Here is a 281892-nt window from a genome sequence, read left to right as displayed (position 1 = left end):
ACACTGAATCTTCGTCCTCTGTCAATGATCACAGCCTGCGTTTTGTCACGTCTACCGACTGTTTCATTCCCGCGGGCACTGAGCATATTCTGACGCTGACTTCCGACACTATTATTAATGGTGATGTGTTCCTTGCACCGAGTGGTTACTGCATTTCTGGTGGGCTTAGCCTTACTCCTAGCCTAGTACGGTTTCAGGACGGTAGAGCCTCAGTCGCTGTTCATAACCCTACTTCTTCGCCAGTTGTGCTCTCCCAGGGCTCTACTGTGACATGCTTTACTGACACCGAACCTCTTTCGCTGGTACCGCTTCACACCGAATCACCACCTTTGTCTACCACAACTGATTATCACACTGCTGCCGCTGCTTTAACGGCCGCTATAAATCCCGATTTGACCACTGCGCAGAAAGAAGACCTTCTGGCACTCCTGCACAAACACAGAGCCTTATTTGACGTCCACTCCAAGCTTCTGGGGCGCACTTCCGTCGCAGTACATCGCATCGAAACCGAAGGCAGTTCGGTTGTACGCCGCCGCCCGTATCGCGTGTCTTCCGCAGAACGGAAAATCATTGCGGATAACGTTGATGACATGCTCAAAAGAGACATCATTCGGCCTTCCTCCAGTTCTTGGTCGTCTCCTGTCGTGCTGGTTCGCAAGAAAGACGGCTCCGTACGATTCTGCGTCGATTATCGAGCCCTTAATAAGATCACGCGCAAAGACGTATATCCGATGCCAAGAATTGACGATGCCATTGACTCCCTCCAGGGTGCAGAATATTTCTCTAGTCTAGACCTCCGATCCGGATACTGGCAAATCCCCATGCACGAAGCGGACAAGGACAAGACAGCCTTTGCAACGCCAGACGGACTTTACGAGTTCAACGTCATGCCGTTCGGTTTATGTAATGCCCCTGCAACATTTGAACGCATGATCGACACAGTTTTACGTGGCCTTAAGTGGAAGACCTGTCTGTGCTATTTAGATGACATCGTTATTTTTTCTACAACTTTTAGTCAGCACCTTGAGCGCTTGGACGAAGTTTTCACTTGCATTTCCAACGCTGGACTCCAACTCAACACAAAGAAATGCCATTTTGCCAGAAAGAACATCAAAGTATTGGGCCATCTTATCAGCAAAGATGGCATTCGACCAGATCCTGAAAAGGTTGCTGCCGTGCATCGCTTCCCTCGCCCTGAAAATCAAAAGCAATTAAGAAGTTTCTTAGGACTGGCATCCTACTTCCGCCGCTTCATCAGTCATTTTGCAGCCATGGCGTCGCCGCTACACAAGTTGCTCACGTCGGGCTCTGCTTTCCCTTGGACAGATGAATGCGAACTTTCTTTCCAAGCCCTCAAGCAGGCATTAACCAGCGACCCTGTCCTCTGTCACTTCGATGACAACGCACCGACTTGCTTGCATACCGACGCTAGTGGCCATGGGATCGGTGCTGTACTTTTACAGCGTGATACCACCTCACGAGAGAGAGTTGTTGCCTATGCCAGTCGCGCACTAACACCTGCCGAAACGAATTACTCGATCACAGAACAGGAATGTCTCGCAGTAGTTTGGGCGATCCAAAAATTTCGACCATATCTTTACGGACGCCATTTCACGGTCATGACCGACCACCACGCCTTATGCTGGTTGTCGTCAATCAAAAATTTGTCCGGACGACTTGGTCGCTGGGTAGTACGCTTACAAGAGTACGACTTTGACGTTGTCTACAAGTCTGGGAAAAAGCATCAAGATGCCGACGCTCTCTCTCGCTGCCCGCTGCCATTATTAGCTTCGAGTACACCTCTCCATTGCTCGCCACTTGATCATGAGACTAAGTCGTCACTCCCGTTATTACCGTTATTACCTCTCACGGTCACTGACGTGTTATCTTCCAATCGCCTCACTCACCTCGCCTCGTGTCAACGTTCTGACCCCTACTGCGACAGCATCATCCAACGCCTGTGCGGAACTACATCTGCACCAAATGCCAGATTACGTCGACAACTGCGACTATTTAAGCTTGACAACGATGTGCTGTACCGCTACATATACAACTCCGACGGACATAGCTGGGTACCTATTCTTCCACGCTCGATGCGCACACAAGTCCTCGAAGCCTTGCACGACGACCCATCTGCTGGCCATTTGGGATTCCACAAAACATACCACCGCGTTAGGAGCCGTTTCTTTTGGCCAGGCATGTCTACCTTTGTGGCCAAGTACGTCGCTTCTTGCGTTCAGTGTCAACGGCGGAAACGACCGACTTCGCCTCCTGCTGGGCTTTTACAGCCCATCCCATGTCCCGAGACACCGTTTGCCATCGTTGGGATAGACCTAGTCGGCCCTCTGCCCATAACGCCAGCGGGTCATCGATGGGTCGTGACAGCTGTTGACCAGCTCACACGTTACGCAGAGACCGCTCCTCTACGCTCTAGTTCAGCCTCCGACGTCGCCACCTTCTTTCTAGATGCCATTGTACTGCGCCATGGTGCCCCTCGTGTACTGTTAAGCGACCGCGGCAAGACTTTCATGTCAACAATGCTCGCAGAAGTACTCGGAGCTTGTGGCACAGTTCATAAGACGACATCCGCATATCACCCACAAACAAATGGCTTAACCGAGCGATTTCATCGCACACTAATAGATATGATATCGATGTATATCGGGCCAAACCACGACAATTGGGACAAACTTTTACCTTTCGTGACTTTTGCTCACAACACCGCTATCCAACGAACTACGGGATACTCACCTTTCTACCTAGTTTTCGGCCGTTCACCGACATTCACCATCGACGCCGCTTTCTTCAATGTTCCAACTAACACCTCAGACAGTACGCCCGAACAGTTCGTTTCGAGACTCGAGGAATGCCGTCAACGTGCTCGTTTCAACACAGAAGTCAGTCAGCTAGATCGCAAGCAACGTTACGACATCTCTCGTCGCGACGTCTCCTTTCGTCCCGGAGAGGAAGTGCTTCTTTGGACACCCATTCGTACACCCGGTTTGTGCGAGAAGTTTGAATCCCGCTTTCTTGGACCCTACATTATTAACGAACAAACATCCCCCGTGAACTATCGCGTTACTCCCGTAGACGTTTCTTCCGACCATCGTTGTCGTGGTTCGGAGATCGTTCACGTTTCGCGCCTAAAACGCTTCGTTCGGCGTTCCCCTCCTGGCTAAGTCGCGGCCTGGCTGGCCGCTTGCGCGCGCGGGGAAATTAGTGTGAGCATTATTCATACGCTTCATATTCTCACCTGTACATACTCATCATCACCGTTTTGGGGCCTGGTGGTGGGGCTCTGTCTCGGGAGAATAAAGAAGAGACTGGCTGCCTAAACCTCGTCTCACAATATATATATATATATATATATATATATATATATATATATATATATATATATATATTGCGGGCTTCTCCTCCGTGCTCTTGGGACAGAGGAACGACAACACAGTGTGCAAACAATCACCAGGGCATTTATTGCACATTTCATAGATCAATGCCTGCTAGCCGAGTTGCTATCCACAAAACATGCCGATGGGCGCGCTACAAATATAGAAGTCCGACTCACCGCGACCGGATAGCGAGCGAATATGTTCGCCGCATGCTGGTTCCCAACTTCTGGTCATTCGCGTGTACGGTCACGCGAACGGAGGCGCGTTCGAAGGCAGGCCACGCGAGACGGTGTCGCAGAAGCATGGATCGGCGCACGCGCGCCACGGCACGTCCGTACTGCTTGCTGTCCCGACCCAAACAGAAAAAGCGCCTTGTCTTCCGGCGCCCAAGTAGCCCGCCTGTCGGCGGCGTTAGCAGCGCAACACTCGCGCCATCTCTCGTACTGCGCCTCAACCACTCCGACCGCCGCGGGCGCCAGGCCACGCCGCGAAGCCGGATTACAGGAGACGCGCTATGCGGGAAAAACATCAGGGGACGCGCGAGAGTCGCGCATCCCCACAATATATATATTCCTCTCTAGAGTTAGTCATATTAGTTCTATGTTTTTCCCGCAATACGGCGTGTCTCATAATCAGATGGTAGTTTTGGCATTTGAAACTCCAGAAATTATTTAAAATAATTGTCACATCATCGTACGTCCAGATGTGGTCCGATCCCGAAAATACCGCAGTAAAAAAAATTGAAGTCCGACGCTCCTTCTACGCCCCCTCACGCGAATGGTGACGTGGTATAGTGTCGTGCGCAGTGACTCGCCTCACACTCACCCCCAACTTCAACTGTAGGTTGAATCGCCTTGAATCGAACTTTTCTCTGACGGCCGAAGTTCGTCGCCAATGTTCACTGCATGTAATCCCAGGCGCAAAGAGAAGCGCGCGTCACCACTTCCGCGTCTGCCACTATACAACTCGTATTCGAGTACTGCCCACATTTTCACTAGAGTGAAGCAGTCCTCTGTCTGATATAGCCCCGGAAATCCACCGGCCACCTCAGTGGGTACTCCCAATTTAATATGACAGCATACCTGTCATATTAAACCAACTAAAGCTGGCTTTAGTTGGTTTAGTTGGTCTAAAAAGGGTATTTTCTCCAATGAACGCAGTGCCATATGGAATGGTGTTCAAATAGGCATGCCTATTTAAACACCATTCCAAATGACAGTATGTGCATTGAAGGAAATAAGTAGAATTCTTATTGTTCTGCCACATTTCCTGTTTGTGTATTTCTCAACTTCCCGAATCAATAAGTATACATTAAATGAAGCCCACATTTTTTCGAATATTCAAATTCCATTTCCAAACTTCACTGTTCAAACAAGCCTACTAAAAATAAAAGATTAAGAAATTCCAAAAAGTGGGGATAGCCTGTGAATGTATTATTGTTGAGAATTTATAAATCACGAATGCGCCATACCACGAGAGCAGGAAAATCTCGTGATGACGTATACATACCGTTCAGAGTTTTCGGTTTTCGTTTTTCGAAAATGCTGCGCACTTTCTTGGGTTTTTAACGCGATTAGCCTTCTTATGATACTTATGCGCACTTTGCCCTGCCTGCGTCTCTGACCGTTATCCGCGCGCGACGGCTGCGCGTTTCGGCCGGTAGGAACCCGCTCCCCAGCTCCGGTGTAACGTGATCCGCCGCCTGCGCGGTCAGTGCGGTCCTGCTCTCGCGGGACGCGCTCGCACCGGCGGGGCCGCCCTGATTTACATCGACAGTTTGATGGAGTCGCGGAAACCGGGTTGCGGAAGCGGGGCCGTTTGCTTATTTCTAAACTCACCAGTTTATTTAACTGGGCATACGTATATCAGCATATGCATGACGTGAATGCCATGACATGAATGACGTGTCATATCGTGATACGCATGCGTGGCATGAATTTGGAGTGCAGTTTGACGTGCAGCACATGCATCTCAATTTGACATGCACGCGGTAACAATCGTGTTGGAATGCAATTTGACACGCAGCACAAAACACGTAGGAGGGGCTTCTCTGAAGCAAAGGGACTTCTTGGGCATGTTGGTGCTTAGATTTCCTAGGTATACTTTGCGGTGCAAAATACATTTCTTGAAAAGGGACAGAAGAAAGGAAGACCGTGAAGCGTCAAACTACCAACTGTTTAATGACAGCCTGAAAAAACGTACTGAAGAAAAGACAACTTCCGCTCATGCGCAGGGATCCAAGGTGTGACAGAACAATATGGTCATGATAACATACTTTGGATAAAGCACATTTCTGCGGAATATAATAGACAGATGTCCCCCTGACACAATCAGACCCTTTCTTTTTACTTTCACTTTAATTTCGCTTCACTGTCTTCCTTTCTTGTCCTTCCATTCAAGAAATGTATTTTGCGCCACAAAGTATACCTAGGAAATTCTCTGAAGCAATTTGGCGTTCCACGTGACGGCGCTCGGCCGATGGCAGCGGAGCGGCGCGTGGAGTGTCGCTACATTGCTTCCTGCTAATCGTACTCTGACACCGACAGTCATCGTGAGATGTGTTCTGCCGCGATTTCTTTCGACTTTAAAAAAAGTTTTTTTCGGCGATTATATTTTTTTCCATATGAACTTTCACTGCCTTTATTGCGTGCATTATTCATCGCGCCTAGCTCACTGTTTCTCTCTATTAGAGCCCAGCTCTTAGGAGCCCGTTCCTGTAATGAGAGTCGGCGCGCCTCGTCGGCGTAACCGACCGAACGCGCAGCGCAACGGGGAATGAAAGAAGGAGATAGCGAAGAAAGCGCAAGAAGGAAAGCGGAGGAGGAGGCTGCAGTGAAAACATGAGGCGGAAAGTGGAGGAGAGTATGGCGAAAGGATGAGGAGAAAGGCAGAGTAGTGGGATAGCGAAGAGAGCGCGAGGAGGAAAGCGGAGGAGGAGGCTGCAGTGAAAACATGAGGCGGAAAGTGGAGGAGAGTATGGCGAAAGGATGAGGAGAAAGGCAGAGTAGTGGGATAGCGAAGAGAGCGCGAGGAGGAAAGCGGAGGAGGAGGCTGCAGTGAAAACATGAGGCGGAAAGTGGAGGAGAGTATGGCGAAAGGATGAGGAGAAAGGCAGAGTAGTGGGATAGCGAAGAGAGCGCGAGGAGGAAAGCGGAGGAGGAGGCTGCAGTGAAAACATGAGGCGGAAAGTGGAGGAGAGTATGGCGAAAGGATGAGGAGAAAGGCAGAGTAGTGGGATAGCGAAGAGAGCGCGAGGAGGAAAGCGGAGAAAGCCACCTTGAAGCACCACCAGATGTCCACGCATCCGGCGATCGGTAGATTGGTGGAAGTAAGGAAACGACAGAAAACGGAGACGTACAAAAGCAAAGTTCGCCATAGGTGGTCAGAAAATTTCGTTGTGAGAGTTCATATTGTTTTTTTTCTTTATTCCTTTTTTAATTAGGCAGTATAATAGCAAGAGCTTGGTGGCGCAACCCACCACCCCGTTCCAAAGGGGACGCTCATAACATCAAATAAAATCTTTATTTTCCACCATGTACATTACAGATGGAGGATAACGGGAAAAAAGCTGCCAGTAAGCGGCTTGGCGAGTCCGCAGTCCCACGTAATGAGCGGCTTTTGGGCATCAGCAATGAAAAACAGTCAAACAAATGTAAACATTTGATCAGTGCAGAACAAAAGTAAAACACAATGATTCGAAAAAAAATGAAATAAATAAATGCCAGGATAAGTAAATCAGTTTTCTTCTCCTGCAAACATAGATCTAAGTTTAGCAGTGGAACAAATAAATAAGTCACAATTAGTAGATTGATAATAGTTTAACAGTGATGGCAAATAATAACATAGGCGTTCCATGCCACAGGTTAAGCGGGGTGCAACAACGTTCCAATATTCTCCATGTCCGGTGGCATAACAGTGCTCATTTTTTTCTAATTGTGCCAGTTTACCTAGGTTATGTATGTTATGTCTTACTTCATATTTAAATCTAATACTAAAGCGATAGTGGTTTAATTTATGAGCCGTGACAATATGTGCTCTATAGAAAAAGCCTGCAGTTGCATTAAAATCAGCATTGTACACATGGCGTAGGTATCGTTTCTACATAACGTAAATTTTTTGTAGGTTCGAGAATGTAGTTGTACCCCAGACAAGTTGGCAGTAGTTCACATGTGAATAGAAAAGAATTATAAATAAATATTTTAAGTTTTGCAGAAAGAATGCATCTGAGGTGACCAATTATTCCAGTTATTCAAGCAAGATTTGTTGCTAGTAAGTTCACATGGGATTCCCAAGACATGTGTGCAGTAAATGTCACACCGAGGCATTTAAAATGGTCAACAATATCTACAGGATGAGAGTTGAAAATAATATCGGCATGAGGAAGGACTGGCTTATTTTTGGCCCGAAAGATAACTGTTTTTCTTTTATTTTCGTTAATCTTCATAGAGTTATATGAGCACCAGTGTTGTAGCTTAACTATAGAATCATTACAATTAGAGATAAGGTGAGCGATGTTACCACCAGAAAAAAATATGGTAGTGTCATCTGCATCTATAATAAATTTCGCATTCTGATTAGTATTAACAATGTCATTTATATATAGGTTAAATAGCAAGGGTCCGAATATGCTTCCTTGTGGGACAACACAATGCAGTGGAAAAACTTGTGATCGTGAGTTATGGATTTGGACAACTTGTCGCCGATGGGATAAATATGACCGCCATAAGTGTAATCCACACCCACGTATACCATAAATATACAACTTATCCAGCAAAACTTCATGATTCACCAAGTCAAAAGCCTTGGAGAAGTCGACAAATAAGCCAATCACTATTTTCTTCCTTTCAAATTGTGTTGAAATATATTCCTTTTGGTGAAGCAAGGCTAATTCTGTTGACATGTTCTTCCGGAACCCAAATCGGTGTGGTGTTAATACACGAGAGCTTTCAACGAAGTTCAAGACCCTACAGTGAATTATTTTCTCGAGAGCCTTTGAAAAAATTGACAAGGTAGATATCGGTCGGTAATTACCCAAGTCATTTCGATTCCCCTTTTTAAAGAGCACTACTACTTTGGCAATTTGCATTTTTGTTGGAAATTTTGATGTAGTCAGACAGATATTAAATACATTCGCAAGAACTGGGGCAATTACATTTAGGACATATTTCACAGGTTTTATTTGAATTTCGTCGATATCTGTACTGCTGCTGTTGTTTAAATTTGTGATTATTGAAATCACTTCGTGTATACTGTGATTGGCTGCAGAAAAAGATTTCTCATTCCTCATGTTCACATATTAACATGCATCTGGGGAACTACTCAATGTACTCACGTTTGCAAAGAAAGCATGGAAAGCATCAGCCAGACCCGCCCCATGCAAATCTTTCCCCTAATGGTAAGTTTGGATATGCAGCTACGACCACTACCGCGACGTAGTGGTGTATTTAATTTGTCCAAAAGTAGTTCGCTCGGGACATTCTTGTCATCCATGAAAGAGGAGAAGTAAAGCCGCGGCCACGTCTGTGTAGAGCGCGCGAGCAGAAGGCCTCGCTCTGCGGGGCGACACCGGGCGGCAGTTACGGGATTTGACGCACTGTGCCCAGGACATGGCCCAGGAGCATGCGCGGCCACATGCAGGTCGGCGCACGCTGCTTTAAACCAGAAATTAGGTTGGTAAGCGCACGTGTTTTGCCGGTTGTGTGCATTACCCGAGGGCGCCATCTTACTACGCGCGATGACAAGGGAATTGCGCACATGGGTGATAGCGTGTGCGATTCTGACAGGGCACTTGATATGAAATACTATGTCTTCACCGATCCCAGATAATGTTATCGACCGATGAAATGACAACATCGCATGCGTGCTGCCTATATTAGACATAGAAGTCAAACCTTTTCACAGAATTTATTCGCAATGGCTCCCTGACTCACAGCGGATGAGCGACGCGCAATTGCTATTATGGGGCGCACAATGACGCCGTTGTTGGCGTTATCATTTTTTCGTATCACCCCGTAATCGGAACGGCCAGAAAGCACGCCTAGTTTGTAGTGAGAGTCGGGTGCGTGTTATCAGCTGAAACGCGTAATCTTTTGGCATGGAGATACCGAGAGCACCCTGAGGAAGCGCACATATTCGCTTAAGGCCGATCCACACGACGGACCAAGTCCGCGGGCCGCTCGGTCACGTGATGCGACGTCACGGCCCGCCGCGGTTCGGTCCGGCGCAAAGCACATCCACACGGCGCACCGCCACAGCAGACGACAGAGCAGACCAACCAGCTACACTCTCGGCCAGAGTGTTATCATTGTTATCATTCCGGCTCGAGTCCCACAAAGCCGGGAACTGCTCAACGAGGTGTACAAAATGAAAGAACCTCCTCGTCACTCCAAGAGGACACGGTGTTTAATAAATATATATGCTGCAGGCACATGTAGGCGGAACGGCGAACATCAAATGACTGGCTTGACTGGCTTTTGCTGAGCCGAAAACTAGATTGGATTTGGCTGAAGACACTCTGTTGCCGGACAACATTCGTTGGCTAAGCCAAAATCGCTGCGGTTTGCATGCGGTCCGCCGCCAAAACGGAAGCGGGAAAAGCCTCGGCGATTTGTTGGACCGCGAGGTCCGCGGTCTTGCGCGGGCCGACGGCTGTACGCACGAACTGGTGACGTCCTATCACGTGATGCGCGGACCGCGGTCCAAAAGAGCAATTTGGTCCGTCGTGTGGATCGGCCTTTAAACAACGGCCCTTTTCAACGTTGCCACTCGTGCAATGCAGGTCTGCATGTATATTAGGCCGCGCATGCTCCTGGGCACAGTGCGTCAGATCCCGCAACTACCGCACGGAGTCGCCCCGCAGAGCAAGGCCATCTGCTCACGCGCTCTACACAGACGTAGCCCCGGCTGTACTCTTTACGTGCAATGCGCAGTTTCTTGGTTAGCTTGTTCCGATATTGTTTGAAAGTGGTCAAGTCGTCAGGATTGCGAGCGCTGAGAAATTGCTTGTAAAGCCTATCTTCTGTTCTCATTTGTTGATAGAGGTCGCGTGTTACTCATGGTTTCCGAATTTTTCTATTTCTTTGGCGTCTTTTAACAGGAAAGTGAACTTGGTAAAAACCTTTAAAGATATCTAAAAATGCATTGTAGGCCTTGTCAGCATCGCCTGAATTGTGTACCCTGCACCAGTATACTTGAAGCAGCTCATTTCTAAACGCGTTAAGAGATGTGTCCGTTATTGGCTGGTGAAAGCTTTCAGCAGGCGAATGTTTAGGAATGCCGGCATCATTTAAGCAAAAGAAAAACAGGAAGATGGTCACTAATAGAGCATGATAAGGCACCAGCTTTTATCTCTAGCAACGAAAAATTTGTTATAAATATAGCCAATACTGACTGGCATTCATTTGTTATTCTTGTTGGTTCATTAATAACATTATCAAACCCATTTGACAGTAGAATATATTTAAAATTTGTACTAACAGGAGTACTGATTACCGTATCAATGTTGTAATCGCCTGCGGCAACCAACATGCACCTGCTCTCTACAACAAACGAAAAAAATGTTTCATTAATTCACGAAATGTTCGGATATGCGCACTCGGTGGTCGATAACAGACAGAATATAATAAAATACACAACGATAACACTTAGTAATCGGGCGTCACAATACTGAAAGCATCTACTAGTTCGCAGTTCATTTGTTCTAAAGTTAGAAGTGCAACACCACCTCCACGACCGCAAGGTCGATTGAGATAATGTGTATTATAACCTTCCGTTCTGAAGACGTCACTCTCGTTTTTGCTCCTTGTTTCACGGAGCATGATAACTGAGAAATATAAAGAAAATTGGCTAAAGAATTCTTCTAGAAGAAATGCTTTATTCCGAACGGATCTGGCGTTTAGAAGCACACATTTCAGTGCATGAGATCTAGTTTTAGATACTATGCTGTTCAAGCCATCTGGGGAGTAGAAATTGTGGTCATTCATCCCTGCATTTAGTTGGTCGAGAATAGCACTGGCAGGGCATATCATCTGGGCTGAAGGCGGTCAAGGTCCTCGCGGCATCTAACGTGAATTGCGTTGGCCCCGTCAGACATTCGCAATAGAACCTTTCCATGCACATACCAAACATATTTAAACCCAGCTTCTTTGACCCAGTTTTTTGTTGCTTGTAGCATGTCTGTTGTGACGGGTCAAGCTTTCCTGAATGAAGATGCGCGGATGGCAATCTTTTCGTTTGCTCTTCTTGTTCAACCACGATTCCCTGATCGCCTGCCTTGTGAAGCGTACGATTATTCCAGGTATTTTATCTTTCTGTGCAGGCAGCCGGTGTACTGAGGCAATGTCATGCTCAACCAAACGACGCGTTTCCAGCTGGTCTGCAACTTCATTTATCACTTTGTGCAAGTTTTCGCCTTGCATGAAAGGCACCCCATGAATTTCCAAATTCAGCTGCCTATTTCGAAATTTCAGCTCGTTCACTTCTCGCCGAAGTTGTTGTTGTTGTTGTTGTCCTTAGTGGCCGTGGCAAAGCTGAGCCTGAACTGATAGGCCCCTATCTTCCTTTTTCTCTAGTTCCTGCACTTGCTTTCCAAGTACTTTAATTTAATTTCTCTGCCCACGGATTGTATTTCTTCAACGTTCCGTTGCCCTATCTACTGTAAGACCCAGAACAAATTATGGTAAACAAACAACCGATTATCAAATTATAACATTGTGTAATGCCTACCAGTCTCTTACTCAGATTGCTTTAGAAAGTTATAGTATGTCTGTATTTAAGAAAAAACTGACGATTCTTTTCCCCCCCGGTTAAATTTCAGCTAATTCTGTATACTTGTTTTGTTCTGTATAATTCTGTATAATGCTTTGTTTATTGTTAACTGATATTTATTATTGTCTATCATTAACTATTTTTCTATTGTGATCATGTTTGCTCATTTGTTTTTTTTGTTTTTTTTTTTCTCTTGTCCATTCGGCCCCCGTTTCCGTGTTGTGTGATCGGGGTGTAGGCCTTGTCAGGAGGTATGCTTGGTCTACCTCCTTTAGCCTCACCTCGAGGGCATATTGTATATAATATGGCCAAATAAACATACTACTACTACTACTACTAGTTCTTCAAAAATAACAGACATGTGCGTGACAGACTCTTCCATAGCTTCCACTCGGGCTATGAGGGGAAGTAGGCTTTCTAGCCTTAGATTAATAGATTCAAGGATAGCTTTTATTTCCATGTCTGTCTTGTTTTCACCAGCGCAGCTAACACTCGGTACCGAGCTCCGCTAATTTTGGCATCGCCATGTTTTCTTTGCAGCTTCGGACTTCCTGTTGTACGACTTCACTGCTATTCCCGCACACTTACTAAAATGGTATTCGTGCGCGCACTCGGAACAAGTTACATGCCCTTCATTTTCTTGAAATGCCTCATCACAAGTGAAGCAGACATCACACATTCTTTTCACCACAGCAGAAAAACAACCACAAACTCAGCACTACGGTAAGATACACACACAAGTCTTTGGCAGCGACAGCAGCGCAAGCACCCTTACATTACAGAAAAGGGGAACAAACTAACCTGCACAATTGTAACAGCAAGGTAAGCGATGCTCGCTGGATGCTGCCGCCGCTGCCGAAAGACCACTGCTCCAGGTGCTCGTGATTTATAGGCAGTCGACTCCCTAGTCAGGTGCGCAGACGCAGTTGGTGCTAGGTGATTCCGTGCGCAGCTGATTGCGTACGTAGCTAGGCACCAGGTCGACACAGCCCTCGGAAGTGCTGTGCAGCACGATGGCTCTAGAAGTAGGAAAAGCCAGCAACCCGCAACGTCCGATGGCTCCTTCCCCGGGCAGCGTTTCACGATCCGGGATAGAGTGCAAGTCGCTGTATCTGCACAATTGTGATCGCAAGGTAGGCGAGGATGCTGCCGCCGCTGCCATCCATCCGTCCATCCATCCATCCGTCCGAAAACCACTGAGCAGATACTAATGGAATGCAAAGGGTTTCACCCAGCGAGCCCAGTACGCAACGTACACCTTCCAGAAGCGCTTGTATTTAAATTGGACGGAAGCATCAACCAGTCAGCAGTCGAGATAAGCAAGAGACGTTTAGATATTGGTTTTAAAAAAAGCAGGGAAGAGATTGATACCACCAAATCACGTGCCGGCATCGATAGCGGTACAAGGTAAAGAGAAAAGCTTTGCGGAAAAAAAATAGATTCAGGAGATGCATACAAAAATGCTAAGATGAAAATCGTGCCTTGCCCTATGGGGTTTTACGTGCGAAAACAAATTTGTGACTATGAGGCATACCGTAGTGGGGGACTCCAGAAATTTGCGCTACCTGGGTTTCTTTAACGTGTACCTAAATCTAAGTACATGGTTGTTTTCGTATTTCACCCCTATTCACATGCGGCCGCCGTGAAAATCATGTATAACATACCTGACTAAATCAAGCAAGCTAGGTGACCATTTGTCCCCGCCCTGTTTAAAGGGAATGCCAAAATAATGAAGATCATCATCACCATCATGCCACGGCAGCGGCCGCCGTCCGGCGGAAAGAAAAAAAAAAGAACCAGAAAAATCGCTTTCGCGCACAGCGTTCGCCGCAAGCGCTTACCGGTAAAGATTACGGTTGCATAAGCTGCAGTTGCCGGTGTTATGATTGGGGGTTCAATCCCATCACTCGTGATCCGTTGTCAAGAATGCATTCCGGCATGAATTAGAAGGTAGCTGGCCCATGCCGTCGTCCAACTTATCCACGCTGAGGACGTTGATGAAGGGAAGTGCTGCTTCTCTTCGAGAACGAGGAATATGGGTTTGTTTACACTATTTACATGCAGTTCATCAGTCTAGCATGACTGCGAGAGAAAGTACGTCAGTCTAACACGACTGCTTGAGAGAGTGTTTCAGTCCAACATGACTGCTTAAAAAAGCGTGTCGAGCATCCGCACAACAGCGGTTTATAAGCACTCGGCCCCCCCTTGAATCCAAGCGGACGGAAAACGTTCGTCCAGTCATCGTAAACACACCGCCTCTCCGCGGGACGGTTTACACACACACACGCACACACCGGAGCCGACGTCAGAGGGGCTTCGTAGAACTCGGAGCCGACCCGGGTAGCGCGCCCGGGTAGCACATTGTCTTGCGTCTTGGTCGGCGCGTGGGAAGGAGCCTACAACGACGTTCCCGCGGCAACTCCACCACCCGTAGCAGATCAGGTCCGTTGGGGGGTTTGGTAACAATAGTTTGCCCACCGAACTCATTCAGTCACAACGGCGACGAGGCTAGAGCGCAACGGTGGCGGTTTCGGCACAAAGCCTGCTTCGTCAAACGCATCCTAGCTGAAGCGACGGAGAGTGGAGGACGCGCGTATTGTTCCCGACACAAAGTCGACTTAAAGGGCCGTTTATAGTCCGACGTAACGCGCTCGCGCACGCTACGTTACGCACTGCAGCGCCGACGTAAAGGCCCGTTTATAGTCCAACGTTATCGGCGCGCGGGCGAGCGTCGTTCGCGGTCAGTCACGCTACGTCGGTTGCGCTGCGCCAGCCGAGATGCCATCCCCTCTATACTTCAACGCGCGCGCCGTAGGCTGCTATCTTCGGAGCATGCACAGAAGGTTCGCGAAGTCGCGCGCCGTCCGCAAAAGCCGTCTGCGGAGTTGTGTTGGCGCCTTTTTCTTCGCGCGCAATGCAGTGTGGTGCCAGAGTTCCGCCGACTTCGACGCGCGAATGGCTCAGGAGCCATATCGGCGCCTGGCCCGTCGGGGCGCGTTGGAAGCCGCCGGTTACGTTGGCTGCGCCGGTGCGCCCGACTATAAGGCCCGTTTATAGTCCGACGTTATCGGCGCGCGGGCGAGCGTCGTTCGCGGTCAGTCACGCTACGTCGGTTGCGCTGTGCCAGCCGAGATGCCATCCCCTCTATACTTCAACGCGCGCGCCGTAGGCTGCTATCTTCGGAGCATGCGCAGAAGGTTCGCCAAGTCGCGCGCCGTCCGCAAAAGCCGTCTGCGGAGTTGTGTTGGCGCCTTTTTCTTCGCGCGCAATGCATTGTGGTGCCAGAGTTCCGCCGACTTCGACGCGCGAATGGCTCAGGAGCCATATCGGCGCCGGGCCCGTCGGGGCGCGTCGGAAGCCGCCGGTTACGTTGGCTGCGCCGGTGCGCCCGACTATAGAGGGGTCGTTTGCGCCGACGTGACGTAGCGTGCGCGCCTACGTTACGTCGGACTATAAACGGCCCTTTAGAGGGGTCATTTTCGCCGACGCGACGTAGCGTGCGCGCGCAGACGTTACGTCGGACTATAAACGGCCCTTTAATTTAGGTTCGTTGCAGCCGCTGAAAACACGGTGTCTTTCTTGTGTGTTGTTCTAAACTTGTGCTGCGTCCGTAGCGTCTACTAGGGATATATTTTCACTTCGCTTGGCTGTTAGGATTCGTTGCTGCCGCTGAAAACGTGCTATCTTCCTCGTGTGTTAAGCTGTGCTTGTGCTGCGCCCGTAGCGTCTACCATGGATACATTGTCACTTCTCTTGACTATTAGGATCCGTTGCTGCCGCTGAAAACATGCTGTCTTCCTTGTGTGTTGTGCTGCGCTTGTGCTGCGTCCGTAGCGTCTACCGCGAATACATTTTCTTTTCGCTTGGCTGTTAGGGTTCGTTGCTGCAAATCAAAACGTGGTATCTTCCGTGTGTGTTGTGCTGCGCCCGTAGCGTCTACCGTGGATATATTTTCACTTCACTTGGCTGTTAGGATTCGTTGCTGCCGCTGAAAACGTGGTATCCTCCTTGTGTGTTGTGCTGCGCTTGTGCTGCGTCCGTAGCGTCTACCGTGGATGTATTTCCACTTCGCTTGGCTGTTAGGGTTCGTTGTTGCCGCTGAAAACGTGGTATTTTCCTCGTGTGTTAAGCTGCGCTTGTGCTGCGCCCGTAGCGTCTACCATGGATATATTTCCACTTCGCTTGACTGTTAGGGTTCGTTGTTGCAGGTGAAAACGTGCTGTCTTCCTTGTGTGTTGTGCTGCGCTTGTGCTGCGTCCGTAGAGTCTACCGCGAATACATTTTCACTTCGCTTGGCTGTTAGGGTTCGTTGCTGCCTCTCAAAACGTGGTATCTTCCGTGTGTGTTGTGCTGCGCCCGCCGCGTCTACCGTGGATATATTTCACTTCACTTGGCTGTTAGGATTCGTTGCTGCCGCTGAAAATGTGGTATCTTCCTTGTGTGGTAAGCTGCACTTGTGCTGCGTCCGTAGCGTCTACCGTGGATGTATTTCCACTTCGCTTCACTAGCTGTTAGGGTTCGTTGTTTCCGGTGAAAACGTGCCGTCTTCCTTGTGTGTTGTGCTGCGCTTGTGCTGCGTCCGCAGGTATGTTAACGAATGGGTTGATTATTCCGATAGTTAAGAATATCATTGTTCAAAAATAACTCAGCGAACGTCGCCCACTTTCAATCAAGTAGCGCACGAAGCGTTAATGCTGCAAACAGCCTGTCCAGCTTTCATAATAGACTGTCCCAGCCCCACTCAGGCACCCTCCGAGCAAGTGTGAATTGTTTTTTGCGGAACACAATTGAGACTGAATTGCTTGCAAAGATTTAAAAAAATGGTCATGAAACTAGGCGGTATCATGCATTCAACGCATAAGTCGCAACGCACCGCGCTCGAGCAGGAGCGAGCCGGCCGGTGCGGCGTGACGTAGCCTACGTCATCTCACGTGACGCACAGGCATGAAAACCTATCTAGGAGGTGTTGGGCGTAACCGAGCGAACGAGCACAGCGAAAGTTGAAAACGAACGCGGAGCGCAGCGGGGGGTGAAAGACGCGAAGATGAAAGCGGACAGGAGGGTACAGCGGAATTATGAAGCGGAAAGCGGATCAGGGTACGGCGAAAGCGTGAGAAGCACAGCCGCCTGAATCGGCGCGCGCGGTGGGGTTGCTACGGGTTACGCGCACCTGCGACCCCTCGACTCTCTTGCTATGGCTGCGTGCGAGACGATTCGCGCCACCTTTAAAATATCGCTTTATAAGAAACTGCGAGTTGTGCTGAACAAAAGGCCACACAAAAGCACTGATGGCCCCTGTCGCTATTTTTTTTCTTCTTTGCGTTCCAGTCTCTGTCGGGATGATGCTGCCCGGAAAGAGTGCACTCGTGAACCAAAGTCTGCGGAAAAATTACTTACGCGCGCTCAAGCATCGTGCCAATTGAAAGCATACAAGCGAGAAAAGGCATTCGGGCTCTATCTGCTAGAAGGAACACCACCTGACTGATGAGGCAACGCAGATTTTTTTTTTTTTCGAAAATCCGCAGCACGCAAACTTTGGTAGCCAGGAAAAACAGTGGAGACAGGCGTCCGCTTCAGGCGCTGTGCCTTGGCGGATTAAGAATTGTAGTTGGTCCTCAAGAAGTGTAATGAGCAGACGACGCTACTGGCAGATCTGTCATTGGGAAATAAATATTTCCTGGATATGGCTTTAAGCCATGTTTGCCGGAGAGTTTCATCCACTGGAAACTCGAGAAAGCTTAGACCAAGCATTTTCTTGGTGCCCCACTTGCAGCTCGGCACGCAGCAGTACGGCATGTTTCTGTAAAATACCGTAAATTGCAAGCGTAATCGCAGGCCAGATTATAAAAACAAATATCACTTGGCTCAAGTCAATGTGCTATAACAACGTAAAATGCACATGAAAACATATATACTCGCCGCACAGGGCCTTCAGCAGCAACACTTCCAAGGAACAGAGTAGTTCGAGGCTTATAGGAGAGGAGGAGGAGGAAAGAGAAAAGAAGGCAGGGAGGTTAACCAGAATAACGTCCGGTTGGCTACCCTACACCGGGGGAATGGGAAAGGGGAAAGCAAAGATCACAGGGAGAGAGAGGAGGGAAGGAAAGAAGGAAATTGCGGCAAGTTCGCTGACGCGTGTGGTTTTACAGAAATTGCCATAATAGTCACAGGTGGTCGCACAAACCCGTCGTCCTTAAGAAACACAAAAGTGCCTTCACCGCTTTATGGGCCGACGGGCGATGGGGGCGGTGTTCCAGCAGCACCTGCACAGAAAGCGGCCGATTGTCCAGTTTTTGGAAAGCTTTGGCAAGTTCTAGTCTCTCTAGGGCATATCTTGGACAGTGGCACAGCAGGTGGTCGATGTTTTCTTCGGTGCCACAGACCTCACATGCTGCACTGTCCGTCACTCCAATTAATGTAGAGTATGCCTTTGTGAAGGCCACTCCTAACCAAAGGCGACACAGAAGCGTAGCTTCACGTCGAGGAAGTCCAGGTGGAGGTCGGAGCTGCAGGGAGGGAGGCTTATAGGAGAAGTTGCTACAGAACCACTGATGCATCGCTGGAACTTCACAATGTAAACGTGATGCCCTTGCAAGCACCCCAACAATTAATTTGGCCGGTACATCAGGCCGGAGAAAATGTACTGCAAAATCATTATTACCACGGCGATGTCTATAATGAAGACTTCTGTGGACATAACGCTCGACCAGATAATGTAGCCATGCAGTGACCACGATGATGAAATACGTTTCTTTTGGAAGGGAAAAGCGAGCGCATAGAAATAAAGAAAAGGAAAGTGACAAGCGTGATGAGGGAAAGCACTTAGGCACAGCGGCAACTCACTCGCCAGAATACCATCTCCCAAGGCATATGCAACGCGCCACACAAGTTCGCGTAAACACCCTGTCTATATGTCTTAGCTGCATCACGATCGTATTATGCTACAGAGAACAATCCTTACTGTGTAAAGCCAACTTAAAAATGTATAAGCACGTACCTTGATTCCTGCGCACTTTCCTGTAGCTGTCAATACACTTCTGAGCAATGATTTGACATTGTGCACCAATGCCAAATGTGCATCATGTGCCCATCTCCAAGCATATCTACGGCAGCGACGCCGTCAGCAGGACGGACGGACGGACGGACGGACGGATGGATTGCATCACTAAGCTCTTGCTATTGTTGCTATTGTACTGCCAAATGTCCTACCTAGGTTAAAAAAGGAAAAAAAAGAAACAGAAACCACAATGAATTCTCATAACCAAATTTTCTGACCCCCTATTGTGAACTTTGTTTTTGTACGTCTCCGTTTTTTGTCGTTTCCCTACTTTTCTTCCACCAATCTTCCAATCGCCCCTTACTAATATCTATTGAGGACATGTTTACTTTCCCCCTGCTCTCGATGAAACCAAGGGCATCAAGGAGGCCAGTGGTGCCTAAATGGACCGCTGGGCAGATATCTTCACATTCTAATAAACATGCTCCATCGTTTCCCTAGCTTTACCGCAGTAAGCACATGGTTCTTCTTATATCTCGCTTTATAGGTGCGTGTCCTAATGCATCCTGATCTCGCTTCGAAAAGCAATGAGCTTCCCTTTGAGTTATCATAAATTGTTTATTTCCTGATTTCGTTTTTTCCCACTTTAGTTACTCATGGCAGGTTTCTTTTCCATTGTCGCCATTCATGAGATTATTTCAGCCTGTCTGAGTTTCCGCTTGACATTCTCTGTTGCCGCGTTGCTCACCCTAAAGGCCGCATACTTGCTGGTAAGCTTCCTAGTTCTTTTCCTCCACTGCAAATCAGTTTTTTCTGTACAGATACCTCTACACTCTCCCAGCCCATTTACTTTCTTCCATATTCCTCAGTCGTTCTTCATAGTCAATTTTACTGCGAGCTTCCCTCACTTCAAAACTTGTTCAGCACATATCACCCTGCACAGCCTCATTTGTAGTCTTCACGTGAGCGCCCAATGTGAGGCGTCCCTCTGACCTTTGGTTGCCATCGAGTCCTGATTGTACCCCTAATTTAAAGCAAACAACCGCATTTCCAAAAGTAAGTCCTGGAACCATTATACCTTTCCACATACCCCGAGGCACCTCGTACCTATCGTATCCCCATAGCGCTCTGTGCTTTATTATGGCTGCCATTTCTCTTCCCCTTTACTGTTATGTTTCCCTGTGTTTCCATATACCTATCGCCTTCGTTTATCCATATACCAAGGTATTTATATTCTTCTAACCGAGGTATTTCCTGACTCTTCATTGCCACTGCCTGTTCACTGTCTTCATTGAATACCATAACACGTGATTTTCTAACACTAAATTTCCAACGTTGCAAATCACTTTGCATGTTATCTAGCAACACAATGTCGTCCGCATAAAATAAACCTGGAAGCTGCTGCTCGTATACTATTGTACCCGCCTGTGTGTTTGAGAGATTAAACCCGATATTACTTCCTTCTAGCGCCCTCTCCATCCTCACCATGTACATCATAAACAGCAGTGGCGATAAAGGCTTATAACCTGCCTCAGTTCCCTCAGCACCCCTGCCTCAGTTCCTTGTGGATATCAACTTTCCCCTCATCCCTTCCCATTCAACGCAAACGGTATTTTCTAGGTAAATCTTTCTCAAAAGCTGTAGACAATCGTCACCTAAACCTTCCCCTTCCAGAATATTCCACAAAATGTTGTGGTCCACGTTGTCATACGCTCCTGTAATGTCTAAAAATTCCACATATCTGCTTTCTACTTAACAGTCTGCTTTCTACTCTTGATATTTCAATGCACTGAGTAAGAACAAATAAGTTATCATCCAAACGCCTACCTATTCTGAAGCCATTATGAAGTTCTCCGAAAATGCCATTATTTTCTGCCCATGATGCAGCTTTAATTTGTTTGACTGCGTTGCTAACCTGTATATTACCGATCCAATGGTCAACGGTCTATACGAGTGAATTCTTTCTTCCCCCCTTACCTTTATAAAGTAAATTCATTTTACCGTGTCACCAACTGTCTGGTATTCTTCTATCTTCTAAGTTTTTTCCACTGCTTTCACCAGAGCTTCCTTACTTTTTGGTCCTAGTTCATTAATAATCAGCCTAACGGGAACCTGGTCTCTCCCTGCGGCTGTGCGCTTAGGAATTTTCTCTTCGGATTTCTTCCAGTTGAAATTTTTCAGCACCAGCTCCTTTTTTCATCTTGTTCTCTTTCATCCTTTTTTTTTCTTCAAATACAACCTCATCATTGCGTTGGAGAGATTCGGATGTTATTTTTCGGATGTAATATAATGCCGTGTCCCCTTCCAGTTTGTTTCCATCTTCGTTTAGGAAATGTTGTTGTATTGTTGTGGACTTCCTGCCTAATAATTTTATGTGGTTCCAAAATATTCTAGGTGCGGCCTTCTTTTTCTGACATATTTCTGACAACCAACGTTCACTTTCACCTTTTATCTTTGCTTGCACCAGTACTTGAACCATAGACTTTTTCTCCTGGTATATTTCCCATTTACTGGCCACTTCATCCTGCGGCAATTGCGTCTTTTTTGCCTACCTGTGTTCTCGGGATGTTTTCTGTCGTTCGGCGATCGCTTCTCATATCTCCCTGTTCCACCAGCTTTTCGGTTTCTTTTTTTTTTTCTTTTTCAACGAAAATGTTGTTTCTCTTTCCGTATTTCTGTCGTTATTACACTTAGAAGCTCAATATATTCCCACTCTTCACTTGGCCAATTGCAAAGTTCTTCCTCGACTCTTGCGACTATATTTGTTAATTGTTCAGCGTTCAAATTTGGACTGGCCATTTTGCTCTCCTTGCTCTCTTTCCCAACTACATATCCCATTTTCAAAATGATGCGTTTATATCACTCCCTTCCTCGTCAATGACCATTTCTCTCAACTTATGAATTCCTTCTGTCATCAGACAATCAATGATCGATTGCCGGTTTCCTACTTCCCCCGTCATCTGCCCTTCACACTTATGTTGAATTCCAATGGCGGAGTCGGAGCAAGCTTTTCTGCTCGTTTCGGAGCAAGTGTGTTCTAATGACAGAGTGAGGGCGGGAGTAAGGTGTTCCAATGAGAGAGTCAGAGGGGATTCAGAGCGGGAGTCACTCCGTGGAGCAGAAAAAGATGCTCCGCCAAAATCTGCGGAGTGGACCGGAACTCTGCGTGACGTATTTCCTTTACCACGCTTGTCTGCTGGGAGGCGCCACCGGTCACGACTCGCGAGGAAGCAAAAGCTGCTGCACGCTTGGCGAGATATCCATTCCGCACTTTTAAAAAGGTGAACGGCGCTGAAGAGACAAGTGACCGGTGCGGCGGTGCTGGGAGCAAACAGCGGAAGGAAATGACAACACGCAAGGCATCCTGGGTAACTCGGACATAGAAGTTCCGCATGCGGCGCAGGTTGTGTTCCACTCGTGGATTTCGAGGCGTTGCTCTACGCCAGAGTCGAGTGCTCGCTCGCGGAGTCCGTCGGCTGCTCCGACTCCGCCATTGGAATTCAACATTAGGCCCTGTATTCACGATAACCAGGTTACATTATGCAAAAAAGAAGTGAGGCGTGCAGACAGGACACAAAAGTAGAGAAGTGGACAACACGAACGCCGACTATCAACTGAAGGGAGCACTGAGGCGAAAAAAGAAAGAAGACACAAAACTCATCTGCGCATGCTGAGGAATGGTAACACCACGTGTCAGTCGGGTACACGTGCCGGTCTACGTGAGAGATAACTGTTAAGGCACTTAACCTCTTCCTTATGTAAAGTAATCGAAGGCTGACTCACGCACGCTTTTCCACCATTATAGATATGCCATGCCTCTACCATAAGACGCGTATCTTCATTCTTATGTCTGTACAATATCACGCATTCATCTAACTCTGGGTGCAGTTACTATCTCGGCAATGTAGCGGAAGATTAGAGTCAGCCTTCTTGAGTCAGTCACTTGAGCCAGCGGGTGATGCAAAACTCAACCACATAAACACAGAGCCAATTACTATATTCTGCTTAGCTGCTGGTGTAAATTTTCGACAGCCGCGTAATCGTTTTCACAATTACGCCGCTGCCGAAAATTTGCACCAGCAGCGAAGCAGAATACAGTAGGTTACTGCTATTTTAGCTCTATGTATGTCTGGTTGAGCTCTACGCCACCAGGCGGCTGCACCGCTCCTGCCACTCACGTTTACGCCCCCGCCCATCCGGCAATCGGCCCAAAGCGGATTGCCGGATGCCGACTTGCCGGAATAGCGGACACGCTAAATGTCTCTACTAATTGTGGTAGTAATCATCTGGTGTAAAGTGACGGCCGCAAACGCGCAAATCCTGGTGCCAATCGGATTGAGACAGTCCGATGAGCTGCAGCCACTCCACTCGACTGCTGCCTTGCAGAGGGACGCGATGTCGCAGCTTGAAATATTGCCAGTCGCTACGTTTGCGGCCCACAGAGTAGCAAGGCCGAGCCATGGTGCTTGCGAAAATAAAGATCGAGATCAACACAGGCAGACGACACTCGCTTTGTGCCGGAAGTGCTTAAGTGTAATGAGAAATTGTCCTTGTGGATTCTCTTTCTGTTATTTTCTTTTTATAAAAACAAATAAGTAATATTCCAACTATTACGAGCAGCATTTGTACACGATAAAGTTGGGAAAATTATCGATGACGCGAACTGGGCAGCCAATCAGATAGCTCGCCCTATATTAGCGTCATTAGGGCAATTTACGTCAGATGGTTAGGGGCGGCCGAAAATTCAGCCGAGCGGTGTGCTGCGATGTACCTTTTTAAAACCTCATAATAAATTACACGCGTTACGCGGTGCACTTTTATGCGTCAATTAATGATCACAAGGACCTACTATAACTTCTCAGTATGCTTGTACAAAATCGTCAAAATCGTTTCAGGGTCCCTTGAAGAGAAAGATGGCCTCCTATATCATGGCATCTGCTGAATGCCTCGTAGTTCTCTAATCGTCGTGATGCCACCACGCACGAGCCCGAAAATGAAAAAAATACGGATGTCGAAAGACTTGTGTACAATTATGCGTGTCATCACGGGGGAAAGACAGCCATGTATGATTTCATCTTTTCGCGAAAGAAGCAGACGACGCGCATCGGAGAGCGACTTGGGTAAGAAACTTCGCATGGGGAAAGGTGACGACTGATGCTAGACAGGCTTGTTCGAAACATTTAACTCGGGGCTTCTTTCTTCCCGGCCAGTAGAGCATTACTTTCAAAATCTTGTTGGCGTTTCAAATCGCGGAGTGTGCTTTGTTTATGCAGGCGCTTTAGTAATTATAATGCTGTACGTATAAGCTTCATTTGGTTTTTGTTCATTTATAGCTTTCTGTCCCAGCATTATTGTTACTAATGCTTTAAGCAGCAGCAATATTCTCGCTAATGTACTTTTGTCTGCAGGTACAGCAGCAGGAATGATAACTGCCTCAGAAGGTCTTAATTTGATCATTACACATGTCATGCAGCGGGACGATCGACATATCGTTTTCATAGCATGCTTTAGTTTAGCGGTGCAAGCAGCAGATGCTGTTTTCTCATTCAACGCTTTGAGTTCTAGTTTATTTGCTCGCAAGACATTTAGAAGCAAGAGCAAACGGCGCTCGTTCGAGCTTTGGTGCGTTCGACTTGCGCACAGCGCCGCTAGTTTGTTTTCCGACACCGTGCACACAACTAAATTCCATTGCAACTGGTTCAGTTCGTTTCGAACTCATGCATTTACAATAATACAGGTGACTTTGCTCAAAGAAACCTTTCGCTAAATTTTGGAATGCTTTTGGAAGAAATTCAACTTGGTCCGACTGGTTGTTATTCACTTCTTTCGTTTCACTATAGGTTTGAGAATTTCTACGGCCGGCGGGTGTCTGCTGCGTTCGCAAGCCCGAGCCCTACCTCCAACACTGCGTACTGCAAGCATGAACAAGCACCAGTCATCGGACGCAGACCACCTTATCACAAGCATCAGCTAATCATAAAAAGAAAGGTGCGGCCCCGACTCACAAACCGAACTCTCACTGGTTTTTATCTCAAGACACACTGACCAGGTAACGTTACAGTTTTTAGCCTCGGTGCAGAAAATCCGCATTTAGCTTCTGAAAGTAAGACAGACGTTACTGTCTATATATTGTGAGATGCTATACATGTGATATATTACAACACGAGTCGCAGTGCGGAGTTGCCTATGAAATGCGGAACTGCCTATTAAAACAGCAGCGCCGCTAACAAGTGCTTGCACCTTTAGGAGGCCCGCTACTCACAAACACTTCCCTTTTTTAAACCCCCGGCTTGCCTGAAAGGCTTTTTGTTTCCAGAAAAAAACAAAAGATCGGATGCGGCTCGCTGGGCAGGCCGGACGTTGACACGTACAGCGCAACGATTTCTGCGGTTTCGTCGCTGAAATCCTTGAGACCGATCAAAATAAGTTAATCGGCAACATGCACGGACACTTTCGGCTGCGACGAAACGCCTCGATTCGACGTCACGAACGAGAAACGCGTGAGCGCAACACCAAGCGAAATAGCCGCCGTCAACCGGGATGTAGTAGCCATCTTTGTTTATTTGGATGGTGTTGCCAGCACAAGTAACGGATTCTGGAGTTGCCAATTGTAGAAGAATAATTTACTAATATAGTTCTCTTTAATTAAGAATTTGTTAATAATTACTAATACTAATAATTACTTAAAAATACTTAAATTTTAATTATTAATCTTAATCAAATAAGATAATTACTAATAATATTAATAATTACTAATTTACTAATTTGTTCTCTTTAATGTCCCTTTAAAGGGCCGCTCACCAGGTGTGGCCATTTTTAGCTTACAAGCGTTGTGCAAACTGTGCTCTCTAACGATCATAGCTGCAAAGTATGACACCGCTACGCGCCGAAAAAAGAGCTGACATTTCAAACCAAACGCCGTGCGCCATTCTCCTCGCGGGTGCCGGTGCTCCCAACCGGAGGGTCAACGTCAGTCGCACAAGTGCACGACGTAAATGGCAGTTCTGTGACGTCACTCACAGTGACATGTGACTTCGAGAATTATTCAAGGCAACATCAGTTATCTGTTTGATCTGTTTCTGCAATGAACAAATGAAATATTAGTGAAATAATAAAGCATACGAACCTAATCTATGCGTGTATTTTTTTCTACTTCGTGCCGGGAGCAAGGGAGGTGTACACTTTCGTATTGTCTGCTTGTGCCGACGTCGAGCAGTCGCACGCGCAGAGAACAAAACTCATTTTCTACCATGTTCTAGCGCGCTATCATGCCCTTTCATCCGCTCACTTATACCACAGTGTTCATGTGGTATTGGCTGCTAGTGAGGGGCATCGTCTCTGGGGACGGTGCCAGCGATACAGCTATAGTACGTACAACAACCCGTTGTATCGCGGTAAGGATCCATGAGCCGGACCAGCCTCTGCAAACCTGTGCGCACTGAGGGATCCATTTCGCAGAAGCAGCCACACAACAACGCAGGTGTTCCCGTGCACAGCTCGCAAGTTCGTGTAGAGGGCGAAACGAAACAAACGCAACAGCTCTCGGGCTCGCGCGGGATACCGTCACCGGAAGTTCGCCGCGCAACAAAAATGCGAGAAAAAATAAGAAGGCGGGGGGCCATGACGTGCACCTGACGCGATCCTTCTGCTTCGGTATCAGAGAACGTACGGAACGAATTTTTCTTGCGGAGGCTAGATGGGGCAAGTGGAGAGAGTGTGATGTTGGCAGCGAAGCTCGCCTCCCTGATTTCATACGTTCGCGACATTTCAAATATTTGTATCTCTGCTAATGAACCAACTTGAAAAATTCGTGCAGTAGAAGACTCCCTAGAGGGCACGTAACAACTTTCAGCGTATAGCCAAAATATGCTATGTGGTCAGGTAAGGGGGCCTTTAAATGACGATGCCTTGCCGCCCAACAAGCTTCTAAATTGCTAGATATATTACAGACAATGATCAAAACAAGAACAAGCTAAAAGCATAAGGCAACGTTTCGACAAGTGAACTTGTCTTTTTCAAGGCGGCATATGATTTCCTCGGCACAGTATAAATAAGTGTCTAATAACAACACACCTACCCAGTCACTATCTAAATTCTGAAATCACTACCTGTCAAACATCCTCACCACCCTCCCATCTTTTGCTCATGACACGCCCCACTTCCTTCGAATTATCGACGGCATTAAAGGGAAGCTGAAACACTTTTCGAAAAAAATGAGTTCTCTGCGGCATTCTACAGTTTTGAGTCCCCTGAACACGAATATCTCGTTCAAAAAGGGCGGAAACAAGCGCAAGCGGCTGTTTTTTCATGAAAACGCGCACCAGCGCGTCAGGGTATCGCGCCAACGCCGCTGTTGCCCGTGATTGGTCGGAGCCGCTGTGACGTCAGTGGCGGCAGTCGCCGGTCGGCGCCGCCGTTTGAGAGCGTAGCACGCTGTTCTGTTCTGGCTGCATAGCTGAGTTGTAAGCATTATGGAACGTTCTCGCTGTCTCGGACAGCTTGTATTTTCGCCGTACATGTTCGAACCGACAGCCGATACGGAAAACGATGGCGGCAACGGCGGCAACGGCGGCAACGACGATGTTGAGTGTGCCAAAAGCGAGAGCGATGTGTACACCTTCTCGCGCGCTGGAAATCTTAGCTGTTACGTATGCTTTTTTTTTTTCATGTAGCTGCACGTTCCAATGACGGGAGAAAAAATACGCTAAAGTGTCACTGGGAACTTGCTGCTGGAAGAATGCCGAAGCACTAACTTCTCATTAGATTGTAAACCCGGGTACAATTTCGCGATGTCAAGCACCTTGCCGCTGCTTGTCTGAAGTCCCGTGGTTTTCTGAGCGTTGATACACGATCGCGAACATAAGTGCCGCGTTTCAAAGCGCGCACATGCAGTGCTGCGAGGTACAGTCATGGAAGTTGCTTATCATACACATCCAGATCGAGATGGTCAGGGGGATTATATGTGCAATATTCAGAATATGGTTCGACGACTTTGCGATTGTGGCTCGATCAAGAATCGGTATGCGCGCTCCATGCTAGTGTTGATATAAAGATATTAGGCAGTTTTAGCACCGCCGTATGGTAAACATGATAACTGCAACCGTACGTCGAATGTCACTAGGCAAGCCTATACTCCAATTTATACCTCAGGTGCAACGCTGTGGAAGCTACGCACGAAGTCCGGTTACCAAAATTTATTACTGCGCGCGTTTCCGTCTATGGTTCGCAGCGTGCCAGCGGCATTTGCTCGCGCGAGCATGCACGTGAAGCTGCCGCGACGGGCTGCAATTAAAGAATGCCGAAAAGAAAATTGATTTAAAAGAACGTGTTAGCAGCCGTATAAGTACACGGATTGTTTCTATGGGTAAATTCTTTTTTTTTCATTCAGAACTGAGCTTATATATGAAAAGTTTTCTAAAAAATCGGATCAAGAAACACCGAACTTTTTCTAAGTGCGAACGCAGCCACTGCAAGAAGTATCTCAAGCCTCCACAGCGTTGCAGCTGATGTATGAAACGGAGTATAGCAACGCTAGCAACAACGCGTTTCCGCATTTGTCGTAAGGCTATCCGGCTATCGCGGAAATGGTCCGAGCACAGCACAGTTGATTTCGTCGGCACGAACTTATCTCTCCTCACCGCACTGCGCTGCAAGCTTCCTGTCCTTCGGGAACTTGTGAAACACCACATCGTCTCGCCCGCGTGTGTTCGCGCAGCCGATTGCTGCACAGAACGAGGGCATGTTGGGCGCCCTTGGCTGTAGGCACTCACGCAGCACAGAAGGAAAGAACAGTTTACGAAAATCGCAAAACAAACGTGAGCGGCGGCGGCGACAAATCTCTCGTAGCGTCGTTCAGTAAAGCGCAGGACGGAAAGAGGCATGCCAGCACGCCGGTCCGGCAGCTCGGTCCCCGCCAGTGACGTCACTCTCGCCGGTTCTCTCCTCTGGTAACTTCCTCACCCGGCGCTCCGGGAAGCGATGGGGGCGTGTCCGCGGGGGTGATTTAGAAAGCGATTTCCGCCCCTTATATTAACAAAACGAAGAAAAAAATTTCGGAACCGTAAATTATTAGGTCTGTTCTTCCCAATCCCAGCAATTCATGGAAATTGAAAACCGCTTCAGCTTCCCTTTAACGCCAACCGAATCCTTTCCGACCGCGCTATTCTAGTCGCTTTAGATGTTTCTGCCCTTTACACTAACATACCCATGAGTGAAGGAATTGAAGCCGTATCGAAATCCCTCGAACTCAATCTCCAATCGCACGCTCCTGAAGTTTACCTGTCACTCCTTAGGTTAGTTTTCACGCTCAACTATTTCGAATTCTATTCTATTCACTACCTGCAAACTTTCGGCACTAGCATAGGAACACCATTCGCTACCATGTATGCCAATATTTTCATGGGACAGCTTGAAGCAAACCTGATAAAATCATGCCCTTTAAAACCCCACACCTGTCTACGTTACATAGACGACATATTTGTAATATGGGGACACGGCACAAGCTTAACCGACTTAATTAGCCATTTCAACTGCTTTCAACCGAGTATTAAGAGGAAGCTTTAGCTCGGGTGCTCCTATCTAAATACATGTAAAAGGAGAATTCATTTTTCTAGGCAACCACTGCACCAAATTTGACGGGGTTTGCTGCATTTAAAAGAAAAACTTAAAATCTAGTGACTGTTGGTTTCCAATTTTCGATTTAGGTCGTCAATTTTTTATAAAAATTTGGCAAAAATCGCAAATTTTCAGAAAAGAAACTATCAAGTTTACAACTCCGTAACTCAGCAAGAAAAAATGATATCGCAATTCTGTGAATTGTACCTGATAGCACATCTAAAGCGGACAAAATTGATATGTTACACATGAACCTCGAAAAATGGGGAAATGTGTAATTACAACTTTTGCAGAACCCTCGTGAACAACGTAACAAATTCACGTAAGATGTAAACAGACATAATAAATTTGTCCGCTTTGAATGGTCTAATGGATGCCGTTTACAGAATCGCGATATCTGTTCTTGATGCAGAGCTATTAGTTTGTAAACTTCGTGCTTCTATTTTTTTCAAACGTCTGAATTTTTGAAAATACTTTTAACAAAATTCAAGCCCTAAATGAATATTCCACTTCCAACAGTCACTAGAATTTAACTTTTTCTCTCAAATGCAACAAATTTCATTAAAATCGGTCCAGGGGTTATCTCAGAAAAACGTTTTTGCGTTTTTACATGTATTTGAATAGGCCGCGTCGGAGTTGGGCCCGAGCTAAAGCTTCCTCTTAAGCTTACTGTGCTCATCACTCTCCGGGCCTAGTCAAATCAACTTCCTCGGCACCACTGTTTACATAGAAAACGGAAAACTGAGAACGACACTTTACCGGAAGCCTACGGATAGCAAGCAATATTTAGACTACAACAGTCATCACCCGCGACACTTAAAGCAAGTAATTTTTGTCAGATAAGCGAAACGAATAAGAAGAACCTGCAGCGACTGGCCGCTCGAGGCACTTTGCCTGCATTCGCGGGCTTCTTTCACGCTCGGAGAAGCACTTTTATGTAGCACGTATTAAGCAAGAGAAAGCTGTATCGGGAGTTTTTCATGCCGCTCTACAATTTTATCATTGACACTATTCATATAATTATAATATTTGAGAAGCTGATTAATTAAGACTAATTATCTAATTGCGCGGAATGAAAAAAAATAATTTGAGTATCTCCAAGCGACGGCAAACAACAGTACCTTAATTCTGTCCAGCTACGTGGCATTCGCATGTTTTTAAACTCTGGCTAAAGTTAGCTGCAGGGGACACCCTGTATGTCCTGTCGCTCTGTCTATGTCTCCCTCTCGATTTTTCCCCCTTTTCCAGTTTGCTGGCATTCTCCTAGAATAAGCATGTACCAATTAGCCCAACAAGCCACTCTCATGAACTCATCTACCTATATATACTGTGCCGAGGAAAGCACATGTCGCGTTCACAAAGACAAATCCACTTGTCGAAACATTGGCTACTGCTTTTGTCTTGTTCTCGTTTTGCTCATCGCCTTTAATTTCCATCTTCCGCCTTCCCCGTGTTTTGCCTAGATATATAACACAGATTTATGGTACAAGGTTACCGCAAACAAAACTTCATATAACGTGACCGACCACGAGGGCAGGGGGGACTTGTCCAAATAAAGTAATATAATTTGCCACTCCTTAACATTCACCATGTGTGATCGATAATGAGATCTGTGAATTTTATAAATAACTGCTACAGCCGCATTTTCAGCCTTTCTTTTTTGTACTGGTAATCCGCAATATATATATATATATATATATATATATATATATATATATATATATATATATATATATATATATATATATATATATATATTGTTGGTTCTACTCCGATCCACATGATAAATGCTATATATATATATATATATATATATATATATATATATATATATATATATTAAAAATTAAATTATGGGGTTTTACGTGCCAAAACCACTTTCTGATTATGAGGAACGCCGTAGTAGAGGACTCCGGAAATTTCGACCACCTGGGGATATTTAACGTGCACCTAAATCTAAGCACACGGGTGTTTTCGCATTTCGCCTCCATCGAAATGCGGTCGCCATGGCCGGGTTTCGATCCCGCGACCTCGTGCTCAGCAGCCTAACACCATAGCCACTGAGCATATATATATATATATATATATATATATATATATATACATATATATATATATATATATATATATATATATATATATATATATATATATATATATATATATATATATATATATATATATATATATATATATATATATATGTGTGTGTGTGTGTGTGTGTGTGTGTGTGTGTGTGTGTGTGTGTGTGCTGTTACGAACTTCCAACCGGTGCCACCAGTGTTACGAACTTGCACCGCTGCACCACGATTACGACTTTGTGGTCCCGTAGCGCTCGTCACCCGTTTCGTGACAGAGCGTTGGTAGCGAAGACTCCGAGCCTGGCGTCGATGAGAATAACAAAAGGGACTTTATACATTATATACAGGTTATCATACAGGACATGAACGGGTCGGCACTGGGGCCGAGTGCTCACAACAAACGCGACTGTTCTCGCACGACGACGTCCGGCGAAAACGCGTGACACATCTCACCCCAGTCGGGAGCGACACTCTCTCCCGGTGGGTCGGCGGTCCTGTTTTTCAGGCGGCGTGTCGCTGCTTTTATAATCCCCGAGGAACCATTGTCACTCAAACGGCCCAATACAAAGTCAGCACACGACGGTCGTCCGAGGGGTCCAACCAGCGACCGCGCTGGCCACCCGGTTCAAAGTTCGCGCGCGCGGTGACCTCCAGGCAAGGGAGGTGCGGCGCCGGGCTGTCTGGCACACGCCGACACGTCCAAACATGCGGCTCGCCGAGGCTTCTCCCGCAGCCCCCGCACGACGGCTCAGCATCTTGACTTGTGAAGGGAGAATTAGGGCGCTCGCAGGATAGATTCCGCATCTTGCAGATTCGGAATCCGGGCTTGTGGTAATGGCACAACAGTGCGTGTGTGCGTGCGTGCGTGCGTGCGTGTGTGTGTGTGTGTGTGTGTGTGTGTGTGTGTGTGTGTGTATGTGTGTGTGTGTGTGTGTGTGTGTGTGTGTGTGTGTGTGTGTGTGTGTGTGTGTGTGTGTGTGTGTGTGTGTGTCAGATGGTTTGCCACGTGCCAGTTGACATTTCAGTTGACGCTCTGTTCTGTTGACTTTGACAGGGTCTTTGGCAACGTCCCACATCAACGGTTCTTTCTGAAACTTGCTTACTTAGACCTTTCTTTCATTTCAGATTGAATTCGTTTGTGTATGCTAAAAATCGTTCCTCTGCTAGAAGGTCAGTTCTTTCGTAAGCATGGTCCAGGAGCCAGTTATTTTCCTAATTTGCATTAAACATCTACGCTCTAATATCACTTCTAACGTCTGCTCGCAGGCGATTGTGTGGTTTATCATCCGATCTCTAACAATGATGCCTCGCGATCACAGGAGGGTCTATATACAAGATCCTCGCCTGTCGTAACGAATGCTAATGCCACTGAACACTAATAAAACATTGCTTGTTTCCTTTACTCGCGGAAAGCATTTCCTACCACGGAAGCGACATCTGCAACGCCGAAATATCTTCTGTCTACCCATGCAAGCACCTTGGCGTCACGCTTTCAAGTAAATTTTGTTGGTCCTCTGGTGTAACAAATGTTACTAACGAAGCTAATCACACCCTTGATTACTTTCGACGATACTTGCGCTTTGCTCACTCCTCTGTAAAATCACTAGCCTATACAGGAAAAAGACAGAGAATGCGGGAGATGGAAATTCAAGACGATGAGCAAAACGTGAACAAGGTGAATGCCTATACCGTGTGTCCCAGCTAACGTTTGCCAAGCTGGTCAATGAAACTAAAAGAAACATATATATAACACATGTTGCAAGTCACAATTATAAAACCTGCAGTGTTCAGACGTCAGACTTGTCGACCGTACACCGTATATTTTATGATTGTATCTTTCACCATGTTCTTTAATATCCCTTTTTTTTCATTGAACAGCAGGCTAACGTTAGATGAGACACACGGTATATAGCATCTTCTCTTACAGTGCAATGTGCGTTTCAGTGTTTTTCTTGTGAATTTTACTTAATATTACCAGCCTTGCTATGCTCAAAGTCAATTGTACTTTTTGTATATATGCCTATTGGTAAATTGCGCTTGTTTCTCTGTACCTATCAATTGTAAGAAGGGGGTGGGGGGCAGGGGCATAACTTTGAATTATACTCTGTGCACGTCGTCAAATTTCTGTGCATATACGACAGTTGATGGATCTGGAACTAGCCTGTGGCTGAGGATCAGGTGAAAATATATGCACTGTGTATTTAAACTTTGCATAAATTCATTATTCAAATACCGCGTCAATTTGCGCGAATGTGTTAATCAAGAAAAAGTATTGGTCCTGTCTAAGTTAGAATACTCATGCTCTGTTTGGGACACACACCATTCTAACACAACACACTTGAAGCAATTCAGAACTATGCAGGTCGATATACTTAGATTATTCCCGTATCACAACAGCGTAACCAAACTTATATCGCAAGTATAATTATTACCAACCTAGACATAAGTCATCTTATATTTAGGTTGTGCTATTGCCACAAATTCTACCATTTCTCTTTTAGGTTGCCTTGCTAATTTTTCAAGCTCACAGTTTGTCCTGCCGCATAAACCATGCGCCAATTAGTCTTCCCTCCGCTTGCACCAGACTGCCGCTTCTTGCACTCATCTTTTCTGTAGACTGTGCGATACTGGAATGATTTTCCCCAAGACGCTGAGCTCTACTCCGATCCACAGGGTATCAACGCTGCTATCGAATCTAGCAACTTCCGTCTACAAATCTGGTAACAAGTCCGACCTCTCTCACTACAGGCCAATTTCAAGAGGGTCGCCACTACTTTTGCGGTACCAAGGACAATGGTGGCGACTCAAAGATGCTTGTGCGACGAATGAAGTTATTTCAATGCTGATTATAGCTATCTAATTTTCATTTGGCATCTATAGACCATAAACCATAACATCACTTATATGTGCGTGATTGATTCAGACATCTATGTATCTATTGTAAGATACGTACTATGTTAGTATCTAGTCACATTTCGACAAGTGCACACATGTACGTACATCTGAACTACGTAGCGTAGGCACTCTATTGAAGTTACAGCGTACGTGCCATGCAGCGAGTGACGTTGGTGTTCACAAAAAGCCCGATGCTCGCTGGAGGTGCTAGGGTTTGAGGAAGAACAGTAAGGAAAAAAATGTTTGCGTTGAATACCTGCGCATAAAAAGCGCGGGAAAGAATGGGTCAATATTTATATAATATGATGAGGCGTGTATCGAAGTAATCATGTGAAACTGGTGTTGGTGTCGCTTTGTCAGTATAAACGTTAATGCTACACATAATTTCTTTTCAACATCTCAAAACAGTTATGAACCGCATTGAATGTACGCTTCACATGGTGACACGTATCACGTAGCTACCTTAATTAAAAAAAGAAAGCTTTTAGCCTAATTTTAGTTAAACGACTTAATTTCGAATGTTGAAACAATTGAAATAGTCGCCACTGTGAAATCATTCTGAAACCACTCGAATATCTCATCTTTACGTTTTAGAATTTCAGATCAGTTAATTCAGCGTTCGTGATGGCATCGCGGGCAGTAAGCGATACAACAGTCTACGAACGAATGAAGTGGATTCCAGCAAACTCACAAACCCGTTAGCCATCTATCTGAGTAACACTGATTCTTACCAACTAACTCTTTACTTCTGAATGATTTGGCTTGGCTCTCAAATTATCAATATTAAATTGCGCGCCCAGAAAGCACGTGATCTTGCTTCGATCACCGGCCACAGATGGCGCCAGAGTGCAGATTATTGTATTCAATGAAAACAGTGAACAGACAGTGGAGATACAGGGCCAAGAAATACCTCGGGTAACAGAATATAAATACCTTGGTATATGGATAAACGAAGGCAACGGATATATGGAAACACAGGAAAAAACCATAACAGTCAAGGGGAAGAGAAATGCAGCCATAATGAAGCACAGAGCGCTATGGGGATACAATAGGTACGAGGTCCTCCGAGGTATGTGGAAAGGGGTAATGGTTCCAGGACTTACTTTTGCAAATGCGGTTGTTTGCTTTAAATCAGGGGTACAATCAGGACTCGACGGGAACCAAAGGTCAGTGGGTCGCCTCGCATTGGGCGCTCACGGGAAGACTACAAATGAAGCTGTGCAAGGGGATATGGGCTGGACTAGTTTTGAAGTGAGGGAAGCTCGCAGTAAAATTGAGTATGAAGAACGGCTGAGGAATATGGAGGAAAGTAAATGGGCTGGGAGAGTGTTCAGGTATCTGTACAGGCAAAACATTGATTCACAGTGGAGGAAAAGAACTAGGAAGCTTACCAGCAAGCATGCGGCCTGTGGGGTGGGCAACACAGCAACAAAGAAGGTCAAGCGGAAAGTCAGAGAGGCTGAATTAATCTCATGGGTGGCGGCAATGGAAAAGAAACCTGCCATGAGTAACTACTTAAGGGGAAAAAACGAAATTAGGAAAGAAACCATTTATGATAACTCAAAGGGAAGCTCATTACTTTTCGAAGCGAGATCGGGATGCCTTAGAACACGCACGTATAAAGCGAGATATAAGAAGGAAGAAGAAGCATGTGCTTGCTGCGGTAAAGCTAGGGAAACGACGGAGCATATTTTATTGGAATGTGAAGACATCTATCCAGCGGTCGATTTAGGCACCACTGGCCTCCTTGAAGCCCTTGGGTTCAGCGGGAGCAGTGGTAAAGCAAACAGGTCCGCAATAGACATCAGTAAGAGGCGATTGGATGATTGGTGGAAGAAAAGTAGGGAAACGACAAAGGACGGAGACGTACAAAAGCACAGTTCGCAATAGGGTATCAGAAAATTTGGACGTGGTAGTTCATAGTGTGTTTTTTTTTTTCTCATGGGTTAACCTAGGTAGGATATTAGGCAGCATAGTAGCAAGAGCTTGGTGGCGCAAGCCACCGCCCCGTTCCAAAGGGGACGCTCATAACATACATCCATCCATCCATCCATGGCATTAGAAGAGCGCAGTTAGGGTGTCTAGATAGGGGAGGTGTGATGACCGCGGCGCCCTTCCCATAGAGAGGGGTGATCCCCTTGCGCGTGACTGCCGCTAGGGCAATACAGAGCGCTGCGGCCCGGGGCGCCGTGTGCATTTCCGCGGAGACTGCGCAGAGAAGGCAGCGAGTCCGGCTAGACAGCGCCTGGGCGCCGGATGTTCACGGTGTGTTTTGCTGCAGATTGGTGCGTGTGCTGCTTATTTATAACTGCTGTGGGCTGACGAAGATGCCTTCAACTTCAAAGAAAAAAAACTCAGAGGTGGTGCTTCGTGCCAGGGTGCGATTCCGGTTATAAATCTTGTTCGGAAAAACTGTCCCTTTTCCGTGCGCCGACTTGCCAAGAACTGTTTTTGATGTGGGCGCATGCCATTCCAAGGGTCGACAAACCGCTACGTGTTTCAATACATTCCACAAAGGCCCTCCTGAAGTACTTAACCAAAAAGGTCGGCTTCAGATACCTGATGACGTCGCACCTGAGCCAAGACTGCCTTGAGCGCTCGTTTGGGATAGTACGGCAGGCAAGTGGTGCAAATGATCACCCCACCCCGGCTCAGTTCATCCTTATCATCAGGTACTTGTATATCTTTGGCTGTAAAAATAATTTTGCTGAACAGCTTCCTGTAATTTCAACATTTGCAGGTGCTTGAGCTTTTACAGTCTTGCAAAGAGCCCTATAGAGGTGGAAGCGTGTCGCCAGGACTTCTGGACTCCCTTCTTTCTGCGGAAGAGGCACTCCTGGAAAATCAGAAACAAGATGATGTATTACTCATGGAGGCTGTTGAAGTGGCCGTGGACCATGTGGACTATGTTGAAAAACGAAGCGATGCTCGCTTGGTATACTACATTGCAGGCTACGTGGCCAGGAAGCGTGTGCTCTCAACTAGCTGTGCAGCATGCAGGGATGCCTGCCTTGTGCCGAGGGACTGTGTCCCAAAAGAACTCCCAGCTGATGCCTCCAAAGAGTGGGACTTGGGTGGGCTTCTCTACCCGTCGGAGTCATTGTATCGTCTGATTCAAGCTCTTGAAAGCAGGCTAACACATGAATTTAGCAGAACGCGTCTGCATTCTAAAGCTGCCTTCAGCATACTCAAGAAAGCGAGTACAAATGTGCCACAAATTGGTTGTGTGGAGCATTGCCTGGCACTTACAGAATCGGTGGTCGGGTTTTTCTGCCTTACCAGAATCCACTTTCATTTGAAGAGCCTCAACCAGGAAATGGATGAGAAAAAAGGCAAAAGAACGAAGCCTTGCCTGATGTGAAACAAGCAGCAGAATTGGAAGTACATTCTGCTGCAATAAAGTTTGCTCGTCCAGAAACATGTTGCTTTTGTTTATCTGGTTTTTGAATTGCAGTGAGAATGAAATGACTCCAGGACGTTGCACTACAAGGTATGTCATGGTTTAATGCTGATTTGGCCGGTGTAAACGAACTTAAACGCTTTCGTACATAATAACGCCCACAACTAAAAAAAAAAAAACGGGTGGCGAAAATGAACATTCCTGGGGATCCTAGCAGTTATCGCGTTGACCTCGGAGAAGAAAGAATACGATTGCATATAAATCGTGCAAACAGCATTCTACGATAGATAAGGTCCCCGCTGATTTAGTGGCTTTAATATGGAATTTCTAAAATGCGTGCTCGCTTTCTGCCAGCAGAAAACTCGGTTGTGTTACCCCGTATTCGAAAACCGCATGATAACCGTAGCGCAATACCGTCTTTGCGATGTCTAAGGGACTGCAGTATTAGCTAAAATTTCTAAAACTCAGTCAAATGCGTTTCCACTACAGCATTCCCTCTAAACACGCAGCGGACGGCCGCGCGTGCTGACGGCGCCCCTGACAACAGCGCCGCCCCGCGGCATTCACGCGAACGGGGGTCAGGTTTTCCTGGCCGGTCATCACACCTCCCCTATCTAGACACCATAGCGCAGTGTCGCCGTAGGTTTGCGTTCTACGTAAAAAAATGTTGCTTTGCCAAATCGCGAACTCAAACTGCTTGACATTCACAACTAGAACCCACTGATTTCATTTCTGCGTTTGTATGTTCACCGCTGAGTTTATGGTGCGCTCTGACTTCCGTACTGCTATACTTAATATTGCCTCATGGTCGTTCACAATCACCGTTGAAAACACGACGTAAGGCGGCTTTTCTGTAAGTATGTTAATGTTGTCGCAGCGTTAAACGTTAAATTTTAAATGATGTTATAGGGTTACAATTCGAGCGAGTTGGACTTGAGCGCGTACAACGTATTCGACAGGAAGAGGTTTAAAAGTAGTAAAGGCCGCCCTCGTGGCTTCACAAAAGGGTCCATTTCATACCTTATTGAGACATCAGCGCCAAGCACATTGCTCGTTGTCGTCTGACCTTGTATTGCAAATACTGTAGTGAATGCTCCGAAAGAATGAGGATGGGCTTCTCTTTTAGGAGTTATGTGATTTCAGCGACGTTTGCACCTTTGAACTCGGTTTGCCACCGTTCGTATGCCTCCAAACATGTGTCGCATTTCATGGTCATATACATTTTCTTTCAGATCTTAACTATCAACAATGGCATCAACAAAGCTGCCTGAGCAGAAGGTGATTCTCTGTGGAGAGTACGGCGTTGGGAAAAGTTCACTGTTTCGTAGGTTCACTACTAACACTTTTGTGGCTAGCAACGATCGAAGCTCGACGCTTGGTCTAGACCATTTTGACAAAGTCTATAAGGTTGCAGGACGGGACCTCAAGGTAAGCTTCAAGTTCGTGCATTGTTTGCGAGCCTCACCTGTTTTCCTGTTATTGGACAGACATACTAGTGCTTCATGCAATGCAGTTTCTCTGTCCGCCGAGTGAGACTGCACTGTGGAGCGCATAGCAAACTGACATTTTATTTGCACATCTGTGCGCGTGTTCCAGTAATGATCACATTCCTAAGTGACACAGTAAAGCCAGATGCATGGGAAAGAGTAGACGCAGGTGTCTGATTAGATGCTGGTGTCTGATTTGTGCCACTACTTGTGGCGACATTTTAATTTCTAATGTGCCTTGTTTCCAAACGTTTGATGGCACAGCAAGTTCTTGAATTCGTCAAATAAATAAAGTCAAGGGCAACTTGTTATTAATGTTGCTGCCCATAACAAAGGTGTCAACTATTAGTAGAACTGGTTGGCAATATTTTGCAATGAAGTGCTAGAATTTTGACAGCATTTGATAAATATTGCAGTACATTGTTAGTACTCGGAGTACTGCATGCTCGTGAAATGTGTTGAATTCACTGACAAGAGTAGGAATGCCATCACTGCACATTCCTTATACATACCGTTATGAACTATACTTTCTGATTTGTGAATGACTGTAGCTGCAGCTCTGGGACACAGGGGGCATGGAGCGTGTGGCATCCGTCACGTCCAGCTACTACAAGTTTGCCGAGGCAGCCGTGTTGGTGTTTAGCCTGGACAATCCCGACTCTTTCAACATCTTGTCACAGCATCTGCTAGACATCGTAAGCTATGCTGAGAATGCAAAGATATTTCTCTGTGGAAACAAAGTCGACTTAGCAGGCCGCATTTATGTCTCGGAAGCAGATATAGAAGCCTTCTGTGAGCAGTGCCACAACCTCATCAGTGGGGTTTACCGCACATCATGTAAAACTGGTCAAGGCATCGAGGAGATGTTCACAGACATTGCGCGGCAGCTGGTTATGTCTTGCAGAGTGAAAGATTTGGATGATGTGGCCAAAGACTCTTTCAAGGTCACCCAGCCAGAAGAAGCACAGGAATCATGTAGTTGCTAGGCGTGAAGGATCAGCACAATGAAGGTAAAAAAATGTGAAATGGGAGCTGTGGCTTGAGAGTAAATTGAAGTCCACCAACCCTATCTGCTTTCTGCTGCATAGGACAATTACCAATGTTCAAGTTTTCTTGTTTAACTTAATGAAAATGGTGCATTTTTTCATGCCTGTTAGTGATCATGGCTGTTTTTGTGTAGCTCACAAATGTGCTATTTGCTGTGAACTGTAGGAGCATTTGTTTTTACACAAGGCACTTTTTGGCCCTTGCACAAGCCATATTTTAGCATGCTCGAATCACTTTCATCATACTGTGAATTGTGACCATTGCTCTTTTGACAAGCTATTCAATGCTGGTACATTTTCGTGTGAGCTGTCTTGTTTGGTCATGCACGGCTGTCAAAGGCCATTTGTGTCATTGTGGGTCAGTTTGCCAGTTCTTTTTCTGCAACTTTACAAACTTTTAAGCTTGCAGAAATAGATTGTACATTTATTTAATAGAGTTGTATAGTTACCAAGGTTGTGCAAACACTTTCAAAGCGTATTGCTAGTTTACAGAGCAGCCTAATAGGACTTAACACGCATCTCGACTATGTGGCATGTTGCACAGCCACTTGGCTCAAAGTTTGTTTGGAACCATTTCATTCTGGCTTTTTGCCAGATCAATTAGTAGTGCAAGAAAGCTTGTAGTGAAAATGTTGTTCAGCCATCTGCTGATTGTGCGCATGTTTTTTGTGCACTGAGGTAGAGGGAACAAAGTGCCAAACATTGTGTATGTGGACATTGTAGAGAAGCTGATGTTTTTTGATGTGTCTAGAGCTTTTTTTTTTTCATTTTCAGTGAAATGCTGTACTAATTGACAAAATGTTACAAAACCAATCGTCGTATGCCTTTATTACAGTTGCGCTATGTACATATCATGCAATTTCGTATCAGACATTCAGCAGATGTGCATCTTGCAAAACAGGGAGCCTTCGTGGCACCAAGCACTGTACATCTTATTGTTGGGTATCATTTTCAGGTTTTGCTAATAAAGTGCTTATAACAGTAAAGTCGCTGTGTGTTTGTCTATTGATGCACAAATTACATTTCAAGCAGTTTAGCAATATTTTTGAAGAACCTAAATTTTTCAGATTTCAGTAATTTGGGCACATTAGCTCGCAGTAAGCAAGCCCAGACCTCAAAAAGCACCTTTAAATGCCTACTCCAGGTGACGAGAACATTTTTGTATAGGCAGCTACAGTAGAAAATGCAAGTTACTATGCATAATAAATATTGCGACACAAGCATGTTGACAAGACAAATTAATTTTCTGCAATTGACGTAGCCGCAGTAAAGGCAGGGGTTGTATGTGATACGTCTTTTGTAGACTTAAGTTCCCATGTAACACAAGAACATGAAATGCAAATACATAAGACTGTATCCAGTGCAGCAAATTAAGAAGTTGGAACCAGAGCTATACAAATATTGGAATGTTAGACACCAGGGGGAGACTTCCTGTACTGATCAGCAAAGTCCTTTATCTTTCGCCAGAGTTCTTGTGGCTCATCAACACGGGGCACCTGCAATGACGGCGACAAAGTTAGCATATGCTATCCACACGCGCACACACAAAAAAATCCAGCCTGGGATCCGCACACGAGGCATTGTTGACCCTACTCTCTGCATACGGCCGTGTCTTGCGCCCACAGACAACCTAACCCCCGTATTCATAAATGCATCTTGACTTGAAGGCCACGCTTTACTTCATTTAAATTATGCCTGTTGTGAACGCACCGGAGCAAACGTAATGAGCGTCTTGGGCACGCTCACACCCAGCGTCGTTTATATCAAGTCAAGCATGGGCTTTAAGTTAAGATGCATTCATGAATACGGGCGTAAGTACTGTCCATGTTTGCAAACTAGCCACTTCGGTCGGACATCGCGCGATAGGTAACTTAGAACGTACTGATACCACTAAACTATACTATAACAAATACAAAATATTAACAGCATCAAAACTTCACACTTACAAATTATTCCTCGAAATTTCACGGCAATTCTGGGAAGACAAATGTTCCTTCCAAAGTAAATACCATGGCAGAACGACAAATTATAACCTCAGAAAAACTCTGATAGGAAAACCCCGTTGCAGAACGAAATACGGAGATCAAAAACTAGCAGTTCAACTTCCTAACCTTCTAAATGACTACCCCTTGGTATTGGACCTGCTAAATTCTGGAATATCAAAGCAAAGCTTTAAGAAAACGGTAAAAGAATTGTTACTATCCGAAGACTAATACAAAAGTTGAACTACAGGTATAGAAAATTTTGTTCATGTTTTTTGTTGTTGTTTTTAGAAAACTGTGTAAACTTTAACCTTTCAGCTACAGGTGTGGAAAATTTCGTACATACTTTTTTTTTGTCGTTGTTGTGCTTCAATTGATTAGAAAACTGTATAAACTTTAACCTTTTTTTTTTCCTTTCTTCTTACGCGAATTGTGTACTCAAGTGTTGAAAATGTGTACTACTTTAATTTCATGTGTGACCTCCTGAAAGCCTGCCACTGCCATGTTGCTGCCAATGTACGGGTGGCACGGCCTAGTCAGGCAGATGTTGTGCCTTTAGCCGTGTCCCCTAAGACAATCTGTTCATTGTCTTAAATAAATCAATAAAGAAAGAAAGAATCTTCACTAATGAAGAGGTTGATTGTGAACAAAAGGATCTCGTAAAGCTCACGTGACAATAAAAGGTTTCGTAAATGTGCACTCTACATACAATAATGAAAACACCAACCTTGAATAATTGAAGCTAGCACGTTTATTACCATAAGGGCCCAGCTGTATTTCGTGGCCAACTACAGATGCACAGTTGAAGTTATTGTAGCCACTTTATTGAACAGTCAATCTAACTTTCTCGGGCAACTGGCCATATAGCATACTGGAGAAAGCAGGCAGGCGCACATGCATAATCGTAGTGCCGCATGCAGCACTGCCCCTCCATGGCCCTTCTGTGTTTGTACGAACCTGATAGTTCTGTGCTACATATACGCCCGCGTAGACTCCAGCGCCGAAAGAAATCTGCAAGCATACCAATAGGATCAGAAGGCTGCAGTCACAGGTGTTGTTCGCACAGTAAGGCGCATTTGTCGATCGCTTGGCAAACACACATCTAAAGGCATGACATATGTATTAGTAAAAGTTTGTAATAGGTCGTGTTTCAATCACCGCTGACGAGATCAAAATTACACCGTAAAGTAGCGCCCCCCCCTCACCCTATACAAACAGAGGGAAACATAACTAAAGCTACAAGTTGTACGATAACTTTTTAAAATAAATTAATAACAGAATCCGGCATATTTCTTTAACAACGTACAAAATAAGTGTCATATATCGGTGAATTGATTTCAAGGTCGTAAAGCTACGCCGCGCAGTGTGCATGTGCACGCTGCACCAAGACATTTGAGTGCGCGTGCAACGCCACGCACGCGCTGATACTCACAATAAATTTCAACATGTCCGCAGCTGCGCTGTGTCCGTTCCTGCTGTAGGATAGTGCTGCGCTCGCCGTTGAGTGATAAGCCACAGCAGGCTGTTACACGCAGAAAAGGCCCTGAGACCAAGCACGCTTTCTTGCAACTAAACAAATCGCCCAGGGCGACAGGTTTCAGCCTTTGATTGTGCTAACAGTACGCGCGCAGTATGGTATTCGGCATTGCACAACGGCCGCCCGCAATTATTGGGTGAGTATAATATGCTTCTGTTCCTGTACTGATAAAACTAGACGTAGGACACAGTCATGAACTAATACGATGGACAGGATTAGAATACGACAATACGTGGGAAATTCGTTATCTGATGAACCGCACAGCCGCAGAGCATTGCGGGCATTTTATTCCGGTTCCTGCAAGAGTATATAGCACTGGTATTTTGCGTAGAAATCTCCCCGAGGATAACCGAGTACCGACGTATGTCGAATCCATTGCCTGCTGGAAGGTTATGGGCGAGTAAGTACGTAACTTTTTGTCCTCTGGTGTGCAGCAGTCCGATTGACAACTAAAGATGAATCCATGCGAAGCGCGGATGAATAACCGTCATTCTTGGCAATCTTTGTGTTTCAGGCCTATTGACCGCCAACAGAGAGTGTATCAAATGAAAGCCAGCATAAACCAAAGGCTCATAGAAAGCGGAGAGCGAGACCGGTGAGTTTTACTGCGCCGTAGGTGCGCTACAGACATGCACACACAATGCGTCTGTGTGTGCATGTGCTGTTAGAGTATCCGCACGGTGTTGTCATTCGTCGCCTTTTGTGTGTGTGTGTGTCTGTGTGCATGTGTGTCTTATTACTGTCGGCCATATCAACACAAAGTTGCAAGCAAATTTACCGAAAAATTGTGTTACCTGAACGCAGCATTTCTAGAAACTGGCACAATGGTTGTTTTCTGTGTTATTGGTGCCGTTTAAGGTTGTAGCAGGTACTAGAGTCCTGGTTGAAACCGATAAAAACCCAAGAATGACACGCATAATAGTCTCGTCAGATTCTGTATTAACAGAGTGTACGTGCAGTCTTCATCGGGTATTAGGTTAGCCAGTGGTAACTCGTGGACGAATATTTAAAAAAGTGTATCTGCGCTTTTTTGCATTCACAACTATATCTTGCGGAAAGGTAGTTGAAGTTGTTTCCTTTTTTTTAATCTTCATTGAATAGGTGATATTAAACTTCAATTATTTCCATTTTGTAAATGCGCCAGTTGCTACGTTTTTGTGGCACATACTTTTTTAACCGTGCTTAACTCGATGGTTGCGCAGTGCTTGTTCCCACATCGTTAAGCACATCCATTTAGGCGCGTTACCAGAGTATTATGTTGGGCGAGTTAGTGCACAGTTAATCCGACGTACTACAGCACAGTGTATAAAACCCGTGGTATAAAGGAGACAGAAAGAACGCCACTTTCTCGCGCTTTTTTCCCCCCTCGAGTTTTGTACTTTGCGCCTTAGCACCTTCACAAGTCCATATGTAGTAGTAAAAAAAAAAAAGTGCTTGCTACAACTGTTGCTATTTATCCACTGATAAAAAGTTAAAAAGGCCATCACATGTTAGCCAATGGTTGTTGCATAAATAAAAGGGTTAGCTTTCTTATGTATATAGTCACTGAAAAACGGTATTTATTATTTTGCAGTGAGTGAAAAAGAGAAAAAATTGCTAAACTCTGCGTATTTTGCTGTATCACTGAAGGAAGCAAAAAAAAAAAACATTTGTATGTACCATTTCTTGTCCTAACATGCCGATATTTTTCTACCTATGAATGAAACTTGAAATTGAGGACTGGAGTCCAGGCATGCCAGTGCAAAATTTCCAGTGTATTTGCCAATTTCAATTCGTATGTCAGAATCGCGAATAAGTTCACTTTTTTTTTCAGAGTTTCCCTGCACACGACATTAGGTAGATGAGTCAAAGCTTGTTGATGTTACGGGGCTTGCCCGGTTTTGGAATGAGGGCAACTTTGGCTTCCTTCCATTCTTTGGGAAGGACGCCGTCCTCTGTTCAGACCGCGTTGTTAAAGAATTTGGTCAAGCTCCTTAGCGTGTCATAACTTAGATTGCAAATCTTTGTGTTCGTGACCTAATCTGCCCCTGGAGCAGTGTTTTTCCTGAACGAATGTACCGCTGCATAAGCCTCCTCAAAGGTTATGGGGGTGTCCAGTTCTGGTTGATTCTGACCTTTGTAAACGGGTTTGGTGGATTGCCCAGTCGGAACAGTTCCTGCGTGTAGTCGGTCATGTCAGCTGTGAAAAGGTTGTGCAGGTCTGGCTCTCAAACCACATGTTGCCCTTCAACATGTTCAGTTTCCGAACCCACATGTCGGTGCAGGACATTTTTCTACTACTTAAGTACGAGGTCCTGCACCCCAACAGAGAGTCTGATAATAAATTTTTATTGGCATTGGATATCAAAAAGGCCTTCAACACACCATGCTTTCCCACCATGCTATTTTGGAGGGACTGGAAGTGGTAAACTGCGGAGCACAAATTTATAACTACGTGTGCTCATTCCTCAGTGACTGCACGGTCACAATCGGATTGGGCTCCACGAGGTCCGACACCTTCAGCTGTCCCAACAGAGGCCCTCCTTGGGGAGCTATGCTCTCTCCACTGCTGTTTAATATGGGGATGAGAAAGCTAGCCCTGGAGCTGGATAAACACTTGAATCTTGGCTGTGCAGTATATACTGATGACATCACGCTCTGGGCTCACCAGGAGTCCTATGGGGACAAGCAAGAAACTCCTCAAAAGGCTATAGATGTAGTCATGGAATGGTGCGAGGGTGGCGGACATGGCATGCGCACCCGAGAAATTGGAACTCATTCAGGTGTGTGAAATACGCAAAAAAGGGATTAAAAAAATACACAAAAGAGGACTGGGTGCCAGTCACTCCAACTCTCGAAGGGGTGCCAATTTGAGAAGTGGGGACACTCGGAATATTAAGGATGTGGATACAGTAGAACGCTGGAACATGCCACACCCTTCAAAAACTAAAGGGGATAACGGGAAAAGTGGCCAGAATGATACAGAGAGTGGCAAGAAGCAGAGACCTCCTAACTGAGGGAGAGACCATCAGCCTGGTCCACGCATTCGTAGTTAGCCACGGCTGTGCTTTTACGCTTTTCCATATCGGCTTTGACAAACCAACAGATAATACAGGTAAACACAATAATCGGAAACGCCTTCAAAGCCGCCCTTGGTCTTCCCGAATGCGCTAGCATAGAACGATTCGAGGGAGTAGGTCTGCACAATAGGCTTGGCGAGTATGCAGTCGCAACGTTATATGCTCAGAAAGAATGACTTTGTTCAACTTGCGGCAGAGAAGTATTGGCGAGGCTAGGCTTTACCCTGAGACCCCAGTATTGCGGAGAGGAAGCGGCACAGATAGACTGCAACGTTCGATCATGCATTGCAGTGGCCCCAATTCCCCAAAACAGGCATTCCAAGTACCACTCCGGACGACACAGAGCATGGGCATATTACACGGAGTGTATTACACTGATGCTAGTCAAACCAGCTCCGACACCTTCACCGTAGTCTCTGTGTGTCAGAACAACATAACAGCTTTCAAAACCGCCTTGTCATGCGTGGCAGAGGCTGCAGCCATTGCCTTGGCCATTCAGGACGCCGAGTGCCAAACCAATTCGCCTGTCGTATTATCCGACTTGTAAGTGGCTTGCCGCCTGTTTCTAAATGGGATGGCAGCCCACTCAATAATCAAAATTTTAGGCAATCAACTAGACTGGCACCACACTATCATAGGGTGTCTGGCACATGAGGGACTGGCAGGAAACGCGAGGGCAGACCATAGTGCTCGAGGATTAAACATCCGAGCAATGGCATGGCCCAGCGATGACCTTCCACCGAATTTTTGGGACATTCTCTTACAGCAAAGGGAGGAGCAGAGGACGTTTTGGACATCCTTACTTGAATCTAAACAACCAGCAGGAGAGGGGCTGGCGTTGTATTCACATGAATACATATCCCTACTTGCACCACCTATACAGAATACACCCCATAAGGTTCACTTACGAGTGCCTGTGGTGCATAGACACACTCGCACTAAAACACATCATACAGTTCCCCAAGAGGCCTTTGCACATAGACAGTCCCATAATGCACAAACATCCACTAACGAGAAATAGGCAGTAGGAGGCATGGTTTGTGGGCAAGGGCCGGGAGAGCCAATTGCATCTTCTGGACCAAGCCCAGCAAGCCGCTTATGCCAGTGGGGCCCTGGGATAAGGGCCCCAACCATCATGCCTTATTTATTTTCATTAAGTTTTGACTTGCTCACTCGCTTTCTTCAGTGAGCCTGCAGTCCATATACTTTTGCTTACGGGTGTACATTCTTTCCTTGTACTATAGTCTCTTAAGTACCCTTTTGGTTTTGAACAGTATTCCAAGGATATATACATTGCATATTCTGGATGTCTTCTGCTCCATCAGTCAGTTTTTCTCCTACAGTGTGGTTGCCACAGATGCAAGACAATCTATGGAAAAAGCAAGAGTTTATATATTTTTTCTAAGCTTAATTGGTCTTTTTCCCTTTGTTTTCCTGTCTATAAACCAATCTTTATAGCTCAATTCCCGACTGTTGTCTTGGGCCTGAGTCCTTAGCCTGTTAACACAATCATTGCTGTTGACTACCTCTCAGTTTGTATAAACCTGGCTTTGAACAATCTGAATAATATCAACTTGGTTTGTATGAACAATTTGCTCTCTTCCACCTGTTTTGTACACTGCGTTCATTGGCTGACATCTGTCGTGAGGTGTTGGAGAGAGAACTGCTCTGACCTTCACTTTAATTCTTGCATTGTTACTGTGGCAACAAGAACAGAAAAGTCCATCTGCGTGGAGGCATGCTATTTGCAGAGAAGTGGAAAGTTAAAAGCGGTAGAGAGCAAAGCATGTCTTGTGCCCATGGTGTTTTTCTTTGCTTGCCGTCACCCTGGCCTGCCGCCGGCTGTTTCGGTGAGCACTGCCCAATGACCGAAACGAATTTTGGAGCATTGCATCGACATGTGATGCTAATAAAGAATATTAGAAAATTTTCCTTATCGCCAAAAGCGGGCTTCAAGCGATTCTTTCTGAGCTTTAGGCAGTACTCCTGAAAGTAGCTTCTCTTTTGTTGTTGCGGTTCCTTTTTTTGCACAAAAATCTGATGTAAAAAGTGTGCAGATATTGGATGTGTATATTTAGGTCACTATGTTTGAAGCTAACCTGCTATGATTTCTGCATTGTAAGTAAAAGTTAATTGCCAAACAAGACGAGGTCTAACAAACTGCAGCAGGTGACAAAGGCTACAATGGCACAGCCCTGTAAACCCTTTCGCTGTTTAGAAACATATGCGCTGGAAGACTTCCGGTTTTGCTCACTGACAGTAGCCCGCCAACTATAGCGTGGAAGAAAGGCATTGGCGGCAATATCGAGTAGCAGGAGTGCATTAAAATCTCGGCCCGCAAATTTTCAACACTTTTCCTCTGTACGTACCGACAGTTTTGCAAGTCAAGGTTGCCATAAGTTGTACAAAAATTTTATGTATTATTCTTGTGGTGTAATGCCATGTCTTTTACCTAAAAACTTAAAAAAATGTGCTTTGTGTTCCGGTGCAGTAAAATGGTAAGGCCCATGACAGGAAGTTTCTTGGGGCCTTGCTCTCGCTGCTGTTATCGCGCAAGTGAAACTGTCTATTGCTATGTCTATTGATGTAAGAAAAGCCAAATAATGCAAAAGCATTCTTTGAATCTTGTACAGACTTGCGTTTGAGAGATCTCATTTGAACATCCGTGTTCTTCTTCCTAGGTTAAAGGAGTTGCTGAGGACGAGACTAATAGAATGCGGTTGGAAGGACCAGTTGAAAGCATACTGCAAAGGTTAGTGATGCTTTTGTAAGCTGTAAGTGTGTGTTTGGTAAGAACTACGGAGCATACATACTGTATATATTTTTTTGTACACAGTGGCTAAGTCATGTAAGGGAGACTAAGTCATGCTAGATTGGCAACTACATTTTTTGAGAGTAGCAAATAGGTGGCCCCTTGGTACACCATAGAATGCCGTAGCCATAAGAGTGAAAGATGGATCATGATTCCGCCTTTGAATACCTGAAGCAGTCTTGTGTTACATTGAAGAGTTTGACACCCTGTGATGGCTTGTTAATTCTTGATCATTAAAAAAGCATCATGCATCATTTAAAACAAGGGTTGTAGGCTTTCATTGCACAAAAAAATTATTGGCTCGACATCCCGGCCCCGCGCAAGTGGATGTCCAGCGACCCTGTTGAAAACCACTACTACGGCTGCTGAAGGGGGTATGCAATGCTTCAGCGTAATGGGAGTAATGGTAATTTTGACAGCATGCCGCCGTGGTCGTATTGCTGTTCCTTTTTCCCTTTGCCGCTCCTCAGGAGTCCTAATTATGCGTTAACTACCCATAGTGGTAATGCAACAACGATGAAATCAGTTGCTAGGCTGGTTCTTTTAAATACGAAAAGCTAGCGACTTCACTCCCAACATTGCAAGCTTCTGTCGCCGCGACAGCTTGCGCAACAGCAATCTTCACTGGGAAACAGATGGAGGGTGTGCTACTTGCTTCGTATTATCAGGAGCGCCTTTTCAATTATGTGGTTTGGATGCTTGTTATTTATTGAAATGAATGCTGTTCTGCATGTTATATGCATGATTCCAAAGAATGTATGCACTTTTTACTTTACTTTGCTTAATGCTTAAAGCCTGCTTCACCTCCGCCGTGGGTCGGCCCGGTATTGCACTATCTCTGGGATCAGCCCACATTTTTGGCCACGGATGCAGACATGAAAAGTGCCTACCAACGAGAGGCTAGCAGGTTCGCGGTGAAAGAGCAGGACCCAAAACAGACTAAGTACTAAAAAGGCTGTCTTGTCACACGACATCATTGGCGGTGCACTTTCAGCGTGAAATTCAATGCAACTCGACCTGTTTAGCTAATGGCTTTCCAGAAGTATTATCTACCTGGTTGGTATTTTTGCCTTTAGTGTCCGTCCGCAAATTGTAGCTTAAATGGATGAACCCTTTCCCTACTGAGGACAAGCCAGGCTCGTTGAGATTTGTACTGTCCTTACAGAGAGGAATGAGCTTGGCCCATCCAAACTCAAACCTGCTAAAATACAAGTTTGACTTCATTGCGTGCTAGTTGGTTTGGCCTCGCTGCATGCATACATATTTTCGGTCTTGCAGGACAGGTTACATGACAGCAGCACATTTTTGTACTTGGACCCAGCATTTCAAAATGGAGTCATCGTCTTGTAGAGACACAGATTGACGAGAACTCCCGACCTTGCAAAAAAGATGCAAATCCTCGGCTTGTTGCTTGCAACTCCCAAGTACATTCTGCCAACTGCTTAAAAAAAAGTAAAAGAAAGAAAAAAGAAACAGAATAAAGAGGTGCTTTGTGTTGCTCAAAACGATTCTCAGGTGATCAAAAGAGAAGCTCTCGAAAGAAAACCAGGACCGGATGTGAAGACTGTGGCTTGGCACTGTACAACACAGAGGCCAGCATTTATAACTGTCAAAGCTGTTATATGGGCGTTCACTTAAGTGATAGTATTGCTCTATTTTAATGCATGGAACACTCCTTCTAACCTTGGAATTTCAATTTAAAGCTCTGCAGTGAAGTGGTTAAGCAAACTTTATTAATTTTTAAAAGCTTTTTTATGAATAAAGATTTTCAGAAGTGAATTTCTTTGCGTATATGTCTGTCTGAGTGAATAAAAAAAGACATTTTTTGCATTTGTGTGCTCAGTAGCGTAAGGGTTAACACAAAATCCATTTTTTTCATCCATTTGTTTGAGGATTGTGCACTGTAGGAAATGTAGAGGCATTAAGTAGCTGTTTGATTGCTGTATTTTAGGGCCCATATTGCAACAGCGGTATTGCAGCGTGCGCAACTCCAAAAAAGCCATCTGTTGTTGAGATGGTCATTGACAGGAATTCGTTTCACTCGCGACTTTGAAACGGGCGCACACAGCAGTGCTCGCGTTATTCTTGACGCTGTTGTGATGCAGAGCAGCTCACTGCAATGACTTGTGAAGGGATCCAATTCTTTGTTGTGCACTGACAGATGAGCTTTGAGAGGCAACACAATAAGAGGCATGCGCAGGTAGTGAACCGTTGATGTAAAGATACCAAGTGAAGTGGAAAACATCACGTCGGCAAGTACTTTTGGCACCGTGAGTTTCGGAAAGGCGAATTTTTTTTTTTTTTTTTACAGATAACCTAAGTAGTTTTTCTAACATGACATTGTTTTTGCCTCCTGCAGTGCTTTCTTGCAATATGGACAGTAAAGCCAGTTAAGTTAGTGAATGGGCAGTGATGGCTACTTGAGTACGTAGTGTCTGCCATGCTGAAGAAAGCATCGTCACATCTCTGTTTCCGTTAAAATGGGTCACCTGGAATACCTTGCAGCTCGGTAATTAAGATACTGGTTGATGATCAGCCATGCAGGTTGTGTAAGCCTGGCTGCAAGGCAGAACTGGCTATCCACCTCAATCATTGTAAATATCCATTAGAATATATTTTTAACACCAAAAACAAAGGATGCTGGCCAACTGTGAATCCAGTATGTTCATGCCAGTGATTTTGGAGTGACATTGTGCAAAAAACATTCCTGGACATCCTTCCATTACAGAAATCATCAGAGAAAAGGGCGTAGAAAACGTGTCTGTCGATGACCTTATTGCAGCAGTCACCCCTAGAGGAAGAGGTGAGTGTAAAGTAGTTTGAATCGAAGTAGTTCTTTTTAAGGCAAAAATAGAGCAGTTTGCGGCATTGGCTTCATTGTAAGACATTTTCTTCCAATGGCAACTCTGTGTTTGTGTAATCTTGATGTCATCATTCATTGTGCCATGTTCTTTCGTGTTTCAATAATGAACGAAGTGAGACCCTCTTTAGTCTACTTCTCCAGTGTAGACAGTAAGTGCATCACTGAAATGCATAATAGTCATGAGCAAGAAAGAGTTCTCTTATGTTGTCCTTGAGAGCTTATATTTTTGCCAGCAGCACCAGGCAATGTTGGAGGAGAAACGACCTCCAGTATTGCCATGGCTAGGTATATTATTATACACACGTGTACAAGTACCAGAGGAAGTGTGTGGTATCACACCCACCAAATAGCTTAGCATCACACGTGCTGTGGTGGCCCAGTGGCTACTACGGTGGGGCACTGCTGAGCTTGACGTCGCGGCTGCAGTAGCCAAATTTTGATGGGGGTGAAATGCAATAATGCTCGTGTACATAGGTGCACGTTAAAAACACCGGGTGGTCAAGATTACTCTAGGAACCCCCTCTATGACATGCCTCATAATCGTATTGTGGTTTTGGCATGTAAAACAACAGAATTAAATTTTAAGCTTTGCATCGCAGGTGTGGGTTTAGTTCTCTCACCTGTGGCCACTTGTCTTTTCATCCACTTTTATTTCCCTTATGCTTGTAATTTCTACATTTGAATGAAAAAGAATTTCCTCTATGCATTCCATAGCTTCATTGTCTGTGGTTAAATACCTACTAAGAAAACAATTGAGCTTCTCTGTTCCTGTTATTCTTGATTATTAAGGCCTTGTTTTTACCTCCTTTATGGTGTGCAATCGTGCATGTCAAGGCAATCCATCAGAATTACTAATGTCCTTAGAAACATGTTGCATGCAATTGATTAGTACTTGTAAAATGTGCTAGAGAAGACTGATCCTATTTAGGCATCTGGGTGTTAAGGTATGGAGCCTACATTTTTTATCTGTCCTGCAGCTGTATCTTTTGTTTTGCAAGTTCATTTATAATGGGTGGCATCTGAAGGGCTATTGACGTGTTGCCTACAGGCAACATACCAGAAAAGTTTCTTGTGGAGTTTCGTATTGAGAACGAAGTTTCTGGCTAAAGACGTTTGGCATGTGATTTGCCTTTCTTTTGAAAGCACTGTCACACACGTGATGTAAAGCAACTGAAATGTGTTCCTGCGATTCACGTAAGATGAGAGCTGCCTGTACAAATTCGAAATGAGGCCTTAGGTGGCTTGGGGTGAAGCCCCCATCCAGTTACCTAAGCCTGGGGTCCTCCCCCCCCCCCCCCATCTATTGCTGAACGACATTACACCAAATATTTTTTTGTTAATTATGCTTATTCTTGAAGTGTTTTGCACATTTGGATAGCAAACATTTTTTTTCTTGGTATTCGTATGTCTTGTGTGCATGAATTTTGCATTTCATTATCACGACTAAAACGCTGTGCTGAGTGACTGTTCTTGCCCTCACAGCTTTGAGATGACTTAGCCTAAGTGTATGCAGTCTTTTTGACACATTCCTGGAAAGCATGATTGGCACTATAAATCTGAAAACTTGTTATTGCAGCTACTGTGCCAGACATCATCAAACGTGAACTTCTTCACCAGATCAAGAATTTCCTAATGGATCAAGGAGGTAGTTGACTCCATGGCTCAAGACCGCCCACGTAAAAATGCGCTTGATTGCGCAACTTGTGGCTTAGGACAAGCCACGTCGGAATGCGCTTGATTGCGCTTCATGCGCAGCTTTTATCACAAGACTAATGGAGAACATTATTCGTTGACGCATGCGTGATGCTGTATGATAAACTTACGTTTATGTGAAGATTGAGTGCTGTTTATTATGTTAAGTGTTTTATATGAACAAGAATAAAATTCATAAAAAATTTATTCTGCCCAGACAGTGGGCAACACTGGTAAAAAGGGGTGTATATATATTCTCAAAATGTCAAATACTGTACAGCAAGTAGTAAGCTTTCCTGTGTGCCTTAATTCCCAGAAATACACATGGCATGCAGTTGCAGTGCTGTACAGACTGTTTCTTGCATCGGACATATAAGGACAGCAGTATCTGCTATCAGGGTTCTCCAGACTGCCATACCACCACTTTTCCATCACTTCCACCTGTTGCAATAAGGCTTCCATCGTCGGAAACATGGATGCAAGTCACAGGTCCTGTAAACAGACGTAGATGAAATACAGCAAGACATAACTTAGTGACACTCCTCCTTTGTATTGGGCATTTCAACCATTAAATAAGTTGCACTTGTATAATTATATATTCGAGCTGAAATACACCTACATTCTGATACAGCTGTACGTATGATCCTTTGCTATCCATCAGTAGCCAACTTTGAAAGTGGGACTTCAAGAAAGCAATGCCCTACGGCTAAACAAATATTTCAGCAATCCTGTTCAGAATTTACTATACCATCTCTAAAAGGCTGTCGGAACTGCTATGTAGGAGTGTTCATGAACCACGGTAAGTACATATTAGCAAAGTGCTCATGCAAGAGTCGGAGTGAAAGCTACAGGGTTTGAAACTCTTCGAGAAACTTTTTGCAAATTGACCATGCTATAGAAGAGAATCGGTCCGTTTGTATCAAAGCATCGTAGGACAAACCACAGCCACAGAATGAGTAGACAAGAGCTTAAAAAAGTTTTCAGATATGAAAAATAGTTTGTATTAAGCGAAAATTAATTTGGATCAACAAGTTTATCCAAGAAGCACTTCCCTACATACAAGCTGAATTTAAAAAAATGAGCTGGCTATTCCCAAAAATTATAGCTGTTACGCAGGAAAGCACCCATGGCCACTACATTCAATACCAGCATTTCAATGAGTGCAGTCAGGCCTGCATAAATACTGACTACACACATTTCTGAATTGAGATGGCAGCCTAACTACCGGAATCCTACCTCCATGCTTTTGTGGCTGTCTCTGAAGTGTCTGAGGGCTTAAAAAAAATTCACAAACGCATAGCACACATTGCTGTCTATACTGATTTAAAAGACGAGCCTCGCCCTCTATCCAAGCTTTTATCGTTTTACAATGTCTCGGAAACTTTGCTACACACTGTGCAGTTTATTAAGATACCAAAGCAGGGGAATATTAAAAGGCCCCTCAACACTTGTTGAACATTTCTAAAAAATTTAATGCCAATAACTCAATTCATACAAGTTGCTTTCAAATTTAAGCTGGCATTGGTGTGTAACACATCGACATACTCTTCATCTCTCTGCGTACTCATCATCTTTGCAAAGGCATGGGAATGTTGAAGTCTGGTGAAGACTTTTAAAGCAATAGCTACTTTGGATGGTTGGATGATCTTGCACAATAAATGGTGGCATATACCCAGTGACCCAAGTTATCCTCTAGCTTGGGCCACTGGATGTGCGCCCAGACAGACTACTACAGCACTGCATATGTGATATTGGTACGTGCCCATTCTTGGCCAATGCCCCAGAATAAATGTGACAAGGTTGGGGATATGCAGCAATTTATACAAATCTATTGTAGACTCAATAATCTATAGTTTCTGCCACAATTCTTTTTTGTTGATGCTGAAGTGAAAACTGTAAGAACAAAACTTTCAGCAGAAGTAGCAGAAGCAAAATCATTGTTCAACTCGCCTCAGCTGTTCTATGTTGGTCAAGTCGTACAAAACTACCCTTGCCTCTACAGGGTGTCTACCAACCGGGAAAACCGGGAAAACCGGGAATTCTCAGGGATTTTGAGTAGTCTGGAAAAACTCAGGGAAAACTCAGGGAATTTGTGCTTCTATCAGGGAAAATTAGCTGTAATTTTTTTAGAGGGTCAAAAGTCGCGGTAATGCTGGCTCAAGAAACAGACAGGACTCGTAACGAATCGTCGTTGGCCGGAGGAGTTGCCAGTGTACAGTCAACGACCGACTTTCCGGATTCCCGAGAACTCGGACGGCTTCGCGGCACCACCACGTACCCCAAAAAGTCAATGTATCATAACGTCTGAAATTTCAGACGCAAGAACTCTTCGTCGTCCGATTTTCTAAACGTTTTGCGTGATCGCAGGTCCGAGACGCCATTAATGAAAACCACCACCGCTGCTGTTTTGATTATCTCGCCGCCTCGAACCGGTGCTCTCGCACGCAGATCCGCTGGCAGCCGTAGCCACCACTGCGGCAACGCTAGGCCTAGCTGCTTCGACGTTCGCTGTTAAGCTTCGTGTCGTTCGGTGCCGTGTTTCTTCATTTCTCCGCTGACAGCAATACTTTTGTCTTCGAAGCTCGGAAAGCACGGCGCATTGCATAATGCTCTTTCCCGAAAGTCTGCTTTGCCTCAATACAGTCGTGTAACGCGGTGAAGCGTAACAAGCGTAGGAAGGGGCAATTGTCGCGGGACACTATGTATTCCTTAATTTTACACGTGTGCACCCGCCCTCACCTGTCACAGTAGGAGCACCGATATGCCTAATAAGTGCACTGACAGGCATTCAGAGCTTTTTCAGACGTACAGGTGTCGATTTTAGCCCTTAAGGGCAGTAAAAGACATGAATTTATTTTTTCGGACTGCCTGATTTTTCGGAAGTTTTCGCGGCCCCTAGGGGGTCCGAAAAATTGGACGTTGACTGTAAATTGACCAAGAGTATTCTTCAAATGGTCCGTGGGGCGAACGCGCGGCGAAAGGAGGACGAGAACAGAAAGGATCGACACACTGAGGAATGAACGGGGAATTAAGTATGCGACCGCTTCTTTGTAGGAGCCTGCGCTCAAAAAACAAATTGTTGGCTGATGCTGAGATGCAGGTGTCCCTCATCCAAACCAACATAAACTCTTTATAGCAGTGAAACACAACACTGAGGCGTTTTGCGCGAGCGGAGAGTATGTCAGGAAAGTTGCATGACACTGAGTATGCTATCAGTTGATAGAAATAGCTCATATTCGAAAATATTTGCTTCTGTATGCATCTCCTTTCTATTTGTACTAGAGAATGTACAACGCGATTTGAAAATTTTTCCGAATACATTTTATTTGCTGTGCATTTTAATAACCCCTCCCTTATATTCTTTTTTTTTTTGAATAACATAAACACTACTCTTTAGTATTCAAATTGGATTAGGTCGGTTTTCTTTAAAATTTGTTTCATATGCTTACTAGAGAGTGACAGCATAGGGCGATATGGTTTCAGCGCGACTTGGCATAAAACATAGTTCTGCATCACTCAGGGAATTTTGCAAAAGCACTCAGGGAAAACCTGGAAAACTCAGGGAATTTGGAAATGTCAACTTGGTAGACACCCTGCTCTACTTCAAACATTTTGGCTTGCACTCAAATTTTTGGAAAAATCTACACAGCATTAAGATGAATTGTGCTGCAATGAATGGGTAGTGGTATCACTAATACATATTGTAAGCACTGCACACTTGCACAGGACCTTTGGTACTAAATGTGTAACAGATCTAATGAACACAGTTCCCAGAACTAACATCTTTGATGACTCATACGCAAAAGAAGCCTCACCAGAATGTGCTGACACAGTTGCCGCAAGCTTTGCACTTAGCAGGTCCCAGACAAGGATGCTTCCTGAATCACAGCCAGTAAACACGGTGGCACCATCCCAGGACAGGCATCTTGCAATGATCCATTATATGTCGGCAGAAAAATGCATAAGTGGTCAATCTACGAATTGAGGTTAGATCTAAAGTTTGTAATGGTTTCAGAAGCGTAATAGTATTTGGATGTACCATACACAGTTGTGGCTGCTCTGGTTATTGTACCTTTTAGACATTTGAACAGGGCTGGTATTTTGTAATGTTCCATTTCATTTTCCGTTCTTCTTTCTCATGTGCTGCACTGAGTGGCTGATCTTGGCAGTGACAGCAGTGTGCATGTTGCCAGTCATGTTAGTGCCAATGACACAGGGAAAAATGAATGGAAAACAAAATGGAACGCTAAAAAAATACAACCTCAGACTTCAAACTGGCTGCACACACAACATGTCAGGCTCAGCGGAACGTCTATACGGTGTCTCGAACTTATGAAAGTTGATGTGTAGACATGACCAGTGCACATATGTGCACTGTTTGCTTTCCACTGCTGCTGCATGACTGTAGCAGCAGGGATATTACCTTTTCCACTCCTTTGGCAAATGCACTGCAGTACCTTCCTCACTAAGTAACCTTATTTACATCAGCATTACAAATAACTGCAGTGTGCTTTAGAGGCAAAATTTTAACGCCATTCTATGGCTAAATTTGAATCCTGCAGAGAACGTTCAGATGAGAGTGGACAGAAACCAAAGCTCCATCACAATGAACACAGCATACTGTTGCAGGTTTCACAGAAGTCTCTATAGACCTTTTTCAAGGCAATCTTGTGGGCGCTGTCATGTTTCATCACATGGTGACGTGTCCGCTGCTTGTCTCAGCTGCCTCTGTTGCCTCTATGTTTACAATGGATGTGCATGACGTCCCGGTGCGGCTTGGCAAACCTCTGTTTTGGAAGATATTGTAGACGGGGACTGGGTGTATGACACAAAGCTTTGGTCACGGCTTCAGAAGACATGCAAGCGCTTTTGGAGCTCATGATGCCTTGCCCAAATGGCGTGAGCAGCATATACAGTGGTGGAACAACTGCGCCGAGATGGCCCTCTGTGCCATCCTGCACCAAATCGGCACTTTAGCGGAAAATCGCGCCCAGACTGCGCCAGAGCATGTACAAGAGTGAAACTGTGATACTTCGCAGCTAGCAAAACTGAAATCAAAGTGAACAGCATGCTATCATCATGGAAGGAAGCAGAGGCTCGTCCGTGGAGTTTGTCACTATATACAGTAGTGAGAAACTCTATATGGGCCTGGCGGAGTCCAGTTTGTCAGTCGCGCATTTTTCTCAGTCCGATGTACAATGTAGTGCTGCTGTACCATCTTGCTGGCACTTTATTTCGGTGTTCATTGACCCTGCCCGTGTGGTACCACGGAGTTTGCCGAAGGAGGATGTTGCATCTTAGGATTAAAGGTAGGCTTTTTAGATGTTTATGGGTGATAGCGAGGCTTTGCAAAAGAGTCACTGCAATCAGAATCACACGTGGTGCATAGTTAAGAATGGTATTAGCGAATGAGGTCGAATGTGGTACACCGCGAGAGATGGCACTTCCTTGGGTGCCGCCATATTTGTTGACGCAAAGCTTTGCGTCGAGCTTGGGCTGCTGCGCTATTTCAGTGAAATAGCATCGCTGACACAAACGCAAAACCCCATTTGTGTCTGGCACATGCGCAGTGGCGCTGACACTTTTTTTTTTTTTGCAGCCCCTATTCGAAAACTGCCTAATGTGCATGACATGAGTATATTGCAGGATGTCGTGTTCAGTGCAGGCGCACGTGCTCGATTGGTCTTGCGGTGAGCCTTGCTTGCAAGCTGTGACTATTGCACTGTGTTGCATCCTGGGTTGATAAACATGTGTTTGTTTACAATTTGTCTGTGGTGCCTTCTTTGCACCGTATCGACTAACCTGGCCATAGCGCCCTTCGCGTCATGGTGGGGAGGAGCATCGCGTCCTTTCCTGACGGTGCTTGCAGGGTAAGCTTCGCGCAAACCCGTCTCCGCAACAGATTGACTATATCAGTTAACATTTGCATGGTATCTGGTAAACACATGTGCGTTTGACCATGCGCCAAAAGTGCTTGCTGCTGGGCCAAATCAGTTTTTTGCCTGCGCCAGGACCAGCGCCGAAAGGTGAAATGGCTGTTCCACCACTGCATATATGGTGCTTCTACTAAAAGCAGGGTGTAGAAATGTATTCCAAGCTGTCCAAACTCTCTGCTTATTAATTAAATAAGGATGAGAGTGTTGCTTTTCACTGTTTACTTGATTAACACTTTGAGGCAGCGGCTTGTCACATTTCTAACTCGGTAACGTTCCTCGGTGTGTTAACTATCTGGTTGTTTCTTTTCCGCCTAATTGCTCGCGGGTGCGCTCAGTTGCAGCAGAATTGTTCTAGCCATTCAGCAGACTTGGAAAGTGGATGTTCCGTCCTTTGTAGCCGCTTATAGCAAAGATGTATCATCACCAGTCACTTACGTACCCTTTGAACCATTGCGAAACATTCAGCATGAACATTCATGCATTGTCAGTGCAGTCGCTGTCAACCATGCGCACTGATTCGAGTGGCGCTCATTCACTTATTATGTTGGCAATAGAGTGGGCGTAAGTTTGCATAAGCGGTTGGGGTCGGTGTGTATAAACAATGTGCAAGAAACTTACTATGCCAGGAAGTGGTGCTACTCTCTTTGTCACTGTGTAACGACTGGTACTCGCTCTTGCCAATGTTCTGGGGTTGAACTCCTTTCTTTGGAGATTAGAGACACAATGCCGACGAATGAGTGAATTTTTTACCCTCGACGAAAGCCGTGCACCACGAAGGGCCGGCAATACAGGCAGTCCTTATGTAGAAGCGGTCTGTCAACTTGGCCACACAGATTAATTTCATTCCTTCATATGCCAGTCACTATTTTAGCAGCCAACTACGGCACACATCTTCCTTCTACGATTCCACATTTTGCAGCAGGAATGAAGCACAGTGCATTAGTGATCACCTGGTTGCATTCCCGACAGCTGATCGACCAGTAGCAGGGCAGAAGTGGTAACGGTTTCGTATTAACTCTTTCCGTACCACAGCCATTGGACATCATTAGCCAGTTAATGATAGTTTCAAACGCCGCTTTCGACACCTTGTGCGCCGCTCCAGACACACTGCGCTATCATACGTGAAGGAGTAGAACTATATTTTTGTTCGCTTTTCCCCCCAGGCAGTGATTTTTGAACACTCTTCGAAGTTTTCGCTATCGCCAAAGTAGAAAGCAAAAATGGCCGTCTCCGGGAGCGGTGCACACGCTTCGAGAGATCGCAGATCTCGCGATTCCGCTGCGTGTACGGCTGATTTTGTCGATAGATAGAGCAGCAGAGAGCAGCAGCAGCCTTTTTGTCGGACTTTGAGACCGATGGCAATGCAAGCCAGCCAGGAACATTGGCAGTCGCAGCTTGGAACGCCAAACTGTAGTGCTTGCACTTAAATTTGTGGAGTGGAATACCTGTTCAATGAAAAATAATTTTTCGGAAACAGTACCTATCAAACCTCTATACATTTTGCATATCTCATAATTTTGTTACATATTTGAGTAGATACAAGCGTGTGTTTACAAACTTTGTTCAATTTTATCCCACAATCTAGATTTTTGCAATTTATATATTTTTTATGATATACATCTCGTTAATAAAACTTTTATGCGTGAAAAATGCATTCATTCTGCTTTTTGTTTATGTATTACACAAAATATTGAGTGCAATAGCTCCTTCAGAAAAAGAAATCTGGCATAACCTACAAAAAAAAAAAAACACCTATTTTCCCCATGGTATGAAAAGAATTAATGCGCTCTCACTGAGGCAACTTGCGGTGCGCCGCCAAAAGCACCATCTCATTCCTCTGGAGCCAATTGCTCAGTGAAAACGGTCTATATGATCACCGTCACATGAATACAAAATACTCTCGCGATTCCCATAATGTTCTGATCTCTATCTCCAAGAGATGAAGACAAGAGGAGCACTGAAGCTACTGCAGTGTTACAATAGTCATCAGTACTGCATTTTGTGTCAGGTCACCGACGTGGCCTACAAGATTGTCCCGGTCGACCCAATAGCACCACCTACATTCCCAGAGACTGATACAGTCGAACAAATTATTGGATATAGCTATGTAAACCTAAAATGTTTCTCCAGGATATCGGCATGTAACAGATACATGCTTATAACAAAAGGCAAATGTATAATGAATGCATTTTCGTTGGGTGCCACTTCATTATAACGAGGTGTTTCACGTAACCTGAACCAAAGCTTACAAAAAATGTGGCACATCTTTAGATGATTAGACCATCGGCATATTGTTTGTAGTCATCCTTAGTTCATTTTTCTTTCTTTGTGAGTACCTTTAGTTACCTAATTAAATAAGTTCAAGAATGCAAATTTTTAAATAATTTGTTTTGGGGTATCAGTGTGATTGTAAAAGTTGTAGGCATGATTAAAAACGCCCAATCAACTTGTTTTTATAACATCTTTTACGCGGATCTTTTTTCCAGGCTCTGCAGAAAGCCTGCAAAATAAAGAAAATGCTATCACTGTGTGCTTGCCTGTCAGGTATGCAGCACCCTTTAATGCATTTCCAAGGAACAAAGCCTGCACACTTGTCGTAAATCAGGCAGACGAGTGTGTTTTGATTCTCTATCGGCACCGGTATATTGCTTATCATTTTGGACCATGCTGACCCATGACTGCCTAGACGCTGGGGCCTATGGCTTATTTTTGAAATGAAAGGCGCGGCCTTCATTCTTTGGAAACATGATCGAGGGTTCTGCGAGCCAGACATGCACGCTCGCAGTGGCGTCTTTTTCACAGGCCTGCTTCAGAGCTTGAAAAAAAGGAAGAACCACATAAAAGATGATGGAAACAACTTCACTGGGTTATTGAGCACGCTCTCAAACATTTACAATCACCCTTATGCCCCAAAATTAATACTAAAAATTTGCATAATTGAACTAACCTAGTCATCTAACTAATCACACTTCAAAAAATACTCCGAGTAATTTAGGACAACCACGAACAATATGCTGGTGGTAATAATAGCCCAATATATACTACGTTTTTTTTTTCTTGAAAGCTTGGTTCAAGTTATGTAAGCCACTCCACATATTCCAGCTCCTGCCACTACTCTCTCTACATCCCTGTGTCAGTGTTTCTTCCCGGGTGTAGTGCTGCAAAACTGAAGACGGCTAAAGCATTTGGTCAGCCAATACTGACAAAAATGATGTGAAGATTCTTCCATGCAATCTTGGCTACTATTATGCCTGTGGCATCATTCATATTGTAAATAGTTGGAAACACATGTTCTCACACATCACAAATGCCATGTGCTTACCTCATTGGCCAACCAACATCTTTGCTGAAGAGAACTGTACCCGTCTGGACGTCTAAAACTTTCAGGATTTTATCTTCACTGCATGATGCTACCCGGTAACCATCTGGAAAAAAAAAGAAAACAAAAGCATGATTTCTTTTGCACTATTACCACTTTAAAAAATTGTGAAAAAGCATGCTTAATGTTTGTTAAGAGCACCACTGTGTGCAGTGCATCAATGTTGTCTGACTACACTGTAATAAAGTTTCTGTTGGTACTTGCCTGGACTGAAAGACACAGCTGAAACAGAACCTTTGTGAACTGGAAAAGGAAAAAAACAATAATAATAAAGTGCCTTAAATATCTGATCAAAATGTTTTGAAACATGTCATTCTGTAATATCACAGAAGCACAACAAAATCAATTACTGCTCTTAATTGTGGATGCATAAGCAAATATTGATGCAAACGTCTGTGCATGCTGTCACAAGTGCCTTAAGTCAGTAGCAGGTCAACAATGCATTGGGAAATAACCCTCAAAGGGAACATAAATTCCATAGGTGGGCGAATATAAGCTTTCTCGAATATAAATAGCAAGTATTGAATCAACTATCAAGTAGTCTAATGCAAACAGATATATTTACAGCAGGAACATTTATTTCGGTATAATTAGGTACCACGCCTGTAACTAGTGCAAAAAAGGCAGCTATCTACCAGGGAAAAAGGATCAGCTTTATACACAAGTTAAACAATTGTCATTAAAAAACTATGAATAATCTATCAAAATACATAAAGCATGGTTGAAAACAAGCTTTCCAAGAATAAATGGCTGCTGTATGACTAGCTTTCCAAAACTGTTCCAAAACCGTTCCAAACTGTTTCCGATGGTCGCTGAAAGAAAGATCAGAAGTTTCATAAAAAGAAAAAAAAAATAAGCTGCAGAAGGACTTGTGTGCTGTAAACAAATTAAACAGGCCCTTTGCAAGGAAAACATCACTGGTTGTAGCGTAAAAGATGAAACTGCTGCATGACTAGGCTTCCAAAAACACTAAATGGCAGACAACAAGCAATAAATTGGGTAGCCTGTATCAGGACAAGGTTGCAGTAGGGTACAAGTAATATCTTGTGCATGCTGTTGAGGGTGTATGGGCACCAGGGTACAGAAATGATGTAACCAAATACACAAGCAACATTTATTCACGCATTACAAACCTTACATGACCTGCGCTATGACCTAGCGCAGGTCATATGGTGTAATCTTGTAATTTGTATACTTTGTAAGCCTTGTAATTCCGATTACCATAGGTTTGAGCTTGATACCTATTATGTCTGAGCTAGCTCTCTCAAACGTAACCACTGCTGCTTGGATCGACAAATATGCTGCTGAGCTATGCTTCTCTAAACGCCGAGTGAGAAGGTAAATTTGGCTTTGATTACATCATGTGTGGTGAAGCAACGGAACCATCTGTGAATACAACATATGCATGATTGAGTAATGGCTTTTTTTCTCAACACAATGATACCAAAGTAAGGCTTGTAGTATAACATGTTTTTGCTACATGTGGTTTTAGCAAGTGACTCCTTATGCCGACCGAACTGAAAGACATCTGCTGTAAAAAAAAGTATGGTTGTTGTGTTGGCTTGCACTGCAAATATGAAAAAAAAAAAAAAATGTTGCATGACCCATTTTGTATCTGCACTACTTCAAAAAACTTTTGTTGTTGCGAAATATTTGGTTAGTTCTGAGCATTCAAAAATACCGAATAGTTCCTTTTCAAATACGAATAGTTCATGTGTAATATACGATCTATATTCCAAACTTCGTATATTCACCCACGTCTATAAATACATGTCCCAGCGAATTCCGTATTAACCTCTTAAGTGTTCTATTATTTTGACCAAAAGTGACCTGATTTTGCTTTTTTGAATGGCTTATTTTCAAACTTCATTCCATCAAGAGCCGTTCAACAGCTTTTTCAACCAATTTGCCTTCATGTTTTATGCATGAAAATGCTGAACTACTGTTGGGTTAAGTCAATGCCGTCTTCGCTTTCCAAATCATCACTTTCGGTAGAATAAGCAATGAGAAGACTATAATCATCATCATCATCATCATCATCATCATCATCATCACCATCCTCTTCTCTCGAAGAACAAAACCCTAGTGCATTGCTTTCACTCTCACTTACACTGTCCGAGTCCAGCAGCGGCTTTTGCCCGTGCGACTCATGTGTGAGCTGTCAGAGGCAGACGCTATTGTTCTTGCGCCAAAAGGTGGAAGAAGCACGCGATTCTAAAATTGTGGTCTTTAAGCACTGAAAAAGTGTTGCCATCTGTGTAGTAGAAAACAAAGACCACAATAAATGCGCCCCACCAGTGCTGACGATATTGACATGTGGACTTGTTTATCTTTTTCGGGTGAGCACTATCATCGTCTAACAAATGCTATCGCTCAGCACGGGACACACCGGCATGTATCGAAAGTTTCTGGAATATTATCGATGGTTCTATCCGCTGCCGGTTGTCACCGAAAATTGTATAATCTGATGGCATGTATGCACGACGCGAATGGTGTAGAACTTTCTGGAGGACATGCGGGCACCAGTGATTTCTTTGGAACATTCGATGGCTCGTGTACAAAAGCTGTTGCGCTTGATCAGCAGATCAGATTTTCGCCGATCGCCGACTGTGTTTGCCGCTGTCATTATTCTTTGAATGTAGCCTGTTTTTGAGGGCACAGGTTCGCCCAATAAAACCCTAGTTTCGTCATTCACAGTTTGGCTGTTTTCTTCACCGTCACTACCACGTGACATCTGGTGGAAGTGCTTTACGTTCATGTATCGAACGCCCCCGCAAAGCCACAATCCAAGCCCGAAACCAGAAGACAACACTAACGTCGCCCAAGACCAGCGAACTAGCCGCAGACTGTAAGGACTGGCCCCGGAGCACAGACTTCTGCCTGATACGACCAGGAAGACCGTGGCTAGCTCAACAACCACAATGGCAGCCCCAGCGTCCCCCATCGTGCTTCAACAACCCACGGAGCTCCCTACCTTCCGTGGAGCTCGTCGGAGAATCCGGAAATCTAGCTCGAAACCTTCGAAAGGATCTCAACATTCAACAACAGGCCTTTGAGGATAAGCTATGCCATGAGTACTTCTCCTTGGAAGATGCCACGAGGACTTGGGTCAAGAACCGTGAGTCCACCCTTACAACGTGGGACCTGTTCCGCAGTAACTTCTTGAGAACCTTGATGAGCATTGTCCGAAAAGGAAGGGTCGAAGTTCTGCTGGAAACTCGAGGGCAACTGACCAATGAGACCATCGCCATCTTCACAGAAGAGATGACCCGTCTTTTTTGGCATGCTGACCCGGAAATATCTGAGGAGAAAAAGTCCGCTTCTTGATGCGAGGTGTAAAGCAAGAAGTTTTCTCCGGACCGATCCACAGCCCACCAAACCGTAACTGAGTTCTTGACAGAGGCAACAATGATTGAGAAAATGTTGGAAATGCGCACTAGGCTATATAACCGCCAAATGCTCACACCATAGTGTGCAACCCAGGCACTGGGCTCCGATGACCTCCAAGAGACCATCGACAGTCACTGGGCATTTCCGCAGTGCAGCCTGAATCGCCGCTTCCCATGCCGGAAGCGATGACCTACGCCGCTGTTGCCTGTCATCAAAGTCCCCCTCTGTGCTCGCACCGGGATACTGTAACGGCGCAATTCTGTCGTCACCGCCGCCGCCGCCAGCACGCCCACACATTGCCAAGCACAGCTACGAGAGGAAGATGGGCATCTGGCGAGCCACCGACCGCCACCTGCTCTGCTATCATTGCGGAGAAGTCAGCCGTATGTACCGCCGATGCTAATACTGCGACTCGGTGGCGGTGGTGGTGGAAAACTTTTAATGGACATATATACAAGAGAGAGTTGGGGAAGGCCTTAAGGGCCAACTCCTAAACAAAGTCTGGGACGGGTCCCTAGTCTCGGACGCCTGTGGCTTCCGCAGTGGCCTGGGTCTTAGCCACGAGAGCTTTTTGGCTCTCTATGGTAGAGCAGCCGAGCAGGGCAGCCTCCCAGCGACTTGGGACTGCAAGTGTCCACTGTAAATGCGCCGTGTCCACAGCTTGGGGAGCGCCCATGTGACATCGCCGACTAGCTCGCCGCCACTCTGTGGAGTCCTCGATGACCGTCCCATTCGCCCTCACCAGGCTGCTACCTTTTGCCGCAACGCTGAGCATACATTGGCCCAGCCCGAGGCCGGTCTGCGAGCCCATATCTGGAAAACTAAAGTGCGCTCGACCACTACGCCAGAGCCCTTACCGAGTTTCGATGCGAGAATGTGAAGCTATTAGGCAACAAGTTGAAGAAATGCTGCGCTACGCCATCATCCGGCCGTCGAAAAGCCCGTGGGCATCTTCTGTAGTGTTGGTGAAGAAAAAGGACGGAACCCTATGTTGCGTCAATTATTGTCGAGTGAACAAGATCATGAAGAAGCACGTACACCCCCTTCCACGAATAGATGACGCATTGTATCGGCTCTGCAATGCTAAATACTTCTCGTCGATGGACCTCAAGTCTGGCTACTGGCAAATAGAAGCCGACGAGAGAGATCGCGGAAAGACTGCCTTCATCACGCCAGACAGCCTCTGCGAGTTCAAGGTTACGCCATTTGGACTATGCTCGGCGCCTGCAACGTTCCAGCGCGTGATGGACACGGTGTTAACAGGATTGAAGTGGTAGACCTGTTCTTGTTTACTTGGATGACATCGTCGTCTTTGCTGGAAATTTAGACGACCACCTTAGGTGGCTTGCGATGGTACTAGAGGCCATCAAGTCATCAGGGCTCACTCTGAAGCCGGAAAAGTGCCGCTTCGCTTACGATGAGCTTCTGCTCCTTGGCCACGTCATCAGCAAATCTGGAGTCTGCCCCGACCTGCAGAATACAGCTGCCATCGCAAAGTTCCCGCAGCCCATCGACAAGAAGGCAGTGCGTAGATTCCTTGGCATGTGTACCTACTACAAGGCACTTTGTCAAAAACTTTTCATGCATCGCTGAGCCGCTGACACATTTAACTAAGTGCGATGTTGAGTTCAAGTGGGAAACGCCGCATTCCGATACATTTCAGGAACTCAAACGATGCATGCAGTCACCACCGGTACTTGCGCACTTTGACGAGGAAGCCGTTACCGAAATCCACACTGATGCCAGTAGCCTAGGCCTCGGTGCCGTCCTAGTCCAGAGGAAAGACGGACTTGAATGGGTGGTATCTTATGCTAGCCAGTCACTTTCAAAAGCGGAAGGCAATTATTCTATGACTGAAAAGGAATGCCTCGCCATCATTTGGGCTACAGTAAAATTCCGCCCTTACCTATATGGCAGACCGTACAAAGTGGTCAGCGACCATCATGCATTGTGTTGGCTAGCTAACTTAAAGGACCCTTCAGGACGGCTGGCACGGTGGAGCCTCAGACTGCAAGATGACATCACTGTAACCTACAAGACCGGACGAAAACACTTTGATGCCGATTGCCTATCACGCGCCTCCATTGACCCACCACTGCAACATGACGAAGATGACGACGCCTTCTTTAAGATAATAAGCGCAGAACACTTCGCTGAACAGCAGTGAGCAGGCCCAGAGCTAAAAAGCTTCGTCGAGTATTTGGAAGGGAACACCGACCAACGTCCCTAGGGCATTTAAGCGAGAATTGTCTTTGTTCTCGCTTCAAAACAACCTACTTGTAAAGAAGAACTTCTCGCCAGTCCATGCCAACTAATGGCGATCCGACTGCCGGACATCTCGGATTCTCCCGGACGCTATCAAGGATACAGGAAAGATATTACTGGCCACGCCTGACCACCGACGTCGCCCGTTACGTCAAGACATGCTGAGACTGTCAGCGATGCAAGACACCACCGACAAGGCCAGCAGGATTACTACAGCCAATCAAACCTCCTTGCCAACCATTTCAGCAGATCAGGATGGATTTGTTGGGACCAGTTCTGACTTCAACATACGAAAATAAGTGGATCATCATGGCGACGGACTATCTCACCCGCTTTGCTGAAACTAAAGCTCTACCGAAAGGAAGCACAGCCGAAGTGGCGATATTTTTCGTCGAGAACATCCTGCTGCAACATGGTGCCCCAGGATTCCCCATCCCGACAGAGGAACGGCCTTCACAGCGGAGCTCACCCAAGCCATTCTGCAATACAGTCAGACAAGCCACAGGAGGACAACTGCCTACCACCCGCAGACGAATGGTCTTACGACGAATGGAGTAGCTGAATAAGACCCTCACCGATAAGCTAGCAATGTACGTCGACGTCGAACACAAGACCTGGGATAGCGTCCTACTGTATGTAACGTTCGCTTACAACACGGCGGTGCAAGAAACAACACAGATCACGCTGTTCAAGCTGGTTTACGGCAGTAACCCGATAACGAATCTCAAAGCCATACTGCCGCAAGTCTCCAATGAAGAGAATCTTGACGTCGCCACCTATCTCCACTGCGCCAAAGAAGCCCGACAGCTTGCCCACCTGCGGACCAAGACCCAGCAGAGGACCGGCAGCCGACACTACAACCTTCGATGACGCTACGTCGAGTACCAGCCCGGCGACCGTGTTTGGGTTTGGACCCCAATACCCTGACGAGGACTTAGCGAGAAGTTTTTACGCCGCTATTTCGGACACTAGAAGAACATCTGACGCATTAGCGCACTCGACTATGAGGTCGTACCAGACGGCATTTCGCTATCACAGCGGCGCCGCTCACAACCTGAAATTTATTTATTTATTTAAAATACCTTACAGGCCCATTTAAGGGCATTTAAGGGCAAATAGTCCATATTGTGCGACTTAAGCCACTCTACCAGTGCTAATGAACTTTGGGACTTTGCGTAGCTGACCTTTGCACTTTCTTTTTTTTGGACTGTGTTACTTTGGACTTTGCTTCTTTGATATGTGTCCTTTTGTGTTTCACTCTCCTGTTATGTTTGTAGCATCAAGACGATGCTGTTTGAGAGGGGGGCATTGACACATGGACGTGTTTATCTTTTTCGGGTGAGCACTTTTCACCATCTGACCAATGTTATCACTCAGCGCGGGACGCGCTTGCATGTATCGGAAGTTTTTAGAATGTTATCGATGGTTCTATACATCGTCTGTTGTCACCAAAGATTGTGTAATCTAATTACATGTATGCGCAACGCAAATGGTGTATAACTTTCTGGAGGACACGCGGGCACCAGTAATTTCTCTAAAACATTCAATGGCTCGTGTATAAAAGCTGACGCGCTTGATCGACAGATCAGATTTTCATTGATCGCCCACTCTATTCGCCGCTGTCATTATTCTTTGAGTGCAGCCTGTTTTTGAGGGCACTAGTTTCGTCATTCACAGTTTGGCTGCTTTCTTCACCACCACCACCACGTAACAATATGGCTGCCATCCATGTTTAGAATACGAAGAGAGAATAAATGTGGCCTTTGAGGCACTGAAAATGTGCTGTATCTATCTAGTAAAACAAGAAAGAGCAAAATAACTGAATTTCAAATACTGGCAGTGTACCCGTCTATGCAGTAGAAAAGAAAAAACTAAGTGGGCATGCCGAGTTCTTCCAAATCACTTTAAAAACGGGATTATTGTTGTTGACAAGCTGAGCTCATCCAAAGCAAAATTAACCAGGATCGTGTTGAGATGAGGTTATCCAAAACACCCTAAGGAGTTAAGTACTGCCTCTTTACCTTGATCAAGTAGTGCTGGGGCATGAACATGACTATGGGAGAGGAGAGTATTGGTTAGTGAGGTACAAGCACCTCTTGCATCCAGAGACGTATTAGCTTGAGCTTGTCTGGTGCATCTTCTTGGCTGTGGTCAGTGTGCACTTTGCTGTCCATGCTTTCATGGGGATGGTAAGGAGGTTCTTTGGACATGAGGTCAACACAATACCTTTTGTAATCCCTTTTAAAAATCTTCCATATTACTTTATGACTTTTGTGCTGTTATTGTATTCATGCCTGCCGATCTCGGCTGCTTGTGTGTGACGAGTTGAACTACGATGTTCATTGCTGTTGAACTATTTGAAGTGCTTCATTTTCGTGCCTATGCAGCCCGCAAAGGAACTACCTTTTTTAAGGCATGGGAGACGAGGTGCAGGACACTTCCGTGCAAGAAACCTCTCCTGCATTCTTGACTTGTCACTAGGTGTATAGTACATAGGAGAATCAGTAGTCTGTGCCAAAGGGGAAGACTGGAAATGAGCGAAGTTCGGTTTTTGCCTGCCTGAGATAAAGTAGACTTTGATACAGAATGTGAGCACTGACCGGCTTCAATTTTGCAGCTGCAATGCATGTACTATAGTAACTAAAACAAGTACAATTTAGTATTTTCTTGGCAAATGTCGAACAAATTCTGACATCTGCCACTTCTATGAATTTTAGCCAGCGAAAGTTGTTACTGCGTCTCAAATCCCCTGCTCTTAATACTTAGAGGCAGTGGTCAATGAAACAACCAGTATGACTGTGCAGCACAAGTGATAACAAACAGCAGCTCTGACAAGGAATGCAGTAGCTGTCTAACAGAGAACATCTCTACTTCCAGAGAAATGGAAGAAATGCAGGTGTAACAAGCACGAATGACTGACTCTCAAACTGTCCAGTGCACGTAGAGCCCTGCAGCTTCCAGAGGCTGATGCAACCCTCCACGGTGCCTGAGACCAAGTTCTCCCCTTCAGCATCCAGTGAAACACAGGCCACACCCGACTCATGTTCCAATTCCATGAGCAGGCTGAAACCACTCTTGTCCCCATGAGCCTTTAGCTTCCAGATCTGAAGGGAAAGTAAAAAATGCCACCGCCATGGCACAACCAGTTCTAAAATCAGACCTGCCAACCTTAATATATGAATAATGCTGCCGTCAAACTCAAAAAGTACTAATAGTTAGTGAAAAATAATTTTTTTCTATTATTCGAGATAGTGACTGTTTATTACAAAATTCACAGAGTTTGTTCTGTAGGGATACTGCGAACAAGCACTCTTTTCGATAGCCACAGAAAGAATTATCTATACCGCTCACAAATGGAAATGTTCACGTTTTCTATAAAATATTTGCATAACAGCAGCCGAAATTTCATTCGCCATTATACATTAGTTCTATGAGAGTGCTGCCGCTGCTGTGGGTGGGCCTGAATAATCAAGTGCGTCCAAAAAATCAGGCTCTGAAAAATTCTTGGCAGACTGTATTTATATTCTTTTGAAATCAGTTCAGCTTTAAACCTCTCAAGAATTAAAAATAGAAAAATCCTTGGTGTCACTACAGCAATATTAAACAAGCTCTCAAAATTGGGCATTTTACGATAAAGTTGTAAAAGTTGGTGGGTATGTAATATGTACCTAGCCCATTATTAAGTAGAACATGGCAGACAATGCACTTTTCATGAAACACAGATGCAAGAAAACACATACACAGGACTAGGGATGAACTTCCTAATTACTGTTCATTGCAACAGACCAGCCACTTATATGAACTTGTGCTGTGCCACCTATGTGCGTTTTATTTTATCTATTTTATTTGCACAAATAGGCTTTTTTAAAAGAAAACCCTACCAGGTTTGTGCATTGCAATGATCATGTGGTGAAAATTGTGTCTGTAAAGTATTGCCCCAACATGTGCCATGAAAACAACTAAATATTCACACAAAAGCTAGCACAATCTTATTCTCAAAGGTGCCACTTGCCCTGCAAGCAAGATGTCATTTGCATGGTTCTTGCGTGTCACATACATGGTGCCAGTAGCGCACAAATAGGCAGCGTGAACAATTCTGAAACACTGACTGCATGGAACCACCTCTGGAAATGCACCACGCAGCAAAAGAAGGGAAAAAACAAAGAAAAGAAAAAGAAATGAAGGTGAGGGATGTATTGAAAGGGGAGACAGCCTTGGTCCTTGGCTCCAATATGGCTGAAGGCAGGAGAGGAATACTGCTTGGGGGGTGCTGGTTGGGGCAACGGGAGAGGGCTTCTGCTGCAGGGAAAGTAGCGCTTTACAAGCTTATATTTCGGCGGCTACTACTAAACTTTTTTTAAGTATTCTTGTAGCAGAATGCCACCTGGACAATGCTCTGCAACTTCTAGTGTATAACCAAAACTTCCGATTGGGGGTCTATTAGGGGCCCTTTAACAACTGCAGTATATGAATGGGTCAATGAATGAAATAAACTTCCCAGTGACTGCCTAGTACCATAACCAGGGACAGCTGTTTGTTTCTTCCATGACATGTTAATTTTGAGCATAAGCAGCAGCAAACTGGCCCAAACTACTATTTTGCTTTGTAAGCCAAATTGGCGATTTCTGTGACAAAAACACGGCAGCTACTGGTCATTGATAGTATCAAAGATAAAGGGCCTATTCACACAAGGGAATAATCCACTTCCCGACTGCACGGGGGAGCACACCACGTGATTAGGACATCAGACCTTTGTCAGGCAGTGTGGCCCTATCATGATCCCCACTAAGGCATGAGACTGTCCTAAATCCACAAATGGTCGTTACGGCCAGGAAGGGATGAGCTCTCGGCCTTTGCAGGTGCATCTACTCGGCAGTGACGCTGCTGGCGGGGAATGGAGAGGAGTTTCACCGGAAACAATGTCATGGATAGTACAGTCGACTCCTATTAATTCGATCTTGATCGGACCGACGCAACTAGTCGAATTATCCGGCGGGTTGAATTAAACAAAAGGCAGAAAGAGTGCCGAAACACGACGTTCATTCACGTGGCAGTATTTGCTTTTAAAGTTAGCTTCGCCGCATACCTTGCAGTGAAGCATACCTAGCAAGAAACGGTGCCACTGTAAAAGGACATAACACATGTACAATTTACACAGTACGTGCACCAAGACGTCTAAGTTTACTGGCAGGCCTTCAAAGCCTTAGACCCCAGCTCTTTTGTTGGCTTGAAACATACCCTCTACTTTTTTTTTTTTTTTTCATTTTACCATCTCCCTTTTTGCTAGCTTTCTGAAAACACTGATGGTTTTTCACCGCTTCTTGGTGCACAGCACATGCATGCACATATAATTTAGGAACACATACTAGGCCCCGTTACCGGTCTCATATACAAGAGGATGTAAAACTGCGCGAGTTGGTATTGATTCATGGCAAATAAGCAACAGTGCACTGAAAACGATGACAAAGGAAGACAGACACAACACAAGCGCATTTAGTTTGTTTTTGGACCACGGAAATCGTTGATAGCTGAGCAGCACGCTAGTTTTGATTTTTGTTAATTTTTTTTAGTATTACCTGATCTAACCATGAATGCTTGTGATGTATTGTTCACTGCCTTGCAGGGGCGTGTGCAGTTCAAATGTAAAACAGCGCTTGTGTTGTGTCCACATCTTCCTTCATTTCGTTTTCAGTGCACTTTTGCTTATTTACCATGATATACCAGACAAGCATGGCCAACAAAACGAGAGCTCAAACCGCCACAGCAACGTCAGAAACAGCTCTGAATGGCTGCCAGTATGCTTATCAGGTGTCTAGGTGCCATTGCTGTGACCAGAGATGGCGTGTGCATGCCTATATAATTAAGAAGCACATACTACGCCCAGTGACAGAGCCCCTTTCTATTATTGGTGTGCTCACCAGTCAAGCTTATTTGGACCAGTCACCGTTATTTGGATCTCAAGATTGGCAAAGGCCAATCTTGAGATCCAAATAACGGAAGTTTGGGCCCATAGAAATGTGGACGTGAGCTGGGATATTTGGTCAGAATCGAATTTAACAAAAAATAAAATTAACCGGAGTCAAATTAACAGAAGTCTACTTACTATATTTCCCTGATCCTGGGGAGAAATCTCGTGCATAAATAGCCCTTTCATGAGACACCATGGGAATAGTCTCACTGCTACTATGAAGCACCATGAATAGAGATTACTATGACTTTTTCTAATTTTTGCAACGTCTGCACAACATGCAGCATGTCAAGTTAAACTTTACATTTAATACAAGACAAAAATCATGCAGATCTCGAGCACTGTAGGAAATCTGCAAGTGAAGCTCTGATGAGCCAACAAAACAAAATGGTGCATCACAAAAAAAATGCACAGTGGATTTTGGTCGTGAACATCCCATAACAGTCATCAGCCATAGTGGCGTACCTTGCAGAGCAAAGGTAAGTTTTATTCAGGGGCCATATTCTTGAGTGATTTCAGTGATAGTACTATCACCTTGGCAAAATTTCGTGTGATTCAGTACTGGATGTCTTGAAGTAGATGGCGGATAGCGTTTCTGCCACTGTGTGGAGATAGCGAGCTTCACACAGTGCCAGAAATGCTGTAAGCCATATACGTTGACATGTCCAGTGCAGAGTCATGTGAAAGTATGTTTGCTGCAATAATAATAATAATAATATCTGGGGTTTTACGTGCCAAAACCACTTTCTGATTATGAGGCACGCTGTAGTGGAGGACTCCGGAAATTTTGACCACCTGGGGTTCTTTAACGTGCGCCTAAATCTAAGCACACGGGCGTTTTCGCATTTCGCCCCCATCGAAATGCGGCCGCCGTGGCCGGGTTTGCTGCAATAACCACTATGTCATTGCACTGATGGTGTTTCTATGTTGTTTCTACCTAAAAGACTTGGTTTATATTTGGAAAGATTGGATGCGCTTTGTAGACGATCACAAGGAAGAAGATGGAACAGGCGCAATTACGAGACAGAGAAGATGAGACAGGCGCAAGTTTTGCGCCTGCCTCGTCTTCTTCCTTGTGATCGTCTACAAAGTGCATTGCGCCTGTCCCGTCTTCTTCCTTGTGATTGTCTACAAAGCGCATCCAATCTTTCCAAATACAATGAACCAACTTGCCCAACAACGCATTCTGCTAAACTTGGTTTATAGTTGATTTGTTACATCATATTAGCATTTATGTGCATTTGTTTTCACAATTTTGTTCTTAGTATGTACTTTTTTTTAAGCTTTGCATTTTTTGACAGAATAGTGATTACAGTGAACACACTGCCTTGATCCTTTAAGCACTTGTTCTCATGCACGGCATGTATCAGACAAAGCTATTGATAGCCTGATGTCTCATTCTTTTCAATGCCATTTGTTGGTTCCTGCCTTTTCTAATTCAGTAATTTGTCTTGATTTGTGAAGTGATGGTTTATCAGTGGTCAGACTTTTTTGGTTTATCATTCTTTATTGTCCATGGTGTTTTGATATGTGCTTTCTTCCCTCTGTTTGGCATTTCTAAAAATAAAGTTCGATGGTGTGCTATTCCTTGCCATTAGTGTTACTTGTTTATATGTCTTTGTTCATTTCCTTGTTGTAATGAATCAACTAGTCCAAAACAGTCTTAGTTCCAAATATGTATGCTGATAAATATGCTGCAAGGAGGCACCAAGATAAAAACAGCAAATATGTGTATCTGTCAGCGGTACAGCACTAGTCGGTAGCACTCACCTTTGCTGTGGAGTCCCAGGATGCAGTGGCCAGCACTCCATTTCTCCACGATAGGTCAGACACTGTGAGTAAAATGAGAAGAAAGTGTCATTGCAGCAGTTACCAGTTCAAACAGCACATAGCAAAAATCTTATAAGCTTGTTTTCTGGTGCCTCATGAATCTGGCAGATGAGACAATGCACAAATCTAGCTATTTAAAATGGCATACATAGTCACTAGGTACTGTCTGCTACTACCCTCTTAAACCTAGACATGCAGGAGGCATTCAATAAGAAAATGGCCCAGACAACCAGCTACTATTCCCACATTTTCCCACCCACAGACGATATCCAATGGCACAGTGTGTCATTTCTATGTGACCATAGTAGCATACAATGAAAACATGCACTGTAATTACGCAGTAGTGACACCTGGCCACAGTCGGTCATTTGTGTTGAGCAGAGACAGCAAACATAGAAGTGCTTTAAGCATGAATATGATCCAATAATAAGAGAAACAAATGGAAGATAAACTAAACATTACTTAACGAAGTTATTCTGAACTTGCAACATGCAATCAAGTGACATTGTAGAGATTCACAGTGTGACTATCTTTCATGGTTACCAACATGCTGTGAGAAAGCTAACAAAGCATGCATGTAAAATTGTGAATGCAGGATAACACTACACTTAATGCCTTGTGGAGTGGTAGGCAAACAAGCCCATGCAGTAACTAGTATAGTTAGTGTCCGCAGTGTATGATGGTAATCTCAGTAATAGCGAATTCGACAAATCGCACCAGTACGCACTGGGGCGCCCCAATGCGCCCTTTTATCCAATCATGCTCGTGCCAGGGTGCCCCAGTGCACATTGGTGTGATTTGCCGAATTCGCTATAAAATAAATGTTTGGGCAAGCTGCCTGCGATGATCAATTGTCTTGGCATTGTACACAGAGCTATACAAGCTGTGTGTAAGGTTTTTCTTGTGTCTGTTTTGCTGCCTAGCTTAAATGATGACAGTGTCAACAAAGCAACCATGGCCATCTAAGCTTCTTCTCGTTTGAAAAACATTAAAAACACAGACTCTTTGTGGCAGAGCAATGACAAGGTCATGCATTCAGTGGTTATTTTTGTGCAATAATGGGCACTTGTACCAAGAACAGTCACACAGCAGTCAGATGGGCACAGTAATAACACCTCAACTCGCATGTTTATAAATTCAGCAACCATGGCAAAATATGTATTTGCAGTATAATGACATATGGCTCAGTGTTGCGAGTTAATGCTGTAGCAAATAAATTTCAGTACCCCTTCAACTTCATTACAGGGAAGTTTAATCGTATTTGTCATATCTTGATGGAAATATAAACAAGTTACAAAGAGCTCCACCAGGAAAGCAAACTTGCCTGCATCTTCGTGAGCCATAGTTGATTCAGTGACCCGGCCATATTCCATGTTGTAAACATACCTGTAAACAAAACATGGCTTGTCTTGTGGAGCTAAAGCTATCACAGGAAGTGAGAGGCTTCGGTTAATGAAGTGTGATTAATAAAAGAGCATGTTAGTTTACCATTACGTGAAAACAAATACCCAAGAAAGCGAAGGGAGCAACAGCCACAAAGCTTGATACATAGACCACTGCATGCAAAAAGTAGGAGCACATTCAGAACCCATTTCTCAAGCTTTCTGGCACTTCCACCTTATTATACACATGAGCACATTTTCTCTCAATGACTAAAACGTCTAAATCGCATACTATTCTCATTGGCTTCAATGACTTGGTTTTATTGGAACGCAAAAAATGATCATTTAACATTCATATTCATTAAAGCCTAGCTGACAGACTTTATCAGAAAACAATTTGTACTAAGCAAGAAATACTTCAAAGTGCTCTTGATTATATAAAATTTGACTTTCTATATTTTAATGTTGAGACTCTAGGGTGACTAACTATGAGTTGCTTGAAAGCTCATGTTCTACAACACTGAATTAATCTGCTTAGTTGGTGCATAATGCTGTCATGAACATTTGAGCAAGAGACTATCACTGACATCCAGCACAGTTTGAGTTTTGCTTAAGACCATCTGCTCTTTCCGTTAACTTGCTACAATCCCCCATCACTTTTCTCATTTGCAGTTTTCGCGTTTCAGTCCTTGAACTGTGAGACACTAGTCTAATATTTTTGTCTATATACTATTATGTATTTATGTACTATTGTTCTTAAATAAATAGGTTTTTACATATGGCTACTGACCAAATTCTTAAGACCAAGCAGGGCCTCTGGCAGTAGCAAAAATGAGAAAATCTTATGATTGATAAGATCATTGTACTACCTGGTCATGGAGAAGAATACCACTGTGCCAATACTATATATGGCCTCCCTTACTGGGCAATGTGGCAGAGCTTAGCAAGGTGATGGGCAGAGAGCAGCAGGCATTGCTCTACACTGACACAATATTACAGGACCCTAAGTTGAAAATTACCTTGCAACAACAAAGGTCCATATCTTTTTTTCTGTTGAAAATTTACTTATGGGGTTCAATGCCCTGAGCTGCACAGTGGGCTATGAGAGATGTTGTAGTCTAAGGAGCCAGATTATATTTTGACCACTTGGGTCGGGATAATGTAAAACTATTTCAGTCTATCTTTATTCCAAATCCAGTATTAGCCTTCCGTGATAGGTCAAAATGGCTTGGGAACTGCCCACACGGGCCGGGCCCGAGCTATTTTGACCTCTCATAGAGAACGGCGGATTTGTAATAAAAACAGATTGGAATAGTTTCACAGTATCCTGGCCTTGGTGCTGTTTAATGCACACCCAAAGCATGTCTTTGCATTCTGCCTCTATCCTAATGTGGATGCTGCAGCCAGAAATCAAGCTTGTGACCTGGTGTGTGGCAGAAATTACTTTCTCTCTCTTCTCTCTCTTTTGTGCTCTTTGCTAGCAATCTATGATGGAAATATGATGTGAGAACTTAGGATTGTTTTTTCTACTTGGTGTTAAATGCTCACTCAGTCTGCATAGCACACAGCAACCCCCCCCCCCCCCTTTTTTTCTCCAGACACAAATCCTACTGCTACAGGGCTCACTAATATCGCTACAAATGATGAACTCTGCCATGAGTTATTTTTTCAGAAGCAGCAGCAGAGACTCTACTGCAAGAGTCTGTAGTTCTTAAGAAGCATGCACACTTCTTCATTGGAAGTTGGCTGATGATGAAACTCCATGCTAAACAGCAATATACTATAAATATTGCAAATGACAGTGTAAACTTTTAAAACAGTGTCACATACAACTGGCCAAAGAGCTTTATAAAACTCAGAACTATGTAAGTGTAGTCAGATACAACATACTTTGGGTCAGGTGCAAGAGATGCAAGAGAAAAATGAGCTTAACTTCTTCAGTCAGGCCCATACATGACACCACAATGTCTGATCATTGCTGCCAGTGCTACATGTATTACATGTCACTTTAATGTTATCAGGGTGTCAAAACCGAAAAAAATGCAAGTTTGGTTCAGGTTCGAGTTCAACATGCTCCGATTTTTTTCTGGTTCAGTTCCAGCTTGAAGAAATAAAAATGTATTATGGTTCGCAACCCGATTTGCAACAGTGAACCGCTTCAGCGCAATCCATTTTATCCTGCCTCATGGCAACATGCAAAATAGTACTATCGACTTGTCTGCATGGCGCATGCTCGCGTTTCATCAGGAGGCAGAAAGTTACAAATTAATTACGCAGATACAGGGAAATATTAATGTACATATTAAAGACAGATGTAATTAGTGAGAATCCCTGTGTCAACGTAAGGCCTGCATAGCTTCTACACTCGTTACTTTAACAGCAGTAGAGTCAGTTAATCCTCGTTTTGCTTCTGGCTATTACTACAGGACTGGTGGTGAGCGAAATGTGGCATGTGATGTCGAAGACAGCGGGAATTCACAGTGTATTACATAAATTGCAACCTCAGACTTCTAGTCTGTAGTGTAGCTAAGGAAGAAGCCAGCATTTGACATTTCACTCAGTTTTCTGCTTTCCTAGAAGCAGGTGAGGACATTGATGCTTCTGAACAATGAACAAGGACGATCTGTGTTGAACTCGTGGAGTAAGACATTTAGGAGGTGAAACTCCCGTCAGCGCAAGCGAGCGCGGGCGACCAGATAAGGTCACAATTGTTGTATGCGCCGACAGGGCCGTATACAGTGGCGGCGCCATGCGGCGCGTCGTAGAAGCCGCAGTGAAAAAAAGAAAAAAATGCAGCGCCCGGGCAGGCAGCTCCGGCGCGCTCTCAACGGCGGTAATTTTTTTTCAGGCTGCCAGCACGATAACGGCTCCGCGGGCTTGTGACCTTTTCTGGTCGCCGCAAACAGCTGGGTTTCCACTCCTAAATGTCTCTTGCTCCGTGGTTGAACCATATCTTTCTTGGGTATCTGCATGTGCTCGTAGCCTTGCACTGGCTAAGGGTAGACAACAAAGTCAAAAGCACACACATTGTGCCCCATGAATAATTCCCACAACTTGAAAAGCATTGTACTCTGCTTGGCTGAGCACCAAATGTGCTTTGAACCATGGCATGTAGCAAAAGCAAATTTCACGTGCCGTTCACAGTTGCGGTTACTGCTCACTGACGAGGTAACGGCATTCATTAGCGATCACGGTGTTATGGTTTCAACAAGCCATGCAGCTGAACTCCTTGATATCCCTCCTCGAGGACATCGTCCTTTCCGCTCTTTGTGCTTATCTTGTTTATCTATTTTTAGTAACAAGTTGACTTAACGGCGGAATTGAGAGCATCACCCAAAATGTTGATTCCGTGGATCCCCTGAAACAACTTTTAGGCCGTGGAACACGACTGGCATGGCCGACTTCAGGATTACCATCTACTGACGTCTCTGCTGATGTGGCCACAATTACCAGCACATAGCCCATCGTCTATCCCCACTCTCGCACACAACGCAACCCGTGAGTCGTAATTCACCAGTAGGGTGCGCCGATTGAAGGAATAGTTATTCGAACAACCATGCAAACTATTGAGCACCTGGTTGTTGCCTTATATGCTTCAACCCTCTCGTGCCGAACCAGTAACCATTACTTTTTTTCATGTTCAGGTTTGGTTTGGGTTTGAGTTCAGTCCCGCCCAAAATTGCGTTTCGGGCACTGTTTCCGGTTCGGGTTCTGTTCAATACCCTGGATGTTATTACATTGCACCTACTATATGGCACCATGGAGCTGTGTTTCTCTTGTTTTTCATTGATAATGTAAGGACTAGTACTTCTCTTGCACAGCTTAAAGTCAAGTTGGTACAGCAGTAACACAGAAAAAATAACACAATTCAGATAGATTGGAGAGAGTAGCCGCTTCACTGCTTGAGAAAGGCAAAGCTAATATACACAGAATTGTAGCACAAAACATGCGACATATTTAATAGACATTCACTTCTTTCAGAAAAACAGAGCTTGAGACATAATGTTCAGCAGACACTACTACAAAAGTGACAATTCACAAATACTCCTTTTTCATTTTTGACCAAACAATAACGTGCACACTGAAGTAGGGGCAGTATTAACAGCATAATATCAAGCACTACTATTGCTGTCTTTCAGTTTGTAGTAGGCAAACATAGAAAAAGAAGACTACATCAATCCAACAAATGGATGAATATCTTTCAATGGCCTAAAAAAATTAACTTCCTGTTCTGTTTGATGTTTATTTACTTTAATCATATACACACACTGCACTGAATCAACAAGACATTCTAGTTAAAAAGAAGGTTACTTACACATAATTATCCCACGATGCCACAACAACTGTTTTGTCATTGATTACGATGCACGAAGAGAGTGCCTGTAAGACATGAACAACAAGGCACTGGTTCCCAATATACAAATTATGCACTAACCTTGGAACACTCTAAATTATGCATTTTAACATTTAAGTACTTTAAGTGCACTTTGTACCTGCCACAGTAGCTTGGTGGCTATGGCGTTATGATGCTGAGTGCAAGATTGTGGGTTTAGATCCCGACCATGGCGGCTGTATTTCGATGGGGGAGGAATGCAGAAACGCACGAGTACCGTACCCATGTTCAAGAAGCCCAAGTGATCAAAATTAATTTGGAATCCCCCACTATGGTGTGCCTCCTAATTAGATAGTGGTTTTGGCACAAAAAACACCAGAATTTAATTAATTTAATGCACTTTTTAAGACTAATTGAATGCAATATATTCTGCTGTGTTCAATAAGACTTTGCCTGTCCATGCAAATGCTACATGTTTGCAACATTGCACTTTACGCAAGAAAAAAATATTCTTCATGTTAAAGGGCTACAAAGAACTGCAGTGAACCTCTGAAAAACCACTTCATTGTAAAAAAATAAATGGACAATATTATTGCAATTTTGTGAGGAAACATGACTCTACCGGCAGCGGGCCGGCAATGAAAAGTGTTTATATTGCCAAAAGATGCAGGTATGTGTTTTGTATGCCCTTTGACTTGCACTCTCAGACACATCCACATTTGCAACTAAATGGCACCATGTACAACTACATTGGCAGTTTCCTTACAAAGTTGGTTGATTAAAAAGAGAATTTCAGCCACTGATTACTCAATTTTCAATTTGTTGAGGTATGATGATGATGATTGGAATTTATTGGTACAAGGGCCAGGAGTGGCCAAAGAGTGCTAAGGCTATGATAAAGACTGCCATTGATAAATGAATAATGATCATCACAGCAAGAATGAAAGACGGCTGTATAGAGGCCTAAAAAATATTTGTTGGAAAGTGCGTAAATATATTCTTAATAAAGCTAGACAATGATACATGACATATGCTATGGAGAACTGACTATGAAAGAGTAATGTACAAAAATATGTTACTACAGGTGGCACTACTGCCTCACCACGGCCCTTAAAATGAAGGGCCCGAAGGCATGTGCTATAGAGGTCACTGCTATTGCAGCATCAGCCTCTTGTCAGAGGATGTGCCACGAATATCATGGGCTTATAACGCGAAATAAATCGACATCTTGTAAAAAATTTTAAACTGATTCATGATCAAAAATTGGTTCTGCTCCAAGAAACATTACCAGATCAAGGGAAATGTGGCATCGGTACGCTAGAGGGAAATGCTTTTTTTCGTTCAGCTTCTTTTTCCCAACACTCCACCAAGACGTGTAGGACAGTCAGTTTCTCACCACACTTAGTACAGAGGTGAGGTTCACTACCAGTCAGTAGGTAAGAATGAGTACTGTATGCATGTCCTATTCTCAGTCGACAGGACATGACATCAGTTTGTCGTGCTTTTGTTACCGAAGGCCAATTTCGTATGTGCTGCCTAATTAAAGGAAGTTTACTAGAGGTTGCCTGGCTGCCCAAATGTTGTTAAAAAGTGTGAGCAATGTAATTTGTGTGCCCATGTGAATGTTCTTGATTATGTCATATATGATCCCATCTGATCCCGATGCAGAACTTTTGCAGGCGTTCAATGCTGCTCTAAGCTCAGCAATGTTGAATGGACGGTTATCCAATCATTTCCTATGCATTTGCGGTCCAGTCTCTTGCATTCTTCTATTTATTTGTGTGTAAGGAATGTCTGTGTACAGTGTACAGAGCTAGATAGTACTGAAGATGTTTTCGAAGAGCATCTGCCTGGTCTTCCAACCTGTTTGCTTGATTATTTATCAAGGGCAGCGGATGCAGTTCCTGTCCCTTTAGCCTTCTGAGCACATTCCACACTTTAGTTTCCTGGGTATATGAATTTATTCCCGAAAGAAACTTCTCCCAGCTTGCTCTCCTAGCCTATTGTCGCGTGCGCCTACCCTGCAACCTAGACTGTTTAAACAGGACAAAATTTTCTGCAGTTGGGTATCGGCACAGAATGCTCCAGGCTTTGTTTTGCTTTTTTCCAAGCTTGTCTGCAGTCACTGTTCCACCAGGGAACTAGTCTTCCACGTGAACAACCTTTTGTTTGAGGGATTAACTTTTCTGCTGCGTCAATGATAAAAGCGGCAAAATATGATACAGCATGCTCTACACTGAAATTACTAATAAAATCTCGTTATATGTATGTGGATTCCTTAAACATTTCGAATTAGCTTCGGCTAGTTTCCAGTGAGGGACATGCGGAGGGAAGTCATGTTGGGTTACTAAGTTTAGCATTACCGGGAAGTGACCACTTCCGAATGGATTTTTAATTACACACCATTCTAAATTAGGGAAGATAGAAGCGGAGCCGATCAACAGGTCTACTGAGGAGAATGAATTATGGTTAACATTATAACACGTTGGTTCCTTCTTATTGAAGAGGCACGCACCGGACATTAAAAGGAAGTTTTCAAATGAGTCAACCTCTCGCGTCGTATCGAGAGTCTTTCCACATTGTGTTGAGCGCGTTAAAATCTTCCACGAGTACGTAAGGCTTGGGAAGCTGATCAATGAGGTTATAAATGCCTGCTTTTTGGAGATGATGGCTCGGGGGTATATAAATAGAACATACAGTGACCAATTTATTAACAAGAATGGCTTGAACTGACACTGCATCAAGTCGCGTCTGAAGGGCGACGTGTCGGCAAGCTACGGACTTGTTGGCTACTACTGCTACACCGCCGCAGGTGTTAACCTCATCACGGTCTTCTCAGAAGATGGCGTAATTTCGAATAAAATTAGTGTTCGTAGGTTTCAGATGTGTCTCTTGAACACACAGCAACTTTGGATTATGTTTGTGTAGGAGTTCTCCAATATTGTCGAGGTTATGAATGAGTCCCCTAACATTCCATTGTAGTATTTGTGTCTCCATAATAAAAAAAGTGTTTGTGCTGTGTGCTTAAGAAACGAAGATTGGCTCATGGGCCCTTTCCAGGTGCCGTGACATGAGGTTTGCCTTTTCTGGAGCAATCGCGAGAACCTTGCCACTCCTTAGGCGCTGGTGGCACCATCTGGCTGGTTATTGTGTCCATCGCCTCTTGCGAGCCACTGGACACACGCTCTTGCGAGCGCTGTGTTTGAAAGTGAAGGCCTTGTCTCGATAGCCCCTTCTGATGGGGCGGCAGAGCAATGCTAGCTGCACCCACCAAGGGGGCGGATGGTGTCACCAGCAGCTCACTGGGTGTGGGCCGCACAGTCGCCGGTAGCTGTTGGGTCGCTGCCCCTTGGTGTGTCACACCAGCAAAGCTATCTTTGGGCAGGTATGACACCCGCCTGTGTGCCTCCTTGAACGAGATATTTTCTTTTACTTTCACAGTGACAATTTCTTTTTCTTTTTTTCCATGATGGGCACAACTTCAAGTATGCGGCATGCTCGCTTGCCATCACAGTTCGCACAGTGTGGAGTGCTTTCGCAAGTTTCAGAGGTATGGTCACCGGCACTACATTTAGCACATGTCTGTCGGCCTCGGCAGTTCATATGTTCCAAACCCTCTTTGATGTCGGCCTCGGCAGTTCTGGGAAATGCTGAGGCCGACATCAAAGAGGGTTTGGAACATATGGTCTGACACGTAGCTTTATACAGCCTGTCTCAGTTGTCTTGGGCAGGATGCTTGAACCAAAAGTAAGTATTAGATGCTTAGTTTTGATCTCCTTGCCGTCATGCCTTAGCATAATTCGCTTAACATTTATCACAATTTGCTCGCTCCAGCCTTCCAACAATACAGCTTCTGTCAGCTCCATTAGGTCATCATCAGAAACAACTCTACGGCTGGTGTTCATAGTTCGGTGTGGGGATACTGTCACTGGCATTTCCCCAAATGAGACTAGATTAGGAGGCTTTTCGTGTTGTTTTGCATGGCGGAGTTCCAAAAGGAGATCTCCACTAGCCATCTTCGATGACTTGTAGCCTGCGCCAAGAACTTTGGTGAGACATTTCGACACGAGGAAAGGTCAAATCATTCTCATGGTCTTTTTAGGTTTGTTAGAATGGATGACATGGAATCGGGGGAAGTTTTTTCATCTGTTGCCAAAAAATTTTAAGACATATTCGGTGCGCCCTTGTTTCTGAGGGCAATCAGGGAGTGGGGGGGGGAAAGAGCTTGCTATTAGTAATACGGAGTTTTTGGCAGCAGTGCCAGCTGCCTACCATGGAGCCCAACAAGGGGCATAACAGGGTTTGTGTTTAAACAAGGCCTGTCAACGCCAGCTGTACATAGACACTATAACCGAATCTGTTATAACCAAGGTTGACTATCCCACACAAGGTTAACTCTTTCTGCCCGGAAGAATTGGAAGTAAGGGGAAGCCAGGAGAAGACAGAAAAGATGGAAAGCGAGAGAAAGACGAAGGTTGGAGGGAGAGAGAGACAGCAAAAGGCAACTACCGATTTCCCCCGGGTGGGTCAGTCTGGAGGTGCTGTCTATGTGAAGCTAAGGCCAAAGGGGTGTGTTGCCTCCGCCAAGGGGCTGTAAAGGTCCAGACCCCCGGCTTGCGCTCAACCCCCAGGATCCTCTTTTCCCCGGACATGGCTAAGCCACTCATGGTTAGACACGGGAGGGTCCAACCCTCGTGTGCTCGGGCATGTGGTCTCGCAACACATTAACAGCCTTCTAACACTGATACCCTGTGGGGAATTGTTGAGGTATACAGCTGGGCCTCAGATCACACTACATTCTAAACCAATGGTGCAGAAGACAAAGGCTAGGTAGTACATAGCAAAAGAGTATCACATCAGCTTACAAGAGTCGTTTGTTCATCAATATTTTTTTTCTCTTCAGTCCTTGTGTCAGGCAGTGTAGCATGCTTTACTGAAGAGGGCAGGTGAACAGAAACCCAGACCAACTCTTTCTGTGCCAAAGACAAGTCTCACTCATCCAGTAATTTCCTTAAATTTATTGAGTTCCAAAACAAGTGGCAGTTGTTTGATAATTTTGGTGTGAACTGTGCACTACTGGGTGGTACCAGCTTTACAGAAAACTTATTTCTTGTGGCAAGGTTGGCAGAAAAGCAAAAGAAGTCTTGCTCCTCTAGGTCCTAAAGATGGCTGCACGGAGAAAGGCCCAGACAGAGCAACGACAGCTGCCTTTTTCAATGCCAAAATCATTACGTTTTTGGACGGTTCTTCACTTCAAGTAAACAATTAGACATGGAAAGCTCTAGTGAATGGAGTTCAAAGCTTCACCTTAGCACTGGGGATTGAAAGGAAGAGTTATTGCGTGGACACAGCTTGGCAAAAATACTTTGCTGCTGGTGCCTCTGTGATATTTTTTTAAAGGGGCCCTGAACCACTTTTTATCAAAGCGGAGAAAGGCATTTGAAGTGAAAATAGGCTATTTCAGAAATACTTTGCCGCAAAAAGTACTTCAATGCGTTCAGCAGAAGTGGAGTTATTGGCAATCAAACACGGCCTCCGCTGTGCTCCCGTTCCTTCTTCAATGCCTTCCACTGCGAAGGCTACGACGCAGTGGGATGTGCCCACAACGCTCAGCCTTCTTAATGTTACCGTGGCACGAAACTCAAATTTCATTCTGGATGTTAACGCAGATGCCACGACTTCTGCCTTTGGTGCCTACGACACGCTAAACATACGCCAAATGCGGTTGTCCTCAGCGAGCCGCAGTGCGCTTAGCCGGTGGACTTATGGTGGCAGCCCGCAGCAACTGCAGTATCTACGCCATGTAGCCGATTACAGCATGATGTCAGCTATCGGCCAATAACAGCCATCTAAGGGAATGACAAAATAAAGCATTTGATGACGACGAAATAAAGCATCCAGGAGAGAGTGAGGACAGGGCCTTCTGTTGAAAAGAGAGTGTTTAAGAGAAAGGTGACTTTGTGATCTGTTTGCAAGCTCCATGCACCGTGTATGACAGCAAAACTTGGCTGAGATATTCGCAGCAGCATAGGCTACCCGCGGACTATGTTATTTCACCAAGCTTGTGAGGTGGTTCAGGGCCCCTTTAAACAGTCAGGAATGATGCATCACATGGAGGACAACAAATGTATGCTTGATTTTTGTTCTACGAAACGTTTAGCTTCACACAGACTCTTTCTACCATGCCTACCTGCAACTCAAAAACATTAAAAATTTGACAGTAAGAGACAACAGAAAATAACAAACGAACTGCTGATATAGCAATAATGAGAGTTGTTCACAACAAATGAGCCATAAAATGAAACCTGGAAAATTTGGCGACATTCTGATAAAAAAATGTAGGTGCAGAAAGGGCAATCACACAAATGATTAGTTGTGTAGAAACACCAGAAACTCAGGCTTCATACCTTAATTATGAAGCCAAAAGCTACCTAACAAAGCAAGAAAAGTGACAAGATTTTCGTGACAGTACTGCTTTAATTTTAGCACAAGATGACTGCCGAGACAGTTATGCTGTTATGCATGCATCAAGGAAGCTTAATTCTTCGAATGGAGCATGCATTTTAATGCTAACGATTTCAAGGTATGCTGGATCAACCAAGAACCTAAGTTAGTGCATCCTGCTCCCAAAAAATTTCGAGGAAACTTAAGCTTCACCTTTAAGAATGGAACGCAATAGTATTAAAAGATTCCCCAACTGCTTCTCATGCTTCCCGGCAACTACCCCTTATGTAAGTGTAATGTTTACTAGCAAACGCTGGTGGCGAACGCTATGCACGAAGGCGAGCTTTCTGGCAGAACCGCGGCCTCCTGCATGGGCTGATCCCATATGTAGTGCACAGCCGCGAAAAAAAAGAAAATTCCATCATTTTCAGATTTCTGTTATTGTTTCGCACTCTTCCTATTAAATTCTGAGAAGATTCAACATAAAAGACACACGATGTCGGTGTTTTGTTTCATGACATTTGTTTGTGGGCTGTCTTTCAAAAAATTCTGAGGAATAACTTTGTCAAGAATGTAAGACAATGTATGAAAAACTTTAGCGATAGAATAGTGTGGCAATATAACCCGCATATATTGCATGTCATATAGCAAGGTGTGGCACATACGTATACTCAAATATACTACATGGGAATTTTTACTCACGGACAACTCTACCGACACCGAATTTTCTGCAACACAGAGCCCTTAATGCTATCGCGTTAAAGCCACCCCACCACCAAACTTACGGAAGTTATATGTGAAAAAAGGTGACCTGTAGCAGTTCCCTTGCCCCATAGCAATTCGCTCTTATGAGGATTGTGTAAGTAATGATTCAGTGCTACAATATACCTAGCTGTTTCCTGTTGAGGTGCCTAGCATCAGGACGTTTTATGTTAAACAGAATGCTATAATGAAGTGTTTCTACTTTTTTGCTAACGGATGCGCTTGGACAAGGTGGTTGTACATGAGTGCAAGGAAAACGAAGCAATCATAACACTACAAGGCTACAAGTTTGTTGCAGTCAGTGCTGAGGTGTCTATATCGTCTGTCTTAATTTTAATGCACTGTTTCCCTCCCAGGCACACGAACCTTTTTAATTCAGTGTTCTATATGTTGAATGACACTGATAAATTTCCAGATAACCAGGAGGAAGCTACAACTGAGCATAAAATTGCAGTACTTAAAATGGTTATTACACATGAAGAAAACCACCAAGAGTATGAAATTTCAACATGAGGCCATTTATGGTCATTGTAGATAAGGAGTAGAGCATAAATGGCCACTATATGCCAAGGGATTTTTCTGGAGCAATGGAAACTGTTTGTAGAGTGCAATACCTGTGAAGTCACATTAATGACCAGTGAAGTCCCTCAATGGGTTCATGTACTCACCACTTTTGTTTCACCTGTCAACACTACTCTCCCTAACAGAGCATATCAGTGACACTTTGAGCTGAACTGCCTAAACATCAGCGGTTAAACAAATTAGTACTTTGGAAATCCACAAGATGTAGCAGGATTCACGAATAGGAAAGTTGGCATCTATGTGTAGTAGCTGTGAAGATACAAAGGAAACTCATACAGGCTCCCCAGAGAGAGAGTGTGAATTGGCAACTCTCCACACCATTTAAGCTAGCTTCCTAATAAGCTGTTTGTAGAGTGCCATGGAAAAGTGGTAGTGCATGGTAAGATCATCCAACTAGGACACATTTTTCTTCAATTGCAAAAATTTCTTTCTGAGGAAACCACATAGCTTTCATATACATATAGGTGCATGCTAATTTCAGGTGGATGATGTTAACTTTCACTCCAGCAACTGAAATAACATTTTCAAATCGGATGCCTTTTGCAAGCATCTAATATGGTTCTTGAAGCACACACAAGTTTCATTTTCGACATAACCCTGGTTTTTGTAACTGATACAAATTCAAGCTCACCTTATGCATGAGCACTTGAAATTATGGTTGCTATGACAAAAAAGTGCTGCAAATTTTGATCTTCTTCAGATGGAAAAATAAACACGCCGCCAAGATGCCACCCCTCAGCAACAGACACTACTGAAAAAAGCGAACACAGCATTCCCTTTCTTCAGCAATCACTTGGCTTTTTTTGCTTTACTTACCAAATCTTAATTTAAATGTTTCCATGATGAAACATTCTGACCATGACAACTAGGCATAGCTGTAGAGTACTCAGAGTATAGGTAACACAAAGTCCTCACCATATGGGATACACTTGCACTCCTTAGCTGCTGCTTTTGCTCAAGAGAGTACAGCTTAAGAAGGCTGTCTGAAATTAACCAGAAAAAGAAGGCAGAATACTATTATGGCTTACTGCAAGAGCTTAAAACATCTGACCACCAAAGGCCTTCACCTATTATGCACAACATTCAAACAAGATAAAGTGACACTTTTAATGCACTTTATTTTAAGAAAGAAAGTGATTACCTAAAGAGTACGTAAAAAAGCAGCAGTTAAAAACACGCACCAAAGAGAGAAATAAACAGAAAAATTGTACTCTGCACACAAGCTAGGAGAAAACAACACAGTAATCCCACAAAAAATAAACTGTAATGATTCCAAGTAAACCACTGTACCATAATAATTTCACTGTCTGCTATGACACATCAAAATACTGACTACTAACAAGAACAACACAATAGCACTAGTGCTTATTCTCAAAGCTTATGAGGAAACCACACACTGCAATTCTTTATGTATGTGTGTGCTGTGAACATTTTCAAGGTTTGGGCAAGTCAACTTTCATAGCACAACAAATAGAACACCTTTCTCTTTACCACAGTTTGTGCAGTGTGCATTTGAGACTTGTACAAGACAGTGGGTGTGGCAAGTAGTCTCCATTTTCATTCAGTGCAAAGTGGTGATGAGACAGATGCTGTACAAACTATCTGCGAATAGAATGAAAAGTGCTTCAACTGCAGCCCGCATGCTAACATTAAACTTAAAGACTATGTTGTGATGAATGATTATGTTGCCAGCTTGTTCACTCACAACTAATTCCGAGAAGTTCTGGAGAGTGAAAAGCATGCTTATTTGGATGAAGATATGCATTCCACTGCAACCACTGCTGAAATGCAAAAGACACAAGGCCCTCACTATTTGAGAGCAGTTTTGTGCGAGTCCTCCCGAGTGGCTGTGAACACTCATGTGTAATACCATATAGCCGACGATAGGTCAAAAATGAATTCACAAATACTTTTTAAAAGGGACACGTATGCACGCACTAATGGATTAGACCTCCTCTGACTCTCCCTTCCCTTTCTTGCTATGCACACCCCTACCTTTGCTTAGCTCAGGTGCTGCAGCGGTGCAGCCCTTCTGATCTTGAGGGCACTGTTTGTGAGGTACAAAAGATACCCATGTCTATGAAGGGGAATAACCTGGCCTCCTATGATGCAAGTGGTGTTAGTGCTTTTGTGATGATGAAAAGGTCCTCCTTGCGATTCCTTTTCAAATTCCTCAGTGTGCGCATGTTTCTGTTGCAGGCCGTTTTCTTCATCCCCACAACTAACAGCACTGATTGTTCATGTATGTGTGCATGACTGCAACTTTGTTGTTGGTGAACAGCTGGAGCGCTCGCCCATAAGAGAGATTTTTCTCAGAGTGCAGAGCAAGTGCAGCATGCTTTTGTGGAAGAATACTCATTCAGTCTTGACCTATCACTGGCTATAGTTGGAAAAATTGCACCCTCATGCAGATACAATAAACAAGCGCAATAAATTTTTTTACTAATTAAAGGTAGATGATTAGCAGCAAGCATTTGTTGTTTGGTTGTCTATTCAATAACTTGACCTTGACCTTGACATATTCAGCCCGTAAAGTGTGAATTTACTCTGTGTCATTTTATCAAAGGTAAGTTCAAACCGACATTTGGCAGATATCTGCTTAGTTGGAGACAACTGAATTAAAAAGAAGGAAAACTCCAACCAAACTTTATTTTTGTTTTGTGAGAAACACTTCCCGCCATTTACTCTCAATGTCTACGAAAAGTTTGCACGGCTGTCTGCACACCTGTCAAAGCACCTGTCAAAGCACCAAGAATGCATATAAGCACTGCTATGCCTCACACCATCTCACCCCTGAAGAAGGAGCCGGTCGGGCTTTAAAACATGGGCTTCTTAAAATAGGTTTTGGTGGAGTTTCCCTTCTCTTTAATTCATATAATTTTTATTCTTGTAAACATAAAATTATAGAGGGAAACAACTTGATGCAGCGTTCAGGAAATTATGAGCCTACAAATCAGACACCCTGCTCCACTAACTCGTAAAATGTTTATGCAAGGTGCCACGTTTGATATCCAGTTAAACTCTGTTATAACGAAATCGGTTATAGCAAACTAATGGATATAATGAAGGTATTGCACTTCCCTTTGAAATTTCCATAGAAACTCATGCATTTAAAATCTCAGTTTATTGAAGCAAAATTCACAGCACATAAATATAACAAACTTTTTTTCTAGTTCATAATGAAGACTTGCTGATAATTTCGTGCACATTAGGCTGAAATCTGGCAGCACACTACACTGTGAGTAACTCTACTGATGTAACTTGCGTTCTGCCAGTGAATGCTAAGAAACGTCTTTGCAACAAAGCTCATCTTGTAAAAAAACTTCTCTCATAAATGAAACACCAATGAAGCACATCTATATAAGAACACAAGGCTCAGAAAAAAAATATTTATGAATTTAAGCACCATCTAGTGTACCAGTTCAAGGTGTCCCTTAGCTGCTAGTTACTGTTAAAGAATAAATTTAAAATTGCCAAGCAATAATAACATCTAAGAGATGCTCTACAAAGCCCTCCATTTTACTGTGACTGCATCCACAAACACTAGAGATGGAAATGCCACCAAAACCACAAATAGAGTTACTGTATAGGCTCCCGTAGGGAGCCAGAGTTGCGCATCTGACTGAACTCGCCGCTCGTGCCGCTATTCGCCAAACGCAGCCACATGCACAGAAAGCATTCTCCTTGCAGGAAAGCCCGCTTCACAGCTGTGCCAGTGACGAGAAAGCTGGCTGCACCGCCAGTTCGCAGTCGGCAGGTGTCGTGTGTCACGTGTGCCCGCAAGGCACCGAGGCTGGTCGCATTTTGCAGTCTTGTCAGCTGGCAATGAAGCGGGATCGTGCATGTTTTTTAATCTGCTGTGTCCATTGGTGTTGCTTTGCTGCTGCAATCTTTTTTAAAGACTGGTTGGTGCTTCACTCTCCATAATCAAACAATTGTGATTACTCACGAACATTCCCATGGCGTACGTTTTCCCGATACCAACGTTCGCAATCGAGAACACAAAAAATGACCAAATAGAGTTGACCTCACTTTTTAACGGTTCATGCATTCCCGGAACACAAGATTTTTTGGCACCAACATTCAGTACGTCGCCAAACTTCTATCGTATGATACGTTTTCTGGCTGCTAGATCGCCTGTAAATAATAAAATGTGCGAAGCGCACGCTATCGTGAACAGTATATAGCGGCCCGCCATGGCAGGTTCACCGCAATACTCGCCCGCCCGCCTCACGTGAAAGCACCGGCACGCACTCAGTTTATCATTTAGGTACCAGCAAATCTGCTCCGGGGTCGTCGCACGTGGCATTCACAGCTATCACTGCCAATCAAATTGCGATAAGCATCTTTGCCTATCTGTTTTACAGTGCGTGGTGCCGTCGGAAGCGTAGCGCACACTTTTAATACGCGATGACCGAAACGCGATGCCATTCTCTGCTACAGACTGCGATAGTATACGTTTTCCGGCCGCTAGATCCTATGCGACCAAGAAAAGGCGCGAGGAGCGCGCGATCGAGAACAGTATATAGCCGCCCATCTCACGTATGTGAAACAACGGCGCGCACAGTTTCTTATTTCAGCACCAACAAATCTCCGGCCGGGTTGTCACACGCCGCATTCATAGCTATCACCGCCAAACCTATTGTGATAAGCGTCTTCACCTATCTGTTTTAAAGCGCGTAGTGCGTTGTACCATTGGCAGTGTACTGCATACTTTTAGTCGGTCATAATCCAAACGTGCCGCCATTTCCTGCTGCAGGCGGCGCGATGTGGGCATCACGTTTTGCTTCAGCGGCATCCGGCGTAGCCCACCAGTTTCAGTTTCCCGTCACCCTCATCAACCATGCAATAGGAAAACAATAAAACAGGTCTCCGGCCACCGGAGCACCACCAGCTCAACGCGCGTCGGTGTCTCGTGCTGCAACGATCCGCGCGACGCTTCGCATTAAGTAGATATAAACAATAATTAAGTCTGTCGAACTTTTTTAGCTACTTTGGATAGTATGTTTTCCCGGTTAATACGTTTTTTCTTGCATTTTTTTTTTCAGAACATATGATGGAAGTTCTACTGTGTATCTGCTTATGTTTCAAATGCCCCCATGCAGTTACTTAAATCACATGCTAATTACACCATGCAAGCAAAGTAACATGTGGCAGGTAGGGCATGAAGAAAATATAAATGTAGCAGTGCTGTAAGCATTTCTTGGATGCAAAACAATCCATATATAATGATCTGGCTAGAAGCCATGCTGCAGAATTTACTAATCGGGTGCTTACATTGCTTGTGTCTGGGTTGCCCCAGATTTTTTTTTTCTGAAGGAAATACTGCACTAAATATTTTATGTCATACATAAACAAAAAGCAGAATGAATGAACTTTTCATGCATAAATGTTTTATGAAGGAGATGCATGTCATTAAAAAGACAAATTGGCAGAATCAAGACTGTGGGATAAAATTGAACAAAGTTTGTAAAGACACGCTTATACTTACTAAGAAAAAGATGTAACAAAAATTATGAGCTATACAAAATGTATTGCCGTCTAATAGGCACTATCTCTGAAAAAATCGAAATTTTTCATTGAACAGGTATTCCACTACAAAAATTTAACTGCAAGCACTACAGTAGGGCATGCCGGGCTGCGGCCGCGGATGCTCCGGGCTGGTTTGCGTCGTCATTGCTCTCAGAGTCAAAGTCCGACAAATAGGCAGCATCCTGAGACTCACTGCTGCTCGATCCATCTATAAAATCAGCCACAGACCCATGGGAATCGCAACATCTGCGATTTTTCGAAGCACGCGCGCCGCTCCCGGAGGTGTCTACTTTGATGATTGCAAAACTTCGGAGCGCATTCAAAAATTACTGCCTGGTGTGAAAAAATCTAACTGCTTAGAAAACAAAAATGTAGTTCTCTTTCTTCATGTACGATGGTGCAGTGTGTCCGTGAGCGGTGCTTAAGGCCTCTAAAGTGGCGTTTCAAACAATCGATAGTGGGCAGCCATTTTTGCTTTCTACTTGGACTATTGCTAAACATCAAAGCGCGTTCAAAAATCACCGCCTGGTTGAAAAAAAGCGAACTGCTTAGAAAACAAAAATATAGTTCTCCTCCTTCATGTACGATAGCGCAGTGTGTTCGTGAATGATGTGGAAGGTCTCAAAAGCGGCGTTTCAAACTATCGTTAGTGGGCTAACTATGTCCTATGGGCACGGTACGGAAAGAGTTAAGCACAAAAGATGACGGATCTCCGTGCAACTCTGCTACCTTTGGTAGCATATACAGTAACTATAGCCATGATAAGCTGTAAAAGTGATCTAGTGGAAGTGATATCACTGAAACAAAATGTGTTGCAGTAGGGTTTGTGAATGCCGCAGTGACACTTAACACAGAGTGGTAGATTGGAAAGAAGCACAACCTGGACTATCACACAAAATGACAAATTTCTGTGCATGTAGACAATATAATACACAAATGGGATTATATGTCAAATAGACAATTAACAAAACTTACATGATCAATTAAAGCAATGAGTAAAATATGAAGACCTTAGCTGTAGTGAACTTCTACACAGACTTCTAAACATAATCCAATATCTTACCTTGAGAAACTGAGAAGACATTGCTTTTATTGGCTGAGAAGCACACATCTGTCACCATTCTGTAAAGAAAGATTTGTTAGTTTATAGTTCATTTGCAAATAACAAGCTCTCGTCTGCACATACTGCTCTCGTTTACAGAAAGAGAAGAATCAAATACTACAACCACATTAAGTGTTTGACTCACGTAAGAGTAACCTGCGAGAATAAGTACAATTGATTGTGTTTAACACAATAGGAATTCCCTGGATTTCTCATAGCCTGAAGGATAGTCATGAAACCTAAGTATTTTGTGGCAAGACTGCCTCATGCTATAAAATTTGCTTGGCAGTGCATTTATGCTTAGCAGCCCCACCAATTACCTCTTGCCATGGCATGCCCAAATGTGCACAGCCATAGTGTAAGCAGCCACAGCCTCCCACATTTCAAAAACTGTACCACCAACGTTTTCAGTAAAAGGTGCCAGTGTGTTTTCTAGTACATCAAAACATTTCACATATCTACAATGACAACGATAAAAAACAGTTCGCCAACTATAGAGAAAAATACATTTCCATTTGCCCAATATGAAATGAAGTCTAGAGGTTGCACAGCCCATTTATTGTTGTCCTCTCAGTTTTGCCCTGCTTAGGTGGGGTATACTGTATGTCTTAAAATCCTGGTATCAAAAGAAGAAAAAAAGAGAAATACGTAGTTCCCCCTGCATGCATGAAACTGACCCTGTGTTACTTCAAATGACCTTGTGCAAGACACATATTTTCTTTCTTGCATTCTAGTCAATAAGTTAAGATTAATTAACATTGTAAGTAGTAGTAGTAATTATGAAAGGTTTCTTTATATCTTTATTAGGGGTGTGTGAACACTCAAATACCACCAACTCTAATTGAATAATGAACATTCAAATAATTTGATTCACGAATCGAATAGCTACTAGTCGATATTTTTTTTTAATATTCAATATACACCGTGTAGGGTCCTGCGCAGTGTCAAATACTGCTTGCACCATGGAGCCCCTTGTGCTCAATGCTGCCCAAGCGAGTGTTTCCCTTTGTTTGTTTTCGGTGTAAAAGGAGTGCTGGGTGCACCACGGATGGGCCGCCCCAGCTGACGCAGCAGCGGACTTAGTCACTGTGAGTGCTCCCAGACGTTGGCCTGATGCGAGGATCGCACACACAGCGCCCGAATGCCGCAATTTGCAGAATGGCGCCGCGTCGGCTGTGTGTGTTCGGCAAGTGTCACGCAAACTTGTAGAGACCCTCCAGATTTCAGAATCCTTGACAGGTGGCAAATCAAGCCAAACCTGACAATGAAACGGCGTGGACAGTGCCTGCTCTTTTAATGTCGGCACCGATTACGTGTGGAGTGGTGATCAAGTTACGTGATGCATAGTCCTTTCGTCTATTGTGCAGGTTGGCCTTATGATAACCCACCTGCCATAAAGTTGGAATAACTCTTCTGTATTTTGGAGAAAAATTGGAAAGCAAAGCTTTCTATGCAATAAAGAAAAGACTGCTGCAAAACACACTACAGTCGAACCCGGATATATCGAATTCGACAGGGATCGGAAAATAGTTCGATATAGCGAAAATTCGATATACAGATACTATAGGCTTTATATGATTGTGAATAACGAAAGATCGAGCCCTCGAATCTCCTTATTTTTTTCCTCACTTACTGTTTAGTGAAGGCCTCGAATTTAGCTTTATTGATGCCATAAGGCAGCATACGAGGGTTTATGGCTAGTTGCTTGCTCCTACGCTCACATACTATGCGACAACTGGAGTTAAAAAGATTGTTTCAAATCTGCAACCTTGGCGCTGGATAACACTCTCAGGGATAATATTGTGCACAAATACTCTAGAAAGTGGACAAGGGGATGGCACCGGAGTAGCATAATTCATAAGGCATTGCATGTGCAATGTGGAAGATGTGGGTCCCACCTGCAGTAAGCTATTTTTTCCTTTATCCACTTTCACTTTCTTTACTTAGTTACTTATACATTTCAACTAAACATACCAATTATATATTCACTTGTTTCATTGAAACTATGCAGAAGAACATATTTTGGTAGTTGCAATAGCTAAATGTCACTCCAGTGTCTACTTTTTTTCTGAGCAACATTAATAAGATAAAACAACTAGCATATGACAGAAAAAAAAAGAAAAGACTATTTTCCATCTCCTATCTCTTTTGTTGCTTTACATGAAATAGTCAAGAAACCTTTAAAGCTACTCAGTGCTGCATAATACCACCCGACTGACAAGCTTGCTGTTTGTATATCTATACCACTTTATTTAAAGTGCCTTTGCATAAATGCACTCGTCGTGATATTTAAAGCAACAGTAATTAGTAACACATACAGTAAATTCTCTTACAATGCAAGCCAAACAAATAAGAGGCACAAAAATGGCATGTGTACGAGGTGTGACCAAAAACTCTGGAAATCACTTTTGTTCTACAAGAAAAGGGACAATGACACCTATTTTTTATTGTGCTGAGTGGCACCGATACATTAGAATTTGTAGCAAAACCAAATGAGTTGTTGTGACATTATCCAATGACACATTGTTGAATTAGCTTACTCGTTTAACTCAGAAGCATCAAATGCATATTTACAAATGCCAAAACAACGCCCTTGCAAGTAACATCAATCCTGTGTGATTTTATGAGAACTTCGTATATGCTAAGTCCTTTATGGCATCAAAACACAGTTTTCCATAAAGCAAGTACTAATAAGACCTTTATTCTAATTTATAATGTTGGAAATATGAGGTAATCAATCAACATCATTTATGGCATAAAAAAGAAGTGTCAACAAAGATAAACCAGGTGCTCACTTTAACTTAAAGTGCAATATAAACATTTCTTAATATTGCTATAGTGTTTCACAATTGATTTACTCTTTGTGAAGCATGTGCTCTGCCAACTTAGTCAGATCCATCATGTTCCTCTTCCAGGCAAAGAATGAAAGCGAAGATGTCCGATCTCTTGTAGTAGTTTCTAGAAGAAAATCAACAGGCAGGGGAAATGAAGACGGAAAGTGTTCTGTGAAAGTAACTTTTGAACTAGCTGATGATTGTGCCGACACCTTTGTTAAAAGAAGATGTGCCTCAGAAACCTTTTCTAGTTTTTTAATAAGCCTGTCATTTCATAATGAAACCATGGAGGTTTCTTTGTTCTTTTCAAGCTGTGTTATGTTTCAATGTAATTTTCATACTTTTTCTTTTATGAGGCAAGCAGCAACAAAATACATTTCTTATAGACACTTCTTCAAGTGCAAAACTTTTACGTGCATTAGTACCATTTAGAAAAAGCTTAATTTAGTCCTTAACCATTTATCTTCCAAGTTCTTTCGTTGTAAACCAAATGAAAGTTCCCTCCCCCCTCCCCTTTTTCTTCTTTTTCAATGTTTCACACATAATGACCTCATTGAACAAATGTTAAATGCATAATTTATTCCTCGTATTCAATGAAACATTGAATAATAAAATCTGTTTCGAGAAAGTCAATTTTTCTTGCAGTACCTAAAAGTCTTCAATAATATTATCTCAATGTATGACAACAAAACAAATGTAAACTGCAAAATAATATGCATGAGCACCAAAAGTCAACGCTAATCAGTGGGATGTGCAGATGCATTCGATGCGTTCATGGTGAACAAAGCAAAAGAAACCGTGGCATGGACAAGTAGGATTTGTTGTTTGTGATAGCTGTACAAATTGGTAAGGCAAGCAGAGCTCAGGCTTAGGGTGTTAAAGTTAAGCAGTTAGAATTTCTCTACACTACATCAACTTTTTCTTTTAAAGAGTTGGCAATACTGAATGCGTGCTTATCGGACCCAAATAAGGAAAGTATAGAGTTTTCTCTATGTGACACACACAACAAGCAAATTGCAAACGTGAATACATCATTGCACTCTATACAATATAGGCACAGAGTTTTCTGCTGATATAACTATTCTAAGTACGTGAAGACTGCTTGAAAAGTTGAAAGTCAAACAATATACTTCAAAATGAGCACACTGGACTTGAGCGTCGTGCCAGGCCATTGAGACCACATGCAAAAATGGGTATTTCCTATTACCCTGCATTAGAATGCGAAATTCACTGGCCACCCAACCACAGCAAGAAAGTTTTTCGTCTCCATAAATATTGCCGTAGCTGCTGGCACCTGCAGTGTCAAGTGAACAGTAAAGTGTGCATGTGAGCACACACCCATGCAAACCACCATGACTGCATTAGAGGTTGCATTATTTTCATCAAATGCATGTCTTCGCATCTGAATAAAAAAAATTACTAAACTTTAATGCCCAGAAGTCAGCTATGTCCCTGTAGTTGATTACTCTGGATTAAAACTGGCCACCTATGGTTATTTTACATGTGGCTAAATGTAAGTGCATGAGCAACTTCTCCAAAAATTTGCTGTTTATTTTGACATCTATCAGCAGAATGTACAAGCACAACTTGGAAAAAAAAATTACCGTAATTTTTTCATGAGTACCAAACTGCTAACCGATCAATTAAATCATGGGGTTTCACATCCTAAACCAACACGTGGCTGTGAGAGATGCTGTAGTGGAGGGCTCCAGATTAATTTTCACTGCCTGAAGTTCTTTAACAAGCAACTATATCTAAATAGACTAGCTTTTTTGCACCCTACTTTTGTCCAAATGTAAACAGTGGTTGGGAATCGCACCTACAACCTCTTGCTCAGCATCAGAATGCCATAGTCACTGAGCCACCACAGCGGTTGAAGCAACCAATTAAGTATACTTGAAAAGCAGCTGACACATAGCAATAGCCGCAATGCCTAGGAATTACTTGGATACACAAACATTCACTGTGGAAAGTACACATCCTGCATAAAACACAAACACACACACACGAAACTATGAATATAAACTGTGCACAGATCAACCACTAAGTGCATTTCATCCTTTCTGAAAATTTTGCTATCTTGTGCTGGCTGAATAGTTTTTACATCCAAAATCTACAGCTGGGCAATGAACATCGTGGTAGCAGACCCCAGATTAATTCTGAACACCCAAGGTTTTCTTAAAACACGCCAAAATCTGAGCACACAGGCACTTTTGCATTCAATCCTCATCAGAGCACAGGTGCTTTGACAAGGAATCACGTCCATTACTGTGCACGGTGGAAGAATACTGCATCTACTCAGCCACCACAGCAGTCTGTCTCATATAAAAACTTTAAAAAATCGAAATGTGCACAATGCCGCAGCACTGCAGTAATGGGATTGTGCAATTAGGTGCCTCTTCATTAATTTCCTGCACTTTAGCTAAGTGTTTGTGTAAGCACTGCAACACCTAAGGTGAAAAAAAATATATATATTTCATGCTATAGCCATCACACATTAAAAGGCTGCACATAGAATGGGACTATACGGACACTTTCAGTAGTAATAAATAAAACTGCAATACAAGCAATGTGTTCTGCCGCAAATATACGGATGTATGAATTTTTATGGCACAGGGGCCAGGAATGGCATGTAATATTTCATAAAACTGAAATGACACACCTTTGAAATTCACAAAGTATAACCAAGGAAGCCTAGTTACAAACCTTCAGAGCTACTGCTGACATTCTCAGCCAGACTGTCAGGAGTAGCATCACTTGCAGTGCTCAGTGATCTTGGAAGAACAGTGCAGCATCGCTGCGGATGGGGGTGCTTGAAAATTTGCTTTGGTGTCTGCCCAAACTCCATGATTTGAACCTCTAGAGAGTGCCTTTCATGAATATCTTCGATGCTGAAAGACAAGAACAAGCTAATCAATGATTTCATCCAGTGTAACTCTGTGATACCCTTACTATTAATTACCAGAATTGTGGCGTAGCAAAAGGCAAGGGACGACAGAGGCAACACATACAGGCACACACTTCCAGCTCATTTAATTTCAGAAGAACAGACATTAATATACAGGTGTACAGCACATGTGCAACAGGCACGATCAGCACTTTGTCTTTTGCTGGGGCACCATTTTGGTAATTAATGAGGCACCGACTAGCCCAGCAACATGTTTTATTGACCCCTATCATACATGCCATATTGCATTCTTGATTTACAAGCTCTAAAATTGAACTATGCTCAGAGGCAAAGAAAATATATAGGTGGAAACTTGACAAGAATACGACAAATTACTAGTGCAAAAATGAGACACAGACAAAGGATACAAGACGCACAAGGGCTAAGACAAACAGACTTACTAAGAGTGACAGCTAAGAGAGTTGGTATGATTGCATGGTGGAAATCCTTAAGAGTGTCAACTTCGGTACATTTATCAGCTTTTAAACAGAAGTGTTTCAAACTGAGTGTGTGGTGTACCATGTAAAACACATTGGGCATTGCAGGATTGCTGCACGATGGCTGCACAGACTGATGTAGGAAACATTTTTGTCAATTTTCAGATTAATTTTTCTTTATGCATTTCTGTCCCACTAATGATTATGCAAACCTCTCCCTAATTGCTAGCTGGCCCTGATCAAGTTTCATTGCTGTCACAGCAGCCAGAAGCAATAACTGCACATGAGCATGCAATATCTGTGCAGAGGCCGCACGGACACCAGTGGAGAAATCTACACACTTATAGAAGCACCAACTCCAGCACCTTTGCAAGACATTTAATATGTGCACTTAATACTATGGTGCATGATGCACCTAGTATTTTAGTGCACTCTCCTGTGCCACATACCTTCTCATTTTGCTTTGCGATGGCTGCAGGCATTAAAATTTACACATTTACTTCCAATAAAGGCAACGATTCAAAACACTGACCACATGAACTTGACATACTGCACAGTTGGTGCTGGTATGAGCATAGTGCTGCTCCACTAACTTGCAAAATGCATCATTAACAATGCTTCATTAAAGACAAGCCTGTTCTTATCAGCAGTGTTGGCATCCCTGCCCATCTCACAATTTGCCAGTTTAGAAATTTCATTGCAATCAAGTTAGACATGCCATGCATTACGAGAAATGCAGTGTCCATGCCAAACCAGGTCACTTGTTGCACAACACTTAAAATTTTGACTCCCCTAGCATAGCATGGAGAAAAAAAAATGATGTACTGTATTTAGGTATGAAGCTGCAAATATGTAAAATGATTATTTGCCTTGATAAATAAATGCATAAATAACAAAGGAAGTTAAGGCAAATGTCTCATGACAAAGACTGCCCAAAAACAACTTCAGCAGTAACAGTAATACAAAAGCGAGTACAGTGAACAAAATTCAGTTTCGCATGTGCTACCAGCATAATTCAAGACTTTCAAGAGCATACTTTGAGCACACAACAGAAGGTTTTCACTGTCAGATTGTGCAACAAGTATTATGTATGTGAAGCCAGAGACTGTGATTTAGGCTTTCAGTGAAGAAAAGGAAATAGTGGAACAAGATTTTTATATTACAATAAAATCTCAAAGGTAAGCTCTGGATGAAATAGAACATAACAAGCTTTAGAGTACTTAAAATATGACTTGACAGTTGCCATGCCATTAACCAACATCAAGAAATCTTCCTGTGCACTCAAGACAAATTTGTCAATGAAACTTAAAAAGTACATAAAAGAAACATCATCTCACCTGTCCAGATCAACACTTCCTTCATATGTGAGATGATAAAACACTACAAGAGAAAAATTTTCGCTTTAGAAAATCAGTCAAAAAATGCAGTGCAGAGGGCTTGTTTTTTTTCTTTTTCTTTATTTGCGCAGTTTTTCAGTTAAGAGAAACATGCGCAACGTTTGCAGTAGCATCTATAATTGAATGCTGACATAAGAAAACTCATTTGAACAAAAATAATTATGCAAAATATTTTTACCACTTGAAGTCCATGTGGGTCCCCACTCAAAAGAAGCAATCTTCCATCAAAATTCTAATTTGAAGAAGTAATTTATGAACAAAATGATGACACACACACACACAGACACACCTAAAAAAATTTACTAAATTCTGGGGTTGTATGCGTCAAAACCACGATCTGATTATGAGGCACGCCCCCATAGTGGGTGGCTGAAGATTAGTTCTGGCCACATGCGGTTCCTTAATATGCACCTAAATCTTAGTACACAAGTGTTCTTGCACTTTGCCCCGATCAAAATGTGGCAGCCGTGGCTGAGATTGAACCCGCGACCTCGAGGTTAGCAGTGCAACGCCCTGCCACTAAGCTACCATGTTCTGCATTTTTACAATGTTCAAGTGGCACACACTCCAAACCAGAAACTGCGACAATCGCTTATCAATAATGTTAAGGACAAATAACCAAAAGAGAAATTCCCAGGTGTTGTGTACACTGTCCCATGCACAGATTGTGACTACGTGTGTACATACATATTGGCAAAACTGGTGACTTCAAAAGGTGTCTTAAACAGCACAATTATGACGTGAGAAAAGAAAATAATGTGAAATCCAGTGCTTTGGCCGAGCATGCCGCTTCAAACAGTCACACAATCGACTGGGGGAAGGCACGTGTCCTTGCCAGGGAAAAGGGGCTATCTGGACGCTTTCATCTTGAGTCGCTCACAATTCAGACTACGCCATACACTCTGAACAGGAGTGACGGCAATCTGCCATCAGTGTATGCGGGCTGCCTGTGTCACGTGCTCAAGACTATTTAAACGAGCTGCTCGAACACCTTTGTTTACCTGTGAACAAGGCTCCCGTGTGGGAGCCGGAATGCCTTTTCTTTTAAATCTAACTTTGGTCGGCGTAATGCCCCGGGTTTTGCCTACCTCTTCAGCATGATTTAGAGATGATGAGTAGGTATGCCAAGATGGTGGGGCATCGTGCGCGCTGTGTTCCCGCACATTTAGTACTAGAGGTTGCGTAATCTCAAGTTTCAGGGATGCGTTAAAGCGAGAGGCAGATGAAGCATTTACATAGAACTGCCAGCACTTTTCATGATAGCGTCATCTTGCTGCAGGTGACACTATCAGCCGATGGGGCGGAGTGGATGCAAAAGCGTGGCTGGCTTCGCTTTGTACAACCAATGTAAAGATATTGTTGACATGGTATGAAACCGTATCTTTCATTGCAGACTTTCAAATTTAACAAAATGAATGTTTTTTTCTCATTCAAATGTGCTTTTTCCACTTGCCTGATAAATAAACAAATTTTGTTGCCTCTTCCATGTAAGAACAACACATTGGCGACTGTACGTAGTCGCATAAAAGGTTGAATTTCTATATAAACACATTTCGATATAATGAAGCAAATTGCTGATTTTACCAATTTTGTTATATCGAGCCTTCAATGTATAACGGTAGCCTGTCCATAGTGGCAAGGCTGACATATGGGTAAGTTGGTATGGATCCACGGTAAAATAAGAGTAGTGGGACAAAACTCGTTATGTTCTTGTTTTTTACAGTACCCTCATTTTACCGTGGTTGCGCATAGTGCACTGTGTGAGCCCCTTGTCTTCGTGCATCAACCAATAGGTAGCTCTCATAACATTACGCTAGATGCTCAGATTTTGTGGAAGTGTTAGCAAAGTTCAACCCCAATGGCTACTTCTTCACAACAGTAAATTTAGCTTACACTCTGTCAATTATCAGCTCCAGTGGATTGACTGATTGACTGACTGGATGGGTGGGGGTGTGAGTGAGTTTAAGATCTCAAAGCAACAGCTCAGTAATGAGAGCGAACATATAATGTTTGGCTCCAGATTATTCCAACTGCCTAAGGTTCTTTAAACCTAAATACACAATTTCTGAATCGCAATGCGCCCGAAAATTGCAATATCGACTAGTTCCACATAATGAGAATATGTTCAACATAGTCAAAAGCATTATATCATTATGTGTTGAAAAAGCTGGACAAAGTAACAATGATACATAAGTAACATGTTTTTTAGACCGATGAATGCACAACTTCCTTGAAATGCTACTTGTTTGAGTTCCTCAGACACCATTCTATGAACACTGAGAATGGAAGAAAAAAAAGAAAAACACCATTGTCAGCTAGCACTGCCTCTTCTCCAGACTGCTTGTAGCCAAAAATTAGGTCAATCCAGGCATGAAGGTTTTCTGAAACAAAAGGTGTCTCAAGAGCTTCCCTGCAAGTGCGAATAAAATGTGCAGGGCCTGAAAAAAAAAAAAAACAGTGTTCAGTAAGCTCCAATTGCTCACGACCAAAAAAAGGAAATATGAAAGCAAGAAAGGCAGCCCATTAGTTAGAACAAGATTACCTTCAGCCCATGGTGGCAGATCAACATCACCAACAGCAGAGCCATTTTGGCGTTTTCCAAAGTCCAAGTTCTAAAGCACACCGAAGAAGAGCAATACACAAGAACAGTAAGAACGTTGCTGCAATATGTTGCCATTTTATTCAAAAATATTTACAAACCTGACCAGATCTTGTATCAGACTGCATCTTCAATCAAGTGTACACTTTATTGTAGCACTACAGAATCACTAACCTAAATTAAAGTGTGGAGTTTAACTTGCCGAAACTGCACAATGGGTTATGAGGGACACCATAGTCAAGAGCTCTGGATTAATTTTGCCCTCCTGGGGTTCTTTAACATGCACCCAAAGCATGGCACGCAAGCGTTTTTGCATTCGACCTCCATTAAACGGCTGCCATGGCTGGGAAATTGGCCCATTGACCCTGTGACATCATGTTCAGTAATGCAACGCTATAGTTGCTAAGCCACCACAGCGGGTAATCACACCTACAATGAGCTTGCAAGAATGCAAAGCGAAATCATCTGCAGATAAAACTAAACAGTACGGTGGCCCTAGGCAGCCAGTGTAAAACAGCCAAGCTATTTAATTTCAGTCATAGCAGTGGTTTTACTATAGATAAGGATTAGCTTGAGTAGAAAAGGGTGAAACACAGACGAAAACAAAGGTTTCAACTGAAATTAATGTGTACTCAACCAAGCTGCAGTAGTCAAATAGATCCACATGCTTCCGAGATGAAGCTGGACCATCCTAATGGCGTGGAGGCTTAAGTAAATGAAACAGCATTTTACGTTCCCAACATGAATGCCAACCTCACTAGACCAGTGGATATGCACAGGGGCGTTGGCCAACTGCACTAAGAAAGTTTTAAATTCTGGTGCTGAACTATGATTGCAGGGCTTGAAGCCCAAATCTGACACAATTACACCTCAAGGGACACCCAATTAAGCCAAAGCTGCTACTGTGGACCCTAAGCTTCACAATACTCTTCCCTACTCCAGAAACCTATATCTTTATTTTGGTTTCAATAAAAACATTTGCAACCCCCCTCCCCCCTTTCCTGTTATATGTAGAACTGCTTTTAGAAGTCAAAAAAATTTTTTTGTGTGTGAGTGTACTTACTTTTAAAAAAGTTACAGTGCTGGTAAACATAAGAAATGGCCCATCCAAGAGCTTTTTAGTGGCAGCATAACAAAACGCAACTTACTTTTACTACAAACAATGTTAGGTTCAAATGAAGTTTGAGAATGTTGTGCACAGTCATAGGGCCATTTAGCACAAGTATAACTCAGATACTCACCAGCGAGTTGACCAGGAAATCACCATTGCAAGTGGGGTCATAAAACTCTGGAATAAGTTCCTTAAAATCTGCCGCATCTGTGGTTACATTTCTCCATGTGTCGGCAATACTTTAAACAAAAGAAAAATGATGCATCGTTACCATCAAAAGCTACACAGTACACAACCCCATGCAGAGAAGAGTACAGAACTTCTAAAGCAAGCTGCAAAACAAACCTATTGAACATTCTGTCTGGGTGGTCAAAGCGGCCATTCTGCAGGCATAGCATATACTGTGGCACTGAAACCAGGCAAGAAAATCCCAGTAAACCCGACTGAGGGACACACAGGCAACAGTTTTAAAGCATCACACAATAAATTTGTCGGGACCTTTTTTTTTTAGCTAAAAACAAATTAGAGGCATGTTTTACAACAACAAGATGCCATAATGTTTCATTTGATAATATGATTGATTGATGAGGGTTTAATGTCCCAAAGCTACACACGGGCTGTGAGAGATGTTATAATGGAAGGCTCCAAGAAAAGGTCATTTGTAGGGGTGTGCAAATACTTGAATAATGGATTTCAAATCAAGTTGTGAATGTTCAAATAATTCGATTCGTGAATCAACATAGAATATTTGATTTCTTGAATATTGAATTTCTTGAATATCAGTAACTTCAGCGAATGACCCGGCCCTGCTCGGTGCCTTGATGCACACAGCGTTCTCACCGCGCAATCTTTATCGGTACAAGGTATGACCAGATCGATTGGACCAATCAAAATAATTAAGGCTACGTGAACAGAGGGTTATGAGGGACACCATAGTCGAGGTTTATTACACGTTTTATGTATTGTAATTATGAACGTGTAATAAAAGCAAGAAAGAAGAATGGGTATAACAAAAGCAGTGCATGTTGAAAGCATAGAAGCAAGAGTGAAGATCGGGCCAATTAGCCACCGGAACACATGTTTATCACATTGAATACATGAATTCAGCGTTTACATATGCAGATTCGTGTAGTTCGGAGCTTTCTATCCCCATGCGAGCACACAGGTGAACTTGGCATGCATGCTCACTGTAATTGCTGGTTGGTCGACTGCGGACCTGAACACCACTTCAATGGCCGTCAATCTAACCCGTACACGTGATCTTGCAACCGATCACTGATGAGCCCCTCGTAAGAACATATTAGTGACAAGCTTTCCACAACGGTTTGCAGCATGTTATCACAACAACCAGCGCGCATCTAGCAGGTTAGACCCAATAGGAGCTGTGCTGTCAGGTGTGGGCGACTAAAGTTAAGGTTACTGAATCAACACAGATCTATTCACAGCGGTTGCACGACTCTTAGTAAGTCAACAAACCGCCTGGCCAACAAAAACGAGTGCACGAGATGACCCTTGCATGTTCACGGCCACCATCTTTGCAAAATACCGTTCAGTGGCCCCTCCTTCCAAATGCCATTCGTAGGCGCACAATGGTCTCTTTTTGTAGCATCGAGTGACCTGTCACAAGAACAGCTTTGGATTTACATGGTGGGCTCGAAAATATTATATGACAGTGCACTGATCCCCAGCTGCAGACGCATTTACACAACAGGCAGATTGAAGTGGACAAAAAAAGGGGGGGAGGAGAGGGTGACATTGCACAAACTTGTCGTGGGCTTCCCAATTTGAGAACTCTGTACCGTTGGTGCTGAGTGTGCTTGATGCGCGCGGCGCCGAAGACCGCGTGGAGCGGTGCCAAATGACATGATGCACATCCCCCGCTTTTGTCTGACACGCACATTGGCCTTAACGAGCTGACGATAACCCACAAATACCACATGCCATAAAGATGGAAAATCCCTCCCATTTTCTGGAAGAAAAATGGAAAGCAATACCTTCTAAGCAAGAGAAGACTACCATAAAGCACAGTATGGCCCACTATTAAACTGAGAACCCAATCGTATTTGGTACAACTTCGCTATTTCTTCAGCTTCAGAGGGAAAAAGTGCTTAACTGTATTTGACAGACATTCCATCGACAAAAAATATTTTCCAGACCTTCGTACATGAACGGAGTAGTTATCAGTGACAGCATACTAATTTGGCATTCCCTTTAATAAGCATACAGCATACATCTCAATTCATAGGTACCCAAGCTACTGAAAGCTAGTAAAAGTCTGGTTAAGCAATGCGATTAGCCTCCTGAGCATGTGCATCACTGTTTTTTACAAAACATTTGGAAGCATAAAAGTATGTGTTCAATTTCTTGATATTAAATATTTGATTCCATGTTCGAATTTCTTTTCTTGATCTTAGTAAATATTTGATTCAAAACATATTTATTTTGTATTAGCAAACCCCTAGTAATTTGGCCACCTGAGGTTCTTGAACATGCACTCAAAGTGTAGTACACAAGCGTTTTTTTCATTCTGCTCCCTTCAGAATATGGCTTCCATGACTTTGAATTGAACCCATGAACAGCAGAATGCCATAGCCTCTTAGCTACCGTGGCAAGGCATATTTCATGACTATTTCCTTGAAATCTGTCTTGCACATTAAATGACGGCTTCTCCAACTGCTGGTAGTCCCATGATGCTCAAAAGCTCATAAGGTGGCAGAACCAAGACCCAAACATTCACTGGCGATTACGATACTCCCTAATGCAAAATTTGAGCGCAGCTCTATACGTGTTTCCATGTCACAATATATTGGCTGGTGTGGACAATCTGTCTCATGCGGCTCGTTGCAAGCGGAGTGAAGTGTGGCATGACTGCCTCGCTTATTGGGAGATCACGAGAGGCAGTGCGTTGGCGACACATGGGCACAATTGACAGCAGCCACCACAGGCAGGCCTCTGCTCATGCAGTGCTTTGTTTCCATATATGGTCTCAGTGGACGCACTCACCGCATGCCTTATTGATGGCGTCATCGGTGAACAGAGGACAAACGCCACTCTAGCGCCATCTCATAGCGACTCTCGCCACAGAACACATCTTGTGCAGCACTACGTTTTCCTTCTCACGATTTTGCCATACCCTCCTGTTCTGCTTTCCGCCTCATGGTTCCACTACGCTGCCCTCCTATGCTTTCCTTTTCATGCTCTCTTCGCTATCACCATCTTTCATCCCCTGCTGCCCTCTGTGTTCGCTCTTTCGTCCTTAACTTTGCTCGTTTGCTTGGTTACGCAGAGGCACACCACTGCTCAACGCAGAAACTGGTGCCTAAGAGATGCGCTCAAAAAAGGTCCCCAAAGTTCCACGATACTACAGAAGCTGTTTCATTACAAACTGCTGCAGCTTCATATAAACTAGTAATATGACATCATGCTGCAGGCTTACCTCACACTATAAAATGATTTCATAATAAGATCATATTTATAATTTACTAATCACAATACTCACTCATTTTTAAGTACTATCTGGTTGTGAGGTATAAATAAGGAAGACTCATCAGAGGTGAATATGTTTATAAGATTTAGGTGCTGCATGTGCCATAGTGCATACCAGGATAATGGCTCAACATAAGAAGCACTAGAGAAAATATTAATAATGTTTAAAACATGTTGCACATCGTAAAAAGCTTCTGGTATGGCTAAATAACAATGGTACAAAGTTGATTAATATGCACAAAGTATGCTAGAGAAAAGAGCTGGAACATAAATGTCTGCGCATTCGTTCACAGCACCAATACATGACCGCATCATGGTTTGTCTTGTTTCTATTTCTATTTGAAGACAATGTCTTTCTTAGTGAGTTACCCCCACTTTTCCGTATCAGTCATCTGGAATTCTAGCCTTTTTCGTGGGCTGTTCTCATGTGTATGTGGGCCGATCCCGAAGGCAGTACAGTAAAAAAAAAAAAAAAAAAAAAAAACCTGAAGTAGTCCAACGATCCACAAACACCCCTCACGCGAGAAGTGACTTCATAAGAGTGCCGTGCACAGTGACTACGGCCCATTCTCACGCTCAACTTACTCAGGAAGACATCGTCCTTAATCAACTTCAACTAAAGGTTGAATTGCCTCGCAAAATTTTAATTTTTTTTCTTTTTTTGCAGTAATCATTCCCATAGGGTAACTTTTTCAAGTAAGTACACTGCATGCAAAATAGTTGATTGTGTTTACATATTTTAAGCATTTTTGAGAGTTCAGGTGTGGAGTCCACATTTGTCGGTGCAGCAGCAATCACAGAAAAATTCAAACATGTTTTGCAGCTGTATGTATTTAATGATACTGGTGATGCAATGTGTTCAAACAAAATTTTGAAAAGGCAGGATCAGAGGGGCCCTGAAGCACTTTTGAAATTGATCATAGAATAGCCACATTATTAAAGGGGTATTTACACGGGGAAAGAAATCCCGGCTGTCGGCATGGGGAGTGCGCATCACGTGACAATGATGTCAAGAGTTTTGTGAGATGGGTGCCGCCGCCGTGTATCACCGGAGAGAGGGAACCTTCTGATGGACAGAACAAACAATCCCCACTTGGCAGGGAAGACAGTGGAACTTTGTGCTGGTCTCTGGGAACCTTGACCAAGTTCCTGCTCTAGATGGCGGCGACAGTATCGTAAATGATTCATTGTTGTGGTTGGCAGCCCAGTCATATTTGCGAAGGCGCGTTGCATGTGCGCCACTGTGATGGTTAAATTAAGTGACGATACCACTTTACGATTTTTTTTTTTCGCTGGTTGAACAATTCCCGTTCCTTTGGGACACTACATCTGAAGCATACAAGGTGAATTTGAAGAAATGAAAAGTGGTGTCAAGAGTAGAAGCCGCCAGAGTAGTCTGCTAACGCTGATATCCTTCCTCAGTTGCCTCTCCTGCTTGAGCAGGGGACTTCTATGGGGAATTTTACGCAGCGGCTGACGTCACTAGGCTACAGCTATATCACCTGCGAAAATTTCCCTTGTGTTAATACCCCTTAAAAAACATCGCCTCACAAATCTCCTACTGGAATTACTTTTTTAATCTTTTAAGTATAAGCGGAATTAGAGGTAGTTATTGTACTTATGCGCCATTTTCTCACTCCTTTTGACTTCACAGCTAGACAGGGGGGATGGCAAGGGGGCAAGGCCTTGCCCAGAAGTTGGGCACTTCGTTTTTTTTCCCCTTTCTTTTCCTTTTTTTCTGTTTTTTTTTTCTGTACGAAGATACTTTTGGTTAAGGGATGCATGGCACTCTCTCGATGCAAGATGGGCACTCAGGCCCCCGATCTTTATCACGTTCACGTGCCTGTCACCCACAGAACACGCAGAATCAGAGCACGCAGTTCTCAGAGCATATCGTCGGTGAGAAGGCTCGTCATGGCACTCCATGGCAGCCACAGTATCTATACTGCGCAGCACATAGCCCCCAACGTTGGAGGCCATGCTCAGCAGATGCAGCTACGTGCAGGTCAGGGCTGTAGTGCGTGTTTGCAATCATGCGCTCCAGTCTGGCCATGCTACTTGCTGTGGACTGGCTCTGTCATGCCCCAGCTTAATTGACGGATGGTAGCCACACCCTAATTGCGCATTTTGAACTGCTATCAAGCAATCTTTGCCACGGTGTCTAGCCAGGAGTGAGCAAGTGCTAGCAAACATGCACCTGTGATCTTGGCTTAAGTTTTATACAGTTCGAGGCTAGTTGAGTGTCCAAAACTAATCGACAGACAGACAGACAAAGAACTTTAATTACAAGGTCCTGAGAAGCTTTGCCCTAGGGCAGAGCTGCGGGCCGCTCCCACGTGGGGACGGGTAGGCCGAGCCTAACCGCCGCATCGTGGGCTCTCTGGACAGCCCAGGTTTGACGTGAAAGGTATGAGCTCTGGATGGCAGAGCTCCATTCTTCTTCTGTGATGCGATTGGGTCCCTGTAACGAGGGGCATCGCCAGAGCATGTGTGCGAGATTGCTAACAGACCCACAGTCGGGGCAAGTAGAGCTAAAAACCTCTGGAGTGATCGTGTGGAAAAGGGCCAGGTTTGGATAGCACTTAGTTTGAAGCATGCGTAAAGTGGACGCCAGAGGTCTAGCCAGTTTGCTGTGAGGGGAAGGATAAGTCCTCCTACCCAGGTGATAGTGCGTAGTAATTTCGCTGAAAGTTGTGAGAGTGTCCCAAAACTCGAGGACCCCGGAGTCTGAGCTCGATCCTGCTCCCGCGCGGTGGGTTAGTGCGCGCGCTTGGGAGTGGGCAATGTCATTAAGATTGGGAAACGAGTCAAGCTGGGGTTCGAGGTGAGCCGGAAACCATGTGATGGTGTGCGGAGAGATGATCTTGTTCTTGAGAATCTTGTGAGCCTCCTCAGCGATGGATCCTGAAGCGAAAGCCCTGACCGCCGATCTCGAATCAGTGAAGATTTGTGATCTTCTGTTGTCTAGGAGTGCTATAGCAACTGCGACCTGCTCCGCTCTGGTTGGTGTTGAGCACTTCAGGGAAGCCGCATTCACTATCTGTCCGTTGTGGTCAACGAGGGCAATAGCGAAGTTAGACGACTGTCCATATTGGGCGGCGTCGACAAAACATGCCGAGTAGGGATCGTCCTTGGTACGCTTGAGGAGGGCGAGGGCTCTTGCCCTGCGTCTGCCTACGTTGTGTTGAGGATTAACGTTACGAGGAAACGGTGCAACTCGTATGTTGTTCCTTTGATCTTCTGAAATTTCATATTTCCTCTCTTCCAGGAGGATAGGGTTGATCCCAAGAACCGCCAGGATCTTCTTTCCAGCCGGGGTACAGGATAGACGGGCCAGTTGGGCTGACTCCTGGGCCTCAATTATCTCGTCCAATGTGTTGTGCACTCCTAGTTGCATAAGGAGATCCGTACTCGCCCGTAACGGAATGCCTAGTACTTTTTTAATACTTTTTCTGATGAGCGTGTTTAATCGTTTCTTCTCGGAGTTATACCAGTTGTGCATGGCTGCCACATAAACTATATGACTCATGAGGAAGGCGTGGAACAACCTGAGGAGGTTGTCTTCCTTTAAGCCTCCACGCCTATTCGAGACTCTGTTGATAAGTCTGATCATGTTCTCAGTCTTGGCTGTGAGCTTGTTGAGTGTCGTATTGTTACTGCCATTGGATTCGATGAGCATGCCAAGTACCCGAATGGTGTCTACTCTGGGGATGGTACAGCCGCTTTTAGTGTGGAGCTTAATGTTTATTTCTGACAATGGTTTCCAGCCTCTAGGTTTGGGACCTCTCCTGACTGGCCTGTAGAGGAGGAGCTCAGACTTGCTCGGGGAGCATCTAAGCCCCGTATTTTCCAGGTACATCTCTGTTTGATCTACGGCCTCCTGTAAGCCTGATTCAACAGCTCCTTCGCTTCCTCCGGTGCACCAGATTGTGATATCATCAGCGTAGAGCGTATGATTGATCCCTTCTATGTTGGAGAGCCTTTCCGATAGTTTCTTCATGGCGATGTTAAAAAGCAGTGGTGAGACTACCGCTCCTTGTGGCGTGCCTCTGGGGCCCAAAATGAAATTGTCGGACTTGAGGTCACCGATTTTGAGCGTGGCCTTGCGATCCCGTAGGAACGAGCTAATGTATCTGTGAAAGGCGTCTCCCAAACTGAGCTCGGAGATGGAGTTAAGAATGTGAGCATGGGATACATTGTCAAAGGCCTTCTCCAGGTCTAAGCCTAAGATGCCTCTTACATCTCTTGTGGTGTTGTCAATGATTTGACATTTGATAAGCTTCATCACGTCTTGCGTTGACAGGGCCGGACGAAAGCCAATCATGTTGTACGGAAACAATCCTTGTTTCTCGATGTGCTTGGAAATTCGATCGCGTATAACATGTTCCGCTACTTTCCCCACGCAGGACGTGAGTGAAATGGGTCTGAGGTTTGAGAGACTCGGGGGCCTTCCAGGCTTTGGAATGAGGATGACCGAGGCCATTTTCCAGGACTCTGGAACAAGCCCTCGTTCCCATATTCCATTAATCTCCTCTGTCAACCATTCTATAGAGCAGTCGTCCAGGTTTCTGAGGGCCTGGTTGGGGATGCCATCAGGACCAGGGGCCGACCTGCCATTTAGATTCTGGAGAGCTTCCCTTACTTCACATGCCGTGAAAGGGTTATCTAGCTCGGGGCAAGAGGAACCTTTGTAGGGGGGATAGTCTTCGTCACTCGAGTTTCCCAGTGGCAGATACATGCGAGCAAGTCTGTCGAGTACGGTCTGCAATGTCTCTGATTGTGATGCCTGGTGTAGAACCTTCGCTATCACTTGTCTTTGGTTTGACTTGGTGTTGGTATCGAAGCTAACAAAAATACATGGCTACGGCACTGATAAGCAATGTGGCCAAAGTCACATTCCTATGTGGGCAGGTGCAGCCAAGCATGAACGACGATAGTCAGCTTCTTCTGGGGTGCATAATCTGATTTGGGGTGCACAATCTTCTTCTGAGGTGCATAATGCAGATTTTAGTTAAAGCAGGAAAAAGTGCAGTGATCCACACACCCTTCTTGATTGATGTCAAATATTGGCCAACGGCAGTGCTCTATGGGAAACTGCCCCATTGACGTCAAAGGGCAACCGCTGACACTCATGAAACGGGCGAGGAGAAGGCCTGTTTGAAGAGAGGGTCTTTGAAGAAAAGGTAACTTTGCGCTCTTCTTTGAGCTCTTCATGCTGCGCATGATTGCAAATTTAGGCTGAGACGTTCACAGTAGTGTACACTAACTGTCGAATGTGTTTTCACCAATCCTGAGAGGTGGTTTAGGGCCTCTTTAAGTGGCACTGAATGGGGACAGAGAGAGAGAGAATAAACTTTATGTAAAACAGCATGCGAGCTTAAGTAGCTCCTCCGCTCTGCAGTAGGTGGTCACTGAATTGAGATGTTGTACCCCATACTGATTCTAAATTCAAGGGTCACCAAACATTTGCAAACAAATTGGAAAGTCCTGTGTTATCAGGAACGCTATTATCAAGGGAGCCAACAACTACACTAATACATACTGCACGGTAACACTACAAGCCAATAGAAAAATGCAACAGCCACATTCAGAGTAGGCACACTGTACATCTCGCACTCACAAAAAGCCTACCTACACAAGAGTGACCCACTTACTTTTGCGCACCAAGTAGTAGAGCACAAAGCCAGGAGTAGAATAGTGGGATCCATACAGGAACTTGGGTTCAGCCATTTCAGCATAGCGATCCTACATAGTAAACACACTTTTAAGACTTGCATAATTCAGAAATATATTTTTTTTTATATGCTTGACAAACACACAGGCCTGTGGAAGTGTAACACACATAACAGTGCTTTTTATAGCTCAAGAAAACATAGTACAAATGCAAGGTTGCAAAGGTATGCTCTTGACCCATTTTAGCATAAGTTGTTTATACAGATACAGACATTGAAGCAACTGCTATATTTATGCTTCGACATATTTCCGAAGCACACCAGTGGCCTGACCATAGCTAAGAAATCATCAAGAGGTGGCACTTCATCTAGCAGTACATTTATATTGTCATGCATACGCTCTTGTGCTTTTTGCTTGCAACCATTTTTCCCTGGATCACTATTATCCAGTTATCACTCAGTGCAAGACACACCTACTGTAACCAAAATTGCCTGAATGTTGTTGCCGATTCTATGGCAAAAAAGTCTTGTCTAATCAGACTGTGCAATCAACCTGAATAGTGTTGTACATTCTTCAATGTATACGAGCACTAGCGATAACTCTTGAATGTGCTGCGATATATATATATATACATGAATAGTGAATATACTTGATCAGCAAGGCAAGATTCGATGACTGACCACCATGCTCACTGCAGTGGCTTTGCGTATTGCTAGTCTTTCTGAAAACAAGTTTGCAAAATAAATAGTTAAATTTTTAACTCAAATTATTGACAGTGTTTCTCGTTCTTCACCGTCCCTACAAGGTGACAATATCGTGCTCTGTGTTCATGAAACTTCTCATTCGTACCACTAGATTGCACCCATATTTGCCAACCAAATTCTAGTGATATTATTTTTGTTGTTCTATCTATCATGACGCTCCCTTGTTCGTTTTGTTGCCATCATCTAATTCAAATTCTCAGATCAATTTATTTATCTTAAAAGTACAGCGTGAAAACGGATGCCGGAGCAAGAAGTTGGTTTAAGCAGCTTGACTAGGCCCTAGAAATTGTGATGAGGCAGTAGCTACAACATATTGTCATTAACAAAAAAAATACAAAGGAATGTATAGTACAAAGGCATAGTATAAAGTACTATAACAAAGGGTATAGAGAAGAAGAAAATGTTAGTCAGTGATGCCTCTATTCCAAGTTGTCTCCGTTTGTGGAGGTGGCACATGCTGGTGATGAAACAGAAAGACAGAATTTTTTTTATTCCTCTTTCCTACCCTACATTTTGCGTCTTGCCATTGGATTCATTTATATTCTTTCACCTTGGTGTTGATTTATGAATAAGCTGCAGAGCATGGTGTCCGCTAATAATTTTAATGAGCGCTCAAGCAGCCAGGCACGGTATTGTCCAGCAGCAGTATGCTTCGCTACAGCATCGGTGGTAGGTAGAATCTTCGAAAGGCCATTTGTATCCTCGCGGGGCACTGACTTTTTTTCTTCTTTATAACATTCAGGCAAAGCACCCTGGGATTCCAACAGGCACTGGCACACATCACAACAACTACGGGAGTAAGCTCATAACAGCTATCACTGTAAAAAATCAACATTACCTCGAGTTTCATGACAGGCTTAGATGCCTGAATGCTTGCTGGCATAACTGACAGTTGCAGAAGAGTTCCATTTTCTCAGTGTTTAGTTTACTTTTTCAGTGGTAGACAGAGTGCACTAAGAAAAGCATTAAAATAACACATCACAATCTCTAGCTTCAAAACCAAGCTATTACAGTTTCCTAATTTTGCTATGCAAGCTTAGAGGTATTTCTATTGTGTTCATATAGCTCATACAACTCCAGTGAGCTTAATTACTGTGAAACGTAAATATGAGCCCTTGACTCGTGGATACATTTAAATAATCCCCACGATTATGAGAACCTCGCAAGAGCTCCTAAAAACAGCCCGCGCTAAGGAACTATAAGGCTCCCGCATAATCAGAAACAGTAAGTGCAAACTACTTCCATTCCCAAACTGCACCATGACTTGCATGGTGCAGCTTGGGATTGGAGCAATATTCTTGCATCATGCTCCGATACAAGTGAACTATGCTTGAATATACAATGTGAGAACACAAACACATTAATGCACAGGATATGATGCATGTCAGGGATGAATGATAACTTTAGCACAATAAACAGTTTTAAACAGTAACCAGCGCATAAGTACATAAAAACTTCACTGTTCACATAAAAAAAGGAAAATTATGGTCAACCTAATGCCCAAAACGCCATAAATCATACTTTCATAGTACTAAGGACAGCTACATCTTTGTTTCAATATACAGACTTGTCAGACACCTCTGCCATTGAGGACATAACAGTTCTTGTCATGCAACACATATGCTTTAGCAAATTTGAGCATTCATGTGGCACTAGAACCTTGTGGTGTAGCAAACTAGATGAAAAACCATTTGACTGAAGTAAGCAATCAAGTGATGTCCTCACTATTTAACTTGATCTTTAGACTGTCATTATGCAGAGGGCTCTGCATGCCCTCTTGTCATGAAAAGTGGCAGACACAGTTGCTGACATTTACTGCATCTCTTCAACACATGGCCGATGATTGCACACAAATTTTCTTTAGGCAGAAACAGTATGTGGCCAAGTGCTGTTCATATGGCCACATGCGCAATTCCAAAATGCTTGTGCACAGCAAATGAACTTTTTGTCAATTGCAGCCCTTCCTGTAATGTCAATAAGACAGTGTGCTACAAAGTATACTTTATACTAGCTGGCAGGTAGTGCTAAGCATCAAACAACTGAAGCAGCAAACCATACAATTTGGCCTATGGCTTGTATCATACTTGCAACACTGAGGTTATTGAACTCACTTTACTCTGTAGTGTGTAGCTTGGTTCAGTCATACAAATATCTATAAAGCAAGCTACTGTATTTGGGATGAAGAAGCAAGCGTGCAACAAGAACGTCATTATATAAAGGAACAATTTTACCAAAATTAACCAGCAGTGAACTATTCCTAATAGGTGGTCTCCTGTCTCTTTCAGCATATAGTACCAACTATGTAAGCTCATTCAGCAGCATCAGCATAAGTTTAAGCACACCCATCCAGCTAAAGTGTGGTATAATCATGTGAACTCCGCTTCTATCTACTTCATTTAACCTTTTCAGGGTCACCACTGTAGATGCATGGTGGTGGAAAGAAATCTCAAATGATGACAGTCATATATGCACGGTGGCAATCAAACTAACGTGCCTATTTGGAGTGAAGCGTTGCCTAACATCACTTCAAAGCTGCAACCTTCTGTGACTTCTAGAAAAAATCCTTATTGTGCTGCCACCTCTCAGTTTCCACCAAACTGATTTTCCATTACACTCTATGGTGTCTGGCACCGCGGCAGTTTCAGAGCATTCGCACTACACCTACCTCACTACCATATGGTCATGCCCGCGTTTATGCAATTTATAATTGGCATTCTTGCACATGCCATTTCCAGTTATGGCCATCAGGAAAACTGATGATCTATCTCGTTTCTTATCAAAGTGCTATGGCGACAAGCTTGCCCACATGGCTCTTCCATAGGCATGTGCGAGTTCTTTGTTTACAGGCAGGCACTCACAATCTGGTAATACTGATACTCATGCGCCTCTTCTTGTGAGGTGCATGAGAGCTAGTCTAGCAATTAAACAAATAATTACTGCAAGTTTCTCATTCACATCGTTTTTTCCCCCAAAAGGTGCACACTGCTGAGCTTGCTTGTAGGCGCTCACATGGCATGCCTCACTTTCGCTATGGCCAAGCACCCTATGGCCATATTCCCTAATTATACATGTCATTTTTCATTCTTCTGGCCCTTGGTCATTGATTCGGATGTGGATTGGAGGCTGCCGCACAACTGTCCTTGCTGGGATTTTATCCCAAGTGCAACACGATAAATATTGAAAGTGAAATGGAATGTTTGCAAATATGAGCCCTAGTTGTGTCAAACCTATTTAATGCATAAAAATAAATTGTGTGAATATTACCGCATTAAGAAAAAAATGTTTTATTCTAGTTTATTAATGATGTATTTAACAATAAACCATTTATAAAACTGCACACATTAAAAAAAATACCTTGTCCCTTTATTGTTGCTAAACAAAACATTTACTCGTTTTTTTCTTGCAATAAATTCCTCTGAAGAATTTAAACCTGCAATAAAGAGATGTGATCCTGCATTTCCCCAAAATTGCACCTCTTAAAGGGGTAACAGGAAAGTGTAAATTTGTTCTTAGTGTTCTCATCAAATTCCCATTCACAATAAATACAGCAACCACAACTTTCTTTATATGTGTGACAATATATCAGTGGCAAGCTGAAAATAATTCAGGTCCCTGTCATCTACAACAGCATAAAAATAATTTTCAGAACTGTTGGAACAGATTGTCTACAGCTATGATGGAACTGCCTCATCCAACAATCAAGATATCCAGAACAGTTGCTATTGAACTACACTGTTCAAAAGAGCCGTTTTAGAAAAAAGTTCCAATGTCAGAAGGTCCGACAGTATATGAATGCTAGATGCACAACTTCCATTACTCTGAAATCGGTTATTTAGGGCTGCCTTTTAATTCAACCATGTTCAAAGTTCCAGAAAGGTGCCCATGATTGTTAAAAACTTTCTTTAAAGTTGGCTAATTCAAATCAATTTTGTGTCTCCTAAGGGTTGTATCAAAGAAGTTTATTTCTGTTTAATATGGGCAAAATACAAAATTTTTCCTTCTTTTTCAGAACAGTTTTGCAAACTTTGAAGATTGCTCAACAAATATCAAAATTTTGATAGAGTAGTGTGGTACAGCAGTGTTGTCAGAAGACTTGCCTTTAATTTCTTGAGACGTTTTTCAGACAGTGCACCTAATGGCCGGGACAGGTCTCTGTAGCTTGCACTATTGCTCAAGTCTGCAAAACAGCCAAGAACCCTACAGCTGCACAGAATTGCTACTAAACAGCATGATTAGCAAGCAAATACCCCCATTGCCTTGCACACAGGCTAATGGAGCATCTAACGCTTCTAACACCCTTCGTAAGCATGCATGCAACATATAATTGCTTTACAGAGAAAAACAGAAACAAATGAAGGAAGAAATAATAGGCTGTTGCTTCTTGTACTACTTCAGAACACCACTGATACACCTTTCAGAAGACCAGAAAAAATTAAAGTACACAAAGAGGAAATGTATGACTAAACTGTAGCACCACATCTCTTTGATAGGCTTTTTTTTTTTAATAGTCACACAACTTCTATAGGAACATTATGGGGAAACAGCGCGAAAAAAAAAAAAAAACAAGACAAGAAAGATGAACAGGACAGCCGCTGCTCCTGTTCATCACCTTGTCTCACTTTTATCACGCTGTTTCCCCATAATGAAGTCATACCAACAAGCTCAAGTTCAGACTCTAATTCTATAGGAAAGCTTCATGTGTGACACAACGTAACCACAATGCAGTGCAATGTCATTTAGAGGGCAATAGCTGTAGGCCAGAGGAGGCTAATATGCACGCAAATTTATGCAAGCTGTGTAAGGTTTCTTAATGCAGTTTTACAGAAGACGGTACACGACATGGTGCATTCAATGAACAATAACAAATGGCACAACTCTTTAAATCCAAAACAACCTGAAGCACACTAAAGATGGGTATTTCAATTTGATTACCCTTAGCAGCTTCCAAACATATTCATAACTTAGCCCTGCCTTTAGCAGATGCAGTTGCCGAAGAAGGGAAAAATTCTTGTGATGTGACACTAGTCACTAAATTGTAACGAAAGTGAGAGCTCTGCATTCAATGCGCTTCTAACAGTGTTTAATTTAAAGAGCCATGTCATACGAGCTCATTAATTGAATGTGCTGCTGATTGTGCTGTCTTCTTTAACACTACAGTAGGAAGTATAAACATCGCAGCTTTGTGTGAATATGTGCACAAGTAAGACTACTCTGGCTGACGGCTAGTGCCCTCCCAACCCTTTATGAATGGTACATATAAAATACTCGTAAAAATTATGGGTTCTCATTCTAAATGTGCAACGCACGTCAGGAATCAGCATAATCAATGAAAAACAAAAAAAATATTTTGTGGAAGCTTTTCCAGCAATAGAGAGGAAACACCAGGCAGAAAACAGGAAGTGGGCTTCATCCCAAGCCACTTATGGCTTCGTTTGAAATTTGTACAGACAGCTCTGCTCATATGTGAACAATAGGCAAGACATTTCATTTGCCTTACATCATGTGTGCAATGCCATTGCAGTTGGAGGTGTTGCATTGCTCTGTCTCTCCTGACTGTGCTGTCAAAAAATTTGAAGCGCATGCCAAACTTCTCCCTCCTCGTTTGTTCCTTCCTTAAATCAACAAATGGCGCTTGCTGCCTGCCATTTAGCGTTGGCCGAAATTATTTAGCCAGAAACTTCATACTAAATACAGAAACTTGTCAAGAAAAGAAAAATTTTTGGTATGTTGCTTGTAGGCAAAACTCGTCCATAAAAGGTTAATGACTCTGCACAGTTGGGCAGCCCCATAAAGTTCCACCACAGATATTTCATGACTAGAGAAAAAAAAAACTATTAAAAGGACTCTGGCACTACCAAAGAGAGATGCCGTCAAGCCATGTTTTTTTTTTTTTTTAAGTAAAGGAACCTACTAACATTTCTAAGCACTAAAACCAGACCATTAGATACATAATGTGTTGCCTTAAAATCAGCGCTTAATATTACACCATCATAGACAACAAAAGAACATGCCATTCTATTGAAAATTATGCTTTTTTCTTTTGTTCTGTGATGCGAAATCCACACCATCTTTCATGTCATGGACAGAATTAAACCAGTAACAAATGTAAATTGTTCAAGCTCCTTCAAATGTCTCAGATGAGCACTTTAATGAAACAACTAAGAGAGAAGGATGCAACAGAGGAAGCAAGTGTTGCAAGTTGCACACCTAAAACCTGCTGGCCATAATGAAAACTACCTGTGTGGAAAAAAGAAGTGAAACTACAGCATGACAACTTGTAATAGGCAGTGATGAGACACTTCTCTCATATGAGGGGATGAGCAGTTTGCAGAGTGCTGCCACAGACAAAATGTCAAGAACTACCTCAAAGTTGGTGAAGTACAGCTTCTTAACTTATTTCCCGGTACAAAATGTTCTTAAAAAAAAAAAGAAAAATGTTGCGGAAAGAAACCTGTCTAAGGTGGTGTCCTTTCACACTGAAGATATATTTACACCAAGTTTAAAAGTATCATAAGTGGCTCTTTGAAGACTAAATAGATAAAAATTTGACCTCACTGCCAAAGATCTTGTCTTTTTCTCTTTCTTCACTTATTCCTCAAGCAGGAGTTGATGGGCCAGTTGGGTTGAAATATTTTGGAAGCGTTGTGCAAAAAAACAAGACACAAGAACACAAGAATGTCACAGGCACTGTATTAACAAGTGAATGTCTATTGCTCAAGGTTCAACAACATATTTTCTGTTTATTGCTCTGTAATGCTCTGCCTGTATATATATTGTTAGATTTTGAGCGATAAGCATTCAGAAGTTAATAAAATGGTCACAATGTTCATTTTTGTGTTCTTGTATTGTTTTTTTGTGAGCACTGCTGCTCAGGTATTGTTTTCCATCAAGGCAATGACATTCATGATTGTATACTTAACACTTCTGAAAAGCTGCCCCCTCCCCACCTGCCTCACTGTTCACACAACCAAAGCCGACTTCAGGCCATGAGCCTGCATTGCAGGTCTCATTGTATTCTCAGCATTTCAAGATTGTAAATGTTGATGATGGCCCTTGCCCTCTGAAGCTTTGCAGTACTGGCACTGCCAGTGTTATCACTGCATGTAAGAAGGAAGCCGCAGTCTGCAACCACGTGGGAGAAATTTGCCCCACATCACCAGCAGTAGCTGCAGACAGCTACTAGAGAATAAGCCCAGGATTAGACTGGCATTCCAGTTCTTTATTAACATGTGTTCACCAGAAGCACTGTACCAAAACAGAGGGTGATCATTTATGTGTAGAAAAATGAAAAGTTCGTTTTCAAAAGTAAGTTTGCTTGCGACTATTACCTAGTTTTCTATTCATAAATCTATCTGTAATTCTGTAGAATTCTCACAACCTTTGTTATGCAAACGATGATGACGATGATAATGTCACAACTGTGTGGCCTCTCATAAGCAGTATTATTCTAGCTATGCATCAGCAGCAATGAGTGTCAGCAAGAAAGTATACCATGGGTCCTTCATTTTCGGTTATTATATATTTTTTAAAATTCATTGTAGGGGAAGTGAGGGGGGGTAAAAATCTGGTGTTATTTAAAAAAAAGAACAAGGTGAAATCAGGGTTTTTGCTGCCTGGCCGCCCAAAGTTGAGATTTTCTTGGTAACTTCAACAAATAATTAACATGCATAATGGTCTTTTTGGACACAAATGTACTTAAGCAAAATCCCTCACGAGAGCATTAATGTCACAGCTGCTCGCAAGTCATGTGATGAACTCATTTATGCAAACCCTCATTGGCAGGCATTACTTATACTTTCAAAAGAAACAACATAAACAAAAACGACAAAGAGAGATGTGTTTGGCAATCTCTACTTTGTTCTCTGCACTTAATTAAACAAAGGAAAAAAGCATAGTGCATACAGGCATGCTTTGCAAAAGGCAAGATTCTTTTTCTTCTATTACAAACCCATGTTGATGTACATTACCAAATGAATTTTGAGCTTTTCTGTGTCCATCACAGACATGTCAGGCCTTTCATACTTGTCTATCATAGTCCTGTTTTACTACTTTGCGCCATATGCTCTTGCAATAAAATTCTTGGAATATCAATTAGGCCGATCTGCCACCCTTCTTTGAATGTAACATAGTTGAGTAAAAGTCTTCTTAATGTCAGCGCTGCGTGCACTTACTAGCACATTACTGCAGTTTACATTTATGCAATGTGCGGGAAATGCAATGCGATGGGCCATTGTCATATTCATGTAAATGCAGCTACTGAAAAATCAACACGCTATCGTTCACCAAAGACCAGCAGACACTCAATATATTACACATACCAGTTTCCACTTGAGTGTTCAGTGTAAAGGAAGCAATACTGTATTCATTTATGAATAACATTACTAATATACCTTGACTATTAGTTTTGTAACAATGATGACTACTGAGTGCAGAAAAGCTTAAAACGATATGGACATCAAATATCAGAGCAAACGGTGACACATCTCTCTTTTGACCCTATTTGCAAGACTGGGGAGTGGCTGCTGACATATTTTATTCAATACATCCTATCAATTAATAACTGGCATTGCTGGGTTTACAGCTCAGGTTGCACATTACAGAATTCCAAGCATGGTTACTTTTTTATTTTTACTGATTCTGATTCAATGAGTAATGAGTACAGTGGTCTTGGTAACATGAAGGAAAGCAGGTTAAAGGTGTGCACTTCCTGCAAACTGAACACTAGCATGCTAATTTTTTAAAAATAAAATGGCAACTAAACATGAAAAATTGAAGAGCTTGGTGAAAATATAAAAGTTCACTGTTATGAACACACAAATGTAATAAAATATGCAAGTCTACACACTGACATAGCAGCTCATTACAACTAAAATCAGCATAACTAGCAAACTTCAATCCACATTAACTTTATATTTTGTGGTTATTGCTCAAAGAAAAAAAAAACAATAAACTGAATTGACATCATACCTAAAGTATTGCTCTTGTAGTCCCCTATTACCCATGGGAACACTGGATACTGTGTGAGGTCATTAAAACTGCGATCAGCCAGACTGTAATCAAGGGTGTAGAATAGGTTATACTATTGCAAGGAACATGCGCAAATTCACTGAAAAGCATACAAGCATCAAATAGAGGTTACAATTTGTAACAACCGTTTATCATGTACAACAAGCTAATAAGAAAAGCGCAATGTATTAAGTCCAAAACTGCACAATAGCTTCAGTAAAGCACACATTATGCAAGGTTACATGTGCAAACAAGGTGATAAAAATGTCTTTACAGCTTGTGCATCAATAAAAGATGCAGACATACAAAAGAATGAAAAGTTGAAAAATTATGGGGTTTTACATGCCAAAATCAAGATCTTACTATGATGTACGCCGTAGTGGGGGACTTCGGAAATTTGGACCCCTTGGGGTTCTTTAACGTGCACCTAAATTTAAGTACGCAGGTGTTTTTGCATTTCACCCTCATCAAAATGTGGCCGCCGTGGCCGGGATTCAAATCTGCGAACTCGTGCTTTGCAGCCCAACATCATAGCGACTAAGCAACCACAGCGGGTAAAGCATGGAAAGCAATTAAATATTACAGAAATTCTACTTCCACAGAACGCACCTGTTGATATAAAGCAAGTAGTCGTAATTAGAAATGACTCCATTCTGCCAAAGCAACGTCATGTTCTCTTGACCAGAGTCTTCAAGATTTAATGCTGCAAAACAAAACAAAAAGAGATCACAGCACCATTAATAGCAATAAGACCACATCAAATATGTTTGTTGGTCATCATTATTTTTCTAGAAAAGTAGCTTTAGTACTATGGGTATATCAACACTTACCCCAATTTATACAGTTCAGAATGCAGTCATTAATTTCTACAACTATCGACACAATGGCTTTGCTCACTGCCGAGTGCAACAGGAGAATCAAGGACTGTATACGAAACTGTCAGGAGGCATACAAGAGTACTTAAATGCCTTCTTATGGTAATGCTCCAGGTAAAGTGCCACATGGTAAAGTTGCAGCTGCAACATCACCTTTACTTTTTCTAATGTCAGCAGTCTATCTGAAATAGTATGGTGAGCCATAACTAGGAAGATGAGTTTACCTTCTTGATTCAAAAGTTGCTTGTAAAGTTCATCTCGCTCCTGCTGTGTCTTGAAGGAAAGGAACAGGTGCTTAAGCACAGAGCTCTCCGAGCAATAAAGCTCTAGGCCCTAAAAATTAAACCACAATGAATCACTTACCACTTTCAAAAACAACATACAAGGCACTGTGCACATATCTGAAACCCTTACGTGCGTTTCATAGGAGCATAAACATCTAAAATTACCACACTGTTTTACTATGCACACATGAAGTGTACAGTAAAATCTCTCATATAGTACAAGCCGAGATTTGGGGATAGCGAAAAGGCAAATAAAAAGTTTTCATTCACGTATAATACGAGTGAGGCAAACTCTTATGAGAACGCCAAAGTGCTCCCAGCAGAGCAGTTGCCAATATTCTCTGCAGCTAAAACCACCTTCCTCTTGAAGGCAGTCGAGTAGTGCTTTTGTGGTCCCGACGTTTCGCTGCTTCACTACGGAGAAAGAAATGCAATTTCCTGATAGCATGAATTTCACGCAGTTGGCACGCTGGCTTGTATTCCGCCAAATTGTGCATTCGCTTGCTATGTTAGCCTGTTACGACGGCCAAACCTCCACTGTCTCTAAATGGCATCTCCTGTACGGTACGGGACGATGAGAATGATGGTAACCATGAAGCAATAACAAAGCCAAAACTTTGAGCCTGATTTTTTTACTGAAACTTGGTTTTGAATCCGGATACAGTAATGACGCGGAAATTTGGGACACCAATAATTAGAAAAATCCTCGTACTATACGTGGGTTTTTGCTGGGTTTTTATTTGGGTAATGTACCATTTGCCCAAAATGTTAACAGAGCATGGGTGACATGAGAAACATATTTGGCAAGCAGCAATGTTAACTAGATGAGGACAAAGGAAAGGATCACAACACAAGTGCGGCCTCTCAACTAAAAGTTCATTCGAAAATGACATGAATATATAAAAGAATGCCAACTTGGCTACGATGTATGCATAGAGCCAGTTTTGAGAAATACATAGTGGGAATAGGGCATAAACTACATTGTGGTTCTAGATGACAGTTTTCTGTACTGCATCTTAGGCAGCGAGAAAGCATATTATTAGAAAGAACTGCTGACCTATAAAACAATGTCAAGCTGAAACAACATAAACGAAGCCAGTGGCAAAAAGTGAAATGCAGGGTAGGAAATAAACGAAAAAGGTATGTCTTCACACTTCATCACTGAGGACGCCATGTACACGTCCTGCAGCTACCGGGAGATGATTTGCCAAAACGCGAGAACAAATGGCAGTAGCTGCTGAGGGAAAGTAACATTGAAAGCTATTATTCATTATCATGCCAGTGGATTTTGTTGAAAAAATCTGGCGCAGACTGGTTATGATGATCTTCAGAACGGTGTAGTGGGTTGACATGCATAGACTACTGCAACCATACGACGTGCTCGAACAATGGCTCATTGCAAATGCTGAGAAATAGATACTTATGGCTTTTTACTTGCTTCAAATGTAGAAGTGCCCAAGCACTCTCGCATTCTGCAAGGCGTGTATTTCACACAAAACACCCTTTTAACATCCTGAAATTAATGAAATGGTGCTAAGCGTGTTTTGCTAATGAATGCACCAATTTAAAAAAAAATTTCACAGAATGTAGAGGTGCAAAATGGGTATTTAAACATCCAATCCACCCTCAAGTGTGTAATTTTTCAGAGTGTGTAGATTATTCATGGAAGCTGCATTGAACTGCAGTAGTGTAGCAAGGGGGTGGCACACTGGGCATGTGTCTTAATATAGTTTCATAGCTGGCTTTCTGTCTACCACGCCTACCCATCAGGCTGTTTGCCTAGCTATGACTGAGTATACAGTCAAACCCGGATATATCAAACCTGAAGGGGATTGCAGGAAAGTTTTATATAATAGGTAATTCGATATATAAAATAAAATTTTACACAAAAATTTTCAAAGGGAGTTCAATGCTGTTCGTAGTATACAATAATTCGTTATATGTTAGTTCGATATATCCAGGTTCGACTGTAACACCTTTTCCTCAACCACTGGCAAAGCCGTTAATGCAATATGTACTGCTTCGTCTCGTGGCTTTATTCTCACTGTGCTTTATCGTTGTTTTAAAGTTGCCAAAGTTTTTTTTAATGTTTTTCTCACACCCCTTTATATGTGTGCAAAGAAGTACTACAGTAAGGCAAGGGCGATTCCCAAACGCAGGCGATAGGTGAGATATCCACTGTTTTTAAGCCTACCTTTTGAAAAATTCTGTTGAAAAGCTGAACATGGGTTTCACTAGAGCACGGACTTGGACGAGCTCGATATTCATGATCATCTAATAAAAGTGCATAAAACAAGTTACAAACACAGAAGAGCAGCACTGTGTATGCCTTTATGTTCATTCCTCATTTTGCACGCTGCTATAGATGATCATGAGTACAAGTAATAATTCATTACTCAAAAAGTCATACACGGTGCTGCTCTCCTATGTTTGTAACTATGTTGTAATTATTGCATACATGCAATTATTAAATGGAATAATTTGTGAGAATGAGACCACAATAATTTAAGTATGACTTATTTATTGGAATACTTCTGTATGTATGAGTATGACTCATTTATTGGAATACTTCTGTATGTATGAGTATGACTCATTTATTGAAATGATAAAAAAAGGAAATGAACTAAAACTGCATCTGTTCAGTACATATACAGACACCACTATTCTCACGTGTCACAGTTTCTGTCACTCACTCATCTTATTGCTTTCTTTCAGAACATTATAGTAAAAATGTTTTGAAACTATGTTTATGCATTTTCTCACAAATGAATTTTTCTGAGCAATTATGAAGGTTATGAGAAATTTTTAAAGGCATCTATTTTTATCCAAAACTCATTCTTCTAACTTAGTGTCTGGATCTGACAGTGGTTAGAAAAGAGTGGTGGAAACCAGGGTGCCAAGATTGGCAAAGATGGCGCCAGCGTATACTGGCGTTAGAGCGTACTAGAACTATTAGGTGGCGCGACCGAAGTCAGCACACCTCGTACATTTGTGTCCCCAATTTTGGAGAAAGTAGCAATGGCGCTGGCATCGCACACTCTTGAAGTAAGTTGGCGTGCTCTGACCTGTAATGCATGTGTGTGTGCGCACACGCGACCTCTGCCACATATTTGTGACTCAAATGAAAAAAAAAAAAAAGACACAGCGTTTAAATCACTGCTATGTACCCGGGTGCATGACTGGGTACACTCACACGGACCAAGGCCGCAAGGTATTGCTTTTGAAATCTCCAAGAGATGAAAAGTGACAACTTGTGTGGGAGGAAAATCTGTGCAGACTTGATAAGCCCCTCGACGCCAATAGTACTGTTTGTGAGCTTCACTTTGAGCCTTATTTGATCCTGAGAGACTATGTGCACATAATTGACGGAACAGACGTTCGAGTGCCAAGAGGGAAACCAACTCTCTGACTTGATGGGGTGCCTACTAGGTTGCTGAATATGCCTTCATATCTAGGTAACCAAGAAAACACCGGAACTGCAGCCGCTGATAAAATGGCATCAGTTCGTGTCTGACAATGACGGTGAAATTGGTTGCATTTAAGAGGGAATGTTGAATTAAAGCAACTGTGTACAGCGGAATCTGTACTCTTCACAGAAACCCACGAAACTGAGAACAAAGAAAAAAACGAAGCAAAGCTTATAAATCTGTAAATTTACTTCAGAAAAGAATATCACAGTTGTGTAAACTGCATCTGTTAGAGTTTCTGGAGTGGACAAATGTGACATATACCGTATTTGCTCGCATAATGATCATACTTGCGTAATGATCGCACCTCTCAATTTTGCAGTCAAAATTCGATTTTTTAAAAAATTTCCCGTGTAATGATCGCACCCCAAACTTGCCGCAGCGATATGTCGTGTGCCAAGTCTAGCTAATAATGACTGTGCTTACCATCTGTGGAATGCTACACGAACGACTCTTCATGACAAACCAAGCGGTCTGCACGCACCAAACATTCTTAAGTAGATGCCTCATTTCATTACTTTCCGCACTTCCATGGCTAAAAAAAAGCTGCAACCAAACTTGCCTTTATTATGTGTAGGCTTTATAATGGTTGTGGTCAATAACAAAAAAAAGGCACCTTTCGATTCTTCTCACCTGCACTCGTGGGCACGCAACAAATTGCGAGCAGCAACGATAGTAGCCACGTTTACATTGATACGTTAAACATGTACCCTATTCGTACGCTGACGCTTGTAACACAGCTAAGATATTCACCCATCCTTAGCGAAAACGTGCCGTATCAGGATAGTAGTGAAGACAGATGCCACAGTTTCCGCAGCATGCCGGCCATGTGTTTCTATGTCACTGGCAGCTAAGCGCGCCCATCTGTTTCTGTCCCCTCAAAGTGGACATGGCTAGGTTATTGCCACAAACTTGCCGATATTAACGATATTATTCATTACTGATACGGAAGAAACTGTTTCAATGCAGGTAATGCACTCACGAGAAGAAAAAAAATTGTGTTCGGCACGTTCGGCTTGCTCCATCGGCCGCCATTTTTGTTTTGGTGTCCCGCAGCAAATGCGGGACGAAAAAGATTTAGTTTTCCTTTCGCGGGACATTTAACCCGCGTAATGATCGCACCCCTGTTTTTGCGTTAATTTTTCTGACAAAAAAGTGTGATCATTATGCGGGTAAATACGGTAGTCAAAAGCCCATATAATGAAATCTTGCAACAATGAAATGCTCGCAACAATGAAGTATTTCCGTATCCCCAGCGAACGCTCATAGGATTCAATGCATTTCATACCTCTCGACAATAAAATGTTGCTTTACTACAATTCCACATGACAAAATTTGCTGGAACGTAATCCCGCATATTACGCACTCGCGGAAGGCTAGCAGTCTCTGAAATGTGCTCAAAGATGATTGCTTTGCACCAAAATCGCGTAAAATAGCCCGACATTACACTTGCATGGGTACCGCCATTTTTGTTTACAAAAATAACCAAGCACTGGAAGCGATCGTGTGCACTGGAAACACGTCATGGCCGCTATCTTGTTTGTTGATCACCCATTTGAAGCGGCACATATGTTGCTACCGACATGCAGTGATGGTTTTTGCATACCTAGTGCAGTGTGTAATGTGCGCCTCGGTGAGAAAAATGCTACAAAAACAAGCAAATACACGTCCCACCGACGTGGAATTGTTTATGGTACTTGACATGGCAGTTGCAGCATGGAGTGCCATGCATCGGGCCGTGATTGAGCGATCGTCTGGGAATACGCATCCTTTGCTTTAAGAATGCTGGTTTTAGTGCCACCCGACAGGCACTGCGTGCGGATTCGGCGCCGGACGTAGATTTGCGGGTAGGGGCCGTAATCTCGATCGATTGCCTTTGGGAATACGAGATACGATCACTTACACGCTCAGCACCGGATGTGTTGGGGCCTACGGGCGACAGCATGTGCTGGAGAAATGCTGCAGCATGCGTGGAGAGCTGCTTCTCTGCGTCCGGTGCCGAGTTACGCAAAATCTCTCAAAAGTGATCACATCTCCGAAAACACATGCGGCACACCTCATACTGTCGGCAATGCGGTTGACATGTGTACTTGTTAATCTTTCTCGGTTGACCGCTTTTCAAATGTTAAATGTTATCACTCAGTGCAAGAGGTGCCAGCATGTATTGGAAGTTTCTTTAATGTTATCGATGGTACTAACCATTATCTGTTGTCACCGAACCTTGTGTAATCTGATTGCATGAGTGATGCAAATTGTGTAGTACTTTCTGGAAGACACGCGGGCACCAGAGAGTACACAAGAACGTTCAACGAGTGATAAAAGCTGACGTGCTTGACCCATTATTCAGATTTCGACGATTGCCGACTGTGCTCGCCGCTATCGTTGTGCTTTGAGTGTAACTTGATTTTGTGGGCACAGGTTTGCCCAATAAAAAGTTAGTTAAGCTATTCACAGTTTTCCTGCTGTGTTTTTTTACCATCACTACTATGTGACAATATCCTCGAGCAAGCTTGGCAAAGTACGCTAACTTAATTTTGACAGTAAGGCTTTGTTCTGTGACGCTTTACCTACCTGTGCTGGCTCATTTCGCAACAACGAAATTCTCGCAAAAGCTAATCTTTTTTGCATTCCCCGCCGATTTCGTTATTGCGAATTTCAACTGTATATATAACAGCTTAGAACAAATATTTACAATGTTTACAAAGACTTTTCAAAATGCCTTGACAGAAATTATGGGTATATTTCAGAGCAGCGTATTAGTGCATCCAATTTTGCACGCTGTAGATGTCCCAGTAAATTATTGCAATATAAAAGTTCATGACATTTTATTTTAGTACCGAGTTAAATTTGATGCTTGTCTTTGTTTAGTTCCACAATATTTGTATGAAAAAGATTGGCAGTATTAATGAAAATTCTCCTTCCCACAGTTTCATCATTTGAAAGTTTTCCTTCAAGATACAACAAACCCCGTCCAAAACGGTGCAGTGGACGCCAAGTAAATTGATCTTTCTTTTCGCATGCATTTAGGTAGAGGGTAAGTGTAAGCTTCTTACAGTTAAAAATAAGGATTCTAATAACAGACAATATCCACTAATAGCCTTTGGCAGAACTGCATCAAAATTACAAATTAATATGCAGTCATTGCAATACTGCTCACACGTTCCGCTGAGCTCATACAATGCGTTTTGTACAGAAAACTGGCTAATAAACAGGCAATAAAATGAATGACGAGCCTTGATCGCTCCAATAGTGATGTTTGATCCAACTTGCAAGCACGAGCTTAATAATACAGTTTTCTAGGATAATGTTATATATCGCGCTTCACCACAGCCAGTCATGTTACAAACCTCCTGCGCGTCATAAAAACATCTTTCTGAGACTGCTAGGCGCTCGCTCAGGGCAGATTAATGGTAGCTGGGACAGTCACGCAGTTCATTTGCGATGAAACATTCATTCTTAGGTTCTTTTTGTGGAAACTCTCCGTTTCTGCAAACGCACCGGCAAGCAGTAGCCTGCAAGGCCGGGCGATGCTTTCAAAAGTGGTTGACTACAGCACTGCCGTTTCTTTTCTACACGAAAGGCCCTCTCCACGGCAGCCGGTTGCGCCACTCAGAAGTATTCTAGTACACTCTACCAGCGTATCTGGAGCTTGTTGCTCGGTTTCTCTCACCCGTTGTTAAACAAATTTGATGAAATGACTACACTTAATATATTTGAAAGCTCCCACAATAATATTTACACTTTTGCAGAATGTGCAAGTTTATTTTTATTCTAAAAATTGTGCCTTACACGCGAAATGCGAAGGTTGTGGCTTCGGTTCCCACCTGCAGCAAGTTGTTTTTTCATCCACTTTAATTTCCATTACTTTATCGTTTCTTTATTTCATTTATTAAGCACAAGTAATTTCCCCTATGTTGTCCTTGGTGTCAGTGTTTGTTGGCTTCTTATGATATGAATATTAAAAATCGGGCCCCTCGGTTAACCCCCTTTCTTCTCATGCCTTACTTATTGTTAGACAAATTTACGATCGTGAGTTTGCCAAAACTTAGAAAAGTATGAATATTACTACTGCTCTCGAAGTTAATATCGAATAGCATAATATCTGAAACTACTATTCGAAAATTTGAATATTTTCACAACACTAGTAATGATAGTCGGCATGCTGTCTTCGTTGGAATATCATCTGCTACTACATGATCTGCCGTTTCTTTGTCTCACTGGCTCAATGTCAAAGCCAAATGCCTGTTCTTGCGAGACCTTCATCAGCAGAGCAAAAACCTTTACTGGAACTTAAGTGCACATTGGTGCCAACTTATGTTGTTGTCATCCAGGCCCAACTACTCTCATGTGGAAAAGCTAATGAATTGTTCATAGGTAAGTATTGCTATGTCCATGCACACACAAACATGTCCAGTTGATGTTGTGCGATTGAAAAACTAAGTAAAACCTTTATATAATGAGCTTTAATATCATAAAATTTTTAATATAACAAAGTATTCAACTTCTCATAACCGCCTGGGTGTAGAAGGCCATGTATTTAGAATCTCAATATAATGAAATTTCACTGCTGCTGCAAAGGAACACTGAGACAATAAATCGAAATTTCCACGGACGCAGATGGTCAAATGACTGAATTACAAGCGGCTATTTGCAAACACACCTCTCAAATCGTGCGCTAGACGACAAGAGCGACCAACCGCCAAAGTGGTGCCGCATCATGTTCCATATAGAGTCCAAGTACGATAAGATCTGATGGCGCCTGTCAGGATTGAGGGCTCAATCCCATCGCTCGTAACCCGTTGTCAAGATTGGAGTCCGGCATGAATTCGAAGGTAGCTGGCCCATGCCGTCGTCCAACTTATCCACGCTGAGGACGTTGATGAAGGGAAGGATTGCTTCTCATCGAGAACGAGGAATAAGGGCTTATTTACAGTATTTACATGCAGTTCATCAGTCTAGCATGACTGCGAGAGAAAGTACGTCAGTCTAACACGACTGCTTGAGAGAGTGTCTCAGTCTAACATGACTGCTTAAGAAAGTGTATCGAGCATCCACACAACAGCCGTTTTTAAACACTCGGTCCTCCCCCGATTCCAAGGTGGCGGAAATGTTCGTCCAGTCATCGTAAACACGCCACCTCTCCGCCGGACGGTTTACACACACACACACGCACACACACACAGGTTCTCGGTCTGAAACCGACATCACACGAATTTTGTAGAACTCGGAGCGAACCCGGGTAGTGCGCCCAGGTAGCACATTGTCTTGCGTCTTGGTCGGCGCATGGGAAGGAGCCTTGAACTGCATTCCCGTGGCAACTCCCCCACTCATAGCAGGTCAGGTCCGCGTTGGGGGGTTTGGTAACAATAGTTGGCCCGCTGAACTCATTCAGTCACAACGGCGACGAGGCTAGAGCGTAATGGTGGCGGTTTAAGAACAAAGCCTCCTTTGTCAAACGCATCCTAGTTGAAGCGACGGAGAGTGGAGGATGCGCGTATTGTTCTCGACACAAAGTCGACTTAGTCACGCCGTGGCTAAAGGTTGGCGGCGGCGCTCCAGGAAACAATGATGCCCACAGTCGCAACTGGCTGGCGAAACTTGCACTGCAGCTGGCCGTTCTTAACACGCCCTGCGCACTGCGTGCGTTAGGTGCGAGTGAAAGTTTGCGAGGGTGAGACGGAAGATGGTGGCTTCACGAGTGCTGCCTTCCCGCGTGTGCAAAGTGAAAGAGGGGGAGAGGAGCGAGATTACGGTAATGCGATCAAGTGCGCGCGAGGGGGCGGAGCGAGGGGCAAGTTGGCGTGTGTCTAAATTTTCGGCGTGCATCATAGCCATGACTGCACATGGCAGTAAGTGTGGCTGGGTGCCTACGCAGCCGTGCACCCTGATTTGGAGGTACTAATCTGCCGCATGTGAAAAAAGTGGATGTGCTGAGATGACATGATACCATGCAAGCTGTCGTACCGTGTGTTTAATATTTAAGTTGTGCAAGCTTGAGTTTCGGTGACCCGTCGGAGTGAGAGGCAGACGTAGCATTCGCTCCCGGCTGCCAGTGTTTTTCCTGATAGCATCGTCCCAGTGCGGGCAACACTATCAACTCCGGGGGCATGGTGCATGTGAAAGTGTGGCTGGCTTCGCTTATTTCGTGCCGCCGAGAAGATATCGTTGACGTAAGTGGCATGAAACCGTATCATTCTGCGCCGACTCTCAAATTTATTGAAATCGATTGTTTTCTCATTCAAATTTGCTTTTTTCGATTGCCCAAGAGTTCAGATAAGTCTGTGGCCCCTTTCCGTGTATGTTTTCATGTAAGAAAAATCGATAGGCAACTGTACTTATTTGTATAAAAGGTTGAATTTCAATAGAATGCATTACGACTGCCCCGCAGAGCAATGCCTCGTACTGATATAAAGCTGGCATTGAAAACCATGAATTGCACAGCGTACCTGTGTTCATTTGATGCAAGCCTTGCCAACCTCATAACGCTTTTGCGGAATAGCGATAATGTACTTCATTTGAACATTCAAAAAGTCTAACATATTCATATAGGAAATTCAGACGGAACAAAGTTTGAGGGCAGGAGTTTAAAAATGTGCAAGTCAACCATTGTAAACATGACATGGCACTAACAATGGAACTATAATGAGGACTTAAGTCATGTATCAAAGTATCTTAGGATACAAATGGCAAGTATAATATTGCATACAATAAATGTACTAATATTAACACATCTTCGTAAAGAACCCACTGTTTATTTCCTAGCAGTGTAAACGTGGTGTTTGCCGGTCAGCACCGCACAAAGAAGCTGCAGGCTCCAGGAAGCGTGCTACAGCGTGCATTGGCCAGGAGGAAGCCACTCCCTGCTTTGAAGCAATGTGATACACCGCCTGTGCCCGCCAGGGTACCACTACTGTGCAACGAGGAGGCGTCAATTGGGTAGTGCATCTTTTTGCACAGCTTAACAACGTCAGTTGCAGGACAGTGTTGTTTGGTTCTTTTTGAACTCTCCATTTTCTTTAATGGCATATTTATATATAGTTAAACCTCGAAATAATGAAGTTGGCAAAATCGGCAATTTCCTTTGTTATATCATAATTTCGTTGTATTGAAATTCAACCCTTAATGCAAATAAGTACAGTCACCGATCGATTTTTCTTACACGGGAAGGGGCTGCAGAATTTTCCGAATTATCGGGCAATCGAAAAAAGCAAATTTGAATGAGAAAGCAATTCATTTTGATGAATGTGGGAGTCGGCAACAAATAATACGGTTTCCTGCCACATCAATATCTTCATATCGTTGGTACGAATGATGTGAAGCCAGCCACGCTTTCGCGGGCACTCCACCCCCATGACTGATAGTGTCACCCGCACTAGGACGACGATATCATGAAAAGCGCTGACAGCAGGGAGCGAATGCTTCATCTGCCTCTCGCTCCAGCAGGTCCCTAAAACTCGATATTACGGAACCTCCAATACTAAACACGTGGGAAGACCACTTACATGATGCCACGCCGTCTCGGCAGGCCCACTCTTTGCACAAGCGGTAGATTACGTCTAAAGCAGGGTGCGCGGCTGCGTATGCGCTCAACCGCACTTACAGCCATGCGCAGCCACGGCCAAGACGTGCGCCAACTTAGCCCCCCCCAATCGCCACGCTTGATCGTGTTACCACAAGCCTGCTCCTCTTCCCTCTTTCCCTTTGCTCACGTGGGAAGGCGGCACTTGTGAAGCCCCAATCTTTCTTGTCTCACCCTCGCACACTTCCCCTTGCACCGAAAGCACACAGTGTGCAGGGCGCGATAGGATCTTATCGTGCTTTGACTTCATACACAACATGATGCGGCTCCACTTTGGTGGTCGCTCTTGTTGCGTGGCCGGCGTGCAATTTGAGAGGTACGTTTGCAAGCAGCCACTTGTAATTCAATCATTTGCCCATTTGCGTCCACGAAAGTTTCAAACATTTACTGTCTTTACGGCAGCAGTAAAATTTTACTGAAATCGCATACAAACACACTTCGTTATAATGAGGTTCTAAATGCATGGTGTTCTATGGACAAAAGGTTATGAAAAGTTAAATACTTCGTTATATAAAGAATGTCACTACTTGAAGTTTGTTATATCGAGGTTTAACTGTATATTATTTCTCCCCTTCTAGGTGAAAACTGGATGTCCGTAATAGTCCGGTGGCTTGATTGGACAACCACTGTGAGTTGTGTGTGGTTGTGATGCCACAGTGTCATTTGCTGTTCCAGTTGCCTCTGCACAAAGGCTCGGTGCATCTCTTGGCGGCTCTTGTGCCTCCCTCCCTTCCAAAATCTGTGGCACCGGCTGCGCTGTATGCGCATGTGGTTCACTGTTCGGGCTTGGAAATCTCCACATGGGATTCACTGTTCTTCCGTGATGTTGATCTGCAATGCATGCGCTCTGCCAGATACGACCACAGTGATGCCTGTGTAGCCGTTCGTCAGGCATCTTCAACAGGAACGAATGCACTCTACTCTTCTGCTTGGATCCCGACTATTGTAACGCAGGAGTTGCACGGAAGTTTCATAGATAGACTGGTTGCCCCCGATGAAGCTGCATGAGGTGATCATTTGCGGGTTCCTCCTCATGGCATGTCGCTGATGGAGACGCGAGGATAAGTGGCATTGTCTTTTTCTTGCCAAACATGAGTTCGGTCAGCGTTTCGTGAGTAGCCGCTGAAGATTTCCCGGGTTCTAGTATTTCCTGCATCTTAAAAGGTGGGTCAATCTCCGCGTGCATGGCCATCTGAAGAGCTAGCGGCACTTGATATTTTGGAAACCCTGACATGGCTTCATGTTGCAAGTGAATGCTCAATGGCTCACCGATATGTCTACCCTACTGTATGTCAAACACATCATCGTCACGTGCCAAAATTCCATCCAGTTTTGATGGGGTCAAGCCGTTGACACCGGCGATTCAGATGCCCACAGCCTGGAACTAGTCTCATCCAAGGAGGCTAGCTCCTTTGCCCTGTACATGCAGGTACAGCTGTGCAATTTTGTGATTAAACTGTACTTTTACTGGACAATGTCCCAACAGCTTCGTTTTTGATTCCGACCATATGTGCACAGTGAGATCTGTATGCTGAAGCTTTGCAGATGGTGCAGGCCAGAAGTGTTTAAAAGTCTCAATGCTGCTCACTGAATGAGATGCTCCGGAGTCTATCTCCATCAGCAGTGGCTGCCCGTTCACAGTCAGTTTGATTGTGATTGGTGTTGACGAACCCACATTCACAGTGTTCATGGTGAAGAGATCTCCCACTGAGTCGGTCTAGGAAACAATTGGTGATTCCCCTGTCGCTGAAGTGCTATGGATGCACGTGTTTGCTGTTGCATATCTGTGTAGCTCAAGTACTTTTTCCTACGGAAACAAGGTATGGCGATGTGGCCTTTTTTTGAGCAATATGCGAACTTCGATGATTTTTCCTTGCAATCATCTGGTGAATGCACTCCGGTGAAATGGCAACAATGCTTGTTGCTCACATTTCGCTTGCATGGAGTTGCAATTCCAGTGCTTTGTACTGTGCCTTCTCGCTTGCCAGCGTGAAGCTGCATCTATTGTTGTACCGCTGACACTGCTGACAAGGCGAGGGTGAAAGCACGATCGAATGTGATGTCACATTCAGTCAGCAGGCGTTGTTCGAGGTGACTGTCTCGTATTCCACATATGAAGCGATCTCAGAGTATGAAGTCCAGGGGCAGCGTAGAGCACCTCCCACCAGCTCTAGCTGGTATCGCTGACATGGCCATGTTGAGGGCTATGGCCGTGCCTGCTGCTGATGACGTAGAAGTTGGCAGTGTCCACGTCAGGCTTGTTCAGAAGTTGCAGTCGTGTGCAATGTGTTGATTTTCTCGGTGCCTGGCTTCTTTGATGGAAATGGAAGCAGCTCAGCAGCTCGTTGGGCTTTGGGTGAAAGTGTTTGTTGAGGTATTGCAGTATAGCCTCAAACTCGACCTCCAAAGGTAGCTGTGGTGCAAGCAGGGCTTTCACGATGTCAAACATGGACTCGCCACAGGATGTAAGGAGAAGGGCATGCTTCTTTTTGGAGCAAGTGATGTCGTGAGCCTCGAAGAAAAATTCCAGCCATTCACACCATGTGTTCCAGTTTCCCCCATAGGAGAACTCCTGTATGTGGCCCAAGTTTCCGTTGTCCATCTTGTAGGTTCGCTAGTTCCTCGTCGCCAATTTAACACATTTTCGTAAATAAACAACTGTTTATTTCCTAGCAGTACAAACATGGTGTATGCCGGTTGGCACGGCACAACAGAATGTGCAGGCTCCAGAAAGCGCACGAGAGCGCACATCGGCCAGAGGGAAGCTGCTCGCTGCTTTGGAGTAATGTGATACACTGCCTATACCAGCCATGGTCCCGCCCTCATGCAACAAGTAGAGTGAGTCTTCTTGGACAGCTTAACAACATGGGTCGCAGGACAGTGTAGTTTGGTTCTTTTTGAACTCTCCATTTTCTTTAATGGCATGTGTGTGTGTGTGTATATGTATATATATATATATATATATCTTGTATCTGCATGTTAAATACTTGTTGCCTGGGTATCTTGTACCTGTATTTAACTATTATGATATAATTTCAAAGTATCTGTGGCATACAAAATCAGTGATGACAATGACCCACAATAAACAGGAGTACATTTTTTTTTAGAAGAGGGCCCTAGCTAATGGTCATTCCTCGGCGGAAGAATCTCCCGGCTACCTCGCGCCAGCCACTCGTGATCTGAGCTTCGCTTTCTATGCAATGGCCTGTTCCTAGCCAGCCGCTGTTCTCCTCACCTTCCTCGACGTCAATGCTGCAACATCTCTTTGCCCAGCCCTGCTATGAAATGCTTTAAGGCTGTGTTTTACAAGCTCTTTGATATGTGGCGAAGTTACTGAACATATTTTTTGTAGGGGTAGGTACAGCAAACAGTACCTTAATGTCTTGAAAATCTGAATACCATTCAACTGTCATAAGCCTATACCTTGGAGTAACTTGTATAAAAGTATAGAATAAATATTTGCCTCGCATTCTTTTGTGTCTTTACTTTAGTGTGAGACAGTGTATTTTATATTTACAGCCAGAGTAAGAAAACAGCAATGAAATGACAAAACACAGATGAAAAAGAAGAAAAATTAAGTGGATGGTGGAAGTGGTCTCACTGCTAGGCATGAAGATAAACAAAAGAACAACAACAAAAATGGTTCAAATTATGTGTAGAAACAACCACATGAGAAAGTTGACTCATAGTTGTTACATTTCACAACCATAACACTTTGAAGCTGCTATGAGCAATGGGATGAACAGATTCTAACATGCATCGAAGCAATCAGCAAGTTTCCTAACATTTCATTGTGCCTTTTAAAGGGCCCCTCACCATGTCTGGCCATTTTGAGCTGACAAGCGCAGAGCATACATTGCATGATAACGATCGTGTCTGCAAAGTATTACATCGCTACGCGCTGCGGAAAGATCTGAAATTTCAAACCGAATGCCATTTTTCCTTCTCAGAGCCGCCGCGCACCAAGCCGGAGGATGACGCACTCGCATCCCTGTGCCTACGTACTCGAGTCCACAGTGTGATGTCGACATGCGACTGAGAGTTATTCAAGGCACCATCTGTTATTTGAGTGATCTGTTGCTTGAACTAACCAACTGAAGTTGAGAAATAATAAAACACACAAACAGAATGTCTACATGTCTTTTGCTTTACTTTGCACCGAAGCAAGAGAGATGTGTTCTGCTTCGTCTGCTTGTTCTCACGGTCATGCGGTCACGTGTGCAGGTACCGAAACTATGCCATTTTCTACCGCGTCCCAGCGCGCGATCCTGCTCTTATATATAAGTTTTATATAATTTGTGCAGCAGTGAATTATACCACTAGTCATGTGTCCTTGTGCGCTACGCGAAACGCTGTCAGCGGAAGTGCGCATCGCCAAAAAAAAAAAAGCGAGGAGAAAAAAATGTGAAGGCAGGGCCTGTGACACGTGTCACGCGATCCTCGAGGTCCGGCATGGGAGAACACAGGAAACTAATTTTGCTTGCGCAGGCTAGACAGGGCGAGTGGAGAGGGAGTCTAGCTATACAGTGGAGCTCGCCTGCTGAAATCATGGGTTTGCAGCACTGAAATATTTCTATTTCGGCTAATAATAAGCAGACTGGAAACATATTTTGCGGCAGAACGCTCCCTAGAGGACACGTAACAACTTCCAGCATATAACCAAAATTTGCTATGGGGCCTGGTGAGGGGCCCTTTAGGTAGCTAACTAATTATGCACCTCCTACATGCCAACAAAAGTAAACTTTCATTAAAACGAGTGCCTAACGAGGACAATTGTGTATTGTTTGTGCACCAATAAAAGTCAGCTTGGCAACAGAAAGAGCAGGTAAAAGGCTTGGAAATGTGCAAAGTAGAACAGTGGGAACAGAATAATCATTAAAGAGACACTAAAGAGAAACCCTTAAGTCAGTTTACACTAATAAAGTATATTCTATGGAAACTGAATTGTTAATTTTGCCATAAGTTGAATATTAGATGAGAGAATGAAGGTTAAACTTAAACTAAAAAAGTTCTTAAATATTGTGGCGGAACTCTAGAGCTGGTAAATTAGTGTGACACCGCGAATTTCAAAGTATTTTCTTTTTTTTTTTTAGGCCGCGTTGGCGAAGAAAAAGTTCTCGAAACTTGCCATGTTCAATCTCTGGCTCCTCTAGAACACACTATGTAGACCATTTCTACCAATAAACAATTAACTAAGCCCCAGCAGACATCGTCAAAATCCATGACATCACGGCAAGCTGGCAGGGGAACTTCAAGGCGGTGTCACCACCCACCTTTTCGTTTTGCATCTTTTCTGGCTTACCGAATCTCTTCTCGCAGTAAGAATGGTGTTTTTCGTATTGTAGAGCAGGTAATTTACTAATACACATGGAATCATTTTTCTCTTTAAAAAGAAGATTCGCAGTAAAGGCTTGCATTTTAAGAAATTTCAAGTTGCTGTAAAACAACTCAAACATGCTATTTTCGAACTTATATTTTTCACGGCCTCAAGTGTGAAAGGGAAAATTGTCATCCACCTAACAGTAGCATGAAGCTACAAATTTGACAGCCCCAAGTATTATGCCTCTGCATGAAGTAGGCTTTAATAATAGCAATTTGATTTCAAGTCTGCACCATGCAGTAATATCTACTGCCAAGAGTTCTTATAATGACACTCAAAAAATAAAGATAACGGGCAAATGCTCACCACATGTCTCAAAAGGAATCTACGCCTAATGACTCTCTTCACCTCCCGAAGGTTGATCTTGATGTGCGGCCACTGGAAACAAGATGTGTAAACCAATATTCAATGCTTTAATCACCTCAACGTGCAATGCAACTCCTCTCCAAATATGACCAATGTCACAGCTGGTACCATTAAGGTTTATGTTACAAGGAAAAAAAATATCAATACATAAAATAAGGGTGTTCTGGTGACTCCCTCACAGGCTGCTGCTCACATTGATTATGGAAAGAGCATTGCCAGGCCTAAAGTGGATAGACTGACATGTAACAGTCAGGTTACATGAGGCTACTATGCCATTTTTTTTTCTTTCTTGGGGCATAAACGTATATAGAGGATTTATAAGCCAAGCGAATGTGAACTGTCTTCAGTAGCACGCAATTTCACTCAGTAACAGAAACTAAATACAGTAAAACCTCATTAAACCGTACCCGCTTAAACAGTAGTTTCGTTTTAAAAGTAGTAAAGTCAAATCCCCAACTCTGCGGCCATTGAACATAATGTGTCTTATATCCGCATAAACCATACCAGCTTATTGCGTATGTGTCTGTTAACACGTAGCGTTTCCACTTTTCGTCGCACAAACACGGTGGTGCGTCGTCTCCATCGGGCGGCCCGACAGAACAACAAGCCTCAGAGATCAGAACCACGGATCAGAACAACAGCCTCCAAGTGCCCTGTGCTTTTGCGCATGAAGCCACATCAACATCAACATCATGCCAGAGAGCGTTGTGGCGTCGTGCAAGCAAGGACTCGCGTCATGCCGAAGCTCAGATAAAAGAGACGCTGGGTGCTCAGCATAGAAAAAAAATGAGACATTGTTCATGCTATCAAAAGTGACATGAAGTTCGCGCTGGCACGCGACAGGGATCTACTGTTGACTACGGTGTGTGGCATTTGGAATGCAAAGCAGCAGTTCCTCGGCAGCGCTGCTGCGACTGCAAAGAGATGTCGGCTATGAGGTTCGACTTTTCACCATTGTTGCCTCTGTTGTTTCTGAGCGACAGTGATGAGGATGACACGGAAAGCGACAGCATGGGCGATTCAAGCCCGACAGTGGTAGAAGCTGTGCGTTATGTCAGCCTTATGAATGCAATCGTCATGACGAGAACAGCACCCTGCAATGAAAAAGACACCCCGTGACATCTGCAGCACTACGGTGCCTGTGCACGGAGGATATGCAATGCCAACGAGGCATCTGCCATGCGAGTGTTTGCCGAGAAGAGGGGCTAGCTGAAAAGCTGGCTCGCAGCTTCAGTAAGTTTGAGGCTGCGGTTGTTGCTGTTAGGCCGCCGCGGCATCAAAAGAAAATAACACTTTTGTCACGCGAAGTGAATAGACACTGCAGGTTTTTTTTCCCCTTTGATCGCACTCTCTCCGAGTTCCGTTTCTGACAGGTAAGCGGACAATCTCATGCTATTTTGGCTAAGCAGTACTACCATTTAGTACGTACTTTTTCTGAGCTCCAGGCAACTGAGGTTTAACGAGGTTTCACTGTATAACAAAGAAATTACTAAACTTATGCTACGGTATGTACGCAAGTAAACAACATTTTAAACACCGAAATCACTGCACCAACTGGCAGCACTGCGATGAGTGGGGTATGGGAATGCTGGCATGATGAGTGCCATCGGAGCCAGCTGTAGAAGAGGACGACAACAAACTGCAAGCAGTGGCACAAGGGTATGTCTGTGACGACATGACTTTTTGTGCAATCTAAGCCAAACTGCCAGATTTTCCACTCCATGAGCCATATAATGCTTTTGCATTAAAGCAACCTTTATAATATATCCACGCATAGGCAGAAAGCTTTCATTATTCCGAGAAGGGGGGGGGGGGAGGCAGGTTTCTGAACCCCACCCATCTACAGTAAAAGCTAGTTAATTCACTAATTGTTCATTCGAAATTTCGGATAATTCGAAGTAGCCACCGCGGTCTGTCCAGGAATGTATTCAAAGCAATATGTAACACCTTCCACTAATTCACACTGAAATCCGCACTGCAACTGATAATTCAAACTCGGCGCCATCGTGGATGGAGAGAGTGCTAGTTCACTAGAGCACGTTGGCAACGCTGGCGTCGCCGAGCAAGCCACACAGCTTTGCATTTTTCATCTGCGGCCCTTTGTTTAGGCCTGACTGGAGAGAGAGGCATTTGTGCCTGGCAATGGCATGGCCAACACCTCTGTTGCAGGTTGCTTCTCTCCCGTGAGGTTCCACATAAAGCTCAAGGACGATAAAATAGTCGCCATGCACTGTATGCTGTATGTGTGAGTGAAAGCATGCAAGGGTGAGCCAGCGAACGCAGCTCAATCTCGCGTGCGTGAGTGATAAAGGCAGGGTGGATACGCACCCTATCTTGTCGCGCGTGAGGCACAGGGGTGAAGCGGAGGGGGGGAAATTCTTCTCCGGCGGTTGCTGCTTAGTGCATGGCTATGCGGGCGCTACGTCTTGAAAGCGATCTGCAACGTAGCCAAACTGTGCGTTTGCGTGGGACTCATCTTCAAAGCAATCTGCAATGTTTGCAGAGTGCGCGTAGTGCCGGTACCTTCGTATGCAATGTGCTTTCTATGTTTCGTTCGCATTAAAGTGAGCTGTACGAAGGTCCATTTGCTTGCTGCTACTGCCGTGATTGTTCACTCCAGCGTTTTTCAGCGAGTTTCTGCGGTCATCGAGCGAGATGTGTTCATGTTTACCTGAGCTTGCGTGACACCGTACTTGTTAATTTAGTTAGTAAGCGAATGTTCACAAATTTATACAGCCAATAAAACTACTATGCTTACTTCGTATAGCTATCTACCAATTTTCTATCACAATCAATGCTTCGCCTTTCAGGCGAAACTGTGACATTTTTTTTTCTCTGTGCCAGTCGGTGGGACGAATGCGCGGATGGAGCAAGAGCCATCTTGATATTGGGCATGTCGGACCGCGCTGGCCGCATCCGGTTACGTTGGCTGCGCCAGTGCTTTGAAGTATAGACATTGTTGTTCACGCCAACATGACGTAGTAGCGAGTGTGTGCACGTGCTCACGCCACGTCAGACTATATACGCACCTTAACCGAGCGATTTTTTTCTCCAACTTTCATTAGTTCGAAATTTGTATAATCCGAATTTTTGCAGCATCGCTGCAGAATTCGAATTAACGAGCTTTTACTGTATACACATACATTTATATATCCTGAGTCCCCTCGTGCCACCAAAAGACTGGTGCCTCTCAGATGGGCCATGCGACAAGCGGATTCAGTTAAACACGTTAGGGAGATATGGATGTTTTTTACGTATTAAGTTACACGAATACACATCAATGAAAAAAGCCATACAACGCCTTGTGCACTTTCCCTGCGCGCCTAGTGTTATGTTTCTGCTCGGGCTTATACAGTGGAAAATACGCTTCCTTCTAAGCTTCAGATGGGTTCTGGTGAAGTACCGATAAGTGACTTGCTCACTATTGGCTTTGGCATTGGTTCTCATGCTGTGTTTGTAGCCGGTGCACAATGCAATGTCCATAGCCGCGGTAGAAGCGAGCTCAGCGCATGTTTTCTATTTCTATAGTTTTATTGAAATAGCAATTATATCAATGCTCAAGGTAAATTTTCACTGTCGTCATCGCCGAAATGTTCCGTATAAAGTCGAAAAGCCATATGAATGAGCGACCCATACACTGCGGGTACAAGAGAAAGCACGTAACAGCAAGCCGAAAAGGACAGCTGCTTGATGGGCATTATCTTCCCATGCGCTCAATATTCAGATTACTTGGAGGTCACATGATCAAACATGCTTGGAAAGGAGAGCATGCGTCTTCTAGTCTAACCCTACTGTAGCTGTGAATGACTGTGCGTGGTGGACGCTTACATGGCCAGAGTGCTGTACCTAACTACTAGTAATCATTGGTGGTTGCGATGATAAAGTGCAAGCAGGGACAGCTGCAAACTTCATGTGTGCTGTCTACCTTCCCGGGCTGTCTTTTCGCGCCCCTAGTGTTGGAGATCACGTATCTAAGTTTAGAGACAGGGGAAATTGGACATCACTGAAAGAGGCCGTCCTGTAGTGGACATAATAATAGGCAGATGATGAGGACAAATCAGATTTTTGGAGTTGCGGTGGATCACACCGCTGTAAGAATCGTTCACCCCTGCTGCCGGCATTCTTCATAATGGCATCGTTGTGACAGCGAGTGTTCATGGTCATCCAGTGAGGTATTTACAGGTTTGCAATGTCCGTGCATTACACTATGCTTGTTATTTTAATTAGTAAGTGAAGGTTTACTACAGTTTATATAGCCTATATGACTCATGTATAGACTCATGTAAGGGCCACACTTTTTTGTCGCAATTTTTACAAGCCTCACATGGGACTAGGTCATTTGATCTAATTTCACCAACTATGAGTACGAAATCCGCCGTAAACCGCCGCGATTGCCTCCTCTTGCTATCTAGTAGCTACGCACAAAAGTACGCTGCATGTGAAAATTTGCTGTTGAGCACGATCAGAATCAGCACACTGAATGCGATAGCGTCTTGGATGGATTTTTTAAAAATATTTGCAATCAAGTTAGGGTGCAACCCTTACCCAGGTACAGCCCTTACACGGGTACAGCCTTTACATGAATTTGTACAGTAATAATCTTCCTCTGAGTAATTCTTTTATACTTCGCTATCAATAATATTGCTTTGCCTTTCCGGCAAAATTGCAGCCCGCCTTTTTTAATAGTGAGCCCGAGTATAACGCTGTTGTGTATGGCTACTCTGATTTTGACTCATAGCCGGGAAGGGGGGGGGGGGCTCTGTCCCCACTGGAAAGCTTTGGAGGGGGCTCAGACCCTGGATCCCCCCGTAGTCGGTGCCTATGTATCCTCGTACTTTGAGCCCAACATGCATACAGCTTCTTAGCAACAGCCATTTGGACAAACACAGCATATGACACACAATTTTGCTCAGTCATCTAAGTTTTTTTTTTCTATACATCAGTTAGTTACAACCTAAAAACGCAGCAGCTAACGCATCCAAGAAGGAATTTGTATACACGCACCAGCCCATGACCATTGCACATTTCACCCATCCTGGCACATCCACATACATTTGTGTTTTGTGTGTCACCACTTCAACCAACCAGCCTTGCAGGTGCACACTTGTGCAACATGCTAGAGCAGGTGAAAACTTGCACTGCTTTTGTAATGGAGACCTGCCGATACACACTGCCAACAAAAGGACATGTTTGTGCAGCATGCTAGATGTTAAATACCTACACCTGTCACAACAGTGTATGCATTTGTGCAGCAAGTTTGGGTAGACTCTAATAATTCACATTTGAATTTGGCCCCTCCTGGCAGTGCATGTTTGATAGTGGTATGTTTGTTGCTTATGGCTGGAACATGCTGGCTCTTTGTGTTCGTATCAGTGAAACAAACAAAACTTCGATGTCAAAAAGCCATCTTGGGAATAGAAACGGGGTGGTGCATAGCCAAAAAGCCAGTCGATGGCCATTGGTGGTGGTAAGCCAAAAAGGGCATCAGCCAACTAGTTGCTACAGACTACTGTCACGGCAGTCACATAAAGCTGAAGTCATGGCCAGACAGGATAATAAAAACAAAAGATCACCAAACCACCACCACCAGGGATCAAACTCATGTCACTGTGGATAGAGAAAAAAAGCTGAGGAGCAGAAGAGAAGGAGTGCTGAAGATGACTATCAATGTAGGGCAAATATGAGAGAAGAGAAAGTGGTTGCCTATCATATGGCTCTATGAGTAAGAGTCGCAAAACTGCTCAAAGATACATCAGCAGGGATGCTAAGCTTGCCAAGATGGCTCTTTGCTCTTGCAGATGTCAGTCACTGAATAATGACAGAGGTCTCCGGAATATTTTTTTTCTTCTTTAGCATGGATAGATATGGAGACTAGGCAAAGCACACTCATCTTGGAATTGACTACAGGAAGCTTATTGTAGAACATGGCATATTGTTCAATTTTATGAGGCAAACTTCATGCTCTAATGTCATGCATAATGGTAAAGGAGAGAGAGAAAGTTATGAGTGAAAGGCAGGGAGGTTAACCAGGACTGAGCCTGGTTGGCTACTCTAAATGGTAGGTAATGGTAAGAAACTCAAAGAAGTGCCTGAACAATGTGATACACCTTCACCCGCTGCAAACAAGTCTGGACAACATGCAATGCCCACAAGTTGTTCATATGAGAATTTCAACAAAATGAGAGAAAAGCAAACCCAATGGCAATGTGAAATATAATAACAATAAGATTAAAATAGTAAATCTCTTACAGGCTCCACATTGTTGAATGGTTGAAAGTATAGCCTTAGGGAAGTGAGCAACACCAAACCAGGATTGATCACCAGAGGCGTAATTTTGTTGGCTTTTGTTTCCAGGGCAATTCTCTCATACAAATCCTCCAGGCTGCACAGAGAAAAAGTGGATGGCTTGAAGGATATGAGCTGCCTTGTGGAGAAGAGACAGCAGTTATACACAAAAAAACTTTTCCTGTACCTATTAGTAATCAGTTAAAGAAGCATGTACATAAGCAAGAAAATTATGTGATGCTAATTCTAATTTCTTCATCAATAGCACTTACTTGACTCTGCCATAGTATGTTACGAAAATCTACAAGTCTTCAAGCTTCAATAAAACTGTGAACAAGTTATGGACACCTGGTCTCCAACAAAATATTTGATCTGCAATGGCCTTCAGACAGTGCAGCCTTTGGTGAACAAATCTTAGTACATTTACACACACACACACACACACACACACACACACACACACACACACACACACACACACACACACACACACACACACACACACACACACACACACACACACACACACACACACACACACACACACACACACACACACACACACACACACACACACACACACACACACACACACACACACACACACACACACACACACACACACACACACACACACACACACACACACACACACACACACACACACACACACACGCGCGCGCGCGCACGCACGCACGCACGCAGCAGCAGTTTGAGATATGAAAGCTGTTTCCTCAATGGATCTGCAAATTTATTAACCTTATGTCCATATCGCATAACAAAAAGCCATACCTTAAACACATTGATGGCCACGCCAATGAGCAACGGTATTCTGAGGCTTTCACACAAACTAACATCAAAGCATGAGCTGGTTTACAAAGAACGGCAAATCAGAGAACACAAGACCACATAGCATAAACAGCAAATCAAACAAGACAAAACCACACAATAAAGAACAAGCACAGCTCAAGCTATGTAATGTCAATCTGTATTCTGCCCTGTGATTCATGGTTAAAAAGAAAAGGCTTTTACAACAGCGAGAAATGCACTATGCACTTACCACAGAGGGAAATAGACAAGAGCACCAACTTGCCTAAAATATTGTACTATGTATTTGGCACGGCCAACTAATGCCTGGCGATGCACTACATTTAGCTCTCTACAGTGACCTTTTTTTCATTGATTATCATTACTCGACTTACTTTCTCTGCTAGCTGTTAGCATTAAATGAACCTACTGTTGTACTGACATGGCAGAGAAAAATTACTTACACATGACAGCAAACAGTGCCCATCAACCAGTTTGGCTATGCCTACATGACAAAACTTGGCAGCGATTGCGTGAAATGCACATTACTGAAGTGCGTCAGCTAGTTATATGCAACTGGAAGAAGGCACTATCGGCCCATTAATACATTGAGAGATGGCAGCATTGTGAGAAGGTATGGGTGCCACACAGTGTGGCTGTTGCTAGAGTTAGTAACAAGTTTCAATACCACCTGTGTGTTGCTCCATGAAGCTTGAATTAGCAGGAAACGAGTTAGACTGCTTTATCTGGTAAGCTGCCACTCCTGTCTCTCATGTGGTATTTTCCACTAGTCAAACTGGAGTAGCTGCTGAAATCCTAAAGCAAGCTCTCAGATTCTATCAGTTTGAATCTGCCAGTGAAGAGCAAAAATGCTTCATGAGAGATCATATTAGAAGTTGCGTACATTTCACCAAAACCGGTTCTGGAAACAGTGCATGGCTTTCAATCTACGTTTTTGTATGCCAATTTTAGATGAAGCCTGATTTGTGTACAATTGTGTACATTTTTACATACTGAACTCACATGAAGACAATTTGCATAATGATTTTACATGCTTCTTGACCCATTTCGAGCCCAACTGGTTCTGGAAACAGTGCATGGCTTTCAGTTTACATTTTTGAGTGCCAATTTTAGATGAAGACTGATTTGTGTACAATTGTGTACATTTTTGCATACCAAATTCACATGAAGACAATTTGCATAATGATTTTACATGCTTCTTGACCCATTTCCAGCCCAATCAAGGTCACAGCAGCAGAACAAGTGAGAGTGAACAGGGACAGAGCAATGTGATCCAAAATGACTAGTGGAAAACGCAAATCTGTTCCAGATTGACTAGTGTAAACTGGATTCACCACCGTGAAGCAAAAAATCTTGCTTAAGGTTGACTAGTGGAAAAACACACTACTCTGTGGCCCTGACCATGCTGCGTCATTATCTGTTTTTGCCCTTACTTATCACAATGCCCTTTGGGACTAGGCAAATTTTTTAAAAATTTCACAGTGAGGATGCAGACAGAGTGCATAAACACTTTCCGCCTGAGCCTTTTGGTTGGCCTGCCATCAGCCCCAGCCACACTCTCGTGTAACTCCAAAGGTGGACCACACTGGCTTATGTGTTCCAACTGCTCCAGGTCTCCAAAGAAACAAAATTTTATAGATATTCACCAGCTTCGGTCAAAGGAAATTCTTGACTGCCAAGACAAAACCATTGCAGCAATCTACATAAAGAAAAGAAAGATGAAACACATGTAGTGCAGCATTAGTACAGGCCAATCTCCCCTTCAGAGCTTGCAGTACAATTGTACCACGTTTTTAAAGGGTAAATATCAATGTTTAGTGATAAATATCAATGTTTACTCTTTACTTTCCAATTATCAAAATCAAAAAGTTTGCTCTTCCAGCAACTACACCCAATAAATCCGTATATTTTTCTTGCCATGCACTTCACTACCCGTTTCTTGTCAGGTATTCACATAATACAGTTAAACCTCGATATAAAGCAATGAACGACAATCTCATGGGCATCATTAAGGAGTGCGCAATAGAAGTCGGTGGTAACGCCGTTAGACAGGAAACCAGTAAGCTATCGCAGGAGACAAAAGATCTGATCAAGAAACGCCAATGTATGAAAGCCTCTAACCCTACAGCTAGAATAGAACTGGCAGAACTTTCTAAGTTAATCAACAAGCGTAAGACAGCGGACATCAGGAACTATAATATGGATAGAATTGAACAGGCTCTCAGGAACGGAGGAAGCCTAAATACAGTGAAGAAGAAACTAGGAATAGGCAAGAATAAGATGTGTGCGTTGAGAGACAAAGCCGGCAATATCGTTACTAATATGGATGAGATAGTTCACGTGGCTGAGGAGTTCTACAGAGATTTATATAGTACCAGTGGCACCCACGACGATCATGGAAGAAAAAATAGCCTAGAGGAATTCGAAATCCCGCAGGTAACGCCAGAAGAAGTAAAGAAAGCCTTAGGAGCTATGCAAAGGGGGAAGGCAGCTGGGGAGGATCAGGTAACAGCAGATTTGTTGAAGGATGGTGATCAGATTGTTCTAGAGAAACTGGCCACCCTGTATATGCAATGCCTCATAACCTCGAGCGTACCGGAATCTTGGAAGAACGCTAACATAATCCTAATCCATAAGAAAGGGGACGCCAAAGACTTGAAAAATTATAGACCGATCAGCTTACTGTCCGTTGCCTACAAAGTATTTACTAAGGTAATCGCAAATAGAATCAGGAACACCTTAGACTTCTGTCAACCAAAGGACCAGGCAGGATTCCGTAAAGGCTACTCAACAATAGACCATATTCACACTATCAATCAGGTGATAGAAAAATGTGCAGAATATAACCAACCCTTATATATAGCTTTCATTGATTACGAGAAAGCGTTTGATTCAGTCGAAACCTCAGCAGTCATGGAGGCATTACGGAATCAGGGTGTAGATGAGCCATATGTAAAAATACTGGAAGATATCTATAGCGGCTCGACAGCCACCGTAGTCCTCCACAAAGAAAGCAACAAAATCCCAATAAAGAAAGGCGTCAGACAGGGAGATACGATCTCTCCAATGCTATTCACCGCATGTTTACAGGAGGTATTCAGAGACCTGGAGTGGGAAGAATGGAGGATAAAAGTTGATGGAGAATACCTTAGCAACTTGCGATTCGCTGATGATATTGCCTTGCTTAGTAACTCAGGAGACCAATTGCAATGCATGCTCACTGACCTGGAGAGGCAAAGCAGAAGGGTGGGTCTGAAAATTAATCTGCAGAAAACTAAAGTAATGTTTAACAGTCTCGGAAGAGAACAGCAGTTTACGATAGGTAGCGAGGCACTGGAAGTGGTAAGGGAATACATCTACTTAGGGCAGGTAGTGACCACGGATCCGAATCATGAGACTGAAATAACCAGAAGAATAAGAATGGGCTAGGGTGCGTTTGGCAGGCATTCTCAAATCATGAACAGCAGGTTGCTACTATCCCTCAAAAGGAAAGTGTATAACAGCTGTGTGTTACCAGTACTCACATATGGGGCAGAAACCTGGAGGCTTACGAAAAGGGTTCTGCTGAAATTGAGGACGACGCAACGAGCTATGGAAAGAAGAATGATCGGTGTAACGTTAAGGGATAAGAAAAGAGCAGAGTGGGTGAGGCAACAAACACGGGTAAATGACATCTTAGTTGAAATCAAGAAAAAGAAATGGGCATGGGCCGGACATGTAATGAGGAGGGAAGATAACCGATGGTCATTAAGGGTTACGGACTGGATTCCAAGGGAAGGGAAGCGTAGCAGGAGGCGGCAGAAAGTTAGGTGGGCGGATGACATTAAGACGTTTGCAGGGACAACATGGCCACAATTATTACATGACCGGGGTAGTTGGAGAAGTATAGAGAGGCCTTTGCCCTGCAGTGGGCGTAACTAGGCTGATGATGATGATGATAATGAAGTAGTTAAAATCGTTGATGCAATGATGCAAAATCGTTGTATTGAAGTTCAACCTTTTAGGCAAATAAGTACAGTTGCCGATCGAATTTTCTTACACAGGAAGGGGCCACAGAATTTTCTGAATTATCAGGCAATCTAAAAAAGCAAGTTTGAATGAGAAAACAATTAATTTTGATGAATTTGGGAGTCTGCAACGAATGATACGGTTTGATGCCACGTTGGCAATATCTTCACATAGGTGGTACGAATAAAGCGAAGTCAGCCACGCTTTCGCGTGCACTCCGCCCCCGTAGCTGATAGCGTCGACCGCACTGGGACGACGTTATCACGAAAAGCGCCGGCAGCGGGGAGTGAATGTTTCATCTGCCTCTCGCCTCAACGGGTCACCAAAACTCAAGATTGCGCAACCTTCAATACTAAACGTGCAGGAAGACAGCTTACATGATGCCATGCCGTCTCCGCACGCCCGCTCTTTGCACACACAGCAGATGTATTACCTTTAAAGCAGGACACACAGCTGCGTATGCGCTCAGCCGCGCTTACAGCCATGCTCAGCCATGCTCAGCCACGGCCGAGACGCGCGCCAACTTACAACCCCCGCCCCTCGCGCGCGCTTGACTGTGAGCTCGCTCCCATCCCTCACGTTCCCTTTGCTCGTGCGTGAAGCTACCATCTTTCTTTCTCACCCTCACAGACTTTCAATTGCACCTAAAGCACAAAGTGTGTGGGACGCGATAAGATCTTATCGCACTTGGATTTATTACAGAACATGATGCGGCTCCAATGCAGTGGTCGCACTTGTTGTGCTGCGCGCGATTTGAGAGGTGCGTTAGCAAGCAACCGCATGTAATTCAATCAGTTGACAATGTGCGTTTGCGGAAGTTTCCATTTATTGTCTCAGCATTCCTTTGCTGCGGAAGCAAAATTTCGTTATATTGAAATCACATACAAACACTTTGTTATATTGAGGTTCTAATTGCATGGTGTTCTATGGACAAGAGGCGATGAAATGTAAAATACTTCGTTATATTGAGAATTTCGTTATATCGAGGTTTAACTGTAGTGCTAAAATTCAAGTGCCACAGTAAGTGTCATATTTGCATGAACTTAATAAATGAAATAAAGAAACGATAAACTAATGGAAATGAAGGTGGATGAAAAAACAACTTGCCGCATGAGGGGAACGATCCCACAACCTTCGCATTTCCCGTGCGATGCTCTACCAACTGGGCTACCACGGCGCCATTTCCCCATCAACTTTCTCATGTAACATAACTCTGCACATTGGAGTTGAAATGAGCCACTTAAGGTAAGCAGAGGGTTCAATTTAACCACAGCTTAATGTCAGTGGTTTTTTCCTTGCCACAAGTGGACAAAACTAGTAAAAACAAGTTGCATAAACAAATGCGTACACCGTGACAAAAGGGATTATAATTTGTGACCATTCTCTGTTTTTTTTCCCCTTTCAATTTTGTACTTCATGTAGCAAGCTTAAGACCCAGGCAACTGAGTTTTGCAGACATCAGAGCTAATACGAATTGATGATAATAAATGGACGATAATGCAAATATGAATGAATGAGAAAAGGCATAACGAATGCAAAAGGGAATGAGAAAGCAAAACATTACAATTGTCCAACCTCCTATACAATGATACACGCCTAAGAAGCAACAAATGGCACTGCCCTTTACGCTAGAACATTAGAGCTCTAGCATAGTGAAATTGGCAATTTGTTACCTTTGCATGCACTGATATCTGCGCAGGCTTTGGTGCACGCATAGGTTCTTTCACACCAGCAAACATTTCTGTAGCAGACCACATGTCATAATATGCTAAATTGTTCTATTTTCAAGTGCCAAGGTAGCATTATGCATTTTTAGTACTTCATTGTGAAAAAGAAGTCCTTCGACTATGACTATTTATGACTGTGCTATACTCATGCAAACATAGTACTTATCACATCATAATTAGTGGCACAGTGGGGCTTGAGACATAATGACTCATTTACTTATTCACTAAAGGGGTTCACTGTCCCAAAGCAACACTTTGGTGGTGAGAGTTGCCGTAGTAGAGCGCTCTAGTTTGACTGCCTGGGATTCTGCAAAGTGCACTTAAGCAATAATACCTTCTTGCAGACTAGTTGGTTCATACTTTAATTATAGATGTGTTGTGCAAGATTCACAAGAGGACAACAACTACTGCGATGCACAGCACCAATGGGTGACATGCATACATGCAGTGAGGAACATGCATGTATGCAGATGAAACCTTGCCATTCTGCCCTACATTTTGCACACAGCAAGAACAGCACCCCACATCAGTGCAAGAGGGAAATGTTTACTGATCATTAGTCAAAGCCATGGAACAAATTGTTTTTTGACACAGACAGCGAAAAGTTTAGTCATTAGAGCTAACAGTGTCGTGAATAATTTTCTTGTAGTGGTGGTCTGCTGCTCAGTTACCATTTACAACTGTGCACAGAACCACACACAGTTGTAAAGCTTTTCCCCAACTGCAGACATCACAGGCATAGTCCCCACCTGAGTGGGCACCATGTACAGGGCATTCAAAGAAGTGCGTTGTGACTGGAAGCAGAGCCATGGTTGGCCCAATTGAAAAGACGAGTACTGTGGCCACCGTCCCTTTTACAATTTTATATTACAAACCTACTGCGCACAGTCTTCAAAATATTGTGTTATGCTTGCTATTTTGACAGATGTGCAGGCAACTGTTACCACTTTGCTCCGATCACTCCTCAGTTAAAAGAAATATTTGGCCTTTTTCGTTGGCATAAATGCAGTAGCATGTTGTTTCGGATACTACCACGAAAAAGAAGAAAGCATAGGCAAGCCACAGCGTTATCACAGACCAAAGTTAAAAAAAAAAGTGAAATAGTAATAGTAATGTTCCACACCAGAAGATACGGTACACTTATCTGAACAAATCTTCGCATAAAGCACCACAAAGGCCCATAAATACTTGCTTAGCCCTAGCTGTGTATACTATGCAAGAAACAAAAATCTACTCTAAATGACAAAAAATACATATCTGAGAATTACCATGGAATCATGTTCTGGTGGCGATAGCGTTGATGCCCTTGAGAGCTGAGGGTTTAGAAACAAATGCAGAAAAAAATTAGAGGCAATATAAGATTACCAACCAAGGTAGCATGTCTAAGCATTTATTTACAGTGATTAATCCGATTTCATCAGGCAATACTAACTAGAAGGTTAATAGACTGCCAAAGAGAGGCGTGGCACATTGGAAATGCCTAGCAGTTAAAATGGCTATCAGGTGACATTTCAAGAAACATATATCAACAAAAAGTTGATGATTCATGACAACGAAAGCACAAACATATGCAAGATGTCTGCAGAACACAGGATGAGTGCTTACTATAAACTGAAAGGATTTAAAAGAAATGTACATATATTATATACTGGTTATTTATTATAATGGCAACAGATTTGTTAATCTCTTGTGGTAGATACCACAATTCTGTTGCATCAGCTAGACTACTCAAAGCGGCAGACACTACTCGCAATACAAATTGCACGGGTGGTATTAGTTAATTTTAAAGTCCCCTAATTAACCTTGTAATTACTTTAGAGCACATGTCCCAAATCCCCTAATTAACCTTGTAATTACTTTAGAGCACATGTCCCAAATGCAGAATTGAAGACGAGCAATAATGAAACAATATCCGTTTAGCATAAATCCAGTGCTTAGCACCAGTTCGGGATATGTGTCCTCCAGATCTGTGGCGAAATGCAAATGCACTGATGCTCCAGTTCGTACTTATAACCATTTTAGAATGCTGATAAGTGTTACCTTAGGGTAGGAATGTAATTGGGTGTGAACATGAACCTACACCAACTTGCCCAGTTCACCATTTTGTTAATAAATGGCAGCAAGGCTCTATAAAGAGCTAAGGAAATGCTTACAGGTTGCCGATATGTTGGGATGTCTAAATGTTGGATTGATGCTAAACCAGAGAGACAAAATGCAAGTTACAACCCTCTCCCAAATCTCCACAAAGCATAAAATAATCACCACAAGAAAAACTACTAAATGACGGGTTTGGTAAAGGTAAAGGGAGAGATCAAGTGAATGCTACTCTCATACCGACTTCATTAATATGTACTTTTTTTGTTGTACTTTTTTATATTTTATCCTTCATTACATCTTCACTAATTTCCGTCATGTTCCAGCTCTTACCTTGCTCTGAAATGTTACAGCCTCACTCATGCTCTTTCTTACATATTTTTTCTACAAGATTATTTTTACCTGAATGTTAGACCACCTGCCCATGTGAGACCTCCAACAAATAGGGTCCCCGAGGTTTCATAAGCAAATGTGTAACACTTGAAGCCATACCTGGGAAATGTGCATGAGGCATTCATCAATGCTTCCATATATCAGTGAGAACAAGAAGGACACCTTTTCCTGAAAGAGTTCAAATTTCAAGACTTAGTGCACCCTTTATACATACTGTGTGCAGTTTTAATGATTTAATGGCAAAAAGAAAGTGAGTAAAAGCAATGGGAGGAAGGAACAGTGTGGGAAGAAGAGCACTGTACAAATAACTATAATATATGTATATGTAGGTGCACATGTATATGTATATATATGGGCGTATGCGCACCACTTCTACGTGTGTTTGCACGTGTACATGTGAATATAACATGTCAGTGTATAATATAATTTTTTATTGGTGTATGTACACGTAAATATTTTTTTTTCTCGTTCTTCACAGCTTGGTGCGAACAGTTTCTTTCTTTTTTTTTCTTTTTTTCTCGTGTTGCTTTTTTTTTTTTTTTTGTACGGGTGTACGACATACACTGCCGATTGCCGCTGTTGCCGCTGCCTGTAGGACCCCAGGCTTTGTCAAGCTGCTCAATGAGCAGCTTTTTGTCTGGGATCCATTTTTCCTTGAGGAAAATGAAAACTGATTCTGATAGATAAGAAAGCTAAAGACTATGAGAGTGATATGGAGAAATTTGCTTCCCATTAAAGAGTTAAAAGGCCCTTCACCAGGCCCCATAGCAAATTTTGATTATACGCTGGAAGTTGTTACGCGCCCTCTAAGGAGCGTTCAGCCCCAAGAATTTTCCAAATTAGTTCATCCACAGTCGAGATAGAAATATTTCAGTGCCGCGAACCTATGATTACAGGAGGCGAGCACCACTGCCAAGAGACACTCTCTCCACTTGTCCCGTCTAGCCTCCGCAAGCGAAATTCCTTCCCTGCGTTCTCCCATACCGGACCCAGAGGATCGCGCGACACATACGTCATGAGCCCTATCTTCATTTTTTCCCCTCTCTTTTTTGTGGCGTGGCGCACTTCCACTGAAGGTGTTACGCACAAGCTGTAGTGTTTGTCTCATTTCGCGCAGCGCACGATTTTGTGCGCTGTGCACGAGGACACCTGACTAGTGGTATAAGTCTGTGCTATACGAATACTGAGGCAGACACAAGCGGATCAAAGAGCATGATCCTGCGCTGAGACACGGTAGAAAATGACATAGTTTCGGTGTTTGCGCAAGCGACTGCATGACGTGGGAACAAGCAGATGAAACTGAAGTATATCTCTCTTGCTTTGGTGCGAAGTAAAACAAATACACGTAGACATTCGGTTTGTGTGTTTTATTATTTCTCTAAACCTTAATTCCTCTATCGATGCAACAAATTACACAAATCACAGATGTTGCCTTGAATAATTCTCGAAGTCACGAATCACTAAGAGCGATGTCACAGCAAAGACACATGTACATAGGCGCACTAGCAGATATACATCATCCCTATGGCTTGAAGCGTGGTGTCTGTGAGGAGAAGGGCAAACGGCATTTGGTTTGAAATTTCAGCTCTTTCCGCAGGGTGTAGCAATGTAATATTTAGCAGACACGATCGTTAGCGTGCATTGTATGCACAGTGCTTGTGAGCTCAAAATGGCCAGACCTGGTGAGGGGGCCCCTTAAGGGACACACCTGTTATATGATAACATGCATGCTTCTTGTAGTCAACAACTAGCCGTTAACTCAAATAATACAGTGGCCTCTATTTTTAATGTGATAGCATTAAGGGCCCCGTGTCACTGAAAATTTGATGTGGGCGTCCGGCGCCGGCATACCCATGAGTGAAAATTCCCATATCGATTTAGCTTTATGTATATGCCATGCCTTCCTATATGACATGCAGTATATGTGGGTTATATTGCTGCACCATTTATTATACCTCGTCTTACATTCTTGACAAAGTTATTCTTTGGAACTTTGAGAATGACAGCCCACAAAAAAATGCCATGAAACAAAACACCCGACAGTATGCCTTTTATGTTAAATCTCCTCAGACTGAAGTATTAAAAGTGCAAAACAATAACAGAAACCTGAAATTGATCCAATTTTTGTGGCGATGTGCAATACCTCTAGGATTGGCCCACACAAGAGGCTGGGTTTCTACCAGAAATCTCGCCTTTGTGCATAGCACTCGCTGCCAATGTTTCTCGGTAAACATTACGGTTACATAAGCTGCAGTTGCCGGGAAGCATGAGAAGCAGTCAGGGATCTTTGAATGCTATCACATTCCATTCTTAAAGGCAAAGCTTAAACGTCCTCCAAATTTTACTCCAAGAGCTTTAAAAATTAAATTCTGAAGTTTTACACACCAAGACGAGGGACACCACGATGAGGGACACCATAGTGGGGGACTCCGGATTAACTTTGACCACCTGGGGTTCTTTCAGGTACACCTCATGCACAGCACACAGGTACTTTTGTATTTTGTTCTCATCAAAGTGTGGTCTCCATGGCTGGATTTGATCCCGCGGCCTTGTGCTTAGCAGCGCAACGCCCTAGACACTATGCCACAATGGTTGGTTCCAATAGCTTTAAAAGTACATTTTGCAATTATCACATCACATCTTGTTCAATTTACACAACAAGATCCGATTTTTTTTTTGGTGCACATCCTTCAATAAAACACTTTGCATCATTTTTTCTGCGGCTTCTCAATACTTAGTTGCCAAGAGGCACTGAAACTGGTCATCTCTGCAGCAGCCGACTTCTACAGCAAGGGACATAACAGTGCTTCAAGTTTGTCTGCAAACAAATCAGGCAAGTAAAGATGCCAGGTATGTTACAGAAAATGCAGACTGAAAACTGCGATTTTGCTGCAAAATTTTACCAATAACAAAGTGAAGGCAAGCACAAAATTTTCATTCAATGTTACCTCTCCCCCACCCAGAAAAATAAGTCATGTCATTGTACTAGCACTTAATGCTGCAGTCAACTTCCATAGCTATTACTAGTACATAAACAGAGCCTGCTCAAAAATATTGATCACTGCGACCAAATCTTTTGCGGTACAAGAGATTAGTGTTCACTGTATGCATTATTACACTGCTGCACCATAGCCTAAAAGCATGTCAGCCTGGCGAGCAACATGCAGTGAATTCAAATCCTGGTGTAAACATCTGTGATGCCCGTTTCTAGTAATGTGTCTTTAGAATGCTTGTAAGAGAGAATGCATCCTGACAGACGTTATTGTGGTTAAAATTTTTGCAGTGAGCCATGCCTATGCTCCCAGCTACACTGAGAGTAGTATGTACTACACATGTTCATGGTGGCGTTATCTGTGTAATAATGGAGCGAGTGCACTTGTTATGTTCACAGGGAATTTCAGGATCACTTCAATATTTTGTATTTGTGAAGAGAAACAACAGCATAAAACAGTTGTAACACACATGTAACACAGAAGGGATATTTTACATATGTCGTACATATACCTTATGCCTCACAAATTTGACAATGCCAGTTGTGTAAATGTAAACATAATGCTCACATGATCAAAGTTTTTAACGCAAGCCAAATGAATGTACTGATAAATTAAGAGTTTTTATCAGTTTCAATAAAAGCAAGTACACAACTATTAGCAATCATTCTACAGAGCTCTGATCTTTCTATATACCACAGCTCACTGCACAAGCTATAAACTTGTGAAACCTGTGAAAATCTTCTTCAATCAGAGCATCACCGTGTGATGCCTCTTCTGTTTACTTTTTAACCACGGACTTCACTTAATTTTGTAGAATACAAACAACCCTTGCACAAAAATATTGAGCCATCTTTACCATCTCTGTGCCAAATAAAAATGCACATTTAAAACAATATTCTATAACATATCTTTATATTACAACTGTATACTAAATACGTAAGATGAAACTAGGTCACTAGCATAAATTAAGTAATTACTTTCAAATTCTAGAACAGTGATGCTGTTTAATAAATATTCAATATGAGAAAATAATTTCTAAAAGTACAGCCATTCTCGTTTCAAATTCCTTGTGGTAAAAATTGTTTTTTTTTTTTTTACATATCATCATAAAACTGTATTATGCAAAATGTATGTAATCAGAAAGTGTACAGTATCAAAGTATCAAGTAAAAATGCCTATTTGAAATTCCAATAGCCGATTTCGAGCAATGGTTCATTCTCTACCGGAGGAAATGCACACTTGTTTCATTGATTAGACATAGCATTTTAAATTCTTCTTGACAAATTCAATTTACACAGCACGTATTGCACAGACGAAACATGTGCTTTTGCATCTAATCAACCAATTAGATATGCATTCTCATCAATGCAGCAGAAGAGAGTTGCTCCAAATTATGCAGTTGAATTAATTATGTTACTCACACTGTGCTTAAATTTATTATGGTATATGTACGCCGAATAACCACCTTTCATGGCAAAACATTTTGCGTGCTTAAACGGAAAGAAAAAAATCCAGCCTCAGTAGTCATAACCAAGTTAGATGAAATGAAAACTAACTGCTTTCAGTCAATAACGAAGTCTGTCTCACCTAAAACATAAAAGCGAGACAAGTGGCTAACCATGTTGACAGTGGGTGAGTAGTGCTGCTTGCAGTCATTCAGCCACAGCTTTTAACCACGTTTTGTTACAGCCAAAAGCTCATTGCAAGCACACTAGCAATTCACTATACAAAAAAAATTACCATACCCTTTTGAACACATAAGGTTTAATAAAGTTTCCTTCCAGCATTTCCACCACTTGGTCATTTTGAAGATTCATGACGCTATTCTTGCTGTACAGCCTGTTAACAAAAAAAATGTATAAGGCATATCAGTGGCCCACTCTTAGCATTAGGTACAGATGAAAGATAGTAAACCTTTGGAAAATACTTAAGTACAACTTACTTGGAGAGCAGAGGGCCTGTCCATCTCTTCACAATACTGAATTCATTTAGTGGAAACTGAAAACAACAGCAAGTTTATTTGCTTGGAAATTTATCCATGCTTAAATTCAAACACAAAGTAAGGTCATCATATATGCTGAAGAAAGGAGAAATCGACAATAGTGAATGGAAAACAGAGCTGGCTTCTTTCTTTGAACTATTTTTTTCTGTTATATTTTGTGTCACCTCCCATGCTTGATTCAGGTGCTGCTGCGTCTACCTCTCTATATACAGACAACAGCATAGATGCAATCAGTGCCTTACCCTTTTGCAGACCGAACACTTTTTGGAAGTCCCTTTTCACTTTCACAAAATCTTCCGGTCTTACTTATCTACACTAAACAGCATTATTAACAACTCTGGACTTCCTGCTTAGAGGGACAGAGCTATTTAAAAGCAGTCAATGGTGACTGGGATGGCATTATTGAAGGCAAGTTACTCATTCCAGCATTCGCACTGGGCAACAGTGTCATCTTTCTTTACTTCTAGTTCTTGTAATCACTTATGAACTGAACTAAACGTAACATTTGTTGCACTTCATCATTCTTCTGTAACAGTATAATAGTATCTACATTGTGTGAACAGAATTTGCATACTCATACCTGCAAAATGTTCACAGGTGGAGGGACCATGTCAGAACACAATTTTTACAGCCAAGCTGTATACCTCTACCATCCAAGGAAATTTTCATGTCGTTATGGTGTGCAAAAACCCCATACGTGGGCCGATCCTGAAGATAGTGCAATACCGGCCCAACCCGTGGCGGAGGTGAAGCTGGTGTTAAGCACCCCTCATAATTGGGCCGATCCCAAAGATAGTGCAATACCGGCCTGACCCGCAGCAGAGGTGAAGCAGTCATTAAGCACTCCCCATACATGGGCCGATCCCAAAGATAGTACAATACCCGGTCAACCCCGCGGCAGAAGTGAAGCAGGCGTTGAGCACACCCGATACGTGGGCCAATCCCGAAGATAGTGCAATGCCGGGCCGACCCGTGGCGGAGGTGCAGTTCGCTATTAAGGGGCCCACATACACAGCTTCACTGGTCATCCTTCTTCACAGAGTGGAAGGGCACAGAGTTCTTTTTTTTTTTACTTCTAGGGTTTTAAGTGCCAGAACCACAATCTAATTATAAGGCATGACATAGTACGGGACTACAGATTCATTTTTGCCACCTAGGCTTTTTTATAGTGCACTCAATGCATGGTACACAGGCGCTTTTACATTTCACCCCCATAGAAATGCAGCCACCGTGGCCAGGATTTGAACCCGTGACCTCATGCTTAGCTGCGCAATGCAAAAGCCACTAAGCAAACATGGCAGGTAACACTAATTTCCTTAAGAGCTCGGTGCACGTCACTGCTCTGTGCCGTTAACAAAGTAGACAGGCTTAGTTTAAATAAGTGCTGCAAATAGGTGTTATAGTATGTGTTTTCCTATGTGCTTTTTAACCACTTGTACTATTTTGTAAGCTCAGTTCATGCCTGTGCTTAATGAAAATTCGCCTTATCCAATTCTGATAGGAAGCTTTCCCATAGTTTTTTACTTTGGGCCTCCACCTGAATATGTATCACCTTGATCTATGTTAAATTAAATTATGGGGTTTTACGTGCCAAAACCACTCTCTGATTATGAGACACGCCGTAGTGGAGGACTCCGGAAATTTCGACCACCTGGGGTTCTTTAATGTGCATCTAAATCTAAGTACACGGGTGTTTTCGCATTTCCCCCCATCGAAATGCGGCTGCTGTGGCCAGGATTCGATACCGCGCCTCGTGCTCAGCAGCCCAACACCTTGATCTATGTATTGATGATGATGAGTGCAATTATGTTAATAAAAAGGAAGTGAAAAGAAAGCCCGGAAGTCAAGGCAATGAGTAAATTCAATGCTTCTCATGGCTCCTGTGCCCTGCTGAAGCTTTACGCATACCATCTGTTCCACACAGCAATGCAGCAGCCCGCATGTCATGCCGTGAAGGCAGTAGCTCCTACACATGCATATGCGTTGTTGTCAGTAGCTACATAATGGAAAACAACTCCCTTTGTGCACAGCAAATTTATTGTACGACTTTGAAAAAATCTAGCTTAATTACTTGCTATTAAGCTACATCACGAGTTATGCCTTAAACTTGCACTTGCTTATGGATAGTAATCATGTGCACTTTTTCAACCACATATATGGAGGTCGATCTGGTTCTTACTTAACAAGTGCATGGAGCAAAATTAAGGAGCAGACCTATTTAGAGCATCTTTGTGTAGTTTAATTATGTTATCTGTAACAAAAAAAGAAAGAAAAAGTGAACCTAGTGTTGATTACTGCACTCAGTTACAACTGCAGCTGGGCATGCAGTTCAAAAGAATCAACACAAGAAATACAATGCTTTTGTCAGGTCTACAAGAGAAATATCTCATGCTTGCACTGTTAATGCTAGCAATAAGTAGCAATTTACCAAGCCAGTGAAACTGGCTTAGTGCAGAAAAAAATGCCCCCGTACCTTAAGTATTGGATGGCTTATGTCTTCAGGTACAAAAAGAATGGACTTTGAGCACACTTTGAGCCGTCCCTTTTGCCTCCTGCAATAAAAATTTTGGGCAAGACGAAAATGCTGATAAGCAGGCAAAAATGATCCCCTCAGTATAATCCTCACCTTCTTTGTGCTTCTGCCTCTTTCACATTATCAGGATAAAGGTACACACTGTAATCCTTGAAGTAAATTTCCCCGGGCTCCAAGAGTAGGAGAGAAAATCTGTCAGAAGATGGGCAGCATTAAGTACACCAGTGGGTGCCATCAATAAACGTACACAATGATCCAGCTTTTAGTCATGCACTCTCGTATAAATTTTGCAGCTGAAAAGAAGCACGAGAAATGACACTGAATGAAGACAATGACATGGGTACTGGCACACAAGTGCATGGCTTACTGCAGGTGCACAAAATACACATTTGGAAAAAAACTTCAAGAACAGAGAAAATGTGCAGAAGCATGACAAAAGCAACTAAAACATGCAGTAGTCTACAGTGATTACCATTAATGTAGGCCACCTCTCTTTACAGAGCATTATTGGGACCCTGACTATAGAATTTCCCTTCTTCCAGAAAGCAGGAAGTGAGAATGTATTGTGCGATAGTCTTGACAAACACTCGCAAGCTAACAATTTTTCGATTCAGAAGTACAGCACAAGGTCAGCAGCTGCTGCACATTATGCTATATAGGCATGTTTGTATAAATTCCTGCATTATAAATGCATGTTTTCCAGTCAGAACATGTATTTATGATGCACACATCTATACAACTGTTGATTTGACCTATGTAGGAATGCAAACCCACTCGGCTGTTCACAGAGTAATCAAAGTGACGGAAAAATAAACTTGATATAGTAAAAGACTAATCTTTGGTGTTTTACTCATTACTGTCAACTGTACACAATTTTTAAGAATTGCTTGCCGCAGATAGCACAACCATGTCACTTCAGTAGAATCAGTTGAAGAGGTGGATATTACTTTCCCAACAAAGATAACTTACATTTAGTTAATGAACAATGATTTGTTAATTACCTTTATAGTTATTTCCATAGGGGACATTGTAACTGTGTATTTGAAGGTAGTAAGTGATTGAGGCATGTTCATTTAACAAAAATCCTGAGACTAGCACAAGTTTCACAGTAACTGTTTTCAAAATGTACCACAAAATACATCAGCCTTGCATATAGTCTTGTTTTGCAGTGCTTACAGAAACCTTTATTTGTGAAAATAATACCCAGAACATCTATGCATTTCAGCACATCTTCCGAATCTCTAGTCACAGCTTTAGGGTTCTTAGTAAACCGATATGCTTCGTGCAGTGGATGGCTTCAATTTTACAACTGCAACATGTACCTTAAGTAATTAATTATACAGTTTATTTATTTATTCATTTTCAATACTGCTGCTTTAGTTTGAGAGTGTTGGCAGGTAGGCAATACAGGCTTACAAAAAAAAATAATTCAAACAATAAAGAAAGAAAGGCAAACATAATTATACAATGTGAAAGGAACAACAAAAGTTGACGAATGATGTAAGCTAAAACATAGGCCAAAATGCATGGCATGCCACAACAATGTTGTGAACGAGATTCCCCTGTGATGTGTATCTTGTTACATTGGCCAAACGGGCAGGTGTACAAACAAAAGGTTGCAAGAACATTCCTCCAGATTAAAGAATGCTGGTCTATCACATTTGGCCACCCATTGCACAGCTTGCAGTTGCAAGCCCATTTTTGATCGCACACACGTAATCTGGACAAATAAATATTGAAAGGCCCACCTCATTTCAGAGGCCTACCTAATTAATAAATGTGGCGACAGGTGCGTAAGCCAGGCGTTGCTTGCACTACACAACAAGGAAAAATGTTTTTTAGAAGCACCCAATTTTTAACAGCACTCCTGTTTCGTCACTCTTCTTTGTACTTGTTTTTAGTAGGTGCTGTATGTAGTAATAATGCAGATGTACTAACTCGCCCAGCTAGCTATCGTACTACAGAATGAAACTAGGCAGGAATAAAAAGAAAGCTTAACCATATACTGAGATAGTGTGTATAAGCATGACTGAATGAGGAAGTAGAAAAAAACAGATACACCGAGAAAGCGCTCTCTCTGTGTATCTGTTTCTTTTTACGTCCTCGTTCAGTCACGCTTATACACTCTACCATGGATTCTAACCAACTAGCCTGCCAACGTGTTTTAACCATATACTGAGGCTTTACGGAAATAATAAATGCATTAGTTAGCACAAGTAAATTACCACGCAAAAGAATAAAAACACAGGGTGGGAAGCAATACAAGTTTTAGGTAAAAAGTAGCATAGTTTCACATAGTGGTAGACGACATACACACAAAAAAGGAGTGCTACCGCACATAGAGATGTTGCAACAGCTTAATCAATATTTTCTATGTGCGCAATGAATTCTGATAGCAATACAATTCTCGTTATGGCAGGGTCTAGTCTTCCATCCTGCTACGACTAGTGGGTAGAAAGAGTATTTAAACACAACATTACAGAGGTACTCCGTTAATGTGTACTTGTGTTTATTATGTGCTGGTCAAGTCTGAGAAAATGACATGTATTTTGAAGCATCCATCTTCAAGTTATCGTTTAGTAGTTGAAACAAGAATTTCAAGTGTGCATGTTGTGGCATCGTTTTCAGCCCGGATTGAACCAGAAGGTTAGTGAGTGAATATGTGCACTTAAATTTGTTGTGCATGAACCTCATTGCCTTTCTTTGTGTTGCTTCCAATATTGTTATGTTAATCTTCGAATGTGGAAATAAGACTGAGTTAGCATATTCAAGAAATGGTCGTATAAAAAGTTGTGTAGGCTAGCAGCTTTGTAGGCATGGTTGAAACAGCAAGGCTACTTTTGAGGAAAAACAATTTGTGTAATGCAGCTGGAGTGGCATTAGAAATATGTTTGCACCATCTGAGATAAGTAGTTAATGTAACACCTAAATGATTATGCTCTTGAACTTTATCTAGTGACCCACCATGGTTGCTTAGTGGCTATGGTGTCGGGCTACGAAGCACGAGGTCCCAGGATCGAATCCCGGCCACGGTGCCCGCATTTCGATGGGAGTGAAATGCGAAAACACCCGTGTACTTAGATTTAGGTGCACGTTAAAGAACCCTAGGTGGTCCAAAATTCCGAAGTCCCTCACTACGGCATGCCTCATAATCAAAAAGTGGATTTGGCTCGTAAAATTCCATAACTTTTTTTAAAAGTTTAGCCAGTGGACTGTCGTTAATCTTGTATGTGGAGTTAGACTGTTCGGTTTTTCTCATTACTGTCATAGATAGATTTTTTTTTTTTTAACTGACACTTGCCAATCAGAGCACCAGAGAGCTAAGGTGTTCAGGAACATATTTAGTGCAATGTGATCAGTATAGTTCGTGATTTCCTTATATATAATGGTGTCGTCAGTGAACAACTTAATATTGTAGTTTATATCAGCTTTGATGTCACCAATATATTAGGAAAAGTAATAGCCCCAGCACAGACTCCCGGGGAAATCCAGATGTTACTGCGACATTGTTAGATGGCATCAGTTCGTGGACAACAAACTGTGCGCGATTCGTTAGAAATGTTTAAAGTTTTTAACACTACCATTTGTAATTTAAATAATGTCTGCCATTTCAAGTAATCCAGCTGAGAACACATAATTATGCTACCTGCCACAAGCAATCTTTTAAACACCTACACCATAAATATATGCATATGCATAACCAGTGGAACTAAGCCTATTCTAAGCTTGTTAAGTGAGCATGTACACTGACAGCTCTCAAAAACACTACTTTCAGATCTTGTTGACATCAAGTACCATAGTACCTAGATTCATCGCCCACCTCCGAAGAGGTCATATTTGTCAGAGATTAAGATGGGCAATGTCTCTGTATATAGCACAAAATGCTAAAAGGAAATTACAAAGAACAACCATCGAAATTACAATAGATGATGTGCTTTGTAAAGGTTTGCCAGCAGCCTGTGGGCTTAGGACTCATCACTGTCAAACATACTTTTGCAAAGAACATAGACAAGCAGGCAATAAAATCCCTATGATCCCTGCAGGCTTCTCCTAATGTGCAGTGGTACAAGCTTTGACAGTGCACTGCCTACAGGATTTTTGTGCGAGTGGGTGATGGTGGAGACTGATATCAGAAATCGATGACGAACATCAGCTCAGAAATGTAGAATGGCTAGTTTAGTACAGCAAAGTTTAATTTCAAGCTACAGGAGGGAAGACCAACAGCTCCCACAGATGTACCAGACTTTTCGAATAACCTGGCCAATGCTACTTGCAAGTTTTTGTGGAACTGCCTAACCATGGAAAAACAACAAATAAACAGCAAAAGAGCTAACATCTCGTATGTGTGGCGTGTAGATATGTATATATACATACAATAATATGTGAAAAGAAAAAATTAAATTCTGTGGTTTTACATACAAAGTCCACAATATGATTATGAGGCACAACGTAGTGGGGCAGCTCCGGATTAATTTTGACCACCTGGGTTTCTCTAATGTGCACCCAATGCACAGTAAAGGGAAATGTTTTGCATTATGCCTCATCGAAATGTAGCCACTATGGCCAGGATTCGGTCCCGCGCCCTCTGGCTTAGCAGCGCAATGCCAAAGCCACCACGCCGGGTATGTGAAAAGAACAAAGCAAGAAACTACACAGAATGTTGGAGCAATATACGAACTCCTGTTGTCAAGCTGATGTTACCAAGTTAGAAAACAGGTAAGCATATGAACAAGCACCTGCACAGCCTGCCTATGCAATAGTCTGTGTTTCAATGTGCTTTGTTTTTGTGGCTGAACCACAGAAAGTAAAATGGAAAAAATAAACATAAAGTACACCTGCAATGCAAATGTTGCGAAAATCATGTAAGCTCGCACTACATAGAAATGGGTAACTACTGCAAAGGGGACATTTACTGTCTTGGCCGGTAGCAATTGCTTCTGACTAGCACTGACCTCACTTAGAATGTTACACCATGTTTTTTTCCAGTTGTATTTGCATTTCACCCAATGTATGTTCATGGCGTGATATCAATAAGCTGTCTAGTTGTTAGTGTGCACCGTTTGTCGTCAGGATTCTCTCTGACCTATTTGCAGCGCCTGTTAGTTCCATTCTCAGGTGGAATATTTTAATGCTTTTATAGACAAATTTAGTAAACAATCTGACCCTTACTGCTTAGAAGTAATTCATAAAAATCTACCACGAAACGTGCTTTAGAAGCTCTGCTACAGCACGTTATTGCAATAAAGTGCGCATTCGCATGGCTATATTCGAACGTTCACTCCAGGGAATTTTCAATGACGCTTTTTGCAAGGAATGTGCACGCTTGCGCAGTGCATTTAGAGGTTAAAATATATTTGAATAACTTAGGATAAATCTGTAATATAGCCTAGAACAGGAACAGAACTGCATACACGCGAGTATGCAACGAAACAAGTAGGTTTCATACGGTTTCGCAACCTTCGGAAATAGTGGTGTTATCCTACTGTCAATATAATCTAGCGACACGCCTATCTATTTTGAAACATCGCTAACGCCTCTCTTTGCAGATTTAACAAAATAAAAACAGGAATCACAGAATTTCCAAAGCACAACTTAAAAGCCATGGAATGCACCCTGGCACCGGACAATGATGAAGCTTCGAAATCGCCCTATATTGACTATTAAATAGGACGATAGGCTATATCGTGACTACAAGCCAGCCATTTTGGAAATTTATACACAGCCAATATCAGAGCGAATAGGTAAAACTTCAAGCGCGCAGCAGAGTATATACTGCTAAACGAAACACCTACCTCTCCGAGTTCGGAGGTTCGATGAAAGCCATCACAACAAAATATAAACACTGTCAGGCTTGCTGCATGTCACACGTGTTTTCAAACGACACCATACACCGTCTCAACAACCATACAAGAGAAATAACTTCAAAAAGCGCATAGCAATACATCGAGCGTCACCGGCCCACAACTTTTCAGCAGCACTACAACTACGCCTTGCTCGAAACTCCTGTTGCACCGGCTTCTGCCGCCTGAAACCACTGAAACTGCCGAGGCCGCTGAACCCGGCTGAAACCGCGGCAAGATCCACATTTCATCTAGAAAGAGTATACCCAAGCCACTGGTGATGAGTGATGTTAATATTCAGTAGTTATGAATATGTGACAATAACAAATTTATTACAACTGAATCATAACAAGAAAGCTTTAAAAATGTACGAATCTGTGATTCATCTCCTTCGCACTAGGTGGCTTCTGCGGGCACACCCCTATTTGATTTTGGTTCAGCGTGGTTTAGTTCGTGATTCGCCTTACACGAGCAGTTGTTGGTACTTTCTGTGAACTGTTAACTGCGCTTAAACACCACGAAAATCTTTATGCGATAAGACGTATTTTTTGAGCGAAGTAAAACGTGTGCAAATTAACAAAGACAAAGATGATACTGAACAGGACAGGCACTCGTCGTTACAAGAATCTACGCAGTTGTTGCAACGTTTGCGCAAAGGAGCCTATCATAATCAAGTAATTTAATCGCAATAGGGCTCGATCGCGATCGAGTGTGCCCCGTGTGGCACCGGCTTTACTATAGTATTACTGGTGTCGAGCCGAGATCAACGTTGCGCTTCCCAGAAATGCGTGCGGTACTCTTCAAGCTCCTCGTCCTTCTGTGCTTGCGGTTCCAAATTGTAGGTGCCCAACCTATTTTCTGGTGGGAGAAGCGATAGTTTGATCTGCGGGTTCATAACAGTATGTCTGAATGTCTCGCCAATTTTTTGCCTTGTGACAGCTAGCTTCTGACTATAGCATAGCGCGTCCTCCAAGCCACAACGCACACTGCCACACGCGCAACCGAACTCACGGTTTCACTATGAGGTTGCTCAAACACAGCTCCTCGTGGTGAGAATCTTGCGACTGTAGCCATCAAAGCAAACCAGCAATTTTCGATCCATACTTTGTCCTGCATGTTCCTGCCTTCCACTCTGTCATGGTACCTCTCGAAATTGTGAAACTAAAAAAATAACCGATGATTACAATCATAGGTGCCGACTACGGGGGAGCTCCAGGGTCCGAGCCCCCTCCGGAGTTTTCCGGTGGGAGTTGAGACCCCCCCCCTCCGGGGCGATGCCGAAGCCCCCCCCCCCCCCCCCCAACGCACATCTAAAGTGCCATTACCAGAGCTTTGTCACCCATATTGTTTGAGGTTTGTTTTGACTTTCCTCGACCTTTTCACTTGAAATTTTACTGGGGCTTTTTTTACGGGGTGTAGTTGGCCATCCTCATCATCCACTTCGCTCGATTGACTTGTACTTGCTCGGCTTGCCGCGGCAAGATGGCGGTCACGGCGCTTTTTAGCTTCATTTGCCTTGGTACCCGGAGATGCAGCCAATCGCTTCAAACGCATTGCCTCTCTTGGCCCGTCACGTCCCTGGACTCTGGTGACGGACGCGCCTCGCCGCCCTGATGCATGCGACGTATACGCTCAGCCTCTCTTGAGCGCCGCTTGCGTTCAGCGGCTGCCGCACGTCGCGTGTTGGGAGACACTGGTTTGGCGAGACGAGGCATCCTTCCCACACGATACCGAAAAATAAACTGCCGCCACCGCCGCCGCCACACCACACCCAAGCAGACGGTCGCCACGCACGCCTCGCGACAGTGACGTCAGGCCACACAGCGCCCAATCGGGAGGCCACCTCAAGCGCCTGACGATAGTGACGTCAGGGCGCACCGTCGAACACACGGCCGCCACGCGTGCCGATGTGATGAGTCATCCCGCGTGGTGCCGAACCACCCCGACACCTGCACTTGACGACAGTGACGTCACGCACGCGAGCCAATCAGGAGGCGCACACCTGCGCCTAGCAACAGTGACGTCACGACACAGAGGAGACCAATCAGGAGGCCGGAAAGCTGCGACAGTTTCTGCTAACGGCACATGACATTGACAATGAGCCATTAAAGGATTCCGCCTTAATATATTTTTGAAAGAGATGGTGTAGCCAATTAACAATTATTTCTAAAGGTATGGATAGCCTATGCCTTGAGAATGAATATGTTGCTGTACACCACGCTTCAAATTGCTTTGCGTGCTTTTTTGACCATGAAAAAAACCTATAAACTTCAGTGACCCCTTCAGCAATCTTTTATCAACGGTGTGTGGAATGCATGTGAATGTTGTGTGTCTCAGCATTGCTTCTCTTTCCTGTAAGCAATGCTAACGACTCATGAAAAAAAAATACATTTCTAACAATTTACAACATTTATTAGGGATGGAAACATCGTCAATTGAATGCAACGATAATAAATATATACAGGGACGTCCCAATTAACTATCGTGCACCAAGATTTAAAAAGAGAGCAATGCGTTACTCGAAGGAAACCTAGAGCATGTTGTTTACCGTACAGTGGAGTAGCTGCCACTAATTTTTCGTTACTGAGATTTAATTACGTAATTGTAATTGATTATCTAACTCGAGACGTACTATTCTAATTATCAGAGTGTCAATGAGGCATTTGAAGGCACAGCCAAGGGGCATCTAACTGCGGTATTTTCAGCGACGTACTAATTGCGCGCTAATTTTTTTCCGAGTGATAAATAAACACCGCGAATTATGGAGAACACCACGTGACTGCGCTCCCACCCGGATTAAAATCCCTTGATAATTTGAAAGTACCGCCACTCTTTGAACTCTGCCGCCACCGCGCGAAGTCCTCGCCTCCTCCACGCCCCTTGCGTGTCCCCCCCGCGGCAACCAGTTTTGCCCCCGTTTTTCTGCACGACGATTGGTCTCCCTGCCGTTGCCCTTGGAAACGCGCGGATCTTGAGTTGTTGCTTGTGTTTTTCTTTTTCGTTCGCGCCATTTTCCTCCTGAACACGGCTGGCTCGGTGCTTTAGCTCGACGTAGCGAACGTTGTGCGCAGTGTTTCTGGACTATGTGCTAGCGCTATGCCGGGCTGTTGCGCATATAACTGCAGCAAGAAGCCTGAAGATGGTTATGCCGTTTTTACGATACCACAACGAAAGCGTAACGGCTTGCGTAGGAAGCAGTGGCTGCATGACATTGGCCGAAGCAACTTTGTTCTGACAAAGAACAGCGTTGTTTGCGAGCTGAGGAGTCGATCTTTCTTATAGCTCGTAGCAAAGCATCCCGTAATGCTGCATTTTTTTTTATCATTCTTCCGGCCTGCTCCCCAGCGTTTTAGTTGTGGTTGTCCTCAGTATGCTTAATATTCTGGGGTGGCTCCATCACTTCACACGTCGCTAACTGTTGTTATTCAGTCGGAAGCGCAGTATTATTGATTCTGCTTTGCGCCCTGAAACAATTAGTGGCAAGTATCCCCGTAGTATTGTAGGTGATGAGCGTTCACTAGTCAAAATTGAGCTTTTTTTAAAGTTTTAAGGCGAAAGCCTTTAGATCTTTATGTTTCAAGGTCGCGTTCTAAACGGGAAGTATCACGTGACCCAAGAAAGGCCAGGGGGACCCAAAGCATGTCCACCCCTGTATGAGAGAATGATTACCTAAGTAAATTAATGAATCATTAGTGGATGACATAAGGTGGATTAGGGAGGATTAAGGTTGATAAGAGTGTATTAAAGAAGATTAAGGTGGATTAGAGTGTATTACGAAGGATTAAGATGCATGAATAAAGATTTAGGTGCGTGGAGGAGAATTAAGGCGGATTATGGTGGAATAAAGTGAAGTGTTGATGAAAGGGTATTACGACCGATAGGGGTGGATAAGGGTGCATGAACAACAATCCAATCACTAATCAATCATTACTTTGGTAAACATTAATCATCTCTTATACGCGGCTGCACATGCTTTGGTTCACTTCCCGCCTTCCTTCGGTCACGTGATATTTTCTGTAGCTCACAACGGGACCTTGAAACAGAGGTCTAAGGCTTTCGCTTAATAAGCCACACACAAAGGGATGTGTCACAAGCAATACTAGACCAGACGCACGAAGTAAAGCATCTGATCATGTGGCAGAAAAATTGTCTAGAGTATAGAACTCGCCTCAAAGCTCCCTTTAAATCAGTATACCCCGTTCATACGGCTTTAAGAAAAAACCAACCTCCTCATAAACGTTGCCTCCAGCATTACAGATGGTGTTATTCGCATTTCTCAAAATTTTCAACCCCACTGGGGCGCGCAACTGGCCCAATATAAGACGCCTCCATAGAATCCTGCGGCCCGTCCGCGGGAGCCCAGGAGGAATAGCGTGCCGTGCGCAGCCGGCGGGCGAGGAGAATCGAGGAGGAAAGCGCTGTGAGGAGGAGAGTGTCGCTACTTTCAAATTATCAAGGGGCTTTAACCCGGATTACAAAGCAGCGCCCTCGAAAAGGCTCCCTCTGAGTTATCCAGAACGAAATAAAGGAAATGAAGAAAAACATCGTGATCGAGCTGGTGCCTTATCTGCCGCGCCCTGACCGAAGTAACGCGTCGCGTTTGGTGTTAGTTGGAAACAAGCTGTGATAGCTGTTGTCTTAGCGTATATAAAGTGCACGGATGCTTTTTTTTTTCTTCTTTTTTTTGCCACAAGATCTATCACCACAAAAGCTTATTGACAACGTCAGTGCAAAAGTTTAAAGATACGTTTTGTTTCGTCCCAGTCGCCATGTAATGAGCAGAAGGTAAACATGACCCTTGGCTTGGGATCTTCAACTCTGGTGCCCGGGCCACGCGGGGGTACAGGGGAACGAAAAGGCTAACGCGTTAGCTCGAGGGTTCACTAACCGAGCGACGGCGTCCTCTTCTAACCCCAACCACCGGCACTACCCCTCACAAAATTCCACCAATTTAAATGCCAAAGACATCCTTGCTCATCAGCGTGGAGTCCGAAGAAAATACCCGCCGCCTCACCCACAACTTAACGGGGAAGAGGCCGCCGATTGGCGTAAAATACAGACCGGGGTGTTCCCCCATTTAAAATTGCTAAACGACATGTATCCCACTCGTTATAGGGCCAACTGTCCTTGGTGCGGTGGCATACCTACCCTAATGCACATAACCTGGGAGTGCACTAAGCACCCTCATAGGCCAAACACCAGTAGGACAATGGAGCAGTGGGAGGCACAGCTCGCCCGCTCCGACCTGGCAGGACAAAAGTCCTTAATTAGCCAGGTCAAACAGGCGGCAGAGGCCAGTGGGGCCCTGGACTGAGAGGCTCCGACCACCCCTCTTTCAAATCTTTACAATAAAGTTTCTCTCTCTCTCTCAAATGACAAGAGGAAGGCCGCGCATATATATATATATATATATATATATATATATATATATATATATATATATATATATATATATATATATATATATATATATATATATCAGTCATGGAAGTGTGGCGGTAGACCAAACGCATCGACTATCATCAGAAATTATGAAAACCCGAGAAAAACCGGCAGCTTCAAGAAACTGCGGCGGAGAACTTTGTCTTTGAGTCCTAGCCTACGCATGGTTGTTCGAGCATTTATGGCCTCAAACCCTCTTGCTAGCGTGCGGGGACGTGGCTACCCAATTACCAATTTCTAAGTCAGCAGTTTTGAGGAACTGCCAAGTTAAACACAGGAAGAAGTTCAGAGAATGTAAGACTTCAATTATATATCGTATACCCTTATCGTGTGGGAAGTATTACGTCGGACAGTCGGGCAGATGCATAAATGATAGACTGCGCGAACACAAAAATAAAGTCGACAAACTTGTATCAGATGGGTTTCTCTCCCGCCATTGTAAGCAACATAAGTGCTCCCCTCTTTTCGAATCAACAACCATTACCGGTAGAAACAAGTGCGAACTCACTAGACTTATAATAGAAGCCGAGCAGATTGATGCCCTAGGGGATACATGTATCAGCAAACCATCATTGGCTCTCTCTGAAAAAGAACTGAAATTTTTGCGCATGGCCTAACATATCACAAAATGTATCGCTGTGATTGTTAATCTGTTCACGTGGCTGTGACTCATGTTGTCTGAGTGTATAAGTACGACCTGGTTTTCGACAATAAACAGTGTTGGAAGTTAGCGCTGTGTGTGTCCCTTTGTGTCTTCTCTTGTCCCGTCCTTGAATCGCGCTACCATACTCCCTTTGAAGATGCTATAATCGGTCCCATCTTCTTCGATCACACACTGAACTGGACAGCGTTACGTGAATGAAATCCTTGAAGGAGTGGTGGATGAGTTTCTCAGCGAAGTCCCGCTATCACGTCTTCCACTGCTGTCGTATCAGCCAGCACACAGCAGCAGCCGAGCACGAAACCGGCTGGATGCGACTTTTCATGCGCAATAAATTGGAAGCCACGGGCCTGTAAATTGGCCGGCTACAGGCCGCCTGACGTCTCTCTGCTCGATTTCTTTCTTTTGGGTTATGCGAAAGATCGTGCTTACAAGATCGAGACGGACGTCAGATTAGTTCTAGGCAAGGATAACGGATGTCTGCAGTAGAATTCCGGCGTCGGTCATCAAGGAAGCTACTGGTGATAAAACGGACTCAGTACTGCATTGTTGCAAAATGAGACCTATTCGAACACGTCCTCTAGGCTGGTGTTCAACGGAGCTTACGAACTCGCAGATAATAAGGGCACGCTGAAATGTGATGTTTACTTTTTTGTGTAGTTTTTTTCTTTCCTTCTTTTTTTGTGCAGACATTCTAATTGACAATCCGGCTAATTTACAAGTGGTATATTTACTTTCTTGAACGCATCAGTTTTGCCTTTTCTCTACATGTTGGTGGCTTTCCGGTCTGTTTATTCGCTTTTATTTTTTGACACGAACCTGTTTTTGCAGCACGTATACACTTTCACGAAAAATAAAACGGTCCTTTAATTTGGTTTTCGTCCGAAGCAAGTTTCTCGCGCGAAATATATAGCTTCGCTCGCACTGTTTCGATGCGGTGCGAGCAATGCCGGGATTTTGAAACATTATATGCCTATTACATTGCTATTCGCATTTCTTGCGTGCATAGACAGAGCGGCGCTTTGGCCGCGTTAGCAAGGGGCTTTTGTTATCAATGGGATCAGTCGGCCTTGAGAGACGGATAATAAGTGCGACGTAGAAATGAGAGGAAGGAATAGCCGAGAAGCCGCGAAACCTGCTGTTGGCGCTCCTTCCGTACGATTATCAAGGTGATGCGCTGTCTCTTCGGGTTTACGATGGACAATGCAGTTGCTTTCAATCAGCTTATTTGAGGGCGCTACCTTATCATGCGGGTGGGAGCGCACTCCCGTGGTATTTTTCATACTTCGTGAGATTTCTTTGCCAGTCGGAAAAAATTGCACGCAGTTAGCACGTCGCTGAAAACACCGCATTTAGATGTTATTTTGGGTTGCCTACAAATGCCTCATTGACACTTTGAAAATTAGCACAGTACTTCTCGAGCTAGATAATTAATTGCAATTACTGAATTAAAACTCAATAACGAAATAATTACTGGTGGACACTCCACTGTACTGGAAACAATATGCACTAGGTTTTTTTCGAGTAATGCAACTGCTACTTTTTAATTCTTGGTGCATGATGATTGGGTAACACTGTATAATTCACTAAGTAACCGAAATGAGGCCAAGCCGCATTCACTCGAAATCAGAATGAACAGGAGCGCTTATACTCGGACTCACAAAAAGAGAGAGAGAGAGAGGCTGCAGTTTCATCGGAAAGGCGATGCCGTATTAATTAGTGATAGCCAATTATGCTACAATTACACGAAGTAAGATTACACCACCGCGAGGACTCGGACTGTGAAATTGAATTGTCTCCTAGTATGAGGTCTTGTATATACACATATAACGCGTTCACTTCAGCACTCAATTCTTCGTGGTCACACGAAGTTTCTTCAAGTGCAAGGAAAATATATATATATATATATATATATATATATATATATATATATATATATATATATATATATATATATATATATATATATATATATATATATGCGTTTGTGTGTGTGGGGGGAGTGGGGGGTTCGGAAAGCTCGTCGCAACCCCACCACCCGGAAAAATGAAAACTCTCCGCCTGTGATTACATCATCATTATCAACATCAACCTGGTTACGTCCACTGCAGGGCAAAGGCCTCTCCCATACTTCTCCAACAACCCCGGTCATGTACTAATTGTGGCCATGTCGTCCCTGCAAACTTCCTAATCTCATCCGCCCACCTAACTTTCTGCCGCCCCCTGCTACGCTTCCCTTCCCATGGAATACAGTCCGTCACCCTTAATGACCATCGGTTATCTTCCCTGCCCATTACATGTCCTGTCCATGCCCATTTCTTTTTCTTGATTTCAACTAAGATGTCATTAACTTGCGTTTGTTCCCTCACCCAATCTGCTCTTTTCTTATCCCTTAACGTTACACCCATCATTATTCTTTTTATAGCTCGTCGCGTCGTCCTCAACTTAAGTAGAACCCTTTTCGTAAGCCTCCAGGTTTCTGCCCCGTACGTGAGTACTGGTAAGACACAGCTGTTATACACTTTTCTCTTGAGGGATAATGGCAACCTGCTGTTCATGATCTGAGAATGCCTGCCTGCAGTGCAAGCTTGAAAGTTCTGTTTAGGTTCTATGAGCGTGAGTGTCAGTCAGCGACCAATCCAAGTAATTACGGCGTGGGTCTTCGTCTTCAACGTGCAACGGAAAAGCACAGGAGGGCGTCTTCTTCACCAAAACTGTTACAGAAGTTTCGCAGCCTTTGTTCTGGCGCGAGGCGCCAGCGCACACTTCCGGCGGCTTGTAGCAATGCAATTTCAAAGCTCGCGCCTATCTGCTCCGGCGAGCTGATTGGAGGCGCAAGGAGAACTGGCACACCAACATGACTGCATTTCCGGCTTCAAAAACGAGACGTCAGGGCCTCTCCTATTTTGTTTCTTTCCTCCATGCCGGTAGCGAAGCTTCCATATATTGTGAACTTTGTTTTTGAACGCCTCCGTTGTTTGTCGTTTCCCCCTTGTTAGGAATGGCCGTACGGGGGTGGCGACGTGCCAGCTTTCAGCCCGCTGCGCGTGTTCCAACCCCCCCAGACGAGGCGCCTTCTGAGAACTACGGATGACAGGCGGCCACGTGGCGCGCGGTCAGCTCTGGAATGTGGTGCGCCGCCGCGCCTCCCGGGACGGCGCAAAGTTCTGCGAGGGCCTCGGTCGACGACACCGCGGGCTATGCTGTACCGAGAGTTCTACAAAGCCCTCGAACGCGTTAGCCTTTGTGTGTGTAGGCTCGAACGTGTTAGCCTTTGTGTGTGTGGGCTGTACTGCGGGGCGGCGGCAAGTTTACCATGATTGGACGCACATTCCCGACCATTCGTGCTCCGTCCACGCCGAACGATGACGTCGAACTATGACGTCAAGCAGAGGCTTATAAGCAGCGTTTGCCGACTGCTAGAGCGTGCTCGTGCTCGTGTCGTGCTCGTCGTAAGGAGCTGAGTGCTCGATGTTATGCCAAAATGTAGTAGTGAGCTGTGTGCTCGAATGCTGTTTTGCTGAATGTTAATCTTGCGGGCTCCATATGGGAGTCGCGCTAGACTGCCAATGTATCTTGTCTTAAAATATGTTAATCCTGTAAATAAATCCTGTTAACCGAGTTCCTCATCTACGACCTCCGACAACTCCGACAACTGAATGGCAGCGGAGGGATCCGACTACGGCTCCTAGATCGGCCTACGACTCGGGAGACAACAACGGCAGCTGACGGACGTTGGCACATGGTGACCGACCGGCATCCTGATCAAGTTGGAGGCGACTTGGGCGACCACCTCTTGCAACTGACTGGATACGGCGGGGAAGGACTGGTGATATGGTGCTGCTTCAGTGGGTAAGCGTTTGGTTTTGGCTGTAAGATTTACCAGGCTTCAATTTCCCTGTGTTTTTGGATTTGATTCGCAGGGGATCTTTTACTTGTATTTTGATTTGCGTGGGTATCGCAACAAGTATTGTGTGACAGCAGAACCAAAGCTTAAAGTAGCGACCATGGTCCTCATGTGTTTGACGAGAGCTGACCTGTTGTGGTTGTGTGAGGAGATCGAGGTAAACGTAGAGGAGGACTTGACGGAAGCAGAAATTCGTAAGGCAATTCTAGAAAGCAACAATGATTCAAAATTCATAGAACAAATGGGCAAACGAATTCTAAGCAAAAAGCGGGAACAGGAAGCAATTAGCCAGGAACAGGAAGAATTTAAGCAAGAACAGGAAGAAGCTAGGCAGGAACTGAAAAGCATTTCACAGGAAAAAGGCCTAACAGAAGTAAGAAGGCAGTACATTGAGGCATTGACCATAAAGATTGAAGGTTTCGAGCAGTTAATCGAACAAAGTCAACAGCGGCTTGAAAAATCTGTAGGCTGGACGCAGCGAAAGTGGCAGGATGTCGACAGCAGATTTCAGTCGAAAGCCGAGAGTAGTAGTACCTGTGAGAATAGCAGCATGTTCATAGGTGAACTCGAAGTGCTAGCAGCTAACGATGCCTTAGTGGCAGCAGAGGCCGTTAAAGGCCAGAGTGAGAGCGACGAGGTGCTGTGCCAACAGAGGACTGTAGAGACAGCTAGGCCAGCTGCGAACAAATTGACACAGTTACCGCGTGTGTGCGTCGCATCTCATGGTATCGAGGTCGTTAGCGAGGTACAGGGTACTGTTGACTTGACAGACGCGAGCACCCATGTCGAGTCAGATCTGCGTGCAGAAGAGAAGTGCCAGCTGGACGGTGCAGTTGAGAGTAGTTCTCGGGATGGCGAGCTCCGTAGCTCACTAGAGAACAACTGCATTGTCCAGGGATCGGTGCGGCTCTCCGCCAGTCTAGGTAGCCTAGAGAGGGATGATTCAGTTATTAATCATTCGGACTGTGCGCGTGAGACAGCGATCGATACCGACGGGCTGTGTGCCGATGCACAGCGTGCGCTGGGCAATGTAGTAGAGGGCAGTTCGCAAGAGTGCGAGTTGTCTAACTCGAGTAAAGCCTGCTGCATTGTGCCAGAGTCGGTTGAGCTGTCCGCCAGTCGAGGCAGAGATAATGTTGATTTAAATGAAAATCAATCAGACTGTGCGGGTAAGAGACCGATCTGGGCCGACGAGATGTGTAACGGCCAGCACGAGGCGCGAGATGACGGCATGAAAGAGAGTTCGAGGAGAAAGCGCCGCAGAAAGAAGCGCCGAAAAGATCGGAATGCGGTGACTAATGTAGCGAAGCCAAAGACGGCGACAAGCGCGAGAAGGCAGGGCGCGGAGAAAAGAAAGGTGCGGTCGTCACGGACGATGTTGACGCATCGAACAAGTTCGAGCCACCGGTCAAAGGGGGACCGAGAAGCTTGTTCTGCACGGACGCGGACAAAGGGCACGGGGCAGTCAAATTCCTCGTCGTTCCGTCGTTCTCTTCGAAGCTCAGCGTGCAGTTCAAAGAAGCGCAAGGTGGCAAGACGGGACCAGGTGGGGAGTAGCGACGCGGTCAGTCGAGGTCCTGTTGAAAGCGGGGCGGGAGGACGCAAATTGGCCGGAGACCGTAACGTCTTGGGGGAGCTCATAGTGAGTCAGCCCTTTTGTTGTTCCTCCGTAGCCAGAGTAACTTGTAAAGTGCGACCACCACGGGTCCGGCTGAAAGTATGAGTCAGTCGCAAGCAATCGGGAACGGGAAGCCAAGAGAGCTTCCACAGAAGTGAAACGTGTTTTGTTTTATTTTTGAACATTTGCAAATTTTCGCGATTTGGGACTAGGAGTTCTTTCAATATGTAAGGTTTGAGCTTTGTGTTTTCGTTTGAGAAGCTCCGTGATTTGAAAGACGCGTTTTATGTAAACCTGTAATCTCGCGAGATGTTCACTAATAAGTATATAGGCTTTCTTTTTTTGTGTGTATGTGAGTAACCTGAAGGTCAAGGTTATCGTTGAGAGGCCTATCGTAACGTGCGTGTGTGTTATTTAACCTTCTTTCTTTTTAAGTGTTTTTTTGAATTTTAAGGTTAAGCGCGTAAATTTTCAGTAAGTGCGTGATTTGCACTGAGAAAAGCTCTTAGGTCTATTAGCGCGTGTCCTGTGCGGACGGAAGGAAGCAGAAGGTTTTTGACTGGGTTGCTCGTGTGTGTCGAGGGCAGCCGTATTCTGACTTCTCTAGTACGCGTGCGAAGAGCTAGTTAGTAAAAGACACATTTGTTCAAAGGTTCCTCTGTGTTGCGTAAGTTACGCAAGAGTGGTTGTTTGTTTAAGGAACGTGTCCTGTGTGGATTAAAGGAACAAATGTGAGTCAGCGTGATGAAAACTTTGTAAGATGCAAGCACGAGTTCGGAATAGGGACCTCAAACTTAGCGCGTTTGTGATGACGTACCTGTAGAGTTGGCCAGACGGTTCAGTGGCAGCAGTACATGAGATAAGTACGCCACTGTGATAGGGTAGTAACAGGCTGTTCGCGAAGTTAGGCTGCTGGAGTTATGTTTGAGTATTGGTGTTTGAAAGCGTTCGGTTTAATTCTGCGTAACCCTTTACTCTTGAGCAGCGCGACGGCCGGGTTTGGTCGAACTCAGGAGGAACGTGAACGCTCGCTTTGGTGGCACGAAATTTTGGGGCAAAATTTGGGATTCCCAGTTGAGTGACTTGCATGAAAATTGTGATAGGAGGCCTGGTGGGTTAGCAGCTAATTCCGGGCGTTTGAACGCTGAGCGGTATTGTGTTGCCGGGTCGACTCTTCTGTGCCAGTTGTTGTGAGATGGTTGAAGGCATTCCAAGTACGCAGGGGTTGCAGAGAGCAAAGCCGTCATCTTGCTCGCCAGCCATTCTCTTCCTGCCCAGCGGTTGCCAGCACTGGCCAGGCGAGATTTTCCGGGCCATGGAGGAGCTGTTAGGAATGGCCGTACGGGGGTGTCGACGTGCCAGCTTTCAGCCCGCTGCGCGTGTTCCAACCCCCCCAGACGAGGCGCCTTCTGAGAACTACGGATGACAGGCGGCCACGTGGCGCGCGGTCAGCTCTGGAATGTGGTGCGCCGCCGCGCCACCCGGGACGGCGCAAAGTTCTGCGAGGGCCTCGCTCGACGACACCGCGGGCTATGCTGTACCGAGAGTTCTACAAAGCCCTCGAACGCGTTAGCCTTTGTGTGTGTAGGCTCGAACGTGTTAGCCTTTGTGTGTGTGGGCTGTACTGCGGGGCGGCGGCAAGTTTACCATGATTGGACGCACATTCCCGATCATTCGTGCTCCGTCCACGCCGAACGATGACGTCGAACTATGACGTCAAGCGGAGGCTTATAAGCAGCGTTTGCCGACTGCTAGAGCGTGCTCGTGCTCGTGTGGTGCTCGTCGTAAGGAGCTGAGTGCTCGATGTTATGCCAAAATGTAGTAGTGAGCTGTGTGCTCGAATGCTGTTTTGCTGAATGTTAATCTTGCGGGCTCCATATGGGAGTCGCGCTAGACTGCCAATGTATCTTGTCTTAAAATATGTTAATCCTGTAAATAAATCCTGTTAACCGAGTTCCTCATCTACGACCTCCGACTCCTTCAAATGGTGGCAGCGGCGAGTTAGTCCGACGAGTCCTACATCTGCTTGACAGCGGTAGGATCGTCCGACGAACCCGACACCCTATACTTTCTTCCACGAATCTTTCCATCGCCTCTTACTAATCTCTACTGCGGACATGTTTACTTTCCCCTTGCTCTCGCTGAACTCAAGCGCTTCAAGGAGGCAAGCGAGACCTAAATCGACCGCTGGGCAGATATCTTCACGTTCTAATAAAACATGCTCCATCGTTTCCCTAGCTTTACCACAGCAAGCACATGCTTCTTTTTCCTTCTTATATCTTGCTTTATAAGTGCGTATTCTAAGGCATCCTTACCTGGCTTCGAAAAGTAATGAGCTTCCCTTTGAGGTATCATAAATTGTTTCTTTCCTGATTTCCTTTTTTCCTCTTGAGTAGTTACTCATAGCAGGTTTCTTTTCCACTGCCGCCACCCATGAGATTATCTCAGCTTTTCCGACTTTCCGCTTGACATCCTTTGTTTGCATGTTGCTCACCACACAGGTTGCATACTTGCTGGTGCGCTTCCTAGTTTTTTTTCTCCACTGTGAATCAATGTTTTTCCTGTACAAATACCTGAAAACTCTCCCAGTCCATTTACTTTCTTCCATATACCTCAGTCGCTTTTCGTCATCCATTTTACTGTGAGCCTTCGCCTTCCAGAATCGCAAGCCTTCGCCTTGCGCGCAGAATATCCTACAAAATGTTGCGGTCTACGTTGTCATACGCTCCTGTAATGTCTAAAAAGGCCACATATAACGATCTCCTCTGTACTCTGGATATTTCAATACACTAAGGAAGGACAAATAAGTTATCATCCAAACGCCTACCTATTCTGAGGCCATTATGAAGTTCTCCCAAAATGCCATTATTCTCTGCGCACTTTAATTTGATTGCCTGCATTGCTATGCAGTATATTACCGATGTAATGGTCAACGGTCTATATGAGTGAATTCTATCTTTCTCCCCCTTACCTTTATAAATTAAATTCATTATACTTTGTCACCAACTGCCTGGTATTCGTCCTTTAAACTTTCTTCTACTGCGTTCACCAGAGATTCCTTACTTTTTGGTCCCAGTTCATTAATCAGCCTAACGGGAACCTCGTCTAGCCCTGTGGCTGCGCACTTCGGAATTTTCTCTTCGGCTTTCTTCCAGTTGAAATTTGTCAGCACCAGCTCCTTTTCCATCCGGTTCCCTTTCATGCTCTTTTTTTTCCCCTCAAGTACAACCTCGTCTTTGCTTTTGAAAAATTCTGCTTAGCGCCATCTGTGTGACGAGGGAACACTTCCCGCGGAAGAAAAAAATAATCTTACGCCCTATCTGTAAAAAACAAAATTGACGTCGTTTTGTTCTCAAAGGCGCGAAATTTGTTTTGGTGGTCTGCCATTAAAGCTGTATATTTTGAGCTTTATGAGCTTTCAGCGCGGAAAGCGATACAGGAAAAGGTCAGCCGTAAGGGGTGTCGAAATCACACCCCTGCACAGAACATACTTTCTTTGGAAGCCGACGAAAGCTTTAGGTACAGAGTGCTGGTCCTATCGTCGGACGCGAAGCCCGTCGGCCAGCGCAGTCGCACGAAAACAACTAAACAATTATCTGGCGGTCGTAACTCACTACTTTTGAGTGGACAGGTAAAGAAACGATACCCGCGTCACTAAATTCAGACAAAAGTCGACGAGCAAAACAACAAAATGTGTGTGGGGCGTATTGTAACAGGTGAACTTTACGAGCGCAGCTTTCTGCACTCTTCAAGAGCTACATTGAATTGCAAGTGATAGCGGCATAGAGAAAGGAATACAACAAGAGTGGACACTCCCATAGAGCCTAGCGGCCCAATCGACTGCAGCGCACCAAGCCGCCGGCGTAAATACCTGAACCACACTTCCGATTTCGGTTTTGGGTGCGCGCGTTTTGAACGCTAGCTGGTACGCGTTACGCCTGCGGCTCTGATCGGCGCTTTTTCATGCATTCACTCATCCATTCTTTTTTTTTTTTGCTTCTACAGCTCAACCGAGCGCGGTTTTTGTGCGAAATCGCTTTATTATTAAGTAAAAATGGTTGCGAACGATCTTGACAAGCCTCCATCGAATATGTGCCACGTGCAATTTCATAAAGACGCAAGACGCCTTGTCAAATAAGGAAATGTTTATTTTATTCTATATAAATGCTCGTTGCTTGCTTTTTGTGCATTCATCCAACGTTGTGACACCAGGTAAGCAGCAGTAGTTCCCGTACGAAGCTCCATAGGAAGACGTTAGCTGAAAAAAGTAAATTACAAGCATGTGTCATTTTGGTATTAACACATACGAATATTGCGTCTAGAGGTGAAACGTGCGAAAGTGGTGAATGGGCGGCATTACAAACAAAAGCAGTTCGCTTTCACATAAATGGCGTAGGAAATACCCGATTCATCCCAAGCAATACCCTACATACCACGAAAAGATCCTATTTCTAAGCATTCACCTCTTCCCGGGACTCATTTCCTGCAGTTTCAGAGCACGAATACACGGGTTACTGCGCGTTTCCAAAAGAATTTGGCTACAATCGACGCGATAGTATACGCTACGAATACACAGAGGTGACCACTACACAGGCCTTCAACCAGACCATGCTGGACGCTCGCAGAATTCCTTCTACTCGCACTCAAGACAAATGCGTAGGTGCAAAGGCTGTCTTCAGTCGTTCAGAAGACAGAATTTTCGAGTTACAAGTTCCTGGTGTTTGAGCTCCTTGGCGTTATCTTTTGCGCGTTCTGCCGGCGCAAGCAACACACTCCTGTGTTATCACTCTTGGCAATTGCTCGTCGCGTTTTCGACACGCGTGAGTGCCGAAAGAAGGTTTGAAATGTTGCAACGTCATAGAAATTGTCACAAACTTGTCGGAGTTAATAAGATTCAGTACACGCCAAACTAACTCACCGTGGTCGACCTGCTTTTCGCTGCGTCACGACAGGCGTGGCGGGTGCCTCAAGATTATCCCAAAATGCCACGAAATTAATTACAATCATGTTGGGGGACAGAATGCGTCGCGAACTTGTCCCAGTAAGATTCAGTACACGCCGAAAAAACTGTCCCACACAGCCGAGCTGCTTTTCGCTAACTGTGTCACAAGGCGAGGCGCGCCGAGCGTGCGTCATAAGTAACAAAATGTACCGAAATTAATTTTCAACAACGTTGGGCGTCAGAAAAAGTGCCACAAACTTGTCGTTGCATTAAGGCGCGAAACTTAACTGCGTATACTAAGACCGAGCTGCTTTTCGCTAACCGCGTCACAACGCCAGGCACGGCCGCTGCGCTTGAAAACTACCTCAAGAAGTAACGAAATTAGTTACAATAATGCTGGGGGTTTGAGAGAGAAAGCGCCATAACTTCTCCCAGTAAGATTCAGTGCACGCGAAACTGCGTCACAGCGCCCTATGCGACCAGCGTGCCCAAAAACTGCCGAAATAAGTTAAAATAATATTGAGAGCTCCTAGAAGGCGTCGCAAACATCTCCCAGTACGAGTCATTAATTCTAATTAACTGCGCCACGATGGCCGCGCTGTTTTTCGTTAACTGCGTCACAAGTCTAGCCTATAGGTGCCGTAAGCCCAATTGCTTGAAATGCGTCGCAGACTGTCGAACAAAATTTCTCACCTTGCCGTAGTCCAATAGTGCAGTGGTGCCACGTCGAAGTTCAGAAGGAACGCGAGAATTCGCCGGGAGCCCACCAAACCAGGCTAAATCCAAAAATAGAAACACAGGCAGGCGGGTGACCGAACAGGCCAACGCTCAGATGCGCGGCCGGCCTCGCGCGCTTCGGCAACAGATCAAGCAACAGGACAATATATAGAGCAAGCTTCGTCGACGCCGTGGAGTACAGCGACGGGAAGACCTTTGCCGTCGTTGTGGTCGACTCCAGCGGCAAGATTTCCAACAGCGCCTCGATTTGCACTTCAGAACCCAGAGTCGCCGAGCAAGCCGTCATCGCCCTCGCCCTGCTAGACGGTCGTGGGTCCTAGATCTATAGTGATTCCAAAACGGCAGTTAGGGCTTTTCAGAAGGGTTGCATCGCCAAGCAAGCTGCTCGTCTTCTTAGCAGCTCGAGTCTATATGCTCTCACACATCATTCAATTCACTGGTTTCTCGCTCACGTAGGATCGGTAGAGGGTGCTCCCCCGAACCTCAATGAGTCTGCTCATGAGGCTGCGCGTGAGCTCACCGACCGCGCTTCCTCTATAAAGGAGCGCTGACTGCACTCCTCTCTACGGCCATAGAGACGCTCCCGCTATACTCAAAACGAGATTATTAAATTTTTCTACATGTCTAGAAGGGTCTTTCCACCCTCTCACCCCATGTTGAATAGGGCGCAAACTGCTACGCTTAGACTTCTACAGACCAGCACATATCCGTGTCTGTCCGTTCTCCACGAGTCATACCCCGACGTATATCATGACGACGCCTGCCCGTCATGCAGGCAGACCTCCACTCTAGCGCACATGCTCTGGGAGTGCGGGTCGACATACCCCAAGTTCATCAAGGAGGAGTGGGTTCGCTTCTGCGTAGCCCCGCTGTACAAGCAAATCCTAGCTGGCCGGCGTGCTCGCAACCTAGACGGGCTAGACCTGCCGGTCCCGATGTGGGATTAACCGGGTGCACGACGAGCTCGCGTCCACGCCGGGCCTACAATAAAGTTTCCTCACTCACTCACTCACTCACTCACTCACTCACTCACTCACTCACTCACTCACTCACTCGCTCACTCGCTCGCTCACTCACTCACTCACTCACTCACTCACTCACTCACTCACTCACTCACTCACTCACTCACTCACTCACTCACTCACTCACTCACTCACTCACTCACTCACTCACTCACTCACTCACTCACTCACTCACTCACTCACTCACTGTCCTGTTAAGTTTCCATGGGAAAGCTGCTCGAGTTGGTTCGAGGCACCCTACGAACGAGCGTTGAGCTTACGAGAGTCTCTTCATCGACAGGCAAAGTAATTCGTGTGGTCCGTGGACATTTAGCTTACCGATAAATTGACAAGCGTCCCCGCTTCTGTTTTATACCGCTCACAAACTCTGACGTGTTTGCTATTTCTCCCATTTACCAACTGAGCAAGTTGGAAGGCGATTCAACTTCCAGTTGAAGTCGATGGAATACGAAGTCTTCCTGAGTGAGTTGAGGGTGAGAATGGTGTGTGTGAACCACATAATTTATTCTGAGTGGCCCACAGCGTCTCAAATGACAGCGTCTGCATCTTCGACTGGAGGCGCAGCGTCTCAGCGACAAACGCTCCCCTTACCACCACACGGCGTACAGTGCTGCTGCACGGCGGTACTACCTGCACCCATACCACTGCCCCTACAAAAATGGGTTTGACCTTTCAGTCGCCCACCAGTGACCCTAGACGCCTCCCTGTATATAGTCCCTTATATATCTTCGGGATCGGCGCCCATATTTAGACTGCACTTTCTCCGGGATCGGGCCACAAAAGAGGGTAGAAACATATTCCATACGAAAAAAAAAGGGGGGGGGGGAGTAACTAGCTAAGAACGCTTTTTGTTCAAAAGGAAAAGAATTCCGTATTTAAGTCCATCGTTGTTTCCGCTCGAGTGTTATATTCCTGAAGTGCACTCCCCACTCATGTGGTCGTCACGTATTAATTCTCTTTTCAGATATTCAGATATTTCCGTAACGCCGGAAAAGTCGAGACGTTACCCCGGTAAACAAGAGCAACGGAACCTGAGCTCACAACAGGTCTATCGATGATAGGATTTAAGTGCTTAAAATAAATTTTGTTGGTTGTATAGCTTCGCATGGTTCTGTGAAGTTGGGCAGCGCCTAACAAAGCAGAATGCTTGTATATATTCTCGCGATCAGTTTTACCGTGAGCTAGCCACGCCATATAAACAAGAGCGGTGTCAACAATCCTTTCCTCTCGTCTTTCAACGTTACGTGCTATTGGCTTCCATTATACTGTGAGGAGCTGTTGTTTGGAGCGTGAAAATTTGACGCCACAACCTTGAAAGCTTCCTCAAGAAATTTGTACTGTTTCTGTGTTCTTTTTTTATTTTCTTGCAAAAATATATTGCCGATAAGCACGACAATGCAGTAATATATACTGATTCCTTAAGCGAACTGAGGGCCATAAATCTAAAATACGAATCTGAAGCCCTTTCAGGCGATATATTAAACATGCTGGTTTCTAAGAAACGTGGAAGATCCATCCATATCTGTTGGGTCCCAAGCCATGTAGGGATAACAGGGAATGAAAACGCGGTTGAATTTTCGTCCATGGCAGCACACAGCAAACATAACCAATACAACAATACCATTTAAAGATAGCATTCGAGCGATATGGAAGGACTTGGCATCAAAATGGCAACCCGAATGGGACTTCTGCCCAAGTAACAAGCCACATCTAACTAAGGCTGTGCTTGGAGAGTGGAAGTCGTGTCATTGCCAAGAACTGTTCATGGAAATTATCTTATGTCGACTTCGAATTGGGCACACAAACCTCACACACAATAGTCTACTTAGAAAGGAAGAACAATCAGCATGCGAGAAGCGTCACGAACCTTTAACCGTGATGCAAACTTTAACCACATGTACACAGATTAAAACCTTGCATAAATTATATCAACTACACATACCTTTACCCCACACTTTAATTTTAGGAGACGATCTACTGGTGCCCATGACTGACTTGCTTAGCTCTTAGATGAAACAGACTTTTAACGTATACTGTAGACCAAAGCAGCTTTTGCTGGTTTTACATTTGATTTTCAAACACCCTGTGGCTGGCGCAGCGTCGCCTAAGTCGATTAAGCGTCAATAAAACAGATTTAACTAACTAACTAACTAACTAACTAACTAACTAACTAACTAACTAACTAACTAACTAACTAACTAACTAACTAACTAACTAACTAACTAACTAACTAACTAACTAACTAACTAACTAACTAACTAACTAACTAACTAACTAACTTTATTGCTGAAGAAAACAAAAAGCACAAACGAAAAAAAAACTGTTCCCTTTTTTTATGTGTGTCTTTCCGCGTTTTCTTCCCACCTTCGCACTCTAGGCAGAAATCGATGCGTGCATGCACGTGCAAGCCTGTGCGCGACCTGTGCAATGCCTCACTCAATTCCATGTTGTGCTTCTACAGTCCGCGAAGTAAATTTGCAAGTTTTGCCTTCTGGAAAGTTTTGAGAGCACGCGTGTATACCTGCAACTTCTGCATCAACGTGGCGCGAAAGCAGTCACGTGCGTGGCTCTATAGAAGACTCACTATGTTTATGTCAGTGCAAAAAGTACACGTTCGGCATAGTGCCCTGACAGCTTCCTCGATGAATAAAATAAATAAATAAATAAATAAATAAATAAATAAATAAATAAATAAATGCGGACAGGCTTTAGAAAAGGTGGAGAAACACCCGATTCCATCACTTACGAGTGTATACATGTATGCAGCGAGGCTCGTGCGCTTCCCCCTGCCGCTTTCGTGTGTTCAGTGAAGCGTCAAGGTAGGAAGCACGTTGCCAGCGCAGCATCGCCATACGTGTGATGCCTTGCCGCATAGCACGTTCATCGGAGAAGCCGTGTTACTCTTTAAAAGCCCGCAGCCCAAGGCACCAACTTTTGAGCCTAAAAACTTGTAAACTAGGGCACAACTTCTGAGTGAAGCAAACCAAATTATACCGCACTGAAATGATTTTCTTGAAAAGCAATATGACTTCAACAGCACAATAATTTTGATGTACACGTGATCGCACAATATTTCCTCCGGCATTCTATTATTACCATTATTATTATTATTATTATTATTATTATTATTATTTACAAACATATTTTTACGTGTGGAAAGACGCAGACGAAAGAGGCTATTTACAGGCTATTTACACTGGAGCCAGGCAGCCAGGCCGACACTCGCTCGCGCCAAGGGCACAGACCAACATCATTGTCGTTCTCGCGGCGGCAGGTCTCTTGAGCATCGCTTGAAGATATCTTAATACTACCCCTCCTTCCCCCCGGCGGCAAAAGCGCCGTCAAGGTGCTGTTAAATATCCAAGGCGCGTGGAGAGTTGTGGGCCTTGAGTCGGGCGACGTGGACAATGTCACTGGTTGTCACAGCGGAGGACGTAGTGGGCGTGGCTAGAACGATTTCATAGGTGACATCGGTCACTTGGTGGAGCATGCGATATGGGCCTGTGTAACAGGAAAGCAACTTTTCACAAATGCCACCTTTACACGATGGTGACCGAAACAACACGAGGGTGCCGGGCACAAAATGGACATCACGGTGACGGAGGTCATAGCGTTGCTTCTGTTTGTCTTGAGACACTTGTAGATGAGCGCGCGCAAGTTGGCGAGTATGGTCAGCATGGGCGATTGCATCACGGGCATAATCACTAGTTGAAGCTGTGGCGGACGGAAGCACTGTGTCCAGTGGTAGCGTCGGTTCTCGGCCATACAAGAGGTAAAACGGGGAAAAGCCAGCCGTTTCGAGACGGGAAGAGTTGTACGCAAAGGTAATGCAAGGTAGAGCCAGCTCCCAGTCACGGTGGTCGTCTGAAACGTATTTGGATGGCATGTTTGTAAGGGTGCGTTTCAAACGCTCAGTGAGGCCGTTCGTTTGGGGGTGGTAGGAAGTGGTAAATTTATGCTGTTTTGAGCAGGCACGCATGATGTCGTCAAGACTTTGGCCAAAAACGTGCGGCCACGGTCTGTTAGCAATTGACACGGAGCACCATGCATCAAAATGATATCATGTAGGAGGAAGTCCGCAACATCAGTTGCGCAACTGGTCGGAAGAGCACGGGTTACGGCGTAGTGGGTCGCGTAGTCCGCCGCGACTGCAACCCACTTTTTTCCTGATGTGGATTCCGGAAATGGGCCGAGAAGGTCTAAGCCGACACGATGGAAGGGCTCGGCAGGGATATCGAGTGGTTGCAGGTAACCAGCGGGGAGCTGGGAAGGCTTCTTGCGTCGTTGGCAAAGTTCACAAGCGCTGAGGTAACGTCGTACGGAAAGGGCAAGACCAGGCCAGAAAAAACGGCGACGTACACGGTCATAGGTTCGAGATACGCCGAGGTGTCCTGTCGTTGGTGCGTCGTGAAGCTCTTCTAAAACGGTTGAGCGGAGGTGTTTAGGTATGACAAGTAGGAATTCAGAGCCGTCCGGATGAAGGTTACGACGGTACACAGTACCGTCGCGGAGGACGAAGAGGCGTAGAGCAGCATCGGCCGGAGAGTGTTCAAAACGATCGATGAGTGCTCTGATGTAGGCGTCACGACGTTGCTCGTCGGCGAAATGAAGCAACTGTGATACAGAGAATACGCAAGAAGCACTGGCAATATTGGAGGAGTCAGAGTCGTCAACAGGGTAACGCGACAAGCTGTCAGCGTCTTCGTGCAGGCGGCCAGCCTTGTACACCACGGAATATGAAAATTCGTGTAGCCTCAAAGCCCATCGACCAAGCCGGCCTGTAGGATCTTTTAGCATAAGAGCCAGCAGAGAGCATGATGGTCAGTGACTACCGAAGAAGGGCGACCGTAAAGATAAGGACGGAACTTTGCAACCTCCCAGACAACAGCAAGGCATTCCCGTTCCGTAAAGGAATAGTTGCGCTCCGATGGTCCTAGGAGGCGGCTCGCATAAGCAATAACGCGATCCTGGCCACGCTGACGCTGGGCTAAGACGGCACCTACGCCATGACCGCTGGCATCTGTACGCAATTCTGTAGGCGCATCAAGGTCGAAGTGGGCTAGAATGGGTGGTGAGGTTAGAAGAGTGACGACACGAGGGAAGGCGGCGACTTGTGCAGTACCCCACGAGAATTGTACGCCTTTCTTCAAAAGATTAGTGAAGGGTCTAGCAATTGCCGCAAAATCTGGAACAAAACGACGAAAGTACGAGCATAGCCTTACAAAACTTCGAACGTTTGCGGGTGTCTTCGGAACCGGAAACTCTCGGACAGCGCGAGTTTTGTCGGGATCAGGCTGTACCCCGGAAGCGTCAACGAGATGGCCCAGAAGAGTAATTTGGCGGTGCCTAAAACGACATTTGGACGCGTTAAGTTGCAGCTACGCCTTTCCAAATACATCAAGTATAGCTGTTAAACGCTCAAGGTGAGTGTCGAACGTTGACGAGAAGCTGACGTCGTCGAGGTAGCAGAGGCGTGTGGACCATTTGAAACCTTGGAGAAAGGAGTCCATCATACGCTCAAAGGTGGCAAGGGAGTTGCATAATCCAAATGGTATTTCTCTAAATTGGTATAGGCCATCTGGTGTGATGAACGCGGTTTTTTCTCTGTCCATATGTCGTCAACAGCAATCTGCCAGTATCCAGAACGAAGATCAATAGAAGAGAAATAGCTGGAACCGTGCAGGCAATCAAGGGCGTCGTCTATACGGGGGAGCGGGTTGACGTCTTTCTTGGTAATGTTGTTGAAATGACGGTAGTCTACACAGAAGCGCCACGTACCATCCTTATTCTTAACCAACACCACAGGTGACGCCCTGGGACTCGAAGAAGGCTCAATGATGTTTTTATCTAGCATTTTGTTCACTTCACTTTGAATTACTCGGCGTTCCGAAGCAGAAACTCGATACGGTCGTCGATGAATAGGCGTAGCATCGCCAGTAAGAATCCGATGCTTGATTGCAAGCGTCTGGCCTAAAGCGCGATCGTCGAAGTCAAAAATATCTCGGTAGGACGATAATACTTGGCAAGGGTCTTAAGCCTGCGCAGAGGACAGGTCCATCGCAACCATTTTCTTTATCTTGGGATCGGCGCCCGAGGCGGGCGCGAGGGGCCTGCTAAGCTCGCGAGAACCATATCGGTCGATAACGCTGCCACGTGATGGTCGCCGAAACAATCAACGGTGGCAAGGTAAATACCTTGCGGTAGAATTTACTTTTCCAATCCAAAGTTAAAGACAGGCATGCGAGTGCGGTTCGCAGTAATAGTAAGTATACTGTGAGGACCGGTAACGTCTTACTGCAGTGGAATGTCGGGCAGAGGAGTGACGAGGTACTCGCCATCAGGAACTGGTGGGGAAGACAGCAGTTCAATATAGGCTATTGACTTTGGCGGCAGGCGAACAAAGCCGGTGGGGCGTAAGCGACAATGGGGTGCGTCAGAAGGTTCTGCGAGAATCGGCAACTGAAGGCGAAGGGTACTGGAAGAGCAGTCAATAAGAGCAGAATGTGCGGAGAGAAAATCGAGGACGAGAATGAGGTCGTGGGGGCAATGAGCAATTACGGTGAAGAGGACAGGAGTGTGGTGGCCGGCGATGCTGACACGTGCCGTACACATGCCGATGATCGGCGCAGTACCGCCATCCACAACGCGGACGACGCGTGCCGACGCTGGGGTGAGAAGCTTGGTCAGTCGTCGTCGGAAGGCAGCACTCATAAAGAAAGATGATTGCCGTGACAGGATAGCCGTCAATGTAAACGACAAGAAGGTTTTGGTTCGTAGGTAACGTGAGCGGAGGATTTGAGGGCAGGGTCGACAACGCAGCTTCGCCCCCAGAAGCTGCAGTGCCTAGTTTTCCGGCTGGATCCGAGCGGCGATAGGTGGTGAAGACAAGCGACGGGGTTGGGGCGAACGAGACTGATGGCGTCGAGGTGAGGGCGAGCGGCTGTAGCGAAGGTTCGGAGCAGGAGCATCAGCGGCAGTGGGTTCATGGCGGGTGGTACAGATAACAGAAGGTCCAAAGGTGCGGGAATAAGCAGCGGAGGCGTATGTCCGAGGAGGTGGTTACCATCGATTGCGGCATTGACGAGCGACGTGGCCGATGCGACAGCAGTGGAAGCAGATCGGCCTGTCATCAGTAGTATGCCATTCGGACGCATTGCGGCGAGATGTGGCAGGAAAGGACTGTCGGGGACGAGAAGGGCCGCTAGAGAACTGGGGACGCTGGGTTGAGACGTGGAACACACGGAGTTCAGACCCATGTTATCAAAATCCTGTCTGACGACGGCCTGAATCATCGCAATGGTGGTTGCTGGCGGATCGGGAGGCGTCGCGGAGAAAACTGGTGAACAGGCGGCCTCGAGTTCGCGGCGAACAATACGGGTGAGGTCGTGACAGCTGGTGGTCTGACGCGATCGACCCTCACATGTCGACGCAGCAGCAGTGTTGGGTAGCCGCGTGATGTGGTGTGAGATACGGCGGCCTTAGCTTGTTCTAGGCGACGGCATTCTTTTATGATGGCGTCGATAGTCGAGACGTTGCTGAAAACAAGTAAATTGAACGCGTCGTCGGCGATGCCTGCCAGATAAAGTGGCACATGTGCCACTTTATCTGCTTCGGACCTATTATCGTCAGCTTTGGGGCATAGAGCCAAGACGTCGAGGATGTATGAAACGTATGGCTCTGTAGATGTCTGAACACGAGACGCAAGAGGCTTTCTCGCGGCAACCTTGCGCACAATGGGGTCGCCGAACAGTTCCCGTAGCTTTTCTTTGAAACTGTCCCAACTGGTTATCTCGTCGTCATGCGTTTGGTGTCACACGCGTGGGGTGCCGCCGAGATAAAAGATGACATTGGCGAGCATAATCACTGGCGTGTTCTTAGAGCTTGATCCCTTCGTCAACGTCCTGTCCCACCAGGCCAGAGAACACACCAGGGTCGCGATGTTGGGCCACCGTGACGACTGGAGCAGTCGGACAAGCCCAAGCCGTTGCAGAGGCGGGCTCGTCACCGGGAGGCATGGTGACAAGCTCGGTGTGCCGACCACTTCGGAGTTCCGTGGCGAGGACGGGGATCGCTAACCTCCACCAGAATGTTACGTGTGGAAAGATACAGACGAAATAGGCTATTTAGAGGCTATTTACACTGGAGCCAGACAGCCAGGCCGACACTCGCTCGCGCCAAGGGCGCTGACCAACTTCATCGTCGTTCTCGCGGCGGCTCGTCTCTTGAGCATCGCTCAATGATATCGTAATAACATTCCTCGTCGTTTTTCGTCGGAAGTCAACCTTTAAATCGCTCTTTCCACGCTTCAGCGCTGATAGAGCTCCGTAATCTCTGCGCAAACATATCAGCTTGAGAAGATTTCGGTCGGTGCAGTATACATAATTTTTCTTACGGGATAGTGAGTCGCAGGTAAAGATGTAGTGTGTGTTTGCCCTACCTACCTGTATACGGGTGTGCAGAATATGCGGCTTCATCAATAATGTTATGTGTGAACTTGTAGATAAAATCCGCATTTCTTTCACTTCTTTGACGGAGTGGGTAGCTATCCGCACGTATATACAACCGCCCTGCCCAACCAAAAATGTCCTGCTAAATCAGACAAGATGGTTTTATGCTCTCTACCAACACGTTTTCAATTTTATTTCTCATCCTGTCATTGCGCCTTCCGACGAGAGTTCTGCATGTGTCCCGGCCCGAAAAGGCGCCTGCAGTCGTTGTGCCGCAGTGGCGTCGCCATTGCTAGTATTTCATTTCATATCAGTTAATTGTTATTTCTCAAAGACCCCCGAGGGGGTATTACATAAAGGGTAGGTTTTTGTACAAGCAATATTGTTGTCACAAGGATCGATGTGTTGTTACATTTGATATGTGCATGAAGCTTGATGGGCAGGTGAAAGTGGCGATGTTGTGACAAAGGCCGTACCAGTCTTTTGCTGCTCTGGGAAAACATGAAGCAGGAAATGTTTTAGTACAGCCACGTGGTCGAGGAACTTGTAGCGCATGACCAGTGCGATGAGATAGGTGAGTTGCAGGGATAATGTAAGTATAATTAAGTGGCGAGTGAAAAAACTTGTGAACTAGAAAGAGGGTTGCAACGAGGTGAGACAAAGGCGATAAGGTACACTCGGCTTTGAAGGAGGAAGGGCTGATTTCACATGAATGAGAGGCATGGATGAATCTGGTGGCACGATATTATATTGAACGGATTCTAAAAATATTTGTGAGACTTACTTTGGGTGGGTTCCAGATGGGAGATGCGTGCTCTAACTTAGCTGTGACTAATTATTTGTAAGCAAGTAGTTTTACGTGTCTCGGAGCGTTACGTAAATGACGTTTTAAGAAACCCAAAGTTCTGCTAGCTGATGACGTGGCTTAAGCAATGTGCGCCATCCAGGACATATTGTTAAGTATGGTAACTACAAGGTATTTATGAGTATTTACTGATTCAACGGGGACGTTAGCTATGTTATAAGTGAAGTGAAGGGCATTTTGACTACGAGTGAAGAAAATGAGCTTGCATTTAATCGGGTTTAGGGACATTAGCCAGTCGTCATACAATTGTGGGATGTGGTCGAGGTCTTTGTAAAATCATGTGACCAAATGGGCTAGCAATGGCTTGGTAAATAACGCAGTCGTCTGCAAACATGCGGATATTAGAAAGTACATGCAAAGGTAGGCCGTTAATGTATATTATAAATAGAAGAGGACTGATGACAGAGCCTTGAGACACACTCGATGACACTGAAAGTGGTCTGGACCATTTGTTATTTGTGAACACTAGCTGTGAACAGTTAGTCAAGAATTCTTTTATCCAATTTAGTACATCCGGGTGCAAGTTTAAAAAGGATAATTTTAAAATTAGGCATTTGTGGCGTACTTTATCAAAGGCTTTCGCGAAGCCAAGGAATATGGAGTCGGTGTGTACGTTAAGGTCCAGGTTGGTATGAAGGTCGTGAACAAAGATGGCAAGCTGAGTTTCGCAGGAGAGACCCCTACGAAACCCATGTTGACAATGGTGAAATAAGTTATGAGAGTCGAAGAAATTCATAACGTAAGCGTAAATGACGTGCTCCATGAATTTACAAGGTACGCTGGCCAAGGACATTGGTCGGTAGTTCAGAGGTGAGTTTTTGTTACCTGATTTGAAGATGGGAACGACCGTTTCTACTTTACAGTCATCTGGAATGATGTCTGTTGAAAGAGGTTGCGAAAATAATAAAACAAAATAAGCCCAAGCAATGTGCCCTATATTTTTCTAGTTTCGCGTTAACGTTTTGCTGTCCAGATGTTGATGACAACTTGATATTTTCGTTGAGGCGCGAGATACCATAAACAGAAAAACTGATTGCAGGCAAGAAAGATGTGATATATGACATGGAAAGAAGTGTTCACTTCTTTAGTGAAGACAGGTGAGAAAGTGTTGTTGAAAGCATCGGCGCATTTCGCGCCTAAAATAACCTCTCCAGAGCCGTTAATGTGGTAGTAACTACTGCTTGGGGGTTAATTATCTGCCAAGACTTGCTGGAGTTATTAGTTAACATATTAGGCAAGTCACTGTTACTTAAAATGAATTTAGTGTTACGGATTGCTGTGAGATAAGCTTTTTCAGCTGCATCATATTTGTCGCAGTTTTGGGTGCCTCCTTTGAGTTTGGCATTCCGGAATAAACGTTTTGTATTGTTATCTAAGCGGTGCAAAGTTTTGTTAAACCATTGTTTTGACTTTTTCCACGGATAGTAGTTTTAGGAATGAACATAGGTATTAGCTCGGTTAGATTCTGCTTAAAGATGAGCCAGTTTTTCTGAACAGAGAAATGGTAAAAATTAGTCTCAAATGTCGACAAGAAAGTGCTAAGTTTATTATTTATGGCATCATAATTACCGTTGTCGCATAAGGTTATAGTTTTTTTTGTGCGTGTGATGGGCAATAGAGCTGAAACTGCAATCTACATGAATAACTTTGTGGTCACTAAGTTTGTGGAGATAGTGATTCGAAGTCAGGTTATCGGGATGGGTTGTTAGTATTAAATCCAAAATGTTAGAGGAATCGCACGTGACAGGCGTTGGCTGAGTTACTAACTGTGTTAGGTTATAGTCAAGGCAAATATCAAGAAAATCCCTAGCTTTTGTTGTGTGAGCTGTAGCAGTTTCATCGCTCCAAGTAATGCCAGGAAAATTGAAATTGCCAAAAAGAACGAGATCGGCTTTAGGATGTGCCAATGTAAGCTGGCTTAAAATATTATTAAGTGCGCGAGAAAAGTTAGGACTGGTAAATGGGGGCCTATAGCAAACGCCTAATTATACAGACTGCGGTAAAGCTCGAAATAACACCTATAACATTTCTGAATCGGAGTCAATGTTAATTGCAGAACGTGGTAATTGCTTACTGGCTGCAATAAGAACACCGACACCGCGAGTGCTTTTGCGGCCTTTCCGATAAGCATTTAAATTCGGTAGATCTGTGAGCACTTCTGCGTCGGCAACGTCGCTTGATAGCCATGTTTCTGTTAGTATCAGGACACTGCTATCTGAAGACTTGAGAAGATGAGACAGGTGTTCACGTTTAGGTATGAAACTTGGAATGTTTGTGAAGATTACGGAAAAAGAAAGGTTAATTAGCTTTTGGTCTAGGGTGAAAATTGACGATAACTGGTTGATGCCGACGCGGCTGCTTTTGAATTTCTTGCACTGTTTTTGAGGTTTCATTGAATATATAGCGTTTCGAGCCGATGGGCAGTGTTTTACAGTTTAGGAATAAGCGATATTTGCAAGACTTGCGTCTTGCAAACTTGACTAAGTGACTTCTGGCGTTCTGAACCCTGCGTGAAAAATCCTTACCTATGCTGTAGGTCGTTCCTTTCAACTTACGTCCGTTTGAAAGGTTCCCATCTTTTGTTTTGTAGAACGTGAACTTTGCTACTATCGGCCTACATATCCTGCCTGTGTGGCGACCTAAGCGATGCGCACGAGCAGTTTTTTTTAGGGTTAATATCTGTACCTAAGTGGTCACGGCAACGGCGAATGATTATTTGCTCAGATTCGGCATGCGATTCAGATGGTTTGGCGTCTGGAAGGCTGTAGAAGATTAGATTATTACGTCGCGACCTGTTTTCGGCATCATCCAAAATGTGCCTCAACATCATCTCTTAGGCTTGCTGTATGGGTGACGTTATTTTTTATAAGTTCCAGTTCGGAGTGGAGGGATGGCAGATATTGGTAGTGCATTTTAATATCGGCCCTTCTCTTAGGTCACATGGTGCTTGCTTCGTTGCTAATAGTTGGCTCTGTAGTCCGTCCCTGCGCTTCACTCATGAGCGTTAACTGTGCCGCGGAAAGTTCTCGTAGTTCGACGAGAATATGATCAGGGCCAGGGTTTAACTCAACGTCTCCCAACAACAAAAGCAATAACAGTGGCGTACCAACTATTTCTAGAGTTATGGGGGGGGGGAGGTGGAAGACCTCAGGCTATCAGACGCTCTCTCATATAGACATATATTGCCACTTGTACTACTTTATCTTTATCGGGCGACCACGTTTCATGGCCTACCACATGTTATCGCACAGCGCAGGACGCGCCTACATGTATCAGAAGTTTCTGGAATGTTATCGATGGTTCCATCCGCTGTCTGCCACCGAACCTTGTGTAATCTGATTACATGTATGAGCGACACAAATAGTGTAGAACTTTGTGTAAGACACGCGGGTTCTAGCGATTACTCTGGAACGTTCGACGACTGATGCGCTTGAGCCGACGCGCTTGACCCGCTGACCACATTTTCGACGATCGCCGAGTGTGTTCGCCGCTGTCGTTCTTTGAGTGTAGCCTGCTTTTGAGGGCACAAGTTCGCTCAATAAAATGCTAGTTTCGTTAATCACAGTTTCGCTGCCTTCTTTACTGTCACTACCACGTGACAATATCATAAGAAGCCAACAAAGCCACCAAGGACAACAAAGGAGAAATTACACGAACTTACTAATTCAATTAAAGAAATAAATTAATGGAAATGAAAGTCGATGAAAAAACAACTTACCGCAGGTGGGGAACGATCGCATGTTTTCCCATTGCGCGTGCGATGTTCCACCGATTGAGCTACCGCGGCGCCGTTTTCCCATCCGCTTTCTGGGGTATTTACGTTTTACTACTAGAACCCCCGGAGTGTTAGCCGTAATGCGAAGACATGCGTTCGTATCCCATCTGCGGCCAGTTGTTTTTTCATCCATGTCATTGCGAATGATTTATAATTTCTTTAATTAAATTAGTACGCACACATACACCTAGTTGCACTTAAAGCGCATATTTATTTCCACGTACCAGCGAGAAACCGGTCTATCTATTCATTTATTTATTACTTGCAGTTGAAAAATATTTTACAAGGCCCCTACATGGGTCTGAGTAAGGGTGGCATAGAACAAAGTACGCATGTAAACGTGACAAACTAGCGACAATATCAAGATTGAAAAACGAAAAAACGATACCAGCCACGTGCACAGATTAAAAATTGAAGAAACATATTAACGACATGCAGCCATTTATCAGATCAACAGAAACAACTCATTACGTTAGTAAACAAATGTACTATAGTGCAAGGCAAAAAAGTAAGAGAAAACTAAAGAGTGAGTATGATAGCATGGGTTAACAGAGGATAAGCTATTTGAACGGGTGCCGCAATTTTTCACCGTCAGCTTCTGCAACTACTCGTGTTATCGGGGAGACTGCTACAGAGACAAATCACTCGTGGGAGTTCAGACGAGTTGAATGCTTCACATTTAATGTAGATGCGCTGAAGCTAAGATGATTGTGTAATCTGTGTGATGCGTACGATGAAGTTTCTACGCGTCGGGAGCAGTCTGTGCGGAGATCGTACTCATGGAATAATAACAAAATGACTACGACATGACGATTATTTAGCAGCTGAAGTGAAAGATGAAGTTTTATTATAGGGATACTTGAATGGTATTCATAATTTCGGGAAACGAAACGTGCGGCTTTATTTTGTATTGATTCCAGCATGTTAAGTAATTTTGGTGGGGAGACCGGACAAAAGCAGTGAACTCAAGTAGTCATTATATATATATATATATATATATATATATATATATATATATATATATATATATATATATATATATGCGTGTGTGTGTGTGTATAGCGAGAGAGAGAGAGTCACAACACTAACTGAAATAGCCTGGAAATGCATCTATCAGTTATTTTTATATTTAACAGACGTTTATAAATCATACATTGTGAACCATGGGGGCCCCAAAAATGATTTGAATTTGCGTTTATTTTTTTCAGCTATATCAAGTCTCCAGATAATGCAAGGACAGAAGGGACAGAATGAGTTCCTCGCATAGGTCCCTGATCCCACCTATAGTAGCCGCAGTAGAGCACACATAAAACATGCGCATTTGCTAGAAACACTTTTAGTAAATAAACAAATAATTGCACTTGGCGTTTAAGTCTATAGCATAAATGCATTGCTAGTTTAGGTAGTAGTATTGTCAAGGTTATACAGAACGAAGTAGAATAAATATCAATGAGTTGCTGTATTCACAATAAAAAAGGGACAGGTGTGCGCGACCTTGGAGAATTGCAACCCGATTTCCAGCGAAGCTGTTCCTTTCGAACAGTTGCAATAAAAGTTTCAGTTTCCTGTAATTCTATCGAATATTTTAAAAAGTCACTGGTATGTGACGGTTGCGTTTGAAACCATGCCCACATGTAATGCTTTGGAGCGCTTCCTGTTCGGAATTTAAAAAAAAAAGCCAGTAATTCATCAACACACATGTTACTTCGCCATAACATTTACCATGGTGTTCTCTCATCGTTGCACTCAATTTTCGCAAGATTTTTATATCGGTTGAGTTAATAGCTCACCCAGGGCAGCGGGATAAATTCTACTTTGTTCGTAAAACACACCAATAAAACGCCGGATCGCTTGCATGCGTAATTTACTGAAAATATTACAGTTAGTCTCTGTAGACGGACGTGATGCAGTGAACGAAGTGTGATTATTTACAGACAAGGCCCTGCTTAAGTAAGGGCTGACACAAAACAGGACATGCGCACTATGGGCCTTAAGTGCGCGTGTGAACATGACAATGCGCATGGTTACATGTTCCTCTTCCTTCATTTTTGAAATGCGGAAAAGAAAAAGTAAACATGAAAACAAATTCCTATGCTAGGGAACTATCACTGTGGTCTCTGGCAGGGGATAACGTTGTGGCGCTCTGCGCGAGCGGTTACTTCTGCGAAGGACGTGCTGAGGTGGCAGCTCTGTCTTCTAGTGAGGCTGGAATGCTGTCTCCGTGGAAACAGTCGTTCCAGGGGAGGACGTAGGTTGTAATGCTCTGGAACTCAGGTGTTCTCTGGTGCGCTGAAGCTGTTGTGTGACCGTGGTTGGCCTGCTGGACCTACGACCACTGGAGACCAGTTTCTGCGTATGGTGTCATACACATACACTGGAGAACCGCTGTGAAGCTGGCGTAGATGTTTGGCCGTCCTGTTGTAGAAGATTCGTTGCTTTTCTCTTATTTATTTGAGACGATTGCGAACGGATTTAGGCGGCACAGACCGAGGCTCTAGGTGGCTGGAGTGAACCGGCAGTTGCATTGTTGTTTGACGGCCCATCAACCTCTGAGCAGGTGACTTCGGTTGTTCGTCCCATGGCATATTGTGCCACCCGAGCAAAGTGCTGCAAAATTCCAAATTTGAAAAAGGACACTTTTTAGCCATTTCTTCGCCTCTTGCATGGCACGCTCTGCCATGCCGTTGCTACGCGGCTAGTACGGGCTTGAGGTTATGTGGATGATTCAGAGCTGCGCAGTAAAAGATCGGAAGCAAGCACTGTTGAACGGCGGGCCATTATCGGTGCACAGCTTTGCAGGAATTCCACGAGTCGCGTTTGCCAAGGCAGATTTGGTATCTCGTGGCTCAGCATTGGCAGTCTAGTGTTTCTATGCTTGTGCTTTTCGCAAGCTGCATATGACTTAGCTAGAGCTGAGATGTCTGAGTGCATGCCTGGCCAAAACATTACCTCTCTGGCTCGCATCTTCATTATTGCTTCTCCCCCATGTGCGGCGTTTAGCAAGCGGAGAACTTCCCGTCGCTTGGCCGGAGGGATGACACTTTTGTTGCTCCTGAGTAGCAGGCCTTCCTCGACGTGCAGCTCGTCGCGGTATAGTGTCAATAAGGACACAGGGCGTGTGGCACTTGGTTTTTTTTATTTCCGGCCATTCTCTGGTAGAGTATCTGCGCAGGTCAGTCATTGCCGAGTACTCGAGCTACTGGTCTGACGCAGGAAGAGAAGAAATAATGTTTACTTAAAATTCTTCTGTCTGGTCGCTTAGTTCAGTAGTACTTGGAAATCGAAACAGCGCGTACGTTATACAAAGCTAATTTTCTTGTTTGCAAGTCACTTTGATTGGGAATCTTTGTAAAACAAGCGTCGTGCGTTGCAAACGTATTGGACATTCACATAGTGGCTTTTTGAATATCGATTCTAAAGGACTGTGATCCGACTCGACGATAACCTCGCACTGCCCAAAGATGTAATTTTGAAATTTCGTGCAACCATGAACAATTGCCAATGTTTATTTTTAGATCTGCGCATATCGCTGCTGTGCTTCTGTTAGCGAACGCGATGGGTAGGCTACCGGGCGCTCGTCCTGCAGGAGAACGGCTCCTACTCCGTGCTGGCTAGCGCGTACTGACAAGGTGGACGGTTTTTCTTGGTTAAAATTGGCTAGGACTGGCGCCTGTGTGAGGGTTGTTCGAAGGTGGCGAAAGCCATCATCTTGCCGGTCTGTCCAGACCCACGCGGCGTCCTTGTTCAAAAGATGGCGAAGAGGCGCTGACAAGGTAGACATGTTGGGGACGAAACACGCCACGAAGTTGATCACGCCGAGAAAAACTTGGAGTTCCTTATGGTATTGAGGTGGCTTCACCTGCATGATGTCTTCAACTCTGCCGGCGTCCAAGCACAGCCCTCTTGAAGTTAGAACGTGGCTTATGTAGCGGACTCGGGGCTGCACAAAATTGCAGTTTTTCTTATTGAGTTTCAAGTTGCGTTGTCTGCATCGTGCCAACACGGCTAGCAAATCGATGTCCTGTTGCTCTCGCCACTGACCCCACCCTGGAATGTCGTCCATTACTACAGGCACGCCTCTCAAGCCCTCTAGTACATGGCGCATCACGCGCTGAATAACTTCCGCCGCGGACGCGATGCCTATAGGCACGCGCAGGAATCTGTATCGCCCCCATAGGGCATGCTTACAGTACACAGTGTTTGATCCGCACCGATGGCACCGGCTGTTGGAATCTCAGCGCTGCCACCAGCTGTCGGAACCTCAGTGCTGACACCCGTTGTTGCAACCGGACCGTTGGCGCCCGTTGTTGCAAATGGGTCGCAAGCCCCAAGGGTAGCGTTGGCCTGGCGGCCTGGGGCACACTGGAAGCATCCGAAGGTCCAAGCAAAGCATGAGGCGACTGCTAACAGAACAACTTGTTTATTCTAGCATCGCAAAGAGCGGGCGGTCAGGTTGACCGAAGTAGAGAGACGGGAGAGCACGTTACTCAACAGAAGAAATCGGAGCCTCTCTCCTGGCGTCCGGGGGCAGCTGCTCTTATACTCTTGGCGTCGCGGGCAAGAAGGAAGGTCACGAGATGACACCACGTGACAGCGGCGACGGACGGACTGAGAGACACGTTGGGACAAGGAGGTGACGCATCAGCCGGGCCGGCGCCGGTCAGACCTCCTCGCTTCACACTGGGGGAGCTCCTCTCCCCGGCTGCCGCGCTTTGACAAGCGTGGGCACACACACACACACACACGCACACACAAAGACACGTGGCACTGAACATGCCGGGACGCGCTCGGCGGGGATGCGTCGCGGCCGCTCCGAACGGGCCAAAATGTCCGCCGCTTTGAACGAAGCCCCGGTGTCCGTTGAATCCGCGCCGGCATACCGCGCGTCGTAGGCGAAACGTAACAGACCGCCCCGCCGGGGGAAGGAGATCCCGATGGTCAGGGGACTGCATCCGCTGTCCGGAGGGATGTCGCTCCATGATGCTCATAACCGAAGTCGGTCGTCCCTCGGCGTTTCTTGAGCGCAGCGCACTGAGAAGGCCTCGTTCTCACGTTCAGGTTCACACAGGACACTGCAAAGTGACTTCGGGAGAGTTGTCATTTTTCTCTCGTTCCCAGCAAGCGTTAGAACTACGCCGAAACTCAGCCGCTCAGTCAGCAAGCACGGCACAACCCTCACTAAGCCATGCCAGGCTCTTTCCCCTTTTATACTACTGCCTAGTTCCTTACAGTAGTCTAGCAGCACTCATAACGCGTCCACAAATCGGATAATTGCACTAGAAAGCACATCATCACTTTGAAACACTACACAAAAGCAATATGTTAAAAATCCTGCCTCAGGAAGAAAAACATCAATAACAAACAATTTTGAGGCTGATTCCCACGTTAGGGGCTTCGACTTAAGCCATCGGCGTTACCGTTGAGACTCCCCTTTTTGTAACGCACCTCAAAGGAATGTTATTGCAAAGCGAGGCTCCAGTGCAGGAGGTGGCCATTTGTGAAAGAGATAGTCTGCAGCCATTGGAGAGGGCAGTGATCCGTTTCGAAGCATGCGAATTGGAGATCGCAGCGAGCGACCGTACACTAGCTCAGCTGGCGAAAACCCCGTAGCCGCATGCGGCGCGCTCCTCAATGCAAACATCACCCCAGGCAGAAACAGCTCCCAGTCAGTTTGTTGTTCAAACCACAATGCTCTCCACACGCGCTTCATGACGGAGAGGAGCTTCTCAAGGGAATTCGACTGTGGGTGGTACACTGAGCTGTGTAACAGCTTTACCCCACACCTTTCGAGAAAGGCTGTCGTCAAAGCGCTAGTAAACACTGTGCCCTGATCTGATTGGATTTCCGCAGGAAAACCAACTCGCGCAAATATGGACAGTAGTGCATTGACTATCTCAACTGAGCTGAGTTCTTTAAGAGGCACTGCTTCAGGGAACTTTGTCGCTGGGCAGATCACAGTCAAAATGTGTCTGTACCCCGTGGCTGTTACCGGCAGAGGTCCCACTGTGTCAATAACGAGCCGTCTAAAAGGCTCCGTAATGATAGGTACCAACTTCAACGGTGCCCTCGATTTGTCCCCTGGTTTGCCCACCCGCTGACAGGTGTCGCATGTCTTCACAAAGTGGTCTGAGTCCCGAAAACACCCTGGCCAATAGTACTCTTGCAAGAGACGGTCCTTAGTTTTCTTAACTCCTAGGTGTCCGGACCACGAACCCCCATGAGACAAGCGCAACAGATCCTGACGGTAGCACTGAGGCACGATCAGCTGATCGAACTCCACTCCCCTGCGGTCTAGATACTTCCGGTACAGGACCCCACCTCTTTCCACAAAGCGAGCATTTTTCTTGGCGATACCTTCCTTGACAATGCAGCGTATGTTTTCTAGGCTGCCATCCTTCTTTTGCTCGGCTATCAAAGCCGACCGGCTGACTTTTAGCAACCTATTAAGTCCGTCTGACGTAGGCGCGATGAGCAAATCTGCAGATATCTCTTCTAACTTTCCCGCATCGGGCATTTCCGCTCCAGTTTCTGGTGCCTTTAACGCTACAGACTCAGTTTTATTCAGCTCGGGCGTGCTCTGAATATCAGCTTGCTGCGCCTCTGATCCTTTCTCATCGTTCGACAACGTCGGCCCCGCAACTACCGCCTTTGCAGCGAGCTCCCGAACCTTCGATCTGGTTAAGGCCTGAACGCTAGCCTCACCAAACAAAAGCCCCTTCTCGCGCAGGAGGTGATCGGACCTGTTCGAAAATAGGTACGGGTACTGAGGGGGCAGCATAGATGACACTGCGGCCTCCGTCTCAAGTGCTCCGAAAGGTCCTTCAATAAGCACTTTTGCTACGGGCAGACACACGCTATGAGCTTCCACGGCTTGCTTGATCCATGCGCACTCGCCCGTGAACATATCGGGTTCTACGTAAGAGGGGTGAACTACATCCATCGTAGCTGCGGAATCGCGAAGCACTCGGCACTCTTTCCCGTTTACGAGGAGGTCTCGCATGTAAGGCTCGAGAAGCTTCATGTTCTCGTCAGTGCTGCATAACGACAAAAACACGACTTTTGTTTTTGTTTCCGGACACTGCGCCGAAAAGTGACCCGGCTTCTGGCACGTATAACACACGCGCGCTTGCCTAGTCTCGAACCGCTTTCTGCGTTCGGCTTCGGTTGCCGCCGTCTCCTTACGTTCGGTCGGACTGCTTTCACTCGCATCCGCACTACGTGTGTCCCCCTTTGCTCTCATGGGCGTGAACTTCGGCCTCTCAAACTTGGAGCCAAATTCACCCTTTTGACCGTCCTTAGCTCCGCGAGCCCGACGCGTCACAAACTCTTCGGCTAGCTCAGCGGCTCTAGCCACCGTACTAACCTCTGGCCTATCCAAGACCCAGTACCGCACGTTCTCAGGTAACCGACTATAAAACTGTTCTAGCCCGAAACACTGCAGAACTTTCTCGTGGTCACCAAACGCTTTCTCTTCTTTGAGCCACTCCTGCATGTTTGACATTAGCCTGTAGGCAAACTCTGTATATGACTCACTTTTGCCTTTCTCATTTTCTTGAAACTTCCGACGGAACGCCTCCGCGGACAGCCTGTACTTTTTTAGCAGACTCGATTTCACTTTGTCGAAATCCTCTGCCTCCTCTCTCTCCAAGCGAGCGACTACGTCGGCCGCCTCGCCGGGTAACAAAGTGAGCAAGCGCTGTGGCCACGTTTCCCGAGAGAACCCCTGCTTCTCGCACGTTCGCTCAAAGTTAACCAGGAACAAACCAATGTCCTCTCCAAGCTTAAACGGCCGCATTAGGTCAGTCATTTTGAACAATACTCGTTCTCCTGCACCGTGTGCCTGACTTCCATTACGAGCGCGTTCCATCTCCACCTCGAGACGCTTCATTTCCAAAGCGTGTTGACGGTCGCGCTCTTCTTTTTCTTTTCGTTCTTTTCGTTCAAGCTCATCTTTCTCTCTCTGTTCTTTACGTTCAAGCTCATCTTTCTCTCTCTGTTGCTGTTCTTTAAGTTCGCGTTCCTGTCTTTTTGCCGTCTCCCTCTCCTCAATGGTCTCAAGGCATTCCGACAGCTCGTCATCCTCAGCTCCTAACTCAAGAATAGCCCTTAGCAGTTCTGGTTTTCTGAGTTTGTCTGAGACATCCAGACCCAACTCTCTTGCAAGCTCCAACAATTTCGGTTTGCGCAACGACTTCAAATCCATGGCTGCTCGGAATGCTGCTTTCTCTACTGCCTACTATTGTCTTGCCGCAAACTAACCCGGCAGCAACGACAACCACAATTACCAGCTCTGTTTCTGACACTAACAAAAGCCTGGCAAAACTCAGAAGAAGAAAGTCCCGCACTCACCAAACCTCGCAGCCAAGAATTCAGCGCAGTCGTTCCGCTGCAGGCAACCAGTCATCACACAGGGCTCGTTGCACTGCTCCCGGATGGTCGTTTGCTGCTCAGCATACAGTCAACCGCATATCTTCGCTGCTGGCCTCCGTTGTCGCGATCCCACCGCTGGCAACCAGATGTTTGATCCGCACCGATGGCACCGGCTGTTGGAATCTCAGCGCTGCCACCAGCTGTCGGAACCTCAGTGCTGACACCCGTTGTTGCAACCGGACCGTTGGCGCCCGTTGTTGCAAATGGGTCGCAAGCCCCAAGGGTAGCGTTGGCCTGGCGGCCTGGGGCACACTGGAAGCATCCGAAGGTCCAAGCAAAGCATGAGGCGACTGCTAACAGAACAACTTGTTTATTCTAGCATCGCAAAGAGCGGGCGGTCAGGTTGACCGAAGTAGAGAGACGGGAGAGCACGTTACTCAACAGAAGAAATCGGAGCCTCTCTCCTGGCGTCCGGGGGCAGCTGCTCTTATACTCTTGGCGTCGCGGGCAAGAAGGAAGGTCACGAGATGACACCACGTGACAGCGGCGACGGACGGACTGAGAGACACGTTGGGACAAGGAGGTGACGCATCAGCCGGGCCGGCGCCGGTCAGACCTCCTCGCTTCACACTGGGGGAGCTCCTCTCCCCGGCTGCCGCGCTTTGACAAGCGTGGGCACACACACACACACGCACACACAAAGACACGTGGCACTGAACATGCCGGGACGCGCTCGGCGGGGATGCGTCGCGGCCGCTCCGAACGGGCCAAAATGTCCGCCGCTTTGAACGAAGCCCCGGTGTCCGTTGAATCCGCGCCGGCATACCGCGCGTCGTAGGCGAAACGTAACAACAGTCGTGAGCTCGGCTCGTCCAACTTTATCTGCCAGAACCCTGATGACACATCTAGGTTACAAAAAGATTTCGCTCCATGCAGCTGCGGCAGAATATCCTCTAACGTCGGCATCTGATAATGATCTCGGAGTAGTGCCTTGTTCAAGTCTGATGAGTCGAGACATATGCGAATTTTTGCTTTTACTCCTATAACCATGTGGCTGGACCAGGAAGTCGGTTATGCTACCTTAGCGGTGGCTCCATCACGCTCCATCTTGTCTGGCTCGGTTCTTAGGCGTTTTTGAATGGCAATGGCAATTCCTCTTGCTGGTTTGACGGTGCCTCGGGCTTCGGGTTTCATTTCCATGTGGTAGGAGACGTCTTTGATTTCTCCTAACCCCTGGAAGACATCTTCAACTCCTTTCATTAGTTCATCAGTCTTCAAGGCATCTACACCGTTTATGCGGCAAATCAGCCCTAAGCGTTCAGCGACTTTGCCATGGCACTTAGTTTAACAGGAACAGTTTGTATCACAGTAAAGAATAGTGCCGCTGTAGATTTCACTGAACTAGCAATCTCAAGTTCAATTTTTTCAGTGACTTTTCTTTATGTCGGAAGAACGTACGAAGCGTAGAGCAGCAATTTTCTGCTGGCTGTGTAGTTATGTTACTGAGCGTAGCTTCGGGCATAACGCAACATTTCGCTCCGGTATCTATCTTGCACGGAATGGCAGTCCCTGCCACGTGGATAGTCGCCGACCAGGAGTCATGGTTATCAATTTCATTGACTTGCACCACTTGAAGGAAATAACCCTCGTCCTCTGCTATCTCGACTTGTATCTTGCGTCATTGGCCCATCGGTTTTACTAGTAGTTTTCAACAGACGCGCGCAAAGTGATTTCGGCCGCCGCACTTGTTGCAGCGTTTGCCTTGAGCATGGGGCACGTCGCTCTTCCGTGTTCCAGGAAACCGCAGTTTGGGCAGTTGCCGAAGCTATCTTTTTTAGTCACAGCACGTATGCTGGCCTCACCTGCTGTTCTCGCTGCCGCCTCCTGAAGTTCGTGAAAACGGTCCTTTCCTTGTTCTCCAGCTCGGCATATTTCAACTGTTTTGGCATATGACGCATTTTCAGGCAGAAGTTTTTGCTGCAAGTCTTTATTTCCGATTCCTAGGATTATTCGACTACGCAGTAGCCTGTCCTCTGGTGCTCCAAATTCGCACTAGTGAGCTAAAATTTTAAGGTTGATCAACCACTCGTTGAAAGACTCGCATTCACGCTGGTCTCGGGAGACGTACAAAACGAAACTCGTTGAATTTTAAATTCGTTGCTGGTTTGTAGTGGGCCTCGAACTTTTCAATGAGCATATCCACGTTTTGCTTCTCTTCCTCATTCTCAAAGGTAAAGACCGCCTGCCTTGCTTCTTCGCTAATTATCACAAGAAATGTCGCCACCTGAACTTCTGTAGGCTGCTGTTTCAGCCCGGTCGCCGTAGAAAACAGAGTGAACTAGTGAACTCACTTTTCCAGGAGATCCAATTATAGAAAACGTCACCCGTAGTGTCCAGTGGTTTTGGCGGTGGAAGTAGCGTCGATGCCATGCTTGTTTGCTCTACTGACGTAGTGCCGGATCAGGATGTGGGGGCAAACATAGATTAACGGGGCTAGCGAAACGCATCTCCTATCCCTGGTAGAGGTGCTGCCACTTCTGACACAATGTAGATGGACGTGATACAGGGAACAGACAAAGCACTGCTTAAATAAGGGCTGACATAAAACAGGACATGCGCACTAGGGGCCTCAAGTGCGTGCGTGGATATGACAATGCGCATGGTTACAGTTCCCTGTGTCTGAACTTTACCTAAATATTTCCCATAACGCGCCTTTTATTTTCCCCAAATATAAACAAGGTATCTTGTTTAGTTCACCGAGGACGTCGCTGAAACCACAGAGGAACGTCTTATAACGCATGAGACTACGCGAAGAAAAGAGCGCTACGAAGACGCGGACTAAAAGAAAAACATGTACGACGGACAAGGCGCGTTATCCGTCGTACATGTTCGCGCCTTGTCATACATGTTCCTCTTTCAGTCCGCGTCTTCGTAGCGCTCTTTTCTTCAAGTATGCAAAACCAACTCGCCCACATCAAGCTTCTGCTGCTTCAGAGAATACGGGGGAAAACGACAGCTCTGTAATTATTTGCAACGCTTCTAACTGGAACAAAAACGTAAAAATTTGGTCGCACTCTTACCATAACTCCCCTCCCCTTTCCACGAAATATAGAGCTGGTGTAACCTACAGCTATGTCGGGACACTGGAAAGCAGGCCTGATAGCTGCCATATCACACGCTCTAACACTCGAATAAGAATCTTTTTTTTTTTACAAAGGCTGCGTTTGAATCAACCGAATTCGACCTCGCATAGAGAGTTTCCATAACGTGCCACCAATTTTCGCTAAATTTGCTCTCGGGGCTCTTACAGTTTTGCCACAGCAGCGCGCTCAATTCTTCCCCGCTCGTTATACACGCTCATAACACTCTAGAGTGTTTGCATATGTAATTTATTGTAAAAGCCACAATTACCCATCTATTTTGAACTTTACCTACACATAACCCATTACTTTGTCTTTACAGTCGCCAGATATAACGAAGCTGCCTCATTTAGTTCAGTGAGGACACCCGGCGAACCTAATATATCACGCATAAAAAAACAAAACAAAAGAGGGTTCTGTAGTTACTCGTAGTGCTCTTAGTGTAGCTCTTATTTTAAGACTGCCTCAAATGAAATCGATCGGAAGTGATACATGCCTTTAGAAAAAATTGAAGTCAGTGTTCTATCGGTATTGAAGTGGCTCTGCACGTTCGACCAAGGTCATTTTCATGAATATATCTGCGATAAGTCGTGATGACACTGTGAAATTCGACAGTTATACCTGTAAGAGGTTTGAATATATTTTGATGGCGATAAGATACCGAGACTTAAACGTTATGTAGGCTATCTCTGGGAGATTGAATATTTCCAGCATTTGATATATCTAACGATTTCATGACGTAAGGCACACCAGTCGTTGGGCGCGGCTGATTATAATATTTTATCCGGACTTCCCCTCGCCCGAAGGTTATATATAGGAAGATGATTGTGTTTTCAAATAGGGATATTGTGGCGAAAAAAAAAATGGGCATGATGCAAGTAGCACGAGCTGACATCTGTTAGGGCGGGAACTGCCCAGCGCCAGGCCTTCTATGCAACGCGAGCGTGTATGGAGAATCCCGGTCGTCGTCCTCTACAACGCGTCCCGAGGAGGCACAAAAGACAATCATCCTTGTCCAAGCAGGGAATGCATAGAAAAGAAAGCGTTACTTACGTCACCACTCTGTCAAGGAAGAAAATTCAGTTTCAGCTGCAGTTTTGTTGGACTTTCCAGCATGCAGCCGACAGTGCCCGCTATCAAAAGTGTGTGCGGGGGGGACGGAGGGCAAATGGCCTACTTTGCATATTTTGCACCTCCCCCTCTGGTAAATACGTCTATGAGCAATAACAACCGCACTGCATGGGTACACTCAATAACGGACACACATCAGCAACGTGGGTTCGTTGCTGCTGTATATTCCCGTATTAAACGGGAATATGCAGCAACCGCATTCTGCGATGAGCAGGGTTGCTTTCCTCTGACAAACAAAGCAGAATTCTCAAAGCCATGAAAAGGCCAAATGTGTGTGCGTGCGTGCGAGTGCACGCTTAAAGCTGGCAACCGAGCAGAGTGAGAAAGAAGGGAACGTCTCGTCCCTGTCCAGATGCGCGCTTTGATTTGTAATAGTGCAACAGCAACTATATATAGACCGGTCCCATATCCTACTAAAGCTAAGTTCACTACACCAGAGACAAAAACTGCGCCCCGTGTACATTCCTTACAAGTCCACATTTTGCCGGGGCATATCCCCAGGCACCCCAATTTGGCACATGTCACTCTGTGCAATGGGCGCTTTTGTCATGTCCTTAACGGGACAAAGGCAGTTATTCCAGTGGACTTATTTTGGACATTTCGTTATAGCATTTCGGCTTGCCTGACCAAGTTTACAGCCATTATTATTAGCTTTATGGCGTTTGCGTTCTTTACTAGCTCTTGTTATTCGGTAAATGAATGAATTGAATTCGGTGGTCTTACGTGCCAAAAACCGCGATTTTATTGTGAGGCACGTCGTAGCGGGGGGCCGTAGATAAATTTTGACCATCAAGTACAGGCCGTCCAGAAGGCCCATGATACGGCGGTAAGGTTAAACCTTACTGTCCCGACGTGGGAGCCGCCTGCGTCAACCTAAGGGTTGATCTTCAGGACATTAATAAAGTTCATCATACCATACCATACCATACCAGTGTATTTTTAACCTGGCCCCCAATGCATGGGAACACGGGTGCTTTTGCATTTCGCCCACATCGAAATACGGCCCGCCGTGGCCGGGATTTCATCCCGCGACCTCGTGCTTAGCAGCGCAACACCATAGCTGCGAAGCGACCGCGGCGGGTAAAAACGATCAGCGAAGCTGTCACACTTTACTGCCAAAGAGACTCAATTAAGGCCCAAGTGCTCATTTTTTTTGTAACCATGCCTTTAATGTTCTATTCTTTTCGCCCTTTCTCACTGACTGAGACGACGGCGTCGTTATCGGCGGGATCGGCCAAACAGAGCGACGGATAACCAAAAATGGCAAATGGAATGGATCGTTACAAAACACGGTGTCTGTGGGCGTATTTTCGAACGATCCGTTTCATTTTTCGATTCTCTTCACCTTTCGTCACTGCCTCATATATGGCTTGGATGGCACCGTGCTGCTCCGAGTAGCAGGCCCAAATAAATTATGTTTCGAATTTTCTGAAGTATTTTTTTCAATGCATGCGCACATTGGTTCTAAGATAGGCTCAAATACGCTTCTTAAAAGTTTCAGCTCGAAATTTTCATTCACCTCCTGCAGCCCACAACCAAGTAGCCCTCAAGAACGTCCTACTCTTTATAGTGGTGGTTTCTCAAACAATTTCACCTCTTCATTTACACTTTAACGAATTCTATATAATTTGATATTTCTTGTTCTGATTCATCCACACAATTAAAAATGTACTCACAGATGCTGCAGAACGTTTTTCGCATGTTTGCTAATATTTATTCCGACCTGTCGTTTCGGGTAATATATATATATATATAGTTATTAGGTCACTGGAACATCGTCACTCCTAGTGATATCACTATGTCAAAGGACGTGGTGGCGGCTACATCATCATTATCATATCAATTCAAGGCATTCAAGTCACAGTTGCTTTGCGTAGGGTCTATGGCATACCCGTATATAGCTGCAAATGGGACATACGATTTCGGACAAGTCAATTCAAACCAATTTCCTCACTTTCCGGAAGTAGCTCTACTGTTGGTACTCTCATGTTAACATTCCGAAAGTTTGTAACGTCGTTTAGTTACTCTTTACTACAATTTAGACGAAAAAAGAATAATGCCGATAATGGACATCGGTGCAACCGAAGCTTTCGCGGACCGCACTCGACTGAGCGCAGGTGCATGATGTCACCCTTGGCGCGTGTGCTGTCTTCTTTGCAACTCCAAGGCCAGGTGACGTCATCGCTTTCGCAGTGGGCCAGCGCCTCCTAGGTAGCACAGGGCCTGTGCCCTTCGATCCACGACGTCACGCTACCTTACCCAACTGAATGCCATGTAATCTAATGGAATGCTCCTGCGTAAGCCGCGGCGATTTCGACATCACCGCTTTCGTCACGCCGGCTTGACAGTGAAAATTTCGGTCCAAGTAGCATGACGTCATAAAGCACAGTGCACAGACATGTTATCTAGGAGGCGTTGAGTCGGCGCGAGTTACTACCGTTCCTCTCGCCCTCCTCGGCGCCGTCCCTCTCCGGCTCCTTAGCGCTCGCACCCTTCTTTCCACTGTACAACCACCACGTTTTTCTACCAAAGGCCTCAATATAATTTTTTTACAACGAGCTAGACTACTAAAAGTATATAAACCCATCGGACACCACAAGGACTTTAACAATTTGAGCATAACTATAATATTACATCGTGATGGCTGATATCGGCCGCGGCGAAGAGCCCTCTTTGCCAGCTCATCGCTGGTTCTGCGACTCACCTGGTCATTTGTTTGGCTGCCACCTGCACTTCGCTGATGTTCGCCCTACGTTGACGCTCCTCCTCGACACATTTCCTATTTCGCTCTGCAAATTATTTTTCATCTGCTGCATCGCCGCATCAGTAGCTCCAACATTTTGACAGCACGAATCATGCTGCGTTATCTTATTACCTGCTTTTGCTTGCGAGCTATATGCGCGGACTCAGGCACGCTCTCCGACCACGTCTGCGTTATGCACGCTGCAAACCCCGCAGAAACTATCAAACGCAGTTACGCGGCAGCTCAGCGCGCAAGGCGGCGGCAAGGTCTGCTGCTTCACTTGTTGCTCAGCAGTGCTTCAGATATAATTATCAATCAAGTAAAAAAGATCGAATCGAATGAAGGTGGGAAAGCAGCTACAACACGTATTTTTTCTTTTCAGAATATGAGGTTTACGTAAGACATGCTAATGCCGTTACTGCTGGCTGCATGTTTCTGAGTGAACGGCTGCTTATACAATCAGAGTTTTTATATCGCGATGTTATCGGGGCGTGGTGAATGCACCTAGAAATTTCCCCCATATAAAAGTTATCGCTACAAAAACAATTTCTATTCTAGCTTAGTTCTCTTTGACGTATTATTACATCACAAATTTCGCAAAGGTGACTCACAATTGCCGGGGCCTTATATTTATTAATCTTAATTGCATCGTTTTCTCGCCTACATTATTACTCCCATTACTCTAGTTCCGCACACGTGAGGAGATAAACCGGGCAGTGCCAGGTATTTCCCCAATTTGGTTATCCACTTAATTGAGCACTATCGAACTGTCTGTGTGAGCCCAAAATGGTTGGTGGATAAAAAGTGGTGCAAAACGCATTCATAGCTAATTAACTATAACAGTGAATTTTTTTTTAAAGCAAGCCTTTCGCAGTGCCAGAGAACTAAGCTGCTTGCTTCGGCAAAAATATGATATATTCCGACTCCCTTAATGTGTCCTCAGTCGGACTTCGTTGCAGCGAATATATTCTACACAATGCTAGCACGCTGAATGAACTACGATCGTTGCGGATAGATTTTGCTTTGCTTGGCGACCCGCGAGCAGCATTTCGCCCGCGTGGCTGTTTTTGGCAGTCCATAAACATTCAAAGGTGTCAATGCCTTTGCCTTTTTGCAAGGATGCTTGAGATAAATCACTGTTTCAGAGCTTTACTTGAATTGTCTCGCAAATAGAAGCGCCAAGCCCGTTGTACGTGCGTGGGCTCGTCATAGGAATAAATTTTATTGTTGAAGAGGTGGCTCATAGACCTGGTGAAGAGGAGGAGGAGGTGGAAAGAAAGAGAGAAGGCAGGTATGTTAACCAGAAATGCGTCTGGTTGGCTACCCTACGCTGGGGAACGGGTAAGAGGGAGTAGAAAGATAAGGTATAGAGAGGGAGGGGAGGGGGAGGAAAGCCGCGGTGAACTCAGGCACACTTGATGAAGAGATCGAAAGAAGGGAAAAAGGGGCATGCGGTTAAAGTGCACATGGAACAAGGGTCTCAGCAACAACAAATCGCTATTTCTGGCAAATGGCAGGGGCCACGTTCTCGTTCGACCACATTTGCCAATGCTTTCGTTTTCCTCAGCACGCAGCGCGGGATACCCGACTGCAGTGACGAGACTTTCGTCAATTTCACTACGCTGTTGCTGCCCAACCTGCCAAGCGTGTGAAGCAAAAAGTCGAGGAACATGAAGAAAGCGGGCATGCCTGCTTACAACTTTTCTTTTGTCTGTGACCACCAATTTGGCTGGTTTTCTCACTCAGATTACAAAAGTCACTGAACGAGAATACGGCCCCGCATGTACAGCACAGAGCCCTACGCAGCGCGGGAATCTTGTGCTGCGCCTCCGGACGAGTGCCGCCCTCTCATTCCATGAACGGCCACGGGTTTACGTCTTCGGCTTGTGCCTCCTCCTCATGTGCAGAATGAGAGAAGCTTTTGCTGGAACATCTCTCGCGAATCGGCGTCGAAGAACGAGTGTGTTTTTGAAGAAACGTCCTTTGACAGAGCGACGTTCGGCGACAACGGCTTCTCGTCGTTTGACATGTCGAAGAAATATCAAACATGAAGTCGGTGAAATATCACTTAACAAGTTTGTGTCCCCGACCAGCTGAGTGGCGCCGATGCATCCAGGTCGAGCAGCCGGAAGCAAGGACAATTATGAACAGGTGATGTAATAAATTTATTAGGAAAGAAACGTATTACACGAGAGGGAGAGAGAGAAAGAGAGAGAGGCGGGAAAGAAGAAACGGGACGAGTAACAGAACACAATTACCACGTGCAACAGGCGCGTGCAGACATGAATGAGCGCTGGTTTCGCACCGACGGCGCGAAGTGCCGCCGGCATGGGCGAGTGATGCATCGAAACGACAAACCTGACCTCTCGGTGCATGTCGCGGAGAAAATAACGTATGAAAAAATAGAGCTAACGGTCACAGCATCGGTCCACTATACACGGATGATGTTTTCCAACGAGAGAAAGATCTGAGTTTCGAGCATCGTATATACACATTCGCAGTGGCCCGCGGGGTTTTCGGGGACGGGAATGAATGAGGGGGGGGGGGGGGCATTCATTGGCGGCGCAGCAGTGGGAGCTCCCTCGCGCGAACGCACGCGCGCGGTGCCGACCCGAAGCGCGCTTCGCCTTTCGCGCCTTCGCTGCGCTCGCCCGATCACTTCGCACACAACTCTGCACTAAAGATTTGCGCGTGTGTGTGTATATATTGCATGTATATTTGTGTATATAATATATTCATATGTATACAACACGTACACACATATGCATGCGCGCGTGTGCAGTGTGTATTGCACCATTGAAACGTTATAGATAAACAGTCGTCCGGAAACGTTCGTTTTCCACTGCCCTTCCAGAACGTTTTGTCGCTACAGTTCATGCCTGTTGAGAACCACGTCTGCGACGGCAACGGAAAGAGAAGGATATTTTGTACAACGAATGCAGTCGTTTGGCTGACATGGAAAATGAGGTGTTGCATATGAGCGAGCGACGTGGCACCGGCGACATGTTCCGCCTTGCTTCATTTTTGTGTGACGTTGTCAGCTGGGGAGGAGCGAGTGCGTGGAGAAAAGAATGAATCTGATACCAGGACTGACGTTTCCAAAGGAAGCAAACAAAAAGAAAGTGTATGTGAAATACAAACGGGTGCAACGCACTACGTTTAGGATTTTTTTGAGACGAAGTGGGAAGCGCATTTGGTGCATTTAAGGCCTCTGTAGCGCACGTCACTGTTAATTAACTACAAGGAACATACGTGTGTATAGAAAAATAAATGACCCGGGAGAACCTGCGAAGCTTGGGTGCAGCTACCTTCACGCAAAAAGGCGGACTGTAACGGGGAATACTGGCCTCGCCGAAGAGAGAAAAATGACGTGGTGTTTTGTGACATTGGAGGCCTGCTGACAGCTACTGACCCCACGCGTTCCCCCCCTTTCTATGTTTTGCGGCCCGTAGACCGTCCCGTGCGCATAATCGGGCATGCTAAAAGTATTAAAAATATAAACTAGCTCGCCGCATTCTTATGTGTGCTGCAAACATAGTTGGTAACAGTAGGTAAAATAGGTTAGTTGAGTGACATTTACAGAAAGTATGACAGCGGGACTGCGGAAGAACAAGGGGAGATTTAGAGCTCCTGCCATTTCTACTGGTAGCCGCGATGTGCTGACCCTAGCTTTGGTTGGTTAAGTTTGGTAAACATCTATCTATCTCCTCTATCACAACTCAAAACAAAAATTACACACAAGGAGTTCAACCGTGTTATCACTGGTGACGCTCGTGGTGTATCCCTATGTCTTTATGAGCCGTTGTAAATAAAAATAAAATAAAAAAATAGTTTTTTAAAGATTTCTACTCAATGTACCTCTACGTGAGCTTTCTTTCGTTATTTGCAGCATTGCTATTAGTACAGACACAGATATATATATATATATATATATATATATATTGAAAAGCTCCAAATTATGTTTATCCCTGTATTAACAGGATCGTAATAGCAAAATAAAATGCTCAAAAAATGCTGCAATGGGCAATGTGCGCACCCACGTACGACGACAGGCTTTGACTATTCCAAATGACCCTCAGTTATTCCTCAAAATGTGATTAAATATATTAACAAAACAGATCCAGGGTGTGCCTACAGCTGCTTTCTGCTGCTCTACGGCAGCCGCTTACACCTGCAAGTAGGAGGCAGAAGAAGAATAAAGGGGGAGAAAAACGAACAATGCAGGCAAGCAGATCCAAGGAAATAAGCTGTTCACAACATGACACTGACATTTCTTTATAGGCAGCCGAACCGGATGTCACAGGAGACGAATGAAGCAATTAATTTTATATTCACGATTAACACTGGGAGTAACGTGCTCCTTCACACTTTGTCTGGCTCACAAATACTACCTGCACGACGAACAGGACTGAAAACGCGTACACAAACACACATGCAAGAAACCAAGAATCAGAACAGAGAATAACACAGTTCGCAGTTTTAGCTCAGAGCACCTATCGACTGTGTTGTCACAACTATAGTAGAGTGGCAGCGAAGCGCTACAGTGCCTCGGCCCGCAATGAGTCAAACCCACCAGAAAAGTGAACGGTTATTTTACAGTGATGCGAGTGTTCTCTCCGGAATATTCGGGAGGGTATAACTGCGGAAAGCCATTACCACCTTGGACGAGCTGACAATTAAGTTAGGGAAATGAGAGTTGAGGTGAATGCATTTCAAGTAAAACTCTGAGATGCTTTACATCTGCAATGCACCAAAAACCGTTCAAAATAGTTATAGTCGAAGCTTCTGATCAAGTTTTTTTTTCGTTTTCTTCTTAACCCTGACATTGTGACGTGACTTGTGTGACACATATCGCAATGTCATTTCTGATAAAGGGGAAACGCCTGCATACTTACACGCCTGAGTGAGTGAACTGCTGTGCTGACTGCTTTAAGTGATATGTACATTTGATGGGGCACGATTCGCGTGGAGACGACGATACACAGAGGGGCGTACGGGGTGTGCAAGTACATTCAAATTCTTAAAGCAACGTACAACTGAATGCATGAAAACACACAAAAACCGCACTATAACACACAGAGTTATAAGCATTTCAAGGCACACAGTTATTCTCAAACGGAAAGACGATAAAATCACACGAGGGCTAGACGTGTACAGTTGCCTGCGCTGTTGCCTATATAAATATACTCTACTTCTGTTTTGCTGCAAAGACCGGAAAACACTTTAACGCTATCGAGGAGCACGGCTTATTCAGAAAGAAAGCTAACTAAGTTTACCAAAAATGAAGAGATGATGGTCAATCACACGAAATCAGTGAAGAAAAAGAAGAATACATTAAAGAAAACAGATATTACCAGGCGTGAGGCGTTTGCGAGTAGGTATCTTGATGACAATTACTGTTCGCCACAGGGAGAGCAAAGTATATTCGTCACTTATCTCCAAACTCAAGTACCTCAGGCGATATCAGCATGCCTCACTTATGGTTCGCTGGCGGATACCCCCACCCCTCTCGTATAAAAAAAAAAAAAGATTAGCGAGAGAGAAAGAAGAGAGAAAGGCGGGTTGAGAAGGGGGCGCTTAAGACGGTGAACAGTCAAATGGACACATTAAAATCGAGGGCTAGATGAGCCAAACGCCAAGATTTCTTTCCTCATTGTTTCCAAGAGATGGGGAGTTATGTAATACTGACTCGTTCGCGAAAAAGGGGGTATGACGATGAATGCGACAGGGATTCGGGTGAGACAGGCTACTATGTGCAGTTAACGCTGCGAGTTGCTTAGCACAATGACTACTCAGGTAGCACCAAAGTAGCTGCAACCTCCAACTTCGCCCGAAAGGAAACAGCACTGGGTTGCGCTGGGTTGCGTCGTGCGAGCCCCTCGGTGAGTCACCCACTGACTGGTCCCTGTGCGCAGTGCGTGCGGCTCTCAGCGAAGGCGAACCGTGGTTTCCCGCAGCGCTCAGTGGCTCAGACGAGGTCAGAGCCCCCCTGAGAGGAGCCTGAAGATACAACCCCTCCATACAGGTGACTTGGAAAGCTCGGCAGTTAAAAAAAAAAAAATCGATCGTCTTGATACGCGTTTCGCAAATATGCCTTTCCGGGGAAGTCTGTCTGCTATAACTGAGGCTACTAGGGGGACAGAACAGATGATAGGGAGAGGGCGAGTGAATCGACAAATGAAAGTTCTCAGGCGGATGCAAGCCGTCCCGTTTACCCCAATCGCTTGATTAATTAATATATGCCACAGAAAAACTGTCCGTGCATCGTCACTTCGGCGCACGTCTCGTCGGCCGACCAGACAAGGCATCAGTGGCCTGCACCATGTCATTCTTCGTGAGGGCTACGGCGAGCTGGGGGCAATGCGCAAAATAAACTCGTTAACTGACGCTTGATCGCAAAAGGAAAAAAAAAACAGCGGGCAGATTATTTACATCCTCTGTCCAACTGTCGGACTTCGTAAACAGTCTGTCCCTCTGAGCTCAGCGAGTAAAACAAAACGTACGTGGGTATATGGTGCGCTGGGGTAACTCTTCGTTCACATTCACAGCCAAGTTACTCGGAACTTAGACGGGCGCACACGTACGATGCGCCTCTTGCAAATGGCTACCGACGAGTGATCGTGCATCGTTAAAATTTGGGCGCTTGCTTGCGCGACAGTGTGCCTTCCACACCGTATAGTGCGCGTGATGCCCTCAGCTGGAAGTGTTTAGATCGCAGACTTCCTACCTAAATTTGGACGGCCATTCTGGAGTGTGGAATTGCTCAGAATCGTGGCTGCGCGCTTTACACCTTTGTATGTATGCGCAAGAAAGCCCTGAATGATTATGTGCTTTTTGGGGGCGAGGAAAAAAGAAACGAGAAAATAAGGAATACAAAACGACCGCGCCAAGTCATATTCTTATGATCTCCTAATGACATCTCCCGAACACTGTGATCGTATTTAGAAGTATACGCAAGTGGCTCCAGTGCGCGATTAATGTTATCGCGTTTAAGCGTAACGCCGGGCGCGCCAGTGACTGACGCCTCTCTTTTAGTTACTCCATGAAGCTGACGGTGAGCCTAAATAAGTATTGACAACAGCTAATATCTGTAGCGCGTAAAGCTTGCCAGATGTAACGGTGCTCGCCTCGCGGCTAATGACCAGCTCACACAATCGGTGCGTCCTGATGAAATGCAGGCTCAGTGCTCCTCCTGCTGTACTGACACGAAGGTGGAAATCCACGTCACTCCTGAAAAGCGTCGCACACTCGCTTACATATATATGGGAGTCCACCTGAACTTAAATATAGTGCCCAATACGTACCAAAAATAAATATTAAGAAGCCAACAGATTGTTAATGGTAATTTAATAAAATAAAACTTCCACTGAAATATTACGGCTAAACTTTCAACGCGAATGATTGAAATACGCAGCCACGAGAACTAGTATGCGTCATTCCCCAGCCGTCGATTATCCGCCACCTGCTCGTCTGACGCCACGTGATTTCATTTTTTTAATTATTATTATTATTTTTAATCATGAAACTCAACGCTACATTAATTAGGAAGAAGGAAACCTTGACAATAACTTTCATCTTTTATCAATAACCTCTCTTCATTATGCAAAACTTTATTGCCAAATTTTAATTAACTAATTTATTTTATGATATTATGTTCATCTTTTTGCCGTAAGACGGAGAAAAATAGAGTAGACGCGGTACCTTCTTAGTAGAATTATTAGTAGAACAGAACACAAGCGATACATTCTAGATAATAATAATAATAATAATAATAATAATAATAATAATAATAATAATAATAATAATAATAATAATAACGGCAGAAAAAGAAACCATTGCATGGAAGCTCGTGTGCAAAGAGATCTTAGTTTTACTTTCGAACTACCCACTTGTTAATTTTATACGAGACTATGCGAGCATCGAACTATAATCTACGGCTCTGCCAATTGTTATATTAATCTAATCAGCGTACGACCGACCGGGCATTCCATCCATCGAGCGGCCAGTCACGCGGCAATTTCGCGTGTATTTGCGGACTTCTTTCACGCTCGGAAAAACACTTTTATGTAGCACGTACTGAGCAACAGAAAGCTGTATCGGGAGTTTTTCATGTTGCTTTACAGTTTTCTCATTGACGCTTTTCATCTAATTATATTATTTGAGAAACTGCTTGCTTAATCAAGACTAATTTTCCAATTAGGCGAAATGCGGAAAAAAATAATCTGAGAATCTCCAAGCGACCCCAAGCAACATTATCTTGGTTCTGTCCAGCTACGTGGTATTTGCATATATGCAATGTTTGACTCAAGTTACGTGGGACACCTTGTGTACGTTGACACGGCAGGCGCATACATTACATATATGGCAGCATATCGCCATCCCAGTGATCCGTAGCATTACGAAACTACCTAGCAGCGCATTTCTTGTCTAGCGCCCCTTTGTAGGACATCGTTCAAGAGCAGTCGGTAAGCAATGGCAAACGCCAAACAGTTGGCGTATCGTTACAAGTTCCTGTCAGAAATACGTGGTAACTTGGTGAACTTGGTTTAAAAAGATGTAACGCTCGCTGACGCGCAAAGTTCAGAACCTAACCGTCCCAGTAACACGCACTGGCGATGCCGAACCGGAGCATGTGATAAATGGTTCACTGGAGGCTTGGTGAAGGCAGATATTTATTTCTTCCTTTTTTTTTGGTACTTGCGGCAAGTACCTCAAAGCGGTCGCGTTTCTAAATTGAATTTTACCGTCATATCTGTCTTCTGCGTATAGAAGTGTGTCACTGTCAGTTCATCTCGAAAGAAAACTATGCGCGCAAAAAAAAAAGGGGGAGGGGGGCGACCTATACCGTCCGTTGAGACGGAAGGAAACGCGTCGATATGGTGAAATGGGCGCACAAAGCACCCGTCGTTGTGAAAAGACCGGCCGCATATTTGTTGCCCATATTCCCAATATAAATAAATCAAGTGGTGAATCACCAAGCACAAAAAAGAAAGTAGCTTTTTTGCATAACGCAATAAGTGCGCAATGGGGCGGTTCGTGATTTTAATAAATTAACAACGAGCTTAAAGATAAGCTAGCTAAGCCTACACAACAATGGCGTGAGTACAGACGCGTGTGCGCATGCGTGCTTTTTAGTATTTATCTAGCAACTGCAATTATGCGAGATAACGCGTCGCGCTGCTTACTTAGTGTGGCAAAGCTTATACAGGCGCAATTGTTCGCGCACACAGATATCGAAATGTTGACACTACGTCGAGAACGCTCCGATAAGCATGGCAAATGTGGAGGTAGCACGTCTACCTAAGAAGAAAAAAAAATTCTAACTACTTTACATGCAACGAACAAAATTGAATAGAGACTAGGCAGCTACTTTGGCGGTAGTGATCATAGAGTTCCGAGCACCGGTCACAGCAAATAGTAAGTAGGTATCCCGAAGTAATGGTATTAGCAGAAAAAAAAGGCCCTGTCTAATATCTTGAGGAATGTTACAAGGTATCACACCTTAGATATCATACTGTACGAGGAGTATCCAGACATCAAGTCCGTTGCAATAATTAAACAAAAACAATATTACGGACCATGACAACACTAACTAAATAGCCAAAATAGCTCTCCGTTCCTTATGACCTGTTAATTTTATTTGCCATCCCCGGTGGCTAAACGCTCTACTGCTTAGCACAAGGTCGCAGGTTCGATTTGCACTCATGGTGGCCGCATCATGCGAGGCGTGGAATGCGAGAACGCTCGTCAGCTTAGGTGGCCCATTACAGAAACCCAGGAGGACAAAATTATTGCAGAGTCGTCCAATATTACGTCCTTCATAACCGCAGTGCTGCTTTAGGACGTGGAACCCCTTGAAACAATTCTGCAAACCGCCGCTTACATTTTTTCCCCCATAATGAGCACAAAAATTCAGATAACCGGCATACGCGGCAAAATTTTGTGCAGTGCCGCATCATCAAAGAGCGGTATAAATGCACAATTAATGAAAGTTCTCGAAAAGGCTACCGAAAGCTAACTGCAATTGCTATCGTTGGTGCTCGTATTAACTCTCTCGTGCCACCGCTGGTCTTCTGCGGTCCGGTTTTGGTCTTTTGGCCGCGGTGGTCGTACCTACTTACTTTCTCTTGGACCACACGCAGTAGGTCATCAATAAATAAAGATCGCCTACCGCCTCGCTTCAAGCTACGAACGTTCTCACCCCCTTTGGAGTTGCTGAACCACCTTCTCAATATGTTTCTTCTACAAGTTACGGTAATACAAGAACCCAAGTTACGGTAATAAAGAGTAGTCGAAGAGCAGATGCTTTAAGCTGTAGCCAACGTTTCGACAAAGGGTCTCTCTCCTTGTCGAAACGTTGGCTCCAGTTTGAGACATGTCTTGTTCGCCTACTGTGTATTACTTCTTCGTTATTTTATTGCGAAGCTTGGACAAGTCACAGTAGACGCCCAAAACCTATTCAATAAAAGAATCGGAGACCGAATTCATAGGTGCGGTGCATCCAGTTACTCCGGATGTGACGTCTACAATATAAGCGTGCACGAAAGCCCGCAATTCAAGTGCCAACGCGGAGTTATTTGACAAATTGTGCGTACTTTATAGATACGCCTCTTAATTTTGTCGAAAGGGTCCCTTTGCACTATTTAGCCCTTATCTTGAACGAAGGAGAAAAAACTAAAAAAAAATCACACACACACACACACACACACACACACACACACACACGCGCGCGCGCACACGCGCACACACACACACACACACACACACACACACACACACACACACACACACACACACACACACACACACACACACACACACACGCACACACGCACGCACGCACGCACGCACGCACGCACGCACGCACGCACGCGCACACGCACACGCACACGCACACGCACACGCACACGCACACGCACACGCACACACACACGCACGCACGCACGCACGCACACGAACAAACTTTGGGTATAGCTGAAGCTGCCATGCTAGAATTTGTTACCTTCTTGTTGGCAGCGAAAGTTGAACACTATTACTAACACTCTGCTTGTGCCATTAGCAGCTCGCATCCGCAGAATTGGTCACTGTTGGCCGAGTGTGACTCGACATGTGCTACTCTGAGAATAAGAATCTATAAACCGCATGGTTTCAAGCCCTGAATCGTTGGGAGTTTCTATAAGCTGGCCACGCTGCGACGCTACAGGAGCTACGATCTACGGCGCACGAAGGCCAGAAGGTGTACTGAAATGCCTTTCAGCACAAGAAATAAATACTGCTTGCTCCAGACAAAGCGCCATATTCATCTTTTTTCTTTTTTTTAACGCAGCCTCAGTCACAGTTATAGCGACGTGAATGAGGTGCCAACAGTACTGCAGCATACAACATTCAATGCACAGTTTCGGTTTTCTTGCGAAGGGACTGGTGATTTTCGCGTTATATTTTTCTTCAAGGGCAATGTGGATGCGTCTGTGGTGGATTAAAGCAAAGAACAGGAAACGTTGCTATCAATCACAGAATTGGAAATTCTCGAGCAGTTCAGCACCATGTAAATTAAACAATGACAATGACTCCGCACCAGACACGAACATAGAAAACAACTTCGTCTCCTCGTTTCTGTTTCACATAGAGAGTTCTATCGAAGTGAGCGACTTTCGCCGCAGTACTTGCATATAGAATACCTCCAATAGCGTATGCACAATGAACACGACCTTATATAAAAATTATGAAGTGCATTCCTTCCACTCTAAAGCAGCAGTAGCAGCAGCAGCAGCGGCTCTGAGCTTTCTGAGAGAAGAATATGATGCAGTATGACACCTTGTACACCTGTGCTTCCGAGCATCAGACAGGAAATGAGCTCCATTTGGCCACTACGACTAACGCATGGCGCACGCAGTATCCGCGGCGTAGCGCTGAAACAGCAAAATTGAAAACAACAAAAGCTATTTAAAACACTCAGGGCCGAGCAGCTGTTCACCTCCGCGAGGTATGGCGATTCGCTGCTTCGTCCCGGTAGAGAAAAGTGCCGGCGCGGCTGCCTTGCTTGCGCTCTTAAGGGAGTGGTGCTGGTTGAGGCCGTGTGCTCTCCGTCGCACACAGGACCGGCACGCACGCACACACAAGCCCAAAAGTGTTGTACTCTCGGTCGGCTGCATAATAGGCCACCAAAACTATACAGATAACTACTACACTGTGGCGACTACACTGGCGAACAGCGCATTGTACAACGTTTCGCGCCAACGTAGATCGCGATCTGCCAAGCACGTGGCTGAGCAACGCAAGAGATTGGTTCGAGAGCCCTTTCTGCTGACACGCGGGTATTCAGACCATTGGTGGCGAACAGCTCACTGAGTCGTGGCTGCAGTTTATTTCTTCCTTAAATTTCAGCGCCATTTCAAGACCTCTTCGTGTGGCCAGTATTTGCTCTGCAGCCTGTTTTACTGACCATACTGATGACGTCAGGCACCAGTCAGGGAGCTCACCTGAGGGATTTCCGAATGAACAGAGGGCAAGCATGGTCGTCCTTATAATGGACGGGAGTGATGGGAAGCGATGCGGGGGGGTGGCACCAAAGGTGTGCGTGCGTTTTCACGCCGGTGTCTGAGCTTCGCGCCGCCGCCGAAAACGTGAAATGTGGGAAGCTAATATCGCAGTCCGAAAGGAGCCTTTCGCACAGCAGAATAAGTCAACCGAAAGTGGCTCTCGCTACAGCACGGGGCGTAAGAACGACATCAACGATTGCGGCTGGGTACTCGAGAACATTATCTAGGTCTCGGCAGTGGGTCGCCAGCGCCTAAGACGCCCCTCCCTTCGAAACACGAGAGCGAGGCAGCCGCGCCTCTTGAAACGCGCGCCTAAAACGCGCACGTCACGCGAGAGCGCTTAGCGCTCCTCAGACGACGTCCCCCGGGGAGTCGTAGAGGTCCTCGGTCGCGTCACCGTCCCGCCCGCCTTGAGTTCCACCGTCGGCCGAGTCCAGGGATGAGGGAAAAGGCGAGCCCATCCGCGTGCGCGCCCTGGCACTGTCGCCGCCGCTCCTCGGGGAGGCGCCGCCGGGCTGCTGCTTGGGGCTGCGCGGCAGGAGCACCGTGGTCTCGCTGACCGATTCATCGCTGCCATGCGCGAGAGAGAAAAGAAACGAACGTCTCAGAAAGCATGGCTGGAACCCAGCACCGCGGAGGAAAGGTATTCTTTTACTGTTCTTTTTCACTTTGCGCGTGTCTTCAGCCAAAAGTGGCCGCGTTGTTTAAGCAGACACTGCGTCTAGAAAGGTTAGAACGACAGAAAGCTGAGCTAGTTGGTAAGGATTCATTATGCAAAATAGAAGTGAGGCGTGCAGACAGGACACAAGAGTAGAGAAGTGGACACCACGAACGCCGCCTTCCACGGCGTTCGTGGTGTCCACTTCTCTACTCTTGTGTCCTGTCTGCACGCCTCACTTCTATTTTGCATAATGTCTAGAAAGGTACCATCTGAAAAGGAAACCGATCAAACTTTCACAAGCCACACTAACAACAATGACGGCGGTGGTGATGGTGGTGGTGGGTGGCCGGGGGGTATGCCATCCCTTGATATAAAGCTAAGAAAAGGTGGGCGTGAAAGAGCATGTGCTGCAACCATTAATGAAGATAGCCGCCTCTAGAAGGCATAAAACGTCCTTTCGCCGAACTCGGGAGTAATAAAAACAATTTGTGTTTATTGCACAAAATTCTGCCTTCCACGATAAAGGTAAGTACAGGCATGCAGCGTTAATATTTTAAATCTGAGCTTTCTCCTATTTAAAATACTAATGCCACTGTGACACAAGAAGTATAGAATCCGTAATGCATCTAGATATGTGTCGCACTTCTCTGTGCCATGCACCTGCCATTCCCACCCTTCTCTCGACAAGCGTCATACGTCGCCTTCGCCCTCGTTGCATCGCTGCGTAGAGGCCTCAAACAGGGCATCCGCCTGATTTGGCGCTTTCATTTCGGCATGGCTTGTGAGCGGTGTAGTGCATTAAGACCAAACACTGCATGATATATTAAAGTTATGATCTTTGTGGTGGATAAACATAAATATTGCATGAAGTTGCATGCTGCATATGATGAAAGTTAACACACTTGTACGCCCCACCGTTTTGTACAAGATGTAGTTAACTGCTTCACTACAGCTTCGCTTCACATCGATTCTAACATGTGCATTCGATCCGGATTCTTTTTTTTTTTGTCAAGCTATCATGGTGATGATCATGACGATTTATTGACACCCCCTCTGAAACGGGGCGGTCGCAAATAGTCACCTGGCCTGTTTGAGTTACTCAGGTATGCTATACAAGCTTTTCATTTTAGCATTTCTGTATACATCTTTTTAATCTTTTTTCTCTCCCTCAAAACTTCTATGTGTACCTTGTGCCGGCACTTATGCCTGTGACGGATTCAGTCATATCAATCTCTTTCCTGCTTTATTTCCACCAATACTCTAAACGCCTTTTGCTCGTCTCGACTGCTGACCGGTTGACGCTTCAGTCCACTTTAAACCACAGCGCTTCTGGAAGGTGTGCGTTACCTACGGGTCTCACTGGCTGTATCCCTTCGCATTCCATTAGCAGGTGTCGAGTGTCTCCGGTTTTTTTGCTTCCGTTCACACATGCCTCATCCTATTGCGAATATTTGCTCCGGTATGTTTTTTTACCGTTAGGCAACTAGCTACAACCTCAAATAGCAAGGCATTTCCATTCGTGTTATCGTACAGATTTTCTCTTCTAATTTCTCTCTTTTCATTCTTGTAAATCTCCATGGTCTTTTTTTGTTTCCATTGGTTGATTCCAATTCACTGTCTCTGCTTCTTTCACTTTCTTTTTGATGACTCCTGGTTGTCTATTTGCACTTTAAGTAACCCTGTACTTGGTTGCCAACTCTATTGAACTATTCCTCCATTCTGTGTCCACGCTTTTCAGGTACAGATATTTGTGGACTTTAGCCGCCCACCTATTTTGATCCATCTTCCTGAGTATTCAAAACTAATTTTGCTCTACGCTTCTTAGACTTCAAACGAGGTCCAACACATGTCACCCTACACGGCTCATTTGTGATTTTGCCGTGGGTTCCCAAAGCCAACCGGCGTACCGATATTTGGTTAACTTCCAACCCCGACAAGATATCCGATTTTAAGCGCAGAATGGCATTTGCGAATGCTAGCGCTGATGCCATTATTTCTCCCTAAATTCCAGGCCCCACCTCATATTTATTGTTGCCCCAAAGTGCTCTATGTTTCATTACGCTGCATTCCGCTTCCACTCTATTTTCAAATTATCTTGGTCGGTGCTTGAGCAAGTCTTTCTTTCGTTTTATGTATACCATAAAGTATTTATTTTGACTATGGGTATGACCTGCTGTTGATTGGACACCGCGTAGTTACTCGTCTCTTCATTAAAGATCATAATTCCCGATTTCTCTGCGCTAATGTTAGGGCCTAGATTTGTCGCTGCATTGCGACAGGTATTCGCACGTGTCTGTAAATCTATAGCATTGTCTGCTAGTAGCACTATGTTGTCCACACACAAAAGTCCGGGGACCTTCTGTTGCGCCATTTGTCCATTGTCGCGACAAGCAGCGAGAAGTAGCCGGCGCCACCTATAGGCACCAGCATGTCCTATTATATCACAAGCAACAGAAGATGGTAACAGAAGCAGCCGAGTGTCGAAAAAGAAGTTTACTAAACAAAATGGGCACTGAGCAAGGATTGTTGGCTATATACTAGAAGTGAAAATGACAGTGAGGACATTTCAGTAAATAACAAAGAGAGCTTCGCTTATAACCAATTCTCATACATGCGCGAGACCCACCGACTTTCTTTATCTCGTCATCTCGCTCGTGAAGGTTTAAAATCGGTGCTAGATTAGGCTAATTCGATTCTAAATAATATTCAATCTACTCACCTGCCATCGTCTTCCACGAGCGCCTCTTGCCGCTTTAGTATTTGATGATGAGTTGGTGTTGGAGACGTTGGAATCTTATTGCCACCTTCACCGGCCGAAAACGAGCTCTGATTTCCAGAAGGACTCAGCGAAGATCTGGAAAGTAAAATATGAATGGGTAAGGAGGAGAAGGATGTTGTAGGCTGCAGTCGCATCTAGCACTACGTGCAAGATTGATGGGTTTACTCTGAAAAAAAAAGGTAACACCCCAAATGGTCCAAATACAGAGACCTAAGATCTTTTCCCAGTACCATTAACTCTTTCTATGGAATTATAACGCTGAACATTGTGTTATTTTGGGGGGCAGGCGTTCTGTCTGGTTTTCTTGCCTTTTCACCGGTCCAATTTATTGCAATACCAATTACGCGGACACTCAAAGTGAACTATCACGGTCGCCGTGATCTTCCATATAAAGTTCGAGTGCCGTAAGATCGTGCTCCGCACGTCGTATGATGTGGGTGCGAGGAAAAAGCACGCAAGGGTGAGCCAAGAAGGATGGTGACTTGATGCGTGCCCTCTACCGGCGGGCGCAATGTTGGAGGTCACGTGATCAAGCGCGCAGAGGAGGGCGCACGTCTCCCCGCGCGGCATGTGTTGGAGGTAATCTGTGGTGGGTGAAAAGCTTAAGGGCGGAGGGACATAGCCGGTAGCCTTATGCGGTGCTTTTCGGCGTGAAGCGAGAGGCAGCACGAAGCGTTCGGTCCCCGCTGCCGGCGCTCTTCATCACGCCAGCGTTGTGACAGCGAGTGCTCGCAGTCATCGGTCGATATCTGTTCGTGTTTGCCGGTGCGCGCGTGACACCACGTTTGTTCATTTAATTAGCATTGAAAGTTTAACGCAAGTTATACTGTCCATAAAGCTAAGAACCTTACTGTAGTTTTCTGTAGTTGCTGTAGTTGTCTAATACTTTGCTATCACTATCAATGCTTCGCCTTTCGGGCGAGACGGACTTTTTTCTGTTTGCCTGAAATAAACTTCAAACTAATTGAAACGCATCCATAAGACCAGACAACGCATCTGCCGGTGCTAGAGACTTATGATGGCCCCTAATACGAGCGTTAGTAAAAGCTAATAATTTTTCTGAGCATGATGCAGTCACCTATAGGAAAGTGCGCGTAGGCGTCCACGTCACCGGAATTAATTTACATCTTTACAGCTGTTGCTAAAAATTTTGGTTTTAGCGACAGCCGTGAAGATTTTCGTTTCAACTGATGGACACTCAACCTCGGCAGCTCACTGACTCCAAGGGCGAAGTAAAAGGATATCTTGGCAGTTCTCCTGCTCAATCAATCTTGTGGCCGCTCCTGGCCACGCATACACGATGTTCAGATCGACGGGGAGCTCTCTTGAATAGGGCATCGACACTTAGACAAGTGGTAAAGTTCACTTCCTTCCGCTCTGCAAAAGATGTTATGGAGCTCTGTATTGAGATGAAGGGCGCCGAAATGACAACCCTCCTGAGACGTGCCGTCAAGTCGATCTTAACATTCATGTGGTGTACTCTTGGGAGTAGGACCAGTTTAAAGATACTTCGTTTTATTGCCATAGCAATTATAGCGCCACTACAAGGAAATTTTCGCTGTCACCGTGATGTTACGAGTAAAGTTCCAGCGCAATAAGATCCTACCGTACCCCGTGCGCCGTATGCTGTGAGTGCGAGAAAAAGCGTGCGAGGATGAGCCGAGAAGCATGACTATCAATAAGGTTTCGACTGGAACTAGTCGGCAAGACATCACTCTGTTTACTGCGCTATGCTGTTATACAAAGGTAAAAAAAGAAGAAAGACTGACACGTGTGCGTAATGTATGTCAGTCTCTGTTTTTTTGTCCTTTGTATAACAGTATAACGCAGTAACAGAACGACAAAGAAACATGATGGCCTGATGAGCACCGTCGTTATGCGCATCCATTGCTGAAGGTCACGTGATAAAACGCATGCTAGGGGATGGTGCAGGTGAGCGCGCGTCTCCTCCTCTATTCAGACCATCGTTACGCATGGCCCTCCGCGCGACTGAGTGCATACATAGGCCACGCACGGCATCTTGGAGTTATATGTGGCGGGCGCAAAGCTGTGGGTGAGCCGATGATGGCTGGTGGCTTCACGCACGCTATGTTTCCGCTCGCTTTGTGTTGGAGGTAGTGTTTGCTCCCTACTGCCCGCACTCTTCGTCACACCAGCGTTGTGACGAGTGTTCGCGGTCATCGACTGATATATGTTCATGTTTGCCTGCGAACGCTTGACTCCGTGCATGTCAATTGAATTAGTAATCGAATGTTTACTGCAATTTATACAGCCAATTTACTTGGTGTAGTTTAATGTATTGCTATCGCTATCTATGCTTCGCCTTTTCAGGTGAAACTGCCACTTTTTCGGTGTTTCAGACAGGCGCACACACGAAATATCTGATGAGATGTTGGTGTGCATGTTAAAGGTTTATCTTTATGAACGAGGTTTCCGCCTACAAAAATATTCAATGACCAATAAAGCTGAGACACGTGGACACGCTGCATTGAACTGTAAAGCCGCATCGTCGTGGCGAAAGACACTGCTTACCTCCTGGGAGGCCTGGGCGAGCGTGGTTCCGCGGTTTCGTCCAGGCTCCTGCTGGTGCTGCCCTCGGGCGAGATGAGCCGCAGCGACGGCAGCGCCGAGTGCGGCTGAGTGTTGGTGGCCTCCTCCCGACGCTGCGGCGGCGGGTGCACGCGCAGGCGGGGCAGGCACGGAATCAGCTCGATGGTCTGACCAGGCGCGCAGTGCGACGAGTCGATGACGATAGCCAGCTCGGAGAAGGGGTGGCCGCCGCGGTCGGCGCTGCAATCGGTGGACGAGCAATCGGTGCCCATAAGATCCTCGTTGGTGGACGGAAGCGAGTCCGAGGACGAGGAGCGCTGGCAGACGAAGAGGGGCGATGCGGCTCGGCCGTCCACGGGACTCCGCGCGCTGCTGGCCCGGGGGCTCTTGCAGGGCCGCCGCGGTCGCTGCTCGCCGTCGTCCGAGTCGGAGGTGGAGTGGGCCGCCACGGCAGCAGCCATGCTGCTCTTGGACGGGTTGCGCGACAGCTTGGCCTCTGCCACCAGCAGCTCGTTGGGCAGCGACTCGGAGCTGGGCGTGATGCCGGGCGAGCTCCCCGGCGTGGGACGGCGGTGCTTCTCTCCCTTGCGGTGCTTGTCCGCCTTACGGCAGCGCGGGCTCTCGAAGCTGATGCTCTTGGCGAACGGGGACGTGGCCCTGGACACGTCTCGCTCGGGGACGTCGAACTTTCCCGTGTCGAGGATGATGTCCACGGAGCCTCCGCCCCGGATGCATGACTTGCTCATCCTAATTTCCGCGATGTCGATGCCTATGCCCTCATCATCGACAGAGTCCTCTGTGCTGGTGGTTTGGTAGTTGTGCCGCGTGGCGCGGTACTTGCCCTTGAGCGTCACGCGGTCCTTGAGGGACGGCGTCGCAGGGCACAGGGCTCCCCCTATGGACGACCTCCGCTTCTGCAGCAGTGGAGACGTCGGCCGGTGTGCCTCGAGGTATGGATAGGCCTGGGCCACCGGAAACTGAAACGCCTTGGTACCGCACGACAGGTAGTTGGGCGATAGCGAATGGCCGCTCTTGGGGGAGACGCTGGCGCGCCGGCCCTGGTGCGCGGGGTTCTCCAGCTCGTCAGCGATGGGACTGCTCGAGTTGCACCTGGACAGTCCCGGGCTGGAGAGCGAAGAGTACCCGGACGTGCTGAGGTTCGACTCCGATATGGTGCGGTCCGCTGAGGAGCACATGATGGTGAGCGGACTCAGGTAGTTCATGGTCTTGCAGGATGGGTTCGGAGTTCTGGGTGGGCTCGGCGCTTCCTCGGACTCGCAGGAGCTCATGTTGGCTGTGATCAGGATCTTGGGCATCGGCAGGTCGACGGAATATTTCCTCGGGACGCTCAGATCCGTGGCCTTCTGCTTGCAGCCGCTGCCCACCTTCGGTAGGCTTAGCATAGACACCTGCGTTGGGTCCTGCTGTTGCTGCTGCTGCTGCTGCTGCTGCTGTTGTTGCTGCTGCTTCGTTGGGGACTTGGGAAACGTGGCCGGTGAGGCGGCCATCATTGTTTTCTGAAGCAGGTCCAAGAAAGCACCCTTTGGGTCCCCTCCGGCAGCTTTAGGCGAACCGGGCTCTGCCTTAGGAGTTGCCAGCGTTTCCGCCACCATCGCCGTCTCTGTTGCCGTCGTCGCACTCGGCGTCTCCTTTGTCTTCTCTTCCAGCGAGGACGACTGCTGCTCGACAAAAGAGCGCGGCGACGGTGAGCGTGAACCACCACTGGCCACGGCGTCCTGGCGACACAAGGTTTCAGCCCCGGTGGAGCATCGCGAAGGAGACTCGGGTATCGGCGTCACCTCGACCTGCACCTCACTGGTCTTAGGCCCCGCGCTTATGCTGTCCGAAGAAGAATTTTGCTCCTGCGACTGCTCCCGGATGGAGTGAAATTCTGCGGTCCTCTGGATAAAACTAGTCTCCATGCTGCCCTCGCTGGCAACTGACACGTCCGATATGTCCCCAGGGGTCTCCTCGCGCTTGATGCTCTGTATCTTGCGCTCGCTGAGCTTGATAAACTCATCTAGACTCATCCTCCGTTTTCCCGGCGATTTCGACGAAGTGACCAGCGAGGCTAGGATTCGCGAGGTCTCGGACTCCTTCTCCTTAGGAGCCGGGCCGGGACCACTGGTACCAGGCATCGGGTTGTCGCTGTCGCTGGAATTGGCTGACTGCTTCTTAGAGCCGGAGGACTGCGACGATCGCTTGAGGAGCTCATCGAAGCTGAACGTGCAGGCCCCCTGCTCCTTGTCGGACGGGCTGGAACCGCCCTGCGCACTTCGGATGCTGTGCCGCCGAATGCGGCTCAGCAGTGACCGCTGACATGGCTGCGGGCTCAGACTAGCGGGCGTCAGGCTCGGCTGGGTGGAACTCAGGCTGTAACGTGTCGCGGGCGGCGACGGATCTGCGAACAGCCACATTGCACCCGAGTAAGCCCTTCATCATTGGCCTCACTGTTAAGAGAGTTTGACCGTCCGGGACGTTGAGCTTAATGACAGGCTTTGAATACGGCCATTGTACACCATGTCGGCGACTGCTTTGACTATTTTGGCTAGCGGAATCACCAAACTAAATACATCACATTGCAAGCGTCGAATATACACTACGCCGAACCATGAAGAATGATCAATTACTTTCTTCCTTGCTGCATTATAAATCGCGAAATATTTTCGACGTGAAAAAACGAAAGAAAGAAAACGTTCCCATTGCAATACGCGGATCAACGTAGCAAAATAATGTAATGAACATGCTACTCAACTGTTCTTGCTGCGTTCAATCTCTTCGGCCAGAAACTTCTCAATCTTGTCGGCGAACTTGCGTTTTATGCAGTAGACTAGCAATATGAGCAAAAGCACAGCTGAGACGGTGATCAGCCCTAACCAGAAGGGCTCCTCAAGCATCCTCTGACTGAGAGGACGGTACGGCAGACGGAACAGCTGCTTCTCGCAGCGCAGCCCTGAAAGAAAGAAAAAAGAGGGTTGGATCGTGGTTCATGCTGGCTTCGAATTATCAGACTGTCAACGCGCATTATTAGCACGTTTTATGTATGAATATTCTTGAAAACACTTCCAAATTTCTTTGCGGGATGTCTGTATGGTATCTGCAGCGTAGCAGGGTCTTAGTGCATATTGTAACGCCAAACTTACTAAAATTAGCACATCGACATTACGTTTTATTGCAGTTGCCAAGAAAAGCCCAAATTATTCAGTGTAATGGCGCTAGAAAAATCGCCTGCAATTAAATGTATTGTTGGCGGTGCGCGCAGTCGGTGTGAAAGTCTGCTCACAACACGGTCACCTCGCCCACACAAAAATACACCACATATTTTTCGTCCTGCTTCTATACCCGCCGGAGAATTTACAATAACAAGCTTACTTCATGTTGTGCAAGCCTGTTTAACGCTCTTTGAAAAAAAAAAATATGCATAATGCTGTTTCGACTGGTAACTTGAGTTCCACAAAAAAGATAACTTTTAGGGATTATTAACTCTTCGAACGTTCCTGCTATCGGTTGGTGCATGAAAACTGGTTCGACAACGTATATAGGCAATCGAATTATCAACTAAAGAAACTACGAGTGTTCGCTTCTGAACGCGAACGACATGTAATGACAATAGCCGATATGGAACTTGTGTTTTCTCTGAGAAATAAACTTACACAAGCACTTCAAAACACATTTATGAAATTTACTATGTATCCACACTATACCGTAATGTTTCGAGACCACTCATCCACTGACATTTCCTCTGACAAGTGTTTCAGGGTCCCTATAACGTAAAACTATTCCAATATGTCTTCATTCCAATCTCGACGTCAAATTTGCGTAAACGCTGATGTAAGCACCGGGCTGTGACCCGCAGGCTTATTTGAACAGACCAATCAAACGCTCTCCTCATATATAGGGGGTCACTTTTGTGGGATTTAAAAACGAATAACATTGCCTACACTGAACGGCTTGTCTCATCTAATTGGCTGACAAGAGGCGAGGCGCACGCTCAAGTGGAGAGGCATTCGATGGGGCCGAGTCAGTGCACTGAAAATCTGTAACCAGATGAAGAGGGTGGTGCCGGCGTCTGCGATTGGTCCGCTTTCCCTTAGTTAGCTTGCAGTGGCTGGTCTAAAATCGCGGCGGCATGCAACGGAAGGTTAAGAATGCTGCTAAAACGGATCCGCAGCAAAGAAGTGTTGGCAGAGCGAGGTCGTAAACGTGCCGAAAGTGCTCGAAAATGCCAAACGGCCACGCAAAAAGTCTTATTGTACGCAAATAAATCCATGCTCTCCGGCAGGTACGTGTAGCCAGTACCTGAGCGATCGGCGGCAGCCATCTTTTATTCCTTTCGGAATGGGGCAGCCTGTGGCTATTCAGAAGAAAATTCAGTTTTGTTCGGCATATTAATGCATCTTTAACGCGTACACGTCACTTTGACGCGGGAAGTTTTTGTGGTTTTATGACGTCGCGTGACAGGAAGGTGAAGTGGGTGCAGCCCGAGAACTTTTGACCAATCGACGAAGTCTAATGGCGAAAAGGCGTCGAATCAAAAATAACTATTTTCTTTTGTTCGGTCCAATCATGCATAATCGGTGTGTACACGCCATATCAGATGGGGAGCTATCGCGGTTTCCGTGGCGTCGCGTGACAGACAGGCGAAGTGGGGGTGGTCCAAGAAAGTTTGTGACCAATCGCGGAGGGCTGATTCCAGAATTGGAATAGAAAAATTTGGAATAGCTTTACGTTATAGCGGCCCAGGTTGCTAATACATCACCAAATGAATACGTCTGCGCGCACAAGTACTCTTCACTGTAGCGCTTAGCGTTCCAGCGCTCGCGACGCCAGACTTTAGTACTCCGCAAAGCATGCGCAAAGTGGCACGTATCATCGCAGCTTGCTGCGCAATAAACCAGAGACTGTGAAACATATCTTTATAACTGTCTTGACGTGTTCCATTGAAGTTTAGAAGATCTTGTTGTTGGGTAAGTTGGTGCATATTAACGAACAATTTTTAACTGCGCGAACAAGGGATCACAGGGAGGGCAAACCGTGGACAGGCGCAAGCTCCTGCGCCTTTCCTTGTTTGGTCTCTCTGTGATCGTTAGTTCGCGCAGTTAAAAATGTTTGCTAGTGTTCCATTGAGACAGACTCAGGAGAACACTAAAAAAAGGAGCTACTAATCACGCCCCACGGTACCCAGTATCTCCCACATGATAATGAAGGAGGTGTACTACAAGATATAGAAAGTCTGCCATCTTTGGAAAACTAGAAAAAGTGTCCGAAACGTGGATTTACATGTAGAGTTGAAAAAACGACAATGTACAGCACATGTGGGAAATGTTTAAAAAGCAGACCAATGTTAACTAAGTGCGGCTTTGATGACTTGGTGAACTTTAAGCGCTTTGATGTAAGCACTACATATGGCATGCAGGTAGCGTGCCCGCTTACTTTCTAAAAGGATATTATGCCTGACAGGCAGTAACAATGACAACAGCACACACAAAAAAGCTTCCGCTGTGTAGTGGTTGTGCAGAACGCCTTGCCCGTTGTGTAGAAGTTTTAAGTTCAATCGCCACCCCGAGACAAGTGCATTACTTCTTTTTTTTTTCTGCTCGTCGACATTTTGGGATGACCGACCTTCTTGCCGATTGCTGGAAGGCATTCAAGACCCATTAGTGATCTGTAGAACAGCGTTCACCATAAAAAACGCCAATTAAGGTTCAACAATTTTTATTCTCGGACACACGCTGTACGGCAGAAAATATATGCCTTCGAATACCGAGAGACCCGTCTCTCGCTTTAAATGAAAACGAATAATTACACTCCGACTGCAAGATTTTGCTAGCGCCACTTTGCTAGTTTATCATGTGGAAATAAATATGTACACGAAGTATGATGGGCGCACAACCTCATAGAGTTTTGTGAAAGAAAGCAACTGCGTCGTTCAGACGTGGAAGACTGAATAAGAGTAATAAAGCCTCTATAAGGCTGTACAAGTAACAGCGAATACAGAAGACCACGCGTAAAAGTGGTCAACGTTTGGGCAACTCAATCGACAACTCCACATGCTACGAGTATGAAGCATCCTTTGTACTCCCACCGCTCAGAGTGGAGCAAGGCACATGATCATCAATATACAATGCACTGCAACAGCCGAAAGCTAACTGAGGAAATTCAAAACGCTTTTTATCTCGTGAGCTACATTCCCACATCACTGTCTAAATAACTACTACACCTAAAGCAGTACAGTGATGCCGGCGTCAACAGCACATTCACACTAATCGCACCGTCTTAGCCCAGCGGGCCACGGTGGAATCCACGGGCAACGGACGCATACATCCACCGAGGCACGCTGAGAGAATTGGGGAACAGATGCTGTGTAGGTTGTCACGGGCACACCCCTTCAGGCTCTGCCTGAGACGATTTTCAGGGAGCGCAAGATTGCCGACGGACCCTCACTGAGCTGGCCAGCCTACGTGGCGACATCGCGTTCCGGACAGGATTATTCTGCGCCGCTGGTCTCGAAGGTAATCGCCTGAAATGAACGCATGCCTTCCAGCATTTTAGTCTCGCGTCGAGTACAGCTTATGCTAAGCTCTTGGTTTAAGTCAAAATGTTAAGCTATGAGATTATAGTACAAAACTCCATTAGGCTGCAAGGAGATAGTAGGGTTTTGTGTAGACCAAGGAATGCGGGAGATTGGCACAGACTGTCAGTGTCTCGTCAAAAGTATAACTTTTACAGAATTTCTCGGTGCTGGAGGCGACCCAGTCTCCAGCTGTACGTACAATGCTCAAAAAATGAGTGTACCTTCAAAGAAGATGTTGCAGTGGCAGACGAAGGATCCGTTGTGGGCGACACAGCGGCCCTGGGGCCCGCAGGGATGTCCCGCGCACGGGTTTACTGTCTGGGTGCAGTCTGGACCCTCAAAACCCTGCTGGCACGAGCACTGAAGTGCCCCCGATGATGACACGCTGCAGTTGCCACGACCGCTGCAGGCGTCGCCCACGTCGCACACGTGCACGTGGCAGAACATCGCTGCAACAGAATGAGGGTCGCCGAATGTCTTTGTTCAGTCGTCGGGCTCACTTTGTTGGTAAAGCAAAGTATCGGCACAAAGACAATAACAGGACTGCGCTCAAACTATGCTCTGGTTTGTCTATTTCTCTGTGCCACATGTTTTCTCAATAATTCGAACAGAATGAGCGGTAACCTCCGCAGCCTACTGCAGCTGCACGGAACAAATAGCACTTACTGCAACCTCTGCATGCATCTGAGCGCAGAACGCAGCCTAGGTGCTGACGGTATGTGGAAAGCCGGGTGGGAATTAGTGCCCTGCACGATAGAAATAACCTTGGCAACACTTTTAAGCTGATAGTTTCAGCATTAAAATTCACGTGATCGCTATGTAGGCCCTATATGGAATCCTAAGATGTTTTGCGCAGATCTGCAGGGTACTTATGTCTGGTGTTTCCTGTTACGTCTCAACCTTGCCAAGGGCATTAATTAGACGTTTGCCACGAGGCGACCTAACCCGTCTATCAGCGCATATCCAGAATTCAACTCAGCGTTGACACCGACTGTTGACGGGTCCACAAAACGCCCTTCTATAAGCACCTGCCAACCTAAACTAATGATGAAAAGGGCCAACGTCGAATGCTACCGTGGGAACGGCTTCGATCTCAGATTCCCAGATTGCTACGCGCTTGAATTAAATATGTGGGGGCATATTAGCAACATTGGAGACAAAATTCTGCGGAACTGTGCAATATCATAGGCGGGATATTGCGACCAATTATACGATTGTGATTGGCCGCGATACAGTCATCAGATTCCCTAGTCTAGTGAACTAGGGAAGACGAAGGTATTAAAAGCGGACACCTTTCGTGCAGTGAGAAGGTGCTGACGTGTCCACATGTGAACTCAGACGTTTAATATGCTTCTGCATAGAGTTCGCTTCCGTATCTGGAGTCAGTGTAACTGATGTAAAATAAACCTTTTTTCCTTCATTTCTAGTACCGGGCGTACTCGTTGATGGGGAATGGTGGATTCCTGGCTCAAACGCCGCATCGAGCCGCAGCATTCCGAATAATAAAACCAGTTAGAAAGCACTAGTCCTTGTGTATCTCTCTTTGTCCCTGTTTGTGTAGCGCTAAGCATCACGATGAATCAATTGCAACTAGGCCGGCTCGCCGTGAAGCATTAAAGGTATGAAGTATGTAGTGTTTCTTGCTTGTAGGTGCCGCAAGAGTGTTGTCTATCAGAAGTGGGCTGAGCCATTTCTTCGCGGCCCCTCACGGGAGGAAATATTCGCAATGCATGGTCTGATATTTCATCTGCCCAGAGAGCCACACGTTCGCTGCAAAGATCTTAAATGCCAACAGCCTTGATTGGCCGAAAAATGACATGCTCTGCATTCTCCTGTGCGCATGAATTTCTTGAACTTTTTTCCCCTCATACACAGTTTTCCTAACCACGTATGCACGTGTAGGGTAGGTAACTGGACTTGGTTGCCCTCCCTGTCTTTCCTACGTTCCTCTATCGGTGGAAGTGACTGTGAAACGATGTCAAACTTCAATTTGTCCAACGTCCAAGTCCAGCTGGTATACTTCAGTCAAAAGCGACTTACTAGCTTATACAGACGCGCACAATTGGAGAAGAATTAACACTTTTACGAAGCCGATAGAGAGCGCACTGCGTCGTGGTCACTGGAACCGGTGTCAGCTCACGTGCATTTCTAACCTCCAAAGAAAGTTTGCGTAGTCCGAAATAAGTTCTTTTTTTCTGTTCCTGCACTTTCAGTTATATTGAAAAGTATATGCATAAATCCCGGTAGGGATTTATGCATATGCCGGTAGGGACCGGTAGGGAATCCCGGTAGGGACCAGTCCGGTAGGGAACACCGCCTCACTCTTCTTTACGTTTTGACGGGTTTCGCCAATGATCTTACATAATGTTTTCATGTGGTGTAACATTTGTCTGCTAGCGCAATACCCGGCAAACTTTACATTTTGCTGTACTGCAATGTTAATAAGTGCTCTTCCTTCCAGTCCTGCTTATCTCCTGGTAATAGTACCATAAGGCGTGCGTCCCAGAAAACTCATCCTATATATTGAATTGTTCTTGTGAACGTTTTCGTTAGTGCAATGAATATCGTATCTAGCAACCAATAATCCTACACTGTTGTCAACTTTGCGTGCACTCATACATACCTGCGAACGGCGGAGTGCAACTGCAGAGGCGCTTCTTGGAAGTCACGTCTTCGATGCAGGATCCTCCGTTAAGGCAAGGGTTTGGCGTGCAGGAGTCCAGGGAGACGTCTGCCAGCAGCGTCACGGTTTTGTCCAGGTACAAAGGATCTGGGCAGGAGCGACAGTCATGAACGTGAATGAACGCATGGCGTACAAATGCACTCATTACTTTTAATATGACGCAATCGGGTCATAACATCACATCTGTTTGCTTATGGCTTTTGTTGAAGGTTGTAGCGCTGAATAAAAATAAGCCTCAAGTATGGTCACGTCCTCGTAGGTATGACGAAGTGCTCTCCCAAGAACCTCAGGGCTTGTAATTTCTATCTCTCGCTAGATTAAAAAATCTGTAGCAGCGAATTATGCGACGCTGTATGACTGCCCGCATGAGCTACAAGAAGTCTTGAAACGCCTTTTGTCGAGCTTTCAAAACGTCATGTAAGTAGAAAGTAGCCATGGAGGTGCCCCATAAGTGTCTACAGATAAAAAACTTTTCAAAGCACGAGTCACCAACCATGACTTCACTGGTTCACGGCCCTATCCGATCCTGTTCTGAGCGACGCGCCACTCCGTGTCCAGTATTTTCTCTTTTATTCCCTTGTCTATATCACCGCGGTATGTACCGCCTGATCGCACACGTCACTAAGGCAAGAAGTAGACTACCGGACGTGCCACTTGAACAATGCATGAGATTACTTTGCAATGCGGTCACAAGTTCCGAAAGAAATAAAGCAACTGTTTCTAATTTCCCTACTGCGCACTACGTGCCTCTATAGCATACGGCGAAAATATAGCCATGGAGCAATTTAATGAGTTTTCATAGCATCCGCAGAAGGCGCATGAGAGGTTCTTAATACGAACGAGCACCTCCGCGTAATGAGTGCTAATATATATATATATATATATATATATATAAGGAAGGCAGAGATGTTAACCAGTCAAGAGTCCGGTTGGCTACCCTACACTGGGGGAAGAGATAAGGGGAAGAGAAAGAAGGGAGAAAGATGGGGTATAGAGACGTGAACAGATAGTACTACAGAGTCAAAGGCCCTCGTACAAACCAGACATTCTCAGAAAGCACAAAAGTGCCTTCATTGCCTTTTGAGCCGATGATCGCTGGGGACGGTGTTCTAGAATTGTCTATTCACTCAGAGGGCGATCATCTAGTTTCCTGAGTGCGTTGGACACAGATTGTCTTTGCGCTTCAAATTGAGGACAGTGGCATAATAAGTGGTCAATGTTCTCCTCGCCTCCGCAGACATCACATCCAGGACTGTCAGCCATTCCAATAAGTGCAGAATAAGCTTTAGTGAAGGCAACTCCCAGCCGCTACCGACACAGAAGAAACGCTTCGCGTCGGTGCAGTCTGGCCGGAGGTCCGAGTTTCAGCACAAGGTTTAGTCTGTGCAGTCTTGTGCACCTCGTATGTGCGGTATTCCACTCAGTTAACGAGAGCGTGCGTGCTAGAATGCGAAGGTGTCTCGCAGCGTCGGTCCTTACAGAGGAATGGGAACGCAGCGGTCTTCTTCGTTTGACGTCCGAGCTGCCTTATCGGCGTCATCATTTCCAATGATACTGCAATGACCTGGTATCCACTGAAAAGAGGTATCATGGCCTTTTTCTATTAAATCATGGACAAGTTCCGCGATTTCGCACGTGAGCTGATCGTGAGTTCCATGTCGGAGAAACGACTGCACACATTGCAAGGCCGGCCTTGAATCGCAGAAGACTGCCCATTTTCCAGGACTCTGTATTTATCACATGAAGCGCACCACGAAGAGCCGCGAGCTCTGCAGCTGTAGACGTAGTGATATGAGAAGTCTTGAACCATTGGGTTATTCACATAGTTGGCATAGCGACAGCGCCACTGGAACTGGTTGATGTAGTTGAGCCTTCAGTGTAAACGTTTTTGCAGTCGCTGTATTTCTCGTACAAGAGGAGCAAACTAAGTTGCTTGAGTGCAGATGGCGGTAAGTCCGACTTTTTCTGAAGTCCTGGAATTGTGAGGTTTACTTGAGTACGGCTCACACTCCATGGAGGAATCGGTCTTTCCGCAGGTGCGTAACTTGACCTAAGAGAAGCACGGTGCGCGAAGACAGTTGCACTGAATGTCGTGTGGGGCCTTTCTACTAGGAGACTTGCGAGGTGATGCGTGGGGGTCCGGGCGAAGTGTCTTATGTGCACACGCTTTGTTTCAGTGGTAATGTGCGTTCTAATAGTGTAATCTTGAGCGACTCTAATAACTTCTGTCGTTGACGCGCTCCGCGGTAGACCAAGGCATACCTTGAGGGCTTGGGCTTGGATGCCTTGAACTGTATTCAGGTTAGTTATGCAAGTGTTGGAGATGGCAGGAAGGCTGTGCCGCAGAAATACAATAAAGATGACCCTTTACAGTTGCAGCATAGATTGTATTGACACTTCCCAAGTCTTTTCTGCTAGGAACTTAAACATGTGACAAAATCCGATCAGAAATTTTCTCACATAATTCACATGAGGGGTTCAGGAGAAAGTAATGTGAATAAGCACCCCCAAAAATCTGTGACTTGAGCTGCACGAGATCAGGTGTCTTTCGACAGATATCACGTATTGAGAAATTGGTTTCCTGGTAAATGCCACCACTGTACACTTTTCACATCGGAAAACTAATGAGGAGGATGGTTCTAGCACGACTAGAATGGTACCAAGTGTATCTAGACGAAACGGCCGGTTTCAGGCGTGGCCGTTCTTCTGTAGACAACGTTATCGACTTGTGACGTACGTCGAACACCAGAAGTCCTGCAAAAGATTATCTGCTGCCCTGTTTCTGGATGTTAAAGGAGCAGATGATAACGTAATACACGAAGCGATTTTCAGTACATAAGAGACAGCAGGACTTGGCGTCAAGGTCTATTTATGTATTAGTAGCTGCCTATAAAAGAGATCATTTTTCATGCTTTCCGGAGATGGCCCAAACTCCCAGCATTACAGCAACTGTGGGGTCCCTCAGGGCGGAGCACAGAGCCCAACGCCCTTCAATCTAACACTCATTGGGCTCGCCGACATTCTTCCACGTATCGTTAGGTTTTCCATTTATGCCTACGACATTTGTATTTGGACGTCGGGTGTTACGCGACTTTAGCTTCGCACGCGGCTTCAGAAGGTACGTACTTTAACATCATCCTAACTTCGAGAACAAGAACTTCAAATATCTCAAGTGCTAACCAGAAAAAAAAACAGTGACTTCAACCTACCGATATATAACGTTAATTCCTTTTGTATACAAGAAAAATAACCAAGAAATTGATGCCCAAGCATAAAAGCGATCACATTATAACTGAAACAGCTCCTTATTAAGATTATCGCTACTTGAATTATTTCTCAGGAAATTGCGCATAGGTGTCCTGACGTTTTCGGGAACACGCTAAATAGCAGACAAGGAAATATTTCGGACAGATCACGCTGTTATTTGCGACATGCTATGATAAAAAGAACAACGACTTGTTATCGCACCCATTCTTGTTATTGTTGCCGGATGCAGTCCGGCTGAACGAATTCAAGGCGCTTGACAGCAGCGTAGTCCACTGACACGTCTGAAAGCCCGAAACACCTGCACGCTTCGCGCTGTAACATCAAGACGCAAGGCCAAGAGTGCATACGTTTCGACGGGAGACTTGGGTGACACTTAGCGCAATCAACCTTTTATCGAAAGCATGGTCCCCAATGGGAGCATCACCCGCCGCGGTGGCTTAGCGGATATGGTGTTGCGCTGCTAAGCACGAAGCCACGGGATCAAATCCCGGCGGCCGCATTTCGATGGGGGCTAAATGCAGAAGCGCCCGTGTACCGCGCGTTGGGGGCACGTTATAGCAACCGTGCTGGTCAAAATTAAACCGAAGTCCCCCACTACGGCGTGCTTCATAATGAAATCGTGGTTTTGTCAGGTAGAACCCCAGAATTCAATGGGAACATCGGCCTTCCAATATGACATCACAATTGGAACACGCACGCCTTTCATATACAAAAAATATAAGCAAAAAATTTATGCTTAGATTAAATTATGGGGTTTTACGTGCCAAAACCACTTTCTGATTATGAGGCACGCCGTAGTGGAGGACTCCGGAAATTTAGACCGCCTGGGGTTCTTTAACGTGCACCTAAATCTAAGTACACGGGTGTTTTCGCATTTCGCCCCCATCGAAATGCGGCCGCCGTGGCCTGGATTCGATCCCGCAACCTCGTGCTCAGCAGGGGCGCTATAACGTAAAACTATTCCAAACTTTTCTATTCCAATTCTGCTATCAACCCTCCACGATTCGTCAAAAACATTTTTCAACCAGCCCCGCTTCACCTGTCTGTCACGTGACGTCCCGAAAACCGCGATGGCTCCCCATCTGATATGATGTGCACACACTGATTATGCATGATTTGACAGAAAAAAGAAAAGCAGTTATTTCTGATTCGACCCCTTTTCGCCATTAGCCCTCGGCTATTGGTAAAAAGTTTTCGGGCTGCACCCACTTCACCTGCCTGTCACGTGACGTCACAAAACCGCACAAACTCACCGCGTGAAAGTGACGTGTACGCGATAAAGATGCATTAATATGCCGAACAAAACTGAATTTTCTTCGGAATAGCCGCGGGCTGCCCCGTTCCGAAAGGAACAAAAGATTGCTGCCGCCGATCGCTGAGACGCTGGCTACTCGCACCTGCCGGAAAGCATGGGTGTATTTGCGTATAATAAAGCTTCTTGCGTGGCCGTGTAACGTTTTCGAGCACTTTCGACACGTTTACCACCTCATTCTGCCAACTCTTCTTTGCTGAGGGTCAGTTTTAGCGTCATTCTTAAGCTTCCGTTGCATGCCGCCGCGATTTTCGACCAGCCACCACAAGCTAGGTAAGGGAAAGCCGACCAATCGCAGACGCCGGCACCACCCTCTTCATCCGGTTATCGATTTTCAGTGCACTGGCTATGCCCCAGCGGATCCCTCTCCACTTGAGAGTTCTCCTCGCCTCTTGTCAGCCAATTTGATACGACAAGCCGCTCAGTGTAGGCAATGTTATTCGTTTTTCAAGCAAACAAAAGTGACCTCCTACGAACGAGGAGAGTGTTTGATTGGTCTGTACAGACAACCCTGTGGGTGACCGCCCGGTGCTTGCGTCGGTGGTGACGCAAATTTGACGTCAGCAGATTGGAATAGAAACATATTGGAATAGTTTTACGTTATAGGGCCCCAGCCTAACACCATTGCCACTGAGCAACCACGGCGGGTGATGCTTAGGTACAAAAGCGATCACATTGCGGTTGAAACAGCTGAGCAGGCGCTGACTTCCCGTGAGCTCAATTGCGCGCGCGCACCTTTTCGTGTGATGAAGTAGGCCTGGAAAGGGGCCGCCGGGGCGCTGTACGATAGCCGCAGCGTGTGGAGCGTGGACGAGATGGTGGCATTGTCGGCGCCAGCGCCGAGTCTGAGCGCCAGCTGCGGGGTCCGGTACGGGTCCCACAGGTGGACAGCGCCAGCGACGGCGGCCGCCGGGGCAACGCTGCGGTTTACGAAACGCAGCTCGACGCGCTGTCCCAGCGGCGCCAGCAGGCGCACGCTGTAGGCCAAGCTCTGCGGCGGCCGGTGCGGGTAGTTGAGGCTCTGCACGAAGCCCCGAGCGCGAGCTGGCAGCTGCAGGGTGGTCTCCAGCGATGAGCCGGACACTGCGAGGAACGTCGGAGCGTTGCGGACATGCCCGAGTTTGGCGACGCAGCAGATGTACAGACAGCAAGTTTGACTACTGGCAGAATTATACACTCGTACAGAGACCCTTTTAGCTGAGGCGTCCGAGGGTGCTTACGAATCACGGACGTAAAAAGAAGTTTCACCCTAGTGAACAATGCAATGCTGACAAGGTACACAATAATAAGCAAGAATACTAAGCTAAAGCAGCCTGGTAAGAAAAAAAAAGCAAGGAAGGCATACGCGTGACGCTGGGTAAGCCTCTAAAAAGCGTAGACTAGTATTACACGGATTTGTTTAAACACTCAGAACGCAACAGTGGTCGTCACAGCGGAATAAGTGACTTAGCCAAGTCGTAGTGCCGACTTAGCTAAGACGTAGCAGTGAAAGTGATGACTTAGCCTCTCCCGTAACAAAAAAGGTTCAAGTAAAGATTGCCATGAGATCTGAAGCATTCATGCGCAACCTTACGGAATTTTAGATGCAACCATGTGTTCATGGTTGCATGGACGTATTCGATCATCAGGAAGGATAAAGAGCATGTGATTCCTCATTTTAGTTGGACTGAATAGAATTTATTTCCACGTTCGATGAAGCGAGGAGGCTGAGACCGAAGGTTCTTTGAACTCGGCTCTCACGCGTACAGATAATACTGAAGATATTTTTTTTATACAGGCTAACGTTCCATGTAACATGTGAGAGAATTTAAAAATATTTTTATATTTAATGTTTACTTAAAAGTTTATTTAAATATTTTTTTGCAAGCCTGAAACAAACCCGCGAGAGCACGCGAAAAATCTGCCGCGCGACATTTTTTTTCTTTCGTGTTTTGCTGGCTTTCTCAACGCTTGAAAAAACATTTAAGTAGCACGTTCCATGATAGCCTACAATGTTCCATGACAGCCAACAATTTTCAGATTGACAATTTTGCTCTGATTATAACATTTGATAAGTGATTTAATTAATAACTAATCGTGTAATTAGGCGAAATACAAACATCAGTCTGACTTGCTCCAGGCGACGGCAAACAACAGTACCTTGGTTCTGTGCAGTTATGTGGCACTTGCATATTTTTAAATTTTGGCACAAGCTGCGTGGGACACCCTGTGCATGTTACACAGCATAAGTATTTAACAGCATCATGTACTGTTAACGGCAACCTATAACAGCATTAAATGTATATCATGCACTATAAAGTCGCCTAACAGCGTCCAACTAACGTATTCAGGAACTGTTATGGCGTATATATTTGTAACACTAAACTGTAAATATTCAATTCTTTTACCTGTATTATAGAAACATTGTTTAAGGTTTGACGTAAGAGTTCTGCGGAAACCCGCAAGGTGGAGAGAAGTAACTAATTAAGGGAAAATGAGACATCTACCCAATCGTAGCAATCTATACAAAAGAAACCCATACGGGTTCCTCGAAAGAAAAGCCTCGTAGTTGAAGAAGAATTCATCCTTGTCCGGGACGGATTTCCTGGTCCAGGACCAAGGTCCTTTTACCCGAGGTATTTCCTGGCCCTGTATTGACACTGTCTGTTCACTGTTTTAATTGAATACCACAACAGCTGACTTTCTTAACGCCTAATTTCAGACCTAAATTCTTGCCTTCCTGTCCAACGATATGAGCCAGACGTTGCATACCACTTTGCTTGTTGGCTGGCAACAGAATGTCGTCCACGTAAAAAAAAAAAAAAAAACCTGGAAGCTACTGCTCTACTATTGTACTCGCCTGTTTGTATGAGGTATTAAACCCGTTATTGCTTCCCTCTAGTGTCCTTTCCAGCCTTGCCATGTGCATCATAAGCAGTAGTGGAGATAGACGGCACCCCTGTCTCAGCCCCTTGTTGATATCAGCTTGCTGCTCTGCATGACGTAGGATGAAACGTTGACACAGTGTAACACTAGGAACGCCTTCGCAGACTGCGTGACGGTGGCCACAGAAACAGTTCTGCATTGTCATTTTTTTTCAATTTTTTATTATTTTTCTCTCTCTCAGTTACCGCATTCCTTTGCCCTTCCTCTGGTAAAGGGTTGCCAACCGCAAAGAATTTCTGGTTAACTCCCCTGTCTTTCCTTTGCCTTTCGCTAAATCTTTCGTCGCTGCTCATCCCTTCCCATTCCACGCAAACTGTATTTTCTAGATAAATATCCCTCAAAAGCTGTATACAGTCGTTGTCTAAGCCTTCCCCTTCCAGAATATCCCACAATATGTTGCGGTTTACGTTGTCATACACTCCGGTAATGTATAAAAAAGCCGCATATAGCAGCCTCCTTTCTTGTCTGGATATTTCAATGCACTAAGGACAAATAAGTTATCATCCAGACGCCTACCTATTCTGAAGCCACTCTGAAGTTCTCCCAAAACGCCAATATTCTTTGCCCATACTTACAGCTTTAATTTAATCCCCTGCATTGCTAACCAGTATATTACCGATGTAATGGTCAACGGTGTATATGAGTGAATGCTAGCTTTGTCCCCCTTGCTTTTATAAATTAAATTCATTCTATTTGTCGCCAACTGTCTGGTATTTGTCTTTTAAGGTTTTTTCCAACTGCTGTCAGCAGAGCTTCCTTACTTTTTAGTCCTATGCTAACTGCTGCAGCGCCATTTAGTGGACAGAAATCAAGTAAATTCAGCGGTAACTATGACGCGCTTTGTTTGGTCAAGCGATTTCAAAACATTCGACTGTCCTCAATAACGGCAATAAAATAATGCTAATACTTTGTCCTACAAGTGCGATGACAGTAAGTGGAGGCTTATTTTACCATTTATTTCTTTCCATTGCGCTCTGCGTACAGGCACACAATAGAAAGATTTAGCTGAGCATTTACGGTTCACTTCGCTCAAACAAATGTGTCCTAACCATTTGCATGCAGCAGCTCAACGGGAACGCTAGTGCACATCTGCACAGCGCTCAAGCCACCAGCGGATAAACGGCATATAAGGCTACATGCGATGCACACAATTGTGCTTCTACATGTGCACCGCTCCGCTATAAAAAGGTGTGAGCGGAGCGCGAGTCCGCTTGGCTTGGTCGTTTTGCAGCCATGCGGACGGCGTGCCTCTTGCCTCTCAGGGATACGCACTTATGAAAGAAGTTGCAGTTTCGCCCGAAAGGCGAAGCAGCAATTGCGACAGTAAATTAGTGGACAGTTATACGAAGTAAGGATAGCAGTTTTATCGGCCGTATAAACTTAAAGACATAGGCACACTAAATAAGTTAACAAGCATGGTGTCGCGCGCGCACAAGCAAACTGAACACCTGAAACTGAACACCGGTCCTCTCACTCGATGACCGCGGAAACTCGCTGTCAAAACGCTGGAGTGAGGAAGCGCGGCAGCAGCAGCGAGCGAATTGACCGTCGTGCTGCCTTTCACATCAACGAGAATCAGCCCGCAAACACACAGCGCACGGCGGACCGTGTGCCCGTTGCAGATGGCGTTCAAGATACAGCGGCCCGCGGGCGGGCGCGCCGCCGCCCGGAGTACAACGCCACCCCCCCTCTCTCTACCTTCCTTCCAGAGCCTTTCGCTCGACGGAAAAAGGCGCGCTTCTTTCCCGCTTTCCTCCCTTTCGTGCGCGAGATTGAGCCATGATCCGCGGCTCACCCTCACATGCTTTCACTCGCACATACAGCATACGGCGCCAGGCGACGATTTTATCGCCCTCAGACTTTATGCGGGACCTCACGGCGACAGCAGAAATGCGCCTGGAGTGTCCATATAATTGCTAGCGTAAAATATGAAATATAACTGCACTTAGTAGCTGCACAACAAAGACTCCATTTTGTTCTATCGCACTTCTTCTTTATTCTAAAAATTAAATTATGGGGTTTTACGTGCCAAAACCATGATCTGATTATGAGGCACGCCGTAGTGGAGGACTCCGGAAATTTCGACCACCTGGGGTTCTTTAACGTGCACCTAAATCTAAGCACACGGGTGTTTTCGCATTTCGCCCCCACCGAAATGCGGCCGCCGTCGCCGCTATTCAATCCCGCGATCACGTGCTTAGCAGCCCAACACCATAGACACTAAACAACCACGGCGGGTTTCCTCTTTATTCTCTTTTCTCACCTTGCCCCTTGTCTTGCTTCAATTTCTATTTGCAGACCATCATAGGATTGCTTCATTCCACCCAGTACTGTTTGCATCCCTCCTGGGATGATACTTGAATATAATTCCAAGAGCGGCGGATTCCATGGTGTCATTGGGGCCAATGTACCATATGGTCATTAAATGTCCTTGTTGACTTGCCCCGAGACGATACCAAGATCGTGGTGAGACCACGCGGTGGTCTGAATATCAGCAAGGTCGGCCATATGGAAGTTGGCCGGGCCATTTACGCTGCGGCGGGAGTCACCAAAGAAGAATGGATCCGGGACGTGATATGCCCAAATTACCAGCAAAACATCGTTGTCATCAGTACTTCAAAAAGAGAAAATGCTAACCGGTATGTTGCAGTCACCAAGATTGTCGTCCAAGGAAATGAGCACGAGGTCAGCGCCTACGAATCGGCCCCCCATGGCATGACCAAGGGAGTCATACGAGGCGTCCCCCTCGGAGACACGGTTCAAGAAATCAATGAGAACATCGTCAACGAATATAATCCCACTGCTGTAGAGGCCAACCGCATCGCTAACACGACGTCTGTGGTGATCGCCTTCAATGGACCCAAAGTGCCGAACTACGTTCGTTACGGGGGCCTGCTCGCCAAATGCTCGTTATACAGAAAACAGATAGATATCTGCTATCAGTGCGGTCGCCTGGGCCACCGCATGGATGTTTGCCCTGATCCAACAGACCGGATCTGCCGGGGATGTGGTGCTCGAAATCCCGATGAACAGCACAAGTGTACCCCCAAGTGTGACCTCTGTGGAGGAGAACATTTGACCGCAGACAAGGTGTGCAGAGCTCGCTTCAAGATCCCGTACGTGGTACGGAAACGCCGGTGGGAGCGGAAAGATACCAACTACACGCCCGCAGAATCCTCCAAACCGCCACGTCGGGAGGGAGCAGCTACGTCAGGGTACCGGAATCACTCTCTTTCCTTTGAAGGCGGACGAGGGCGGTGCAGCAGCTGCGCCTCAAAGCCGGGCTCGAGAACGTCGTCGCCGGGTGACGTGGCCGGCAGCAGCTGTAGCGGGCGCCGCCGGGAGTCGCGCTCAAGGTCGAAGACACGGAGCCAGACACCGTCGAGGAACGCCGCTAAACAGGTGGGCTGGGCAGTTAGATCTCCTATCGCTCTTAGCAACAAAGATTTCCCTCCCCTTCCCCAGACTCCCAAGAAAGATTGTGAGGAATGTATGCAACTCAAAGCGCTTGTAGTTAAGCAAAATGAGCAAATCAGCGCGCTTCTTGCACGCATGGAGGCATTAGAAAAATCGAAAAACAGCGAGGATGTCACAAAACGCAAAATTGCCAAGAGGGACGCTCAACCGGAGCCCCCGGTAACAGCAATGGAGGCAGAGAAAATTGAATCGAGTCCGTCTGAGGAACCGGCGTGGGCCAAGCCCATTGAAGCCCTCACCGAGATGGTCACACAGCTTGCCAGCCAAATCGCCCTGATAACGTCCAAGATGGCCAAGTTCGACGCGCTAGAAGCTAATGTCAACCAGCTTATACTAACCACTCAAAAAGCTAAAAAGGGAGCCCCGTATGGGAAACCGTGCATGGCGAGTAGTCTCACGACTACCAACCTGAGCCAAGATGGCGGCCAGGCGTAAAAATAGGAAGGAAGATACAACGATCTTAGCCCAATGGAACTGCCGAGGAATTAAAGACAAAATAGGCGAATTACAGCAATACATAGATAATGCGGAACACAAACCGGATATCCTTGCAATTCAAGAAACGAACTCGCGACCAAAACTCGCGGGGTACGTTACATACACCGATCCCAGTGAGAAAAGCACAGACATCCTAGTCCGAAGCAACATTGCTGCAACGCAGCACATTACCATTCAGAGAGGGTGTGAACACGTTCTCTTGGAAATTCACAGCAGAGGCATAGGAAGCAAAAACAACATCTTTATACTCAACGCATACTGTCGGCCCTCCAAGAAGAACCTTGACATAGAGGGCACATTACTCGACAGCAAGAGAGAGGCGGGCAGCCGACCCCTATTGATATTAGGAGATTTCAATGCGCCTCACACAATATGGGGTTACAAATTTTGCTCCAAGAGAGGCAGGGTGCTGGCGAACCTCATGGATCAGCACACATTAGCTCTACTCAACGAACCAGACACTCCCACCCGCATGGGCACAAGTACAACCCGGGACACCACTCCAGACCTTACCCTGCTGAGTGGAACCTTGGACGTGTCGTGGCAGAACACAGGCGCGAACCTGGGGTCGGACCACGATATCCTCAGTATTACGATCAGGGGGCCCGCCTTCAAGGCCCGAATGGGAACAACAAAGATAACTGACTGGGACAAACTTCGAAAAAGGCAAGCAGCCGATGAAGACGAGGACACGAACAGCACCAAATCGTATGGGGAATGGGCTAAGGAACAACTCGAGCTGGTAGACAAATACACCCAGAAAATTGCGACCACACTGCAGACACCCTGTGTGGACGCAAAGCTTGCCCACCTTTGGGAAGCACGACACAGCCTCACCAGACGCTGGAAGAAACAACGACACAACAAGAAACTTCGCAAACGCATCCATGATCTCAACAAGCAAGCAGCTGAATACGCGTACAAGCTGTGCAGAGAGAACTGGCTGAGCGTGTGTGATGGACTGCAGGGCACCCTTTCTACCAGGAAGACGTGGTGCCTCCTTCGTCACCTGATCGATCCTCTCGGCAGCAAGAGCGCCACTAATCGAAGCCTCACACGCACCCTCAACAACTATACTGGGGGTGCCGACAAACTCATCAACGACCTGAAGGTCAAGTACCTGAAAACGGAGAAGGGTGATATCGCACCTCCCGACTACGCAGGACCTACCAATGAAGCGTTAGATAAGCCATTCACTGACACCGAGTTGATCTCAGCAATCTCCGAGAGCAACAGGGGCAGTGCGCCGGGACCCGATTCCATTACCTACAAGTTACTTAACAACCTCGGGCACAAGGCCCGCAGACAGCTGCTCGAGTATATGAACCGGGTCTGGGAGTCTGGCAATCTTCCACACGAATGGAAAGAGGCAGAAGTCCGCTTCATACCCAAGCCTGGGAAGACACCTCACATCGACAACATGCGACCGATATCCCTCACGTCCTGCGTGGGGAAGGTCATGGAACGTATGGTAATTAAGAGGTTGCAGCGACATCTTGATGCCACCGATCAGATGCCAGAGACAATGTATGGCTTTAGGCAACACCTGGGCACCCAGGATGTTCTCGTACAACTCAACGAACTGGTAATTAAGCGAGCAACGAAGCAGGCGCCGCGAGCGATACTAGCGCTAGACCTCACAGGGGCATTTGATAACGTCACACATGAAAGTGTCCTCCGCAACCTGCGCAACACGGGTTGTGGAGTGAAAACTTACAACTACATCCGAGACTTTCTTCGTAACCGAACGGCAAGGATCAGAATAGGAGAGGAGACATCCCAACCGATCTACCTGGGGGTTCGAGGAACGCCGCAAGGTTCGGTCCTTTCCCCCCTGTTATTTAACATGGCTCTCTTGCCATTGCCCAAGCTTCTCGAATCAATAGATGGTCTGGGCCACGCATTATATGCCGACGACATCACCCTCTGGACTGCGAGGGCAGGGTCGGATGGCTGGATAGAAAACACGCTACAAAAAGCGGCTGACACGATCAACAGCTATGTGAAGACATGTGGCCTTTGCTGTTCGCCTCAAAAATCGGAGCTGACCGTTGTCAGACCACGTGCATCATGTACCCAAGCAGAAAATATAGAAATCACTTTGGAAGGGAACCGGATCCTCCCGGTACCACAACTCAGGATCCTGGGCCTCCTGATCCAGGCAGACGGCAAGGCAACAGCCATGATTAGAAAAATGAAGCTCACGTCAGACCAAATCTTGAACATGATCAGACGAGTGGCCAACAGGCGGAGGGGTCTGAAGGAATCGGACACCTTGCGCCTCGTTGAGGCCTTTGTTATATCACGAATCGTCTACGCGGCGCCGTACCTGCAGCTCCTCAAGAAGGACGTCTTACTACTTGACGCAATAATCAGGAAAGCCACGAAGCAGGCCCTGGGTATTCCCATAAATTCATCCACGACAAAATTACTTCAAATGGGAGTCCACAACACAGTAGCCGAGCTCGTAGAAGCCCACCTATCCAATCAAAGGGTACGCCTTAGCCAGACCAAGGCGGGCAGAAGCGTCCTCCGCAAGCTAGGATGGCAAGAATCGCACTACACCCGCCACGACCAATTACCCGAAAAGCTGAGTGAGAAGTTGGAATGCAAACCACTACCACGCAACATGAACCCCACAAGGCATGCCGGACGACGCGACGCCCGCGCAAGAGCCATCTCCAGGACCCTGGAGGAAGACGACACTGTTTTATATACAGACGCCTCTCTATCGAAACGCTCCACGAGGGCAACAGTCGTGGTCACCGGGCTAGAAAAGCTGGTCACCTGCGCATCAATCTACACTCCGTCTTCGGAGGAAGCAGAAGAAGCAGCGATAGCTCTCGCACTCCTGCAACCAAACGTCACCAAGATCGTCACGGACTCACAAGCTGCATACAAGAACTACAGATCTGGCTGGGTGTCCCTTGGGGCACTAAAAATTCTTGGTAAAGCTACGCCTCCTAAACAAGCAATCGAATTAGTTTGGGTCCCGGCTCACTCTTTAGTTGAGGGCAATGAATATGCTCATCAACAGGCCCGAGCGCTAAACTCCCGGGCCAACGAGGAGGAGGCAATGGGATGGCAACCCATCACAAATTACAGAGATATAGTCAGATATTACAGGGACGGCAGGAAGACATTCCCGCACCCCCACCACTCCTTGACCAGAGCCGAACAAACAATATACAGGCAAATCCAGGCAGGATCCTTTCCCCACCCCTGCCTCCAGAACAAAATGTACCCAGAGAGATATAAGAACACATGTCCTCACTGCAATGCATTAGGCACCGTTCGGCACGTCATAGGAGAGTGCAATTTTTCCATTGACCACCTAGCTAAAAACGTCGCATGTATCATCAACGACAGCTGCTGAACTGGTAGCCTTGCGTGCGGCTCTCCATTTCATTCAGGAGGAACCACCGCATGCATGGTCAGTCTTCTGTGATTCCAAGGCAGCCCTACAGAGTGTACTCTCAGCAATGCGCCATGGATCACATGAACAGCTCGTCGCAGAGATCAGAGAAGTACACCATCGCATAGTTGACGAAGGACACGATATCATATATCAGTGGTTGCCTAGTCACTGTGGCATACACGGCAATGATCGAGCAGACGCAGCTGCCCGATCTGCCCATGACGGCGTCAGGTGCGTTGCCATTCCTCTTTCGAGAGCCGACGCAGCGAAAAAACTTGCCGTACTGGCAAACGACCTGACATTAGCTCAGTGGAATTCATCCGATTTCAGAAGTGCACGACTTCATACCCTGGACCCTACTTTACAACTCCGTATTCCGCCCGAACTTCCACGACGCGACTGTACCCTTCTAGTTCGTCTATGGCTTGGAGTAGCATTTTCAAATGCGTACTCCTTTCTTATCGGAATGTCCGACAACCCACTTTGTGACTTCTGCGGGTGCAATGAAACAATCGCGCACCTTCTTTGTGAGTGCTCTCGTTTCAACCCGCAAAGAGCAGCCCTCTCAGCCACCCTAGACAAACTGGACAAGCGCCCACTGTCAGAAAACAAGATCCTTGGACACTGGCCTACGCGAACATCAGCGTGATCGGCTATGAAGGCACTGCTGCGGTATTTAAAAGACACTGGACTTTCTGACAGATTGTGACTTCACTGTGTGACTCAGGATTGTACGGTGCACTGCATCACAGTAGGAACGCCTTTGCGGGCTGCGTGACAGTGCCCACAGAAACAATTTGTGTGTACGTGCGTGTGTGTGTAGTTTCTTTTTTTTTTAAATCCTTCTCCCTCTCACCTATCGCTTCCCCTTTCCCCTCCCCCAGTACAGGGTAGCCAACCGGAGATAATCTCTGGTTAACCTCCCTGTCTTTCCTTTGCCTTTCTCTCTCTCTCTCTCTCCATTGACCACCCCCCACCTATACCCATAACTAACCCCCCTGCTATCCCCACTCTTTCCGAGCGATGGGAGATCATGCTGTCCAGCCCCGCCCTGGAAGAGCAGCTCCGACTGATCCACAGGGGCCAGGCGGCCCTGGAAGCATATGGAGCCCGCGAAGAGGGAGCCACCCCATCAGACGCTTAACGCGTTTCAGTTCGCAATGGACCAGTAAAGTTGTTTCTCTCTCTCTCTCTTGACTTGCCGTCTTGATCACACAAAATGTCCCGTTATAATCGGCGTTCAGGCTAAGCCCTCTTTTTATCAGTGCGAAGTCACCGACGTCGAGTGTTGGTAACGTTGTATTTTGACTCTTGTTGAAATTTATCTTCATTCTTTCACGATACCTTGATCTACTATCATCACTTGTTCCTGCTTCTGTAAGCTTTATGTTCTTGTCACTGCCATGGCTTACATTCGCCGGCAGATAAGGTGGTGCCCCAGATGCAGCGAATAGAGGAGCGCATCCCAGGCCAGTTGTATACGAGCGGTTGTGGTGAGTTACTGCCGCTTCCAGACATTTTCAACCACCTGGGAATGCTGGATACATGCTAATTTATTGTTTGATGTCAGTGATAGCCCTTTCAGCTAGCCCATTTGCTGCGGGATGATAGGGTGCAGCGAACCGTAAGTCGATGTTAATCTTTTCAGCCCATTCCTGTAACCAACGACTTCGGAAAGCCGGTCCATCACCGGAGACAATTACTTTTACATTGCCAAACATTTTCCTGTTCAAAAAAGAAATTACACTGTTAGCGTCTTCTTCACCAGCTATTGCTGCAATCATCCTGGTGCACTTATCAATGCAAAACAGGAAGGCTTGTGTCTTCTTGACTCCTTCAGACTTTTTTCGTAGTTCCGCGAATTCTAGATGAATAACCTCAAATGTCTTGTTAGAATATTGTGGTATAACCATTTCTTGAGTCGGCTGTTTAAATTTTACTTCGTTAATCTGGCACTTACGAAATGATAATACATAGCATTTTGTTTCTTGCTTCGTACGACGCCATGACAACTTTTTTGTCAATTTCATGTACGTTACCCAAAAGTCATCCCTTGACTCGGGGCTGTCATGATAAAGCCCCAATATTTTTGAAACCAAGGAAGTAGTAACGGCAACTCGTAGATTTTTAGTACGTTGCAAAATCCCAGTTCCTTCCCATATCCTTGCAACATTTGCCTCTTCCTGATTGTCTGGAAGCATAATGGCTAATCGCGACCTTGCATCCGCGTTCTTCATAGAAGCTCCAGGGCGATGAGCTATACTTCGATATCAAATTATTGAAGCTCACCCACCCAACCGACTATCTTTACTTTCAGCTCGGCCGTCTTCAATGTGTACGCTAGTGCTTCATGGTCTGTGCGTAGTTTGAACTTCGCACCGTCCAAATATGAACGGAAGCAGCGGACAGCTTTTAAAACGGAGAGAACTTCTTTTCCTGTCGTGGTATAGTTCAATTCAATATTGTCGAATGTGTACCTATAGTATTCAACTACACGGAGCTGCTGGTTTGGTGGTCGTGATGAATCTCTCTGATACAAGACTGCTCCCGTTTCATAGTGATATGCATCGGTATTCAATTCGAAAGGCAGCGCAAAGTCTGGTAAGCACAACTCATGATCACAAGAAATGATTCGGACCAATTCTCGGTAGGCGCCACCACATACTTCTGTCGAACAAAAGGGAACATCCTTCTGAGTCAATCTTGTCAAACAACGACTTTTGAGAGCGTAATCTGGAATGAACGTACACATGAAGTGAGCGTGCATCGTACGGCTTTGGCTAGTTTCGTGTGCGAGCTACTGATTCTTCTTTCGTATTCTTCATTGTTCCGTCCAAAACTCGGCCAAGAAATGTCACCTTAGTTTTGAAGAACTCACTCTTCTTGAAATTAACTTTTAGCTTAGCATCAGATAACGCTGTGAAAATGTGACCTAGGTGTTCTTCATGCAACCTTTCACCTTTAGAGTATATGATAATGTCGTCTACGTAGGCGCTTCAGAAGCGTCGAACGTAGGGATTAAAAACTGTGTTCATCATCTATTGGAACCAACTAGGTGCGTTTTTCCATCCAAAAGGAAGGCGATTATATTCGTATATGCCAAATGAAGTCGTAAATGCGGTGTATTGCTTGGTGTCTTCTTGTAGGGGCACCTGCCAGAAGCCCTTGCACAGGTGTATCCGCGAAAAGCAGGTACAGACTCTGGTTTAATCGATGACGGTGTCAATACTCGGCATTGGAAAATGAATCAACAGGATTTGGTTATTTACTGCTCTGCAATCCGTACATAGCCGCCAGCTGCCGTCTAGGTGATAGGTGAAGGTGATAGGTGAAGCAAGGGGAGACACCGATGGGCGGATTATATTAGCACGTAACATTTTTTGTAGCTCATTTTTTAGCCACGCCTTATTTTCTCTCGTCAAGTTGTATGGCTTTTTTCTCACAACTGTTTTGTCGGACAGGTGAAATGGAATTTCGAACTTTGTTGTCGCTGGTGGATATCCTCCCAAGCATACTAGTTCGGAGTGGAGTTGAGGAATTACACTGTCTTTTTCAGCATCCGTAGGTGGTCTTCTTTTGTTCCGACTCTGTTTTGTCAGCCTCTGTTTTGTCAGCCTCGTCCCAATAAATATTAGGTATCACAATTTAATGTCCGGACGAGATAGGAGAAAGTCGCACTCCACAGTGTCTAGAACTAATGCAACCACTTCTGCCTCTTTAGATTGGTATATTACTTCACCCCCCCCCCCCCCCCCAGGCGTGCCCACTTACAATACTTCATACCCACGCACAAGAACTGACCACCCGCGGAATACATCTGTTGGGTTATCGTTGCTTTTCTTAAGAATGGATACCGAAGCTCCGCTGTCTATAAGTATCCTTGTACGTTGTCCATAATAGATAACCTAAATCAACGCCGCTCTATGCAATATCTCAGTATGTGAAATCTGAGCTAAGCGGACTGTAAGCGACGCTTAGATAAAACTGTCTAATGTTAGACGCGTTATCTTACGGCTTACGCAAAACCTTTGCCGCCGCGAAGATGTGGAAACGCTGCCGTCATCATTCCGAGCGTGTTAAAGGAGCACTCGACAAGATTCATTGGCGTGATTTTTTCGGCAGACAAGGCTCACGGATATGGCCACGTTTTCAAAAAAGTTACGGCGCAAATTACTGCAGTTTGAAAGGGGCGAAAAAGAAAAGTGTCGACGTACACGTCTGTTCTTTTCATATGTATACTACGGCTGTTTGTTTACAAACACAAACCTTGTCTATAGTTGTATAGGCTGCAAGGCCTAACAAGAAACACCACTGTAGCCGCTAAAGCTTCTGACTTTCTGTCTACCAGATGGTGCCACAGCATTCAGCGATGGCCGTGGTTCTTCGGTGCCGAACGCTCTACTAAAAGATTCCCCGAGGACGTGCGTGCACGGGGTCGGAGGCGTTGCGCGCATCAATGCAAACGGCCGTAACGATAAAATGAAATATTCTGTAATATCAGCATTTTGACCGTGGTGGTGGTGGTGGTGGTGGTGAATTGTAGCAACAGGCGGGTTTAGCCTGGCGAACAAGGCCGGCAATTGCTCCGCCCGAGCGTCTCGCACAATACCGCTGATGGGTCTCACCATATGTCCATCAACCCAGTCTCTCTTAAGAATTCGATCAGGAGACGTGAAGTTTCTTTGCGGGCCATCACTGATCCCTCGGGAAATATAAGGTGTTGCAGGCGCGCATGCGGAAGGGCCTTGTTTTGCAAATTCTTCAGGAGAGTGTCTCTTTCATCTTGGAATTGCTGGCAGGACCACAAAAAGTGCTCAATGTCTCCTGTCTCGTTGCATGCCGTACAGTTCGGAGAATTGATTCGCCCCGTTTTAAATAACCAGGCCGGTGTGTTAGCAGATCCTGTCCTTATACGATATAGAAGTGAGGCTTCCTCTCGGTGCAATCTCTTGGTTACGCAGGGCATATGCGGTGGAACCCAAAGCGACGCAAAGTGATTTCGAATTTCAGATTTTTGCACGTGTTTACTCTTTGGAGCCTTGATTGATGAAAAAGCTGATGCAAGCGCATCAGCTTTTTGTTTCCTGAGATACCAATGTGGGAGGGAATCCACTGAAATTTTACTGCGAAGCCTTTGCTGTTGAGTTCTTTCACGATGGCTAGGGATTTGCGTGGGAACTTGAGGGATGGCAAACCACGGTATACTTGTTGTAATGCGGCCTTTGAGTCCGTAAGGACAACCACATTCTGCGGAGGCAAAGTCTTTAATTTGCGCAGAGCAGAAGCTATCGCTACGCCTTCCACAACTGTCGACGAGGCTATACAGTCCAGACGCCCAGACCACGTATATCTTAGAGAGGGAATGTAGTATGCAGCTGCACAGCGGTCTTCGTCTGCCTTGACAGAGCCATCTGTGTATACTTGTAGGTGATTCGGGTAAGTCGTGTTCAGGTGTTCCAGGACTAATGACTTGGCTTCTGCAGATGGAATGCAGCTCTTTGATTGCAATCGTGGTACACTTAAGTTGCATGTGATGTCCTCGAATGTCCAGGGTGGTTCTATCCTTTCCCTCGGTCTCGAGCAGCGCAATCCTAATAAGCGAAGAGTGTTCAATGCTGCATAAAAATGTGAGCGCGGCCTGTTACCTATACGTCGTAAGAGGGCTCTCCCGGGCGTAGACTCACTCAATCGTAGTAGCTGGATCATCAGAGCCTCGGAAGCCTGAAGTCGTAGAGGGCGTGACTCAGCTTCGTAGAGCACTTTCTTGTTTGACGCTGGCTGAGGGACTCCAAGGCAAAGTCGGATACCTTTTCTGTGGGATTTTGACCGTGATTCCGCTCACAAGTATGCCATAAGAGAGACGAAAAGAACAAAGCAGCTTTCGGCGAGCGATAAGAACAGGAAGAGTTTTCTCCTGTATGTAAAGCGACAGGATGAGGCGATTACGAAACTTGCCTCAAGTTCAAATATAGTGCTGGTGGGATACGCATGCACGTAACGGAAGCGTTTTCTCTTTGCCGCTACGCAGCCGCGAAAGAAAGACGAGTGTATGACGGCCTATGGAAGGGGAGCCTGCAAATGTTGATTTCGTGATAGCTGGGCGATGTTGAGTGACTCCTTTCTCGCACATCGCTGTATATAGGAACAGTTTCCAACGTTGCATTTTCTAGGCTGTATCCTTGGCGTTCTCGAACAGAAAATTTCGTCCGCAGGAAAAGGCAGTTCAGTACACAGCAAAACGGAAAGCCGGGCTATTTGGCAATTGTTGGCCATACTGAACTGAAGCACGAAAAGGGTCGAACACAAGCAAAATAACGTCCCGTATCCTTGTGTCTCCGTTATTCTGCTTCTAGCGCGCGTGCGAACGAGGACACGACGGATGCATTTCCGTGGGTGCGAAATGCAAGAACGTTGGTGGGTACTCGGACTTAGGCGCACGTGAAAAGACTCCAGGTGGTCAAAATTAACCCGGAGTCTCCCACTACGGCGTGCCCCGTAATCAGATCATTCTTTAGACACGTAAAACCCTCGAAATTAATTAACAAAAAGAAAGGAAAAGAAAGAACTTGCACTTCATTTTTCTGCTCTATACGGTTCAACATGGTCTGTTCAGTAAAGAGGGTACGCAAGCTATTCTTCGCGCTCGCAGCATCTCATGGATGCTAGCTGCACACGACATTAAAAAACTGGTTTCCAAGATTTACGAATATTGTGTTATCTTGATGAGTATTTTTATATAAGTACATGCACGGTTGTTATTGCTGTTGTAAAACTAAATAAATAATTATTCTCTGGCGGTAAATAGGGAACAGAATCGAACAAGAATGCATAACCCGGTGTGCCCTGTTGATAAACCATAGTAAACCGTGCTTCAATCTCAAAGTCATGTAACGTGTTACATGTAAAGTTTATGTAACGTGTTGTACATTACATAAGATACTACAGAAATAAAATTAGATTCTACGCGATAATATTTGAGCATAGCTTCGTTTACTGCGCCGCAAACAAATGCCACTAGTCTAAAGATCTAAGTCGATCCGAAGCCTGTACTTCACATCATTCCCATGTAGGTTGAGGCAACGCTCATGAGAGTCCCCGTAGACACTAGCGCCACATTTCCCTCTAGGGTACTTATTTAGAAACTCTATGTATTCACTGAAAGGGATCGAAAACGCTACACTGCAACGCATTCTTTTTTATTATGCACAAAAAAATGCACACTCCCCGGCGCAGCTACGAGTAGCCAGTGCCAGAGCGATCGGCCTGTAGCCATTAGCAGTCATCTTCTATTCCTTCGGGAAAGGGGCTCTCTACGGCTATTCAAAAAATAAAAAATTGGTTTTGTTCGGTATATTAATGCATCTTTAGTGCGTACACGTCACTTTGACGTGAGGAGTTCTCGCGGTTCTGTGACGTAGATTAACGGACAGGCGAAATGGGCGCAGCCCGAAAAAAAATTCACCAATAGCGAAGCGCTGATGGCAGAAATGGAATAGAAACAGATTGGAATAGCTTTACGTTACACCGCCCCAGTGCAGAGGCTAGCGCTGCACGTTTATTTCCAAAATGAATATAAAAGTACGAGCCTTGTCGTCTGCTCGGCGCGCTTGGCGCGTCTGCCGGATCGTTTGAATTGTTAAGGCCCGTTTATAGTCCGACGTTATCGGCGCGCGGGCGAGCGTCGTTCATATACTTCAACGCGCGCGCCGTCGGCTGCTATCTTCGGAGCATGCGCAGAAGGTTCGCCAAGTCGCGCGCCGTCCGCAAAAGCCGTCTGCGGAGTTGTGTTGGCGCCTTTTTCTTCGCGCGCAATGCATTGTGGTGCGAGAGTTCCGCCGACTTCGACGCGCGAATGGCTCCGGAGCCAAATCGGCGCCGGGCCCGTCGGGGCGCGTTGGAAGCCGCCGGTTACGTTAGCTGCGCCGGTGCGCCCGACTATAGAGGTGTCGTTTTCGCCGACGTGACGTAGCGTGCGCGCGCGCGCGCGCGTGCGTTACGTCGGACTATAAACGGCCCTTTACGGTCGCAGCGTCTTCTCTCATAGCCACAGCATTCTTGGGGTGTTTTGTGCATTGACGCTGTTCCCCGGAGATTAAGAACTGTCTTACTTTTAAGTGAGCTGGGCACATGCACTCAAGATCGAGCGTCTGCTTGGACAAGACCACGTCTTCCTGTCGGTTAGTGGCTAGTTGCGGCTTCTTAAACAAAGGGCGTGAAACGCTGGTCATTTGCAGTGGTCCCAAAGAGAGAAAAGAGCAATAACGCTTCACACAAGCCGTTCTTTTAAGGAATGAGCCCTGACAACATCGACAACCACGAAAAGCAGGACGAAAGATAAAACCTCGTCACATCCACATTACGACGCCCAAATAATTGGCCTTACCTTCCGCTTTGTAAAAGCATAGCTGTTTCCTTGTCTTAGAAACACGCTGTCAGCGTTGCGGACAGCAAGAACATCTCGCTGAACGTTGTTAACACTGTGTGTCGATCGTCTGCTCGAAACACCGCTACCACGTTGCTGCACTTTGGCTGCACCTCCTATCGAGCGAGTGCAGGCCGGTCGTGAACTAGCGAAGAACTCGGTTTGCTTTCTCGTAAAAGAAATGGCAGAGTTCAGAGGGCGCGCGCTGCAGCAGAAAAACGAATACGAAAGTGCTGCACTTTCTGAACTAGTGCAGTAGGTAAGACAGTAAGCAAGACGCACTGTGTCTAAACTGCAACACAGACTTGCTGACACATGGAGCATATGGCAATAATGATAGCTGCACATTTCCCCGTAGGCAGATGGCATGGGTTTGAAACCAAAACCGCCTGCGTTTCGCCTCGCCAGGATCATTCCCGCTTTTCACGAGGAAAAACGCGAGATGCCTAAATGATTGGCTAAGAAGCTTAAACAAAATTTAAACCGACTCATTCACAACAACAACAACAACAACTACAACAATGAAACACCTAATGGTGTGAACGCAATTTTATTTTCTTATTATCTGCATATTGTACGCACTAAATATTGACCATGTTTCGATTATATGAATGGATATCTTGTGACAAGCAGTGGCCTCATAACACTTTCCTTTTTTATCTCATCGTGACAGTTTAATAACGTTTTCGATATCCAAGTGAATAAATGAAACTGATGGCCAGTCGTGTTACTTCGGTGCTTCTTAACAAAAGCTGCGAAACAAGAAGAGGAACACGGCGCGGTTCTCTCAATTTACTTTGCTTACCGCATGGTTCTTCACTGCTATCGTTGCCTATGTTCTGCGCGACTGGCCCGCCATTGTTTGTAACATATTGTCCGAGTTCTACAGGGTGCTCGAAATAATCAGCATTAGTTTCAACAAAGACGCTGACACGTGGATCAAGAGCCTCGGTTTCTGGTTCATCCGCAGAATAAACACTGCTCGAGTTTGAAAGAGATGAAGAGAGAGAGAGAGAAAAGAAAGTGTCAGCTCCGACGAAACTGCTCACATAATTCCGCTCGCATTGCTTCCATCTTCTGCAGCTCCGCTAAGGTGTGGAAACTTTCTGGCGTTTCTTGAGAGAAAAATGACTACCAAGGTGGAATGAACACGCGCGCCGTGGATCTCGAGAAATGAAAGAAAAGCACACATAACGAGAGACAAAGATATCTCGCCTAGTTTCAGTGCAGCAGCGAGACAAAGAGCTCGGAATGGATGGACACGGGAGGAGAAAGAGATGTGAAAAAAAGTATATATATATATATATATATATATATATATATATATATATATATATATATATATATATATATATATATATATATATATATATGCCGACTCTTCGGCTATTTCCCCGTGAAAAATCTGTCCATGGCGTCTTACTTATCGCGAGCAGAAAAAGCAATCGTCGAGACGAGGGCGTACTCGGCGTTTCTCAACTGCCACGACGAGAGACAGCGACGAAACAGCAGGGAATAGCGCCTTCAACAGGCGGCCAAAATATAAGGCGGGCCAGTCTTTGTTTGTTTGTTTCTTTCTTTTTTGGCCGAGACCAGTTTTCCTCTATCCTTGCCAAGAACTCACAATATTTCTTAATAAACCGGCGCTGGGAAATTAAAGCGCGCGCATATTCTCTTTGTTTTCTCTCACTGAGGACAGAGAGACGAACGACGGCCAATTTTAATCACTTTCCATCAGATGAGGATGGGGAGCAGAGAGAAGCTCAACAAAGGCGAGGAAGGCAGGGGTAGTTGAGAGAGGACAATGCCTAAAGAAAAAAACAAAACGACAACATTATGCGCCCAGAAGTGCCGAGAAACCCACGGAAAAAGCGTCTTGCGCGCCGTATATATAATGGCGTGCGCGCGTGCAGCACGCGAGTAGGAAGTGCCCGGCACTAATTGCAAAGAAGCTGCGCCGCTCCTCTGTGAAGACGGGGGCGGGAGGGTAATGGGGGAACAGCTGCAGAACAGGTGGAGAAACCTTCGGGAAGGAAATTGTTCGAATGAACATCGAAGTGAGGAATTTCATCGGGCCACGATAGAGGAACCCCGCAAGCGCTTAATTCCTCTTTCATTCTATGTTAATCTCTTCATAGCTCCAAGAGGTATTGCATGAAAGGCCCACGGCACCGTTTTGCGGAGATCGCACAATCTGAGCGCAACTCAAGAGAAAAGAAAAAAAAAAGAAGGAGGGCAACAAACTACAGACACGCGCAATGGAAAGGAAAGATTTGCGAGCGCTGCGGGGCGCTCCAATCGAACCGGCGAAGAAATTGGAGAGGAGGGTCTCCCTTTCATGGCCACTGGCTCGGAACAGCACGATTCCGCAGGTCGCGAAAGGGAAGTAGTACATGCTGCAGGGAAGGGAGAAGTCGACAACAGTTCTGGGTAGAAAGCGCGATGAAATCAAAAGCACAAAAAAAAAGAGAGGTATATCCCCATGTGCCAGAGAAACCATTAACGGAGCACTCGTGCACACCCCCGTTACGCATTTTTGTTTTCTTCAGTGAGTAATAATTAGTCGCCCTAATTAGCTCCCATTTCGCAATAACTTTTCGTACTTTCCGTCCGACTTGGTTTGCCCAAGCCTTGAGTAATGATTGCGCACGCACGTACAGTTAAAGAGTAGAAGCAGTAAAACAAAGGGCGATGTTTGCGAACGAGTAAAACATGGATTACGGTAGTAAATACTCATAGAAAGAAGAGTAAAAGAATTTGAAAACTCCCTTCAAACGAACTTCTGTCCCTTCGCTACGATTCTTGAGAAAACCGAGGCCCTTTCGTTTTCGGCGCCGTTCGCGGACACTGCCAGGATATTGCGTGAGCCACTCGGGCTTGCGGAGGCGATTCCCCGCACGCTGCTCCAGTGCACGCGCTTGTGCGCGTCCCCCAGTAAAGGCACGTGCAGTGTGAAGCGCACCCGGTTACGTCATTCAAGCCCGTACGCGGGGAGCCTACGTATCGAAACCGACAGAAGCTCTAGCTCGATGTCCGATGGCGACGCCGACCTCTGCAGTCATCGAAGATGACATAACCATGAACGCCACGACGTCTGTAGATTGCGAGAGGCTTGGCGCTAGTCAAGCGTGCTGGCGATGCGGTGTGCGGAATCATCCAGGTGGCGAGTGCACACCAGCCGCGTAGCAGGAGCAATAGAACGTTGTGGCATTGCATTGCTGCTCGCTATTATAGCTACCGCCACTACAAGGAGCCAGATTTGCGAGCGATAACTGAACCTAACCTAGCTAATCTATGTCTCGCACACATAGGTGGTAGCTGGTTGGATGGTAACTGTGATGGTTGAGCGGTAGCGCTAGAAATAGTTGTTCGCAGGGTCCACGGCGTAAGGCGGAAAGCAACTAATGTAGAGCTGCCTTGGAGTCACTGAAAACACTCCATTTCTGAGGTGGCGCCTCACGAATTACGCGAAGTGCTCAAGGAAGAGCAGCAAGCTCCGCGGCATTCAATGTTGTCGGATGAGATGTCTTGAAGTTTACGGTGGTGACTTTCGCAGGAAAAGCCACTGATCCTGCAGACCCGTCCACGGTGGTTGACATCAATGTACAGATGGGTATGGTCGTATTTTTCGTACAGCAAGAGCAGCGAAAGTAGTTGCTTGTCGGCTGGTGATGAGAGTTGCGGCTTCGTTCGAATTCCTGGTACTGTCAGTTGAACTTGTGGCTGAACTAAGCACCAAGGGAGAAACAGAACTCTCGCTGCAGCTGTGTAATCGGATGGAAGTTATACACGACAGGGTAGCATCGTCTGACAAAAAGAGGCACGTGGTCGGTCTTCTGTAAGTGAGGCGAGTAGTGGAAAGAGGCGCGAGCAAAGGGCCTGACGTGTGGTCTGAGCGCTTCCGTAACAATGTGAATCGTGACTGCAGGTAGACATGCGCAGTAGCAATGGTTTCAGCTGTAGATGTACATCGTGGTAACCCTAGACAAACCGTAAGTGCCTGGGCCTGAACACTTCCGAAGGTACGGATGTTAGTTCTGCAGATATTGGTTAGCACTAGCAAGCTGTACCTCATATACCAGATAAATTAAGAGAGCCCTGTACGGTTGCATGGTTCCCTGTACTGAATTATCACAGGTTTTTCGTCCAAGAAACTTGAATGGATGGGATATGGCTGTCAAACACTTTCTTTAGGTAGGCCACGAGGGGACTCCCATGGAGGTCACGGTCGATGAGTGTTCCCAAGAATCTGTGCGTCCTGATATAAGAGATATTTTGTACATCGATGGATGGGGCGTATTAAGTCAGTGGTTTCCTGCTAAACACGACCAATGCACATTTTGTAGCGAAATCTTGAGGTCTTGTTCGCTATGGTACGCTGATATCAATTTGAGATCCTTCATCGCCTCCTGGAGCAAGTACAAGACGTCACATTTCAGTGGCTCCCTTGCCACTGTGGCGCAATGGAAAATGAATACGCCGATGAAACTGCTCGACCAGCTCATGAAGACGGCATGCAGGAACCGATCACGCTGTCAAGAACATATGCAGCAGCGAAACTTTGAGTGCTTGCAAACGATATCACACAACCGTTGTGGGACACACCTAACTTGCAGCACACGCCCACATCGACTGGACCCCTGTCTTCAACATTGCTCACCACCTGGACTTCCCGACCAGAGACAACAGTGCTTTGCCGACTGTGGCCTGACGTAACTTTTACGAAATCCCTTGCTTTCCGCATCAAAAGGGAAGATAGTGCTGCGTGTGACCATTGCGGCAGCGAGAAAACTATTGAACACGTTTTTTTGCCGTTGTCCTCGATACAGCGCATACAGGCAGCCACTCGCAACCGCTCTGGCCCGTTTTTACGATCGGCCGCTGTCGGAGCAGGAAGTACTGGAACGCCGGCCTATAATGTCGTCACACCATAAGTCTGTCAAGGCATTCTTGAATGTTTCGCCTTCGAGTAGCCTATTAGAGAGACTATAGTTCTCACGGACGTTCACCATCTACTCTGTTTATTTATTTTTTGTGCCATTGCTTTGTATCTTCGCTATTATTTCCGTCTTTAATTTCTCTTTCCCCTCCCACCAGTGCAGAGTAGCAAACCGGAATCCCTTCCGGTTAACCTCCTTGTCTTCCAACCCCGTTTCTCTCTCTATACCTCTCTCTCGGTAGCGTTATGTCACAACGTTCAAATGGTAAAAAGAAGGGCGCCGTGAAGTAGGATCAAGACGCAGGCTCGGATTTCCCCGCAGGCGTGCGAAGTCTTAGCTCATGCCAGTATAGAAAGATGACGTTGAGGAGAGGACGCGCTTAATTAGCACAGAACCATCACTCAGGCCGCCTTAAACGCCTGCGAACCGCGCTTCTTGAGATCCACCGGCCTACGAGAACGGCTGTGATTGGAACGCATTTTTTTGTTACCTGTTATCTTTTGTCCTTCCTTCTTTCTTTTTTTCTTGTTACTTTTTTTCTCCTCCCGCTCTTTGTCGTCTTTACAACCACTATCTTTCCCACCCCCAGTGCAGGGTAGCAGACCGGAAACTGGCCTCTGGTTAACCTTCCTGCCTTCCCCCCATAACTCTCTCTGCTCCGTTTTCAGTTAACCTAAAGAACTCGCGGTTTCGCTCGAAAGGCGAAGCATGGATTTCGATAGCAAATTAGTAGACAGCTATACGAAGTAAGGATAGTAGTTTTATCCACCGTATAAGTTTGGGAACATTCGCCTACTAACTGAATTAACAAACATGGTCTCAACGCGCACAAGTAAAATGAAACCCCCCCTCTCGATGAGCGGGGACACTCGCTGTCAAAACGCTGGCGTGAGCAAGCGTGCCAGAAGCAGCGAGTTAAGTGACCTTCGTGCTGTCTATCCCTTTCAACGCGAGAGCGGCGAGAATACAGCGCGCACAAAGGTATGAGCCGTCTGCAGATCGCGTTCAAGATACGGCGCGTGCAAAGTACGCACTCGCTGGCGGAGTCAAAGCCGCCCCCCCTCCCTGCCGCGTTGCCTCCCCGCTTTGCTCCTTTCGGCTCGCGAGATCGAGCCGCCGTCGTCAGTTTCCCTTGCGTCCAGTAGCGAAATACACAGCTGCTGCCGCAGCACAATGCCACCCCCTCCCTTTCTCGCATCCCCCCATGGCCATTCGCGCTACGGAGGACGGCGTGCTTGCTCTTCGCTTTCTCCCTTCGCGCGCGCCAGATTGAGCCGCCATCATCGGCTTCCCTCGCGTGCTTTCACTCGCACATACAGCATATGGCGCGCGGCGACGGTGTTGTCGCCCTTGCACTCTATACGGAACATCACGGCGACGGCAAAAAATGCGCCTAGACGGCCCATATAGTTCACTCGTACTGTGAATCAGTGCCGTGATAGCTGGCGAAGTATAATGAGCAGATGGTCTTAAACTGTTTCGCGTTTCTGAAAAGGGCATTTTGTCGGAAAGCTGTCTTTCGATTGCCAGCTGAAAACGGAATTCTCTGTTAAATGTGGTATGGGGCCTCTTAAACAGGCTTTAATTTTTACGCGGCTTTATTTCATAGACATTGCCAAAAAGGTTCACTTTTTCTCGGTAAATGCTAGGCCAGTGTTCAAAAATCTATGCCGAACGCCTGATAGTGATCTCACTGCATGTATACTAACAGTGTTTGAAGCAAAATTTCTTCATTATTTATCGTCACGTCTAGTAGGCGTCAGTCGCTTCTTTTAATCAGGTATACGACTTCTTCAGGTTTATAAGTTCCTTCCTAAGAACCGCTTATCAGCTGACTATTGGCTTTTACTTGCTGACCACAAAAAAAAAGAAAGAAAGAAAAAGAGTGGTTCTACTCCCTGCTACAGTGGCAGCAGTTAAATTGGAGCAGAAAAAAAAAATAGTGTCTGCGTTCTTATATTCTTGAGCCCGTAAAGAACCCAAGAGGCCTAAATTAATCCGGAGCCCTCAATGACAGTGTCTGTAATAGTCCGAATATCAATTTTCACGCGTTAAAATTAATTCATATTATCAATTACTACATTTTGGTTTGCCTAATTAAAATGAAGTCAACAAACATCCGGCCTAAACTGAACAGTACTTTGTCTGGCTGGTTTTCCGTACCCTAAAACAAAATGATAAGATGCCAATTTAAGATTAGGAAACAAACACGGTTACAGCCACCGACAGTTTCGACTTTCGACTTTATCTTCTACTGTTTTGTATGTCGTGTCGGCTACTGCTGTGTGATGGCATTTACGAGGCTTCTCGAAAAAAATTTTTACCATATTTTTGTGTCTTGTGGAATGGTCATTAAAACGCATGAAATTTACGGTGTGCGTATCATTACTTCTTGTGCATACATGAAGCCATCCCCCCCATAGTCTTGCAAGTATTCTTGACGCCAACGTGGGGCTAATAATTGTGCTTACTTGTACGAGTTCGGGTTGCATGCCTGAAACCATGCGCACCTTCTGCGGGCCGCACGGTCATCGTCAACACAAATAAGAAGGCTAGCTGCTAGGCCGATTAAGAATGTTGGTGTAAAAGTGCAGAGGCACAAGAAACAATGTAGAGAATACCCATCTTTGTTCGAACGATTAGACCCAAATAACAAAAATCATGTAACCAAGTCGGCGCTTAGGTATCCTTCGGCTAATTGTTCACGGTCTTCCGCCGTAACCACAATGCATTATGATCATGCTCTCACAGTCAGACCATGTTCCGCGCACAGCGTTTTTAGGGGATCCGGAGTGATAAAGGTCTGAAGCGCCAAATCTCAAGTCTTTCATGTTCTTTCTCGTGCTAAAAAGAACACCAGTGGATCCCCAACACCAACTATAGCCCAAAACTTCACGTACTCGCCCGCGAGGCGAATGCCTAACTACCTTATAAACAAATTTTGTGATTGCCTTCTGGGTTTTCAGTCAAAACAATTTGATTTTTTATATGGTATTGCTTGAAGCACGATAGTAGCGCAGGTGACACCCCATTCCGTCATTCTGTCAATATTTTTTTTTGTTAGTGCCTGCACCGTGGAGTAAAATGTCATCTGTATATTTACGTTCGGCCGTAAACCTCAATAACTCTGCTCGTCGTTAGGATTTTTGTCAGACCCCCATAAATGCTTGTGGATTTTCGCTATGGTTTTCTTCTCAGTCATTAAGTAACTCAGTATTTTCTTCGTGCTCTTTTGGACGGGTTTTAGATAGTAATGCAAGTGTCACTGGGCGGCTTAACTTGCGCTATCTGTTCAATAAAGATGCAAATAAACATACACACAAGAGATACATTATTGTTACAGACGATGTAATGAGATAGCTATATATTAGCGCTTGAATTTATTCTGAGAAAAAATGAAGCGACGCATTACTTTCTGGGCGACCCTTGCGTATTGTGATGAGCCTTTCACGCTAATCTTGCCCTTAATGCACACTGTGACGACTTACGCAGTGACACCTACGACACCTCTCGTACTCAATTTTGTGGCTCACACTGTTAACGCTGCACAGCGCATGGATGGAACTAGACGTCACGAGGTCAGGCCTGAACTTTATATTCTGATTCTTATATTTAAAAAACGTCAAGAACATAATATCCTATCGCTGCTGCGGATTATTTTGCTACGAATCCTCCGTCACTCGCGTTCGATAAAAGCGAAGGTCACTTTGCACTTCGGAGCGCTGGCAACGTTTATTTGCGCACTGAACGCTTCCTGCTCAAGAATTTCGAGCCGGGGCACTGTATAGAATCTCCGAACGCCATTACGGTGCCCTGGCCAGAGGTGGGCATTGATTTTTAATTTGGATAACGCGAACGTCGCTAACGAGCTTATACAGGGAAAAGTCCGGCTAGCCGATAGGGTGTCGCAGTTTCCCTCCTCTGCCGGTAATTACAACGGGGGCAGATTGCAGCGGTAACTAAGCGGTGAGTTTCGTAGTACGGCAAGCGTGTCCCCGGTCGCTTCACTCTGAGCGCCAAGGGCTGCCCCGAGGGCCGAACAAATAAAGTGTTTAGGCGGCGCATCACTAAAGTGCCTTTCTTGTTGAATCGGGGGATATGGCGATGCAGAGGCTGATGGAGCCCTCATTACACGCTGTGTATATCCTTGATTAGAGTTTGCTTGGGTTCTGTTCTTATGCGGGCAATCACGCGAAGCGGGAACGCTCATTCAAGATGCTATAGGATCTCGTTCTTTTCTCCTTTTTTATTCTTGAACATAACTGGCAAAGTAAAGCTAAATGAAAGACAGTTGATAAATGAGAACTTTATGTAAACAGCCGTACAGCGCCGTGACATGTTAGGGGGACGCACAGATTACGTTTTTGCACATAAATATGAATCTGATAAGGAGTTAGAATATGAACCGTTAGGGAACATTAACATGCCATTAAGGAGGCAAAGGACTGAGCAGACAAGAAAAAAAGCACTCACGTGGCAGGCTAAGTACTCACTTAGCCTGCCATGACAGAGGCGCACTGCAACTGCAACGGGATGTGTTTCACTTCTCGCTTCGCTCGACAATGCCCACATATTAAACATTTCAGCGAAGTTGGTCGCCACACACGGTT

The 281892-nt window shown here is 45.1% G+C and overlaps 4 protein-coding genes and 1 long non-coding RNA gene across 11 annotated transcripts in view; 2 read left to right on the top strand and 3 right to left on the bottom strand.

Moving 5' to 3' along the window:
- Positions 1-38741: 38741 nt before the first annotated feature.
- On the top strand, positions 38742-41664 carry RabX6 (RAS oncogene family member RabX6). 2 transcript variants are annotated; one of them, XM_065429469.1, is made up of 3 exons: positions 38742-38982; positions 39378-39573; positions 40184-41664. In XM_065429469.1, the coding sequence occupies exons 2-3, from the start codon at positions 39394-39396 to the stop codon at positions 40616-40618; spliced, it is 615 nt and encodes a 204-aa protein (XP_065285541.1). In that variant the 5' UTR covers positions 38742-38982; positions 39378-39393; the 3' UTR covers positions 40619-41664. The 2 variants fall into 2 exon arrangements, with proteins under 2 accessions (XP_065285541.1, XP_065285539.1); XM_065429467.2 differs by having other exon boundaries at positions 38743-38998.
- On the bottom strand, positions 41480-44232 carry LOC135900048 (uncharacterized). Its single transcript, XR_011508849.1, has 3 exons — positions 44093-44232; positions 43618-43671; positions 41480-42174 (listed from the first exon to the last, which is right to left on the bottom strand). It is a non-coding gene; the product is annotated as an uncharacterized lncRNA (long non-coding RNA).
- On the top strand, positions 44192-54765 carry LOC135900047 (transcription and mRNA export factor ENY2-like). Of its 5 annotated transcripts, none has more exons than XM_065429471.2 (6): positions 44194-44333; positions 44529-44597; positions 44712-44792; positions 49938-50008; positions 52797-52871; positions 54508-54765. In XM_065429471.2, exons 1-6 carry the CDS (start codon positions 44293-44295, stop codon positions 54582-54584), a joined length of 414 nt encoding a protein of 137 aa, XP_065285543.1. In that variant the 5' UTR covers positions 44194-44292; the 3' UTR covers positions 54585-54765. The 5 variants fall into 5 exon arrangements, with proteins under 5 accessions (XP_065285546.1, XP_065285543.1, XP_065285545.1 ...); XM_065429473.2 differs by having other exon boundaries at positions 44529-44601; XM_065429474.2 differs by lacking the exon at positions 44529-44597 and having other exon boundaries at positions 44192-44333.
- A 45-nt stretch (positions 54766-54810) lies between these two features.
- LOC135900045 (protein FAN-like) lies at positions 54811-174655 on the bottom strand. Of its 2 annotated transcripts, XM_065429466.1 has the most exons (32): positions 174389-174651; positions 168690-168788; positions 168537-168615; positions 166004-166059; positions 165807-165900; positions 161168-161236; positions 159850-159894; positions 154493-154545; positions 151983-152115; positions 145674-145745; positions 128882-128990; positions 128392-128485; positions 127744-127826; positions 122874-122953; positions 117994-118084; positions 109199-109262; positions 108984-109092; positions 107686-107755; positions 107450-107581; positions 105084-105126; positions 103069-103253; positions 100387-100486; positions 97490-97548; positions 91810-91877; positions 83089-83153; positions 78716-78777; positions 77332-77393; positions 72514-72697; positions 64143-64181; positions 63882-63984; positions 58439-58548; positions 54811-55115 (listed from the first exon to the last, which is right to left on the bottom strand). In XM_065429466.1, the coding sequence occupies exons 1-32, from the start codon at positions 174418-174420 to the stop codon at positions 55018-55020; spliced, it is 2742 nt and encodes a 913-aa protein (XP_065285538.1). In that variant the 5' UTR covers positions 174421-174651; the 3' UTR covers positions 54811-55017. The 2 variants fall into 2 exon arrangements, 1 of the variants encoding a protein (XP_065285538.1); XR_010563775.1 differs by lacking the exons at positions 54811-55115; positions 72514-72697 and having other exon boundaries at positions 174389-174655.
- Positions 174656-229516: 54861 nt separating this feature from the next.
- Positions 229517-281892, bottom strand: part of LOC135900044 (uncharacterized) — a 554543-nt gene continuing 502167 nt past the window's right edge. Inside the window, exons 18-24 of the mRNA XM_065429465.1 lie at positions 254338-254685; positions 248964-249110; positions 246562-246789; positions 242522-242719; positions 239749-242167; positions 237157-237291; positions 229517-234346 (exon numbers count right to left, since the gene is read on the bottom strand). Coding sequence (XP_065285537.1) covers positions 234127-234346; positions 237157-237291; positions 239749-242167; positions 242522-242719; positions 246562-246789; positions 248964-249110; positions 254338-254685 — 3695 coding nt within the window. The 3' untranslated portion in view covers positions 229517-234126. The remainder of the gene's footprint in view (positions 234347-237156; positions 237292-239748; positions 242168-242521; positions 242720-246561; positions 246790-248963; positions 249111-254337; positions 254686-281892) is intronic.

This window comes from Dermacentor albipictus, chromosome 1 (assembly GCF_038994185.2).
Source record: "Dermacentor albipictus isolate Rhodes 1998 colony chromosome 1, USDA_Dalb.pri_finalv2, whole genome shotgun sequence".
Lineage (NCBI taxonomy): Eukaryota > Metazoa > Arthropoda > Arachnida > Ixodida > Ixodidae > Dermacentor > Dermacentor albipictus.
The sequence above is the reverse complement of the archived record's forward strand: the minus strand, read 5'-3'. Positions and strand labels throughout refer to the sequence as shown.

Coding starts and splice junctions, on each gene's coding strand:
- LOC135900047 (XM_065429470.2), top strand. CDS start 44,449: ATGAACCGCACAGCCGCAGAGCATTGCGGGCATTTTATTCCGGTTCCT. Junction 50,009..52,796: donor GTTGAAAGCATACTGCAAAG/GTTAGTGATGCT, acceptor CTTCCATTACAG/AAATCATCAGAGAAAAGGGC. Junction 52,872..54,507: donor AGTCACCCCTAGAGGAAGAG/GTGAGTGTAAAG, acceptor TTGTTATTGCAG/CTACTGTGCCAGACATCATC.
- LOC135900045 (XM_065429466.1), bottom strand. CDS start 174,420: ATGGCTTTCATCGAACCTCCGAACTCGGAGAG. Junction 152,116..154,492: donor ATTTCCTTTGACCGAAGCTG/GTGAATATCTAT, acceptor TTCTCTGTGCAG/CCTGGAGGATTTGTATGAGA. Junction 97,549..100,386: donor GAGCACATGCTTCACAAAGA/GTAAATCAATTG, acceptor CTTTCTTTACAG/AATGGTGACAGATGTGTGCT.
- RabX6 (XM_065429469.1), top strand. CDS start 39,394: ATGGCATCAACAAAGCTGCCTGAGCAGAAGGTGATTCTCTGTGGAGAG. Junction 39,574..40,183: donor TTGCAGGACGGGACCTCAAG/GTAAGCTTCAAG, acceptor GAATGACTGTAG/CTGCAGCTCTGGGACACAGG.